This window comes from Myxine glutinosa, chromosome 5 (genome assembly GCF_964187855.1).
Source record: "Myxine glutinosa chromosome 5, kmMyxGlut1.1, whole genome shotgun sequence".
Classification (NCBI taxonomy): domain Eukaryota; kingdom Metazoa; phylum Chordata; class Myxini; order Myxiniformes; family Myxinidae; genus Myxine; species Myxine glutinosa.
In genome coordinates, this window is record NC_136265.1 from 98502120 (window position 1) to 98790477 (window position 288358).

The 288358-nt window shown below is 44.6% G+C and overlaps 4 protein-coding genes across 4 annotated transcripts in view; 2 read left to right on the forward strand and 2 right to left on the reverse strand.

The window, feature by feature from the left end:
- Positions 1 to 309: 309 nt before the first annotated feature.
- LOC137427320 (uncharacterized) lies at positions 310 to 37480 on the forward strand. Its single transcript, XM_068116735.2, has 5 exons — positions 310 to 393; positions 4187 to 4381; positions 21743 to 21853; positions 23138 to 23311; positions 35219 to 37480. The coding sequence occupies exons 2-5, from the start codon at positions 4198 to 4200 to the stop codon at positions 36154 to 36156; spliced, it is 1407 nt and encodes a 468-aa protein (XP_067972836.2). The 5' UTR covers positions 310 to 393; positions 4187 to 4197; the 3' UTR covers positions 36157 to 37480.
- Positions 37481 to 59863: 22383 nt separating this feature from the next.
- LOC137428442 (uncharacterized) lies at positions 59864 to 195695 on the reverse strand. Its single transcript, XM_078778394.1, has 3 exons — positions 189867 to 195695; positions 164638 to 164832; positions 59864 to 59896 (listed from the first exon to the last, which is right to left on the reverse strand). The coding sequence occupies exon 1, from the start codon at positions 195631 to 195633 to the stop codon at positions 193678 to 193680; it is 1956 nt and encodes a 651-aa protein (XP_078634520.1). The 5' UTR covers positions 195634 to 195695; the 3' UTR covers positions 59864 to 59896; positions 164638 to 164832; positions 189867 to 193677.
- Positions 131848 to 206247, reverse strand: LOC144892344 (uncharacterized). Its single transcript, XM_078778396.1, has 4 exons — positions 204540 to 206247; positions 197565 to 197675; positions 195702 to 195875; positions 131848 to 132860 (listed from the first exon to the last, which is right to left on the reverse strand). Exons 1-4 carry the CDS (start codon positions 204757 to 204759, stop codon positions 132007 to 132009), a joined length of 1359 nt encoding a protein of 452 aa, XP_078634522.1. The 5' UTR covers positions 204760 to 206247; the 3' UTR covers positions 131848 to 132006.
- Positions 206248 to 285141: 78894 nt separating this feature from the next.
- The window catches only part of LOC137427317 (uncharacterized), an 8771-nt gene continuing 5554 nt past the window's right edge, over positions 285142 to 288358 (forward strand). Inside the window, exon 1 of the mRNA XM_078778398.1 lies at positions 285142 to 285541. Within this exon, the coding sequence (XP_078634524.1) occupies positions 285536 to 285541 (6 nt within the window). The 5' untranslated portion in view covers positions 285142 to 285535. The remainder of the gene's footprint in view (positions 285542 to 288358) is intronic.

Genomic DNA, 288358 nt, shown 5'->3' on the forward strand with positions numbered 1-288358 from the left:
ATTTTCAATCAGTCACATGAGGAATTAATAAATTAGATGAAGTAAAAAAGGACAAAACACAGAGAAAGGCGTCTTGTCGTATGCTAACCGTGCACACAAAATATAATTAATCATCAACAACCTTTCGATGGCGTTTGGCAATGAAAACGTCAACGGGGGTGTATATACTAGCTTGGTTTGTCGAATCTTCTTTTTCCTCGGTTTTTTCAGCGATGGAAATTTTTCTATCTAACTTTTTAAAACCTGGAAACAATGTTCTGGTAATCGTCGCTCGTGGAGGTGAGATAACGTTCGAGAGAAAGTGTCAATAGTTTAGAGAAGAAGAAGAGCAATTCGTGGTTCCGGTTCGCGGGACAGAAACAACGAAAGACGTTTTACAAAGGGAGTTGTGAGGTAAGAGTTGTGGAGAGTTCGGGTTTCGGGACATATTCCTGAGAATAACTTAAAGCTCCTGGTACAGATGATGATATGTGTGTTTAAATATATTTACATTCTCCACTCTAACGAAGGTGCATTGTTTGAGAAATGGGAAACGCTGTTACGTGATGACGTCACTGAGGAACGAAGGTTCATAGTTTTAGAAATGGGAGACGCTGAATGACGCTGTTACGTGATGACGTCATCAATGAAATCCTTTAACCCTTTTCATCCGATTGACTTGAAAATTGAACAGCATTTGTGCATTGCCTCACTGAATTGGGAAACCACCTACTTATGAGGTCAAAAGGTCAAAGGTCAACTCAAGGTCAAACTTCTAAAATCATATAATGGGTCTAAACGTCTAGGGGTCTAAGCAGTCTGAAGGATGTAAATGTCTTCAGGAGTCGAAGGGGTCTAAAGGGTCTTAAAATTCTGAAACCCTTTGCGTACGGGATTTTTTTTAAATAAAAATACCCCCGGCACGGCATTAATTTGGCATTTTGGTACGGGGATGCAACCACGTACTGACGATCTATTTATAGGTATAGTCGATGATGTGTAGTGACGTCATCCGTACACAAAACTTTTTCGCGGGTTGCGGCACTGGACGTCATCCGTACTCAAAGGGTTAATGTAGAATCTGATTTTTGATCTTTAGAAGGGGAGTAAATGTAAAACGGGTAATCTGAGGTAAACCAAGGGAGATGAGATGAGGTAAAGATGTGTGGAACATGTAAACTGAAAAAAAACCAGAACAAAATGGACTGATATCACAGAATGGGGAAACAATAGTGATAAATATTAAAGTGATTGCTCATGCCTTGGTCACATATGATGCTGCCGCCGCACGGTTCTGCGGTCTGCGGTTTGTAGATGGGATTTTTACAAATCGTACGGCTTTGCGGGCTGCTGCAGCAGTGTTCACAAATGTTACGGGGTCCTCACGGCAATCGTAAAAGTCATGAAATCAAAATGCGTGAGGAGACCGCAAGGCGAACCGCGAGGCGCTCTCACGGTTGTTGCGGTTGTCACGGTTGCCGTTAGGCCATCGTACGGCAGCACTAAAGTCACTGCATGGCCGCCGTACGATATTTAGAACATCGTACGGCCATCTCACGGAGGCCGCAAGACCTTGCGATACTACATGCGGTGGGGTTGCGGCCTACGGCCTAGCGATTTCCGAAAAAAAGTTTAATGTCAAATTAAAAAAATCGTAAGCCCCTGCGACGAGCAAAAAACCTTGAGATCGCCTCACGGCTACCGTATCTACCGTGCGGCCACCGCACAGTTATGGCAATTTTGGGGACTTACGGCCGCCACCAACACGCCGCAGACCATTTGTGACTGAGGCATTAGTCTGTGAGAGGTTTTCAACAACTGGTAAATGTGCTGTCAGTGTTAATTCATTCCCCACCCAACAACCCCCTTCACCACCTTCACCCTCACCCCTACCCCCCCACCCCCCAATTGATTAAAATGAAAAGCATGTTCTGTATATATATATATATATATATATATATATATATATATATATATATATATATATATATATACATACATACATACATACATACATACATACATACATACATACATACATACATACATACATACATACATACATACATACATACATACATACATACATACATACATCTACTATATAAGAGAGATGTCTGTCTGTCTCTGTGTCGCCATTTTTCTCAGAGATGGCTGAACGGATCTTCGTCAAACTTTCATAGGTTCATCAGTGAATGACTGGGAGTGTTTTAGGCAAAAAAAAAATTATATATGAAAAAAAAAAAGATTGTTTTTTTTGGAGTTTAAAAAATAATAATCACTCGACAGTGCCTAAGCTTTTTGAAATTAATGACAGTTATATGCAAGTACACATTCACATAAATAAATACAAAGCAATCACCAGACATTTGAATACAAATAAATCAAACAATTCAGGAAGTGTACGAAGTTGGTAGTACGGCTTCTTCTTCCTCTTCTTCTTCCTGATCGGCATCACTGGTAACGCAGGAACGGGATGAACGCCACATTCCCCAGCATATATTTAACGAAAAGGTGCTGAACCCCCTTCCTCCCCCTTCCTCTCCTGCCAATCCCCCCTGCCAATTGGGTCTTTTTGATATTTTGGGCCTACAGGGTGTTTTTGGTCTTTGAGGGTCTTCAGGGCATTTTGTATCTTTGGGGTCTTCTGGGTCTTTGAGGGTCTTTAGCATGTTTGGGTCTTCGGGATCTCCCCAGTGTTTTGGGTGTTTTGGATCTTCATGGTTTTTTTTCAGTATTTTGGGTCTTCGTGGTCTTTTGGGCCTTTTACGTCTTCGTGGCATTTAAGGGTCTTCAGGGTCTTTTAGGTATTTTGGGTCTTCTGGGTCTTTTGGGACTTTAAACATTGCACCCGGGGAGTGATGATGCAGTTTCGTACCGATGGTAGTGTCTTTAATTTGCAGCGTCTGAAGGCCAAGTCCAGAATACGGAAATGTTGCCCCGTGATCTACTTTTGCCGATGACTGAGCACTCTTCAGACATAATCTCAAAGATATGCAATTTATTGTCAACTGCTTTGCGCAATCTGCTCGTCACTATGGCTTACGATTAACCTCAAGAAGACCGAGGCTATGCTTCAGCCGAGACCAGAAGGTGCTTATACCGTCCCATCCATTACCATCGATGACACGCCACTCAAAGAATTGTCAAAACATAGGTTATGCTACTTTGGAGGTGTCCTTTCTCAAAATGCAGTGATTGACGACGCAGTAACATCAAGACTCGCTAAAGCACGTGTGCCCTTTGGAAGATTGATGCATCACCTCTGGCATGAACGTGGCATACGCCTGGAAGCAAAGATCATTGTCTGTCGTGCCATTGTTTTATCGACATTCCTGTATGGATGCGAATCTTGGACACCCTATCATTGCCATATAAAACTCCTCGATCAATGCCACATGTGATGCCTTCATAAGATTATTGGCATCACCTGGCAGGGCAGAATACCTAACCCCTCAATCCTAAACTGCTGCGACATCCAAGGAATTGAGTATTTCCTGATGCAAACCCAGCTTCGCTGCTCAGGTCACTTCACACACATGGAAGACCACAGCATCCAAAGAGCGCTTTTCTATGGTCAACTTCAACTTGGTAAACGTCATGTGGTGGACAAAGGAAACACTATTTAGGATGCCCTTAAGTTTACACTCAAGCCTTGTGCCATTCCAGTCGTCACCTGGGAACATCAGGCCACAAAGAGGTCAGCTTGACGCAACATTTGCCGCAAAGGCCTGGACCACTTTGAATGAATGACTTGCTCTCGAGAGACAGTGGAGGAAAGAAAGGAAAACCTGCCAATGACAATCTCCGCAAGGACCTGTCTATACCTGTGATGTTTGTGGTTGATGCTGTGGGTCCCACATTGGCTTATACAGCCATCGCACAATGCTTATTGAGCACGCCAACATAGGGGGGAGATTCATAGAAAGAGACGACTCACACCATCATTGTCACGTATTTATAAATATTTCCTTTTTCACACCAGCTTCCTTGGAAAAAAAAATGGGTTTGGGGGGTTAGGGTGTCAAAATGTGTGCAGATATGTGTGGTGGCATTTAAAGTACTGTTATTGAATTAGACAGAGGATAAAGCCTCAAGTACAAGGTAGTTCACATGTAGTTACTGTGCAGGATCAAGGTATTCAGAGTGCAGGAAACATCAGGAAGAGTGGTATGTTTACTGCCTATTGTTTCCTTCGTCTTTAAAGGATCACCTACCATGTACGCTCAAGTTGGCTGTTGGAAGGATTCCTGTGGTGTGCAGCCGGAATCGGAACAGCCGACTGTGCTCGAGTGTGGAATAAAGGTTGAGGAGCTGGAAGAATCTTCTGAGATTCTGCAGATAAAAATAGAGGATGTGAACTCCTTTGGTCTGGAAGAGGAGCAAAGCGACCAGCTGAATGGTGAGTTGTGTGATCTACGTCACTTCTGATGGGATCTGTGTTTGTTTATTACCGAGTTATTCCAATTTGTTACTGAAGTATACAGTGTTATTAAGTGAAGTAAGATGACAGGCAGACGTTTGGCACATCATGATGATGACATGTACAAAAAGATGATGACAGGCTGACTTTAGCATGTAGTCATACTAATGTGATCAGAAGACTAACCAGACAAATAAAATCCTTCCTCTTCTTCGGATTTAAAAATCCTTCCTCTTCTCCAATGGCTTGATCTCTGATCATCAATTTAGTTTCAGACCAGATCACTCTACTCTGGACATGCTGCTTCTGCTTTCTCAACAATGGATGGAGGTCCTCAATGCCAAACAGGAAATTAGAGCTGTCTCCCTTGACATATCATGTGCCTTCGATACGGTCTGGCACCCCGCTCTGCTCACCAAACTCACCTCTTATAGTATCCATGTAAATCTCCATGCATGGCTTGTGGACTTCCTCTGGTCGTAGTCATTGTGTGGCCCTGAATGGATTTCTCTCTCCCCTTCTGGATCTCCCCTTCCTGTTCAGGCTGAAGTTCCCCAAGGCAGTGTTCTGAATCACAGACTGGTCAAACAAGTGGAACATGTCTTTCAATCCTGACAAATCTGAAACTCTCACTATGTCTCTTCGAAAAGACCGTCTGGACAACCCTCCCATCTACTTTCTCAACAATCCTCTCCAAGAAGTTCTGTCACTCAATCTCTTGGGTCTCACAATCTGCCATGATCTTTCTTGGGAAGAACCCATTTCCAAGCCGGCCTCCAAAGCCAGTCGCCGACTAGGCATTCTCCGTCGTGTCAAAGTCCTTCCTTGACACACCTGAGCTCCTCACCACATACAAGGCTTTCATCCGCAGCTCCATGGAATACTGTTCTCCCCTCTGGGCTGGTGCTACTGCCTCACACCTAGCTCGGCTTCACGCTGTTGAAACCAAAGCTTTCAGAATCATTGGAATCTCCCGCGATGAAGCTAACTCCAAGGGCCTTTCACTCACTCACCGCAGGCAGGTTGGTGGGCTTTCTGTCTTCTACCGACTCCTCTCCGGCCTAGCCCCCTCAGCCCTGTCTGTGCTCTGTCCCCCAAATATTCCTACAGGTCGCACAAGATCTGCCTGCAACCATCTTCTGGTGAAACTGCCAAAATCAAGACTCTCTGCTCACCTTCACTCTTTCATTCCGCTTTTCTCCCGCCTCTGGAACAAACTCCCCCACTCTCTTCAATCCCACTCATCTCTCCAGGTCTTTAAAACAGCTGTTCACCACCATCTCTTATCTATCCCCATCCAAAACCTTGATGTTTTATACTCCTGTTAATTCACCCCAGATCCACTTTTCTGAAATACCGACTTCTTTTCTGGAGGTGGAGGTCCTAGCTGTGTCCGTGTTTTTTTACGTCTCCCACCCCCACCTCCCCCCCCCCCCCCCCCGCGCCCCTTACCACACCTCCTCCCCCCAACCCCTCTCGCTCCCACAAATCTCCCGATGTCCCTGCTCTCAAATGTTGTACTTGTGTGCTTCCCCCTCTCTCCCCATCTTGTCTCCCGCTACCTTTATTTCGTCTTATGTGTCCGTTTCTTTTTTAGTCATTAATGTTCGCTCTTACACGAGCCTCGATCTTGTATACAAAAAAAAAAAAAAATTTTTTAGTATACCAAATGCTGGTTGTGTTCCTCATGACGGGATTGACATTTATAGTTCTTGTGCCCATGGTAAAAAGAGATTTGATTCCGACCACCGTTATGCTTCTAATCTGTTTACAGCCGTCAAATTTGCGGGTCTCAAAGTGTGTGGTGTGGCTTGTAAAGCTAAGCGTGGCATCTTTGATTTTTATAAAAAGGATTTTGATTTTGTTTGTTTGTCTGAAACCAAAACTGACTCATTTGAAGAGGATTGTTTCCAACCTTCCGCCTCGTGTTTACGGAGTAGAAGTCTCCTTCTCATAAGTTTGACAGCGTGCAGGTCTTTGTGTACCGGTAAAAACTATTCACTTTCACCATATTTCATTAATTCCGGACACCTGCTCAGAAAACGTCTTATGGTTGAAGGTCAACAAGCCGAATTTTGACCTCAAATAAATTATTGGTGCTGTATATATTCCGCATGAGGTTTCTATGTCCCACAACAACCTTCTTTTTGGTCTTATTGCAGAAGACATTATAAACTTCAGTGGTAATTCTGAAATATCCTTAATATTAATTGGTGACTTCACTTCAAGAACTGGTCTTTTAAAATGAATTTATAGACATTGAAGAGTTTTTTGCTCTTTTTGATGGCATTGACGATGTTGATAATGACCTATTCAATCGTAAACAAAATATTGAACTGCTTGGGATCCAGAATGACAGATTTATTGTTGATACTGTGATCAACAATAATGGTGATGAAATGATTGAACTATGTAAGGGTCTTGATTTGAAGATTGTTATTGGTAGGATCGGTGCCGACTTTGGTCACGGAATTCCTCCTGTAATGAACCTAATGGTGAATGTACGGTTGATGACGTCTTGGTGTCACCATTTAGTTTGTCCAGAATTGTAGATTTTCCAGGTGGTTGTCATGACCCATGTTTGATATTCATAGCCCTGTAGAAGTAACTATCAAAAAATGTACCGGAAGTTCTATTTGTCATTTGTCTCATCAGGCTAATGCTGTCGATCTGAATGATGAATTGTGTCATGTTAGTCATTTTAATAGGTAAGGGAAAAATGGCTGCCTGAACTTGCTGAGGAGTACATATGCATCATCCTTCTTTTAATGCCAAAAATATTGCATACTTATCAGAGAAGCTTGATAATATACAGTATGATTCACTGGATCACAGTACGCTTGATGAACTCAAATCACTTGTGTGATATTTATCTGAATCCTGCAAAGCTGCTGAGTTTGATTAAGGATAAATCTACTACAAATACACAATCTTGTAAGCCGTACAAGCCTCGTAGGACTGGAAATATTGGTGGTAACAAACCATGGTTTGACCAAGATTGTCATGCAACTAGAACAATGCGACTGTCGCCAATATGCCTACGCATAGTCCCACAATGGGTAGATGCCATCACTCTGCATATGTATGGGTAGCGGATCATGTTTGTAAAGTTTTGTGTTGATCGGACAAGATTCGTTTTTCTATCCAAGATGGCTGCCAAACCACGTGACTTATGACATCATTTTCAAACGATATGCAACAGTGCTGTTAGATGATATTTGTAAAATTTTGCATCGACATAGTGAGCAGTTTCACAGATATAATCATATAATAGTTTCCTTCAATCCAATATGGCTGCCAAACCATGACCTATGATGTCATAAATTTAATGTTTCAATAAAAATGGGTCATAGATCATGTGCATGCAATTTCAGATTTTTAGGATAAGGAATTCAATTAAAACATTTTTGGCTGGTATACCACTTCACCTATGATGTCATCATTATCATGCTTTTGTTCCCCATTGGGAGTACTTGACAATGTGCGAAGTTTCAAATGTTTCCATTCAGTCGTTTCCGAGAAATAATTTTTTAATTATTTGCTTTTAATCCAAGATGGCTGCCATACCACGTGACCTATGATGTCACAATTATCATAAAAACATTCTGCATGGGTGTAACTCCTACCCTGAAAGTTTTGTCTCAATCAGACATATGGTTGCTGAAAAAAAACTAGGTTTAGCACGGACGGACTTGCGGACAGAAGGACGGACAGACAACCCAAAAACATTATGCCTCCGACGGGCCACTTTTGGGGACGGAAGCATAATAAAGTCAAAAAAGGGAAAACGTTCACAGCTAGGTCTGAAATTGAAAACTATGCGAGACGCTACAAATAATTTCTTTATTTATATTTGCTAAATATAAGATGTTTTACAAAGACCTCAATAAAAAATTTGAGAGGGATGAAGCAAAGGTGATGAGCAGGCTGGGTTTTTGAGAAGGGTTTAGTACCCTAGACTAGGGATTCTTAACCGCCGGTCTGCAGACTGCTACCTGTCCACGGAAGGAGAGCTGCCGGTCCGGTCCGTGGAGTAATGGCAGCAAAAAAAAAATATATATATATAATTATATATATATAAATATTCTTCTTTTTTTTCTGCTTTTTTTTACTGCAACTCACTCGCTAGTGACACCTGGGCAAGTGTATTTATGTATCATCTTCTCCAGGGATGGATCCAGGAGTTTTTGAAAGGTCAATAAAACTCAATAAAGAAATGAAAACGTCGATATTTTTATTTTTTATTTTTTTTTGTTTGCTATTGGTCTTTATCAGGTACCCGTTATCTATTATTAGGACTTACATGAAGATATTATCACATTTTAGATTAAACCTATGCAGAAATGCAGAAAAAGTTTCAGGATTCACAAACTTTTCCTCACCACTATATACTGTATATACAAATAGATACAGTATCTACATATGATATATATATATATATATATATATATATATATATATATACACAAAGAATTAAGTTAAGCACCCCTACACAAAGAATTAAGTTAAGCACCCCCTAATCCTGTCCTGAACCTGAACCCCCTCGAGCACGTTTGGGACATGTTGGGACGACAAATTGCGAAGATGGTCCCTCCAATAGCCAATCTGGATGAATTGGAACGTGCATTACATCGGGAATGGAACAACCTGCCACAGCAACGCATACGACGGCTTACAGGGTCTATGAGAGGTAGGGTTGAGTCAGTGATCCGATCACGTGGGTCCTACACACGTTATTGACGCAAAGATCGCTAGAGGTCTTCTCAGAACAATGACTGTACGTTAGAAAACATAAACGTCATCCACACTGTCCGTGATGGACCTATAGCTCCATACTTAAATTGAGGTGAAAATATGCCTAAAATTCCCAAAAAATTTCACCTTAAATTATTCAGAATAAAATATTGAAAACGGCATGATTGTTATGTTTTTATGTGGACCATAATATCACTTCTCCAGAAAATATAGCAATATCATGGGTATATTACACTGTTTTGACGACAACAAACTTGTAATGTGCGAGGTTGTAAAAAAACGGGGGGGGGTGCTTAACTTAATTCTTTGTGTATATATATATATATATATATATATATATATATATATATATATATATATATATATATATATATATATATATATATATATATTGTTACTGATCGCGGTTTAGATGGTATGATGGGCCGAGCGGATGGTCCAACCGCGACCGAACAGTTACTCCCCGATTAGAACCCGATCCCGCCCAAACGTTGGCCGGATCGCACCGCAGCTGCTCAATGAGGGAAAAGACTAAAACGACGAATGCAAAGAGGAAAAGGAATAAAACGAGAAGACGTACAGACGAGTAATGGGATTTATTATTTACACAAGCAAAAAGGAGCAATCAAGGTTTATTTACAACACATAAGACGCAGGTGACACAGTGCAAATACTAGCTTATCCAGACTTAACTTATTCCCAGGACAGAACAAACAAAGACACTGACTCACGCGGGGAATGGCAGAGTGGATTGCTGGAAGGAGGTGTGTGGCTGGAGGGGGGGGGGGGGGGGGGACGGCACGGAGCTGGCTGGAGCTTGATCCCGCACGGGACGTCGGGCTGGACCTCGACGGCCGCTGATGCCACCGGGCCTGTCGTGTGCGCGGGATCACGGGTCGGAGCTGCTTGGTGGAGCCGATGCGCTGGTGGGGGGGTCTGGCGTGACGGGTTCTCTCCTCCTTACGCGCTCTTGCTCTGATGACCCAGCTCTTTTTCGTCCCTCCTTGTCTCAACTCAAAGTGCATCTCCTCTGGGAACACCCCGCCGTGGGTTATATAGGCCCCGCCCCTCAACCTTTTCGAACCTCCCCCAAACGTTCTCTCCCCGCCCTCCAAGCCAAACCCCTTGTTCATGGTTGGTCGAGTGGGGCTGGCTCACTCCTCCCCTCTCTGACGAGGTGGGGACCCGCCTTTCTTCCCCAACCCTGCCTCGTGGTCAATGGCGGATGAAGGGAAAACCGCCCAACATGCAGTTGGCAATGCGAATTGCAATTGACGAAAAGGGGGGAATGGAAGTGTTGGGAGTGGGAATGAAGGGAATCTATCTCTTTCACTGGTGCAATGGAGTATTTCAATTAATGGGAGACACAGCCTTACTCTAAAAACACATAATAAGAGATAACTATCAAACAGGGGTCTTCTATTATTTGGCTGATGTGTATGCTTGTGGACTAATTATGGGATGCCCTTTCACCTTTACACAGCTCCGGAGGTAGGGGGGCGCAGAATAAACAATAATAATAATAATACAGCACACAATCAAAAAAATACAGTCCTCATCTCCGCAACACTGCACCCTCCTCCTCTTAAGCACGTCCCGGGCCTACAACTTTTATTTAGTGTGACACATAGGTGTAGTTCCCTCTACTTTTAACCTGACCCTGAGTGCGACAGTTTAAAAACATAAATAAATGTGTCCCGCTGCTCCATTGCACCCTGCCTAACAGACTTACGCCCACAGTTAACCGAATTGCGGAATGGTCTTCAAACTATACACTGACGGTGGGAAGCATTATTTACAATGACGCTATTTTTATTTACAAAACTAACCCAGGACCTGTGATTGTTCTTTCTGGGGGGGAGACAGTCTGCTCTGCATCAATGCACCATGAACGCACCCAAAAACGCACCAATACAAGCACCCAAGCACCAATCGGTGCAGTCACCATTGTTCAAGAGTGTTCAACAAAAATAAATTCAACAACCCCTAACCCTGCAGGTGATCTCTTGCTCTTCGGCTCCCTCTGCTGGTTATTATTATTTTCCTGGTGTTGTCATCTTCCCTTGCTGGCGGCCTATTTGCAATAAAAGAATGCACCTAACGTGTCCGTTTTTATTTTATTTATGGCCCACAGGGGCCGACTACGTGTGGTTCACCTGTGGGGCATCGGTGCCCTGTGGCCAAGGTCCGCCAGCAAGATTTCGGGCCCTCATGGCCGGTTCCAGCAGAGGGGCCATGCCCCAACCCATGGGGTCCATAGGTGGTGCTCGGCCACAGACATGTGGTCCATAATGTGGTGCATCGATGCAGACAGCTGGTTCTGGGAATTTCGGGCGCACAATGGCCGACCCACGCACGCTCCCCTCGGCGCCCAATGGCGCACAGGTCATGTGGGAGACAAAAGGGGAAAGACAAATGAGCGAGGGGTAAGGTCACAAGGGTACACATCAATAAGGCAATGCAAGGCGAAATGCGTACGGAGGGCGAAGTGAGAAAGCTCGTCCCTACCGTACGTCACCCCCCTGTCACCTACACTACCCTTGCCCTTACCCCATATGTACAAAATCTACACATTACCAATTCGTCACTACTGTCACGTCTTCCCCTTATTTCCCCTATACCAAATTCGTCTCCACAATCCCTCTACTTCAAAATTTGCCATCACCAAATTCATCATCAATCCTCATAAGGAGGAAGAGATGGAACATCAAGCACAATGTCACACCCACGTCATGATGCGTCTCACATTCCAAAACATTTGCATCAAAAATAATTAAACATGGCATGGTGCGGAGTACCTGTCACCTCAGGTGAGTGGATGCAGATGGTGCGAGGAGATCCTTCATCCTATCTATTCTCTAAATGACTTTAATACACTTTACACTACTCGGGGTCTTTCCCTGCCAATCCATTGGCCAACTTACACTATGGGTTCTAAAAACCAATTCCCATTGACCAAACTGTGGTGCTTCTCAATTTGGGGTCTCACTCCCCCGATTCATCTCCCGGTGCCCTCACACAATTTCTGGGCTGCGACGTGTAGCTCTCCCAGCAGGTCTACCCACCTGCACACCTCCACCACTGCAGTTGCCACCCGAGCTTACCTAGCTCCTCACCCTAACCTAACTAACTGGGGAAGGCCCTCTCCTGGCTCTGTCACCCCTTGGTGCCCTCTGGCACTGGGCTACCCGGGTCCGTCCTCCGGATCCTCGGGCCCCATCCACAACTACCGGCTCCCAGAGCCCACCTGCGGCCTCACCTGGCCGACATCCTCACAGTGGTGGAGTGCCCAAACCAACTACACACACTAACAGGCTACACGCCCAGCCATTTCCACAACACTAATGCACCCATCCAAAGACCATTCTTTCACCCGCACCACAGATGCCAATATCCAACCACAATTTACCTGTACCCTCTACCTAACACTTACACTACCCGCCCCGGGTATCCGTGATGGGGGTCCACTCTTCCCCCATTCACACCTTCGCACCATCCACTCCACTCCACAATTTCCACCATACTCACTCCACGACCATCCATTCCAATACTCCATACCATTTATTCCATACAACCATTTATTTCACACAACCATTCTCCATTCACCTGTTGTTGCACACCTGTGCAATCACACCTGGTGCCACCTGCACCCTCCTTTCTTCCTGGACCATTTGGTCAACACAACACGCAATCACCACTACTCCCTCATACACTGCTCCACACACCTGTTCAGTTGCACACCTGTGCAATCACACCTGTTCAATTCTCAACCACACGGCATCATCTCAGCTAACTACTCCCCTCTGAAACTTGCGCTTCCCAGTCGTCCCTTTAAACTATTGCGCTCCCTCGTCATTATCATCCACGCTAATCTACCTGCGTCCCCTCTACAGGTATCAGTCACTAACTAAACCTTAACGTTACCTAATGTCATCTTCGCTAGATCCCTACACACGATATATCCTAACCCACCCGGGCTAGTTTTCACTGCCATCAACCCCATAAGCTATAGCGCATTTGCCCCACCTGTGAGGGATGGTGGATTTGCCATCCCACCACATCGGGGAGGTCCTACTATCAATTTCGCTCGTCCAAATTCCAACCAATTCAAAAATTTGCCATTTACTGCCAATTCTACCCACTATTATAAATTTCGTATCAAATCACTATCACTATCACTATCATCATCATCACAGTCCACTATATCCTAGCCTCGGTGCGTCGTGACATCATTAAACTCGGTTCGTAAAGCCGAGCAATGAATTTGGGTGGTTTGGTCGCCTGCAGGTTGAATCTGTCCGGCTTTCGGTTCAAGGGAGGTGGTTTGGTTGGACCGAGGCTCCACGCACCATCTCGGCGCGGCACCTTGCGGTCCCGGGCCCGATGGCTCAATCTCCCCCGGTCGGAACCCCGTCCCCACGAGGGGGCACCGTACCGCTTCCTCCCCCTCGCCCTTGAACCGGACCGGTCGCCTCGCCCGCCAAGGCCCGGACTCGACCGTGCGGGGCGGGGCCAAGCCCGAATCGGCAACGACGCTTCGAAGAGAAGCGACGCAGCATCGACCCGCGCCGGGCCTCGCACCCAACAAAGCACCCCGCGCCCCGAGTGCTCGCATCGGCTATCCGTCGCCCTAACCGCTAACCCGGTTACCGTCGATGCTTTACTTGCATGCTCCCACGCATACGCTACCCCTTTCACCCTCACAAAACCTGGCGTTCCAACGCCGTCCGTACATTCCACCAACGCTCTCCCTGTTACACACCCCGTACACACCGACGTGCATTCTCGCTCGCACTCGGTATCACACTCGCGCTTCGTAACACGCTCACCCCTTGACGCACACTTTTTTTTCACACGCGTGCCATTTCCACTCACATGGGACCCTTCACCAACGCCCGGATGCTTCCTCGATCCCAAGCGCGCGACAATTCTTTTGTCGCTAAACATCCTCCTGCAAAATCTACCCGCACAATACACCGCACGTCTCACCTTCGGGGTTCTTCTTCCTCCCTGCACCAAAACCTGCAAATCTTTATACGGATTAGCAAGTACGGCATCAGGATGTGCATTTAGACTTTGAGCAATTTCCATTCCTTCCTCCGATTGTTGCTCTTTTAACTTTAAGTCCCCGGTCTCTCCAATTTCAACGACACCCATAATTTCTTTGTTCACCTCGACGACCGTTGGCTTTAATAAAATTCCCTCTACCTCATCGGTCGCCGGCTTTTCCAAACCCCGTGTCGCGATTTCTACCCCCGTCATTGTACCCGCGCTTTCCTCCACTTCGCTCAACCAGCGCTTCTCGACCCGCGTTACCTCGTCGTGCACCCGTGGGACCCTTTCGCCCACCATGCGATCCATGGTCTCCCCACATTTTTGCATGCGGTCACCCATTCTGTCCCCAATCTTGTCGATTCGCTCCATATCGGCCCTCATTCCGTTCGTTTGTGCTTCAATTTGGTTTCCCCATTGTTCCATTTTATTACTCCATTTCTTCCCGTTTATTCTCAGCATCTCGGCGAATTGCGCCATGAAGGCTTGCATTTGGACCACCATTGGTAGTACAAAGGGTGCGGCCGCAGCTGCCCCCTCAACCACGTGCGCGAGGCCGCCATTTTGTGCACCTGATACACCCTCAACCACACCTTCTTTACTCTCCTCCACCATTTTCCCCACTTCTTCCCTGGGGTCCTGGGTCGATTCTACCCCGTCTATCTCTCCCACCGGCATCCCGTCGCCTTGACCAGCCATGGCGCGATTTCAAAATTCGGGTTTTGTAAAACAAAACAAATTTCGGCCGCTCCAAATTTTGACCAATTTTTTTTTTTTAATGTTTTAAAAATTTGGTTCGGGCCCCGAATCTCACTCCCAGACACCAATTGTTACTGATCGCGGTTTAGATGGTATGATGGGCCGAGCGGATGGTCCAACCGCGACCGAACAGTTACTCCCCGATTAGAACCCGATCCCGCCCAAACGTTGGCCGGATCGCACCGCAGCTGCTCAATGAGGGAAAAGACTAAAAAGAGGAAAAGGAATAAAACGAGAAGACGTACAGACGAGTAATGGGATTTATTATTTACACAAGCAAAAAGGAGCAATCAAGGTTTATTTACAACACATAAGACGCAGGTGACACAGTGCAAATACTAGCTTATCCAGACTTAACTTATTCCCAGGACAGAACAAACAAAGACACTGACTCACGCGGGGAATTGCAGAGTGGATTGCTGGAAGGAGGTGTGTGGCTGGAGGGGGGGGACGGCACGGAGCTGGCTGGAGCTTGATCCCGCACGGGACGTCGGGCTGGACCTCGACGGCCGCTGATGCCACCGGGCCTGTTGTGTGCGCGGGATCACGGGTTGGAGCTGCTTGGTGGAGCCGATGCACTGGTGGGGGGGTCTGGCGTGACGGGTTCTCTCCTCCTTACGCGCTCTTGCTCTGATGACCCAGCTCTTTTTCGTCCCTCCTTGTCTCAACTCAAAGTGCATCTCCTCTGGGAACACCCCGCCATGGGTTATATAGGCCCCGCCCCTCAACCTTTTCGAACCTCCCCCAAACGTTCTCTCCCCGCCCTCCAAGCCAAACCCCTTGTTCATGGTTGGTCGAGTGGGGCTGGCTCACTCCTCCCCTCTCTGACGAGGTGGGGACCCGCCTTTCTTCCCCAACCCTGCCTCGTGGTCAATGGCGGATGAAGGGAAAACCGCCCAACATGCAGTTGGCAATGCGAATTGCAATTGACGAAAAGGGGGGAATGGAAGTGTTGGGAGTGGGAATGAAGGGAATCTATCTCTTTCACTGGTGCAATGGAGTATTTCAATTAATGGGAGACACAGCCTTACTCTAAAAACACATAATAAGAGATAACTATCAAACAGGGGTCTTCTATTATTTGGCTGATGTGTATGCTTGTGGACTAATTATGGGATGCCCTTTCACCTTTACACAGCTCCGGAGGTAGGGGGGCGCAGAATAAACAATAATAATAATAATAATACAGCACACAATCAAAAAAATACAGTCCTCATCTCCGCAACAATATATATATATATATATATATATATATACATATATGTATGTATGTATGTATGTATGTGTATATATATTATATATATGTATGTATGTATGTATGTATGTATGTGTATATATATATGTATGTATGCGTGTATATATATATATATATATATATATATATATATATGTATATATATATATATATATATATATATACATACATACATACATACATACATACATACATATATATATATATATATATATATATATATATATATATATATATATATATATATATATATATATATATATATATATATATATATATATATATATATCAACCCTGGTGTTGGGCTAGTGGCTAGGGTGCCGGCTTAGGATCCTGGGTTCGAATCCTGGTCGATCGCTGAATTAACGCCAGGGGGGTTGACTCAGCCTGTCATCCTTCCGAGGTCGGCAAATTGAGTACTAGTTCACTGGTAATTCCCTGTTTGTCGTAAAAAGGTTACAAAAAGGGTTGGCGGCAGGAAGGGCATCCGGCCGTAAAACATTGCTTCAAAAAGGGGACCAAAAAAACAACAACAACCACGGTCCCCGAAAAAGGCCAACCCATGCTTGCGGGGGAAAATGGCCTCTAAAGGTGGGTTTTTTATTTTAATCTATATATATAAAACACAGTTTGTGTGTGTGTGTGTGTGTGTGTGTAATGTTACCGAGAGGCTCACGTGCTTGATATTTGGCATAGACATGGCCATTGAGCCTGGGAAGAACATGGCCGACCTAAAAAAAAATTATTTCATAATATTTTTTTACCATATTTTTACCTCAGCGAGGAATATTATGCACGGAATCTCAGGCGGTGGCAGAGCAGCGCGCTGATTCGCTCAGAGCGATCACGTGATGTTCCTTGCCGCCATAAACTCACAGTTACGCGTTCGCACGTAATTCAGAGCAAAAAGCGATTGCGTTTTTTCACATTTCAGCGGGGAACATTGCCATTCACACCACATAGGTTTTGTTTTCTTTCATCTTTAGATCCATATTTTTTTTACACGGAATCTGAGCTGGTGGCAGAGCAGCGCGCTGATTCGCTCAGAGTGATCACGTGATGTTCCTTGCCGCCATAAACTCACAGCAAGTAGCATAGATTTTAGCATGATTAGCATTTAGCATGATTTAGCATGATTTAGCATAGATAGTAGCATGTTTCACATAGATTTTTTTTCAGCGAGGAATATTATACATGGAATCTGAGGCGGTGGCAGAGCAGCGCGCTGATTCGCTCAGAGCGATCACATGATGTTCCTTGCCGCCATAAACTCACAGCAAGTAGCATAGATTTTAGCATGATTAGCATTTAGCATGATTTAGCATGATTTAGCATAGATAGTAGCATGTTTCACATCGATTTTTTTTCAGCGCGGGATATTATACACGGAATCTGAGCCGGTGGCAGAGCAGCACGCTGATTCGCTCAGAGCGATCACGTGATGTTCCATCCCCGCCGCCAGACCATTGAATATAAAACACAGTTTGTGTGTGTGTAATGTAATGTTTTTTTTTTGGTTTTTTGGGGGTTTTTTTGTATACAAGATCGAGGCTCGTGAAAGAGCTAACATTAATCACACAAAAACACAAACCGACACACAAAAAACAAGGGGAGCGGCAGACAAGATGGGGAGAGAGGGGGAAGGACACAAACACAACATTTGAGAGCAGGGACATCGGGAGGACTTGGGGGGAGGTGGGAGAGGAATAAAAGTCAGCCTTCTTTCACCTGAAAAACATTGCCCGTCTCCGCTCATCCCTCTCCTCCACGGCTGCAGAAACCCTCATCCACGCCTTCATCACCTCCCGTCTGGACTACTGCAATAGCCTCCTCTATGGTTCACCCTCAAAAATCACCAATAAACTCCAATACATTCAGAACTCCGCTGCCCGTCTACTCACTCATTCCCGGACCCGTGACCACATCACCCCCGTCCTTTACAAGCTTCACTGGCTCCCCATCCCCCAGAGAATCCAGTACAAAATCCTCCTCTTGACATACAAAGCCCTCCATAACCTGGCCCCATCCTACCTGGCTGACCTCCTCTCCAGACACACTCCCACCCGCAACCTCCGCTCTGCTGGTACCAACCTCCTGACCCCCTCCATCCGGACCAAATTCAGATCCTGGGGGGACAGGGCCTTCTCCATCGCTGCTCCCACCCTCTGGAACTCACTACCTCACACCATCAGAGACTCCTCCTCACTCACCACATTCAAAACATCACTAAAGACCCACCTGTTCAACGCTGCATTCAACATTCAACCCACAGCATTTAACCCCTGACTATCTCTTCTCCTTCTCCCTCCTTTTGCTTTAAATATTTCCCTATTGATTCTTGTCTTGTCTTTTTGATTCTTGTCTTATATATATGCCGTATATCGCTGCTGTTTGTTTTCTTGATTCTTATCTTTTTGCAATTGTTGTTTTCATGTATTGTTATGCATTATGTTTTCCACTCTGTCAAAGCGCCTTTGGGCTTCTGGAAAAGCGCTATACAAAATAAATGAATTATTATTATTATTATTATTATTAAAACATATGAACACTGCAAGGACTCTGGGGTGAATTACCGGGGGTAGAAAAGATCAAGGTTTTCGATGGGGGAAGATAAGAGATGGTGGTGAACAGCTGTTTTAAAGACCTGGAGGGAGGAGTGGGATTGAAGGGAGTGGGGGAGTTTGTTCCAGAGGCGGGAGAAAAGGGGAATGAAAGAGTGAAGGTGAGCAGAGAGCCTAGACTTTGGCAGTTTAACCATAAGAGGGTTGCAGGCAGATCTTGTGCGACCTGAAGGAATATTGGGGGGACAGAGCACAGAGAGAGCTGGGGGAGCAAGGCCGGAGAGGAGTCGGTAGAAGACAGAAAGACCACCAACCTGCCTGCGGTGAGTGAGTGAAAGGCCCTCGGAGTTGACTACATCGCAGGAGATTCCAATGATTCTGAAAGCTTTGCCCTCAACAGCGTGAAGCCGAGCAAGGTGTGAGGCAGGAACACCAGTCCAGAGGGGGGAACAGTATTCCATTGAGCTGCGGATGAAAGCCTTGTATGTGGTGAGGAGCTCAGGTGTGCCAAGGAAGGACTTCGCACGACGGAGGATGCCCAGTCGGCGACTGGCTTTGGAGGCCAGCTTGCAAATGTGGTTTTCCAAGAAAGATCATGGCAGATAGTGAGACCCAAAAGCTTGAGCGACAGAACTTCTTGGAGAGGATTGTTGAGAAAGTAGATGGGAGGGTTGTCCCAGTCGGTCCTTTCGGAGAGACATTGTCAGTGGTGTGAGATTTGTCAGGATTGAAAGACATGTTCCACTTGTTTGACCAGTCTGTGATTTTGTCCAGGTCTGCAGAGAGTGAGGAGGCTGCAGACTGCCGATCTGAGGGATGAGGAATGGAGCGGCAGATAGTGGAGTCATCAGCAAAGAGATAGAGAGGATTTTCCAGAGAGTCGGAGAGGTCATTGATGAAGACCAGAAATAGCACAGGGCCCAGAACACTACCTTGGGGAACTCCAGCCAGAACAGGAAGGGAAGATGAGAGAAATCCATTCAGGGCCACACGTTGCCAATGACCAGAGAGGAAATCCGCAAGCCATGAGTGGAGATTACCCTGAATACCATAGGAGGTGAGTTTGGTGAGCAGAGCTGGGTGCCAGACCGTATCGAAGGCACGTGATATGTCAAGTGAGACAGCTCTGATTTCCTGTTTGGCATTGAGGACCTCCATCCATTGTTGAGACAGCAGAAGCAACATGTCCAGAGTAGGACATGAGTTACCTCCCCTCCCCCCTCCGTCCTCCCCTCCCCCCTCTGTCCTCCCCTCCCCCCTCCATCCTCCCCTTCCCCCCCCCCTTCCCCTCCCCCCTCTTCCTTCCCCCTCCATCCTCCCCTTCCCCCCCTTCCCCTTCCCCCTCCCTTCCCCCACTACCCTACCTCCTCCCTTCCCCCTCCACCCTACCCCCTCCCTTCCCCCTCCACCCTACCTCCTCCCCTTTCCCCCTCCCCTTCCCCCCCCTCCCCTCCCCTCCCCCCCTCCCCTCCCCTCCCCTCCCCCCTCCCCTCCCCTCCCCCCTCCCCTCCCCCCTCTTCTCCCCTCCCCCCTCTTCTCCCCTCCCCCCTCTCCTCCCCTCCCCCCCGTTCCCCTCCCCTCCCCTTCCCCCTTCCCCCTTCCCCTCCCCTTCCCCCTCCCCCTCCCCTCCCCCGCCCAGCAATGCCGGGTACTTCTGCTTGTATATATATATATATATTTAATAAACAGGAATTAAATTTCTGCGTGGGGCTAGTGTGAAAAATTCTGACTCAACCCAGGACTCAAACCAAGGACCTCCATCACTTTCGCGGTGACAGCCGACCGACTGCGCCATTGAGTCTCCGGAATCTCCTCAGAAATTTTCCACACTTAACACTGCGAGCATTATAATGGCCGATGTCTTGCGTGTCTGCCAGGCAGACCCCGGATGTGAGCTTATGCGTATGTACGTGTATGCAAGTATATGTAGAAGTGCATTGGAGATCAACTCATCTACAATTTTTAATAAACAGGAATTAAATATACTTAAATTAAATATAATTAAACTAAATAATTAAATATAATTATATAAATATAATTAAATATACAATTCCGTCTTTCACTAGTAATTGGAGGGAAACACCAATCCACTCTCACCTACTTAATTATCCCCAATTGCGGCTAGGATATTATTAATAATCTCCCTGCTCTTCCAGCCAAAAAAAGCTGCATAAAGCAACCAATTATAGCTGCATATAAAGTAAGGTCTTGTTTCAACCCCACCCTGGTTCCTCCACAGCTGCAGATATTCACAAGTAGCACTTGCATGATAATCCCAATGCTATACACCCCATTCAAAAAAAAACAAAGATAACAGCATATAGCTGGGTGAAGATTCAAACCCAAGCTGGATAGCTGAGAAACGTGTGCACATACCACTACACTATTTTGCCAGCCCAGTCCTTTAATATTGCCAATTTCTCATCGACACATTATTTTTCTGTAACCACTCCCGAGCTTTCCTCCACTGTCACATGTCTTGAGCTTTCGCCCACCCATTCCCCTCTCCTTTGAGTGAATATTTTAACCAGCCTTGCTCTGTGATTTATTTTTCCCCGAGGGTTGACTTTCGTAGAAGAAAACTACTAGTCGCTTTGGCGGTAGGAATTGTATACAAGTTGACAATCCATGTCGGTCTTTCCTCCTCTGTCTTATTGCCTGTGATTTTGGGTGGACTTGTACCATTCTACATCTGAAATAGAGGAATTGCCATTGAAGTTGTGGTCCGACTGAATCATCCCGTAACATATAGGCATCTTGTACAGAACGTGATGTCTCAATATCATAATTTTTTGACACGACGTTATTGCCGTGGGGAAAAGTTTTATTTTCTCTCTTCAAAGAAGACCTCAAAACTACAATTTTAATGTAAGATTTATTTATTTATTTTTAGAGTGTATAACCAGCTGTGCATTTGACACAAGACTATCTGCATTTAATAAAAGTTACTTTTTCCAGATTTATTTGTGAAAGTGGAAGTGAAAACTGAGCATGAGATCGATGTCCACATGGATCAACCCGAACCAAATGACGCTGAAGCTTCTTTCTTCGAGAGACATCCCCATGAAGGTTTCTGACAATGCCGATACATTTTGATTTGGAATGTTTGAAGATTACTTCGGTATTAAGAAAACCCAAACTTTTATTTCATTCCTTACAAATTAACCACCGCAGCAGATCAGTTTCTCAAACATCCATTGTCCTCTTCATCATTCAGAAACATATTTTAACCAACAATAACATTCCTCGTTGTATCTTGTTACCCTCCATTTGTACTATTGCCAATTTTTTGTTCTGCTTTAGCTGCACACTTTTTTATTGATTTATTTTTCATGTATATACAAGATCTTGGTTCATGGAAGTATCATGAAATATTCTCAGGTGGCATAAAAATGTGAAACTTTTGGTGGAGGGGTGGGGGGGGGGGCGAGTTGGGGGGGGCGGCGAGTTGGGGGGGGGGGGCTATTCCATATACAGGGGGCTGCAAAAGTAGGTATACAGTAATGAAAAACAAAACGTGCGCACAAAACGTATTTTATTGATTATACAAGCATATCAATAATACCATATCAATAATAAACATATCAATAATAAACATATTAATCCCTCAAATGTTCAAACTGTTTGCCCCCGGCATTCACACACTCCACTAGTCGAGTGTGGACACCCATGCACACTCTGGCACAAAGGTCTTTATCAGCATCAATTTCCTGGCAAGCCTCCCGTATGAACTGACTGGTGCATCAAACGACCCAACGATCTGCGTTCAATACCCAATTCAGATGACGCCCTGTTTTTCGATTTCTGAGGGCTCTGGGTAAATGCCAGGGCGACTTGCATTGCATTCTCTGGCGTTGTCACGGTGACTGGTCGACCACTCTTCGGCGAGTTGTGGATAGACCCCGTCCTCTCAAATTTGTCACGTATCCGCTAAATCGTGAGCCTCGTTGGTGGAGGCGATGCAAATGTTTCTCGCCACTGCTCTCGCACACGTTCACTATTCTCTGTCTTCCAGTACTGTTTCAAAATCCATTTGCACTCCTCGTCCATTGAATTACCAGCCATCGTTAAATTTCCACTTCACCTGCAGATAATAGATGTATTATAGAAAAAATTACGAAAATAAAAATATTAAAAATGGTAATAATGATTTTAATGAATTAAATGAATTCTAGTATTAAATGAATCCGAGCACCACTATTATAATACTGGTAATACTGGTATAATCCTTACTGTATACCTACTTTTGCAGCCCCCTGTATACATGGTGATTGCTTTGGATATGTTTGTTAGAATGACCTTTAGAGTCTTGAAAAGACTTTTTTTTCAGGTGATGTGATGTTGTATTGACAGGTGACTGCACCGAATCTAAAAAGAAGACTACGCGTGCGTTAATGAACTCTACAGACACCAGCCAACAGGAATCACCAACTGAAACAAGCAAGAGGACTCTATGCAAACACAACAAACCACATAATGAAATGTTTCCACAGAAGAATTTTCATAGTACTCACAAAGGAGAGAAAGGTGAACGTCCGCACAAATGCACAAGTTGTGGAAAATGTTTTAATCAGTCATCCAACCTTAAAATGCACATGAGAATTCATAATGGGGAACGCCCATATAAATGCACAAATTGTGGAAAATCTTTTATTCAGGCAGCTCACGTAAAATCACATATGTTAATACATAATGGAGAACGCCCATACAAATGCACAAGTTGTGGAAAATGTTTTAATCAGTCATCCAACCTTAAAATGCACATGAGAATTCATAATGGGGAACGCCCATATAAATGCACAAATTGTGGAAAATCTTTCACTCAGTCATCTAACCTAAAATTCCACATGAGAATACACAATGGTGAATGCCCATACAAATGCACTATTTGCATAAAACGTTTTAATCACGCATGCAACCTTAAAACACACATGAGAACCCATAATGGAGAACGCCCATACAAATGCACAATTTGCATAAAATATTTCATTCAGTCAAGCCATCTTAGGACGCACATGAGAACCCACACTGGCTTTTGAACCCTTTGAGCATTTACCTTGTTTGCTCAACTCCACTGAGTTCAATCATTGACCCCCTATCAAGCAGCCAGTATTCTGTTGGGAATGCAACGTGGATGGCTACAAACAAAGATCTCACAATAATTGTGAACCCTATTTAATGGAGGGCACGCTTTTTAACTCAAATTTAGGAAAAATTGAGGAAGGGACCAACTCTTCGAAGTATGACAGCAAAGTCTGTACCACAACACTGAGCAGCCTGTTCCCAAAATAATATAAGGACTGTCTTTTATCTATAATAATAAAAGGCAGTGTCCGTCCGTCCATCTGTCCGTCTGTCTTCTCCATAACTCCAAAACCATGAAACCTAGCGGCCCCAAACTTTGCATGCATACGCCTGGACCTCCAACAGATTGCAAACTGGGTGTTTGGGTGTGCTATAACACCCTTTTTGAATATGATTAACCACTTGGTGATTACGATTCAGGCTGCTTTTGCAAGCCATGGCGTTACAGTAGACAGAGCTTCCTTTTTGTTTTTACGTACCCATTTTTTTATTGACTAACATTTTTGTGCGATATACTTTCATTGTATTAATAGATAGTTATATTAATATACTTACAAAAATGTACTTATTAAATTTAAAAAAAAAAAGAAATCAAACGTCCGCCATGTCGAACTGTTTCATTACAAATGTAAAGTTGACATTTTGTCTGCTTTCAGTGGTTTCCACATTTCACTGATTTGCTGCTTGATTTTCACTTTTATAGAAGACAATTCAAAGGTAACTCTATGTGGTTGTCGTTTTTGTGTTTGGTGTACTTCATCTGTGCTGTCCACCCGGAGACGTCAGTAGACACCCAGAGAACAAATTAACGCTTTTTTGCAGTCAGAACTGCTGCTACGCTCAATTCCACAGCTTAAATTTTTTAATCTGGCTCAGGTTAAGAGTCTCTAGCCATCATAATTTTTTGTTTTCTTTTTTTATCTCTTGAGTTTCAGGAAATGGGGACCGTATTCAGTCAAGCCTCCATCCAATGAAGCTCTCTGTAATGAAAAACTCCCCTCTATCGAAGGGTTATGCTGTTTCCAATAAGATTTAATAAATTTGTCTAGGCTTTCCACCTCTGGATAACAAAGTTTATTTTGTAATGAAAATCCTGTCGATCAAATGCCGACAATGCCTCAGCCACTATAATTAGCCCCTTTATTAAGAGTAACAAGCATTACGCCTAGTTCCCCCGTCGTTGAAGTGATGCGAGTTGACAAAGTGGAAGACGCAAGGTGCCATCTTGGATTTTGACGTGGCGACCCAATTTTCAATAGCGTTCTTCCTTATGCCTAGATACACCCACACACCAGATTAAAAGTTGGTACTTCGCTTATTTTTCAAGATATTCCGCTCACAAGGTTCAGACATACATGGCGGTGGCCATCTTGGATTTTGACGTGGTGACCCAATTTTCAATAGCGTTCTTCCTTATGCTTAGATACACCCACACACCAGATTAGAAGTTAGTAGTTCATTTATTTTTCAAGATGTTTCGCTCACAAGGTTCAGACATACATGGCGGTGGCCATCTTGGATTTTGACGTGGCGACCCAATTTTCAATAGCGTTCTTCCTTATGCCTAGATACACCCACACACCAGATTAGAAGTTGGTACTTCGCTTATTTTTCCAGATATTCCGCTCACAAGGTTCAGACATACATGGCGGTGGCCAACTTGGATTTTGACGTGGGTTGCACCCACACACCAAATTAGAATTCGGTCCTTCGCTTACGAACGCCCGCACGCACGGACGGACGCACGCATGTACGGATGGGCAGACGCACGGACGGACGCACACACGGACGGAGGGGAAAACCATAGTCCCCCTTTCGCTCCGCGGTGCGACGGGGGACAATAAACGAACTACCAACTTCTAATCTGGTGTGTGGGTGTATCTATGCATAAGAATGAATGAATGAATGAATGATCGTTTTAAGGCCATTTCTTCCCCGCAAGAGCAGGGGCTGGCCTTGCGGGCCCCATGACAATCATGGTTCCCTGTTTGAGGCAATGCTTTATGGCCGGATGCCCTTCCTGACGCCAACCCTTGGTCGCCTCTTACGATGCGCAGGGATACGGTGTACCTATTCTAAGCCGGGGTACACACCGGGATCATTCATCCCAGCAAGCCGGTACTCAATTTGCCGACCTCGGAAGGATGACAGGCTGAGTCAACCCCCCTGGTGTTAATTCAGCGATCGACCGGGATTCGAACCCAGGATCCTTGGATCCCAAGCCGGCACCCTAACCGCTAAGCCAACACCAACACTACGCATAAGGAAGAACACTATTGAAAACTGGGTCGCCACGTCAAAATCCAAGATGGCCGCCTTGCGTCTTCCACTTTGTCAACTCACATCACTTCACCGACGGGGGACCGAGGCGTAACGCTTGTTTCAATGGAAAAAGGGGGGATTGGTTTCCGAGTCGCGAAAATCCGCGAATTGAGAGGAACAAACTGTGAATGGGAGGCAAAATCCGCAAATGGTGAGGCAAATCCCGAGAATGTTGACAATAGTTCGCGAAGGTTGATGAAAGTCCCGGAAATTGCGAGACAAAACCCGCAAATGTCGGCAATAATCCCACAAATGGCGAGGCAAATCCCTCGAATGTCGACGATAATCCACGGTCAATGCAAACGCAAAGTACACAGCAGCAAATGTAGAGGCAGGTCATTCTCACGGCTCGTAGAAGATGTATTTTGCGTATATACAGCTGCTTTGTGCACGGCTCGTGAAAAATGAGTTTTATAAATGTGTCAAGCTCGTGGCTCGTGAATTTGTTTTTTTGCACCCCCGAAAAACCGCGAATTCGCAGGACACGGCCATGAATCGAAAAAAAAAAACGCGAATTCGCAGGACACTTTTCTGCGAATAGAGAAACAGGTCGCATTTTATCAACCGTGAATATGCAGAACCCGCGAACAGCGGTGTCAGACTGTATTATAATGCACTCGGATCAGTTGACTGTAGATGTCAAATTACATTAACACAGCAGAGTCCAGTTCCACGTTTATTGTGCAACTAATAAACTAAAATAACTGCTGATGTTACAATGAATGGTAAACATCACATACATTTTTCCACATTTTCAAACAATTTGAGTCAAATATAAAGGAAGGTAAAATATTTGAAAATGTAGGATGCAAACAAATAGCACACAAATCAAGGTACATTTGTTCCACATTCATTCTTTTGTTCCACATGTTCCAGTTCCACACAAATCAAGGCACAGTGCATTCAGAAAGTATTCAGACCCCTTCCATTTTTTCACATTTTGTTATGTTGCAGCCTTATGCTGAAATCAGCCTGGTGTTGGCTAAGCGGTTAGGTTGCCGGCTTGGGATCCTAGGATCCTGGGTTCGAATCCCGGTCGATCGCTGAATTAACGCCAGGGGGGTTGACTCAGCCTGTCATCCTTCCGAGGTCGGCAAATTGAGTACCAGCTTGCTGGGATGAATGATCACGGTGTGTACCCCGATTTAGAATAGGTACACCGTATCCCTGCGCATCGTAAGAGCGCGACCAAGGGTTGGCGTCAGGAAGGGCATCCGGCCATAAAAACATTGCCTCAAACAGAGAACCATGATTGTCATGGGGCCCGCAAGGCTAACCCCCGCTCTAGCGGGTAAAATGGCCTTAAAAAAAAACACAAAAAAACGATCATTCATTCTTATGCTGAAATCGTTTAAATTCATTTTTTCCCTCATCAATCTACACTCAATACCTCATAATGACAAAGAGAAAACAGGATTTTAGAAAGTTTTGCAAATTTATTTTAAAAAACAAACTGAAATATCACATTTACATAAGTATTCAGACCCTTTGCTATGACACCCGAAATTTAGCTCAGGTGCCTCCCATTTCTCTTGATCATCTTTGAGATGTTTCTACACCTTGATTGGAGTCCACCTGTGGTAAATTCAATTGATTGGACATGATTTGGAAAGGCACACACCTGTCTGTATAAGGTCTCACAGCTGACAATGCATATCAGAGCAAAAACCAAGCCATGAGGTCGAAGGAACTGCCTGCAGAGCTCAGAGACAGGATTGTGTCGAGGCACAGATCCCGGGAAGCCGACAAAAACATTTCTGCTGCATTGAAGGTTCCCAAGAGCACAGTGACCTCCATAATTCTTAAATGGAAGAAGTTTGGAACAACCAGGACTCTTCCTCGAGCTGGCCGCCTGGCCAAACTGAGCAATCGGGGGAGAAGGGCCTTGGTAAGAGAGGTGACCAAGAATCCGATGGTCACTCTGGCTGAGCTCCAGAGATCCTGTGTGGTGATGGGAGAAACTTCCGGACAACCATCACTGCAACACTCCACCGATCTGGGCTTTATGGCAGAGTGGCCAGATGGAAGCCTCTCCTCAGTGAATGACACATGAAAGCCCGCTTGGAGTTTGCAAAAAAGCACCTAAAGGACTCTCAGACTGTGAGAAACAAGATTCTGTGGGCTTTCATGTGTCTTTCATGTATTTAATATATGATCTATGAGTGTTGCCGATTGCTCAGTGGGCCTTGTTTGTCTTCCTATAACTATAACATGTATAAATGAAGTCGAAAGTAAACAGTCCAAGTAATCCTGGGAAAAAGAGTTTTTATTTATATTCAGGAGATCTTAGTTGAAGTCACCAATTTAAAATAAATAAATAAATACAATTGCTGGAAAAAATACGATTTGCTGGATAAGAGTTTGAAATTTGCGCTGGAAATCATTGTTGAGGGGGCCTGGTGGTCTGCAGAGAACACCAATTAGAATTGCGTTTTTACCACGATGTATGACTCAATAAAAAAGATATTTCGTTTAAATATGTTTCTTTTTTGCAATTGTCATATTTGTTGTTCCGGTTTCCTGTGTGACATCTTCCATTTATTTGCACCTGTCTTTGGAAATTTTTTGCAAGGTGGGTTAGAGATGCCTTCTCTGGTTTGTTGTCTTCGTGTTTGCTTGCAAATTGGATTCGGTGGTCTGTTGAACTTTTTACGTACTCAGCCAATCCTACAGTTGCCATTATGTGCAGTTAGTTGAGCTCTATCAGGACGCTACCTCCTTCTCGTCTCTGCAGATGCAATCTCGGGATGCGTCAAATTTTGTGAAACATTTTGTGGATGGTGAGGAGTTTCTTTGTTTTGATATCTAGTTTATTGATTTCTGAATGTGGCCAGTTTATTATTCTGCAGCTTTACTGGAATACTGATATTGCGAGTTGGTTTATGGCTTTGATTTTTTTTCCTTGAAGAAAGGTGTGTTTTCAAGATCAGCCTTGGTCTACACAGGTATTCTTTGGTGATTGTTTTGCGCATTTGTTTGTGATATATTTGGTATCCCTCTTCCACTTCAAGGTATTTGTATGATGCTTCATTGTTTAACTCCTGTATTGTTGTATTTGTTTCAATTTTTATATTGTCCGTTTTTGTTGGTCTACCTTGTGTGAATGTGCACTTGGCACACTTATCCAGGCCAAATCCATTTGAATATCATCGGAGTACAGTTTCACTAATTTCAGTTTATCTGCCATTTTTTCGTCGTTTGGTGCAAAAAAGAGTTTTAAATAATCCATGTAAAGTGGATGTGGCACCTTTTTGTCTCTTTGGATGTATACATTTCAGGGGGTATACATGTCCTTGAAAATTAATGAGGTTACTCAGTGGGTCCAGGGAGAAGCAAAACAAGAGTGGTGAAAGGCTATCACACTGGAAGATCCCTGAACATATCCTAACTCTTGGTATTTCGATCTTTCTTTCCAAATGCTGTAATATCAATATGGTATTCCAAAGCTCCATTACATTATTTATCAGTTTGATTATTTGGGGGTTGATCTTGCACAATTGCATGCATTTTATCATCCATGAATGTGGGACACTATCAAAAGCTTTTTTGAAGTCTATCCATGCTGTGGGTAATTTGATTATTCTTGCATTGCAATGTTCGAATGTGGCTTTGTTTAGTAGGAGGTGGTTTATTGTTCCGTAACGTCCACTTTTGCATCCCGTTCTGCCTTTCGGCCTCTGTCTTGTGTTCGGTGATGGTATATCATTTCTATGATGATTCTGCCAGAAGTTTGTATGTTGTTGGCAGACAGGCAGGTTATTCATTGGTCTATACTTGTGAAGTAATTAAGTCTCTTCAGATTTTGGGAGGACGAAGGTGTTCCTTCCTGTGAACCACTCATCCAAGGTCTCCTCCCCTTGGTAAGTTTGTTGAATGCTCAAGCGTACTGATTGTGTAGCGCATCCAGTTACTTTAACCAGAAGTTTGCAATTCCATCTGGGCCTGGACTCTTAAAGTTTGGCATATTTTCTGGTTGTCTTTTTCTTTTTTCTTTTTTTCTTCGTAAAATATCACTGGAGGCATTCCTTTATATATTGTTACGTATGTTGAGGGTAGGTAAGAGGATACTGTAGGAAAGGTAGCACTGTATAATTAATAGCATGGACTGCCTGAAGCGTCGGAGAAATCTCGATGTACAGTAAGTAGTAAATTGTAGCTCAAGGTTGTTTAATTGTTCTTCACACGGAGGGTGAAGCAGTGCTAATTTGTGTATGGATTAAGGTTAGTTTTCCCCATTGCGTGCTTACCCTCTGGAATTTTCCCTTTACATTTTGCTGCCACGGCAGCCATGGAAGCCACCGTTAAATTACAATTCTAATGCCGGCAGAAGGTCAAGCAGCAGCCAGTCGGACATAGCCCCGCCCCCATGGACCTAAGAAAAAAAATGCCTCCTCACGGGAGGTGGAGAATCGGAGGTGGGGGTGGAGAAAGAGCCGTCACGCCACGCCCCGAGGTACGTGATTGGACCGTGGACGTAGGCAGAGCATGAGGCGATTTTGAAGGAGCTTCACGATTGGTTCTCAGGAGTGAAGAAGGAGAGTGTGCTCAGTGCCCGAGTTTGGACAAGAAGGTCTGCGCCATCTTTTTGCATGTTGGTGTACTGGAGTTTTGGTGCGTGCATTTTGAAGAGCGAGGAGCTCTTGGCTGCATGGGCAACATTGTGAGGGAGGTTTTGGCTGTGGTGCGCTTCAGAGGCGGAGGAGGCCTCGAGCAAGGCGAAGGAGGTTGTCTTCACCACTTGCCTTCGACGAGCGGGCTTTTCATCGGCGGTTGCCATATTGTGCGCTACGGTGCGGGAGATCCTGGGTTTCGTCATCACCACCACTCTCTTCCTCAGAAAAACATTTGGATCACAGATCGGTGTTTCCACAACAGGGGAGATTTTTCTTTTTATTTGCCTTACCCTACATGTGTGTTTGTGACTGAGTTGAGATGTCTCAAAATTAGAGGAATGAAAGGGTGAAGGTGAGCAGACAGTCTTGATTTTGGCAGTTTCACCAGACCAGGGTTTCTGACCGATCTTGTGTGTCCTGAAGGAATATTTGGGGGACAGAGCAGGGGGTGCAAGGCCGGAGAGGTGTCAGTAGAAGACAGAAACACCACCAACCTGCCTGCGGTGAGAGAGTGAAAGGTCCTCAGAGTCAGCTTCATCACGGGAGCTGCCAATGATTCTAAAAGCCTTGGTTTCTACAGCGTGAAGGTGAGGCAGGAGCACCAGCCCAGAGGGGAGAGCAGTATTCCATTGAGCTGCGGATGAAAGCCTTGCATGTGGTGAGGAGCTCAGGTGTGCCAAGGAAGGACTTCGCACGACGGAGGATGCCCAGTCGGCGATGTTACGGATTCGTCACTTCCGTTGTGGTGGTTTGCATCCACTGTAGATATTTCTGATTCCATGTACTATTATTGTGTTCAAAAGGTTTATTGTTCATGAACTGTTTTCAAAAGGTAAAAAGTTAATGTTAAAAGAAACAGGAAACCGGATTGGGAACCGGACGACGAAGAGGAAGAGGAGAAAGAAAAAGGGCGGAGCGAGTGAGTCGGACAAGAAAGCCGAGTTGCTCAGAGTTCGGAATCGAACGTTGGCGAACGGGAGTCGCTAGCGAACTTTCGGGATTCCCGGGAAAGGGATTCCTGCGACAGAGTTGTCATCGCTGTGACCGATCAACCTGCGTGTCAGGATTTTGGCGTTGGATTCCGAGGAGAATTATCCCCGGGCCGTTACGTCTCTAGAACGGGTCGTCGGCCATTTTGACTCGCGCGCTTCGCGCGTTGAGCAAGTTTTCTTTGCTTCGTCAGCCGTTTTCACCGCTTTCAGACGTATCTGGTGTGTGTGTGTGTGCACCGTGGCTTTTGAAGATTACTTTGCGGTTCGCCGACTGTGAGCCGTGAAAGTCCATACCCGAGGGTGTGATTTCCCAGTCGCCTAGAGGGCGCCTTTGTGCAGCTTTTGGCGGTGTGACTGTACTTGCCATCCGCATGGGATTCTGGTCTCGATTGCACATCGTTCTGGCGATCGCTGGAGCAAATCTACTTTGGGCTTGAAGCCGGGAATAAGAGACATTGGGGATGTTCTGGTTTTACTCACTTGGAGCACAGTGAGTTATATATTACAAAACTGATGGTACCATCATAGGACATATTGATTGTACTTTTGATTACTATTATTGTTGTACTGTTATCTTGTGTGATCTTAATACAATATTTGTTTGTGAGTAATAATTGGGGTGGCTTCTCCATTGAACTTTGACTTTGACGAACTTTTTTTCTGCCGTGACTCCTCTCGGGGCTCAGAGGTACACCGTGACCGGGGGGTCGGGGAGGAGCACGTAACAGGGAGAGCAGAATTCCATTGAGCTGCGGATGAAAGCCTTGTATGTGGTGAGGAGCTCAGGTGTGCCAAGGAAGGACTTCGCACGACGGAGGATGCCCAGTCGGCGACTGGCTTTAGAGGCCAGCTTGGAAATGTGGTTTTCCCAGGAATGATCGTGGCAGATCGTGAGACCCAAAAGCTTGAGTGGCAACACTTCTTTGAGAGGATTGTTGAGAAAGTAGATGGAATGGTTTTCCAGACGGTCTTTTCGGAGAGACATTGTGAGTGTTTCATTTGTCAGGATTGAAAGATATGTTCCATGTGTTGACCGGTTTGTGATTTTATCCAGGTCTGCAGAGAGTGAACAGTCTGCTGCCTGTCGATCTGAGGGAAGAGGTATGGAGCGGCAGAGAGTGGAGTCATCAGCAAGATGATCGTGAGGATTTTACAGAGAGTCAAAGAGGTCATTGATGAAGACCAGAAAAAACACAGGACTCAGACCACTGCCTTGAGAACTCCAGTCTGGAAAGGAAGAGGAGATGAGAGAATTCCATTTAGAGCCATATGTTAACTACGACAGGAGAGGTAGTCCAGCCATGCGTGGAGATTTCCATGGATACCATAAGAGGAGAGTTTGGTGAGAAAGGTGGTGTGCCAAACCATAACTAAGGCACGAGATTTGTCAAGGGAGACGGCTCTGATTTGCTATTTGGCATTGAGGACCTCTATCCATTGTTGATACAGCTTAAGCAGCATGTCCAGAGTCGAGTGACCTGGTCTGAATCAAAATTGATGATCTGAGATCAAGCCATTGGAGAAGAGGAAGGATTTAATATCAGAAGTGATGATAGATTTAATGGCCTTGCTGATAATTGGCAGCAGGCTGATTGGTCTGTAGTTGCAAGGATCTGTTTTTGCACCTTTTTGTGTAGAGTGGAAATGTTGGCTGATTTCCAAGCAGATGGCAGATGAGCTTGAGCAAAAGAGAGGGTGAGATAGAGCAGCAGAGCGGGATTCTTGGACCCGTGGGCTGATGCTGTCTGGTCCATTTGCAGAATCAGAGTCGAGGTTTGACAGAAACTTCTCCACCTTGTCAGGAGAGAAGGACACAGAGTCCAGGAGCTTGGTTATGACTGGGTAAGGTGGGTACAGAGAGCGATGGGTTTGGGGCACAAGATTTTGAGGCAAACACAGAGTTGAGGCATTCAGCTTTTTCACGTGCGGTGTCAGGTGTGTAGCCGTTTGAGGTAAGGGAGGGGATGGAGGGGGAACAAACACCAGAAACAGATTTGACCAGACACCACCAGGATTTGGAGTAGGGAGTCCGTTTTGAGAATTCAGGCTTGGGAGTAGAGATATATTGTTTCCTGCCTCTCCTGAGTGGAAACACACTCTTGTTCGTAGCACAGTGGAAGGAACTGAGATTGCCTGCAGTTGGATGTGCCTTCATTGAGGCGAAAGTAAGCAAACTGTATCAGTGCCACTGCCTCACCACAACATTCAGTGTACCATGGACGGGCGGAAGGTTACGACAACTGAAGAAGAGATGGGATAAATCTGTGCATGCGAGAGATGTTGACTGAGATCCAAGTTGGGAAATTGACAGATTGTGTCAGTCCCAATGAGTCGTGGCAGTCCTTGGTTGAAGTGCCATGGCAGGTGTGAGAGGTGTCCACCCATTGCCAGCTGGCATAATGACCATCACCACATATGAGGAAGAGAGAGTTGGGATGAGTGGATAGAAGTTGGTCCATGTTGTCGGACAGCAAGATGTAAATGGAGTCATCCAGAGGAATGAAACTGTTTGGTGGACAGTACAACACACATATAAACAAAAGGTAGAAGCGGAGGGTAAGCCATAGCCAAAAGTTATACTGGAGTTTGGGAGGTGTAAGAGCAGTACACAGAGAGTGGGAAATAGTGTTTTTCTGGACAGTGTAACTCCGCCACCCAGACGAGGCTCAGGTCTATCATACAGAAGGAGGGAGTAACCAGGGAGAGATACAAAGGAGTCAGGGACGTCTTGAAGGAGGAAAGTTTCTGTTCAAGTAAGCAGATAAAGTCTGATTTGTCAGAAGCAACCTGGATGGACATATCAACTAGGTTTGAGTGAAGGCCCCAGATGTTTGAGATCTATACTGTAAAGGAAGAAGGAGGTGGAGCATTAGGTACAAGAGAGGGGAGAAGTGGGGGAGAGTAAGATGAGGGAGGAGAGAAGGAGGTGGGGAGAGCATTTGACATTGTGTCAGCGATTGCAGAAGAGCAAGGAGTGAGGGCAGGATGAGGAGAAGGAGGACAAAAGGCTAGGTGGTGATGGGATGAGGTACAGTGAGGAGTGATATGAGGGAGGGGGGTCAGAGGGAAGTAGAAGATTGGAGGAGGTGGAGGAATGAGTTGGAAGAGAGGGGAAGCGGGGAGGCAGCAGCTTTGTGGGTGAGTTGAGAGGCAACATTGAGGAGGAGGGGTGAGAGGGGAAATTTGAAAGGGAGGGTGAAGGAGGAGTTTTGAAGGGGAATTTGATGACTACATATTAATTTTGATTTGAAAGCATCATGAAGTATGCTCAGGTGGCATCAAAATGTGAAAGCTTTTCAGTTGGGTGAATACATTTCGATACACATGTGGTGGTGATTGCTTTTGATTTGTTTGTCAGAATGTTGTTTGGAGTATTGAAAAGTCTGATTTTTTTTTCAGCTCATGTGTTCCTGTATTTACAGGGGACTGCACTGAATCTAAAAGGAAGACTACGTGCACATTAATGAACTGCACAGACACAGGCCAACAGGAATCACCAACTGAAACAAACAAGAGGACTTTTTCCAAACACAACAAACCAAATAATAAAATGTTTGCTCAGAAGAATTTTCATCGTACTCACAAAAGAGAGAAAGGTGAACGTCCACGCAAAGGCACAAATTGTGGCAAATCTTTCAAACAGTCATCTTACCTAAAATCACACATGAGAACACACAATGGTGAATGTCAATACGAATGCACAATTTGTGTAAATTATTTTAACCAGTCATCCACCCTTAAAATGCACATGAGAATACACAATGGTGACCGCCCATACAAATGCACAACTTGTGGAAAATCTTTCGATCATTCATCTCACCTAAAATCACATATGAGAATTCACAATGGTGAACGCCCGTACAAATGCACAAATTGTGGAAAATCTTTCGATCATTCATCTCACCTAAAATCACATATGAGAATTCACAATGGTGAACGCCCATACAAATGCACAACTTGTGGAAAATCTTTCGATCATTCATCTCACCTAAAATCACATATGAGAATTCACAATGGTGAACGCCCATACAAATGCACAAATTGTGGAAAATCCTTTAATCGCCAATTCAGCCTTAAAATGCACATGAGAATTCATAATGGAGAACGCCCATACAAATGCACAAATTGTGGAAAAGCTTTCAATCAGTCATCTCACCTAAAATCACACATGAGAATACACAATGGTGACCGCCCATTCAAATGCACAATTTGCATAAAATGTTTCAGTCAGTCAAGCCATCTTAGAACGCACATGAGAATTCATAATGGAGAACGCCCATACAAATGCACAATTTGCGTAAAATGTTTCAGTCAGTCAAGCCATCTTAGAACGCACATGAGAATTCATACTGGATTTTGAGCTCTCTGGGCACAAGGCCAATAAAGATGTATGTGGCCCTTTGGGTATTCACCTTGTTGGCTCAGCTCCACTGAGTTCAATCAGTGTGCCCTATCAAGCAGCCAGCATTCTGTGGGGAAAGCCACGTGGACCAAAGATCTCCCAATAATGGTAAATCCTATTTAATGGAGGGCACGCTTTTGAACTCAAACATATGAAGAATTGAAAAAGGGACAATCTCTTCCAAGTCTTGTGCATCTCCGTTTCCTGCATCTGTTTTCCTGCATCGGACCTGCATCTCCGTTTCCGGTCTTGCTGGTGAGGGTTCGTTTTTTCGCAGCTCCACACGCTCTCCATCGAAATCGAAGTTAAGTAATTGTTCCCATTTGTATTTTCGTTATAACTGGATTTATTTTATGGTGTATGTACGTATATTGTCCCGACAAAGATTTTCGGTGCAAATCTTTCATACCTGTATTGAAAATCGTGTTAATTCGTGTCGTCTTGAGGCCTTGTACAGTGTACACTGTACAACCTTGAGGCTTTGTTTTTCTCTCAGCGCCTGTCGTTTGTGATCCAATAACTTTCGTTCTCTGTTTTCGCAGTCTTTCCACCCCAAAGCCTACTTCCTTATGTAAATCTCAACTCAAAAAAACAAAAAAAAAAGACATTACCTTCTCTGTGCTCATTCGTTTATTCATTCTTATTCGTTCGTTCGTTCTTCGACCACGTGTTTCTCCCCCATTTCCCCAGATAGATTGTCAAATTTCAACTCGTTATTTTATCGTCCATGCGATATTGTTTGATTATAGTTAGTTTTGGTTTGAATTTCCTGTAACTCGTAATTAATTAATCGTGTTCTGCTCCTCGTGTGTGGCCTTGTAGTTGTACCCCCGTCGGTGTTTTGTTAACTTAAGCGTGTTTTGCTTGGCTCTTGGTTTTTTCCCTTCTACCCCGAACATAATACTGTCTAACGTTCTAAATCCCCACCCCACCCCCCCCCCCCCAAAAAAAACAAAAAAAACAAAAACATTTATTTTATTTTCTCCACGTGTACTGTTGTCTCATCCTGTATTTTCTGTCCAGGTGTGCTGTTCGCCCCACCCCCATTATCTCCTTGCCATCCACCGTTTGCCCTGTTCACGTGACTCGTGGTGGTCCCTCTCGGCTCTCCCCCCGTTGGTATTTTTGTGCATATAAGATTGTTCATAGTTCTGTTTAAATATTATTTAAATATGTTTAACCTTTCCCCTTCTGTGTTTTATTCAGTGGTATATTACAACACGCTGTTTTTCTTCCTATTTAAAAGGTTTTTCTCAATTTCCTCTCCAACTCATTCCACTTCAAAAAAAAGAAATTCAATATCTTATACGTCTCCCTCACTACATGGTCTAAATTCACATTCATTCCATCCCTCCTCCATCGTTCTGAATCGGATTGCTAACTTGAAAATCACAACAAACCCAATTTGTTATCAATGTTCGTCTTTCATTAATCATCCACTTTCTAAACTCCCCTCTTGCCCCTCCCATCCAAATCCCCCCCCTTGCACCTACACTCCGAAACTTCCCCCTTGCCCCTCCACTCTTAAACTCCCCCCTTGCCCCTCCACTCCTGAACTCCCCCCTTGCCCTTCCCCTCCTAAACTCCCCCTTTGCCCCTCCCCTCCTAATCCCCCCCCCTTGCCCCTCCACTCCTGATCTCCCCCCTTGCCCCTTCCCTCCAAAACTCCCCCCTTGCCCCTCCCCTCCTAAACTCCCCCCTCACTCCTCCCCTTCAAAACTCCCCCCCAATCCCTCCCATTCAATTCTCCCCCCATACCATTCCTCTCCAATTCTCTCTCCTCCCCCCTCCTCCTCCAAGCTGCCTCCTCCCCACTTCGTCTCCCTTCTATCTCATACCTCCACCCCCCCAAACCTTCTACTTTCCTCTGCCCCCCCTCAAACAACCCCTCACTGTGCCGCATCCCTTCACCATCAAACCTTTCATCCTCCTCATCCTTCCCTTTCTTGGAACTCTTCTGCAAAATCTGAAACACTATCAACTGCTCTCCCTACCTCCCCCTCTCATCCTTCATCTTACCCTACTCCTCCCCTCCCCTGTCCTGTACCCGATGCTCCCCCTCTCTCTTCATTAACGGTATGGACCTCAAACATCCGGGGTCTTCGCTCAAACCTGACTGATCTCTCCATACAGGTTGCTTCTGACAATCCAGACTTGATCTGCTTAACAGAGACTTTCCTCCTTCAAGATGTCTCTGATTCCTTAATATCTCTTCCTGGTTACTCCCTCCTCCGGTATGATAGACCTGAGCCTCGGCCTGGTGGTGGGGTGGCTATCTTTGTCAAAAACTCTCTTCCTCACTCTCCTTGCACTGCTCTCTTTCCTCCTCACCCGCAGGAGTACCTCTGGTTACGGCTTCCTCTCCGCTCCCACCTTTTGTTCATATGTGTTCTGTACCGTCCCCCAAACAGTGATGACTCCATCTACATTTCAATGTCTGACAACATGGACCAACTTCTATCCACTCATCCCAACTCTCTCTTCCTCATATGTGGTGACTTCAACTGTCATCATGCCACCTGGTTGGGTGTGGGTTCCTCCCTCACCAGTCATGGCACCTCAGCAAAGGACTTCTGTGACTCACTGGGATTGACACAATCTGTCAATTTCCCGACCCGGATCTCAGCCAATGGAGTATCTTCTCTTCTAGATTTGGTTATGACAAACTTCCCTGCTAATGTCTGCTGCTCTTCTTCTGCTCCAATCGGTTCTTCTGATCATGTGCTTGTCAAAGTGGACATCTCTCTGGCCATTCTCAGAGAGCCTCCTCAGCGTCGACGAGTCTGGCATTTCACTCAGGCCGACTGGGACGGTCTTCAAGCAGCCATCAATCGTCTGGATTGGTCTCCCATCTCCACTGCCTCTGACATCAATTCTTCCTGGGAATTCTTCCAAAGCAAACTGATCTCTCTCATGCACAGATTTATCCCATCTCGCCTTCAATTGTCTTACCCTTCCTCCCGTCCATGGTACACTGAATCTTGTGGTGAGGCAGTTGCCCTGAAACAACTTGCCTTTGCCTCTTGGAAGGCTAATCCAACTGAAGGAAATCTTAGTTCCTTCCACCAAGCTCGGAACAAGTGTGTGTCTACCCTCAGGAGTGCCAGGAAGCACTATCTCTCCTCACTCAAGAATGAACTCTCAAACCTGTCTCCTTCCTCCAAATCCTGGTGGCGTCTGGTCAAATCCGTTTCTGGTGTTTGTTCCCCCTCCATCCCCTCCCTTACCTCAAATGGCCACACAGTTGACATCGCACGTGACAAAGCCGAATGCCTCAACTCTGTGTTCGCCTCGAAATCCTTAGTCCCAAACCCATCTCTCTCTGTTCCCACCTTTCCCAGTCGAACCCAACTGCTCCTGGACTCTGTGTCCTTCTCTCCTGACAAGGTGGAGGAGTTTTTGTCAAACCTCGACTCTGATTCTGCAACTGGACCAGACGGCATCAGCCCACGGGTCCTAAAATCCTGCTCTGCCGCTCTATCTCACCCTCTCTCTGTTCTTTTCACCCTATCTTTTGCTCAAGGTCATCTGCCAGCATCCTGGAAATCAGCTAACATTACCGCTTTACACAAAAAAGGTGCAAAAACAGATCCTTGCAACTACAGACCAATCAGCCTGCTCCCAATTATCAGCAAAGTCATGGAATCCATCATTGCTTCGGATATGAAATCTTTCCTCTTCTCCAATGGCTTGATCTCTGATCATCAATTTGGTTTCAGACCAGGTCACTCTACTCTGGACATGCTGCTTCTGCTGTCTCAACAATGGATGGAGGTCCTCAATGCCAAACAGGAAATCAGAGCTGTCTCCCTTGACATATCAAGGGCCTTTGATACGGTCTGGCACCCAGCTCTGCTCACCAAACTCTCCTCCTATGGTATCCATGGAAATCTCCATGCATGGCTTGCGGACTTCCTCTCTGGTCGTAGTCAACGTGTGGCCCTGAATGGATTTCTCTCATCTCCCCTTCCTGTTCAGGCTGGAGTTCCCCAAGGAAGTGTGCTGGGCCCTGTGCTTTTTCTGGTCTTTATCAATGATCTCTCTGACTCTCTGGAAAATCCTCTCTATCTCTTTGCTGATGACTCCACTCTCTGCCGCTCCATTCCTCTTCCCTCAGATCGGCAGTCTGCAGCCTCCTCACTCTCTGAAGACCTGGACAAAATCACAGACTGGTCAAACAAGTGGAACATGTCTTTCAATCCTGACAAATCTCACTCTCTTACTATGTCTCTCCGAAAAGATCGACTGGACAACCCTCCCATCTACTTTCTCAACAATCCTCTCCAAGAAGTTCTGTCACTCAAGCTTTTGGGTCTCACTATCTGCCATGATCTTTCTTGGGAAAACCACATTTCCAAGCTGGCCTCCAAAGCCAGTCGCTGACTGGGCATCCTCCGTCGTGCGAAGTCCTTCCTCGGCACACCTGAGCTCCTCACCACATACAAGGCTTTCATCCACAGCTCAATGGAATACTGTTCTCCCCTATGGGCTGGTGCTCCTGCCCCACACCTGGCTCGGCTTCACGCTGTTGAATCCAAAGCTTTCAAAATCATTGGAATCTCCCGCGATGAAGCTATCTCTGAGGGCCTTTCACTCACTCACCGCAGGCAGGTAGGTGGCCTTTCTGTCTTCTACCGACTCCTCTCCGGCCTTGCTCCCCCAGCTCTCTCTGTGCTCCGTCCCCCAAATATTCCTACAGGTCGCACAAGATCTGCCAGCAACCCTCTGATGGTTAAACTGCCGAAATCTCGGCTCTCTGCTCACCTTCACTCTTTCATTCCTCTTTTCTCCCGCCTGTGGAACAAACTCCCACACTCCCTTCAATCCCTCTCCTCCCTCCAGGTCTTTAAAACAGCTGTTCACCACCATCTCTTATCTTCCCCCATCCATAACCTTGATCTTTTCTACCCCCACTAATTCACCCCAGATCCACCTTGTTTGAAATTCCAACTTCTTTCCTGGAAATCCTGGCAGTGTCCATATGTTTATACCTCTCCCACCCCCCCCCCCCCCTTCACATGCCTCCCCCCCTTCACATGCCTCCCCCCCCAAAGCCCTCTCCCTCCCACAGATCTCTCGATGTCTCCATGTCTCTCGGTCCCTGCTCTCAAATGTTGTGTTTGTGTCCTTCCCCCTCTCTCCCCATCTTGTCTACCGCTCCCGATGTTATTTGTTTTATGTGTCTGTTTGTCTTTCTGTGTGATTAATGTTCGCTCTTTCACGAGCCTCGATCTTGTATACAAAAAAAAAAAAAAAAAAAAAAAAAAAAATCTGAAAGTAAAGTCTGTGCCATAGCAATGAGCAGCCTGAATGTGTGGCCAAAATAATATGACTGTCTTTTATACTGTACAATTTTTGAAGAACCTCTTCAGAAATAATTCCCATTAAATAACAAAAAAAAATTAGTATTATTTGGTCTCTTGCTGATGATTGTAATATTACCTTATTTTAAGCTGTGCTTGTAGAGTACAGACCCCCATATACGACATGTAAAATGACAAAACTGGCAAAATGACAAAAATGAAGGATATAAATACGGTGAAAAAAATATATGGAGAAAGAAAGCGAGAATGATACAGAAAAAGAGAAAAAGGGGAATGGATGGAAGGATATAACGAGAAAGAAGAGGGACGGGATTGATCAAGTTACATCAATTTATTACATTAAAGGCATTTACTTTTGTATACCAGATGGTATTTATCGAATACTTACCTTGTGCAGTCTTGAGAAGGACTTGTTGCGGCCAACTCTTCTGTTTTTTGTTGTTGTTGTTTTTTGTTTTTTTTGGCGTTATTCTTTCCTTAATTCACCATGTTAATTTTTAGGGGGCGGGCGTCATCCAAGTAATATGCGCCAAATCAAATGGTCATGGAGCATGTGGCAACTGTTCAATTTCCTCCGCTGAATGGTTTTTGATGTACACTAATTCCATGACATAATAATTTATGTGAAATAATTTCATGATCTGTTGTATCTTGCCTTGGAAAAGCCCAGCAAAATGCCGATTGTCGATGGCATTTGCCACCTTTTCAATAAATGTTAACAAAGCATGAGTCGTGTTATGTTTCTCACGGAAACCAAATTTCATTTCACATAAAATGTAGAATTCATCTTGAAATTTAACTAATGTTGTGTAAATGATTTTTTTTTTCAAGTATCTTAGAAAGTTGAAAAACTTCTTAAAAGAGAATAACCTTTTACGTGCAAATACCACTTTCCAGAAGAGACCAGGACAGCTATGGACACATTCAGCACCAAATGGAACAAAAGCACAACTTGACTTCATTATTGTTAATCGGAAATGGAAAAACAGTGTCAGAAATTGCAGAGCATTCAACTCTTTTATAAGCGTAGGATCAGACCATCGCATTGTATCTGCAAGGATCCGCTTGAGCCTTCGAGCAAATAAAATGAAATCAAAAAGGAATCCACTTTATGACTGGTCTTGTCTCAAAAAGAACACACAGATTAGTGTCGCCTTTTCACTTTGTTTGAAAAATAGATTTGCTGCTCTTGAAGAACAAAATACAACAAACTCGCCGAATAAAACATTTGCCAATTTTGAGACGGCCTGCAGAGAGTCTGCTTCTGGTACCATTCCTTTGAAACCAAAGAGGAAAAGTCGGATCCCATGGGAAACAGAGGAAATATGCCAGAAACGCAAAGAGCTACACAAAATGGCAGAAATTAAAACCTCTGCACCTTCAATGGAAAACATCAGGAATTACAACGAAGCACGAACTGCACTTACCGATTCTTATGAGAGAGAACAGATTGACTATCTCCAGAGAAAAATTGATATGATAAATAATGCTACGAGTAACAAGCAATCTGCTGTGGCCTGGAAAACTGTAAACGAGATAAGTGGACGGAAATGCGTAAACAAATCCAAACTAAAAGCATCCAGCCAAGAAGAACGATTGAAACTCTGGCAAGAGCATTTCCAAAGCTTATTAGGGAAGCCACCTACAATCAAGGATGAAGTAATAACTCCTGTGATTTCAGATGAACTCGACATCAAAAAAGGTCCCTTCACCATAGATGAACTCCATAAAGCTCTTAAAAACATTCAAAACGGGAAAGACTGTGGTCTAGATGACATTCCAGCCGAGATTTGGAAACTAGGTGAATTCGATTAGATTTTACTGAATTTGTGTAATGCTGTATACCATCAAAATCCAATAGATAGATGGACAGAAGGATGTATATTGCCTTTCCAGAAAAAAGGCGACCTAGGGCTTACAAAAAACTATCGAGGAATCACTCTAACATCAATAGCGGCCAAAATATACAACCTGATGTTATTAAACAGAATCAGACTGCATATAGAACCAGTTCTGCGAAAAATCAAAATGGCTTTCGTACTAGTAGATCGACCTCCGGGCAAATCCTTACTATTAGACGTCTTCTTGAAGGCGTTGAAGCTAAAAATCTTCCTGCTGTTTTCCTATTTATTGATTTCTCGAAAGCTTTCGACTCCATCCATCGAGGTAAGATGAAGGAGATACTGATAGCATTCGGGATACCTCAGGAGACAGTTAATGCCATCATGATGCTGTATAAGAACTCGCATGCAATAGTCCGATCACCTGACGGCGATACAGACTGTTTTGACATCATGGCAGGGGTTTTACAGGGTGAGACCCTCGCTCGCAACTTAATTCATAATATGTCTCGATTATGTGCTACGCAAAGCAATAGACACCAACAATGAACTTGGATTTACCCTAAGTAAATGGAAAAGTCGGTGATACCCATCCAATAAGATTACAGATGCAGATTATGCAGATGATCTTGCGGTTCTAGCAGACTATAACTAGGATACAGCTACACTACTACACAAGATTGAAGAAGTAGCCAGCCAAATTGGTCTCTACATAAATGCCTCGATGACGGAGTACATCAGTCTTAATCAAGATCAAGTTGTAGACATAAAATCACTCAATGGTGAAAACATGAAAAAGGTTGACGAATTCACATACCTGGGAAGCAACATCGCCTCCACAAAAAGAGATGTCGACATCAGATTTGGAAAGGCTTGGGGAGCTTTAAACAGTCTAGGCAAGATTTGGAAATCTGCGCTTCCAATAGAGCTGAAACGAAACTTCTTTAGAGCAGCTGTTGAATCAGTTCTTGTATATGGGGCAATTACATGGACCTTGACATCGTCACTAGAAAAGGCCCTGGATGGTGCATACACTCGCATGCTCAGAGCAGCCCTTAACATCTCATGGAAAGAGCACCCCACAAAATATGAATTGTATGCAAAAATCCCACCAATCAGTGTAACCATACGTCAACGCAGATTAAGATTCGCTGGGCACTGCTGGAGAAACAAAGATGAGCTCGCAAGCGATATTTTACTTTGGTTACCAACTCATGGCAAACAGGCACCAGGGAGACCTGCGAAAACATATATAGATCAGCTTACAAATGATACTGGGTGTCTGGTTAACGAACTACCTAATGCCATGAGTGACAGAGTTGAATGGAAGAAACGTGTCATGGAATGCCGAGCTAGCTCCACGCAGTAAGTAAGTAAGTAATCTTAGAAAGTGTGCTCAGAAAGGATATTGGGCAATAATTACAAAGCCCATAATGGTCGCCCTTTTTAAAATAGTGACGACTTTAGCAATTTTCCTCTTATCTGATACGACTCCGCAAAAAATGGTAGAATCAAGATGTGTATTGGTGGAACATATATCGGGGAGAATACTTTCAATAATGAACTTGTTAACGCCATCATAACCTGCAGTTTTGTAATTTTTGAAGTCTTATACAATGAAAAAATTTCAGTTGGATGAGCAGGAAATATAAATACGTATTGAATTCGGATTTTGACAATCCATGTTGTCAAAAAATTCTTCATTCCAGTGGGAATATCTATGGCTTGGTCACCACATGTAGTTCCAACGTCGTCATTGAAGTTTTCTGCGATAACATTATTAGCGTCAATTAGAAGAGCACCCATCTTAATGAGTTACCTCGTTATTCTACAGAAAATTATTTACGCCACTTTTTTTGATAACTTTACAGGTACAGGTGCCGTTTATATCTTTTTTATGTTCGTCACCAGAGGCATTATGTTTTCAGGTTGTCCGTCCTTCCGTCCGTCCGGGATAGCTTTTCGTTACCGCGATAACTTGAGAACGGCTAAAGGGATCTCAGTCAAACTTGGCACAGGTATGTATAATGAGTTAAAGATGAACTGATTCGATTTTGAGGTCAAAGGTCAGAGGTCATTTTGCGTAAAACTACTGTTACCGCGATAACTTGTGAACCAGTGATGGGATTCTGACCAAATTTGGTACACTTATGTAGAATGATGCAAAGATGAACTGATTATTTTGGGTTCAATAGGTCAAAGGTCAAAGTCTGTAATAGGTCTATGACTTGAGAATGGCTGAAGTGATCCAATTCAAACTTGGTGCAGGTATGTATAATATTGTAAACAACACAAAAACATGCATTTTAAGGCCATTTTCCCTGCTGGAGGGTGGGTTTCCCTTGCGGTCCCCATGACAATCTTCTCCATTTTGCCCTATTTTCTGCATCTCCCCATGTTTAACTCCCTTGTCTGCATTTCTTCTTCCACCATCTTCAGCCAAGTCTTTCTCGGTCTTCCCCGTCGTCTACTTCCTTCTACATTCATTTCCATCACTCTTCTCAACCAGTCACTTTCATCCTTCCTCAACACATGACCAAACCATCTCAACCTGTTTCTCTTCACAGCATCAATCACAGGCTCTATTCCCATAATCTTTCGCAATTCATCATTTGTCTTCCTCTCTCTCAACGATACTCCACACATCCACCGAACCATTCACATTTCCACCCTTTCCAGCCTTCGTTGCTGCTCTACGTTCATTACCCATGTCTCGCTCCCATAAATCATAACACTTCTCACACATGCAGCATACACCTCTCCCTTCAGCTTCAACGACACTCCCCTTCTCATCAGCACGCCACTTAGTTCCCGAAACTTCTTCCATGCACATCTCACTCGAGCAACCGTTGCCGAGTCTGATCCATCTTCTCCATTCACCACGTCTCCGAGGTAGCAAAATGTTTTCACACCTTCCAGCTTCACGCCGTCTCCAAGATCCAACTCAACATTTCCTCCATCTGCAGCTCCCTCTGTGCACACCTTACATTTGAATGTTGCTGCCACACTGGTATCATTTGTATCATTTGTCTTCCTCTCTCTCAACGATACTCCACACATCCACCGAACCATTCACATTTCCACCCTTTCCAGCCTTCGTTGCTGCTCTACGTTCATTACCCATGTCTCGCTCCCATTTGTATCATTTACTGTGTGATACTGTGATACTGGTGTGTGTGATACTGGTGTGATACTATGTGATACTGTGTGATATCATGGTGTGATACTGTGATGACCCTCTCAGACCACTACATTTTTGATGAACTACATTTTGAATTTGATGATGATTTTGATTTTTGTGTTGGGGTGGCTATCTTTATCAAAAACTCTCTTCCTCACTCTCCTTGCACTGCCTTCTCTCCACCCCAACCCCAGAGTACCTCTGGCTACGGCTTCCTCTCCGCTCCCACCTTTTGTTCATATGTGTTCTGTACCGTCCTCCAAACAGTGATGACTCAATTTACATTTCGCTGTCGGACAACATGGACCAACTTCTAGCAACTCATCCAAACTCTCTCTTCCTCATATGTGGCGACTTCAACTGTCATCATGCCAGCTGGCTGGGTGTGGGTTCATCTCTCACCAGCCATGGCACCTCAGCAAAGGACTTCTGCGACTCATTGGGACTGACACAATCTGTCAATTTCCCGACCCGAATCTCAGTCAATGGAGTATCTTCTCTTTTGGACTTGGTTATGACTAACTTCCCTGCAAATGTCTGCTGCTCTTCTTCTGCTCCAATCGGTTCTTCTGATCATGTGCTTGTTAAAGTGGACATCTCTCTGGCCATTCTCAGAGAGCCTCATCAGCGCCGACGAGTCTGGAATTTCACTCAGGCTGACTGGCACGGTCTGCAAGCAGCCATCAATCATCTGGACTGGTCTCCCATCTCTACTGCCTCTGACATCAATTCTTCCTGGGAATTCTTCCAAAGCAAACTGCTCTCTCTCATGCACAGATTTATCCCATCTCGTCTTCAGTTGTCTTACCCTTCCTCCCATGCATGGTACACTGAATCTTGTGGTGAGGCAGTTGCCCCGAAACAACTTGCCTTTGCCTCTTGGATGGCAAATCCAACTGAAGGCAATCTCAGTTCCTTCCACCAAGCTCGGAACAAGTGTGTGTCTACCGTCAGGAGTGCGAGGAAGCACTATCTCTCCACACTCAAGATTGAACTCTCAAACCTGTCTCCTTCCTCCAAATCCTGGTGGCATCTGGTCAAATCTGTTTCTGGTGTTTGTTCCCCCTCCATCCCCTCCCTTACCTCAAATGGCTAGACAGTTGACACCGCACGTGACAAAGCCGAATGCTTCAACTCTGTGTTTGCCTCAAAATGTTGTGTCCCAAACCCATCTCTGTCTGTTCCCACCTTTCCCAGTCGAAGCCAACTGCTCCTGGACACTGTGTCCTTCTCTCCTGACAAGGTGGAGAAGTTTTTGTCAAACCTCGACTCTGATTCTGCAACTGGACCAGACGGCATCAGCCCACGGGTCCTAAAATCCTGCTCTGCCGCTCTATCTCACCCTCTCTCTGTTCTTTTCACCCTCTCTTTTGCTCAAGGTCATCTGCCAGAATCTTGGAAATCATCAAACATTACCGCTTTGCACACAAAAGGTGCAAAAACAGCTCCTTGCAACTACAGACCAATCAGCCTGCTTCCAATTATCAGCAACGTCATGGAATCCATCATTGCTTCGGATATCAAATCCTTCCTCTTCTCCAATGGCTTGATCTCTGATCATCAATTTGGATTCAGACCAGGTCATTCTACTCTGGACATGGTGCTTCTGCTGTCTCAACAATGGATGGAGGTCCTCAATGCCAAACAGGAAATCAGAGCTGTCTCACTTGACATATCACGTGCCTTCGATACGGTCTGGCACCCAGCTCTGCTCACCAAACTCTCCTCCTATGGTACCCATGAAAATCTCCACTCATGGCTTGTGGACTTCCTCTCTGGTCGTAGGCAATGTGTGGCCCTGAATGGATTTCTCTCATCTCCCCTCCCTGTTCTGGCTGGAGATCCCCAAGGTAGTGTTCTGGGCCCTGTGCTATTTCTGGTCTTCATCAATGATCTCTCCGACTCTCTGGAAAATCCTCTCTATCTCTTTGCTGATGACTCCAATATCTGCCGCTCCATTCCTCATCCCTCAGATCGGCAGTCTGCAGCCTCACTCTCTGCAGACCTGGACAAAATCACAGACTGGTCAAACAAGTGGAACATGTCTTTCAATCCTGACAAATCTCACACTCTTACAATGTCACTCCGAAAGAACCGACTGGAAAACCCTCCCATCTACTTTCTCAACAATCCTCTCCAAGAAGTTCTGTCGCTCAAGCTTTTGGGTCTCGCTATCTGCCATGATCTTTGTTGGGAAAACCACATTTCCAAGCTGGCCTCCAAAGCCAGTCGCCGACTGGGCATCCTCCGTCGTGCGAAGTCCTTCCTTGGCACACCTGAGCTCCTCACCACATACAAGGCTTTCATCCGCAGCTCAATGGAATACTGTTCCCCCCTCTGGGCTGGTGCTCCTGCCTCACACCTAGCTCGGCTTCACGCTGTTGAAACCAAAGCTTTCAGAATCATTGGAATCTCCTGCGATGAAGTTAGCTACGAGGGCTTTTCACTCACTCACCGCAGGCAGGTTGATGGTCTTTCTGTCTTCTACCGACTCCTCTCCGGCCTTGCTCCCCCAGCTCTCTCTGTGCTCTGTCCCCCCCAATATTCCTTCATGTCGCACAAGATCTGCCTGCAACCCTCTTATGGATAAACTGCCAAAATCTAGGCTCTCTGCTCACCTTCACTTTCATTCCCCTTTTCTCCCGCCTCTGGAACAAACTCCCCCACTCCCTTCAATCCCACACCTCCCACCAGGTCTTTAAAACAGCTGTTCACCACCATCTCTTATCTTCCCCCATCCAAAACCTTGATCTTTTCTGCCCCCGCGAATTCACCCCACATAATTTTTTTTTATTTTTTATTTTATTCCAACTTCTTTCCTCGAAGTCCTTGCTGTGATCATATGTTTTATACCTCCCCCACCTCCCCCCAAGCCCTCCCCCTAAAACATTTCTCCTGATGTCCCTGCTCTCAAATGTGTTTGTGTCCTTCCCCCTCTCTCCCCATCTTGTCTACCGCGCCTCTTATTTTTTGTGTTTTATGTGTCGGTTTGACTTTTTGTGTGATTAATGTTAGCTCTTTCACGAGCCTCGACCTTGTTTCCACAAAAAAAATAAAAATGAAACCCACTCAGCGCACATTGTACATTGAATGGAATTCACTCCGACACCCTTCCTGCACACAGCACACGGCCACTTGCCAGTTCTTTCCAACTCACCATATGCTTTACCACTTGCCATCACCTTCGTCTTTCCGATATTCACCTTCAGACCTTTTGTCTCCATACATTCCTTCCACTTGTTCATCTTTTCCTTCAGTCCACCCATACTTTCCGCAATCAACACCAGATCATCTGCATTCAACAACTCCCACGGTAAACCCTCCTTTACATTCTGAGCCAGCACCTCCATCACAGCTACAAATAGTAGTGGACTTCGTACCGACCCCTGATGCACTCCCACCTTCACCTCAAACTCACCACTGTTCCCGTCCTTCGTCCTTACAGCTGTGCACGCTCTTTTGTACATTGCCATCACTACTCTGATCAACCATTCCTCCACTCCTAACTTCCTCAATGCTCATGTCACTACTTCGCATGGAACCCTATCGAATGCTTTCTCCAGATCAACAAACCCAAGAAACAACTTCTTCCTCTGCTCCATGTACTTCTCCTGCAACTGTCTCACAATAAAAAGCGCATCTGTCGTTCCTCGTCCTGGCATAAATCCAAACTGCATTTCGTCGATCTTCACCTTCTTCCTTATCCTCCTCTCCAACACCCTTTCCAATACCTTCATTCCATGCTCCAATAACTATCGGTCGATACGAGCCACACTCCAGAGGGTCACCTTTCCCCTTGTATAGAGGGACGAGGGTACTCAGTTCCCAAACCACTGGAATGCGGCCTTCTTTCACCACCAGATTACAGATCTCTGTCATTCTCTTCACACCCCAACTTCCTGCTGCCTTCAACATATCTCCCACAACTCCCGTCGGCCCTCCCGCTTTTCTACTCTTCATTGCTTTTATCGCTTCCTCAGTAGACCGGGAGCCCAGGGGGGTCAGCCTAGCTGGAAAGTTAACCAATTTTCATGTATGTAGCAATGGTCCATGTGCATGTCCATGTAAGGAAATGGACGTCTGCCGGGCACATTCTGGTGGGTGTCGTCAGAAGGGCCATCAGAAAGGGACCCCAAAATTGAGCTAGATCAGCTCTGTGAGTTAACCTGATGAAACCGACTGGAAAATGTTCCGCATAGTCCCAGATATCATGAATGACCACTCCCAGACATTTTCAGTGGTGGGGTGTGCCTGCCAGACACCCCTGAATGCCCCACCTCGCCCCCCCCCCCCCCCCTCCATTGAGCTGGAAGGAATTCTGAGAAAAAGCCCAATTAATCTCTTGATTCTGTGGCTTTGTAATGTACTCACAATTATCAATATCCGCATGTATTTGACCAAGGTTGAACCTGGACAACAAGGTGTCAGGCATGTTACTTTAGATGTATTACTTTTTGTGACACTTTTACCTGTATATGTGTGGGAAATAAAGTCCGTTTTAATATAGCAACCAAGTAGTCAAGTTCTCTTTTCAATGCAACCCAACTTATTTAATTAATGATCAGAATCATCAACACATCCAAGAAGATATTAGAAGCAGTACGAGAGGTAAGTTTTTGTTACTTAAATTGCTCCCCATAGATATCATGGTGCCACCTATTATCTCATTAATTGAGCTTTAAAACGTTAAAGATTTAAGAGAAGTCTCTCCTTTGTAACTACACTCAAAATCAGTGTGTTTATGATGATGCAAAGCGGTACATGTCCATCTACATCCCTTCGACATCATGTCGTTGTTCTATACATCAATCATCTACATCTACATCGACTGTGACCTGCTGCCACCTTCTCGTCGGACCCTTGACATGAAGATTCGACGAACGCAGTATGTAACAGCATTGTGGACACATGCCGTGACGGCATCTCCTGGGGACGGTTTGTCACCAACCGACTGTGGATCGTCTGTGAATGACAACATCCTGAAGCCAACCTGGTTTGAGGGACCAGCCATACCAGGCAGTTTGTTTGCGAATGGCAGAAACAACGCAGAGGACATGGAGGTCGTAGGTGACAGCGAGTCAGAGTTGGAAGTAGAAAGTATTGATGGATTATTGAGAGATTCAGATGACGAAGCATGGAGTGAAGACTGAGAATCAGAGAAGGAAGACGCGGGTTACTGATAGGAGACCACTCCAGAGAATTTGAAATTTGTTTGAATGAATGGCGGACATCTGCTTGTTGTGGGCTATACAATTCATGTGGGCCATACAGTACCGTGTTATGCTGAACATTTTTCAGTCACTTTCATCAGGATTGGTAACTCATGAGCTCAGATCTAGTTCTGTATTTTGGAGTTGGGGAGGGGGGTTCTGGGTGTCTGGTGGGCTACTTCAACACAGAAAATGTCCAGTGGCCATTCATGATTTTTTTTTTTTGCCTCATTCGAGGGACTTCATTGTTTTATCATATGATAATCACATTACAAAACATAAATGTACAGACAAATGAAATCGAACTCTGTACCGCAGCATGTCAAACAATCTTTCTACCTGGCTTCTGTCATTTCTTTCGTTTGGTTTACTGTTCAAATATAATATCAGTTCACATTTCAACTCGTGCAAAAGAGCTCTGGCCTGCGTTTTAGTACCAAAGCTCATCGTTGCGTTTTAGTACCAAAGCTCATCGTTGCGTTTTAGTACCAAAGCTCATCGTTGTGTTTTAGTACCAAAGCTCATCGTTGCGTTTTAGTACCAAAGCTCATCGTTGCGTTTTAGTACCAAAGTTCATCGTTGTGTTTTAGTACCAAAGCTCATCGTTGTGTTTTAGTACTGTAATGAAATTGTATCTAAGTTGAACCCAGGTGTTATGCTCTCTCCAACCACTGAGAGGCGTCTATAAGAACTCGGACGGCCATCGCTCCAGATCATTCCTGTGACATTTAACCTGTGACACGTAGACCTGAATGGTTCGTATATGCAGATGATCCAGGCTTGCTTGCACTGATTGATAATTGCTGAACTTCTCCTTGATTATATTGTTACAGACGTGGCTTAGATGTTAGTTTACCGAGCGGTTTTGGTATGACCACGTCTGCACAAGTTACCGATTATACTCGACGTTGACGAAGCCGCGCCACGCTGGCTCAATAAGAAAAAGAAGACACCCGGCTGGATTACAATAACACAATACGACACCAATGTTTCGATTCTCAAGTATATTCGTACGGAAAAGGTTAGATTACAGGGGCTAGAGGTATATTACAGGAAGACAGGCACTTAGACACACTCTTATATTAACCCCGGACAGACGACAGACACACGGGACAACGGCTGACTCACACGGGGGTTTGATGGCTAGGAAAGGCAGGATCGATGGCTCCAGGTCCTCCTGGGCTCGGGGCAGGGTACAGTACGGTCCGGTCCGGTCCAAAGATGCGGAAGGTTGCACAGCGCTCGAGGTGGTAACGTTCTTTCACAGGCGGGTTCTCTTCCTCTCAGCGGTCGTAGGCAACGTTCTTTCTCCAGCTAGGGGCGCATCTGACTCAGCGCTCGCAGGTGGCTTTCCTTCTCCAAGCTGGGTGCGCATCTCACGTCACATCCGGCGCGTGGCCGCGTATATCCGGCGGGGAGTGACACGCCCTCGGCTCGTTAGCTCCGCCTCGTGGAATCGGCACGTTGCTTCTCATTGGGTGCGTGCGGGGGGTTTACCAGGCTCCGCCCTTGACGAGGAGCTGACAAGGAGCCCCTTCGTGGTAACCCCGTGGAGCGCATGGTCTATGGCGCTAATCGAGCCGGTGTGAGGACGCATCCTCCCCCGCTCCGCCGCCATCTCCTCTGTTGTTGTTGTAATTGTTGGGGAAGAAGATGGAAGGAGGTATGGGAAAGGTCCTAAACTCACTACTGATGCCATATAATCACATTCTGGTGCAACGAAGAGTCATAATTAATGGAGACGAGGCCTTAACTGACATAGAATAAGAATAACTAGGAAGATGTCCGAAAGTTGTCTACGTGTGGTGCGGTGGACCTGGGCACGACATTTAATGGGGGAATAAGGGGAAGGTCGGCTCTACTGATTGTTGTTTACATGCAATGGGACTAGGGAATGGGGGATTGGGGAAAGTTGGGGAGTATTGGAGAAAATAGGGGAATATTTACAAGCGGATATGGAGGCCAAATTCCATATTCGCAACATTGCACCCTTCTCTACCCTCGGGGCGTCCCGACCCGATAAATTTTTACCTACTTTAGTGTGGCACGCAATGTAGTTCCCTCTACTATTAACTCTACCCTGAGTGCGACAGTTTTACAGATATTCACAAATGAGTAAATATGTCCCCCTGCGACGTTGCACCCTTCTCCTCACAGAAACACACCCACAGGATAACCGAATCCGGAAAGAATTCTCAAACTAAACATACAGCCGGTAGGGAGCATTATTTACAAGATTACACTGATATCTACACTACGATCCAGGACCTGTTTTTGGAGGAACACATGCAGATGTTATGCATAGAGAGAGCGCGCTTGCCAACATCGATACACCAACCCACGAGTGCTCTGTGGCCGACGGCCTTTAATAACGTGCAGAGCACCCTTCCCGAGCATCAACAGCACCACCCCACCACCAATCGGTGCAGTCACCATTGTTCATTGGAATAAAAATAAATTCGACAACCCCTAACCCTGCAGGTGTCTCTTGCTCTTCTTGTGGTGCACTTGGTGGTGTTAACTATTAGTGGTTCACCTGTATGGCATAGGTGCCACGTTGATCCATAGGTCCATCCCCGGGTGGTGCTTGGCCGCAAACGAACTGCGGTCCATTGTGGGTGGCCACAAACATTGCGGTCCATATGGTGTATCGATCCCGGCAGCAAACAGCGAAAGTGCAGGCCCACAACTGCGCAGCCAGCACCTCTCTCTCCTCTCTCTCTACCCCAAAGCCAGATCCTCGGAGGTGGGAGACAAAAGAAGAAACAAGCGAGTAAGGTGGTAAGGGCGCAAAAGTGCACGCAATGTAAGGTGATGCACACTGGGGGCACATGGGAACCAGGTGAGACAGGTACGTTCCTATCGTACGCCCCCCCCCCCACCAGGTAACCTACATGGCCCCTCCCTTACCCCTTACTGTATCCACAAAACACAACACTACCCATAAACATCTACTTTACAAATCAACAAACATCCCTACTGTCTTCCCCATTCCTCCCATATACCAAATTCGTCTTCTCTCCCTCCTAACCAATCAAATTTGCCATTTTCAACTCTCATCAAAATTTGCCATCTCCAACTCAACATCATAATTTGCCATCTCCAACTCATCATCAGTCCCTCCTAAGGAGGGAGAGATGGAATCACCCCAATGTCTCATCCACGTCGTGATGCGTCTCACCAACCCACACAGCAATTCATCTCCTGCAACAAACAAAGAAAACACAGGTGTGGAGTCATCATCATCACCACAGGTAAGTGGCTGCGTATGGTGCGACAGGTTCATCAATCCTAACTATTTCCTAAATGACTTTAACAACTTTACACTACCCGGGGTCTTTCTCCGGCCAAACCATTGGCCCTCTTACACTATGGGTTCTAAAAAACCAATTCCCATTGGCCAAACTGTGGTGCTTTTCAATTTGGGGTCTCACTCCCCCGATTCATCTCCCGGTGCCCTCGTACAATTTCTGGGCTGCGACGTGTACCTCTCCCAGTGGGTCTACCCACCTGCACACCTCCACCACTGTAGTTGCCTCCGAGCTTACCTGCTCCTTACCCTAACCTATCTACCTGGGGAAGGCCCTCTGGCGCTCTCCCCACTCCGTGCCCTCTCTGGCACTGGGCTACCCGGGTCCATCCTCCGGATCCTCGGGCCCCATCCACAACTCTACCGGCTCCCAGAGCCCACCTGCGGCCTCACCTGGCCGACATCCTCACAGTGGTGGAGTGCCCAACCAACTACACACACTAACAGGCTACACGCCCCGCCATTTCCACAACACTAATGCACCCATTCACAACACCATTCTGCAACCGCACCACAGATGCCAATATCCAACCACAATTTACCTGTACCCTCTACCTAACACTTACACTACCCGCCCCGGGTATCCGTGATGGGGGTCCACTCTTCCCCCATTCACACCTTCGCACCATGCACACCACTCCGTACCACTTACTCCAACTCTCTCCACACACCTGTACTTGCACACCTGTGCTCTCACACCTGGTGCCACCTGCACCCTTCTCTCCCCAAGCGCATTCGCGCTGATCCACACACTCACTACTCATACACTGCTCCACACACCTGTCCAGTTGCACACCTGTGCAATCACACCTGTTCAATTCTCACACACACGGCATCATCTCAGCTAACTACTCCCTTCTGAAACTTGCGCTTCCCAGTCGTCCCTTTAAACTATTGCGCTCCCTCGTCATTATAATCCACACTAATCTACCTGCGTCCCCACTACAGGTATCAGTCACTAACTAAACTTAACGTCACCTAATGTCAATCTCTTCTAGATCCCTACAATATAACCTAACCCACCCGGGCTAGTTTTCACTGCCATACACCCCATAATCTATTGCGCATTTGCCCCCCCCATGGGAAGGGTGGTGGGTTTGCCATCCCACCACATCGGGGGTCTCTCACTACCAATTTTGCACATCAAATTTCAACAAATTAAAAATTTGCCAATCACTGCCCATCATCTGCCAATCACTGTACCATTACCAATCATCACTCTGCCAATCCTTTGCCAATCATTAAATTTTGCTTTTCTCTAATTTTGGGTCCAAAACACTAACCTCATCACCCAGTCGACTCACTAATACCTCTCGGTGCGCCAATTCCTGTCCAAAGCCCGGCTTCGTAAAGCCAAGCAATGGATGCTGGTTGTTTTGTGCCGGCGGCTGGATGCGTCCGGCACTCGGGGCAGGGACGGAGGCTTACCCGTGCCGAGATCCCACGCATCACCTCGGCGTGGAGCCATCCAATGTCCCGATCTCGACCTGCCGGCACGTCTCACCAAAAAGTGGTCGCCATGACGACCCTTTCTATCGGGCTGCCAGCTCCGCCTAGTGGAGCACGGATGCGGCCGTTCAAAGCGAGGCCCAGCACGCACCGAGGGCCCGATTCGGCTATAAGTCGTTCTAAACTCTATCCCGTGTAACGTCGATGCTTCACCTGCATGCTTACACCCCGCAGCCCGTTCCTTGCTCACACATCCAGCCGTGCCCATGCTCCTCGTACCTTTCCTTACACACCCAGGTACACCCATTCCACTCACAGCCTTGGTCACACACCTGACCACCGAACACCTTGGCACACATTCGTTGCTCGCACACCTCACCAAAACACCTCTTCGCGCCCCCTCCTCAGTCACCTCCTCTGTGACAATCACAGGTGTGCTCTCATTCGCACACCCAACCACGTGCCTCACCACCAACTCCAGCGTGCATTCCCACTCACGCTCTACCATTCCAGGTGTGCATCCTTCCATCCCAGGTGTACATCCTCGCTCACCTGTCACAACTAACTCACGCTCCATGTCACTCTCACTACTTTCACCTCCATTCCTGACAGCGCACTCACCCTTACTCTTGACAGCGCACTCTTTCCCCATGCACCTGTCCGTCACACACCTTCCTCGCGCACACTCTCCCGTCACACCCTCTGTAACACTCACCACAGGTGTGCATTCTTCCTTGCCTTTGACAGCGCACTCTTTCCTCATGCACCCGTCCGTTACACACCTCTCTCGCGCACACTCTCCCGTCACACCCTCTGCAACACTCACCACACCGCGCTTCCATGTGCCCCCTCGCACACGCGCTACGACCGACTCATTCTCGCCAGCACCCTCACTACTCCTTGGCACGCACTTTTTCCTCACACACCCCAGAGTCGGACTTTCTTGCACACCTCCTTTTTCGCACACCAGACCTGTCGCACACTTCACCCACGGCCTCTCACGAGCACCCGGGTCCATCTCGACCCCCAAGCTTATTAAATCCCCTGGCGCATCATACGCACGACCATATTGGTCACCACTTACACCGGGTCCTCTTCCTCTTCGCTTCTCCTCCATCACCTGCGAATCCCTCATCCGGTTAATGAGCACATCATCACGATCCAAACACAGACTTTGGACCAATTCTTTTATCTCCTCTTTTATCTCTTTCTTATCCCCTCTCCGTCGCTTCTTAATTTCACTCATCCCTTCTTCCACTTCTTCTAATTTGTGCTTCACCTCTTTTATTCCCCGGTACGTCTCCTCAAGCTCGTCCTCCAAGGCTACCTTGACCGTTTCCAGGTGCGTCCTCACCTGCCGGTCCTTCGTCTCCATTACCTCTATCACCTCGTCCAACCTCGTTGTCAGTCCCTCACGTACCATCTGACATTCCCTCTTCGTCGCTATCAAGTCGTTTTTTATGTCGTTTTGTGTCGCTTTTAAACCTCCTAATACCGCAGTGTTCCTCTTTACCTGGTCCGTTAGTTCTTTTTGTCCCTCTGTTAGCTGCTCCACCTCCTGCGTCAGGACCTCTATGCCCCCCTGTAACTTTACAGTCCCCTTTCTCACCTCCTTCTCCATGTGCTCCTTACAGTGCCTCACCTCCTCGCGCACTCCTCCGACCTCCTCACTCACTCCTCTTCTGATCTCCTCTCCCATCACTTGCATCTCCTGCCCAGATGCCACCCTCATCTGCTCCATTTCCTCCCTGTGAGCATCCAGTTTGGTTTCTACCCCCATTCTGACCCCCTCTATCTGCTGCTCCATTTGTTTAACTTCCCTTTCCGCTTGGTCCCTCATGTCCCTCAATTTGCCTTCCATACTGTTTTCTAACCCCTCTAACCCATTTTTCACTCCCTCTATCTGATTCTCCTGGGCAGCCATTCTATTTTCTACCCCCATTAACCCATTTTTCACTTCTTTTATCCCGTTGTCTAACCCCTCAAAATTATTGTCTAACTTCCCAAATTTCTTGTCTAACTCCTCAAAATTATTGTCTAACCCCTCACTGGTACCCCTCGCTTCGTCCCTCATTACCCCCATTTGCTCACTCTGAGCATCCATCCGGTTCCCCAACCGCTCACCCAATCGCTCAATTTGGCTCCCCATACTCATCTGTACAGCTGCCTGTAGCTGCGCAATGAGGGCCTGTATGTCGATCGGCTGCATGTTAAAGCCCGTTGATACAGCGGGCTCGGCTACCGCGCGCTCTTGCGAGGCGCCATTTTGCGTGCCTGCTACCCTCGCTGTTTCGCTCTCCTCATGTCCCTCATGTCCCTCAATTTGGTCCTGGACCGACCCTGCTTCACTCTCCCCTACCGGACCCCAGCCGTCTTGATCCGCCATGGCGCGACTTTCAAAATTCGAGTTTCGTAACACAAATTCGAAATTTCGCCGTTATAATTTCGTCGAGCGCAGTAACCGCGGGACCGCGCTCCGGATCGATTTGGTCGAGCGCCGTACGCGCTCCGGCTCGATTTTCCCTCCCAAAATTTGGGCCTAACTAATTTAGTCCCGGGTCCGAATCTCACTCCTCGACACCAATTGTTACAGACGTGGCTTAGATGTTAGTTTACCGAGCGGTTTTGGTATGACCACGTCTGCACAAGTTACCGATTATACTCGACGTTGACGAAGCCGCGCCACGCTGGCTCAATAAGAAAAAGAAGACACCCGGCTGGATTACAATAACACAATACGACACCAATGTTTCGATTCTCAAGTATATTCGTACGGAAAAGGTTAGATTACAGGGGCTAGAGGTATATTACAGGAAGACAGGCACTTAGACACACTCTTATATTAACCCCGGACAGACGACAGACACACGGGACAACGGCTGACTCACACGGGGGTTTGATGGCTAGGAAAGGCAGGATCGATGGCTCCAGGTCCTCCTGGGCTCGGGGCAGGGTACAGTACGGTCCGGTCCGGTCCAAAGATGCGGAAGGTTGCACAGCGCTCGAGGTGGTAACGTTCTTTCACAGGCGGGTTCTCTTCCTCTCAGCGGTCGTAGGCAACGTTCTTTCTCCAGCTAGGGGCGCATCTGACTCAGCGCTCGCAGGTGGCTTTCCTTCTCCAAGCTGGGTGCGCATCTCACGTCACATCCGGCGCGTGGCCGCGTATATCCGGCGGGGAGTGACACGCCCTCGGCACGTTAGCTCCGCCTCGTGGAATCGGCACGTTGCTTCTCATTGGGTGCGTGCGGGGGGTTTACCAGGCTCCGCCCTTGACGAGGAGCTGACAAGGAGCCCCTTCGTGGTAACCCCGTGGAGCGCATGGTCTATGGCGCTAATCGAGCCGGTGTGAGGACGCATCCTCCCCCGCTCCGCCGCCATCTCCTCTGTTGTTGTTGTAATTGTTGGGGAAGAAGATGGAAGGAGGTATGGGAAAGATCCTAAACTCACTACTGATGCCATATAATCACATTCTGGTGCAACGAAGAGTCATAATTAATGGAGACGAGGCCTTAACTGACATAGAATAAGAATAACTAGGAAGATGTCCGAAAGTTGTCTACGTGTGGTGCGGTGGACCTGGGCACGACATTTAATGGGGGAATAAGGGGAAGGTCGGCTCTACTGATTGTTGTTTACATGCAATGGGACTAGGGAATGGGGGATTGGGGAAAGTTGGGGAGTATTGGAGAAAATAGGGGAATATTTACAAGCGGATATGGAGGCCAAATTCCATATTCGCAACAATATTATCCTGATATATTGCATGATCGTATTTTTACAGGATGTTGCCAGAGATCGAATTGTCATTAAACCTACTATTGGGACAATGTTGTGGATTTGACTTTCATAACAATTAACGACAATTCGTCTCTTCGTCTTGAACGTGACACGAACGAGAGCGACATGACGAGTCACAAAATGATCCAAGTGCCGATCTTCGGAGCAGACCCTCAAGCGGCAGACACGGCTGCTGAATTGACACATTGGCTGAAAATCTTGGATAACCAATTCAAGGCTCAGGAAGCCGTCACCGATGAAACGAAACTAGAAGTACTGCAATCAAAGGTACACCATAATGTGCACAGGGCAATTGAACAATGTGAAACATTCGATGCAGCCGTGGCTGAGCTGAAGTGTATTTACATAAAAAAACGAAGCGCGGTCTATTCCCGTCATTTGCTCGCAATACGACGACAACAGCCCACGGAGACTTTAGATCACTTTGCTCAAGACCTCCGATGTCTACTGAACGAGAGTGCCCCGGAGGTACGTACTCATGAAGTCTGTGATGACCTTGTTCGCGATTCTTTCGTCACTGGACTTAGGTCCCCAGTCGTCAGACAGAGACTTCTTGAAGAAGCCGATTTGACACTCGCCGAAGCACTCCGGCTATCTCATGTGTATACCCAAGCACGGGAACAATCCGACGCGTATGAACATCCATACATCACTGCGGGGACATCTCGCCAATTTGACCGGAGAGAGCTACCGCCGAGGTCGTGGATGCAGCCTCAGCACCTCCGCCGGAATTGGAGACCCCAGCCACTCCCGAGGATCCCGATCCGGGCTTGACGGCAGCCACTGCAGCTGGACCCAAACCCGGAAGTAACGCTACGTGCAATTTCTGTGGGAATCGGAATCATCTCAGGTCTGTTTACCCAGCTAAAAATGTGACATGTCATTTGTGCTCAAAGCCGGGTCATTTTGCAAAAGTTTGCCGATCGTCGCGGGGCAAACGAGCCCGCTCGACGATGAATGTGCTTATCGCCGAGCCAGCGGACCGAGCGGTGCGCGGCGCGCCTCGCCCGACTTTGATGGGGATCACCCCTTCCCGTGGGCCCCAAGCTGAGAGCTCGACCTTGGTGAGACTCGCCGCGCCGACTAAACAAGTGGCGCAAACACGACAGTACGTGGTGCGACCATCCTTGGCCGGCATTCTTCCGACACCCTGCCAACTTCCTGGATCGGCCACCCGAACGGCCAATGTTGGCTTTGAAACTCCGCGCGTGGCACGAGCGCCCTCCGGAGGCTGCACGTATGATCTACAAGCTACTGTATCGGCACGAAAGCTGGGAACTTCACGCGTGGCACGTGCGCCCTCTGGAGGCGGCACGACTGGCCTACAAACGACTTCAATGGCACGAAAGTCTTTAGCTGGCGTTGGATCCACTCGCGAGGCACGCGCGTCTCGCTTAGACGACTCGATAACTACAGGTCCACCTGGCGTGGCTCGTGCTATCATCCCACTCATGATCGAAGGAATTTTTGCTAATGCTTTGATCGACACAGGTTCCACGGATAGTTATGTGGATTTTCGACTTGTGCAAAAACATGGATGGCCGATTCTTGGGACAAGACGCCGAATCTTTATGGCCTCTCAGGGGCTATGGCTCAGCACAAAAGGGGAATGTCGACTGAAGCTTGTGATTAAGGGACGAATGTTTCCGGATGTGCATGTAATGGTCTTACCCGCATTATGTGCAGAAGTTTTGCTAGGACATGATTTTCTCAAGTGACATGGACGTTTGGAAATGGAATTTGGTGGCACTGATACGCTTGCTGTGTGTGCTCCTGCAGGGTTGGAAATTGAGCCACTGTCGCTGTTCCCCAATATGACCACGGACTGTACACCTGCCGCGGTTAAATCGCGACGCTACTCACGAGCTGACGCGCAATTCATTGCGGAAGAAACGGCCCAGCTATTAAAGGAAGGTATCATAGAACCTAGTCGGTCGCCATGGCAGGCCCATGTTCTGGTGGTACGAAGCGAAGCGCATCGCAAACGCATGGTAATCGACTATTCGCAGACGATTAATCGGTTAACACAGCTGGATGCCTACCCCCTTCCGGGAATGGACTCCCTGGTTCGGCACATGGCACAGTATTCAGTCTTTAGCACTCTCGATCTGTGTAGTGCGTATCATCAAATCCCCATCTCCGAGGCCGATCGCATCTATACAGCGTTTGAATCGGGTCAAAGGTTATACCAGTTCACCCGGCTACCTTTTGGGGTCACGAACGGGGTCACTTGTTTTCAGAGGGCTATGGACGACCTCATCGCTAAGGAGAACTTGACTGATGTCTTTGTATATCTGGACAATCTCACGGTTTGTGGGTATGACCAGGAACATCATGATGCTAATCTGAAGCGCATCCTCGAGGTCGCGCAGAGGTATCGCTTAACTATGAATGAGGCTAAATGTCGTTACTCTGCTCGCACGATAGATCTTCTGGGGTTCACCGTGACCCACGGCTCTGTTGCTCCGGATAAGGAGCGTCTGCGACCCTTGCTCGACATGGCCCCGCCCTGCGATCGTGCTTCGTTGAAGCGTGCTCTCGGGCTGTTCACTCATTATTCTAAGTGGGTTCAAAATTTCTCTGTGAAGCTCCGCCCACTTGTGGACTGTGAAGCCTTGCCGCCAAGGCCGCTTTCCATAGCCTTAAGTCCGACATCGCTGGCGCCGCTGTGGCGACAATTGACGAAAATAAATCTTTTGTTTTGGAAAGTGATGCATCGGATCATGCGATAGCTGCAACTCTCTCCCAAGGGGGGGGGGGGGGGCGCCCTGTGGCCTTCTTTTTGCGAACTCTCTCCTCCGCTGAGTGGAGACATTCGTCTGTCGAAAAGGAGGCGTATGCCATCGTCGAGTCGATTCAGCGTTGGCGTCCCTACTTGCTCGGACGATGCTTCCAAATTATCACGGACCAACAGAGCGTTGCGTTTATGTACGACACCCGGCATGCTCAACGCATTAAGAATGAGAAAATCACTCGCTGGCAGATTGAACTCGCCGATTTCTGCTGCACAATAAAATATCGCCCTGGGAGGGATAAGCTGGATGCCGACGCCTTATCGCGGTCGGCGACATGTGCGGGCCTCATATCTTTGGAGGGTCTGCGCACTTTGCACGACACTTTGTGCCATCCCGGGGTGACGCGTTTCGCTCATTTTGTGCGTAGTCGTAATTTGCCCTACTCGGTTGAAGACATTCGCCAGATCTGTCGCAATTGTTCTGTATGTGCTGAACTCAAACCGCGTTTTTACAACCCTCCTATGGGAACACTGGTCCAAGCAACGAGGCTGTGGGAGAGATTGGCGATGGACTTGAAAGGGCCACTGCCGGCGTCACCGGCATCGAGTAACTCTCGTTACCTGCTCACTATCATTGATGAGTTCTCGAGATTCCCTTTCGCTTTCACGTGCATAGATATGACAGCTGCCACGGTTATCCGGTGCCTGCAGAACTTGTTTTCTATGTTTGGGAATCCGGCCTACGTGCAAACTGATCGAGGTGCGGTGTTCCTGTCCCAGGAGGTGAGGAACTTCTTACTCCAGCATAATGTCGCTTCTAGCTATACCACTCCGTATAGACCGCAGGCGAATGGACAGGTCGAATGCTTCAATGGGATTATATGGAGAGCCGTCACACTAAGCCTCAAGTCCCTCGGCTGAGGCCTAGATAAATGGGCTTGGTCGTTACCTGTGGCACTGAACTCGATTAGGACTTTACTGTGTACGGCAACCAACCAAACTCCCCACGAACAGATGTTTCATCACCCGAGGAGTTCGGGTAGTATCCGATCTTTACCTAGTTGGCTTGCAGAGCTGGGACCGGCTTACCTCAAACGTGCGGGTCGCATGAGTAAGTATGATCCACTAGTGGATAAGGTGCAAGTACTCCATGCTAATACCGAGCATGCTCGTGTGTTGATGGCTGATGGACGCGAGTCAACTGTCTCCGTACGCCACCTGGCCCCTTGCGGGGAAATCGACGAACCAATTTACGAGTCCATGGACTCTCCCGTTGCTCCACCTATGGAGCATCTGCCGGCCAAATCGCCGCCAAATACACCCCAACCTGTAGGCTCTGTGGTGCCACCTTCGTCACCTGACTTAGGTGGCTACTCCGACGCAGGGGACTCCGGACTTGGGGATGTAGTACGCGGTAGTTTCCGGACCCGTGCTGGAAGGGAAATTCATTGCCCCGATCGCTACGGATGGACTGACTGACATGGACGGACAATCGCTGCCCTGCTATTGCTGCTGCGTGCTTGATTCCTGCCTTAGCGGAGGTGTAGTTTTAATGGTGGGGAGAATGTAATGAAATTGTATCTAAGTTTAACCCAGGTGTTATGCTTTCTCCAACCACTGAGAGGCGTCTATAAGAACTCGGACGGCCATCGCTCCGGATCATTCCTGTGACATTTAACACGTAGACTCGAATGGTGCGTATATGTAGATGATCTAGGCTTGCTTGCACTGACTGATAATTGCTGAACTTCTCCTTGATTATATTATCCTGATATATTGCATGATCGTATTTTTACAGGATGTTGCCAGAGATCGAATTGTCATTAAACAGACTATTGGGACAATGTTGTGGATTTGACTTTCATAACAAGTACCAAAGCTCATCGTTGTGTTTTAGTACCAAGGCTCATCGTTATGTTTTAGAACCAAAGCTCATCGTTGCGTTTTAGTACCAAAGCTCATCGTTGTGTTTTAGTACCAAAGCTCATCGTTGTGTTTTAGTACCAAAGCTCATCGTTGGGTTTTCGTACCAAAGCTCATCGTTGTGTTTTAGTACCAAAGATCATCGTTGTGTTTTAGTACCAAAGCTCATCGTTGTGTTTTAGTACCAAAGATCATCGTTGTGTTTTAGTACCAAAGATCATCGTTGTGTTTTAGTACCAAAGCTCATCGTTGTGTTTTAGTACCAAAGCTCATTGTTGTGTTTTAGTACCAAAGCTCATCGTTGTGTTTTAGTACCAAAGCTCATCGTTGTGTTTTAGTACCAAAGCTCATCGTTGTGTTTTAGTACCAAAGCTCATCGATGTGTTTTCGTACCAAAGCTCATCGTTGTGTTTTAGTACCAAAGCTCATCGTTGTGTTTTCGTACCGTTACGGATTCGTCACTTCCGTTGTTGTGGTTTTCATCCACTGTAAACATTTTTGATTCCATGTACTATTATTGTTGTCGTTTGAGGGAAATAGAGTTTACTATTTTAAAAAGGTAAAAAAGTTAATGTTTTAAATGAAACCGGTACCGGACGACAACGAAGAGGAAGAGGAGGAAAGAAGGCGGAGCGAGTGAGTCGGACAAGAAGCCAAGCTGCTTCGAGGTCTGGAGCGAACGATTGGCGAACGAGAGTCACGAGTGAACTTTGGGTTTCCAGGGGCAAGAGATTCCTGCGACAGAGTTGTTATCGCTGTGACAGATCAACCTGCTGGTCAGGTTTTGCAGTTGATTCCGAGGAGAATCATCGTAGCCTCCAGAACGGGCCGTCGGCCATTTTGACTCGCGCACTTTGCGCATCGCTCAAGGTTTTTTCATTTCGCTTCAACCATTCTCACCGCATCCAGACGTTAATTTCGTGTGTGTGTGGAACGTGGCTTTTGAGTGGAAATCTGCGGTTCGCCGATTGAGAGCCGTCAACGTCCATACCTGAAGGTGTGATTTCCCCGTCGCTTCTCGAGGACACCTTCGCCCATCTTTAGCAGGGTAACTGCCAACCCAACGGGATTCTGGTCTCGATACGACATCGTACGGACGATCACTGGAGTGGATCGACTTTGGCTTGAAGCCGGAAGCAACTTTGGCTTGAAGCCGGGAAAGAGACATTGGGGATGTTCTTTTCGCTCACTGGGAGCACAGTGAGTTATATATTACGAAACTGATGGTACCATCATAGGAAATATTGGTTGTACAATTGATTACTATTGTTGTTGTACTGTTATTCTTGTGTGATCTTAATACAATACTTGTTTGTTGGTAACAATTGGTGTGGCTTCACCATTGATCTAAGACATACAGAATAACGCATCTTTCTGCCGTGACTCCTCTCGGGGCTCGGAGGTACACCATGACCGGGGTTTGGGGAGGAGCACGTAACAGAAATTGGGGGCTCGTCTTTGCTGACAAAATCCCCAAATCTCATCCGGGATAGAATTCCCTAACACTCGTCCAGGATCGAATTCCCAAACATTCCCCAAATTCCCAAATTTGGAATTTTTCTAACATTCCCAAAACTTTCCCCCCAAAAAAAAAAATTAAAATTTTTGGTGTGAAGGTTAACAGGGGTTAACTGATAGTCACCATGGTGTTTGATGCAGAAAGGTTTGCGGCGTCCCCTAATGAGGCACAGTTCCGAGCGTTAAAAAGATCGGAACTCTTGATATTGGCCAAATATTTTAACTTGGAGGTCCGAGTTAATATGAAGAAAGCAGAGATGCAGATATTGGTGGTAGAATCTCTGGTGGGACAAGGAACATGGAAAGAGGTAGCCTTGGATTGGTTACCCGAGGAAAAAGAAAATGTGGAGCTCCGGAAAATGGAGATGCAACTGCAGAGCCAGGAAAGGTTAAAAACAGAGGAAAGAGAGCTGAATAAGAACTCCAGGAGAGAAGAGCAGAGTAAAGGAGAGCTGAAAAGGAACTCGAGGAAAGAAGAGCAAAACAGGAACGATAACTCGAGGAAAGAAGAGCAGAGGAAAGGAGAGCCGAAAGGAAGTTAAAGGAACGTGACATGGAGTATCAGAAGCAACTTAAACTCAAGGAGCTGGAATTACTGGGAGAACGGAGAGAAGTAGTATCCATGCCGGCTAGTTCGACAACTAGTCAGAACACTTGGGATGTTGGTAGGCATGTGAGGCTGGTTCCACCCTTCAATGAAAAGGAGGTAGCCAAGTTTTTTTTACACTTTGAGAAAGTGGCTCAAATGCTAAAATGGCCTGTGGGGTCCTGGACTATGTTTGTGCAAAGCGTTCTGATGGGTAAAGCTCAAGATATCTATTCGGCTTTACCGATTGACCAATGTGCAGATTATGAGATAGTGAAGAAAACCATTCTCAAAGCCTATGAATTGGTCCCTGAAGCTTACCGGCAAAAATTCAGGAAAGACAGGAAGAGGGAGAGTGAGACCCATGTGGAGTTTGCCAGAATGAAGGAAACCATGTTTGATCGGTGGTGTGACTCGAAGGGGATTGGGAAGGACTTCAACCTGTTACGACAATTGATCTTGGTCAAGGAATTCAAACAGTGTGTCCACGCGGACATTAAAGTACATCTGGATGAAAAGAAAGTACCAGAGTTGCATGAGGCAGCAACCGTGGCAGATGACTATGCCTTGACACACAGGATGGGGTTCCACAAACCTAACTTCCCGCCTAGAGTTAGCCAGGGGAGTTACGGAAAATCGGGTTCGGAGAACAGATATTCATGGAGGCGGCCAAGAGATGACTATGGGGACAAATCTGATACCGCGACTTTTCGGGATCAGAAGACTACAGTTCCAAGACTGACTTATCTTCCGGGGGGCCCGAGGCAGACCACGAGTTTTTCCTCCGGGCCTACTTGCGCTTTTTGCAAGAAACCTGGGCATTTGATGTCCCAATGTTATGCCCTGAAAAGGAAAAATCAGGAGCGGAGTCAGACTAGTACAACTCTGAATGCATTGGCAAATGCGAGAAATTGTCCTTGGAGGACAGTGCCTTGTGAAGGTTCCCATGCCAAAGTTACGGCATCACAGAACGACCTTGTTCAAGAGGGTTACAAACCTTTTATTTCAGAGGGGTTTGTGTCACTGGATGGGGACTTGACTAACCAGAGACCTGTTCGGGTATTGAGAGACACAGGCGCAAATCAATCTTTGATGCTTGAGGGCATTTTGCCATTGTCAGAGAAGACGGCAACTGGTGTTAGTGTTATTTTACAGGGGGTCGGTGGCTATGTTAAAGCTCCACTTCATGTCATCCATTTGAAGTCTGATTTGGTATCAGGACCGGTCACCGTAGGTTTACAAGCCACTCTTCCTTTAAAGGGAATCTCTTTTGTTATCGGGAATGATTTGGCCGAGTGTCTGGTAATCCGATGTTTGTTGAAAAACCTAGTATGGAAAATAACACCGCACAGTTAGAGCAGGAGATTCCGGGTATCTTTCCATCCTGTGCCGCGACTCATGCTATGGGTAGGAAGCGCTCTGAAGAGAAGGAGAAGGTGCTGAAGTCACGCTTTGCACAGGCACTTCATGTCGAGTACCCTGAAACTTAGTGTCAGCACACACAAGTCATGAATGGAGGCAATGTTGGCAAGCTCTTTGTAGGTGGACTGAACTTTGACACAAGTGAAGATGTTCTGGACTCTATCTTTGGCAAATATGGACCACTCTTGGAAGTGCTGCTGATAAAAGGCAGGGAGACGCAAAAGTCGAGTGGGTTTGGCTTTGTCACGTTTGAAAACACAAAGGACGCCAAAGATGCAGAAAAGGATTTGCATGGCAAGGATTCGGATGGTCGGACCATAACCGTAGAGAAGGCAGGCCATGGGCGTCGAGGGGGCTACAGAGGAGGAAAACGTGGAGGTAGTTTCAGGGGTGGCTATGGCTCCCGGGGTCGGAGTAGTCGTTTTTTGGTGGCAGCCGCAGTCGTGATTACTACGGAGGCTCCCAGCAGCAGCAGCACAGTTTTGGCAACTCTCGACGGGATGACTATTACGGTGGTAGCCGAGATGGGGACCGCTACTCAAGTGACTACAGCACCCGACTCTACAACCGTGATTACGATTTTTATGATCAAGAGAAGAGTTGGAAGCACTGAGTGCTCAGGAGCAGCCGAGCCAAGATTCCTACACGGATTAACCCGTGAACTCCACGTTCCTAAATGCGTTCATACAGTGAATACTTCCAGGCCTCACCACCCAACCACCATGAAACCTGGCTCTCAGCTCGGCCTCCTTCAAAAAGTGCGATAGATTTGCTTTGCTTTGGATTACTGATCACAACCCCTTAACCTTCATTCAAAAAATGAAAAAATAAAAATCAGAGGTTGATGAGATGGAGTTTGGCTTTGCAGGAGTTCAACTTGGAAATTGAGCATGAAAAGGGCAGGGACAATGTCGTTGCTGATGCTTTGTCCAGAGTGAACTAACTTTGGAAATTCCTGTAGATGGTTTGGAAGTTTTGTTGCTTTATTTTGGGGAATATTAATTATTGTTACTCATGGGAATTGATCATTTGGGTGTGAGTTTTACTTTTGTTGGTTAAAAGAGTTTTTGCCTGCAAAGAAAGTTTTCACGATGTTCAAACTTTTCTTTCTTGAGGGGGCGAAGTGTTACAGATTCGGCACTTCCGTTGTTGTGGTTTTCATCCACTGTAAACATTTTTGATTGCATGTACTATTATTGTTGTCGTTTGAGGGAAATAGAGATTACTATTTTAAAAAGGTAAAAAAGTTAATGTTTTAAATGAAACCGGAACCGGACGACGACAAAGAGGAAGAGGAGGAAAGAAGGCGGAGCGAGTGAGTCGGACAAGAAGCCGAGCTGCTTCGAGGTCTGGAGCGAACGATTGGCGAACGAGGGTCACGAGTGAACTTTGGGTTTCCCGGGAAAGGGATTCCTGCAACAGAGTTGTTACCGCTGTGACAGATCAACCTGCGTGTCAGGTTTTGCGGTTGATTCCGAGGAGAATCATCGTAGTGCCGTTACGCCTCGAGAACGGGCCGTCGGCTATTTTGACTCACGCGCTTTTTTCATTTCGCTTCAACCATTCTCACCGCATCCAGATGTTAATTTGGTGTGTGTGTGGAACATGGCTTTTGAGTGGAAATCTGCGGTGCGCCGATTGAGAGCCGTCAAACGTCCATACCTGAAGGTGTGATTTCCCCATCGCTTCTCGAGGATACCTTCGCCCATCTTTGGCAGGGTAACTGCCAACCCAACAGGATTCTGGTCTTGATACGACATCGTACAGACGATCACTGGAGTGCATCGACTTCGGCTTGAAGCCGGAATCAACTTTGGCTTGAAGCCGGGAAAGAGACATTGGGGATGTTCTTTTCGCTCACTGGGAGCACAGTGAGTTATAAATTACGAAACTGATGGTACCATCATCGGAAATATTGGTTGTACAATTGATTACTATTATTGTTGTACTGTTATTCTTGTGTGATCTTAATGCAATACTTGTTTGTTGGTAACAATTGGTGTGGCTTCACCATTGATCTAAGACATACAAAATAACACATCTTTCTGCCGTGACTCCTCTCGGGGCTCGGAGCTACACCGTGACCGGGGATTGGGGAGGAGCACGTAACAGTACCAAAGCTCATCGTTGTGTTTTAGTACCAAAGCTCATCGTTGTGTTTTCGTACCAAAGCTCATCGTTGTGTTTTAGTACCAAAGCTCATCGTTGCGTTTTAGTACCAAAGCTCATCGTTGCGTTTTAGTACCAAAGCTCATCGTTGGGTTTTCGTACCAAAGCTCATCGTTGTGTTTTAGTACCAAAGATCATCGTTGTGTTTTAGTACCAAAGATCATCGTTGTGTTGTAGTACCAAAGCTCATCGTTGTGTTTTAGTACCAAAGCTCATCGTTGTGTTTTCGTACCAAAGCTCATCGTTGTGTTTTAGTACCAAACCTCATCGTTGTGTTTTAGTACCAAACCTCATCGTTGTGTTTTCGTACCAAAGCTCATCGTTGGGTTTTCGTACCAAACCTCATCGTTGTGTTTTACTACCAAAGATCATCGTTGTGTTTTAGTACCAAAGTTCATCGTTGTGTTTTAGTACCAAAGCTCATCGTTGCGTTTTAGTACCAAAGCTCATCGTTGTGTTTTAGTACCAAAGATCATCGTTGTGTTTTAGTACCAAAGATCATCGTTGTGTTTTAGTACCAAAGTTCATCGTTGTGTTTTCGTACCAAAGCTCATCGTTGTGTTTTAGTACCAAAGCTCATCGTTGGGTTTTCGTACCAAAGCTCATCGTTGTGTTTTAGTACCAAAGCTCATCGTTGTGTTTTAGTACCAAAGTTCATCGTTGTGTTTTAGTACCAAAGCTCATCGTTGTGTTTTAGTACCAAAGCTCATCGTTGTGTTTTAGTACCAAAGCTCATCGTTGTGTTTTAGTACCAAAGCTCATCGTTGTGTTTTAGTACCAAAGGTCATCGTTGTGTTTTAGTACCAAAGCTCATCGTTGTGTTTTAGTACCAAAGTTCATCGTTGTGTTTTAGTACCAAAGCTCATCGTTGTGTTTTAGTACCAAAGCTCATCGTTGTGTTTTAGTACCAAAGCTCATCGTTGTGTTTTAGTACCAAAGCTCATCGTTGCGTTTTAGTACCAAAGCTCATCGTTGGGTTTTCGTACCAAAGCTCATCGTTGTGTTTTAGTACCAAAGCTCATCGTTGTGTTTTAGTACCAAAGCTCATTGTTGTGTTTTCGTACCAAAGCTCATCGTTGTGTTTTAGTACCAAAGCTCATCGTTGTGTTTTAGTACCAAAGCTCATCGTTGTGTTTTCGTACCAAAGCTCATCGTTGTGTTTTAGTACCAAAGTTCATCGTTGTGTTTTAGTACCAAAGCTCATCGTTGTGTTTTAGTACCAAAGCTCATCGTTGTGTTTTCGTACCAAAGCTCATCGTTGTGTTTTAGTACCAAACCTCATCGTTGTGTTTTAGTACCAAACCTCATCGTTGTGTTTTCGTACCAAAGTTCATCGTTGTGTTTTCGTACCAAAGCTCATCGTTGGGTTTTCGTACCAAACCTCATCGTTGTGTTTTAGTACCAAAGTTCATCGTTGTGTTTTAGTACCAAAGCTCATCGTTGCGTTTTAGTACCAAAGCTCATCGTTGTGTTTTAGTACCAAAGATCATCGTTGTGTTTTAGTACCAAAGTTCATCGTTGTGTTTTCGTACCAAAGCTCATCGTTGTGTTTTAGTACCAAAGCTCATCGTTGTGTTTTAGTACCAAAGCTCATCGTTGGGTTTTCGTACCAAAGCTCATCGTTGTGTTTTAGTACCAAAGCTCATCGTTGTGTTTTAGTACCAAAGCTCATCGTTGTGTTTTAGTACCAAAGGTCATCGTTGTGTTTTAGTACCAAAGCTCATCGTTGTGTTTTAGTACCAAAGTTCATCGTTGTGTTTTAGTACCAAAGCTCATCGTTGTGTTTTAGTACCAAAGCTCATCGTTGTGTTTTAGTACCAAAGCTCATCGTTGTGTTTTAGTACCAAAGCTCATCGTTGCGTTTTAGTACCAAAGCTCATCGTTGCGTTTTCGTACCAAAGCTCATCGTTGTGTTTTAGTACCAAAGCTCATCGTTGTGTTTTAGTACCAAAGCTCATCGTTGTGTTTTCGTACCAAAGCTCATTGTTGTGTTTTCGTACCAAAGCTCATCGTTGTGTTTTAGTACCAAAGCTCATCGTTGTGTTTTAGTACCAAAGCTCATCGTTGTGTTTTCGTACCAAAGCTCATCGTTGTGTTTTAGTACCAAAGTTCATCGTTGTGTTTTAGTACCAAAGCTCATCGTTGTGTTTTAGTACCAAAGCTCATCGTTGTGTTTTCGTACCAAAGCTCATCGTTGTGTTTTAGTACCAAAGTTCATCGTTGTGTTTTAGTACCAAAGCTCATCGTTGTGTTTTAGTACCAAAGCTCATCGTTGCGTTTTAGTACCAAAGCTCATCGTTGGGTTTTCGTACCAAAGCTCATCGTTGTGTTTTAGTACCAAAGCTCATTGTTGTGTTTTCGTACCAAAGCTCATCGTTGTGTTTTCGTACCAAAGCTCATCGTTGTGTTTTCGTACCAAAGCTCATCGTTGTGTTTTCGTACCAAAGCTCATCGTTGTGTTTTCGTACCAAAGCTCATCGTTGTGTTTTAGTACCAAAGCTCATCGTTGTGTTTTAGTACCAAAGCTCATCGTTGTGTTTTAGTACCAAAGCTCATCGTTGTGTTTTAGTACCAAAGTTCATCGTTGTGTTTTAGTACCAAAGCTCATCGTTGTGTTTTAGTACCAAAGCTCATCGTTGTGTTTTCGTACCAAAGCTCATCGTTGTGTTTTAGTACCAAAGCTCATCGTTGTGTTTTAGTACCAAAGCTCATCGTTGTGTTTTAGTACCAAAGCTCATCGTTGCGTTTTAGTACCAAAGCTCATCGTTGGGTTTTCGTACCAAAGCTCATTGTTGTGTTTTAGTACCAAAGCTCATTGTTGTGTTTTCGTACCAAAGCTCATCGTTGTGTTTTAGTACCAAAGCTCATCGTTGTGTTTTAGTACCAAAGCTCATCGTTGTGTTTTAGTACCAAAGCTCATCGTTGTGTTTTCGTACCAAAGCTCATCGTTGTGTTTTAGTACCAAAGTTCATCGTTGTGTTTTAGTACCAAAGCTCATCGTTGTGTTTTAGTACCAAAGCTCATCGTTGTGTTTTAGTACCAAAGCTCATCGTTGTGTTTTAGTACCAAAGCTCATCGTTGCGTTTTAGTACCAAAGCTCATCGTTGTGTTTTAGTACCAAAGCTCATCGTTGCGTTTTAGTACCAAAGCTCATCGTTGTGTTTTAGCCCCAAAGCTCATCGTTGTTGCCAAAGATTAAATACATCAGGTTCTATATTTTTTGTTGTTTTTTCTCTACAATCAATGAGTAGATGTGTTTTCTATTCATGTTTAAAACATTGATAGCATCTCCAGTTGACATTTCTATAAACTGTTCCCCTGATTAATCCATACCTGTTTCAGCAGTACGCAATTTATCCAACGATAATATCGGAAACGCTTTCTTTCATTTTACGAACTTAGAGGGAAATAATAGTTTTGGCAACTATTACATTTAACAGATGACGTCAGCGTCTTTACAATACCCACGACAAATGACGTGTTATACCTTACGAATCCCTGCTTTTCCCATGACTTGAAATAAAATATCTGATTTTCAAAAGTTATGTTGCTCTTATTCCATAGTATTTTATTCTCAATTTTATTCTCATCAGGTTTAGTCCGGCAGATATGTGAAGAATTGTGGTAGAATTGTGCCTTTGATGATACAAGCATGAAACTTGGCACACAGTTAGGGTATACCCTTACAGTGAAATTTGGATGTAGGGGCATTCCAGATTTCTCCTTGGCCCAAAATGGCGGCTAAGAAGGACATATTTACCTATTATTTCAGACTTGTCATTTGTGCTGCTATTGAAACACAATGTAATGAGCATATTATAAATTGTCATGTACATGCTATGCAATACCTTCATACTGGGTTCAAAAATGGAATCTACGGTGGCCTATAAGGGGCAGAACAAATGGTTTACCATTGCAATAGACAGGACTGGTCTAGCGGTTTAATTATTTAACTTTGCATGACTATCTGATTTCTCCTGGGTGTAATTTTGGTTCAATACCTTTATATGAACAACTTTGATGTAGCTTTATGAACTTTCCTATCATAGACTAGGTGACTATAAGGAACAATGCAAGGCTAGTGAAAAGTTACGAAAGCGAATTACTATATTTATGATAATAATGTATGTATTTCTTTTTCAGATGATAACTCGACTGCACTGCACCTTCGCTCATTGACTGTAGTAGCTACCTAGATTTGGTTCCCAATTTGTATATTGATTGGATGGTGGTGGTGGATAATGCTTAATTGACGATGGCCAACAAAAATTTCAAGCTATTAGACCCCCAAAGCCCTAGTACATCTGGAACAAACATGCCTTATCTGACAGATTGGGAGAAGTGTGTGTTATGTCAGGAGGTCACCGATGAGGCCCTTGCCTGTCCAGCTGATTCCAAGCGAACCACAGGGTCCGGATACCAAACTCTTGCAGATTATCTCCTCACCTTCAGCCAGATGGGCTGCCTGCCAAAATCTCTAGAACTGTCCCGCCTGGACGATGGTGAAGGTATCCAGTCAACCTTCCAGAGCCACAAGGCTAAGTGGCATGATTCATGCAGACTGAAATACAACAAAACTGAACTGCATCGGGCACAAAAAAGAGAAACGTCTAGTGAAGAAACCGCAAGTGTCTCAAGAAAGTACACCCGTCACAGAGTACATGTAGACCACACACAGCCACAGCCTGAAAAGTGTTTCTTTTGTGACAAACCAGCGGGTACTAATTCTCTGCGAAAAGCTTCCACCTTCGACCTCGATAAACATGTCAGGACAGCTGCCCTGAAACTAGGAGATCAGGCACTTCTTGCTAAACTGAGTGCAGGTGACCTTATAGCACAAGATGCACAGTACCACGTGAAGTGTCTGGTGTCACTTTATAACAAAGCAAGGGCCACAAGCACAACACTGAATGAACAAGATGATATCAATCACGGTATAGCACTTGGAGAGCTAGTGTCCTACATCGATGATGCCCGCACAGATGCTCTTGTGACACCAGTGTTCAAGCTGGTAGACCTAGCAAGACTATACACCACCAGGCTGGAACAGCTTGGAACAGTCTTGACCAGGCGTGTCCACTCCACCAAACTCAAAGATCGAATCATGACATATTTTCCAGACCTAGAGGAGCACATGTCCGGTCGAGATATTCTGCTTGCTTTCAACCAGGATGTTGGCTCAGCCCTTCAGAAGGCATGTGATCACGACACTGACAGTGATGGAGTTTGTCTTGCTAGAGCCGCAAATATAGTTCGTAGAGACATGTTGAAAATGAACTCAACATTTAGTGGTTCATTTGAAGCCCACTGCCAAGAACATTCGGTACCTAATTCGCTTGTATCACTAGTTTCTATGATCTTGAATGGTCCTAACATCCAAGAGCAGTCAAGCCACTCGTCGGTATCAACACCTACTCTCACAATCTCACAACTCCTTATGTTCAACAGTTACTCACGCCGCAGAGAGAGTAGCAGTACTACCACGTCCACGAGGCACAGTCACAATCGGGAGACTCCCCTGCCTGTGTACCTGGGCACCCTTATCCACACAAAGACTCGAAAAAGAGACCTGGTTGATACTATGTTCAACCTGGGTCTCTCGATCTCCTATGACAGGGTGATTAGCATCTCCACGGACTTGGGGAACAGAATCTGCCGTTTCTTCCAAAATGAGGGTACAGTTTGCCCCCCTGAGCTAAAAAGTGACCTCTTCACAACTGGGGCAGTGGATAACATTGATCATAACCCCAGTTCAACAAGTGCCCACGACTCCTTCCATGGCACTGGCATTTCACTTTTCCAGCACCCAAATAGCGATAGCCGTGGAGTTCAACGGGTAAACCCAGATGACACATCAACAACAGATGCACACCTGCCACAGTCATACACCATCGTACCTCCTGTTGTTCTGGGTAAATGTGACCCACCTGTACCCAAGCTAGCGGGTCCCAACAAAAGCAACTGCCAACTCATCCCTGAAGCAATGCAGATTGAGTACAGGTAACTGATTATTGTGTTTGAACTGTGGACAGTTATATGTGTACCTAAATAACCAAGACTTGTTAACTTGTGTGGACTTGTTTGTTCTTAATTGTGTTCATTATCTTGCATTTTGACAGGTGGCTGGAGCAGATGGAGAAGACAGTGCTATCTGACACACCACTTAAGGGAGACGAGACAGTATCATGGGCTGGATACCATGCCAGCAAGCAGTCTATTCCAGAAGAACCAGAGTGTAGTGTGGCCTTAACTTCATTGCTGCCTCTCTTCTATGACCAGGCAAAATCTGTGGCAATGATTCGTCACTCCATGGATGTCATCAAGAAAGCAATCGATATTCTGAATCCAGGTCAGATCCCTGTAATCACACTTGATCAGCCACTGTACACACTTGCCAAACAGATCCAATGGAGATGGCCAGAAACACACGGAGAAGATCACTTCGTCATGGTCTTTGGTGGACTCCATATTGAGATGGCAGCATGGAAAACCCTCGGTGACCTTCTGGATAGCAGTGGGTGGACAGGCGTTCTGATGCTTGCAGGGGTTGCTACAAGTGGTACTGCTGATTCCTTCCAGAAAGTGACCCATGTGACACGCACACGACGAGCACACCAAGTCACAGCCAGTACTCTCTATCTTCTCCTGAAGGAAGCCTACAGCCAGTACACCAGTGGACTAGATGAGGGACAGGATACGATACCACTAGATGACTGGTGCGGTGAACAAGCCAATGCAAGTCCACAGTTTCAGTTCTGGTTCCTAATTATGCAGCTAGAACTGGCAGTCCTGATCTATGTGAGATCCGTCCGTGAAGGAAACTTCCAACTGTACACTGATGCTCTGACCAAGCTTGTACCATGGTTCTTCGACTTGGGACATACAAACTATGCCAGGTGGATCCCAGTTCACTTGCGCGACATGGTGACACTTGCAACAAAGCATCCAACTGTATACGCACAGTTTCTGGCAGGAAACTTCACCATGAAGAAGACTACACGTGCATTCTCTGCCATAGCCTTAGACCAGGCACACGAGCAAAATAATGCATTGGTGAAAGGTGATGGAGGGGCTGTAGGTCTTACGGAGAATGCTGCAGCTTTGCGCCGATGGATGGTGTCTGGTCCAGAGATGGCCAAACTGATCTATAAGTTCGAGGCCACAACAGAAAAAAGAATTAGGAAAACTGAACTAAAACACCATGAACAGACAAAGCACACGCAGGTAGCCTTTGCTCGAGATGTGAGAGCACTCACCCGTGTCATAGGAGAGATGGGGAACCCATTCTGTGATGACAGCAAAGATCTCTTGGTGCTAGACAGCAGAGACCTGGCAGACCCAGCAGTCATCAACACCCTTTACCAGATCGAGAAGCTGGGAAAAGAACAGTATGACACATATGTGAACGAGAGGCTTGTACATCAGACAAAGCCTATCACTGACCCAATAAAAAGAAACAATCTCCCTCTCTTCAGCCGACCCCCAGTCAGAGAGAAGTCAAGAACAGAGTTGAAGGTGGTATCTCTGAAGAATGACTGCGTTCTGTTCTCCAGGCTGTTTATTGCATCCCAGACACGGAATGGAGATCTTGATGAATTCTTTGCACATGAAAACCAAGCTTGTCCCCCTGCATTGTCACAAATGGGCAAAATCCGGCTTGGAACCAAGTCTGATCTGGTTGGGTGCTTAGAAGATCTGATCACCTCACGGGAAAATGATGATGTAAGCCCCCCTGTTGAAGTCATGATCCTGGATGGAGCAGCCATCGTGAACATGCTGGCACCTCGTAATGCGAAGACCTTCTCTGAGTATGCATCACTAGTATTCTTGCCATACATCACATCTCAGATACAAAATAAGAGCAGGGTTGATATTATCTGGGATGAATATTTCCCAGACAGTTTGAAAGCCGACACCAGGAAGACGAGGGGTAAAGGCACCAGGAGACGAGTTGAGCCATCTAGTTCCATCCCTCGAAACTGGCAGGCCTTCCTTCGCATAGACGAGAACAAGGTGGAGTTGTTTGACTTTCTAGCAACGAGGATAGCAAACATTGAGACTGACAAGCAAATCGTCACCACAAACCACAAAGAAGTTTTTTGTACACAGCCACGAGATGTTACTGGTCTTTCCCCGTGTAGTCACGAGGAAGCAGATACAAGGATACTACTCCATGTCCAAGATGCAGTCAGACAGGGCTATACCAAGGTGTCAATCCGCACAGTGGACACAGATGTTTTGATCCTTGCAGTGGCAGCAACTGGATATCTTGACATCGATGAACTCTGGGTTGCTTTTGGCACAGGGAAGAATTTCAGGCACTTGGCAGCTCACGAGATGGCTGTGGCACTGGGACCAAACAAGTGCCGAGGGTTGCCATTCTTCCACGCCTTCACTGGGTGTGACACCGTGTCCTGCTTCGGCGGAAGGGGGAAGAAAACAGCATGGGAAACATGGAAAGCCTATGATGAGGTCACCTCAGCTTTCTGCGCACTGGCTGCCACACCAACCATTTCAACTGCAAATGACAACATGGATCCACTGGAGCGTTTTGTTGTTCTGCTCTATGATCGAACAAGCAGCCAGGAACATGTTAACGATGCCCGCAAGCATCTCTTCACCCAGACTGGTAGATCAATAGAGGCTATCCCACCAACGCAAGAAGCCCTCAGACAACACATCAAGAGAGCTGCCTACCAAGCCGGCTTTTGTTGGGGCCAGATGATGATTTGCGCACCTGAGCTCCCATCGCCAAGTGAATGGGGTTGGAAACAGAGTAATAACGGCTGGGGGATATATTGGACAACCCTCACAGAGGCAACTGAGGCATGCCGACAATTGATTAGATGTGGATGCAAGAAGGGTTGCAGGAAACAGTGCAAGTGTGTTAAGGCCGCACTCCAGTGCTCAGCTCTGTGTCACTGTGCAGGGGAGTGCACACGATAGTATACAGGAGGAATAACACACCTGTTACATATACACAAACATGTGGAAGACTGTTTTGTAGACTGTTTTATAGTGAAAGTCACTTCCACAGCGTTAATGTGGCATTTTCACTTCATTTCCATTGTGTTTCTGGAGTTTGCTCAAAATAGCTCAAAAAGTAATTATTTTTGTAAAGAATAAGGACCAAATAAATGTTATGTGAGTTTGTTGACATTTAATTATGATCTTACAACCTGTTTACGTGAAAAAAACATCATAGGTGTGCTTGAGCAATAAGTAAATCTAGTTTTATAGACATCGGTACTGTGTATCTTATTATCCGTAAACGGCCATTTTTAAAATGGCCGCCATTTTGTCCCTAGGAAAAGATTTGAATGCCCCTATATCCAAAAATCTTCCTAGTAGTATGCTCTATCAGTGTTCAAAATTTCATGCTTGTATCACCAAAAGCACAATTTTTTCACATATCTGCTGGGCTAGTTAACTCACAGAGCTGATCTTGCTCAATTTTGGGGTCCTTTTCTAATGGCCCTTCTGACGACACCCACCAGAATGTGCCCGGCAGACGTCCATTTCCTTACATGGACTTGCACATGGACCATTGCTATATACATGAAAATTGGTTAACTTTCCAGCTAGGCTGACCCCCCTGGGCTCCCGGTCTACAACTTCCTTCTCAGTTATCTTCTCTGCCGGTCCTAAAACTGGGTTACTCTCCATGTTGCCATCTCATTCATTCTCTGCATTCAACAGCATTTCCATATATCTTTTCCATCTTCCTTTAATTCCATCTGGGTCCACAACGATTTGTCGCACTTCATCCTTTAAGCAACTCACCCCCATCACATCACACCTCTCTTTCGCTATCTGCTTTGCAATTCTGAATACCGCTCTCTGACCCTCTTCCGAATCCAAGCATTCTCCGAACATTTTCCTACATGCCTCCTGCGCCTTTGCTACCTCTTTCTTTGCAACCTTCTTGGCTGCCTTATAACTTTCATGCTCTGCTGTTTCTGCTCCCGTACCCTTCGCCTTCTGCCACTCCTTGAACTTCTTCCTCTTCTCATCAATCCTCTTTCCAACTTCATCATCCCACCACCATGTTTCCGAGTGCCTCGGTGGTCATTTTGTCCATCCACATACCTCACCAACGGCTCCCAGCAGACTAGCTTTCATTGACATCCATCCACTTTCAAGCTCAACCACATCATCCTCTGCCCTTCTCAGCCTCTCTTTTGATGCCTCCCTTACTGTCACCTCTTTCAACCTCCACACCTTCATTCTCGGTTGGTACTTCACCCGCCGAGCTCTCCTCGCACCTTTCACCCTTACGTCGCAGACAACCAAGTGGTGCTGTGAAACAGCCTCCTCCCCCGGGATCACCTTTTTGTCCCAGAGGTGCCCCCTATCTCGCCTACGCACCATCAGGTAGACAACGGTTGTCGTCGACCCACCTGACGTGTATGTAACAAGCTTATTATCCCCTTTCTGGAACTGAGTATTACAAATGAACAAACCAGCTCCATCAGCAAACTCCAAAATCCTTTCACCTTCTCCATTTCTCACACCATATCCGTAACCCCCATGAACTCCCTCAAAACCATCCATACTCCTTCCCCCATGTCCATTTAGGTCTCCTCCTACCACAACAACTTCCTCATCTTTCACGTTTTCCATCAGCTTCTCTATCGCACACCAGAACTTGTCCTTCTCTTCATCGCTCCGACCAACCTGCGGAGCATATCCCGAGATGACGTTCACCAAGAGCTTTCCAATCATCATTTTCACCATCATCAACCTTTCACTCACTCTCATCACACTCACCACACTGTCTACAAACTCCTCAGAAAACAGGACACCAACACCATTCATGCCCTCCAGGCACCCTTGCCACACAAAGTTGTATTTCTGTCCCTGCCTACCCTTCACCATTCTCACACCACTTCCCTTCCATCTCGTCTCCTGCACACAACATATGTCCACTCTTCTTCTGACCAATACTTCCACCACTTCTCCTGATCTACCTGTCATTGTCCCTACATCCCATGTCCCAAACCTCAGAAACCGATCTCCACGTCGGGCATCAGACGTTTCGTCGTCATAAATGGAGTGATTTCCACCCTTGCTTCGATCGGGTTCCCCACCTTGAGTTTTGACGAGAGGGAGTGGGGTCCCCCACGGGGTACTTCGGGCCGTACCCTGCCCATATCTAGTTGTAATTGTCATGGTTCTCTTTTTGAGGCAATGTTTTTCTGGCCGGATGCCCTTCCTGACGCCAACCCTCTTAGTTGCCTCTTACGACACGCAGGGATACGGTGTACCTATTCTAAACCGGGGTACACACCGGAAATATTATGTTGTAAAGATTAACTTATTGATTTTGGGGTCGAAGGTCAAATCTATAATGGGTCTAAAACTTGACGACGGCTGAAGTGATCTAATTCAAACTTGGTACAGGTATGTATAAAATTGTAAAGATTAAGTGATTCGATTTTGGGGTCAAGAGGTTAAAGGTCAAAGTCTGTAATAGGTCTATAACTTGAGAATGGCTGAAGTGATCTTATATTAACTTGTAATAGATCTATAACTTTAGAACGGCTGAAGTGATCTAATTCAAACTTGGCACAGGTGTGTATAATATTGTAACGATTAAGTGATTCGGTTTTGGAGTCAAAGGTCAAATCTGTAATGGGTCTTTAACTTGAGAATGGCTGAAGTGATCTAATTCAGTGATCTGAAGAATAATTTCCCTGAATAAAATAAAAAAATAAAAAAACATTTAGAGGCCATTTTTCCCCACAAAGCGGGGGTTGGCCTTTTTCTGGCACCGTGGTTGTTGTTTCTTTGGTCCCCTTTTGAATATGGGACAATAAAGATTTATTATTATTATTATACAAATTTGGTTAGGGTATGTATAATGATATAAAGATTAAATGATTAGAATTTGAGGTCAAAGGTCAAAGTTTATTGTAGGTCTATAAATCGGAATGGCTGAAGGGATCTAATTCAAACTTGGTACAGGTATGTATAATGATGTAAAGATTAACTGATTATATTTTGGGTTCAAGAGGTCAAAGGTTAAGGGTCAAAGTCTATAATAGGTCTATAACTTGAGAATGGCTAAAGGGATCTAATTTAAACTTGGTGCAGACATGTATAATGATGTAAGGATTAACAGATTAGATTTTGGGCGTCCCAAGGTCAAAGGCGAAAGGTCAGAGGTCATGTCAGGTAAAAATGTGAGAACTTGTGAACAGCTGAAGGGATTTAAATTAAAACTTGGTACAGGTATGTACAATGATGTAAACATGAACTGATTACATTTTGGGGTCAATAGGTCAAAGGTCAGAGGTCAGGTCAGGTAAAAATGTGAGAACTTGTGAACAGATGAAGGGATTTAAATTAAAACTTGGTACAGGTATGTAAAATGATGTAAACATGAACTGATTACATTTTGGGGTCAATAGGTCAGAGGTCATGTCAGGTAAAAATGTGCTCAATTCGGCTCAGCTTAATGGATTTAAATCAAACTTGATACAAGTATTATAATGATGTAATAATGTGGGCGGAGGCATATCAGTCGACGTCGTGACGTCGAAGAATGCCGTTCTTGTTATTATCATTAATTTCTTTCGCAAAATTATCTTTCTTTGCGTTTCTCAAAAGTTTAGTTGGTGTGTTTTCATATGTTGTGTATCTTAACCGAGTATTAGGGCATGGATTATTTTTTATATCTGTTATACAAATTTTTTCCTGTTTATGGATCGCAGTAATTATTATTTTTATTTTTATTTATACAACATTATAATGATCGTGTGAGCTCGTGTGAGAGTTCGTGTAAGTCCCCTTTCCCACTTTCACGAATTCGCGCCGATGTAACATTGTGGCAAGTCGTAGGGAAGACGTGGGAGTGTCGTAGGTGTAGTCGGGGGAAGTCTTTAGCAGTCTTCCCCCGACTTTAGCAGGATCAAAATGAGCCGGTAGCGCAACGTCCTGTTTATTCTGCTGTGCAGTGCAGGTTGCAATGTCATACTGGTATCGTCGCAGTTCTGCATAGCTCAGTGCAAGCCCTTGGCGATTCAAGAAAACTAGCCGAAACCCGTGGAACATCCACGGAAGGGAGGATGTGGTGTATGGATAGAGTGTACCATTATGGATGGCATCGGGGATTTGCTTGTCCGAGTAAGAGTTAGGAAGAAAGATGAGAATGAAGAGTGCGTATATGAACAACGTATTTATTGCAATCTACTTAAATGACAACGCTACGATATACTTTTGTTAAATGAATGGATTCGTAATAGGAATCGGCATAGCACCACTCTGGTCGCACTGGCGCATTGGTAAGCGTCAATGTCAAGGCAGAGCAGTAGGAATATAATACAATGAACGCAGTATCAGAGGTTGAAATTATTTTAAAACTTCTGGATAAACAATGTTTGGGGTAATAGTCAAGCCTCTGACGACTCCTTGCATACTCGTATTATCAACCTTGATATACACATCTTTGAACGACCGTGCTCTTGAACATGCCACATATAACTGGCCGTGGGAGAAGACAGGAACAGGCAAATAGATACCCCGTTTACGGAATGTTTGGCCCTTGGCTTTATTTATGGTCATTGAATATGCCAGGCGAACAGGAAACTGAGTTCGCTGTAGAACGAAGCATAAACTGGCATCAGATGGGGCGAGTCTGATACGGGGTATAAGAGCTCGTTGTCCCTGGTGGGCACCTGTTAGTATTTCTGCATCAAGTACGTGAGAATGAAGGTGGTGAAGGCGAAGTCTAGTGCCATGGCAAAGACCTTGACGAATATCGAGATTCCTGAGAAGCATTATAATAGTCCCTGGTTTGAGGCTTAGATGGTGGGGCGGCATCCCCGAAGGTGTTATGCTGTTGAGAAACTCAATTGGATAGCTCTGAGCCTCTTCATTGTCATCAGAAATGGCACAATCAGTGCTGTAGTAGACTGTCTTTGGACCAGGAATTCTGTCCAAGACCTCATCATTTAGCTTCAGAGTATGTTCGTTGGTGGGGCTCAGAATAACCGTTTGAGCAAGATTTGCTTCTGACACATCATCGGAAACATAGTCAATTATTTTTCCCTTTACAATGTTAAATTGGGAGGGAAGTGCGATACATTCCGGGTGAGTGTCCGGGAAAGGCTTGTGAAGTTGACCATTGCCAAGTTCAATCAGCCACTTAGCGAAATCTTGTTGGTCCTCGTTGGCTCGCATGTTTTTCCACAGTTTTACAACAGTACAATGGTGCCAAAGATGAGAGCGTTTCAGACAGTTTTCGACAATGACTGCACGTGGCTTCCCCAGGACAACTGGAAGTACCTGTCTGAAGTCACCACCAAGAAGAATTTTTTTTCCACCGAAGGGAACGTCTGTAGCAGTTATATCTCTCAGTGCTATCTCGATGGCATTGAGAGCATGTAAAGGGACCATTGATGTTTCATCAACAATAAACATGGTGACTGATCGAAGCAATTCAGCATGGGCAGAGTTTGGTGCTATATTGCAGGTAAACGTGTCAATGATAGGGACTGGAAGCTTGAACAGATTGTGAACAGTCCGACCACCGTTGAGCAGTGTGGCGGCAATGCCTGTCCATGCACTTGAAGCAACTCTGAGATTCTGACCATGGAGAAATGAAATCAACGTATTGTAAAGCATAGTTTTGCCACTACTGCCAGGACCATCGAGAAATATCGGCAGTTAATCGGATGCTTTTGGGCCCCAAAGTCGACTAATTCAGATTTTTCGAGTATGGCTGTACGTGATACACAAAGAGCGCGGTTGGAAGAAATTATGGTAAAGCCACCTGATGAGGTTAGTGTACACCGCGATCGACGACACCGGCACAAATGCATGCTCAGGATTGTCCACTCTGTGGACGGCTTGCTGTCGCATTCGACTGTCCAATCAGTGGACGGCTTGCTTCACCTTCACCCAGCAGACGCCAATAAGATGGCGTCGTATCGGCAGTTAATCGGATGCTTTTTGGCCCCAACGTCGGCTAATTCAGATTTTTCGAGTATGGCTGTACGTGATAAACAAAGAGCGCGGTTCGTGTATCGTAAATCCATTAGTGCCGTGGGCATCGGGTCACTGGGTGCGGCATAAAAGGGATAACAAAGTCGAGTCCTTACGCTATTATTATATAGATGGTGAGGATTTTCCCTCCACGCCCAAGACTGCGAGCTGATTCAGCATTCATTATATGCATTGGCGTTCTCCTTCTGCCACAATGATGTACATCGTACATAGTCTGAAACAGAGCTTGGATCTTCCTGCAGCGTTGAGCAGAGAGGCAACCATCAGCAGTCTGTTCACAATCACTGTTATTCCAACCCTCACAATTCTTTGTTTCATCTGCATCATCTAACTCATCATCTACATCTCCTGCTGTGGGATCTGTCTCCGTCATTACAGTTTCAGCTGCCTTGGGGTATGTCCCTGGATTAAAATTGTATAAATATCCTAAAAACCTAAGTATCGGTTCTGGTATTCTCATACTGGAGCATGCTTGTTTGAGATCTTGAGCATCACCGAATCTATCATCTAAGTCAAAATCATGACTATCTGGAGTTTGCCTCAGCACACTGGCACATACCTGTATCGGATCAATGGAGCGAATACACTCTGCTAAAACATCTGCTGTATTACATGGCACACTATAAACCATCAAAGACTGGCGCACCTCATCAGGATATGTGAAATCAATGCTACTACCAAAGTGTCTCAAAAAAATATCTTCACGTCTCTATTTCGAAATTGATGCTCGTCATCAACAAGTCTATTCAATCGGTCTCTGACTGCACTGAGTTCATAACCACTGCCACTTTTCAGTCGCTCTTCTAACTCAGACACGATATCAACCCATGCACGCTGCTTAGAGTTCAGCTCCGGTGGTTCAGTTGAACGTGAAGGATGCTCAAACTTTTGGAGGTATAATGTCATGCAAGGTTTGTGATAAATACAAGTCAGCTCCAAAAATTGCATGCTCATCGTAGAGGTCACAAATTAGACTGAAAATGTCATCCTGGAAGAAGTTTGCTGCTTCTAAAAGTGAAGTAGTGTAGGAGTTGTGGATAGCGCGAGGGCGAGACACTTTGTGGCTTGATCAAAGCTCCTTTATTCCAACAGAACTAAACTCATACCGGAACTCACGCATCTTTTACAACACAAAATCACTCGTCAGGGGGCGTGGCTCCAACAGCCGAGCGCACGCCACACCCATACCATCAATAGCCCCACTGGTCCCGTGCCGGTGGATTACGTCTCCATGGGGTAACCCCCACATGCGCCCCCCCAGAATTCACTTGCACGGGCAATGTCAATCGGTGACCGTATTATCCTTCCCAGCAACATGTTGGATGTCCGTCGTGAACTCGGAAACGAAGGAGAGCCGGCGTTGTTGATGGGCAGACCACGGCTACGAGACCTTGGCCATGGAAAAAACCAGGGGCTTGTGGTCCACAAACGCCGTGAACGGGCGGGCTTCCAACAGGTAACGGAAGTGTCGGACAGCTAGGTATAGGCCTGGGAGCTCACGATCGAAGGTACTGTACTCTAGTTCGTTAGGGCGGAGCTGCCGGCTAAAAAAAAGCAAGCGGCTGCCAGGCCCCGTTGACTCACTGCTCGTGCATGGCGCCAACTGCGTAGTCTGAAGCGTCCGTGGTGAGAGCAATCGGTGCGTCGAGCGACGGATACGCCAGCTTGGTTGCGCTGGTGAGGGCCCATTTAGCATCAGTGAAAGCCTTGGCCATCTCCTCGGTCCAGTCAATGGCGCATTTGGTAGGCTTGCCCTTGAGGGCCTCATAAAGGGGCCGCATCAGCTGGGCCGCATGGGGCACGAAACGATGGTAAAAGTTCACCATGCCCAAAAACTCCTTTAGGGCCTTGACGGTGAGGGGGCGCGGAAAACCCTTCACAGCCTCCACTTTAGCCGGCAGTGAGACGGCCCCCTCCCTCGTGATGCGGTGGCTGATAAAGTCAATTGAGGCCACCCCGAACAAGCACTTGGCCGGGTTAATGATCAGGCCGTGCTGACTGAGGTGTTCAAAGAGCGCTCGCTCGGAGGTGAAGCATGTGCTCCGTCCTGGAAGCGCTGGCGATGAGGATATCATCCAGGTAGACGAACAGAAACGGCAAATCCCACAACACGCTGTCCATCAGGCGCTGGAAAGCCTGGGCTGCGTTCTTGAGCCCAAAAGGCATACGGAGTAATTCAAATAGCCCGAACGGTGTAATCACCGCGGTCTTAGGAACGTCCTGCGGCCGGACGGGGACCTGGTGGTAACCACGAACGAGGTCCACCTTAGAAAAAAAAAACTTTACCGGCCAAGCGGGCAGAAAAATCCTGGATGTGCGGGATTGGGTAGTGGTCAGGGGCAGTGGCATCGTTAAGGCGGTGATAATCCCCGCACAGGCGCCAACCACCACCCGGCTTCAGCACAATGTGGAGAGGCAAGGCCCACGGGCTGTCGGACCGTCACACGATGCCAAGACACTCCAACATGTCGAACTCCGCCTTTGCGATAGCGAGTTTCGCCGGATAGAGGCGTCGAGCCCGGGCGTAGACAGGCGGGCCGGTGGTCGGAATGTGATGCTCCACCCCGTGCTTGATGGCAGCGGCCGAAAAGGTGGGCCGTGTAAGGGCCGGGAACTCGGTGAGGAGGCGGGCAAACTCATCGGAGGTCGAGAGCGTGCACACAAGCCTCGTCAAGGCGGACACGCTCAGCGAGTATGGAAGAGAACTGAATGTCTCCGCATTAATGAGCCGCCGATTTTTAACATCCACCAATAGGCGGTTGGTGCAAAGGAAATCAGCGCCCAGCAAGGGGGTGGACACCCTCGCCATAACAAAATCCCATGTGGACTGCTGCCAGCCAAAGCACAGTGCCACGGTCCGTTTGCCAAAAGTCTGAATAGCACTGCCGTTGGCGGCTTCCAGGGCGGGGCCGTGACTCCCGGCCTCCCGGTCCGATGCCGACGCAGGTAGAACGCTCACCTAGGCCCCTGTGTCGCAGAGGAAACGACGTCCGGAGTCGGTGTCCGAAATGAACAACAAACTGCCCGAATGGCCAACGCTCATGGCAGTTAACGAGCGCCGGCCATCCCGTTTCCCGTCTGTGGGGTTGGGTTTTTTTCGGGTGACACCGTCACAATTTCGGTCTTCGAGGCCGGCCGATAGGCACAGTGTGACCGGAAGGGACGAGGTTCTCCTGACCACGTGGCCCTTGACTTGGTTTGTCCGCACAATGTGGGCGCTTTCAGGATGAACTTTAGCCGGGGAGCGTTTGGGCGCCCCGGTGTGATACTGCCGCCCACGCGCATAACAACTTGTGAGTGCACGTGGGTCCCGGCGGTCCCACTGGCCTAGCACTACCATGTTTAGACAGCGAACTCCGTCCCCGGGCACCGGCACCTACTCCCGGAAGTTTGAGAGATCAGCAGTGCCAGACACGGTAGGACACCCGCGGAGCCCCGGCGGACCGGAGATGCGCGAGCCTACGCGTTAGCGTGCTACGGCGGAATCAACGGCTTCGGCCACGGCCGGGCCGATACTCGGCCCGGTCGCCCGGAAATGAACTGGTTCGACGCCCGCGCTAGAGAGGTCGCGGGCGACTGAGATGTATTAACAAATAATTAATTAATTTGAGACGTCCGATTTCTAGTGTTTGGAAATTTGGAAGAGCTTGACCCTAGCCTTTCCCTTGCGAGGGCAAGGAGGAACTTAACACTTGACACTTAAGCTTAGTTTGAAGTACACCCTGCCAGCGCTCCCGGTGGGACGGCAGGGCAACCAGAAGGGACGAGGTTCTCCTGACCACGTGGCCCTCGATTTGGGAAGCGAGAGGCGTTCCATTAGTGGACTCGCCCCTCACGCCCGACTTTGGGGCGGCCCCGGCAGGCCGTTTGTTTTGACGTTCCGTGACAGGCCCCGCACCCCCACCTCCGGGCCGACCGGAATGAATCCCGGTGTCCCGATCCGAACCTTCAGAGCGGGCCGGCTGGGGAGTGCCAAGCACCCCGTACCTGCACTTTCCGTCCCTGCGGTCCCAAATACCGGAACCACCCGAATACCACTTTATTTGACAAAATGAGGTGCGGCCTACAGCCTTAGAAAACCAACCCTAAATAAGTCAATACCTCCAACGAGAGGGTGGTGGGAGGGTGATGGCAGGGTGATGGGAGGGTGATGGCAGGGTGATGGGGGAGAGTGATGGGTCAGGGTGATGGGGCAGGGTGACGAGAGGGTGATGGGAGGGTGATGGGAGGGTGATGGGGGAGGGTGATGGGAGGGTGATGGGAGGGTGCAATAATCCGGTGCAATAATCGAAAACCGATTCAAAATGGCCCCTCGCTACGATTTTCCACGATCACATTTTATTTTCACCACTTCAAATCGACCGAATTTCACCAAATAAGATACCACATTCGATGCACTGATGTCATTTTTACAGCAAAAGTGAAAACAGATTTTAATTTGGAAATAAAACGAAAGCGTGCACAATGGACCCATTCGTGCCGCGTGACGTGGTGACGTCATCGCGCTTTCATCTTAAAAGACATTTGATATAAGTTAATATTTTGATATAAGCCTTAGAAAACCAACCCTATATAAGTCAATCCCGATCCGAACCTTTTTCGGGTGACACCGTCACAATTTCGGTCTTCGAGGCCGGCCGATAGGCACAGTGTGACCGGAAGGGACGAGGTTCTCCTGACCATGTGGCCCTTGACTTGGTTTGTCCGCACAATGTGGGCGCTTTCAGGATGAACTTTAGCCGGGGAGCATTTGGGCGCCCCGGTGTGATACTGCCGCCCACGCGCATAACAACTTGTGAGTGCACGTGGGTCCCGGCGGTCCCACTGGCCTAGCGCTACCATGTTTAGACAGCGAACTCCGTCCCCGGGCACCGGCACCTACTCCCGGAAGTTTGAGAGATCAGCAGTGCCGGGCACGGTAGGACACCCGCGGAGCCCCGGCGGACCGGGGACGCGCGAGCCTACGCGTTAGCGTGCTACGGCGGAATCAACGGCTTCGGCCACGGCCGGGCCGATATTCGGCCCGGTCGCCCGGAAATGAACTGGTTCGACGGCCGCGTTAGAGAGGTCGCGGGCGACTGAGATGTATTAACAAATTAGTTAATTAATTTGAGACGTCCGATTTCTAGTGTTTGGAAATTTGGAAGAGCTTGACCCTAGCCTTTCCCTTGCGAGGGCAAGGAGGAACTTAACACTTGAGCTTAGTTTGAAGTACACCCTGCCAGCGCTCCCGGTGGGACGGCAGGGCAACCAGAAGGGATGAGGTTCTCCTGACCACGTGGCTCTCGATCTGGGAAGCGAGAGGCGTTCCATTAGTGGACGCGCCCCTCACGCCCGACTTTTGGGCGGCCCCGGCAGGCCGTTTGTTTTGACGTTCCGTGACAGGCCCCGCACCCCCACCTCCGGGCCGACCGGGCGACCGGAATGAATCCCGGTGTCCCGATCCGAACCTTCAGAGCGGGCCGGCTGGGGAGTGCCAAGCACCCCGTACCTGCACTTTCCGTCCCTGCGGTCCCAAATATCGGAACCACCCGAATACCACTTTATTCGACAAAATGAGGTGCGGCCTACAGCCTTAGAAAACCAACCCTAAATAAGTCAATACCTCCAACGAGAGGGTGGTGGGAGGGTGATGGCAGGGTGATGGGAGGGTGATGGCAGGGTGATGGGGGAGGGTGATGGGGCAGGGTGATGAGAGGGTGATGGGAGGGTGATGGGAGGGTGATGGGAGGGTGCAATAATCCGGTGCAATAATCGAAAACCGATTCAAAATGGCCCCTCGCTACGATTTTCCACGATCACATTTTATTTTCACCACTTCAAATCGACCGAATTTCACCAAATAAGATACCACATTCGATGCACTGATGTCATTTTTACGGCAAAAGTGAAAACAGATTTTAATTTGGAAATAAAACGAAAGCGTGCACAATGGACCCATTCGTGCCGCGTGACGTCATCGCGCTTTCATCTTAAAAGACATTTGATATAAGTTAATATTTTGATATAAGCCTTAGAAAACCAACCCTATAAAAACCAACCCAGCGGCGCAGGCTCAACGGGGCCGGGGTTCCATGCAGCCGCACTACACTGGCCAGGGCGCGGAAATCCTTAACAGACGAGTTGGCCAGGGCTGTCCGTACCTGACCTGGCAGCTGTTGCAGGAACAGTTCTTTGAAGAGGAAACATGGCCGGTGGCTGCCCAGGAGAGACCATGTGGTCTGTCGTGGAAGTGGTTTGGGACTCAAGACCAATGACCGGGAAACAGGTTTACAAAAGATCCAGACTTTATTAACTAGTTGTTCACTTCATTCAAATACTAATAACTACCGTTAACTCAATGGACCAGATAGCTCTATCCGCATAGTCCCTCTTTCTCAGCCGATGTTTCTCCGTAGCGCCGTACTCGTTGGTATTCGTTCGTTCGTCAGGCAGGGCTTCTGTGGACGAGTGCTCCTGAATCAAAGTCTGTTCTGGTTTATATCGGCACGCTTGAGTTAATCTCTTCTCCGCTGAAAGGTTGCTCCGTCATCCCGCTCGCCTTACTGGCACCAACTCGCTCCCCTCCTGCTGCGAGTTATATTTGCCTTACAATAGGAGAGTGCTCTAGCCTGGGGCTGTGACCAGGTGAACAAGTCATTACTACTTTCGTGCACATTCCTGACATTCATTTCAAGTCGTTGGTTCTTCCTCGTTACCAGTTCCAATCAATGAGTTACCAGTTCTCATCAATGAGTTACATTTCCACAATTCCCTCATCTTTTTGTTTTTGTTTATATTAACCATTAATCTAAACATCAATATAAGTAAACAATCAATCGCTACAAGTAAACATCAATACAAGTATAAGTAAACAATCAATCACTACAAGTAAACATCAATACAAGTATTCAAACCATAACTTTGGTAATCCAATTTCCTTAGGCATACACCGTCATCCTGCAAGAATCACAAAACATTTCGTTGGTCATTGACTAATTCCATATTGTTAATTCAATCTATTTCACTTGCATCACAAATATCTTTGCAAAACAACACTTCACCATCACCAAGACACAACAATTTCACTTCATTTTCAAGTTTTGTAAAGCATCTGCAACATCTGGCAAAAACGTTTGCCTCTACCCAAATGTTGACTCTTTGTTTGAAAGGAAGGGCTGATCACTTGTGTTTGAATCCAGGTATGAAACATTTTCTCCTAATGTCTTCATAGCACCTGCACTACTTCGTGTAGGGTCTTGCTGTTGTAATAACTGCATGGAGTCATAGACTGACCCTGCTCTCCATGTAGCATTCTCGCCACTCTTGCTGTAGCATAGTAATTCATGAACAAGGCCTTCGCCCAGTTGTAGTCGACTTGCCTCCTCCCTCCTTGTGAGTGGGCAGCAAGTATTGGTGTGACGTTGATTGGCCAGCAAGATGTGGAACAGGGATGCCGGATGCATCCACAATGATGTTGGGACCATGGTGTTCAGGTCATTCATGGTCCATACCAGGAGCAACCAGCAGAATCGCGCACAGCTGTTGTGACAAGGGCACAGCCGTTTGTTTGCAGCTCCATGCTGGTTCCCCGGAAGTTGGTGAAGTAATAACATATGTCCCCGCATTTCACAGAGGTTGCAGGTAAAATGTCGTTGTCCTGCAACTTCTGATGTGATGAATGTTCGAAGCCTTCAAACAAGAGTAAGTGATCGCCTTCCTTTCATATGTTGCAGTGTGATCCAGGCAAATGGTCACATAAATTTCCTTGGTGAAGGTAAGCATCCATCTCCAAGTTACACGGGAGAATGTCTTCATCATTCTTTGAGAAAGAGGGTGTATGCCGCGATTAACTTCATTTTAGCCACAAATTTTCTTTCTCGAACTTCTTCCCACTTCCGTTAGCACTCCCTTCAAAATGTGATCTCGTCTTATCCTTATGCTCAGTCACATCTGAATCTGCTTTCCACACACACTGAATCAGATAGGGTACATCTTACCATGAAATCAGCATAATCATGTATGTCTTCCGACAGTTTCACATTCAACAATTTGTTGTTTTTCCTTAAAACATTTAAAAGTTATATTCATTTATATGCGTCACACAAATAATATTCAATCAGGTATGTATTTCTCTACTAAACTAAGAATAGCATCCACAAATGCTTTCAGGTTAATATAGTTCAAAAATTAACTCATGCAGGTATTTTAGCACTACTCTAAGAAAATAAATTGTATATGATTACAATCACAAATGGGAATATCTAATTCCCAACAACAATTTTCCCAAATTTCCCAACAATTCCACTCAACTCAAACATCACCTCTCTGCCAATAACCTGTATGAAACATTCCAATCCGGATTCCGCTCCAACCACAGTACTGAAACTGCTCTCCTCAAAATCACCAACGACCTTCTCCTCTCCTCTGACGCTGGCAACCTCAACATTCTCATCCTCCTCGACCTCAGCGCCGCCTCTGACACCATCGATCACACCATCCTCCTCACCCGACTTGAAACCACCTTTAACATTACCGGCACTGCCCTCTCTTGGATTAAATCATACCTCTCTGACAGACGTCAGTTCATCTCCATCAATAACTGCAAATCCCCTACTGCTCCCCTCCCCCAAGGTGTCCCCCAAGGTTCAGTTCTTGGCCCCCTCCTCTTCATCCTTTACCTGTCCCCCCTCGGTCACTTAATCCGCCGTCATGGTCTCCAATTCCACTGCTTCGCCGATGACATCCAGCTTTTCATCTCCACCAAGTCCATCTCCACCGCCACCCACTCTATCCTGACAAACTGCATCACTGAAATAAAATCCTGGCTTCAAATCAACTTCCTCAAACTTAACTGTGATAAATCTGAAATAATCATCATTGGCCCAAAAACGCTCACCAAGTCCACCCATAACTTTGCCCTCAACATCGACGGTTTCCCAGTATCCACCTCCCCTCACATCCGGAATCCTGGCATCATCTTTGACCAAACCCTCTCCTTCGACAAATACACTAAACAGATCACAAAGACAGCCTTCTTTCACCTGAAAAACATCGCCCGTCTCCGTCCATCCCTCTCCTCCGTGGCTGCAGAAACCCTCATCCACGCCTTCATCACTTCCCGTCTGGACTACTGCAATAGCCTCCTTTATGGTTCACCCTCAACAATCACCAATAAACTCCAATACATTCAGAACTCCGCTGCCCGTCTACTCACCCATTCCCGGACCCGTGACCACATCACCCCCGTCCTTTACAAGCTTTACTGGCTCCCCATCTCCCAGAGAATCCAGTACAAAATCCTCCTCTTGACCTACAAAGCCCTCCATAACCTGGCCCCATCCTACCTGGCTGACCTCCTCTCCAGACACACTCCCACCCGCAACCTCCGCTCTGCTGGTACCAACCTCCTGACCCCCCCCCCCCCCCATCCGGACCAAATTTAGATCCTGGGGGGACAGGGCCTTCTCCATCGCTGCTCCCACCCTTTGGAACTCGCTACCTCACACCATCAGAGACTCCTCCTCACTCACCACATTCAAAACATCACTCAAGACCCACCTGTTCAACACTGCATTCAACATTTAACCCACAGCATCTAACCCCTGACTATCTCCTCTCCTTCTCCCTCCTTTGTGCTTTGAATATTTCCCTATTGATTCTTCTTTTTTTGCAATTGTTTTTATGTTTTGCTATGCATTATGTTTTGCACTCTGTCAAAGCGTCTTTGGGCTTCCTGAAAAGCGCTATATAAAATAAATGCATTATTATTATTATTATAATTCCAAACAACAACAATTATCTAATTTTTTTTTTTTTTTTTTTCTAACAGTGTGTCAGTCGTGGTGATATGAGTTCACTGATCTTGTAATTGACACAACTCATAACATTGTCGTTATGCCATTATCTTAATTCTACTGTATTCATTTGCAACATCACTTGATTTAATCTTTTAATCTCAGTATTTATGTCGCCATAAAACTCTTCCTCTTCTGGTTCCACATTTCTTTCCTCATTTGTCACTTCATGCGTTATCATCGTGTTGTTGGTTACCTTATTCAAACACACCGTCACTAAGGCTTTCAAGCAAGCCACCACTAAAACAATTGCCAATATAACTACTAAACCCACAAACAAATATTGGAGTATCTTAGCTACCACCCCTCCAAATGTGTTTCCCAACCATGCAAAGGCACCCCCTTTTATATTGTTGCGGATATGGGATTTGACCTCCATCCATATCCGCTTGTAAATATTCCCCTATTTCCCCAATACTTCCCAACTATCCCCAATCCCCCATTCCCTAGTCCCATTTTCTGTAAACAACACTCTGTAGCCCCGATCTTCCCCTATTTCCCCCATTAAATGTCGCACCCAGGTTCACCGCATCTCACGTAGACAACTATAGGACATCTTGCTAGTTATTCTTAGTCTATGTCAGTTAAGGACTCGTTTCCATTAATTCTGACTCTTCGTTGCACCAGAATGTGATTGTATGGCACCGTTAGAAAGTTTAGGACCTCCCAATACCTCCCCGCAGCTCTTCCTCATGGAACTACAACCACAACAACAACTACAACAACAGCGGCGGCGGCGCGGGGAGTGTGCGTCCTCACTCCGGCTTGGTTAGCCGCCATTGAACATGTGCTCCGACGGGGTTACCACGCAGGGGCTCACTGTCAGCTCCTCGTCAAGGGCGGAGCCCGGTAACCCCCCGCACCCAATAAGAAGTGGCGGACCGATTCCATCTGGGGCGGAGCTAACGAGCCGAGGGCGTGTCACTCCCCGCTGGACATGCGCAGGAAGAGGGAGGTGACGTCAGATGCGCCTCAGCTTGGAGAGAAAAGGACGCCACCTCCAGCGCGACGATACCTCCCCGCATCTCTGGACCGGACCGGGTCGATTCTGCCCCTGAGCCAAGGTGCACCTTGAGCTATCGACTGCCTGCCCTTCCTTGCCATCAATCCCTGTGTAAGTCAGTCTTGTCCCGTTTGTCTGTGGTCTGTCGGGAATAAGATGAGACTGTGTCTAAGTGCCCATCTTTCTGTGCTTTACCTCTTACCGTGTAATCTACCCGTTTCTGCATCACCAATTATAGCCTCCTCCGGAGGTCTTGAGAACTGTACCCCTTGTGTCGGTGCATTAATCCCAGCCGTTGTGTCCTTTCCTTCATTGATTTAGCGTAGCGCGATTCGGCCAACGTTCGAGTGGAATCGGGCGGGATAGGGTTCTAATCGGGGAGTAACTGTGCGGACGCGGTAATACCAAACCGCTCGGTAAACTAACATCTAACACCGCGTCAGTAACAATTGGTTGTCAGGAGTTGGATTCGGACCTGGGACTAAATTTGTTAGGCCCAAATTTTGGGACACCAATTGTACTATTAGAGTAACAATTGGTGTCGAGGAGTGAGATCGGACCCGAAGCGCGCTTAAAGCGCTCAAAATTACAAGTGACCGAAATTTAATTGTGTTTTACAAAAATAAAAACCCGAATTTTGAAAGTCGCGCTATGGCAGATCAAGATGGCTGGGTTCCGGTAGAGGAGAGTGAGGCAGGGTCGATCCAGGACCAAAATGAGGGACATGAGGAGAGCGAAGCAGTGAGGGTGGCAGGTTCGCAAAATAGCGTCGTCGCGCACGAGGTTACGGGCGCGCAAAATGGTGCCTCGCACATGGCCACAGCGACCGCGCCCGCGACCGTAGTAGCGCCACCGGTGGATTTGAACCTTTTTTTAATGCAAATGAAGGCCCTTATGGACAAGAATAGCGAAGAAATGGAAAGCAGAATGATGGGGGTAATGGGGAACCGGATGGATGCTCAGAGTGAGCAAATGAGGGCTGATAGTGAGCGATTGGGGGGCAGAATGGGGGGCAAAATGGGAGAAATGGGGGAACGGTTAGAACAAAGGATGGGGTCCAATAGCGAGAAATTGAGGGAGGACATGGGGGCCCAGATCGGAGGGTTAGGGAGTAGAATAGAGGGATTAGACAATAGATTAGGGGAAATACAGGAGGGGTTAATGGGGGTAGAAAACAGAATGGCCGTTCAGGAGAATCAAATGGAAGGGATGAAAAAGGGGTTAGAGGGGTTAGAAAACAGTATGGAAGGCAAATTGAGGGACATGAGGGACCAAGCGGAAAGGGAAGTTAAACAAATGGGGCAGCAGATAGAGGGGGTCAGAATGGGGGTAGAAACTAAACTGGATGCTCACAGGGAGGAAATGGAGCAGATGAGGGTGGCATCTGGGCAGGAGATGCAAGTGATGGGAGAAGAGATCAGAAGAGGTGTGAGTGAGGAGGTCGGAGGAGTGCGCGAGGAGGTGAGGCACTGTAAGGAGCACATGGAGAAGGAGGTGAGAAAGGGGACTGTAAAGTTACAAGGGGGCATAGAGGACCTGACGCAGGAGGTGGAACAGCTGACGGAGGGACAAAAAGAAGTAACGGAGCAGGTTCAAAGGAACACTGCGGTACTAGGAGGGTTAAAAGCGACACAGAAAGAACTAAAAGACGACTTGATAGCGACGAAGAGGGAATGTCAGATGGTACGTGAGGGACTGACAACGTGGTTGGACGAGGTGATAGAGGTAATGGAGACGAAGGACCGGCAGGTGAGGACGCACATGGAAACGGTCAAGGTAGCCTTAGAGGACGAACTTGAGGAGACGTACCGGGAAATAAAAGAGGTAAAGCAGAAATTAGAAGAAGTGGAAGAAGGGGTGAGCGAAATTAAGAAGCGACGGAGAGGGGATAAGAAAGAGATAAAAGAGGAGGTAAAAGAATTGGTCCAAAGTCTGTGTTTGGATCGTGATGATGTGCTCATTAACCGGATGAGGGATTCGCAGGTGATGGAGGAGAAGCGAAGAGGAAGAGGACCCGGTGTAAGTGGTGACCAATATGGTCGTGCGTATGATGCGCCAGGTGATTTAAGAAGCTTGGGGGTCGAGATGGACCCGAGTGTTCGTGAGAGGCCGTTGGTGAAGTGTGCGACAGGTCTGGTGTGCGAAAAAAGAGGTGTGCGAGAAAGTCCGACTCTGGGGTGTGTGAGGAAAAAGTGCGTGCCAAGGAGTGAGGATGCTGTCGAGAGTGAGTCGGTCGTAGCGCGTGTGCGAGGGAGCACATGGAAGCGCGTAGTGAGGAGTGTTACGGAGGGTGTAAAGGGAGAATGCATGCCTGTGGTGAGTGTTACAGAGGATGTAACGGGAGAGGGTGTGCGAGAAAGGTGTGTGACGGACAGGTGCATGGGGAAAGAGTGCGCTGTCAAAAGTAAGGAAGAATGCACGCCTGTGGTGAGTGTTACAGAGGATGTAACGGGAGAGTGTGCGCGAGAAAGGTGTGTAACGGACAGGTGCATGGGGAAAGAGTGTGCTGTCAAGAGTGAAGGAGAATGCACGCCTGTGGTGAGTGTTACAGAGGGTGTAACGGGAGAGTGTGCGCAAGAGTGTGCGCGAGAAAGGTGTGTAACGGACAGGTGCATGAGGAAAGAGTGCGCTGTCGGGAGTAAGGGTGAGTGCGTTGTCAAGAGTGGTGGTGAGAAGAGTGAGAGTGACAAGGAGCGTGAGTTGGTTGTGACAGGTGAGCGAGGATGTACACCTGGAATGGAAGGATGCACACCTGGAATGGTAGAGCGTGAGTGGGAATGCACGCTGGAATTGGTAGTGAGGCACGTGGTTGGGTGTGCGAGTGAGGGCACACCTGTGATTGTCACAGAGGAGGTGACCGAGGAAGGGGCGCGAAGAGGTGTGTTGGTGAGGTGTGCGACCGACGAATGTGTGCCAAAGTGTTCGGTGGTCAGGTGTGTGACCAAGTCGGTAAGCGGCATGAGTGTACCGAGGTGTGTAAGAAAAGGTACGACGAGGAGCATGGAAACGGCTGCATGTATGAGCAAGAAAGGGGTAGCATATGCGTATAAGCATGCAGGGGAGGCATCGACGTTAAACGGAGCAGCGGTTAGGTCGACTTTTAGCCGAAGCGGGCCCTCGGTGCGTGCCGGGCTTCGCGTGCCGCGAGAACCAGCGGGGATCCGAGCCACGGCGGTTTCGAAAGAACTGCCGTACGCGATCCACGCTGTGCCTCGCTTGGAACGGCCGCGTCCGGGCTCCACTAGGCGGAGCGGGCAGCCCGATAGGAAGGGTCGTCATGGCGACCACTTTCTATTGAGACGTGCCGGCAGGTCGAGATCGGGCAATTGGATGGCTCCGCGCCGAGGTGGTGCGTGGGATCTCGGCCCGGGTAAACCTCCTTCCCTGCACCGAATGCGGGACGTATCCAGCCGCTGGCACCAAACAACCCGCATTCATGGCTTGGCTGTACGAAGCCGGGCTTTGGACAGGAATTGGCGCACCGAGAGGCATTAGTGAGTAGACGGGTGATGAGGATAGTGTTTTGGCCCCGAAATTAGAAAAAAACAAAATTTGATGATTGGCAAAGGATTGGCAGTAATGATTGGCAGATGATGAGTAGTGATTGGCAAATTTTTGATTTGTTGAAATTTGATGTGCAAAATTGGTAGTGGGAGATGCCCGATGTGGTGGGATGGCAACTCTGTCATCCCTCACAAGAGTGGGGCAAATGCGCTATAGTTTATGGGGTTGATGGCAGTGAAAACTAGCCCGGGTGGGTTAGGATATATTGTGTGTAGGGATCTAGCAAAGATGACATTAGGTAACGTTAAGGTTCAGATAGTGACTGATACCTGTAGTGGGGACGCAGGTAGTTTAGTGTGGATGATAATGACGAGGGAGCGCAATAGTTTAAAGGGGCGACTGGGAAGCGCAAGTTTCAGAGGGGAGTAGTTAGATGAGATGATGCTGTGTGAGGATGGAACAGGTGTGATTGCACAGGTGTGCAACTGAACAGGTGTATGGAGCAGTGTATGAGTAGTAAGTGTGTGGATCAGCGCGAATGCGCTTGGGGAGAGAAGGGTGCAGGTGGCACCAGGTGTGAGAGCACAGGTGTGCAAGTAAAGGTGGTGTGGAGAGAGTTGGAGTAAGTGGTACGGAGTGGTGTGCATGGTGCGAAGGTGTGGATGGGGGAAGAGTGGACCCCTTTCACGGATACCCGGGGCGGGTAGTGTAAGTGTTAGGTAGAGGGTATAGGTAAATTGTGGTTGGATATTGGCATTTGTGGTGCGGTTGAAGAATGGTCTGTGGATGGGTGCATTAGTGTTGTGGAAATGGCTGGGCGTGTAGCCTGTTAGTGTGTGTAGTTGGTTTGGGCACTCCACCACTGTGAGGATGTCGGCCAGGTGAGGCCGCAGGTCGGCTCTGGGAGCCGGTAGTTGTGGATGGGGCCCGAGGATCCGGAGGACGGACCCGGGTAGCCCAGTGCCAGAGGGCACCAGGGGGTGACAGAGCCAGGAGAGGGCCTTCCCCAGTTAGTTAGGTTAGGGTGAGGAGCTAGGTAAGCTCGGGTGGCAACTGCAGTGGTGGAGGTGTGCAGGTGGGTAGACCTGCTGGGAGAGCTACACGTCACAGCCTAGAAATTGTGCGAGGGCACCGGGAGATGAATCGGGGGAGTGAGACCCCAAATTGAAAAGCACCACAGTTTGGTCAATGGGAATTGGTTTTTAGAACCCATAGTGTAAGAGGGCCAATGGTTTGGCAGGGAAAGACCCCGGGTAATGTAAAGTTGTTAAAGTCATTTAGGAAATAGTTAGGATTGATGAACCTGTCGCACCATACGCAGCCACTTACCTGAGGTGATGATGATGACTCCACACCTGTGTTTTCTTTGTTCTGTGTGCAGGAAATGAGAATTGCTGTGTGGATTTGTGAGACGCATCACGACGTGGATGAGACATTGGGGTGATTCCATCTCTCCCTCCTTAGGAGGGACTGATGATGAATTGGTGATGGCAAATTTTGATGTTGAGTTGGAGATGGCAAATTTTGATGAGAGTTGGAAATGGCAAATTTGATTGGTTAGGAGGGAGAGAAGACGAATTTGGTTTATGGGAGGAACGGGGAAGACAGTAGGGACGTTTGTTGATGTGTAAGGTAGATGTTTATGGGTAGTGTTGTGTTTTGTGGATACAGTAAGGGGTAAGGGAGGGGCAATGTAGGTTACCTGGTGGGGGGGGGGGGGGGCGTACGGTAGGAACGTACCTGTCTCACCTGGTTCCCATGTGCCCCCAGTGTGCATCACCTTGTATTGCGTGCACTTTTGCGCCCTTACCACCTTACTCACTTGTCTTCTTTTTGTCTCCCGCCTCCGAGGATCTGGCTTTGGGGCAGAGAGAGAGGAGAGAGAGGTGCTGGCTCCGCAGTTGTGGGCCTGTACTTTCGCTGCTTGCTGCCTGGATCGATACACCATATGGACCGCAATTTTTGTGGCCGCCCACCATGGACCGCAGTTCTTTTGCGGCCAAGCACCACCCGTGGATGGACCTCTGGGTCAACGTGGCACCTATGCCATAGAGGTGAACCACTATAGTTGGCCCCCCTGATGGCCAAAATTTAGAAATGGACGCGGTTGGCGCCTTTCTTTATTTTTGAAGGAGGCCAGAACACCAAGTGGGCTCCAAGGCAAGACCAGCGGCAGAACATCGGCCGGCTGCGACACCACCGGTGATTATTGAACACTTTATTGGTGCACCGGATGGTGCTGACTGTACATGATGGGGTGGTGCTTTTGGTGCTTGGATGGGGTGCTCTGCACATTATTAAAGGCCGTAGGGCCACAGAGCACTCGTGGGTTGGTGTATCGATGCTGGCATGCGTGCTCTCTCTATGCATAACATCTGCATGTGTTCCTCAAAGAACAGGTCCTGGATCGTAGTGTAAATATCAGTGTAGTCTTGTGTAAATAATGCTCCCTACCGGCTGTATGTTTAGTTTGAGGATTCTTTCCGCGATTCGGTTATCCTGTGGGTGTGTTTCTGTGAGGAGAAGGGTGCAACGTCGCAGGGGGACATATTTACTCATTTGTGAACATCTGTAAAACTGTCGCACTCAGGGTTGAGTTAATAGTAGAGGGAACTACATCTGAGTGCCACACTAAAGCAAGTAAAAAGTTATCGGGTCGGGACGCCCCGAGGTAGAGAAGGGTGCAATGTTGCAGATATGGGATTTGACCTCCATCCATATCCGCTTGTAAATATTCCCCTATTTCCCCAATACTTCCCAACTATCCCCAATCCCCCATTCCCTAGTCCCATTTTCTGTAAACAACACTCTGTAGCCCCGATCTTCCCCTATTTCCCCCATTAAATGTCGCACCCAGGTTCACCGCATCTCACGTGGACAACTATAGGACATCTTGCTAGTTATTTTTAGTCTATGTCAGTTAAGGACTCGTTTCCATTAATTCTGACTCTTCGTTGCACCAGAATGTGATTGTATGGCACCGTTAGAAAGTTTAGGACCTCCCAATACCTCCCCGCAGCTCTTCCTCATGGAACTACAACCACAACAACAACTACAACAACAGCGGCGGCGGCGCGGTGAGTGTGCGTCCTCACTCCGGCTTGGTTAGCCGCCATTGAACATGTGCTCCGACGGGGTTACCACGCAGGGGCTCACTGTCAGCTCCTCGTCAAGGGCGGAGCCCGGTAACCCCCCGCACCCAATAAGAAGTGGCGGACCGATTCCATCTGGGGCGGAGCTAACGTGCCGAGGGCGTGTCACTCCCCGCTGGACATGCGCAGGAAGAGGGAGGTGACGTCAGATGCGCCTCAGCTTGGAGAGAAAAGGACGCCACCTCCAGCGCGACGATACCTCCCCGCATCTCTGGACCGGACCGGGTCGATTCTGCCCCTGAGCCAAGGTGCACCTTGAGCTATCGACTGCCTGCCCTTCCTTGCCATCAATCCCTGTGTAAGTCAGTCTTGTCCCGTTTGTCTGTGGTCTGTCGGGAATAAGATAAGACTGTGTCTAAGTGCCCATCTTTCTGTGCTTTACCTCTTACCGTGTAATCTACCCGTTTCTGCATCACCAATTATAGCCTCCTCCGGAGGTCTTGAGAACTGTACCCCTTGTGTCGTTGCATTAATCCCAGCCGTTGTGTCCTTTCCTTCATTGATTTAGCGTAGCGCGATTCGGCCAACGTTCGAGTGGAATCGGGCGGGATAGGGTTCTAATCGGGGAGTAACTGTGCAGACGCGGTAATACCAAACCGCTCGGTAAACTAACATCTAACACCGCGTCAGTAACAATATAATCGTGGTATCTTGCTCCCTCTTGTCTGATTGTATCGGCTATGTTATAAATTTCTTCTGAATCATCAGGTATGTACGTACAACAATCTGTACCAATGACTGCACATGTACCTCCTTTTTCTGCTAACAGCATATCTAACGCCATACGATTTTGTAATGCCATCGTTCTTGTTGCTGCCAGTTCTCTCGTAAGTTTTTCCAATCCACTAGCTGTTTTATTTTCCAACTTCTCCATAGCCAATGCCATGTGCCTAAGTTCTCGCCCTGCCTTCCAGGTTCCATAAAATGGAAATATTACCATTCCAACCCATTCCCCCATGCTAATAGTTCTTTTCTGCCTAGAGTGCAGGATATGCGTTGGTGACTTTGTTAACAAGCGCATGTCTGGAAGCACAAACCCAAGAAAACATGATCCTGACCATGTCAGTGGGAGATACGCATACGCCTTGTGTCCACATATAAAATATGTATTATTATAGGTCCATGTCGTATCTGACATCCAAGTTCCTTCCCAATACAAAGATATCATCTTTAAGCTAGTGTCCTTTACTGGGACAAGCAATCTCATATAGCCCAACTCGTAACTATAATGGTGGCAGGTGGAGTTTCCCATCAACTTATTATTGTGGTTCTGTGGTTCGATGTCGGATGAAACATAGGAGCCCTTTTATTTGTTGTTGAATAGTTACGTAAGGGGGCATAACTTCATTGTCATATTTAGGCCTATAACTGTCTTCAAATTCCTCACATTGATATCCCCCTTTTTCCCAACTAGCATCCCCTAGCATTATCGACATTGGTAAATCAGGTCGTATTGTTGCTACCAACCTCTGTGGGAAGCGACTACATAATTCATCCCAACCAAAAGGAACTGCCTCCAATGGTACTCCGTTCTCACTAGAATGCGGCATTTGTGTGCATATCCAACAATTACTTTCATTTGCTATATCAGCCCTTGTGTGGGCTAAATGTAAAAAAGTATTAATCCCGTGTAATCCATCGGGTTCTAAAGGTGTGTCCCTTTCTTCCATTAAACTTCTTTTTTGCTTATGTCGTCCCTCATAATCATATATCTGTATGTCAGCCACCAATGTTGCGTTTTGTTCTCTTATTACCCCGAAACATTGCATGCAACACAGAGTCCCCACTACTAGAGAACTCATTCCTAGGATGAATATCACCATTTTCAAGGAGTATCCGAAGTAGAAGTCTCTGTTTTCCCCTGATTTGTCGGCTTGTCTTGATAAGGTCTTTCCCTTTGTCCCACCTGTAGCCATCTGTAAAACATGTGAGCTACCCCTTGTATATGTTCATACCTATAACATAATTATATGTCCATGACATTCAACATTATATACCAAACTTCCTAACCTTTGTAAGCTTCCTAACAGGTAAATAAAGAAAAATCCCTTAATATGTAACATAAATCAGATTATTTGTCTTACCCTGATCCCCCTATCTCCCGGGGTCGAACTAAATCCCCTGATCATGAGTGTAGTTGTGATACATTATCACTCATGCTGTATTAATATCAGTAGGTAATTGTATGTCATGTAGGCAAATAAATGTCACTATCCAAAGTAGGAATATCACATGTTGAAAATGTAATGTTTATCAATGCAAGGGGTCTTAAAATGTAATTCAAATGAATGTAAATCATGACTATCATTTATCCGCCACTGAATGTTCTGCTGGGCTGCTAGGTGCAGCCTCATTTTCTGTGGGATCGTCCACCTTAGCCCCATGTGCTTGCTTGCAATGAGAGGCATGAATCCAACTTTCTATTTTGGGTCCATATTTGTTTCTATTCTTATCAATCTCCTATGGTTTATCAATTCGTTCCAAGATACCGCAACCAAAGGTTTTAACCAAAGCTCTACCAAACTATTTCCAATGTGAACAAAAATGCCAGTGAAACAATGATTCGAAGAATTAACTTCAAGGGGTCAATAAATTTATTCTATAACCAGATCTAATTTTCCCATCCAATAGTTTGCCTTGCCACATGTCATATTATAACACTTTAATAAACCTTCGAAAAATGTTTCCCATCTCAACAAATTTCCTTTTTACAAATAGCCATGTGTAACTTACGTATTTAACTACAATTTCCTCTCAATTTGTTTTGCCTAACTGGCCGCAAAAGTGGCTGCCAGCATGCAGTACCGTTTTTTATCTACCAAGGAAGTGCTCGTCCACACAAGACCTCTACCAAAATGTTGTTTGTAAAAACAAATCTGGGATTTCCGATTACATGGATGCACTCTCAGGACATTTTCAGGCTGCTGTTAACAATCCACTATGATAAATTAATTCCTTTACCCACAATCAAATAATTAGTACAAATTGAGGATATTATCCCTCTGACATTCATTTATAGATTCATTATGTTGGATCTAATTTTTTCCAATAATTTCGCACTGCTGTAAGGAAGCTCTCATAAGTCTTGGTAATATCGTACTTAATTTACCCAGCATCGAAGAATTTATTTACTATCCATTTTCATCTGTTAACCAGTGACTTTGTTTGAACTCCAGAACTCAAAACTCACAATAGTTCAAACCAGCAAAATTTCCTTTACTATTTTCCCATATCATCTATGCCTTATACACATCCATACATACAGCACAATTTATATGCTGATAAAATTCAAGTTTATATATATAAAATCCGTGAGCAGAGTACTCTGGGAAGACAGTGTAAGACCTCTCCCAAATTTGGTTAATTTTGTACTCCCACATTTTTTATGAAGCTCATATCCATAAATAGCTTTGATTCTCATATAAATTCTATCAAAATGGAATCTCAAGATTACTCCCAATTTTTACTATCAATGAATTTACTATCAACTAGGGCATGCCCGTACTCTATATATATCTAAAATTATATCCCCCCCCCTCTATTTACATGAAATGGTTTGGTCCATTCGCAAAGCCAAAGCGAACGGCTTGCGAGTACGGTGACAATCCCCCCCCTCTATTTACATGAAATGGTTTGGTCCAAAGCGAACGGCTTGCGAGTACGGTGACAATCCCCCCCCTCTATTTACATGAAATGGTTTGGTCCAAAGCGAACGGCTTGCAGAGTTTGGTAAAGAAATCGCCATAGCTCGGTAACTACTTCTCCGATTAATATGAAACCTTGAAAAGGCACATCCTCAGGTCCCCAGCAATATACCTGGCAAGGTTCAAGTATATCGGACCCGTGGTTGTCGAGAAACAGCGGTCACAGACACACAGACATACACACACACATACACACACACAGAGATTACTGGAATTATAGATAGATGAATGGCTGCTCATAACTCAGCAAATCAAATTTTTTTTATATTCCATCTCCCTTGACAAAAATGATAATGTTCATAATCAAATTATATTTCTATTTTATTTTACGAATTCTCTCGATATGTGATCCCATCCACATGGAACTATCTATTTTCAGACAAGGCACACTGTCGGTGTCAACAATCTTGTAAGATTGATACACAAAAACACACACACACATGCATTATGCATATTTGTTTGCGTTGGAACCATTATTTACAGATCAAGATGGGTGTCAATTTTATTTCAATTTCATAAAATTTGTCCATCAAATTTAAAATGCTAATACACAAATAGACTAAAAGTCTATTCTTAGAAAACCCCTATGATGTCACATTCAAATTACCCTTTCAGTTTCCACAATAATTTATCCAAATTTGACTACCCACCCATTTGTATGTCAGTCGACCACTGACCTATCAATCGTGCGGAACAATAGTCCGAAATTCCCACCTGATCATCATGTGACTCTTGTCACTTGGTTTGCCCAAAAAAATTGCAAAGCAATTGTTCCAAACTTTGTAAATTTAAAATTTTGTGCCCAACATAAAAGATCCAATTTCGGCATTTGATCAATTAATTATCAATTTGCTTACAAGCAAAAGAAAAATGAATAATTCTTGCTCCGAAAACTTTTCAGACACAAGAATCATCGACAGTTATTCATGTTTGTCCAGTAATCTAATTTGTTGAGGCCAATCGTCATTTGGGATTTGTCGCAATGAAGGCCTAATCGTTGTCTGAGGTATCGGTCAGCACTGGTACCCTTGATCTTGGTTTACCCTATGAACTTGTCTTCCTTTTGGTATACGGACATCCTCTTTTCCAATGTCCCATCCGTCCACACTTGAAACACCGGTTTCTGTCGTTGCCTGGTCTGTGCACCTGTGCAGTTGTATTGCTGGGCTGCATCTCTACATCCCTGAGTTGCCACTGCAATCTCTCGTTATCTCCTGATATACGAAAAAATTCTCTGTATCGTCCTTTTTGGGGAGACAACTGGAAATCAGATGGGACAACTGTCACTTTCATTCCTAATTTCGAGGGCAGTTGTGCATTTGTCTCCTCCACTGTATCCTGTATCCTTTTTATTTTAAGTTCTAGATCCGTTATCCGTTCTTGCTGTTCCCGTTGTCTGGATTCACCATCCCAAAGATGGAATGCAAGCCAGTCTTCCGTTAGATTCTGTCTCTTCCTGGCTTTCAATCTTTGTTCCAATCTTTCCAATCGACTTCGCTCAAATGTACCATCTCTTGGAAACTCCTCATCATGTCCCATTGTCCACAAATACCAATTTTCGACCTGCCTTATAGCTTCGGTACCATAACGGTCATACATATGATGTGTACAAGTACCTTTTTGTGGAATCTCTGGTTGTCCTTGTGTATTCTTGCAGGCTCCATTTCCCATTCTGCCTTTTATCAAAGTAGCGTTGGATGTGTTGTAGCTTGTTCCTCTAAAGCTTCACTCGTACCTCCAGGAAGGATCTCTCCACCTGTTCAAACGGTGATTTCCAGAGAATCTCTCTCACCTGTGGCTTTTGCACAATCCAATCTCACAGATCAGTATTTGCAGATGAGCCAAAGGGTCAGTATGAAATGGGTGAATCCTCAGGTGTCCGCTCTGTTGAAGGGGAAATCACACAATGGTAACCGCACATATATATCTATATATATACTCACCACCTTGCTCAATTTTCCAAGGTTGTCTTCACATTGATAATATCTCACAAAGATATCAAAGCTTCTTTCTTGAGACCGCATTTTCATCAATCAAACAATCAATATATTCAATTCAATTTATTCAATTCAATTTATTCAGTCAAATTTATTCAATTAAATTTATTCAGTTCAATTCAATTATTCAATTTCAATTAATTTATCAATATTCATCAATAAATCAAATTAATCATTTTGGATGACTCCTTGCATAAGCCCTTTCCCCAATGATGTCAGGACAGGTCCATCTATTGACTGAGATTGAAGATCATCGGTCGTCACCTCTGGTTCATACCTCATGTCAATTGATGAATCACTGTTCTGTCCTAGGGTCATATCTGACATATTTTCCCATTTTGCCTGGTCTCCACAAATTTTCTTTGCAACCACTAAAGGCAACTCATTCTTCATTCGTGAGACAGCCAAAATGGATGGCAGATATTAAAGTTCTTTGGGAAAAATATCTCATCATTTTTCTTTTAATAGTACCCAAAATCTCTTGGCAATATAAATTTCGTAAAACTCCTGAAATGGGACTGTCAAATTCCTTCAATCATGCTAAATTTTGAAACTCCATCACTTGTAATACCCAATTTATCCCATAGGGCTTGAAAGTTCTTTTCCAAGTTCGTGCAATCATTCTGCATTGGAACCCTATGATATCATTCATAATAATCATCATGATTTTATAATCATGGTCATATCATAATCATCTATTTGAAAAACAAACATTTCCTTTATCACCACAGCTATGTGGTATAATCAACAATAAAATAAACTGTACATAGCAAAAGGCTACCTCCTGACCACTTAGTATACCTATTGACAATAAGTCATAACAATATCGAATAATCATTAAACAATTAAAAGAAAAAATCGCTTCTACTGCTCCAGCCACAGCATTCGTCATTTTGTCTGCTCATTCGCGTGACCAAAACGAAATAAAGGGAGCTCAACCATTACACGGCGCTTTTAATGGCGCATGCCATAGGAACTCAACGCAATTTCGACTCGGCCAGAAAAACGAGCAAATTTTGCAGGGTGTTAACTGGAATTAGTCGTGAAAATATATGCAAAATACACAAAAATATACATCCACAAAAATAAACAACAAACCCAAACAAACCCAAGGTCGACCATATTACATAATATTACACCATTTCAGGTGACATGAGAAAATCGTCATGATTGCTGAAATGTTCCGGGGTTTATACACACCTTAAAGAGGTATGCTTTGTGGTGTTGCCCTCTCCCACGTTTAATTAAATTAACCATAAACATTTCTTCCGTTCAACAGAACAAACATTTCCTATATCATGACATGCATGTCTTCAAAAAATACCATTTCAGCATCGTATTGATTGCTGAAATGTTCCAGGGTTTATACACACCTTAAAGAGGTATGCTTTGTGGTGTTGCCCTCTCCCACATTGAATTTATTAACCATAAACATTTCTTCCGTTCAACAGAACAAACATTTCCTATATCATGACATGCATGTCTTCAAAAATACCATTTCAGCATCGTATTGATTGCTGAAATGTTCCAGGGTTTATACACACCTTAAAGAGGTATGCTTTGTGGTGTTGCCCTCTCCCACATTGAATTTATTAACCATAAACATTTCTTCCGTTCAACAGAACAAACATTTCCTATATCATGACATGTGCATGTCTTCAAAAAATTGTATGACCACGAGAACAATGAACAGAAAGAGTGAAAGGTAAAAGTAAAACTAATTAAAACTGCGGGCAGTGATGATCCGGGGACCATACCGCTCCATCCTGATGGGACGGGTGCGTGCCAGAGTCGTTAACAAAGACAGCCCAGATCCGATTGTTCAAAATTTCAACTCAATCGATCGAAAAATGAACGCAGGGATGCATTTTAAAGGTTTTCAAGAAATCCACCATGGCCGCCATGTCACGTGACTTATGATGTCATAATTAATATGTGCATCCAATCAAGTGACTTACGATGATTGGTCAAGGTATCGAGCTCATCTGACCAACGGTTTGGCCTGCAGGTCGACACCAAGTTCATGGTCAGAAGAGAAAGAAATGTAATTAATTAAATAAGTACTTCATTAATTTCTAATAATTAAATAACTCGTGAATTCTCATCCGATTCACTTAACATTTGAGTGTTCCCAAAACGTTGAAGCAAAATGTCGCAACAACGAAAGTGAAACGTTGTAGCGACGTTGTGGAAACGTTAGCAAAACCCAACATTTGAATGTTCCCAAAACGTTGGAGCAAAACATTGCAACAACGAAAGTGAAACGTTGTAGCGACGTTGTGGAAACGTAAGCAAAACCCAACATTTGAACCCCGGCGCCCGATGCACCCGGCGCCCGATGCACCGATCGCCCTCACCACCGATGCCTTGGACTACGCGGTGGGCGCGGTGCACGAGCAATGGGTGTGTGGAGCTTGGCAACCGCTGGCGTTCTTTAGCCGGCAGCTTCGCCCGCCCGAACGCCGTTACAGTACCTTCGACCGCGAGTTGCTCGGGCTTCACTTGGCGGTCAGGCACTTCCGCCATCTGCTCGAGGGCCGTGCGTTCACGGCCTTCGTCGACCACAAGCCGCTGATCTTCGCGATGGGCAAGGTCACCGAGCCGTGGTCGGCCCGGCAGCAGCGTCACCTCTCGGCCGTGTCCGAGTACATGACGGACATCCGGCACGTCGCGGGGAAGGACAACCCGGTGGCGGATTGCCTTTCCCGGGCCGTCGCCCACGCAGTCCACCTCGGCATCGACTATGCCCGGATGGCAGCGGACCAGGCCGCTGACCCCGACGTCCAGGCCTTGCGGACCGCCGTCACGGACCTCCGCGTCACCGAGGTGCCGTTCGACGGCGCGGGCGCGGCCCTCTTGTGCGACGTCTCCCTCGGGCGACCTTGCCCCATCGTGCCCGCGGGCTGGCAGCGCCAGGTGTTTGACGCCATCCACGGCCTGTCCCACCCGGGCGCGAGGGCCTCCCAAAGGTTGATCGCCGACAAGTTCGTCTGGCATGGCCTCCGGAAGGCCGTCCGCGGCTGGGCCAGGACGTGCCTCGCGTGCCAGCGCGCCAAGGTGCACCGGCACACCCAGGCCCCGTTGGCCCCGTTCACGGTGCCGGAACGCCGGTTTGACCACGTCCACGTGGACCTGGTGGGACCTCTGCCCCCCTCGCGGGGTTTCACCCACGTCCTCACCATGGTGGACCGCACCACCCGGTGGCCGGAGGCCGTGCCCTTGGCGTCGACGACGGCGGCAGACGTCGCGCAGGCTTTCATCGCCACCTAGGTCGCCCGGTTCGGCGCCCCCTCAGACATCTCGTCCGACCGCGGCCCCCAGTTCACCTCGGAGCTCTGGGGGGCGGTCGCGCAGGGGCTCGGGGTCCGGCTGCACCGAACCACGGCCTACCACCCCCAGGCTAACGGCCTGTGTGAGCGATTTCACCGCTCATTGAAGGCCGCGCTCCGGGCCACCCTCCGCGACGGCGGCTGGGTCGACAGGCTCCCCTGGGTCCTGCTGGGCCTCCGGACGGCGCCCAAGGAGGACCTGCGTGCATCCGCGGCGGAGTTGGTCTTCGGGTAACAGCTGCGGGTGCCGGGCGAGTTCCTCCCCGACTCCATGGCACAGCAGCGCTCCGCTCTGCAAGAGACCGCCCAGAGGTTCGCCCCGGTGCCAACGGCATGCCACGGGCACCCACCGACGCACGTCGCCCCGGAGCTTCGCACGGCGGAGTACGTCTTCGTCCGCCACGATGCCCACCGGACACCACTGCGGCCCCCGTACGACGGGCCTTTCCGCGTGCTGGAGACCGGGGCGAAGCACTTCACCCTGGACATCGGCGGTACTCCTGACCGCGTTTCTGTAGACCGCCTCACGCCGGCCCACCTCGACGTGGACCATCCACCGCCAGTGGCCCGACCCCCGCGTCGGGGCCGCCCCCCTGCGGGCGGACCCCTGGCACCTTCCAGCCCCGCCGCCACGCCGCCCCCCGGTCCTGCACCCATCCCAGGGGCAGCCAGGGGCATCCCACCTGGCATCCCTGCACCCCGGACGCCGCCGATCGCCAGGGGGCGCTTCGGCCGGGTCATCCGTCTGCCCCGCAAACTGGCCCTCCAGGTGCACGGGAATTCTGGGGGGGCGCGTGTGGCGGACACGAAAGCCCACTGGTGTGGTGACATCATTCCGCGCACCAAGTGGGCGAGGGCCACGCCCGAGAGGTAGGCGTGGCCTGAGGATATACACGGGGCGCACAGCCCAGAGCACGCTAGTGTTACAGTGAGCTCCTGAAATAAAGACGCTTATAAGTTACCGCTTGTCCGCTTCCTCCTTGCTCGCAAGCAGCGCGCGTAACGCCGCGCTTTAATATACTTTTTCATTATTTTACCATTTAACTTGTTCAAAGAACGTTCATTTCGCAAAATCGAACCAACCACAACCTTCGCCATTAATATCTATTGTAAGCGTGCCGAATCAATAAGTATCACTTTTCCTATGAGCCTCGACCAGAGGGTGGTTGTTACTCACAAACACTCGTCGCTAGCTGTTCCATTGTCTGTTGATTTTCATTCTGCTGCCGATTTCCATTGAGCCATCAGAGTGGAATTTGGAATTTTTATTTCTCTGAGCTCATGAAAGTGGTGACATTGGGTGGTTTGCCATTGCTTTTCCACAAAAGCACTTAATTATTGTCTTTCATTCAACCGTGAAGCATGTCTCAAAGGCTTAGTGATGGACCTGGACAAAATTTGATGCAATTTTCATCCAATCGCCATCTTTCATAATAATTCTGGACCGGTATGAGATGGGGTTGTCTGTCATGAATTTATTTGTTGATCGAACGAGTTTTAGGTGTTTTAGAAAATGGCGGGAAACCTTGTACCCACGGCTTTGGTCCTACACAATTTCGTTTAATTTATCTAAATCCCACTAGCCTTACCACAGATATGAGCACATTGGAATAGGGGAAAATATAAAATGCGATTTTCATCCAATTTGAATGAGAGAGAAAAAATATCTGTATTCCAAGTGCTAAACAAATGTACCGGCCTTACAAGACTTGGGAGCAAACGGCCGCATGGTGCACTCATGCCCCGTTTGCTCCCAGTAAGGCCCTTAATGACCAGCGTCGACCTGGCGCATTTTATTTAGACATCGCAAAAAATACGTATTTACAGAAATCATTTAGAAAAACACGAATAATAGCTACAATCGTTTGTCGATGTTCCATCCGTGACTTCGTTACGCCACCTATCATCGGTGCGCAAGGAAGCCCCACACCACGTCCTCCACCATGTATGTACAAAAACTATTCCCAGGTTCGGAAATCATACTGGACAAAAACAAGACACCCTTACCTTTTAAAGATCCTGTTTGTGTCCAATTGATGCCAGCGGTGCCTCCATATTGTCGCGGAAGTGGTTTGGGACTCAAGACCAATGACCGGGAAACAGGTTTACAAAAGATCCAGACTTTATTAACTAGTTGTTCACTTCATTCAAATACTAATAACTACCGTTAACTCAATGGACCAGATAGCTCTATCCGCATAGTCCCTCTTTCTCAGCCGATGTTTCTCCGTAGCGCCGTACTCGTTGGTATTCGTTCGTTCGTCGGGCAGGGCTTCTGTGGACGAGTGCTCCTGAATCAAAGTCTGTTCTGGTTTATATCGGCACGCTTGAGTTAATCCCTTCTCCGCTGAAAGGTTGCTCTGTCATCCCGCTCGCCTTACTGGCACCAACTCGCTCCCCTCCTGCTGTGAGTTCTATTTGCCTTACAATAGGAGAGTGCTCTAGCCTGGGGCTGTGACCAGGTGAACAAGTCATTACTACTTTCGTGCACATTCCTGACATTCATTTCAAGTCGTTGGTTCTTCCTCGTTACCAGTTCCAATGAATGAGTTACCAGTTCTCATCAATGAGTTACATTTCCACAGGTCCATAAGCTCCGACGGCTTGGAGTCGTCCAGCCCAAGTAGAGAAAGTAGCTGGCAGGCGCGCTCGGCCTCAGTGAGCTCAAAGGTTACGAGCAGCAGCGCCTTTAGCGTCTCGTACTTGCGGCCCTTCGGAGGATCCTGGAGAAGGCTCACCACTCTGGTCGCAGTGGAGCCGCTGAGCGCAGACACGACATAATAATACTTCGTGTCGTCCGCAGAAATGCTTCGAATGGCGAATTGGGCCTCAGCTTGTGCGAACCAAACGGCAGCTTGTCGTTCCCAAAACTCCGGCAGTTTAATCGAAACTGAGCTTGTTGCCATGTTCGTTTGAAGTTCCGAAAACGTTCGAGAGAAAGACGGGGTCACCAATGTAGGAGTTGCGGATAGCGAGAGGGCGAGACACTTTGTGGCTTAATCAAAGCTCCTTTTTTCCAACAGAACTAAACTCATACCGGAACTCACGCATCTATATATATAAAGCAGTAAAGTATGTTTGTTTGTTTGTTTGTTCTCTTATAACTCGAGAACTACTCATCGCAGAGCAAAACCAAACGCATATTCGGAATCAGTACGTCTCAGAGCAACTACAGCACACCTTAAAATTTAAAAAAATTCGGGTTTTAAAATTAGCGTATTACGCATAATTAGCGCTAGCAGAAGAGAGAGGGATTCGAAGGGAGGGAGCACAGCACTCCTAGCGCTTCTGACTACAGCACACCTTAAAATTTAAAAAACTTCGGGTTTTAAAATTAGCGTGTTACGCGTAATTAGCGCTAGCAGAAGAGGGAGGGAATCTAAGGGAGGGAGCGCAGCGCTCCCTCTAGCGCTTCGCAGCGCCAGCGCTTCTGTTGGCGTAATTAGCGTATTTCGGAACGTTAATTTTTCAACTTCATTATTCGGAATCAGTACGTCCCAGAGAACCTTCGTAACGTTAATTTTTCAACTTCATTATTCGGAATCAGTACGTCCCAGAGAACCTTCGTAACGTTAATTTTTCAACTTCATCCGATTGACATGGGACCAACGGCATGTGACAAAGAGTGAAACATACAGGCTACATTTATTTGACGACAATGAGTTCCGACTTCCGGGTTCATGCCGCCAACCCTGTTAGGCGCCTCTTGCGGCACACAGGGAATTACCAGTGAACTGGTACTCAATTTGCCGACCTCGGTGGGATGACAGGCTGAGTCAACCCCCCTGGTGTTAAGGGGGAGGAGGAGGGGAGGGGGATAAGAAGGGGAGGGGAACGAGGGGGAGGGGGACGAGGGGGAGGGGGAAGGGGAGGGGAACGAGGGGGAGGGGAACAAGGGGAGGGGGAGGGGGAGGGGAGGGGAACGGGGGGGGAGGGGGAGGGGAGGGGCCCTTCTTCCCCTGGGCACCCCCGCACCCTTCCCCCCCCCGTTCCCCTCCCCTCCTCCTCCCCCCCCTTCCCCCTCCCCCCCCCTCCCCCTCCCCCCCCGTTCCCCTCCCCCCCATTCACCTCCCCTCCTCTTCCCCCTCCCCTCCTCCTCCCCCGCCCGGCAATGCCGGGTACTTCTGCTAGTCTTTTATAACACAAAATCACTCGTCAGGGGGCGTGGCTCCAACAACCGAGCGCACACCACGCCCATACCGTCAATAGCCCCACTGGTCCCATGCCGGTGGATTATGTCTCAATGGGGTAACCCCCACAGTAGCACGATTCGACTCGGATATACGATATTTTGTGAAGTCCCGTTTATATGACTTCTTATCACAAATGATGCAGTTCATCAAGTAGTTAACACTTCGCGCATCTGCAGGATTTGGAGGTGAACGTACAGCACAGAGAGAACGAGTCGCAACCCCATGTGGACTGCCAGTTTCTTCTGAGTATAGCGGTATTTTCTGCGATTTCCCTCCTTTCTGGATGCGTCTGAGCAGATTTACATTGGTGTACTTCTTGTAGCACTCGTTTGAAACATGATAGAAGAAGTCACTCTCGGCTGGCATCAGTTTTATGCGTTTTGTTACAGAGTCATTTCGTGTGTCACGAGCTTCCCGTATTCGTTTACACCCATTGGGTGTGATGATCAGTTCTTCCTGCGTTGGCTGTTGACAAATCACACACGTTGTCTGGTCAAAATCACCAGCTCCAGACCCTGAAAGCCGGACAGATTCCATTGCTGATTGTTGATTCGGACTCGTCTTCAGAATTTATCTGAAAAGATAAGAAAAAAAGCGGAGTACAACGGGTTGATTCGCCAAAGGAAGTTCTGTAAATGTACCAATTACAAAAACAAACAAACACCAATTTCGTGATGGACACCCTAACTAATAACTGACATAGTTTCTTCCCCAATCAAAATTAAAATAGACTAATAATGATCCTTGTCCATGAAAACATAGGTGTGGATTCATTGTACATTGAGCTGTGGTGCAAGTGGATCGAGTCATGAGGGAAAACAAGATTTTTCAGTTTTGTTTTCAATTAATTTGAATATCAAAAGATGGTATGCACACTCATTCATAACCCAAATTATGATGCTAGCAGTCACCCTAGATAAGGTTCAAACATTCCAATCAATGTATGCATGTTCAATGAGTACTTTTATGAGGCTATGTCAATCATATATTTATTCTTCGAGTAAATGACCCATTTTGAGGCCGATTTTGGATCTAATTTGCATATTTATGACATCATAACGACTCCAATCATAACAAAACCAACCTTATCATAAATCATTGACCCTGAAAACATGGGTATAGACACCTTGTTTGTTAAGTTTGGATGGGTATTGGCCGAGTTATTGAGAAAATAAGATTTTCTCATGGATACTTTGTGGGGGGTAAGCGAAAATCTTCGTGGGGGGTCTGTAGCAAAACGTATACAGATTTGGGCCTGTCACCCAAACTTTTTTGAAAGGCCTTGATATGTACAACAATAAAATCATGGGTAACTTCGTACATTTGCAATGGACACGAGCCCCCCCCCCCCCCCCCGAGAGCCAGTAGTAACACAAAAGTTCAAGTTTTTTTGCTTGCAAGTCGCTGTTCTCATGCAGAAACGTGTGTGTTTCATCAAATAGTGTGTAATATGCTTGAAAACTGCAAAATAACACATATTTGACGAAGAAACCTTTTTAGTGCCAAACCAACCAACACATGCGCCAAACCAACACATGCGCCAAACCAACACATCCGCCAAACCAACACATGCGCCAAACCAACACATGCGCCAAACCAACACATGCGCCAAACCAACACATGCGCCAAACCAACACATGCGCCAAACCAACACATCCGCCAAACCAACACATCCGCCAAAACAACACATCCGCCAAACCAACACATCTGCCAACATATGCGGCAAACAAACACATCCGCCAAACCAACACATCCGCCAAACCAACACATGTGCCAAAGCAATACATCCGCCAAACCAACACATCCGCCAAACCACCACATCCGCCAAACCAATACATCCGCCAAACTAACACATCCACCAAACCAACACATCCGCCAAACAGCACATCCGCCAAACCAAGACATCCGCCAAACCAACACATCCGCCAAACGAATATATCCGCCAAACCAACACATCCGCCAAACAGCGCATCCGCCAAACAGCACATCCGCCAAACCAAGAGATCCGCCAAACCAACACATCCGCCAAACGAATACATCCGCAAACCAACATATCCTCCAACCCAGCACATCCGCCAAACCAACACATCCACCAAACTAGCACATCCACCAAACTAACACATCCGCCAAACGAACACATCCGCGAAACTAACACATCTGCCAAACTAACACATCCACCAAACCAACACATCCGCTAAACCAACACATCCGCCAAACCAACACATCCGCCAAACTAACACATCCGCCAAACCAACACATCCACCAAACTAACACATCAGCCAAACCAACACATCAGGAAAACCAACACATCCGTCAAACCAACACATCCGCCAAACCAACACATCCGCCAAACCAAGACATCCGCCAAACCAACACATCCGCCAAACGAATACATCCGCCAAACCAACACATCCGCCAAAATACCACATCCGCCAAACCAACACATCCACCAACCTAACACATCCACCAAACCAACACATCCGCCAAACCAACACATCCGCCAAAGCAACACATCCGCCAAACTAACACACCCGCCAAACTAACACATCCGCCAAACAAACACATCAACCAAACCAGCACCTGCGCCAAACCAACACATGCGCCAAACGCCAAACCAACACATGCGCCAAACCAACACATGCGCCAAACGCCAAACCAACACATGCACCAAACCAACACATCCGCCAAACCAACACATCTGCCAAACAGCACATCTGCCAAACAGCACATCCGCCAAACCAACACATCCGCCAAACCAACACATGCGCCAAACGCCAAAAAACACACGCGCCAAACCAACACATGCGCCAAACCAAAACATGGGCCAAACACCAAACCAACACATGCGCCAAACCAACATATGCGGCAAACCAACACATGCGCCTAACCAATACATGTGCCAAAGCAATACATCCGCCAAACCAACACATCCGCCAAACCAACACATCCGCCAAACCAACACATCCGCCAAACCAACACATCCGCCAAACCAACACATCCGCCAAACCAACACATGTGCCAAAGCAATACATCCGCCAAAGCAATACATCCGCCAAACCAACACATCCACCACACCAACACATCTGCCTAACCAACACATCCATCAAACCAACACATCCGCCAAACTAACACATCCGCCAAAAAAACACATCCACCAAACCAGCACATGCGCCAAACCAACACATGCGCCAAACCAACACATGCGCCAAACGCCAAAAAACACATGCGCCAAACCAACACGTGAGCCAAACCAACACATGGCCCAAACACGAAACCAACATATGCGCCAAACCAACATATGCGGCAAACCAACACATGCGCCTAACCAACACATGTGCCAAAGCAATACATCCGCCAAACCAACACATCCGCCAAACCAACACATCCGCCAAACCAACACATCCGCCAAACCAACACATCCGCCAAACCAACACATCTGCCAACATATGCGGCAAACCAACACATCCGCCAAACCAACACATCCGCCAAACCACCACATCCGCCAAACCAATACATCCGCCAAACTAACACATCCACCAATCCAACACATCCGCCAAACAGCACATCCGCCAAACCAAGACATCCGCCAAACCAACACATCCGCCAAACGAATATATCCGCCAAACCAACACATCCGCCAAACCAACACATCCGCCAAACAGCACATCCGCCAAACAGCACATCCGCCAAACCAAGAGATCCGCCAAACCAACACATCCGCCAAACGAATACATCCGCAAACCAACACATCCTCCAACCCAGCACATCCGCCAAACCAACACATCCACCAAACTAACACATCCACCAAACCAACACATCTGCCAAACTAACACATCTGCCAAACAAACACATCCACCAAACTAACACATCCGCGAAACCAACACATGCGCCAAACCAACACATGCGCCAAACCAACACATGCGCCAAACCAACACATGCGCCAAACTAACACATCTGCCAAACGAACACATCTGCGAAACCAACACATCTGCCAAACCAACACATCCGCCAAACCAACACATCCGCCAAACCAACACACCCGCCAAACTAACACATCCGCCAAACTAATACAACCGCCAAACCAACACATCCGCCAAACTAACACACATCCGCCAAACCATCACATCCGCCAAACCAACACATCCGCCAAGCCAACACATCCGCCAAACCAACACATCTGCGAAACTAACACATCCACCAAACCAACACATCCGCCAAACAAACACATCCGCGAAACTAACACATCCGCCAAACTAACACATCTGCCAAACTAACACATCTACCAATCCAACACATCCCCCAAACCAACACATCCGCCAAACCAACACATCCGCCAAACCAACACATCCGCCAAACCAAGACATCCGCCAAACCAACACATCCGCCAAACGAATACATCTGCCAAACCAACACATCCGCCAAACTACCACATCCGCCAAACCAACACATCCACCAAACTAACACATCCACCAAACCAACACATCCGCCAAACCAACACATCCGCCAAAGCAACACATCCGCCAAACGAACACACCCGCCAAACCAACACATCCCCCAAACCAACACATCCGACAAACCAATACATCCGCCAAATCAACACTTCGGCCAAACAGCACATCGGCCAAACAGCACATCCGCCAAACCAAGACATTTCCCAAACCAACACATCCGCCAAACGAATACATCCGCCGAACCAACACATCTGCCAAACTACCACATCCGCCAAACCAACACATCCACCAACTCTAACACATCCGCCCACCAACACATCCGCCAAAGCAACACATCCGCCAAACCAACACATCCGCCAAACTAACACACCCGCCAAACTAACACATCCCCCAAACAAACACATCCACCAAACCAGCACGTGCGCCAAACCAACACATGCGCCAAACCAACACTTGCACCAAACGCCAAAAAACACATGCGCCAAACCAACACATGCGCCAAACCAACACATGGGCCAAACACCAAACCAACACTCGTCTTTACCTCGGGGTCCCCCTGTGCTGTCTTTCCCTCATGGTCCCCCTGTACTGTCTTTCCCTCGTGGTCCCCCTGTACTGTCTTTCCCTCGCGGTCCCCCTGTGCTGTCTTTCCCTCGCGGTCCCCCTGTGCTGTCTTTCCCTCGCGGTCCCCCTGTGCTGTCTTTCCCTCGCGGTCCCCCTGTGCTGTCTTTCCCTCGCGGTCCCCCTGTGCTGTCTTTCCCTCGCGATCCCCCTGTGCTATCTTTCCCTCGTGGTCCCCCTGTACTGTCTTTCCCTCGCGGTCCCCCTGTACTGTCTTTCCCTCGTGGTCCCCCTGTGCTGTCTTTCCCTCGTGGTCCCCCTGTACTGTCTTTCCCTCGCGGTCCCCCTGTGCTGTCTTTCCCTCGTGGTTGTCAGCTCTTTCACGAGCCTCGATTCAGTATACAAAAAAAAAAAAACAAAAAAAAAAACATACGCCAAACCAACATATGCGGCAAACCAACACATGCACCTAACCAACACATGCGTCAAAGCAATACATCCGCCAAAGCAATACATCCGCAAAACCAACACATGCGCCAAACGCCAAATCAACACATGCGCCAAACCAACGCGTGTGCCAAACCAACACATGCGCCAAACCAACACATGGGCCAAACCAACACATGGACCAAACCAACACATGCGCAAATCAACACATCAGCCAAACCAACACATCCGCCAAACCAACACATCCGCCAAACTAACACATCCGCCAAACCAACACATCCGCCAAACCAACACATCCTTCAAACCAACACAACCGCCAAACCAACACATCCACCAAACTAGCACATCCACCAAACTAACACATCCGCCAAACGAACACATCCGCGAAACTAACACATCTGCCAAACTAACACATCCACCAAACCAACACATCCGCTAAACCAACACATCCGCCAAACCAACACATCCGCCAAACTAACACATCCGCCAAACCAACACATCCACCAAACTAACACATCAGCCAAACCAACACATCAGGAAAACCAACACATCCGTCAAACCAACACATCCGCCAAACCAACACATCCGCCAAACCAAGACATCCGCCAAACCAACACATCCGCCAAACGAATACATCCGCCAAACCAACACATCCGCCAAAATACCACATCCGCCAAACCAACACATCCACCAACCTAACACATCCACCAAACCAACACATCCGCCAAACCAACACATCCGCCAAAGCAACACATCCGCCAAACTAACACATCCGCCAAACGAACACATCCGCCAAACAAACACATCCACCAAACCAGCACGTGCGCCAAACCAACACATGCGCCAAACCAACACATGCGCCAAACCAACACATGCGCCAAACGCCAAACCAACACATGCACCAAACCAACACTTCCGCCAAACCAACACATCCGCCAAACCAACACATCTGCCAAACAGCACATCTGCCAAACAGCACATCCGCCAAACCAACACATCCGCCAAACCAACACATGCGCCAAACGCCAAAAAACACATGCGCCAAACCAAAACAAGGGCCAAACACCAAACCAACACATGCGCCAAACCAACATATGCGGCAAACCAACACATGCGCCTAACCAATACATGTGCCAAAGCAATACATCCGCCAAACCAACACATCCGCCAAACCAACACATCCGCCAAACCAACACATCCGCCAAACCAACACATCCGCCAAACCAACACATCTGCCAACATATGCGGCAAACCAACACATCCGGCAAACCAACACATCCGCCAAACCAACACATCCGCCAAACCAACACATGTGCCAAAGCAATACATCCGCCAAAGCAATACATCCGCCAAACCAACACATCCACCACACCAACACATCTGCCTAACCAACACATCCATCAAACGAACACATCCACCAAACCAACAAATCCGCCAAACTAACACATCCGCCAAACAAACACATCCACCAAACCAGCACATGCGCCAAACCAACACATGCGCCAAACCAACACATGCGCCAAACGCCAAAAAACACATGCGCCAAACCAACACGTGAGCCAAACCAACACATGGCCCAAACACGAAACCAACATATGCGCCAAACCAACATATGCGGCAAACCAACACATGCGCCTAACCAACACATGTGCCAAAGCAATACATCCGCCAAACCAACACATCCGCCAAACCAACACATCCGCCAAACCAACACATCCGCCAAACCAACACATCCGCCAAACCAACACATCTGCCAACATATGCGGCAAACCAACACATCCGCCAAACCAACACATCCGCCAAACCAACACATGTGCCAAAGCAATACATCCGCCAAACCAACACATCCGCCAAACCAACACATCTGCCAAACCAACACATCCGCCAAACTAACACATCCGCCAAACGAATACATCCGCCAAACCAACACATCCGCCAAACAGCACATCCGCCAAACAGCACATCCGCCAAACGAATACATCCGCAAAACCAACACATCCGCCAAACAGCACATCCGCCAAACAGCACATCCGCCAAACCAAGAGATCCGCCAAACCAACACGTCCGCCAAACGAATACATCCGCAAACCAACACATCCGACAAACCAGCACATCCGCCAAACCAACACATCCACCAAGCTAACACATCCACCAAACCAACACATCTGCCAAACTAACACATCTGCCAAACAAACACATCCACCAAACTAACACATCCGCGAAACCAACACATGCGCCAAACCAACACATGCACCAAACCAACAAATGCGCCAAACTAACACATCCGCCAAACTAACACAGCCGCCAAACTAACACATCCGCGAAACCAACACATCTGCCAAACCAACACATCCGCCAAACCAACACATCCGCCAAACTAACACACCCGCCAAACTAACACACCCGCCAAACTAACACACCCGCCAAACTAACACATCCGCCAAACTAACACATCCACCAAACCAGCACGTGCGCCAAACCAACACATGCGCCAAACCAACACATGCGCCAAACGCCAAAAAACACATGCGCCAAACCAACACATGTGCCAAACCAACACATGGGCCAAACACAAAACCAACACTCGTCTTTCCCTTGCGGTCCCCCTGTGCTGTCTTTCCCTCGTGGTCCCCCTGTACTGTCTTTCCCTCGTGGTCCCCCTGTACTGTCTTTCCCTCACGGTCCCCCTGTGCTGTCTTTCCCTCGCGGTCCCCCTGTGCTGTCTTTCCCTCGCGGTCCCCCTGTGCTGTCTTTCCCTCGCGGTCCCCCTGTGCTGTCTTTCCCTCGCGGTCCCCTGTGCTGTCTTTCCCTCTCGGTCCCCCTGTACTGTCTTTCCCTCGCGGTCCCCCTGTGCTGTCTTTCCCTCGTGGTCCCCCTGTGCTGTCTTTCCCTCGCGGTCCCCCTGTGCTGTCTTTCCCTCACGGTCCCCCTGTACTGTCTTTCCCTCGTGGTCCCCCTGTACTGTCTTTCCCTCGCGGTCCCCCTGTACTGTCTTTCCCTCATGGTCCCCCTGTACTGTCTTTCCCTCGCGGTCCCCCTGTGCTGTCTTTCCCTCGTGGTTGTCAGCTCTTTCACGAGCCTCGATTCAGTATACAAAAAAAAAAAAAAAAAAAAAAAAAAAAAACCTACGCCAAACCAACATATGCGGCAAACCAACACATGCGCCTAACCAACACATGCGCCAAAGCAATACATCCGCCAAAGCAATACATCCGCAAAACCAACACATGCACCAAACGCCAAATCAACACATGCGCCAAACCAACACATGGGCCAAACCAACACATGGACCAAACCAACACATGCGCCAAACCAACACATCCGCCAAACTAACACATCCGCCAAACCAACACATCCGCCAAACCAACACAACCGCCAAACCAACACATCCACCAAACTAGCACATCCACCAAACTAACATATCAGCCAAACCAACACATCCGCCAAACCAACACATCTGCCAAACCAACACATCCGCCAAACCAACACATCCGCCAAACCAACACATCCTTCAAACCAACACAACTGCCAAACCAACACAGCCACCAAACTAGCACATCCACCAAACTAACACATCCGCCAAACGAAGACATCCGCGAAACTAACACATCTGCCAAACTAACACATCCACCAAACCAACACATCCGCTAAACCAACACATCCGCCAAACCAACACATCCGCCAAACTAACACATCCGCCAAACCAACACATCCTCTAAACTAACACATCAGCCAAACCAACACATCAGGAAAACCAACACATCCGCCAAACTAACACATCCACCAAACCAACACATCCGCCAAACCAACATATCCGCCAAACGAACACATCCGCCAAACGAACCCATTCACCAAACGAACACAACCGCAAAACTAACACATCCGTCAAACAACACATCCGCGAAACTAACACATCCGTCAAACCAACACATCCGTCAAACTAACACATCCACCAAAGCAACACATCCGCCAAACTAACACATCCGCCAAACCAACACATCCGCCAAACTAACACATCCGCCAAACTAACACCTCTGCCAAACTAACACATCCACCAAACCAACACATCCCCCAAACCAACACATCCGCCAAACCAACACATCGGCCAAACAGCACATCCGCCAAACAGCACATCCGCCAAACCAACACATCCCCCAAACCAACACAACCCAGACAAGGGCCTTCAGACTCGTTCGGGGAAGGGGAGGAAGAGGGGAATGCGCCCAAAGCGAGGCCGCTCGTGCAGTTTGCCCGGACGGGCTCGTTTGGCAGATACCCCCAAGGATGTTCGCGGCAGGGGCGTTGATCACAGTCATGCAGGTAACAGGCATCCGAGGAGCGTATCTCAAGGTCAGCGAGGCAGAGCGCACGTGCAGGGAGTCCAGGCAGAGAGCGCGTCGCGGCAGAGAGAGCGTTCAGAGTCCCGGGCCAGAGAGAGAGAACGGGGGTCCGGGCCGGGTTTTATAGCCCCCCCCCCCCCCAGATCCCCACTCGAATGTTCCACAGGCCTCAACTGGCCGCCGGGGGTCACGTGTCTTGACAGCTCCTTATTGGTCGCTCTCGGCCACTCCCTTCAGCCTCCATTGACTGTAACTTGCTGGCCACTCCCTATAGCTCTCATTGGCTGTAACTTACTGGCCACGCCCTTTAGCCTCCATTGGCTGTTCGCTGCTTACCGGCCATGCCCTCCAGCTCCTCCCTCGGGCCTGCTAGACTTGTCCTAGGCCCATGACACGGCACTTCAGGCTGCAATGAGGCCTGCCATTACTCTACCTGCCTCAACGCATACTAACACTGGGAAGGAGACTATACTTCACATTTAATAAGAAATAACTAACTAAGCGAGGCTACATGTTGTGGTGTAACTAACTATAGGGGGGTTGACTTTATTTACAAAACCGCAACAATATATTAGAGCCGTGGTTCTTAACCTGGGTTCGACCGAACCCCAGGGGTTCAGTGAGCCAGTCTCAGGGGTTCGACGGAGGTCCTCCGAAACGCATTGCAATTTTTATTTTTAAAAAAGTTTTGTATCAATTTTGAATCTGTGTGTAATTGCGCTTATTATTAATATTATTACTCCCGCCAGGGAGTAATGCATTCGATCGTGTCCGTGTGTGTGTGTGTGTGTGTGTTCGTGAACAATATATCTGGAAAAGTTCTGAACGAATTTGGATGAAAGTTGGTGGGATGACTGCCCTTGGGATGAGGAAGAATTGTTTAGTTTTTGGTGAAGCTCAGGATATTATTCAGGATCCAAGAATTTTTTGAAGGATTTTTTTACCATTGGAAGATGGGGCTCATTTTTTTAAACATTATCTTCTATATTTAACATTGTGACATGAAAATAGTTTTCATATTTGTTGTAAATGTAGTTTAAACTCGTGGTTATGCATTAGAGCGGTGTATTTTGTTAGCAGCGTCGTCTTCAAGGTTCTTTTTTCTTCTTCTAATAGACATATTCTGTCATTTTAAAACCAGCAAAGTGTGTATTAGGTTTCCCCGTTTCATAAAATGTATCGTTTGATACGTATAATGCTTTAAAACGTAAAAAAAAAAAATTAAACCTCAGAAGAGATATCAACATTTACCTCAGCGAATGTCAATCGCAGTGTCAGTATTTGATGAACTTATAAAGACTTAGGTGACTTATACGTGTGACCAGCATGTGCACGGGATTCTTCCCAGAAGAATGAGTGGTCGCATTAGCTTGTGCGACTTAAAATGAGGGAGTTTTGTTTTCACGTTTGGGCCAGTTTTACATGTTGTATCCACAAGGAATGAAACGAACGTTTTTTCTGGATTAAAATTTTATTTGAAGTCACACATGCCTCAAAATACACTCACCTATATGGAATTGAACGCTGAATCCGAAAATGTAAGTGAAATTGCCTTGTTTTTTAAAATAACATTATCTTCTATATATTCTAAATATATATATATCTGTGCAGTGTCTGTCTTGTGTTGTGTTGTCACTGAACTACTCCAACTTGACCCACGGCGGGAGTATGCGGTCTACTGAGTGGCGTTCTAGTTATTATTTTGCTGTGCATGTTATGAACGAAGGGAAATGTTATTTGTAATTGTATTCCCATCCCATTCATGGTTTCTCTGGTCTGTGTTTAAGATAAGTTGTTTCACACTGACTGTAGTAAGTTGAATCAATGAGCAACTTGCTAATTATTCTGTTGATGGTGCTTACTTACTGGATTTTGGACTTTGCAGGTGTTCGGAAATTCCAGTGAATAGCCTCGATTAGCTTGCCGTGTGCCGTACGTCATTGGTCGCGCCTTACTTTGGAGTTACTGATTAATTTAAAAGTAAGTTGGAAATGTTTGCGGATATGCAGGGCGGGTTCAGAGTTATATTAAAGTCAAAAGTGGATGGTGATTATAAAATATGATTGAATTACTCAGAAAATTAGGTGGAGGTGATATAACTCCTTTGGTCGCAATTCAAAACTAACAATTTGCAGTTTTCTATGTGATATTATAATGGGATTTGAGGTGGCATAGAGTTGAGTAGATAATAAATCCCGTCATCGTAACTTTAAGTTTTGTTTTCTTCGTTAAAATTTCTCAGTTTTCAGAGGGGTACTGATTATATTTAAGCATGTTCCTTTTTTAAATTTTTGTCATATAGTTATTTGCCCGAACTCAATTAAGATCAGTTTGTTACTTTTTTTTCTTTTTTTTTTGCAGTATGTCGAGCAAAAAAAGGAAGTGGTTGGAGGATTATGTGCGGTACGGGTTCACGTGTTTGATGGAACGGGATGGAAGTCAGCGTCCTCAATGCATGCTTTGCAATGTCAAGTTGAGCAACTCCAGCCGAGCACCAGCAAAACTACGGGAACACTTCAAAAAACTGCACGACGAGGGGCAGTACAAAGACAACACTGAAAAAAAATGATTGAATGATCGTTTTAAGGCCATTTTCCCCGCTAGAGCGGGGGTTAGCCTTGCGGGCTCCATGACAATCATGGTTCCCTGTTTGAGGCAATGTTTTTTTTTAGTTTTTTTTTTAGACGCAACGCTGGATGAATTCAAATTGAAGAGAGTCCGATTCGACGCAAGTGCTACCTTGCCCACTCTCGGCTTCGTTCCAATTGACAAACCGATCCTCACCGCATCGTATGAAGTTGCGTACCTCATCGCAAAGCAGGGCAAACCGCACACCTTTGGCGAGACACTCATCAAACCGGCCACGTTGAAGATGGCCAACATCATGCTGGGAAAAGCTGCTGAAAACAAGTTGTCTCTCGTTCCACTCTCAAATGACACCATCAGATGCAGAATAGACGACATGAGTGACGACATCCTCGCCCAGGTAGTTGCAGATTTAGTCGTCAGCCCGACGAAATTCAGCCTTCAACTCGACGAGACCACCGACGTTTCGAAATTGAGCCAGCTTATCTTATTTGTGCGTTATGTCAAAGGAGACGAGATCAAGGAAGACTTTCTGTTCTGCAAGCCTCTCACAACAACGACGAAGGCAGCTGACGTGAAGAAGCTTGTGGACGACTTCTTCAGAAGCAACGGCCTCTCGTGGAACATGGTGTCTGCAGTTTGCTCGGACGGAGCTCCAGCCATGCTGGGATGCAACTCCGGTTTTGGAGCACTGGTGAAGGCCGATGCAGCACACATCATCGTCACACACAGCGTCCTGCACAGACACGCGCTGGCATCAAAAACGCTGCCTCCAAAACTGGCCAATGTTCTGAAAATCGTCGTTGAACCTGTGAATTACGTGCGAAGCCGTGCTCTGAATCATCGCATCTTCAAAGAGCTGTGCAATGAAATCGGCTCTGAATTCGAAGTCCTTCTCGACCACTCTATTGTTCAATGGTTATCACGAGGGAAGGTCGTGAGCCGTGTTTTTGCCTTGCGTGTAGAATTAGCCCTGTTTTTGCGAGAACACCAGCATTGCCATGCAACGCACTTCCAAGAGTCAGAGGTCATCCTCACCTTGGCGTACTTGGATGACATCTTCGACGCACTCAATCATCTCAATTGCCAGATGCAGGGCGGTGTAGTGAATGTTATCGAATCTGAAGAAAAGCTGAGTGCTTTCCGAAAGAAGTTACCGTTGTGGAGGCGGCGAACAGAGAACGACAACTTCGCAAACTTTTCGCTACTGGACGAGTGCATGAGCGGGATCGAAGATGAGTCTGAAGTCGAAGGCACTGCTGTACCGGGGGAGCTGAAGCAAGCGATTGCCACGCACTTGGATGAGCTGGGAAAGTCATTCGACGGCTACTTCCCCGACCAAGAGCAATACCCAGCATGGGTGTGGCAGCCGTTTACTTTCGACGTTGCAACGGCAGATATCAACGACCAATACCTCGACAACCTCATCGAACTTCAGCAGAGCCAGACTCAACAACAACTCTTCGGCACAACAACGCTCTCAACGTTTTGGTGCCGCCAAATGGAAGGGTATCCTCACATCACTAAAATTGCCCTTGAGATCCTCACGCTGTTCGTTACAACGTATCTCTGCGAGCATGCGTTTTCGAAACTGGTGCACATTAAAAGAAAGAAAAGGAGCAGGCTTGCATGCGAAAATGATTTGAGGGTGGCCCTTGCCAAAACAAAACCATGCATTTCCCAGATCGCCTCCTGAAAAGAAGAACAGAAAACGCATTAAGATGCAATTCTTCTTAATTTTTGTCAAATTCGAGGGGTTCCGCGAGTGTTCGGTGGGTTTCGTTAGGGTTTGGCGCCTTTAAAAAGGTTAAGAACCACTGTATTAGTGGTACATTTATTAATAAAATATCTTGTAAGGCACAACCTGGGGTTTTGGGCAAAACACATTCCTTTGAGTAATCAGCCTTGGGAAAGCCTTTTGATCTGACACCTGCAAGGGGATAACGATGTATGCCTACTCCACTCCCCAGTCATAAAACCTGTTCACCAACCACTCTTATTGGATGAATTGCAAGAACTTTTTACTCCATTTATTTCCCAAGCTCTCTGGATAACTATTCGAAGACTTATTATATGCTTATCTTTTTAATTTCCTGGATGTCCTCAGCAGTGTATGCCTGTCAAACATAAGCCTTTGAGCTTAGCCAGGCACTGCCTGTTCCTTTGCTCTCTTCTTTAATATAAAAACCATGTTATTTTGCCAAACCTCAGAGAAGTGAACAGGGGTTTTGGGTTGATTGGTACTCTGTGTATTGTGATTTATGATCTACTTCTCTCCGTGCACATATCAATAAGTTGTGCACGTATCAATAAATATTTCAAATTCACTACGTGAGGAAAATAAATTATTCTTCTTCAGTCGGCAGAAGACACAATCATCCTCCAGATAATGTGCTCATGTGTTTTAAGGCAGGATGATTGAGACTTTTTGGAAATTGGGCATCAGTGTGGACATTGTATAGTGTAACTACTCAGGTAAATTTTCACCTGCTTTTTCAGGTGGAGTTTTTCAAACGATGAAAAAAAATTCTCCAAATTCTGTTCTGGGCCCAGTCCTATTAAAAAAAAAAACCACCTTTAGAGGCCATTTTTCCCCGCAAGTGGGGGTTGGCCTTTTTCGGGGACCGTGGTTGTTGTTGTTTTTCGGTCCCCTTTTTTGAAGCAATGTTTTACGGCCGTAAAGGTCGTTTTACGACTTTTACGGCCTGCCGCCAACCCTTTTTGTCGCCTTTTTTACGACAAGCAGGGAATTACCAGTGAACTGGTACTCAATTAGCCGACCTCGGAAGGATGACAGGCTGAGTCAACCCCCCTGGCGTTAATTCAGCGATCGACCGGGATTCGAACACAGGATCCTAGGATCCTAAGCTGGCACCCTAGCCGCTAGCCCAACACCAGGGCCCAACACCAGTCCTATTCCCGATTAAAAAATTGTCTCCCTTGTGCATCCACCTTGTCCACCCCACGGATGCTCTGTGACTCTCATTCCTCCCCACATCCATTGTTTGTCCTTGTCTGCGTCCATCTCTTCCTCAAGCCTCGGCTACATATACAAAGGTAAAATAAAAAGTGTTTCTTGAGCTCACATGGTTTAATGGAGGATTTTACACAAATTTCGCATGGACATTCTCTTTGTTGTTAATCTCCTTGTTCTCCATTGTGAATTTCCACATGTTTTTCAGGTGGCTTGACCGAATGAAAAGATTCTCTTCAAACTGAGCATTTGTACAGTCATTCTCTGTTGTGAATTATCATGTGTGTTTTAAGGTTGCCTGACCGATTAAAACATTTTCCACAACTTATGCATTTGTATGGGTGTTCATCATTGTGAATCATCATGTGCTTTTTAAGGTTGCCTGACAGATTAAAAGATTTTCCACAACTTATGCATTTGTATGGGTGTTCATCATTGTGAATTATCATGTGTGTTTTAAGGTTGCCTGACCGATTAAAACATTTTCCACAACTTATGCATTTGTGTGGACGTTCACCATTGTGAATTGTCATGTGTGATTTAAGGGTGGATGACCGATTAAAACATTTTCCACAACTTATGCATTTGTATGGGCGTTCACCATTGTGAATTGTCATGTGTGTTTTAAGGGTGGATGACAGATTAAAAGATTTTCCACAACTTATGCATTTGTATGGGCATTCACCATTGTGAATTGTCATGTGTGATTTAAGGGTGGATGATCGATTAAAAGATTTTCCACAACTTATGCATTTGTGTGAGCGTTCACCATTGTGAATTGTCATGTGTGATTTTAGGTGGGATGAGTGACGAAAAGCTTTTCCACAGCTTGTGCATTTGTGTGAGCGTGCACCATTATGAATTCTGATGTGTGATTTAAGGTTGGATGAATGATTAAAAGCTTTTCCACAACTTATGCATTTGTGTGGGAGTTCATCTTTCTCTCCTTTGTGAGCCTGGTGAAAATTATTACGTGCAAACAATTCATTATTCCTTTTGTTGTGTTTGTAAAAAGTCCTCTTGTTTGTTTCAGTTGGCGGGTCCTGCAGTCCTGTGTCTACGCTGTTCATAAAAGTAGGTGCAGTCTCCCTTGTAGATTCAATGGATGCACCTGTAAATACAACATCACATGACCTGTAAAAAATCTGATTTTGTTCAATACTCGCAATATAATTCTGACAAACGTACGCAAACATGTACATTTGTATTTGTTCCACTGGAAAAACGAAAATTTTTTTGTTGATGTAAATATACAGTGCTGTGCAAAAGTTTGGGTTTGTCCCAAGATATTCATACTGTTACAGTTTTAGTAAACCGCTGAGGCAATGGCAACCACCATACACTTCCACTCGTGTGATTATTTCCATGGTATAGAATAGCTCCTTCCCCTTTGTAGTGGGTTTGAGTGTCATAAAATGCGTTGGTGAAGGTTTAGAGAGGCTTTTTTACTCGTTTTTCCTTGGGGGTAATTGTTTCATGTGCGCCTCGTCCCATATGTGTGATCCACGTTTTAATCTGGGAAGATTGTTTCATGCACGTGAGCAGCGAGTGTATCCCTCATTTGGCCAAAACTCATTTGAAATGAGAAGCTAAATAAAACCAAACCGTCACCTCCTCAATTTCCCCCACATCTTTCCTTTATACCCGACACGGAAGTACATCCCAATGACAGTTATTAGTACAATTTTTTTTCGATGCACTTTCTTTTCCAACACACACATTAAAAGCCATTGCAAAAGTCATTATACACACGGCAGAGAGACTATCATTCCTCGACTAACTGGCTGCATCAAGCGGTAAATCTCGGCCGCCCTCATTAAATATCGAATTAAGATAAGATTGGTGCATATCCGGGGATCCGGGGGTGCGTGCACCGGCCAGAAGATCATGTGGCATTCAGTTGAACGGTATTACACCATAGACATTGAAGCAAGTGGTTAACTGATTGGCACTCGCGGTTGATTTATCAACCTGCTATGGCACAAAGTTATTCATGTGCGGTAACCTCAGGCCCTGAAAGTTTGAGGGGAACCGAGGCTACCCCCCTTTTAGTGGACCCGAAACCCACGGCCGCAACAATACTTTAGGGTAAATTCATCCAATTATCAGTGATAAGTCATTTGTGTCAATAACTCTAAAATGATTGCTTTTATAAATGCACATGTTCAACGATACACTTCATTTTCATAAAATAATGATTTCAAAAATCGTCAAAGGAAAAATTCCCAAAGTTTTGCGCGATTGAAGCAGTCGTGTGCACCACCCTTATACATTAACCTATTTAACATGTCCAAGTACTCCAAAACTGGATGTTCTTGGAAGTATTAAGAAGGCAATCTGTGTTCCACATTGTTCAAGTATATAATTCAATTTACATAAAATAAAGATTGTAAAAGACGAATAAATGAATTAATTCCGGGTTTTTCCACCGTTTTAACCAGTGCATCACCATATCTTACACATTACATGAGTTAATCATGCCTGTTGTTTGTATCCTTCATAAGGTCCTTCAAAACAGTAAGCTTCCTGTTCAAAGTGATTTTAAGTTTTGTTTGATTGCCAGACAGGCCGAGTAAAAATATTACTCAACTCCTCTCTGGACATTGCACATGCACAATCGGATGATTTCAAAGCCGGAGTACGTTAAAACGAAAGACTTGTCTTCCTGTTCATGTTCAAAATATAACATTAGATTTAAATAAGTTGTTCCTCGATCATAATCTGCATAAACAGTCAAGATGACACAAACCAATTGCTTAATCTCGTTTTTGGCTTCACGTGTGCGGGGTAATAAATTGAAAGAGCAATCACTCTGCAGACCCTTGCGGATTTGAATTTGAATTCGGTTTTCAGATTTGGTAGTGGCTTGGGGGTGTTTCCACCTGACCACCACAAATCCAGTCCAAATCGGATAAATTTTGACCGAGTTACCTCAGGTGGCAAATGTGTCTTTGTTTTAATTTTCATTTGGCGCGATTCGTGCAGACTGACCGTACAGGCTTGTTATCATTATAATTACCATTAATAGCATTATCATATTATGTACAATCATCATTGTAATTAATGGTCATGATCATCATCATCATCATCATCAATATTAGCATTATCATTGTTATTGTCATTATCATTATGTGCCATTATCATGATACTTATCATTCAGGACAATTGTCATTTTCATGATGACTATGACTGTGTATCATTATTTTTATCTTTATCATTAGGTACCATCATCATCATGCACTATTATCATTATCATTATCATCATAATCATGATGTGTGTTACGTTTGTGGGGGTAGACATGGAATACCTCAGGAAAGTTCAGAATGTGTAGGTTTTAGTATGGACTGTGTGACGTGAAAAAGGAGCCACCAACTTGATGTACATAAGCAGGGTAAATGTTCAGGTTAAGAATGTTTGCATGTCGCCATAAGGGGCGTGGCTTTGTGTTAACTCGTTCTCGGGTGTAAAATTAATAAACCCCAGTGTGTAATTGCCTCTGTGATTTTTCCGCTTAGTTTCTATTCCATAAAAAAGGGCCGCCATTACAACAGCCATAAAAGCCCGACAGAAACACAACACATTTGCCAATTCGCAAATAAACCCCGACGTCATCTGAACATTCTGGAACAGAATCCCCCCCCCCCCCCCCCATCAACTCATGACCTTCGTCATTGGGCATGAAGCAAGGCCATGAGGCCCCGCCCCGAAGACAATGATTGGTCGTGGCCATGGACTGATGTAATGGGACGTTGGTGATTGGACAGAGTGTGACGTCAGTGGTGGAACATTCGAGAGCTAGGGGAGCAAAAAAAAGCCGTCTCGCCATCTTGCTCTCTTCTGGTGCTGGCATGAGTCGAAGGCGGTCGCATTCTCTTTGTGCTGGCGTTCGTTGGAAGAGGTCGCATTTTCTCTCATTCTTGCTGTCGGCTCAAGTGGGCGCTGTTGTCTCGGGTGCGCTGGTGAGGAGACGTGTCGGAGCTTTGGAAGTTTTGCAACGTCTGAGGAGGGGGTGTTATTGACTGTGGTGCTTTTTGGAGGAGGGGAGAGCTGTGTCTCGCTTGGCGGTGGAAGCGAGGAAGGGCCGGTTGGCTGCTTGCTCACGCCTGGGCGTTTTCGGCGTCATTCGTTGGTGCGCTAGTTGCGCGGTGGTTTTGAGGCGACAAATGCCAACCCCTCCCGCCCCCCTCATTGAGACCAGCGTAAAGTGCCGGCTGGCAAGAACATCATTTATTTTTATTTAATCTTTCCCCTTGTTTGTATACGAGTCCGAGTGGAGACGCCTCAATTGGGAATTATAGTTTTTACCTCGCCTTTCATTTTTGTTTCTTGCATTTATTTTCATTAAATCCTTTATTTTTGCATTTCATTCTTGTATTGTGGATTTTGCTTGTCCTGCATTTGTGTTTGTGGGTTCGGATTAACCCAGTGTCGGCCGTCCGATCATATATGGCTTCCGGCCTTTCTCGTGCCCGTCAAAGACAATCCCGCCAAGGTTCGATGTATGCCTCAGAGTTGAAGCTCGTTTCGGTCATCCATCACCCAGGGGTCTTCACCCCGGGGACGCGCCATGTGCTATTATCATTAGCATTATGTACCATTACCATTGTCATTATGATTATCATCATCATCATCATCGTTATTATGTACAATTATCATTATTATGATGCGTCATTGTCATTATGTGCCATTATCATTGTCATTATGTACACTACCGGTCAAAAGTTTTGGAACACCTCAATTTTTCCAGTTTTTATTGAAATTTACGCAGTTTAATGTCCAGTGAATAACCTGAAATGGCACAAAGGTAAGCAGCAAACTGCTCGAGGTTAAAAAAAAGGTGAGGTTAGCAAAAACTGGAAAATAATGTAAATTGCAGTTATATTCTAAAAAAAAAAAAGCCTTCTTCAGGTAACAAGTAATGGGTTAACAACTTACAGCTGTTCTGCAGCAATGTAAGTAAATTCAGCCTTGAATGTTGATGCAAACAATTCTTACAGGTGTCCCAACCTCTGCTGATTATTTGATTACAAACCCCCTGTCTGTATAAAAGCAGTATTGGAACAGACTGTTATTACACCCTCTGAAGCATTATGAGAACAATATTGCACTGCAGGAAGTAGTATATTGGAAACTGGAGGAAACTCTGACAGGAAGAGGTATGGCAGACCCAAAGCCAGAACAGAATCAGAAGACAAGTTTCTGAGAGTCAACAGCTTGCGTGATAGGCGGCTCACAGGACAACAGCTTCAAACACAGCTTAAAACTGGTCGACGTAAGCAAGTCTAAGTTTCAACTGTGAAGAGAAGACTTCGAGCTGCAGGCTTGACAGGTCAAGTGGCAGTAAGAAAGCCATTGCTAAGATGGCAAAATAAGAAAAAGAGGCTTGCCTGGGCCATGAAGCACAGCCAGTGGCCTACTGAAGACTGGAAGAAGGTCTTGTGGACCGATGAATCAAAATTTGAAATCTTTGATTCATTATGCAGGATTTTTGTACGCCGTCGAGTAGGCGAAAGGATGGTTCCTCAGTGTGTGACACCAACTGTCAAACATGGAGGAGGAAGCGTGATGGTCTGGGGCTCTTTTGCTGGATCCAGAGTCAGCGACTGACACAGAGTGACTGGCACCCTGAACCAAAAGGGCGACTACAGCATTTTGCAGCGCCATGCAATACCCTCTTGTATACGCCTAGTTGGTCAGGGGTTCATCCTACAGCAAGATAATGACACTAAACACACCTCCAGGCTATGTGAAAACTACCTCAGAGGAAAAGAACAAGACGGAAGACTTCAAATCATGGAATGGCCACCAGCACAGTCTCCAGACTTAAACCCCAGAGCTAGTTTGGGATGAACTGTACAGAAGGGTGAAAGCAAAGCAACCGACAAGTGCAACACATTTTTTGGGAACTTCTGCAACAGTGTTGGGAAGAACTTCCCGAACAATATTTGATTTCCATTGTAGAAAGAATGCCACGAGTGTGTTTGGCGGTTTTATCTGCAAAAGGTGGCAACTTTGCTGAGTCAAAAATTTAAATTAAATTTTGTTAAACAAAATGATTCTGTGATTTCTTTTTTTGTCTCCAATTGTTTATTTGTTCTATGCTTAATTACAGAGAACATTGAGACATTAAACTGTGTAAATTTCAATAAAAACTGGAAAAATTGAGGTGTTCTAAAACTTTTGACCAGTAGTGTACTTTTGTAATTATCATTGACATCATTTTGTACCATTATCTTATGCACCATTATAATTATCATTATGTACCATTAATCATTATAAACCTCGTGTTGGTTTAATGGTTAAGGCGGCTGGTTTAAGATCTTAGGGTCTGGAGTTGAGCTCCTGTCGTGCTATTAAATAACACCAGGTGGGTTCGCTCACTGCCAAAGAATACCAGTTTGGCAAACTTAATAACAAACGCCATGTCGTACCCAACATTTCACACGAGTGTTCTGTTAATTACGTACTCTTGTCTATTGTAACATACCGATGAGACCTTTCAGATCCCTTAGCCATTTACAGACCTCTTACTTTAGCCCCTTAAAACTCTCAGAACCCTCAGACACTTTAGACTTTCACAAGCCTTTGATTTTAGACCATTCAGACATTCAAACCCTTCAGACCTTTGACTTGACCTGAAGACTAAAGACATTTTTGACACTTTCTGAGATAGTTGACATTTCTGAGATTTCTGAGTTTGACACTTTCTGAGATCTAAGATAGTTGACCTCAAAAATACTTGGTGGTTGAATTCAGTGACCAGATATGCAAGTCCTCTTCAAATTTCAAGTCAATTGGATGAAAATTAAGGATTTTATAAATTTGGCCTATGTTGACCTTTTGGCCTATGTTGACCTCAAAAATACTTGGTGGTTGAATTCAGTGACCAGATGTCCAAGTCCTCTACAAATTGCTAGTCAATTGGATGAAAATTGAGGATTTTAGAAATTTGGCCTATGTTGACCTTTTGGTCCATGTTGACCTCAATGATACTTGGTGGCTATATTCAGTGACCAGATATGCAAGTCCTCTTCAAATTTCAGGTCAATCAGATGAAAATTGAGAATTTTAGAAATTTAGCAAAGTTGGTGACCGTTGGCCTATGTTGACCTTTTGACCTTTTGACCCCAAAACAATAGACTTCTTGATTTTGACCAACTCTACCATTTCGTTAAGTTTTGTGAATATCGGTTGAAAATTGTGACCTGTCGGCCGGTGACAAACAAACAAACAAACAGACAGAGACAGACAGAACCACAAACGCAACCGACCAATATACTTGAAAAATCTTCGATTTTGCAAGTAAAAATAGCCTTTGCAGCCAAATCACTTGGTCATTGGCATGTCCAAATATAAGCTTCCTCACTCAAAAGGCGCCTGAGATAATGGCCAGAAGAGAAAGAAAATGTATAAGTACTTAATTAATCGCTAATAATTAAACAAGACGACGTCATGCGGAGCACGATACTTGCAAAATCCACCCCCCCCCCCCCCCCAAAAAAAGTTTTCCAATGATACAGCAAATTGTCCATTTCATGAAAATTAAAATTGACAATCTTGATCAAAGCTCGGGTCAACAGGATGAAAAGTGACGATTTTTCAGATGAAAAATGATGATTTTGGAAGGTTGACCTTGAGTTGACCTTTGACCTTTTGACCTCAAAAATAGTTAGTTTCCCTATTTAATGACAATGTGCAAATGCTGTTCAATTTTCAAGTCAATCGGATGAAAATTGAGGATATTAAAAATTTGGCCTATGTTGACCTTTTGGCCTATGTTGACCTCAAAAATAGATGGTGGTTGAATTCAGTGACCATATATATAAATCCTCTTCGAAGTTCAAGTCAATCACATGAAAATTGGTGATTTTAGAAATTTGGCCTATGTTGACCTTTTGGCCTGTGTTTACCTAAAATATAATACGTGGTTGAACTCAGTGACCAGATATGCAAGTCCTCTTCAAATTTCAAGTCAATCGGATGAAAATTGAGGAATATGAATGAATGATCGTTTTTAAGGCCATTTTCCCTGCTAGAGCGGGGGTTGGACTTGCGGGCCCCATGACAATCATGGTTCCCTGTTTTGAGGCAATATTTTTATGGCCAGATGCCCTTCCCGACGCCAACCCTTGGTCGCCTCTTACGATGCGCAGGGATACGGTGTGCCTATTCTAAACCGGGGTACACACCGTGATCATTCATCCCAGCAAGCTGGTACTCAATTTGCCGACCTCGGAAGGATGACAGGCTGAGTCAACCCCCCATGCGTTAATTCAGCGATCGACCGGGATTCGAACCCAGGATCCTAGGATCCCAAGCCGGCACACTAACCGCTAAGCCAACACCAGGCTCGGATGAAAATTGAGGATTTTAGAATTTAGCAAAGTTGGTGACCTTTGGCTTATGTTGACCTTTTGACCTATTGCCCCCAAAACAATAGGCTTCTTGCTTTTGACCAACTCTACCATTTGGTGAAGTTTTGTGAAGATCGATTGAAAATTGTGACCTGTAGGCCAGTGACAAACAGACAAACAGACAGACAGAACCACAAACACAACCGACCAATATACAGTGGAACCTTGACTTACGAGTTTAATTCGTTCTGTGACCGAGCTCGTAACTCAAATTGCTCGTATCTCAAATCAAATTTCCCCATTGAAATGCATTGAAATGCTATTAATCCGTTCCAGCCCGCCAAAAACCACACCAATTTTTTTTTAAATATACAGTATATATAAAAATATCTCGCGCTTTATATTTCACCTGTATGCAGCATACAAGTTGGCAGGATGGCCTGGACTGGAGGTACGCACACTTGACTCTAAAGTCTAAACTGTCCAGCCTGGGTTTGAATCCCGACCCAGCTATAACCTGTCATGGGTGAATCACAGGCAGGGTGATTCATCAATGTGTGTACCGCTAAACTGGGCGCCCCGTTTGCGTCCCATTAGTTGTTGGATGTTAAGGATCTCACCGTGTTTTCCACAAAGAGAAGGCGAGCTATCGCCGGCACTCTGAACAAGTTGTGGCCTGGCATGGCATGAACATGAAAACATGAACATGAACATGAAATGTTCGACATGAACATGAAATTTTCCAAAATAACCAAAATGCGAAAACAAAAATGCAGCGCTATACGACAGAGATACTGTACGTGCACGGCAAGATAACCACGTGACCGGAACCCACCTGGCGGCGTAAACTCAAAATAACCGAAATGCGAAAACGAAAATGCAGCGCTATACGACAGAGATACTGTACGTGCACGGCAAGATAACCACGTGACCGGAACCCACCTGGCGGCGTAAACTCAAAATAACCGAAATGCGAAAACTAAAATGCAGCGCTATACGACAGAGATACTGTACGTGCACGGCAAGATAACCACGTGACCGGGTGGCGAAAGCTCGTAACTCGGATCTCGGCTCGCATCTCAAAGCAATAAACCGCCCGAGCGACGGCTCGTATCTCGAAAAACTCGTAAGTTGGGGCACTCGTAAGTCAAGGTTCCACTGTACTTGAAAAATCTTCGATTTTGCAAGTAATAAGCAGCCGTGAGGAGAGGCAGCCGTGAGGAGAATGGCGCGCTGCGTGAAGACTGCAGTACCTCAGAGATCGTGTTGAGGCGATTTTCCCGCCCGTCTCGATCACCCGCTATTTCACATCGGCTCAGGACTCTGCGCTTAGGCTACTCAATCCATCCGAAGCGCAGCTTAACTCAGCTGTGAGACGAGGTAGCCGTGAGGATAAGCATCCGTGAGGAGAAGCAGCCGTGAGGATAGGCAGCCGCGAGGACAGGCAGCCATGAGGAGAAGCAGCCGTGAGGATAGGCAGCCGTGAGGTTATGCAACTGTGAGGAGAGGCAGCCGTGAGGAGAATGGCGCGCTGCGTGAAGACTGCAGTACCTCAGAGATCGTGTTGAGGAGATTTTCCCGCCCGTCTCGATCATCCGCTATTTCACATCGCCTCAGGACTCTGCGCTTAGGCTACTCAATCCATCCGAAGTGCAGCTTAACTCAGCTGTGAGACGAGGTAGCCGTGAGGATAAGCAGCCGTGAGGACAGGCAGCCATGAGAAGCAGCCGTGAGGATAGGCAGCCGTGAGGTTATGCAGCCGTGAGGAGAGGCAGCCGTGAGGACAGGCAGCCATGAGGAGAAGCAGCCGTGAGGATAGGCAGCCGTGAGGTTATGCAGCCGTGAGGGGAGGCAGCCGTGAGGAGAATGGCGCGCTGCGTGAAGACTGCAGTACCTCAGAGATCGTGTTGAGGAGATTTTCCCGCCCGTCTCGATCACCCGATATTTCACATCTCCTCAGGACTCTGCACTTCGGCTCCTTGATCCATCTGAAGCGCAGATTCACTCGTTAACAGTTAAAAATAAAACTCCCACGTTCACGTTCGGTTGACTTATTGTGCTTTCAATCGTTTCATGGCCAAATAATTGAGGTAATGAAGCTTGTCCCTAAACCTCGATATGTCAATACGTTGGACATTTTGTCTCGGGAATGATATTTTAACAATACAGGTGATGGACATGACACAAAGTCCCGTATGGAATGCCGAATACAACAAGGTCCAGAAGCGAGACGGACTTTGAACCATTTAATATCCAGATTTAGTGAATTATCTCATGTTTACAAAAAGTATTCACATACTGGAAGACGTGAAGGTATGAAAAATTCTGGATGCTTCCAACCAGGTGAAGTCCGATTGGGTGGATCAGTGACGTGGCTGCTGTTGCTCTGAACAATCTAAATGGCGATCATCACGTGGTACGAGCAAAGGTAGCTCGATAATACATTAATGACACGTGCTCATGTTAGCAGCACAGACAGGCATGACGTCATTATATATGTTAACATAATCGTTACCTGCCCTGCCATCTCCTTCAACACTCCCGGATGTTTATCCGGCCCCAAAGCTTTATCTTCTTTCGTCAACTCCAGGAAAGACACCAGGTAATGTGAAAAAACAACGGAATAACTCGTACGGGTCGACAGGATGTCCAGTTTAACGTCCATCCGAGGGACGGTGCGCACACACTGATGAATCTCCCTACCTGGGAAATACCGGGATGACAGTCCATAGCTGTGTCGGGATTCTAACCCAGGATTGACAGGTTTGAGGTGCGTGTGCACATCTCTAGGCCATCCTATCAGCCCTTACCTGAGGTACTAAATAAAAAAACCTCTTTATTTAAATATACTAGGGGGCCCGTTGGTCCGTTGTACCAAATTTTCATTGGTCTTCACGGCCTTGTAGCATACCTGCCTTCCGAACTCGTGGAGCTCTTTTGTTTGAATTTGCTTTAATACCCTTCTGTTTTGTCCCCTTGACCCCTCTTCCCTCTTACAGATGGACGAAACGACCGATAACGTATACACCTCGTGGCGGTTTTAAACATCCACGTGGTTTAAAACAACATCCATGCGAACATCCATGTGGTTTAATCACCGACCTGTATGCAAATTACAAATAGACGTGGAGACTGTGGAATAATATATATATTCATATATATATTAGTATATGTTAATATTGCTAAAAACAGTTAAATTGCATCTCAATGTGATCTTGTGTAAAATGGAATGTGTTTTACTGTGCAGTTTGGCAAAGTCTTAGAACCGAACTGATGAGGCAACATCTGCAAATAGTTTCCTGGACCCAAAAATGGAGAACATTTTTGTTATCCAATGAGTGTTTACTTAAGCAAAAAGGAGAACAAAAAAGTGTTTACTTAAGCCAAAAGAGAGTGTAATCGTGTAGGACAGAGAAGGTTGACATAAGCAGAGATAAGTGACCTATAGTATGCCTTGAGTGACCGACAACGAAGAGCAGATGGGTCTTGGCGCCAGGAAGACGGGCTGCTGAGTTCTGTGTTGATCTCTGAATTCTAATCTCACTACATCAAAGGATCGAGGGTCTACTTAAGCACCAATGCTCCGAGAGAAGAAACGAATTCATCTGAAGACGCAGGTCGCAGGACGAGAAGGGAGAAGAGTTCAAGCAACGTGTTATATCTTAGTTCGATTTTGTGTAACAAGTTTCCCTCCTAATTCGGAATAAACCTTGGCTCGAAGAGACGTACCAAGTTCTTTTGTATCTGAGTTTCGTCTCAAATTATTGTTATCTTCAGGGTTCAGTAAAAAGTTCCCTGACAGTTTTGGTGGCCCTACGGCGATATCAACTGTGACGTTCCACGAGGAGACCATTCCAGGTCCAAGGTGAGCCTTTACAGAACGATATAAAAAGACCTGCTCAAATATTGTTAAATATTTATTAGCTCGATTAAGTGTGGTCGGTGGGCAAAATCCACAAAGCATGTATAGATGCACAAAGCCCTGTATTAGTGTACTACAGATGTATACACATTTCAGTAATGGTGCCATGAATTTTTTTGTGTTTTTTTCGTTGTTTTTTTTTAGTCCAAAGATCCACTAATGAGACCTTTTGTCTTTAGTACAGGTGCTGTGCTCTTGTCTTTTTCATGTAGATCAGGGGCGGGCAACCTTTTCAGAGTGAGGGCCAGATGAGACTTTTGGAAGGAGATCGCGGGCCGGAGTGAAAAACGAAATCTCAGAATTACTATATTTTGTTTACATGAATAGATTGTACAAAAATTGCATTGAACACTCTACAAATCAATGAGACTGCTGGTGCTGTTTGCCATGAAGAAGTATTTCCATGTCTGGCTCGATGGTTGAGGTAGACAACAGAAGAATGTCATTGAGGTGGCGGTCCGAGAGTTGGGAGCGAAGGTGAGACTTCGTGTTCTTCATTTTCGAGAAGAGCTGTTCACAGCAGTAGGTGCTGCCGAACATGGCCACAATGCGTTGGACATGGGCAATGTATTTTTGAAAATTGTTAGAAGGGAGAACGGTGTCGCGGAAGAAGGACAATGGAGAAGAGGTGCGGAACTTCGCCTTCATTTCATCGTTGCACTGCAGCTCCACCAACTCCATCTGTAAGGAGGCAGGGGCGTCTTCCACGGGGAAGTCAAAGGGAGCAGTGAAAAGCTTGAAGTCCGCAGCCAGCACCCTGACTCCTGCAAAACGGGAAGCAAATTCCTCACGTAGAGAGTTGACGACACTAACGCAAGTGCCCAGGTCCACATCGTCAGGGGCACATGCAGCAAGGCGAGGAAAATGCACAAACTGACCAGAAGCCAATTGAGCCTCCCACAAGCGCAGTTTAACCTCGAAGGCAGTGATGTGCGCGTACATGTCTGTCACGAGAATGTCTTTGCCTTGCAGCTTTATGTTGAGGGTGTTCAGGTGCGCCGTGATGTCCGTGAGCAGGGCCAGGCGAGCTAGCCACTTGAAATAGGTTTAGAGAACTCTGCGTCGCTTACCTCTTTGTTGCAAGTTATTTGTCCCAGACACCAACGTTTGTCGCAAGCTGACTGAATCGGAAGGACGTCCGTATCACATGCCGGCTGATTTGAAAAGACCGCCTATCAGCAAGCAGGCGGTGTCTAGGCAAGACAGTTCCCCGTGCGCATGTCTTCCGGAAGAGGACGGTGCTGAAGACAAAATGTCCCTTTCTTGAATTCAGACCGGCTAAATATAAACTCTTACATTTACAAATGATATGAGTTTTACTGGGAGGTCCGCGGGCCGGATTGCAATAATAAAGCCTAGCAGGGTGGCGGGCCGGACGCTAAGCCTTCGCGGGCCGGATGTGGCCCGCGGGCCGGGGGTTGCCCGCCCCTGATGTAGATCCACTGAGGTGTATACTGTATAATTATGTAAATAGAGGATCTAAGGTGTACATACATTTTATACAAACAAACTGCGATTTTCTGTTACGATAAACGTTGCTGACGTCCTGCGAAATTTGCTCGTTTTTCTGGCCGAGTCGTAATTGCGTTGAGTTCCTATTGCATGTGCCATTAAATGCGCTGTGTTATGGTTGAGCTCCCTTTATTTCCATTTGGTCATGGCGGAAGAGCAGACGGAATGACGAATGCTGCGGCACCAGTAATAGAAGCGATTTTTTCTCTTTTTAAAATTTTTTTTTTAACGACTATTCCATATTTTAACGACTTTTTGTAAATATGTATACTAATTGGTCAGGAAGTGCGTGGCTTGATAGCCCCGCGGGCGGTTTTGATGCGTGTCTATATTTTACACACGTTCACGTTTGTGATTGCAATTTGAGTGTGCCAATTCGAGTGTCGATGATCCGACAGAGAATGAGTGATGAAGTGCACCGTCGACTCATTTTCTGGACAGTCACGTGAGACTCGCACCCCCCCTGCACCCCCGCTCGGGGACTGGGGTGAAGATCATTCGATAGACAAGGTTCTGCTCGCATGGGACTGAGGTCAGAGTTAATTTACTCACTTTGAAAGGATGACAGGCTGAGTCAACCCATTGGGTGTTAATTCAACGGCATGACAGGGAAATGCGTGCAGACGTGCATACGGGCGGGCCAAACACGCGTGAATTTGCGCTCCACGGTTCGTTGGGCGCTCGCCTGTTTGTTTAGCGAGTGAGCGAGCAGACGTTAACCAATTTGTGTGGCTTTGTAAAAACAACTTGATCGGTCACGTGACTTGGTACGTGGGTGCAATGCGCACAGACAAAACCGTGTCTACACAGCGCGACATGAAATGTACACTTCATGCACGCACTCAATGTATACGTACCTTACTGGTACACAGCACGCACGGCAAGGCGTAACATGTTCTGCCGCTTCGCTGGTCGAGGCGTGCGCGAGCACTGTGTATTTTAATTCACAATTAATGGCAAATGATTTCATTTTTTTCCTGTCGACAAATTACGAACGGGATCGGAAATGTTTTTTTTCTTTTCTCAAATGTACACTGTCTTTTTTGTCCCTCTCTCACTCCTCCCCCCCCCCCGACCCCCTTCCTCCCCCATCACCGCGTCTCTACCCTCACCACATCCTGATCACCGCGCACCCCCACCCTAACCTTAACTTACCTTACCCTTCTCACACCTCCTCCTCATCCCTCATCATATCGAGTGATGGGTGATAGTGATTGAGAGGAGTGGTATGACCATGCATTGTGCCTCTTTGGGATCAGGATGCATGTGTTTTGAGAGGTTCCAGGTAGCAATTGCTTTCATCTTTTTCTCTTCTTCTTCTTCTCCCAATCTACCTGTATTCCTGTATTCCTGGCTCCCCGCCCCCCTTCCCCCCCACCCCCTCCCGCTCTTTCTGTAATATGACATTTTGACCTGTAATCATTCCTATATCTGAATCCCGATTAGGAAAATATACATTTTTTTTTGAGGGTTTTATTCCAGTGGCCATGTTGGATGACATTTAAATTTTACCTGAATGGTATAAAAATTGATAACAGGGAATCCCATTTTACGTGTATATAGAATTTCTATAAGGCAGGGCCATTGAATGAAAATTCCATAATTTTTTTCTCCCTTCTTCGTCAACAAGTCTCTCTGTCTATCTCCGCTCATTGCTACATTAATTCATTTTAATTCAAGGTGATGTTTATGATATCATTAAGTTATCCTCACCTGTCAGACAGGTGTTATCACACTTGTCATTTGTCATCAGTATTATTAGAGATCATCTCTCCTGTTTTTTTGTTTTTTTCCTCTCCTTTGTTTGCCCCCTCTTTCCCTCTCAATCTTTCTGTCTCCCTTTCTCTCTCTTCATTTCTCACTTGATCTCACTTGGGTTGAGGCTCATACAAGAGCTAATGAAATTAAGTGTTGACCCAATAATGTTTGGTATAATGTTTTCAATCCATGCTGTGAAAATTTATTTTGGATTCTGAATGCTTCGTTTGTTCCAATGAGTTTAAATAATATGTTGATCTATGAATCTCCTCCGCCCCCATCCCATCCTCCCCCCAGCCTCACTCCTCCCTTGCCCTACCTCTCCTCCTCCATTGTCCTATCCTCTTCCCCCCTAGCTTTTTCCTCCCTCGTTTCATCCTACCCCTCCTCCTATCCCTCCTCCTACTCCCTCGCCCCACCCTTTTTCCTCCCCTCTTCCCTCCTCTTTCCCTCGCCCTTCCTTCCTACCTTCTTACCTCTCTTACCTGTTTTCTACCTGTCCCCCCCCCCCCTTCTTCCTTCCCTCCCTCCTCTTACACCCTTATTGTAGCTTCTTACTATGTCCAGTTCTCGTTTTTTTCTTTTCATTTTTCTTCTTTATTTTCATCCTTTCCTTTTCAGTCTCATTTTCAGTCTTTCTCTCCTTTTTTTTCTATCCATTTTTTCTCTTTCTTTGTTTGATTGTTTGATTGATCTTGATTGTTGTTGTTTATACAATTGTTGAATATACCACATGGATGTGATGACAAAGTATAATGATGATACAGGAAATGTTTGTCTTTTCAAATGGATGAATATTGTATGACTATGATTATGATAATAATGATAATCGTTATGATAATGATTTTTAAAAATCATGACTGTTATGATTGACAGGAATGAGATCATGAAGTTTTCGGTGTAAAATGATTGCATGACAACTTTTGTCATGCAATCATTTTTTGATCCCTGTACTTTTGGCTTTTGAGCCCTGTACGATTAGGGTTAAATTATATTAGGTTAAATTAGGTTAAAGGTTAAATTATTATTTATTATTAGGTTAAATTAGGTTAAGGTTAATTATTATTAATTAATTAAGGTTAAGGTTAAGGTTAATTATGTTAATTATTATTAGGTTATTAGGTTAAATTAGGTTAAGTAATAGAGTTAAATAAAGTGTCAAAATTTGAGCATGATTGGATTTGATTGGATTAAATGACTATGATTGGATTAAAATTGGCAAATATTATGAATGAATTGTCATTCGTTGGTAGAACATTTCAGGAGTTTCACAAAATTGTAATTGTCAAGAGGTTTAGGTACCATTCAAATTGAGACATTTTTTCCCAATGAACTGTTCCATATCTGTCTGATCAATTTTGGCTGATTGTCTCACGAATGAAGGATGAGTTGCCTTTAGTGGTTGCAAAAGTCAAATTTTGTGGTGACCAGGCAAAATTGAAAAATATGTCAGATATGACCCTAGGACAGAACAGTGATTCGTCAATTGACATGGGGTATGGGTCAGAGGTGACGACCAATGATCATAGATCTCAGTCAACAGATAAAGCTATTCTGACAGAATGTGGAAAGGGCTTATGCATGGAGTCATCTAAATGATTAATTTGATTTATTGATGAATATTGATAAATTGATTGATTGATGAAAGTGGGGTCTCAAGAAAGAAGCTTGATATATTTGTGAGATATTATCAATGTGAAGAAAACCTTGGAAATTGAGCAAGGTGGTGAGTCTATATATAGATATATATATATGTGGTTACCATTGTGTGATTCCCCCTTCAACAGAACGTGATATCTGCTGATTCACCTATTTTGATACTGATCCATTTGGCTCATCTGCAATACCGATCTGTGAGATTGGGTTGTGGAAAAGCCACAGGTGAGAGAGACTCTCTGGAAATCATCGTTTGAACAGATGGAGAGATCCTTCCTGGAAGTACAAGTGGCGCTTATAGGAACAAGCTAGGCAACAACGCATCCAACGCTACTTTGATAAAAGGTGGAACAAACCCCAGTAGATTTTATTTACAGTACACATAGTGCAGGTGTATACAAGTGTATTCCAAAGTGCAGATCCTAGTAGTTTACTTGGTACATTGAGTGAATCCTGAGTGTTATTCACATACAGGCAGAATGGGGAATGGAGCCTGTAAGAATACACAAGGACAACCAGATATTCCACAAAAAGGTACTTGTACATATTATATGTACGACCATTATGGTGTAGAGGCTATTAGGGAGGTTGAGAATTGGTATTTGTGGACAAAGGGACATGCTAAGGAGTTTCCAAGAGATGGTACATTTGAGCGAAGTCGATTGGAGAGATTAGGACAAGAATTGAAAGCCAGGAGGCGACAGAATCTAATGGTAGACTGGCTTGCATTCCATCATTGGGATGTAGAATCCAGGAAATGGGAACAGCAAGAACGGATAACGGACCTAGAACTTAAAATAAAAAGGATACAGGATACATTGGAGGAGATAAATGCACGACTGCCCTCGAATGTAGGAATAAAAGTGACAGTTGTCCCATCTGATTCCCATTTGTCTCCCCAAAAAGAACAGTACAGAGAATTTTTTTATGTTTCAGGAGATAACCAGAGATCGCAGTGGCAACCCAGGGATCCAGAGATGCAGCCCAGCAATACAGGTGAACAGGTGAACAGACCAGGCAATGACAGAAACCGGTGTTTCAATTGTGGAGAAATGGGACATTGGAAAAGAAGATGTCCGTATGTCAACAAAAGACAATTTCGCAAGGGCAAACCAAGATCAAGGGTACCAGTGCTTACCGGTACCTCAGATAACGATTAGGCCTTCATTGCTACAGATCCCAAATGACGACTGGCCTCAACAGATTAAATCACTAGACCAACATGAATAACTGTCGATGCTTCTTGTGTCTGAAAAGTTTTCGGAGCAAGAATGATTCATTTTTTCTTTTTTTGCTTGTTAGCAAATTAATAATTAATTGATCAAATGCCGAAATTGGATTTTTTTTTGGAACATAGAATTAAAAGATCCAGGATTAGAGTTAATTCTGGAAGGCTCATATTTGCCAAATATAAATGTGGGTTTAGGGAGCATTTTGGGCAAAACTATTTTTGAATTTACAAAGTTTGGAACGATTGCTTTGCAAATTTTTTTTTTGGGAAACCAAGTGACAAGAGTCACATGATCATCAGGTGGGAATTTTGGACTATTGTTTCGCATGATTGATAGGTCAGTGGTCGACTGATATGTAAATGGGTGTGTTGTCAAATTTTGGATAAATTATTGTGGGAGCCGAAAGGGTAATTTCACTCTGGACATTATAGGGGTTTTCTAAGAATAAAGTTTTTGTCTATTTGTGTATTAGCATTTCTAAAATTAAAGGACAAATTTTATGAAATTGAAATAAAATTGACACCCATCTTGGTCTGCAAATAATGGTTCCAACGCAAACAAATATACATAATAAATGGGTGTGTGTATTTTTTTTTGTGTGTCAATCTTACAAGATTGTTGAAACCGACAATGTGCTTGTCTGGAAAGAGATAGTTTCATGTGGATGGGATCGAATATCCAGAGAATCCATAAAAATAAAATAGAAATATAATTTGATTATGAAAATTATCTCTTTTGTCAAGGGAGATGGAATATAAAGATTTGATGTGCTGAGTTATGAGCAGCCATTCATTAATAGTAAAGAATAACTGTGAGTAATTTTGGGATTCCATTTTCGATAGAATTTATATGAGAATAAAAGCTATTTATGGATATGAGCTTAATAAAAAAATGTGGGAGTACAAACTTAGCCAAATTTGGAAGAGGTCTTACACTGATTTACCAGAGTACTCTGCTCACCGATTTTTGATATATATATATAAACTTGAATTTTACCAGCATATCAATTGGGCTGTATGTATGGATGTGTTGGCATAGATTAGGATTAGGGAATTAGATGAAGATTAGATGAAGGCTTCATCAAAATCTTCATCTAAATGAAGAAATCTTCATCTATCATCATCTTCATCAAATCTTCATCTATCATAAATCATCTAAAAAAATCTTCATCTTCATCTAAATCTTCATTAGATGAAGATTAGGCATAGATGATATGGGAAAATAGTAAAGAAAATCTTGCTGAATTGAACTATTGTGAGTTTTAAAATGAAATGCATTGTGAATCTTCAACCAAGGGGCAGACATGAACGCGCTGTTACGTTATTTAACCTCAGAACGCGATGCTACGTGTACCTGCAACATATTTGTTAATCTGGCACACCTATATTGGCATACTGGTGTCAGTCGTACTCACTAGTTGCATAGAAATGGATGAGAAATAGTTAAGGGGGCGTAAAAACACTTACTTGGATATTTTCTACAAAAGTAGGGGTTTCAATGAGTGGTAGCTGTACACATGGGATTCATCAAATTAAGTTTTGGAGTTTAAACAAAGTCACTGGTTAACAGATGGGAATGGAGAGTAAACAATTCTTAGATGTTGGGTAAATCAAGTACGATATTACTGTAGCGGCTAATGCTGGGTATACACAATCGCCTTGCACCTACCGAGGACGCGGAGTGATCACCATGCCGGGCTCGCCCAGGACACCCGGGCATGCCCGCGCTCGACTTGCCAGGCCTCGTCCGGGACGCCCGGGCATGCCCGCTCTCGACTTGCCAGGCCTCGTCCAGGACGCCCGGGCACGCCCCCTCTCGCCTTTCCCGGGCAAACGCTCCGGGATAATGTGTATATATATTGCTGCCCGATAAACGGGCTTTTCAGAGTACCCGAGTTGATTTGACACAATAAAGAAACTCGGACGAATTCCAGCTTTTTGTCGCGTCCATTCTTTCGATTTACGTTGGAGCATAGCTCCTACATTGGTGACCCGACATGGACACGGCAGTTGCCCTCAAACTGCCTACCTTCTGGGAGGCTCACGCGGCGGTTTGGTTCGCCCAGGCGGACTCCCTGTTCGCCCTGCGAGGCATCACGGCCGACGACACCCGCTTCCACCATGTGGTAGCAGCACTCGGCTCAGCCACTGCGGCACGCGCCCTGAGCCTCCTCGAGTGCCCGCCAGCCGCTGACAAATACGACGCGATTAAAAAGCTCCTCCTCGACGCTTTCGCCCTCTCATCAGCGGAACGCGCACGGCGCCTGCTCGACCTGCCCGAGCTCGGCGACACGCGCCCGTCCGAGCGAATGGACTACATGCTTTCGCTGCTCGGCGAGCACTCTCCGGCATTCCTGTTCCGGGAGCTGTTCCTCCGTCAGCTGCCTAGCCCGGTACGCCTCGCCCTGGCAAGCACGACGATCACGGATCCCCGCACCCTTGCCAGGGAAGCCGACAAGATCTCCGCAGCAGGCCAAAGCATTGGAGCAGCGACCTGGAGCCCACCGCCGTCCGAAGCAACGCCCATGGCGCCCGAGCACCCGGCACGGTCGACGACCGAACTGCCGACGCAATTGGCGGCCGCTACGCTGGGCCGACCACCTCCAGCACGACGACCGGAGCCTCCACCTGACCAGGCGTGGTGTTATTATCATGCCAGGTTCGGACAGAAGGCCCGGACATGCCGACCCCCGGGCACCTTCGGCAAGCCGGGAAACGGCCGGGCCGGCGTTCATTACCAGCCATGAGCGCCGGCCACACGGGCAACTTACTTTTCATCACGGACAAAGCATCCGGACGGCGCTTCCTGTGTGACAACGGCACCCAACTGAGCGTCATACCCGCCTCCGATCAGGACAGGCAGTCCGCGGTTTGCGGCCCCTCCTTGGTTGCGGCCAACGGATCGGCCATCCGCACCTTCGGCCCGCGCAACGTCACCCTCTGCTTCGGCGGCCAACGCTTTAATTGGAGATTTTGTAACCGCAAGTGTGCCCATGGCTCTGCTAGGAGGCCGACTTCCTCTGCGCACACGGACTGCTGGTGGACGTCCAACGGCGTTGCCTCATCAACGCCGAGACCTTCAGCTCCCTGGCATGCACATTGAGCAGCTCCGCTCCGACCGAGCTGGCATGCGCCCTCCCGGCGGCGAACGAGTTTGCTCGCCTGCTCACGGAGTTCCCGGCCCTCACACGGCCGACGTTTTCGGCCGTCGCAGTACGACATGGGATCGAGCACCACATACCAACCACGGGCCCGCGGGTCTACGCCAGAGCCCGCCGCCTCGACCCAGCCAAGCTCGCCGTGGCCAAAGCCGAGCTCGACGCTTTGGAACACCTCGGCATCGTGCGGCACTCCGATAGCGCGTGGGCTTCGCCATTACACATTGTCCCAAAACCAGGGGGCGCCTGGCGCCCATGTGGCGACTACCGCCGCCTTAACGACGCTACCACCCCTGACAGGTATCCGACCCCGCACATCCAAGACTTCTCCGCCCGTTTGGCAGGACGGGTCATTTTTTCAAAGATCGATTTAATACGGGGATATCACCAGGTACCTGTCAGGGCGGCCGACGTCCCAAAAACGGCCGTCATCACGCCGTTCGGCTTATTCGAATTCCTGCGAATGCCGTTTGGCCTCAAGAACGCGGCTCAGGCGTTCCAGCGCTTGATGGACGGCATGCTGCGCGACCTGCCGTTCCTCTTCGTTTACCTGGACGACATCCTCGTCGCCAGCACGTCCCGGGCCGAGCACCTCCTCCACCTCCGAACACTGTTCGGGCGCCTCAGCGAGCACGGCCTCATCGTCAACCCGGCGAAATGCCACTTCGGCACGACGGCCGTTGATTTTTTGGGCCACCACATCACCAAGAACGGGGCCGTGCCGCTGCCAACCAAGGTCGAGGCCATCACCACGTTTCCGCGTCCCCGCTCCATAAAGGCCCTGCAGGAATTCCTGGGAATGGTGAATTTCTATCACCGCTTCGTGCCCGGCGCTGCTCAACTCATGCGGCCCCTCTACGAAGCCCTCCGGGGCAAGCCGGCCAAGCACGACGTCGTCTGGTCCGCAGCAATGGACGCGGCCTTTAAAAGCTCAAAGCGGGCCCTCGCCGACGCAACACTGCTCGCTCACCCTGTGCTCAACGCTCCCATCGCCCTCACCACGGATGCCTCCGACTACGCGGTGGGTGCCGTACAAGAGCAATGGGTGAACGGGGTTTGGCAGCCACTCGCTTTTTTCAGCCGGCAACTCCGGCCGAACGAGCTCAAATATAGCACGTTTGACCGTGAGCTCCTCGGTCTACACCTGGCCGTTCGCCATTTCCGCCACCTCCTGGAGGGCCGACCCTTCACGGCGTTCGTCGACCACAAGCCGGTGGTTTACGCAATGGCCAAGGTCACAGAGCCGTGGTCGGCCCGCCAACAGCGCCACCTCTCCGCTGTGTCGGAGTTTACCACGGACATCTGGCACGTCGCCGGCAAAGACAAAGGCCGTGGCCGACTGTCTTTCTCGGGCCAGCGCGAACGCGGTCCACCTCGGCGTGGACTTCGCGCTTATGGCGGCGGACCAAACCACCGACACCACGGTGCAAGCCCTCCGGGCGGCGGACACGGGCCTCCGCCTGGCCGACATCCCCTTCGCGGACACTGTCCTGCTCTGCGACGTCTCCCAAGGCCAGCCTCGCCCCATCGTGCCCGTTACCTGGCAACGCCGCATCTTCGCCTCCCTCCACGGCCTTTCCCACCCGGGCCGGAAAGCTTCCCAGAAGCTGGTGTCGGCGCGATTCGTCTGGCACGGCCTTTGACGGGACGTCCGCGATTGGACCAGCACCTGCACAGCCTGCCAACAGGCCAAGGTCCACCGACACACCCAGGCCCCGCTGGCACCTTTCACCGTGCCCGAACGACGTTTCGACCACGCCAACGTGGACCTGGTGGGCCCCTCCCCCCATCACGGGGTTTCACACACCTGCTCACCATGGTGGACAGGACCACCAGGTGGCTGGAGGCCGTTCCCCTCGTCTCCACCACCACCGCCGACGTGGCGCAGGCTTTCATCGCCACCTGGGTCGCCCGCTTCGGTGCACCGGCGGACATCTCGTCAGACCGCGGACCGCAGTTCACCTCCGAGCTGTGGGGCGCGGTCGCCCGCAACCTGGGGGTCAAGCTCCACAGTACTACGGCCTACCACCCCCAAGCCAACGGGTTGTGCGAGCGATTCCACCGCTCCATGAAGGCCGCGCTCATGGCCGGCCTTCAGGACGGCGGTTGGGCTGACCGGCTGCCGTGGGTCCTTTTGGGCCTCCGCACGGCCCCCAAGGAGGACCTCCGGGCGTCCACCGCCGAGCTTGTCTACGGCCAGGCGCTACGCGTCCCGGGCGAATTCGTGCCCGACGCTACCAGTCCCTGGTCCGCAGCTCACCAGCACTCGGACCTCCAGGAGACCGCCCAACGGTTTGCCCCCATGCCAACGTCCGACCACGGTGACCCCCAGTCCTACGTCCCCCCAGCGCTTCGCACAGCGGAGTACGTTTTTGTGCGTCATGACGCACATCGGGGGCCACTCCGGCCGCCGTACGACGGGCCCTTCCGGGTCCTGCGACGGGACGACAAGTCGTTCGTCATCGACATCGGCGGCAGGTCGGACCGGATTGCGGTGGACCGCCTCAAGCCGGCGCACGTGGACATCGACCAACCGCCACGGTTGGCCCTTCTGCCACGGCGGGGCCGCCTCCCATCCACGGTGCCCCCCACTCGACCGCCCACCACCACACCGGACCCCCCCCACGACCCGCCAGGGGTTGCTTCGGCCGGGTCATCAGGACCCCCCTTAAATTGACCCTGCCGGTGCAAGTCAATTCTGGGGGGACGTGTGTAGCGGCTACCGCTGGGTATACACAATCGCCTTGCACCTACCGAGGACGCGGAGCGATCACCATGCCGGGCTCGCCCAGGACGCCCAGGCATGCCCGCTCTCGACTTGCCAGGCCTCATCCGGGACGCCCGGGCATGCCTGCGCTCGACTTGCCAGGCCTTGTCCGGGACGCCCGGGCACACCCCCTCTCGCCTTTCCCGGGCAAACGCTCCGGGATAATGTGTATATATATTGCTGCCCGATAAATGGGCTTTTCAGAGTACCCGAGTTGATTTGACACAATAAAGAAACTCGGACGAATTCCAGCTTTTTGTCGCGTCCATTCTTTCGATTTACGTTGGAGCATAGCTCCTACATTACAAAGACTTATAAGAGCTATTGTTCTTCCTTACAGCAGTTGGGAAAAATTAGATCCAACATAATGAATCTATAAATGAATGTGATAGGGATAATATCCTCAATTTGTATTAATTATTTGATTGTGGGTAAAGGAATTAATTTATCGTAGTGGATTGTTAACAGCAGCCTGAAATATCCTGAGAGTGTGCATCCATATAATTAGAAATCCCAAATTTGTTTTAAAACAAAATTTTGGTAGAGGTCTTATGTGGACGAATACTTGCTTGGTAGATAAAAAACGGTACTGCATGTTGGCATCCACTTCTGTGGACCTTTAGGCCAAACAAATTGGGAGAAAATTGTAATTCAATATATAATTTACAGATGAGTATTTGGGAAGTAAAAGGGAATTTATTGAGATGGGAAACATTTTTCGAAGGTTTATTAAAGTGTTGCAATATGACAGTTGGTAAGGAAAATTATTGGATGAAAATTAGATCTGTTTATAAAATGAATTTGTTGACCCCTTGAAGTTAATTCTTCCAATTGTTGTTTCACTAGTATTTTGAGTTCAAATTGGGAATAGTTTGGTAGAGCTTTGGTTAAAACCTTTGGTTGCGGCATTTTGGAACAAATTGATAAACCATAGGAAGTTTGATAAGAATAGAAACAAATATGGACTCAAAATAGAAAGATTTTTATGATGATATGAATACCGAGATTAAAAGATTGAATCAAGTAATGTTGTAAATGAGTACAGTAGAGTTAAGATAATGGCATAATGAAAATGTTGTGCATTGTGTCAGTTTTACAAGATCAGTGAACTCATATCACCACAAGTTACACTGTTAAATGGGGGGAAAAAAAAGAAAAAGAAGTAGGGAGGACGATGATAATGATACATTATGCATAGTTTGTTTGTTAAGCATAATTTGTTGGGAATTAGACATTCCTGTTTGTGATTTTAATCATATACACTCATTATAATGCATTTATTTTCTTTGAGTAGTGTTAAAATAACTGCATGAGTTTAATTTTCAAACTATACTGATTTGAAAGCAATTTTAAATGCTATTCTTAGTTTAGTAGTGAAATATATACCTGATTTGAATATTATTTGTGTGACACATATAAATGAATATAACTTTTTTGAATGTTTTAAGGAAAACAACAAATTGTTGAATGTGAAACTGTTATAAGAAATATATGATTAATTAAAATATGGTGATTTTATGATAAGATGTACCCTATCTGATTCAGTGTGTGTGGAAAGCAGATTCAGATATGGCTGAGTAAAAGGATAAGACCAGATCACATCTCAAAGGGAGTGCTAACGGAATTGGGAAGAAGTTCGAGAAAGAAAATTTGTGGCTAAAAATGAAGTTAATCTTGGCATACACCCTCCTTCTCAAAGAATGATGAAGATATTCTCCTTTGTAAAATTGGAGACGGATGCTTACCTTCACCAAAGAAAACTTATGTGACCATTTGCCTGGATCACACTGCAACATATGGAAGAAAGGCGATCACTTATTTTTGTTCAAAGGCCTCAAACATTCATCAAGTCAGCAATTGCGGGACGGCGACATCTTGCCTGCGATTTCTACTGGATGCAGCGACATGTGTCATTACTCCACCAACATCTGGAGAGCCAGCGTGGAGCTGTAAGTGGAGGTCTGTGCTTTTCTTTCACAACAGCTGTGCACGATTCTGCTGGAGGCTCCTGGTATGAACCATGGTCCTAACATCGTTGTGGATGCATCTGGCATCTCTGTTCCACATCTTGCTGGTCAACCAACATCACATCAACACTTGCTCCATGCTCATGATGAGTGAGGAGGCAAGTCGACTACAACTGGACAAAGGCCTTGTTCAAATCTACTATGGCTCACAGCAAGAGTGGCAAGGATGCTACATGCAGAGCAGGGTCAGTTTATGACTCCGCCCAGCTATCACAACAGCGGAAAATCCTACGCGAAATAGTGTAGGTGCTATGAAGACACCAGAAGAAAATGTTTCATACTTGAATGTCAAACAAGTGATCGGCCTCTTCTCTTCTTTTCAAACACAAAGCCAATATTTGTTTGAAGCCAAATGTATGGCCAAATGTTGCAGATGCTTTATTATTTTAAATGGTGAATTGAAATTATTGTGTTTTGGTAAAGGTGAAGTGTTGTATGCTTTATGCAAATTAAATGAATTGCATTATCAATATGGAAAGAGTCAATGAACAAATAAATGTTTTGTGATCAGATTCTTTCAGGATGACGGTGTATGCCTTATGTATGCCTTATGCCGTATGCCGTATGCCTTATGCCTTATGCCTTATGCCTTATCTCTTATGCCTTATGTATGAAAAAATTGGATTACCAAATTTGTGGTTTGAATATTTAATAGGTTGATGTTTAGATTAATGGTTAATATAAACAAAAAAAATAAAAATCAGGGATTGTGGAATAATATATCTATTCATATATTCATATATATATTAGTATATGTTAATATTGCTAAAAACAGTTAAATTGCATCTCAATGTGATCTTGTGTAAAATGGAATGTGTTTTACTGTGCAGTTTGGCAAAATCTTAGAACCGAACTGATGAGGCAACATCTGCAAATAGTTTCCTGGACCCAAAAATGGAGAACACCATGCTCGAGTGTTTACTTAAGCCAAAAGGTGGAGGCATTAGTCAGAGAGTGTAATTGTGTAGGACAGAGAAGGTTGACATAAGCGGAGATAAGTGACCTATAGTATGCCTTGAGTGACCGATAACGAAGAGCAGATGGGTCTTGGCGCCAGGAAGACGGGCTACTAAGTTCTGTGTTGATCTCTGAATTTCAATCTCCTACATCAAAGGATCGAGGGTCTACTTAAGCACCAATGCTCCGAGAGAAGAAACGAATTCATCTGAAGACGCAGGACGAGAAGGGAGAAGAGTTCAAGCAACGTGTTATATCTTAGTTCGATTTTGTGTAACAAGTTCCTTAAGACCACCAAGAGCCAAAAGACCATGAAGACCCTGAAGACCCAAAATACCCTGAAGACCCAAAAGACCCTGAAGACCCAAAAGACCCAAAAGACCCTCAAGACCCAAAAGACCCTCAAGACCCAAAAGACCCTCAAGACCCAAAAGACCCTCAAGACCCTCAAGACCCAAAAGACCCTCAAGACCCAAAAGACCCTCAAGACACAAAAGACCTTCAAGACCAAAAAATCCCAAAGACCCAAAAGACCACAAAGACCCCAAAGACCCAAAACACCCCCCAAATACCCAAAACACCCCCAAAGACCCAAAACACCCCAAAGACCCAAAACACCCCAAAGACCCAAAACATCCCCAAAGACCCAAAACACCCCCAAAGACCCAAAACACCCCCAAAGACCCAAAACACCCCCAAAGACCCAAAACACCCCAAAGACCCAAAACACCCCAAAGACTGAAAACACCCCAAAGACCGAAAACACCCCAAAGACCGAAAACACCCCAAAGACCCAAAACACCCCAAAGACCCAAAACACCCCAAAGACCCAAAACACCCCCAAAGACCCAAAACACCCCCAAAGACCCAAAACACCCCAAAGACCCAAAACACCCCAAAGACCCAAAACACCCCAAAGACCCAAAACACCCCAAAGACCCAAAACACCCCCAAAGACCCAAAACACCCCCAAAGACCCAAAACACCCCCAAAGACCCAAAACACCCCCAAAGACCCAAAACACCCCAAAGACCCAAAACACCCCCAAAGACCCAAAACACCCCCAAAGACCCAAAACACCCCCAAAGACCCAAAACACCCCCAAAGACCCAAAACACCCCAAAGACCAAAAACACCCAAAACACCCCAAAGACCCAAAACACCCCAAAGACCCAAAACACCCCAAAGACCCAAAACACCCCAAAGACCCAAAACACCCCAAAGACCCAAAACACCCCAAAGACCCAAAAGACCCAAAACACCCCAAAGACCCAAAACACCCCAAAGACCCAAAACACCCCAAAGACCCAAAACACCCCAAAGACCCAAAACACCCCAAAGACCCAAAACACCCCAAAGACCCAAAACACCCCAAAGACCCAAAACACCCCAAAGACCCAAAACACCCCCAAAGACCCAAAACACCCCCAAAGACCCAAAACACCCCCAAAGACCCAAAACACCCCCAAAGACCCAAAACACCCCCAAAGACCCAAAACACCCCAAAGACCAAAAACACCCAAAACACCACAAAGACCCAAAACACCCTGAAGACCCAAAACACCCCGAAGACCGAAAACACCCCAAAGACCGAAAACACCCCAAAGACCGAAAACACCACAAAGACCCAAAACACCCCAAAGACCCAAAACACCCCAAAGACCCAAAACACCCCAAAGACCCAAAACACCCCAAAGACCCAAAACACCCCAAAGACCCAAAACACCCCAAAGACCCAAAACACCCCAAAGACCCAAAACACCCCAAAGACCCAAAACACCCCAAAGACCCAAAACACCCCAAAGACCCAAAACACCCCAAAGACCCAAAACACCCCAAAGACCCAAAACACCCCAAAGACCCAAAACACCCCAAAGACCCAAAACACCCCAAAGACCCAAAACACCCAAAACACCACAAAGACCCAAAACACCCTGAAGACCCAAAACACCCCGAAGACCGAAAACACCCCAAAGACCGAAAACACCCCAAAGACCGAAAACACCACAAAGACCCAAAACACCCCAAAGACCCAAAACACCCCAAAGACCCAAAACACCCCAAAGACCCAAAACACCCCAAAGACCCAAAACACCCCAAAGACCCAAAACACCCCAAAGACCCAAAACACCCCAAAGACCCAAAACACCCCAAAGACCCAAAACACCCCAAAGACCCAAAACACCCCAAAGACCCAAAACACCCCAAAGACCCAAAACACCCCAAAGACCCAAAACACCCCAAAGACCCAAAACACCCCAAAGACCCAAAACACCCCAAAGACCCAAAACACCCCAAAGACCCAAAACACCCCAAAGACTCAAAACACCCAAAACACCCAAAACACCCCAAAGACCCAAAACACCCCAAAGACCCAAAACACCCCAAAGCCCCCTAAAGACCCAGAAGACCCTTAAAGACCCAGAAGACCCATGTAGTCATGTTTCAACAGCATGTAATTAATGGACGTACTGTACTCATATTCCAATAGTATGTATTTAATAGACGTACTCAGTCAGGTTTTAATGGTATGTAATTAATAGATGTACTCTGGTTTTAAATGGACGTAATTAATCAAAGTAGTCAGGTTTCAATAGTATGAGATTAAAAGACGTACTCATATTTCAATAGCATGTAATTAATAGACGTAGTCAGGTTTGAATGGGATGTAATTAATAGACGTATTCATTGTGGTTTCAATGATGTGTAATTACTAATTAATCAACGTAGTCAGGTTTCAATAGTATGTAATTGATAGACATATTCAAGTTTCAATGATATATTTTTGTCCCCCGTCACACCGCGGAGCGAAAGGGGGACTATGGTTTTCCCCTCCGTCCGTGTGTCTGTCCGTCCATGTGTGCGTGCGTGCGTACATGCATGCGTGCGTGCGTACGTGCATGCGTAAGCGAAGGAACGCATTCAAATTTGGTGTGTGGGTGCAACCCACGTCAAAATCCAAGATGGCCGCCACCATGTATGTCTGACGCCATGTATGTCTGAACCATGTGAGTGGAATATCTTGAAAAACAAAGCATTCTGAGTATTGCGCTGCAATACATGTCCCCTACCAAAGTTCAAAGTGCCATAACTTTATCAAAAATGATCGAATATGCAAATTTATGCACGGTTGATGCTGGTTTTCAAACTTGATCTGAGGTATGCTGAGACACGTGTCACGCCTCGCCTCGTTGATAAGCCCGCAACGTCGCTCCGTGGATCGGCCTGCACATATTGCACTGTGTGAATTATATAAATTATTACCAATTCATGGTCTGAGGTACTAGCGATTCAAGAGATATCCATTTTTAAAATATTTTCGTTTAATTAACGATATCTGCCAAACCACGTGCCCTATCGCAAATTCCAAAAGGACATTTTAGTGCTGAACAGATCTGTGAAGTTTCCCTTCGATTGGATCAAAAATGAGGGAGGAGCTCGGTTTTAAAGGTTTATGCTTAAAAACGTCATAACTCTGAAACCATGTGACACATGACGTCATGCTCGTTGACCTTTTTGTTCGTCATGGGTATGCGATTCTGCCTGCAAAGTTTGGCCTCGATCCGTTCAGCCGTTGCAGAGAAAAAGGGGTTTTCGTGTTTTCACGAAAAACAATATGGCGACCGAACCACGTTACCTGTGACGTCATAATTACCATTAAAATATTCTACAGACCGAGTCCATCATATGGTGAATTTTTTTATCTCAATCGGTCCTATTATTGCTGAGAAATTGGTTTTTAAAGGAAATTAAAACTTAAAATGGCACTGAGTTAAGGATCATCAGAATTACCAAAGTTCAAAGTGCCATAACTTTGTTAAAAATGATCGAAACGTCGTGAAGTTCGAACTTGACCTGTAACTTATCATTAGGAAACCATGTGCCAAGTTTGAAATCATTAGAATTAAGCGTTTAGAAAAAAACAGTCTGGAAAACTGTTCTTTGCGTGACGGACTGACGGACTGACGGATGGAGGGACGGCGTGCAAACCTATAGGCCCCACCGATGTACACCGGTAGGGGACTAATAAGCGAAGTACCAACTTCTAATCTGGTGTGTGGGTGTATCTAGGCATAAGGAAGAACGCTATTGAAAATGGGGTTGCCACGTCAAAATCCAAGATGGCCACCGCCATATATGTCTGAACCTTGTGAGCAGAATATCTTCAAAAATAAGCGAAGTACCAACTTATAATCTGGTGTGTGGGAGTATCTAGGCATAAGGAAGAACGTTATTGAAAATTGGGCCGCCACGTCAAAATACAAGATGGTCGCCACCATATATATATGTCTGAACCTTGTGAGCAAAATATCCTGAAAAATAAACGAACTACTAACATCTGATTTGGTGTGTGGGTGTATCTACGCATAAGGAAGAACGCTATTGAAAATTGGGTCGCCACGTCAAAATCCAAGATGGCCGCCACCATATATATGTCTGAACCTTGTGAGCGAAATATCTTGAAAAATAAACGAACTACTAACTTCTAATCTGGTGTGTGGGTGTATCGACGCATAAGGGAGAATGCTATTGAAAATTGGGTCGCCACGTCAAAATCCAAGATGGCCGCCTTGCGTCCTCCACTTTGTCAACTCGCATCACTTCACCAACAGGGGACCTACGCGTAACGCTCGTTTTATTTAATGGAGCAAACGTATGTGGTTATGTATGTATATTTGTGACCAACATGTGAATTGTAATGGACTCAGACTCCCAAACGGGCGACACAAGATTGTTTGAGAATAACTATCTCCAATAATTGTATACCACACAAGCATCGAGCGGAGACGAATGCAAATAATGCGTGAATAATGCACCGCAAGGGTTAGTGTCTCTTTCTTATCCTGTCTCATTTCTGGTCTCGTCTTTCCATGCATTGCGCGCCTTCCCCAGGTTTCTGCAGTTCTGCAGGGAACACGTCCACCAGCAACCCCCTTCTGGTGAAACTCCCAAAATACAGGAAAACTGTTCACCTTCACTCTTTCATTCCCATTTTTTAACCACCTGTGGAAACAACTTCCACATTCTCTTCAATTTCATTCTTCCCTCCAAGTCTTCAAAACAGCTGTTCATCAGAATCTCAGATCATCCTCCATCCAACCATGATCTTTTCCACCCAAACTGATCCCATTCCAAAGCATTCCCTTTTTCCAAGTCATTGTGATTTTTCACCCCTCTCACCTCACCTCTTTTCACCTCTTCCTCTTTCACATGTCTTCTCTTCCTCTTTCACCTCTTATCACCTCACTCTCCATCTCACCTCACCTCTTTTCGTTTGTTCGTTGATTCGTTTCATTATCCACACTTTCCCCTTCCTCTTCCTCCGGTGTTTCCTTCAACTTCAGTGCAGCTTGTTCACCCCCATGTGTCCTTGTCCACTCCCCTTCATCTCACTCTCACGTATACTCTGCTGTTGTTTCCTCTTTCCATTTTATTCCCTTCCATTCTGCTCTAGATCTTTCAGGAGCCTCTATCAAGTATACAAAAAAAAGCGTATGAAACAAACACAGATGTCATCAGAAGTGATGTCAATCACAAAACTCACCATTCGGCTGGTCACTTTGCTCCTCCTCCAGACCAAAGGAATTCACATCCTCTATTTTTATCTGCAGAATCTCGGGAAATCCCTCCGTCTCCTCAACCTTCATTCCACACACGAGCACAGTCTGCTGTTCCGATCCCGGCTGCACATGACAGGAATCCTTCTCACAGCCAACTTGAGCGTACATGGTGGGTGAACCTTCAGAGAGGAGGGAAACGTACCACTCTTCCTGATGTTTAATCCTCTCCGACTACTTTGATCCCACACAGTTCCGACATGTGAAGTTACTCTGTACTTGAGGCCTTATATTCTGCTTAAATCAGTTGCAGTACTTTACACTTTCACCACACTAACACGCACCCTGTGACCCCCCAAAAAACAAAATTGCATGTCTTCAGGCAATACTGTAATTGTATTATATGTTGATGTGAATGTTGATTTTGCCACGTATAAAACATTCAAAAGTTTAGGTATTTATGTAAAATCTGGGCGTGTTCTGCAATTTTAGAATGAAGACATTCAATGGTGAGAAGGCCTTACACACAAACGCAGGGGATGTGTATGAAAGAGTATTTGTGCTCAGATGTCATCCATGTCACAGGTATGCTGATATGCAGACAGTTTCCCCACATCAATAACTTTCAGGTAATAAATAAGAAAGCACTTTTAAGAAAATCGGATGGAACATCATTCCTCTGGAACATGTCCGTGGGAATTCAGTTCGTTACACTGGCAAGTGATACTGAATCACCTGTATTAGTGATTCAAAGGAACACCATTTGTATCATTAGATAGTTTGAACACTGCAGGAAAGTGAAGTTTCTTTGGAAATTCAATGAGCGTATTTGCACAGGAAAGAGGAAGAAGAATCGCCAAATCCCAAAATTCAAAACGTTCAGCAACAGATAAATGGGCAGAATTGTGGGATTTTAATATTTGCCTGCATACCCAAATACCACTCAAACCCCAAAACCTCCTTCATACATCTGTATAACCAAGGTTTTGTTGTAGGACAAGTTGCCCGACAACAGGAGAACATACATTCGGAAGGTGACGATGTCACAAAAGTGCAGCTTGAAGGCGGCTCGATAGAAATAGTTGAGGCTTTCACATACGTTGGAAGCAACATCACAAATGGCGGTACGCTAAGAAAGTAAGTGTTGCACAGCATTGCTAAAATTGCAAGAGCCTTTGGAGCTTGAAAAAGTCCATTTTTCAGAAGAGCAATCTGTCCGCAGCAACCAATCAAGCTGTGTCATGATGTGGTCTAAATAGTTCTGGTTTATGGTTACAAGGCATGGACCATCAAAGCAGAACATGTGAGGCACCTGAAACCTTCCATTAATCGTTGTGTTCGGACCATCCACGGAGTGATCAAGTATCACCAGTTGAAGAAACACATCCACGTTGGCCTTGTCATTTTGGCCACATGGGTTTCAGCGGATGCCAAAACAGGTGTTTGGAGAACTCGAGAAGAGGCTTAGCTATGGCACAAAGAGGAGATGGCGAGATGGCATTGCATCTGATTTTCAGGTCATTGGGACCAAAGGTAGATTCAGTTACCTTTCACAAGAATGTGATGTGGTTCCAGTCACGAACTGATGGAATTAGAACTGTGTAACAGCATCATCGCAAAAATGAGTGCATAGCAAACCAAGCAGCTGGAAACGTTAACTATCCCCAATCCTGTGGCATGTCTTTTCTCTGCAAAGGAGACCTCTCAAGGCAAAGCTGAGTGCCCAGTTGACCGTTGGCTTTGGAGGCCCACTTAGAAGTGTCATTTGCCCAAGCATCCTTTTGCGCATGCGCAAGATTGGAGGTCACGTCTTTTCGAAGCTGTCCATGCACTCACGCTTTCGAAATTAAGTAATTTTTCACAATTGTGTTTTTGTTGAAACTGTATCTATCTCTCGGTGTTTGTACCGATGGTGTGTCTTTAGTAAGATTCTCGGTGTAAATTTTTCATACCTGTATACAAAATCGTCGGTTAATTCGTATCGCGTATTCTGAGGCCTAGTACTAGTAGGCTACCGTGTCCGACCTTGAAGCTTTGTTTTTCTCTCAGGGGTCCGTCGATTGCGCTGCAATTACTTTCGTTCTCCATTTTTGTCCCAGTCTTCCACCCCATATTTCCTTGTTTAAAATCTCAACTCAAAATAAAAAATAAAAAAAATTCCTTCTCTGTTCTTATTCGTTTATTCATTGTTCTTATTTGTTCGTTCGTTCTTCGATCACGTTGTTCGTGATCACGTGATCACGTTGTTAAAAATGTTTAAACTTTCCCCTGAAGAACTGTATTCTGTCGTATATTATAACACCTTTTTCTTTTTCTTCTATAAAAGGATGCTTTCGACTTGCTCACTAAATCTATTCATTCCAAAAAAAAATTCCATCTCTTACAGTTCCTTTTTTCTCCATTCCCGAAACTCTCCTGCACTCCACCCCTCCTTCATCGTCCTCAAATGTATTTTTGACTCGAAGGTCTGAAGAAACTCATTTTGCAATAAATGTTCGTTTCCCATTAATCATACACTTTTCAAAATCCAATCTCACCCCTCCCCTCCAAATCTTCCCCATCACCCCTTCCCTCCAAAACTTCCCCATCACCCCTCCCCTCCAAAACTTCCCCATCACCCCTCCCCTCCAAAACTTCCCCATCACCCCTCCCCTCCAAATCTTCCCCATCACCCATCTCTTTCAAACATTCCCCCTTGCCCGTCCCCTCCAAATCTTCCCCATCACCCATCCCTTTCAAATCTTCACCCTTGCCCCTCCCCTCCAAATCTTCCCCATCACCACTTCCCTCCAAAACTTCCCCATCAACCCTCCCCTCCAAAACTTCCCCACCACCCCTCCCCTCCAAAACTTCCCCCTTGCCCCTCCCCTCCAAATCTTCCCCATCACCCATCTCTTTGAAATCTTCCCCCTTGCCCCTCCCCTCCAAATCTTCCCCATCACCCATCCCTTTCAAATCTCCCCCCTTGCCCCTTCCCTCCTGAACTCCCCCCACACCCCTCCCCCTCAGAGACTCTCCTTCGCTCCTCCCCTCCGAGACTCCCCTCTCACCCCTCCTCCTCAAAGCGTCCTCCCCGCTTCTTCCCCCTTCCAACTTTCACCTTCACCTCCCCCAACCTTCTGCCTCGCTCTTCCCCCTCCTCAAATAACACCTCACTGTGCCTCACCCAATCACCATCAAATCTTTTGTCCGCCCCATTCTTCCCTTTCTCCAAGCTATTCTGAAATCTCTGACACACCTACAACAGCTCTCCCTACCTCTTCAACATGCTACCCTACCCCTTCCCTCCCCCCCCCCCCCTGTTCTGTATCCGATGCTCCCCCTTCCTCTTCATTAACGGTATGGACCTCAAACATCCGGGGCCTTCGCTCAAACTTGACTGATCTGTCCATACAGGTTGCTTCTGACAAACCAGACATGATCTGCTTAACAGAAACTTTCCTCCTGTCCTGTTATTACTGTCCTTAACGCAACGTTATGATTGATAGGGTATTGGCGCCGAAGAGTCTCGACCAAACACATTCTTCTCATTAAAGAATTTGAAAATGCAGATCTGCTCTCAGCGGGGAGCACTCTCATCTCAATATTTCACTCGACCAATCACATTGTATCCCCCAATCCTTGCTCCCTCCCACCCAAACTTTGCCCAACCAATCCTGCTGCTCTCCTCCCTTCTCTTCGCTACTCCCCCCTCCACTTGCTCCTCCCACTTGAAATTGTATAAGAATCAGAACGGATGTCCAGTTAGCAGGATTAGCACTGGAATTGTATGATGTTGGTGTGTTGTACTTTAGGATTTTCACTAGGTTTGTAATGCTGTACTTAGGATGTTTACTTGCCTGGTCGATTCTGTATGTTTACACTGTATGTTAACTGTATTCTATGCATGCAGGTGTTTGGTATGACATTCCTTTGTGCATCTCTACTGTACCAGGATTTCACTTGGGACCTTCTGTGAATCTTGCAATGTAATTTGTGAATTGTGATATGGTATGATAAAGGTTATTGTTTCTTGCTGTGTATTTCCTTGTAGACAGAAAGTGTTGTCCTCCTCGGGAATTAAAATTTGTGACTCTCTTCTGACATTGAATTTTTGGTTCATCTATTACATACTACTGATATAGGAAAATATCCCTGACAGCGCCTTCCACCAACGTCCTTCTGCCCGAATGCCAAGGCTTGGCTCCCCTCACAAGGCCTTCACAGCGCTGCAGTCCTTCGCCAGCCCTTTGTAAAGCGCAATCAATCCTTTCCAAATGATTGCCACAGCACGTCTCTCCTCAAACTCATTCAGCAGAGGACCCCGGCTCATAACTCAACAAGCGAACTCACGTCTTATAACTCGAGCTCTCTCCTCATAACTCGGTCAAGACTCGCAACTGTTCAAGCGTCTCTCCCTCTCGTAACTCGTTCAAGACTCGTAACTCTGCAAGCGTCTCTCCCTCTTCATAACTGAGGTGGGGGCCTCGCGCGAAGGGTTTTATTGCCACGCCCAGTGAACCCTCTGGAATGTCCAGCCACACCCTGTCAGGTGATGTCGCCTCAGCCCTGATTGGCTGTCGAGGTCTTACCGGCTCCGCCCTCGACGGCTGCTTGACGTGGCCACACCCCCACCCTTGCGCTCCGCCCCCTTTTCGGGCCTTAACTCGTGGCCTTTGGGCTGGTTTGAGCGAGCAAGAGCAGCAAACGCTGCTGGCAGCCAAAGCGTAACAAACTGCGAGGGGCAATTGGGTGCAGACAGGATAGGCGCAATGGAGTCGGTTGGAGGGAGGCTGCAAAATGGACGGGGCCTACTCTTATTTGTTTTACACAACGCAGATGCAACTATTGGAAATGGCCTTATCCTAAACACATACTATGAAATAACTAATGTTCTAAGGTGACCTACGTGTTGCATGTGGCCTAGCTATGGGGTGCAACCTTTAACCTTTAATGATGTTACCTGTGTGGGGTCTCAAAACCGCAACAATATATTAAATACATACTATGTTGACCTCAAAAATAGTTGGTGGTTGAATTCAGTAAGCTGATAAGAAAATCCTATTCAAATTTCAAGTCAATCGGATGAAAATTGAGGATTTTAGATATTTGAAAAACGTGGTTGACCTTTGGCCTATTTTGACCTAAAAAATAAATAGGATCTGTCTGACTACCAACTCTACCATTTGATGAAGTTTTGTGAAGACCAGTTTAAATGATCATGGAAGACATGGAAGACAGGTAATTCAAGAAAAGTAAAGGAAGATGAGATGGAGTGAAGGAAGTGAAGAAGATGTGGAGTCAAAGAAACAAAACAAATGTCTGAAGAAAGAGTCAGAAGCACCTTCATGGACCTCGATGACGATATGTTCGTCGGACTCCATAAAGCCTTTGTACGACCTTGTTTGGAATATGCTCGCTCTGTGGAGTCTGGAGAAGTTAAAATATATTGCTTCCTTCGGAAATATACAAAGGATAACAACAAGATTTTTTTCCACATCCCTGAAAAGCCTCATTTATGATGAGACTTCGGAAAACTGAATCTTTCAACTCTAGTCTATCGAGGTGCACCTGAGTGCATCGACATGGAGACCTTTAAGATGCTCAATAAACGTGACAACGTGAAGATTATCTGCAGCCTGATGCTCTCTTAAACAGCGGACACTCAAGCAAACTGCCAAGTGTGTCAGTTTCTTGTTTAACTTCAGCCATGATTTTTTTTTTTTTTTTTTTTTGGATACTGAATCGAGGCTCGTGAAAGAACTAACATTTATTTCACAAACAAATCAACCAAACAAACAAAATATATAAAAAGAGGGAGCGGAAGACAAGATGGGGAGAGAAGGGGAAGCACACAAACACAACATTTGAGAGCAGGGAGATGTGTGGGAGAGAGAGGGCTTGGGGGGAGGAGGTGTGGGAAGGGGGGGGGGGGGGGAGTGTGGGAGAAGTATAAAACAGAAAGGACACCAAGGACTTCCAGGACAGAAGTTGGTATTTCAAAAAAGTGGATTTGGGGTGAAATTAGCGGGGGTAGAAAAGTTCAAGGTTTGGATGGGGGAAGATAAGAGATGGTGGTGAACAGCTGTTTTAAAGACCTGGAGGGTGGAGTGGGATTGAAGAGAGTGAGGGAGTTTGTTCCAGTGGCGGGAGAAATGAAGGATTGAAAGAGTGAAGGTGAGCAGAGAGTCTTGATTTTGGCAGTTTAACCATAAGAGGGTTGCAGGCAGATCTTGTGCGACATGTAGGAATATTTGGGGGACAGAGCCCAGAGAGAGCTGGGGGGGGCAAGGCCAGAGAGGAGTCGGTAGAAGACGGAAAGACCACCAACCTGCCTGCGGTGAGTGAGTGAAAGGCCCTTGGAGTTAGCTTCATCGTGGGAGATTCCAATGATTCTGAACGCTTTGGTTTCAACAGCGTGAAGACGAGCTAGGTGTGAGGCAGGAGCACCAGCCCAGAGGGGAGAGCAGTATTCCATTGAGCTGCGGACGAAAGCCTTGTATGTGGTGAGGAGCTCAGGTGTGCCAAGGAAGGACTTCGCACGATGGAGGATGCCCAGTCGGCGACTGGCTTTGCAGGCCAGATTTGAAATGTGGTTTTCCCAGGAAAGATCATGGCAGATAGTGAGACCCAAAAGCTTGAGTGACAGAACTTCTTGGAGAGGATTATTCAGAAAGTGGATGGGGGGGTTGTCCAGTCGGTCTTTTCGGAGAGACATCGTAAGAGTGTGAGATTTGTCAGGATTGAAAGACATGTTCCACTTGTTTGCCCAGTCTGTGATTTTGTCCAGGTCTGCAGAGAGCGAGGACGCTGCAGACTGCCAATCTGAGAGATGAGGAATGGAGCGACAGAGAGTAGAGTCATCAGCAAAGAGATAGAGAGGATTTTCAAGAGAGTCAGAGAGATCTTTGATGAAGACCAGAAAAAGCACAGGGCCCAGAACACTGCCTTGGGGAACTCCAACCTGAACAGGAAGAGGAGATGAGAGAAACCCATTCAGGGCCACACGTTGACTACGACTAGAGAGGAAGTCCGCCAGCCATGCGTGGAGATTTCCATGGATACTAAAGGAGGAGAGTTTGGTGAGCAGAGCGGGGTGCCAGGCCGTATCGAAGGCACGTGATATGTCAAGGGAGACAGCTCTAATTTCCTGTTTGTCATTGAGGACCTCCATCCATTGTTGAGAAAGCAGAAGCAGCATGTCCAGAGTAGAGTGACCAGGTCTGAAACCAAATTGATGATCAGAGATCAAGCCATTGGAGAAGAGGAAAGATTTCATATCTGAAGCAATGATGGGTTCCATGACTTTGCTGATAATTGGGAGAAGGCTGATTGGTCTGTAGTTGCTAGGATCTGTTTTTGCACCTTTTTTGTGCAAAGCGGTGATGTTGGCTGATTTCCAAGCAGATGGTAGATGACCTTGAGCAAAAGAGAGGGTGAAGAGAACAGAGAGAGGGAGTGAAAGAGTGGAAGAACAGGATTTTAGGACCCGTGGGCTGATGCCGTCAGGTCCAGTTGCAGAATCAGAGTCGAGGGTTTATAGAAACTTTTCCACCTTGTCAGGAGGAAAGGACACAGAGTCCAGGAGCAGCTGGGTACGACGGGTACAGAGGGGGATGGGTTTGGGACACAAGATTTTGAGACAAACACAGAGGTGAGGCATTCAGCTTTTTCACATGCGGAGTCAGCCGTGTAGCCGTTTGAGGTGAGGGAGGGGATGGAGGGGGAACAAACATCAGAAACAGATTTGACCAGAGTTGCCGTTAGGAAAACCCCGCAAGCGTCGAGGAAAACCCCGCAAGCGTCGAGGGAAACCCCGCAAGCGTCGAGGGAAACCCCGCAAGCGTCGAGGGAAACCCCGCAAGCGTCGAGGGAAACGCCGCAAGCGTCGAGGGAAACCCCGCAAGCGTCGAGGGAAACCCCGCAAGCGTCGAGGGAAACCCCGCAAGCGTCGAGGGAAACCCCGCAAGCGTCGAGGGAAACCCCGCAAGCGTCGAGGGAAACCCCGCAAGCGCCGAGGGAAACCCCGCAAGCGTCGAGGGAAACCCCGCAAGCGTCGAGGGAAACCCCGCAAACGTCGAGGGAAACCCAGCAAACGTCGAGGGAAACCCCGCAAACGTCGAGGGAAACCCCGCAAACGTCGAGGGAAACCCCGCAAACGTCGAGGGAAACCCCGCAAACGTCGAGGGAAACCCCGCAAACGTCGAGGGAAACCCCGCAAACGTCGAGGGAAACCCCGCAAACGTCGAGGGAAACCCCGCAAACGTCGAGGGAAACCCCACAAACGTCGAGGGAAACCCCGCAAACGTCGAGGGAAACCCCCGCAAACGTCGAGGGAAACCCCCGCAAACGTCGAGGGAAACCCCCGCAAACGTCGAAGGAAACCCCCGCAAACGTCGAGGGAAACCCCCGCAAACGTCGAGGGAAACCCCCGCAAACGTCGAGGGAAACCCCCGCAAACGTCGAGGGAAACCCCCGCAAACGTCGAGGGAAACCCCACAAACGTCGAGGGAAACCCCACAAACGTCGAGGGAAACCCCACAAACGTCGAGGGAACCCCCACAAACGTCGAGGGAAACCCCACAAACGTCGAGGAAAACCCCACAAACGTCGAGGAAAACCCCACAAACGTCGAGGAAAACCCCACAAACGTCGAGGAAAACCCCACAAACGTCGAGGAAAACCCCACAAACGTCGAGGAAAACCCCACAAACGTCGAGGAAAACCCCACAAACGTCGAGGAAAACCCCACAAACGTCGAGGAAAACCCCACAAACGTCGAGGAAAATCCCACAAACGTCGATGAAAATCCCACAAACGTCGAGGAAAATCCCACAAACGTCGAGGAAAATCCCACAAACGTCGAGGAAAATCCCACAAACGTCGAGGAAAATCCCACAAACGTCGAGGAAAATCCCACAAACGTCGAGGAAAATCCCACAAACGTCGAGGAAAATCCCACAAACGTCGAGGGGAAATCCCACAAACGTCAATGAAAATCCCACAAACGTCAATGAAAATCCCACAAACGTCGAGGAAAATCCGCACTACACCCCCCCATCTCCCCATGGGTGATAAATGGAACAGTGTGGTCAAGTTTCACCAGAACTGCATGCGGTTTCTAAGAAAAAAAGCAAATACCTATTTTGGGGTGCAACTCCCCCGCTCCCCCCCCCCCCCCCCCCCGTAGACCTACTCACGGCCCGATTATTTTTTTTATGCCATGAACAAACTTTGGTACATCACGGGCGGTGAAGGTCGTGGTTAAATTTCATTGGAATTGTGTGTGTTTCAGAGAAGAAAGCAAATACCTATTTTGGGGAGTGAAACCTGGAGTCTCCGAATGACTAAGGCCCCCACTGGGTCACGAGTTTGTGTATATGAGTACATGTATATGAGGTCTCCAAATGACTAAGGCCACCACTGGGCCACGAGTTTGTTATATGAGGTCTCCAAATGACTAAGGCCACCACTGGGTCACGAGTTTGTGTATATGAGTGCATGTATATGAGGTCTCCGAATGACTAAGGCCACCACTGGGCCACGAGTTTGTTATATGAGGTCTCCAAATGACTAAGGCCCCCACTGGGTCACTCGTGTTTTATACGGTCTCCGAATGACTAAGGCTACCACTGGTCATGTCGTGGTCCGAAACATGGACATCGCGGGTGATCGCGAATGGTAACTCTCCTCCATCGGGAGCCTTGCCATTCGCCATCGCTGATATCGAGTGAGAAACGTGTTATAATCTCTAACTACCTTTATTTCCCCTCACGAAGATGTTTAAACCCCGAAATCTCCACAACATTACCTCTACTCACAACTCGCTTTGTATAAAATGTTTCTTCCGCTGTCCGGAGCCGGATCCCTGCACGACTCTTCTTCTTCTATTTATATTTTATGTTACTTCTCTCGAATCCCGCTCGATCGTTATCTCACCCCCACCAGCGTGTATTACCAGAGCGTTGCTTCCAGATTATAATCTTGTTAAAATGTATTACACACAAATAAATCCATCGCTGAAAAAAAAAGGAGGAAAATTGGAAAAATATGGTTCGCCAAGCCAAGCTAGAAGATACACCCCCGTTGGTATTTTCAGAGTTCAACATCACTGAAGGTTGTTGTTATTTATTGGTTATTTTACTCGATTGTTAGATGAACAGATACCTTTCTCTCGGCTACTATCCCTCATTCCAGAGTTGTATGTTCAGTGACCAAACAGGTAGTTTCGTTATTTAATAATTTATTTAAGCTATTTAATTTCTAGTTATCAACGGTTTCGAATGGAGTGCTTAAGCTACTTGGCGAGCGTTGTACAATAAACTTTATAATTGAACACCGTTCATGGAGCGGGTTAAAATCCCACAAAACAAGCCAGAAATGTGGGGAGAGGAAGAGTTTCGCAGAAATCAATTTTAATTGGGTGGTGAAGAAGAGGTAGCAAGGAAGAGTGTGAGGGAAAAAGAGCGGGAAAGAAGGGAACGAGATAAGGATTGGCAGAGTGAGAGATAGAGTGGGAGAGTCGTGGAGTCCTACAAACACGTGACCAGACAATAGGGACACAGACATGAAATAAATAAATAAATAATGTAAACACAAGAAAAAGCAATCAGAGATTGCAGACCCTCAAGAGGACTTGTTTGTGTGGTGCATTGACAACGAAGATTTATGTTCATAGAGCAAACAAACAGACCTTTTCGGTTTTATTGGATCGATTCACATTATTGTATCAACATTATTTTATTGCATCAACTGATTCTGCAACTGGACAAGACGGCATCAGCCCACAGGTCCTAAAATCCTGCTCTGCCGCTCTATCTCACCATCTCTCTGTTCTTTTCACCCTCTCTTTTGCTCAAGGTCATCTGCCAGCATCTTGGAAATCAGCAAAAATACCGCTTTACACAAAAAGGTGCAAAAACAGATCCTTGCAACTACAGACCAATCAGCCTGCTCCAAATTATCAGCAAAGTCATGGAATCCATCATTGTTTCAGACAACAAATCCTTCCTCTTCTCCAATGGCTTGATCTCTGTTCATCAATTTGGATTCAGACCAGGTCATTCTACTCTGGACATGCTGCTTCTGCGGTCTCAACAATGGATGGAGGTCCTCGATGCCAACCAGGAAATCAGAGCTGTCTCCCTTGACATATCACGTGCCTTCGATAAGGTCTGGCACCCAGCTCTGCTCACCAAACTCTCCTCCTATGGTGTCCATGGAAATCTCCACGCATGGCTTGCAGACTTCCTCTCTGGTCTTAGTCAACGTGTGGCCCTGAATAGCTTTCTCTCATCTCCCCTTCCTGTTCAGGCTGGAGTTCCCCAAGGTAGTGTTCTGGGCCCTGTGCTTTTTCTGGTCTTCATCAATGATCTCTCCGACTCTCTGGAAAATCCTCTCCATCTCTTTGCTGATGACTCCACTCTCTGCCGCTCCATACCTCATCCCTCAGTCTTTCAATCCTGACAAATGTCACACTCTCACTATGTCTCTCTGAAAAGTCCGACTGGACAACCCCCCCATCGACTTTCTCAACAATCCTCTCCAAGAAGTTCTGTCACTCAAGCTTTTGGGTCTCACTGTCTGCCATGATCTTTCCTGGGAAAACCACATTTCCAAGCTGGCCTCCAAAGACAGGCGCTGACTGGGCATCCTCCGTCGTGCGAAGTCCTTCGTTGAAACACCTGAGCTCCTCACCACTTACAAGGCTTTCATCTGCAGCTCAATGGATTACTGCTCTTCCCTCTGGGCTGGTGCTCCTGTCTCACACCTCGCTCGGCTTCACACTGTTGAAACCAAAGCTTTCAGGATCATTGGAATCTCCCGCGATGGAGCTAACTCCGAGGGCCTTTCACTCAGTAACCGCAAGCAGGTTGGTGGTTTTTCTGTCTTCTACCGACTCCTCTCCGGCCTAGCTCCCTCAGCTCTGTCTCCCAAATATTCTTACAGGTCGCACAAGATCTGCCAGAAACCCTCTTATGGTGAAACTGCCAAAATCAAGACTCTCTGCTCACCTTCACTCTTTCATTCCTCTTTTCTCCCGCCTCTGGAACAAACTCCCTCACTCTCTTCAATCCCACTCCACCCTCCAGGTCTTTAAAACAGCTGTTCACCACCATCTCTTATCTTCCCCCATCCAAAACCTTGATCTTTTCTACCCCCGATAATTCACCCCAGATCCACTTTTGTTGAATTCCGACTTGTCCTGGAAGTCCTAGCAATGTCAATGTGTTTTATACCTCTCCCACACCCCCGAACCCCCATTCCCATGCCTCCTCCCCCCAAGCCCTCTCCTCCCACAGATCTCCCGATGTCCTTGCTCTAAAATGTTGTCCTTGTGCAATTCCCTCTCTCCCCATATTGTCTCCCGCTCCCTTTTTTGTATGTTTTGTGTGTCAGTTTGTCTTTTTGTGATCAGTGTTAGCTCTTACACGAGCCTCGATTCTGTGTACAAAAAATATATATATATATTGTTGCGGTTTTGAGATTGTACATATGACATCATTAAAGGTTAAAGGTTTGCCCCCCATAGTTAGTCCACAAGTAACACGTAGGCCCACTTAGAATTAGTTATGTCATAGTATGTGTAAGAGTAGGCCATTCCCCTAGTAACATCTGCGTTGTGTAAAGAAATGAACTTAGGTCCTTTTCATTTTGCAGCCACCCTCCAATTCCATCATGGGCATAATCGATCCCGCGCCCCATTTGGCATCCCTCAAGTTTGTTACGCTTTGGCTGCCAGCAGCGTTCGCTGCCCTTTAGTACAGCGGATAAGCTCTCATATTTTAACAAATTGTGCATTTTTTGAGAAAAGCATGAAATTTCTAGCATAGTTAGTATATACCATAAGGTTTATTTTCAGATGTGGAGGGAAGTCAGATTTGACCTCTGAGGACCGTGAGAGGTCAAATCCAAAATGGCTACCAGTCCACTGGGTCTAATGTTCAAACGTGCTTATAGGTGTCATTTCCAACTAAATTGGGGATGCCCATTCATTTGGTGATACTTTTGAGATCGCCAGAACTCAAGGACATGCAGTTAGGTCACGGTCAAGGTAAAATTACGTTAAATATCTATTTTTATGATACTGCAGTTGGAACTGCTATTGGAAAAAGTTCATTTGAACTTTTAAAACTTTATTTTTTCAGGTACAGGGATAGGTACAGAACACCCAAAGACCAGAAATGATGAAAAAAAGTGTTTACACTGCAAGGAATGATGCAATAACCTCTGAAAAAATAACTGTAGTTAACCAAGTATGTCCACCAAAGCTTACATTAAATCAAGTGCAATGATGAAAATTGGTAATGATCTAAATCTAACAGTCTCCAGAACAGAAGCACAGTGCAGTGCACTTGAATGCAGCTTTGGCACACTTGCAGCATCCAGTGCACCCTTTCCTGCAGCCACAGTCGATCAATTCATGGCACGATTTTGATGCTTCAGGAAGAGTGGTCCAAAGAGGCTGCCACCCAGTTGTCTCCTTTGTCCAGCCCCAGGCAGGTGGGTCTGGCATCTCTGGATCCATGACCAATGTCTGGTTACAACAGTTGGCCTGGTAGCAAGTGCGCTTGATGTGCTGTTTGAGTGTTGCCTGGGTTGGAGGAATGTTCTCTAGAGTTCTACACTTCTGTGTGAAGAGCTGTTTCCTGGCATCATTCACTTCCGTGCTCTCACTGGTTCTATCGTACATCAGCACCACAAATCGCTCTAGCAGTAACATTGAGCCTTCACTGACCTCACTTGGCATGCCTAGGAGTTCATTGAAAGCATCATTCACCTCTGGGCATCCCCAATTTAGTTGGAAATGACACCTATAATGTTTTTCTACACTATTTGGTTCCAAAATTAAGCGCGTTTGAACATTAGACTCGGTGGACTGGTAGCCATTTTGGATTTGACCTCATGGTTCTCAGAGGTCAAATCTGACTTCCCTCCACATCTGAAAATAAACCTTATGGTATGCACTAACTGTTTAAAATTTCATGCTTTTCTCATAAAATGCACAATTTTTGTGTTATCTGCTGCACTACTTGGTTTTGCTTGAAACTAGTCGGGTACCACGAGGTAGGCCTAAGAAGAGGGAGGAGCGCGAGGGTCGAGGTGTGGCCGCGTCAAGCAGCGCGTCAGAAGGCGATGACGGTAAGGAGCAACAGCCAACCAGGGCTAGGAAGGCATGGCATGATAGGGCGTGGCACGACGCGTCTAGTAAGTTCCAGAGGGTTCGCTGGGCAAGGCTATATAAGCCAGCGCACAAAGCCCTTACGAAGGACTGACTCAGATGAGAAGGGATGCGCGGTGTTGAACCTCAGTTGAGAAGGGAGAGGCGCTTGTGAAAACTGTATTGAGAGGACCGGCGTGCACACGACAGTTTCTGGGAATTGAAGAGCGCATTGTGAGCGCATATTGAACTGTTCGCTTATTACGTACGTGGCCGCACCTGCAAGTGTAACCGCCAAAGCCAGCCCTACCGTTCGCCCTGTAATAGTGTAATAATCCCGTGCGCGCCAACGACACGTGGAGAGCTCCTGCCATCTTTATTAATCTTCTACGCGGTGCGAGTTGGGGACCGGAGGAAGAGCTGCCCGGATGCCATTCCTGGACGTGCTGACCTGTGTTACGGATTCGTCACTTCCGGTGTTGTGGTTTTCATCCACTTGAAACATTTCTGGTTCTATGTATTATTATTATTATTGTTTGAGGGAAATAGCCATTATTATTGTCAAAAGGTAAAAAGGTCAATGTTAAATGGAACAGGAAACCGGAAGACGAAGAAGAAGAGGAGGTGAGAGAAAAAGAAAGGAGCGAAAAGTCGGACAAGAAGCTGGTTGCTTTGCGTTCTGGATCGAACGTTGTCGAGCAAGTCACGAGTTAACTTTGAATTTCCTGCGATAGGGGATATCGCTGTGACTGATCAACCTGGGTGTCAGGTTTGGCGTTGGGATTCTGAAGAATCATCGCCGGGTCGTCGTGACTCGAGAACGAGCCGTCGGCCATTTTGATTCGTGCGCTTCGCGCGTCAAGCAAGGTATTTGCTTCGCCAGCCATTTCCACCGCTTTCAGACGTATCTGATGTGTGTGTGTGTGCACCGTGGCTTTTGGAGGATTAATTTGCGGTTCGCCGACTGAGCCGTGAAAGTTCAGACCTGGAGGGCCTTTGGATTTCCCATTCGCCTTGAGTTTGCCTTATGAAGTGGCGCCTTTGGATTTCCCATTCGCCTTGAGTTTGCTTTACGCAGTTTTGGACCACGTGACTCTTTGCGCCGCTTCAGCCGCATACGCCTTTCTGTTGTTTTGGCGGTGTGACCGGGCCCGTCATCTGAACGGGGTTCGGGTTTCGATTCGACATCGCTCTAATGATCACTGGAGGGGATCAACTTTGAGCTATAGAGACATTGGGGAATGTTCTTTTTTTTCACTCACTTGGAGCACAGTGAGTTATCCCATACTAGCTGATGGTACCATCATAAGATGTGTTGATTGTACTTTTGATTGCTATTATTGTTGTATCGTTATTCTTGTGTGATTTTTAATACAATATTTGTTTGTTGATAACCATTGGTGTGGTTTCCCTATTGATTTTTGACACAGAATAACATATTTTTCTGCCGTGGCTCCTCTCGGGACTCGGAGGTACACCGTGACCAGGGGGTCGGGGAGGAGCACGTAACACCTGTTCATCTGCAATCCCCGTGTGAGTGTGTGTGTGTGTGTGTGTGAACGGGCCCGTTTGTCCAGGGAATAAGATAAGACTGTTTAAGGACTGCACTGTGTTTTCTTCTTCTGATTATTGTACAAAGTGTAACTAAACCTTGTTATTCCTTTTCTTCCAAATTCGACCGTTTCCGTGATTTCCTCCATTGGGTAAACGTGGCACGATGAAGAACCGCTCGGATCGGGATCTAGTCCTTGATAACGGCTCGAGTCACGGTTTCACTACCGCTCGGCGTATCCACCAACACCCGTGATTCGGGCGAGGCTTGTGTCCTCGTTTCAGGGTAGCGTTAGTACTTAGGTAATAGCGAATCTGGTCCTACAACCCTATTTAACGCTGCCCGGGAAGGACGTCATAGGCCTCGGGTCCCGTCGGCTTGTCGAAGACAAGGGGACTAATCCCCACTTGGTAAGGGGAAAAGGCCGGCGCAGAGATCCGCAACAATATATATGAAAGGGGTAATGGGTATACAAGGGTATGTTACCCATTGGGCATATCTAGTATGTGCAATCTCTCTCTCTGAAAGGGCACCTTGATGCCCAAACCGAATGCCCAAACGAATGTCACGGATGTCACGGATGCCCAAACCGTGACAAAGCCGAATGCCTCAACTCTGTGTTTGCCTCAAAATCTTTAGTCCCAAACCCATCTCTCTCTGTTCCCACCTTTCCCAGTCGAACCCAACTGCTCCTGGACTCTGTGTCCTTCTCTCCTGACAAGGTGGAGGAGTTTTTGTCTAACCTCGACTCTGATTCTGCAACTGGACCAGACGGCATCAGCCCACGGGTCCTAAAATCCTGCTCTGCCGCTCTATCTCACCCTCTCTCTGTTCTTTTCACCCTATCTTTTGCTCAAGGTCATCTGCCAGCATCCTGGAAATCAGCAAACATTACCGCTTTACACAAAAAAGGTGCAAAAACAGATCCTTTTAACTACAGACCAATCAGCCTGCTCCCAATTATCAGCAAAGTCATGGAATCCATCATTGCTTCGGATATGAAATCTTTCCTCTTCTCCAATGGCTTGATCTCTGATCATCAATTTGGATTCAGACCAGGTCACTCTACTCTGGACATGCTGCTTCTCCTGTCTCAACAATGGATGGAGGTCCTCAATGCCAAACAGGAAATCAGAGCTGTCTCCCTCGACATATCACGTGCCTTCGATACGGTCTGGCACCCAGCTCTGCTCACCAAACTCTACTCCTATGGTATCCATGGAAATCTCCATGCATGGCTTGCGGACTTCCTCTCTGGTCGTAGTCAACGTGTGGCCCTGAATGGATTTCTCTCATCTCCCCTTCCTGTTCAGGCTGGAGTTCCCCAAGGCAGTGTGCTGGGCCCTGTGCTTTTTCTGGTCTTTATCAATGATCTCTCCGACTCTCTGGAAAATCCTCTCTATCTCTTTGCTGATGACTCCACTCTCTGCCACTCCATTCCTCTTCCCTCAGATCGGCAGTCTGCAGCCTCCTCACTCTCTGAAGACCTGGACAAAATCACAGACTGGTCAAACAAGTGGAACATGTCTTTCAATCCTGACAAATCTCACACTCTTACTATGTCTCTCCGAAAAGATCGACTGGACAACCCTCCCATCTACTTTCTCAACAATCCTCTCCAAGAAGTTCTGTCGCTGAAGCTTTTGGGTCTCACTATCTGCCATGATCTTTCTTGGGAAAACCACATTTCCAAGCTGGCCTGCAAAGCCAGTCGCCGACTGGGCATCCTCCGTCGTGCGAAGTCCTTCCTTGGCACACCTGAGCTCCTCACCACGTACAAGGCTTTCATCCGCAGCTCAATGGAATACTGCTCTCCCCTCTGGGCTGGTGCTCCTGCCTCACACCTAGCTCGTCTTCACGCTGTTGAAAGCAAAGCATTCAGAATCATTGGAATCTCCCGTGATGAAGCTAACTCCAAGGGCCTCTCACTCACTCACCGCAGGCAGGTTGGTGGTCTTTCCGTCTTCTACCGACTCCTCTCCGGCCTTGCTCCCCCAGCTCTCTCTGTGCTCTGTCCCCCAAATATTCCTACAGGTCGCACAAGATCTGCCAGCAAGCCTCTGATGGTTAAACTGCCGAAATCTCGGCTCTCTGCTCACCTTCACTCCTTCATTCCTCTTTTCTCCCGCCTCTGGAACAAACTCCCACACTCCCTTCAATCCCACTCCTCCCTCCAGGTCTTTAAAACAGCTGTTCACCACCATCTCTTATCTTCCCCCATCCAAAACCTTGATCTTTTCTACCCCCACTAATTCACCCCAGATCCACCTTGTTTGTAATTCCAACTTCTTTCCTGGTAGTCCTGGCAGTGTCCATATGTTTTATGCCTCTCCCACCCCCTTTCCCATGCCTCCCCCCCAAAGCCCTCTCCCTCCCACAGATCTCTCGATGTCTCTCGGTTCCTGCTCTAAAATGTTGTGTTTGTGTCCTTCCCCCTCTCTCCCCATCTTGTCTACCGCTCCCGATGTTATTTGTTCTATGTGTCGGTTTGTCGGTTATGTGTCGGTTTGTCGGTTTGTCTTTCTGTGTGATAAATGTTCGCTCTTTCACGAGCCTCGATCTTGTATACAAAAAAAACAAAAAAAAACTCCATGAAATGTAGGGGAGGTGATGGCACCCCAGCAAGTTTGAGGCTGCATTCACTTGCCAAAATGACAGCCTCCCATGGAGTGAAAGTAGGGGAGGCCCCAAAGGGGGTGAGCTTTGCACTACGAGACAAATTTAACTACTGGAAGTTGTTCGTACAGAACAATGCGAGAGCCAGGTGCCTTGTTCTGTATGAACAAAACTGGATAATTGTGGGTAAAAGGTGAAAAAAAAAAATACTCATGGAGAAAATGCCAGTGTGGCAGGGCGTTTCAGAAACCTTAATGAGTGGGATTTAGAACTGGAGATTTTAAATAAATATGTTTACTTAAAAGAGTGAAAACCAAATAACCTTTGTTCTAGCTGTCGGCAGCAGTTCGTGCTTGGTGCAACGTGGATAAATGTGCCCATGAAAGTCATTGGGGGTCCCACTTTTGGCATCATTGCACAGCATCTGCAGGCCACTGTGTCCACTTTGGACATCAAGGGCAGCAGTCATCATACCGATGACCTGGCCAGTCCGCTACTCCTATGTGCCTCAGACTTCATGTTGTATTTACTGAACCTGCTGCCAACGATGCTCATTAGAAAAGAGACAGGGAGAGGGATAGCACACACCTCTATCGCTTTAATCGCTTCTTGGTGTAGGTTTTTCTCTTCATTGGCACCAGCTCACCACTCATTTTTACCGATATTGCCATCACACAATGCACAATGATTAGGAAACGCGCCAACGAAGGGAATATATTCGTCTAAAGCGACAACTCACACCATCATGTATATATGTATGTATTTTTGTGTATGTTATGAGTATACATCGGATTTTTATGTGAAAAAATAAAAAATATTTTTTCACATAAAACGGCTTTTTTTGCGCGCAAAAAAATTTCTTTTGCTATTTTCGGGGGAAATAAATATTTCGCCCTTTTTCGGGAAAAATAAAATAAAATGCCCTTTTTGGTCGAAAATGTCTTGCAACGCTAAAACAAATTAGGGAATTTTTCGAAATTTTTAACTGCGATCGAAATTTTTAACTGCGATCGATCTCAAAAACAAAACGTTGCGTCCACTTGCGTGCGTTGCGTCCCCAGCGTGTACAGCAGTGAGGCGGTGTACTACAGTGAGAGAGTGTACACAAAGTGTGAACAAGTCTCCTATCAAGATGAGTGCTGCTCTTCGTGACAAGTGGCTGAAGGAATTCAACGCTGGCGGCGATGGGGCCACCTTCAAGTACGTGTCGAGTGACACGGCTTTCTGTCGAGCTTGTGAAAAGACTTTCCGGGCGAAGCAGAAGTCTGAGCTGGCCCAACATGTCCGAGGAGACCGCCACAAGAGGAATACTGTTCTTCCACAAGAATTCCACAAGAGGAATTCCTCAATGGAATACTGTTCTCCCCTATGGGCCGGTGCTCCTGCCTCACACCTAGCTCGGCTTCACGCTGTTGAAACCAAAGCTTTCAGAATTATTGGAATCTCCCGCGATGAAGCTATCTCTGAGGGCCTTTCACTCACTCACCGCAGGCAGGTAGGTGGTCTTTCTGTCTTCTACCGACTCTTCTCCGGCCTTGCACCCCCAGCTCTCTCTGTGCTCTGTCCCCCAAATATTCCTACAGGTCGCACAAGATCTGCCAGCAACCCTCTGATGGTTAAACTGCCGAAATCTCGGCTCTCTGCTCACCTTCACTCTTTCATTCCTCTTTTTCTCCCGCCTCTGGAACAAACTCCCTCACTCCCTTCAATCCCACTCCTCCCTCCAGGTCTTTAAAACAGCTGTTCACCACCATCTCTTATCTTCCCCCATCCAAAACCTTGATCTTTTCTACCCCCGCTAATTCACCCCAGATCCACCTTGTTTGAAATTCCAACTTCTTTCCTGGAAGTCCTGGCAGTGTCCATATGTTTTATACCTCTCCCACCGCCCCCTTCCCATGCCCCCCCCCCCCCAAAGCCCTCGCCCTCTCTCAGATCTCTCGATGTCTCCATGTCTCTCGGTCCCTGCTCTCAAATGTTGTGTTTGTGTCCTTCCCCCTCTCTCCCCATCTTGTCTACCGCTCCCGATGTTATATGTTTTATGTGTCGGTTTGTCTTTCTGTGTGATTAATGTTCGCTCTTTCACGAGCCTCGATCTTGTATACAAAAAAAAAAGAAAAAAAAAGAAAAAAAAAAGAGCAACTTGGCCTTGAAGAAGAAGAGGACGGTCACGCAAGCCACCATGGAGGACTTTGGTGGCGGAAAGAGGCACAAGTGCGACGTCGTGGCTCAGGAGCTGTGCCAGGCCATGCTGGCCGCTGGCATCCCATGGTCGAAATTGGAAAACCCTGCCCTCCGGTCGTTCCTGGAGAAGCACATCACTCTCCAGATCCCCGATGAAAGCTGGATTCGAAAGCACTACCTCGACAAGTGCTACGACGAGGCCTTGGCGGGGATCCGTGCCGACCTCGGACAGCAGCCCATCTGGCTGTCCGTCGACGAGACGACCGATTCGGCAGGTCGATATGTGGCCAACATCATCGCGGGACGCTTGTCCAAGGAGGGGTACTTTCGTCCCCACCTCGTCCAGTGCATGTTTCTGGAGAAGACCAACTCCGGGGAGATCGTGCGTGCAGTCAATGACACGCTGCGCTATCTTTGGCCTGATTTCAAGCCGGAGTGCCTCAAGGTCCTCGTCAGCGACGCCGCGGCCTATATGATCAAGGCCGGCCATGCCCTGAAGGAACTCTTCCCGGACTTGCTGCATGCGACTTGCGTTGCCCACGCGCTCCACCGTGTCTGCGAGACAGTCCGAGAAATGTTCAAGGACGTCAACGACCTGATTGCCACGACGAAGGTGTTCGTCAAAGCCCCGTCGCATGTTGTCTTTTGGAAGGAGCAGCAGCCCAATCTTTCTCTCCCCCCGGAGCCCATTCTGACTCGGTGGGGGACGTGGATCGACGCCGCGGTGTTTTACGCCGAGCACTTCGAGGCCGTCAAGGACATTGTGGACCAGCTGAACGATGACGACGCGATGGCAATCCGGAGTGCCAAGGACCTGTTCGGAAAGGCGGACATCAAGCTCAGTTTGGTCTTCTTAAATGCCCACGTGTCGTTCATCCCGAAGATCCTTAAGCAGCTGGAGGAGGCCGGCATGGAGCTGGCCAAGGCCTTCCAGCTCCTTGATCAGGCCAAGGAGGAGCTCGAAAAGATCCGAGGCTGCCGTAAGGAGATCCTGCTCACCAAGTTCAAGGCGGTGCTGCAGCGCAATCCCGACATTGGTGTGCTGAGGACAGTGGCTTTGATCCTGGATGGAGATCAGCACGGATCTGAGGTTGGTGTGCCGGCTGGAATCAAGCTTGCCGACATCCCCCTCTTGAGGTACTGCCCCATCGTCAGCGTCGACGTGGAAAGGTCTTTCTCCGTCTACAGAAACGTCCTCACCGACCGCCGACACCGCCTCACCAAGGAGAACATTACCAAGATCATGATTTCAAACACCTACTTTAACCGTTCCTAAAAGGGTCTTGTCAATTTCTTCTAGTCCTCTACTTATCAAACAATGCGGTTGCAATAAAGGTACCTGAACGTCATTTTTTGCCTGTTTACTAGCCCAGAGTGCTTAATGTTGTGCAGGAAAAAGCTTACCATTTTTTGTTCTTTTTTTGACTGATTTCTGAAAAACTTGGTAATAATAAAAAATGAATAAAACGGGGGAAAAAAATATTTCGGGATTTTTTCACATTAAAAAAAAAAAATTCCGCTTTTCAAAACATAAAAGGCCTATTTTCTTAACATAAAAATCCGTAGTCTACTTATGACGTGTCCACCTCCAGGCACCGGCACGATTGAACCAGTTAAGCCACGGTCCCATAGCGCCTGCGTTGGTACACGATGGGCTACGATCACTCTGAACAAGTCGGCATGAACTGATGGTTGATGGCTGGGGTTTATATACCCCCAAAGTAGCTACGAGGATGCACGAGGACGCAGGATGATCCTGAGTCCTCGCAGGATTGTCGTATGATGTCGTATGACGGTCTACGATTGTAGGATCGTGGTCCATCGTAGACAATCTTTTGAACATTTCAAAAGATGATTTTCCAACCTACGATGGCCACAAAATCATACGTCGACGCAGGATGGGCTCCACGATGCTCCACGATCCTACCATAGTAGACCATCATATACCACACACAGACTCTATGGGACCATGGCTTTACCCGGTATTCAGGGTAACTGGTTCAATCGGTCGGACTTCAGGGTAGAAAATATTTATGGACAATAACATGTCCTGTCTATTGTTTTACAGGTTAAACCAATGTAGGACAGAAGGCAGACGGATACTTAATAAGTAATATTTATTAATCCCTACAGTATACCTTTAAAACACAAAATGAATAAATTAAACTAAGTATTTTCCTAAAAATCCCCAAATAAAAATATATCAATGTCACAAATATCAATGCAGCAAATAATTCACTCACGACGATGGAGGTTGTATCTTATCTCATGTAACCAGTTCGTAAAAGAAACTTCAGCAGGTTACAAATGGGTGAAGGGGGTCGGCTGTGAACATGTTCAAAACAGTTTTGTCCAATGGGTGTGCACAGGTTGGTATCCGACCAGCTTGGTATCACCGAACAATGCAGATGAATCCGTGTCCACAGATCAAGATGATCGATGTTAAATTATTTCACTACATGCTGTTAAGGACCACGTGTGCTTGGCCACAGGGTGAGGAGAGACAGTGAAGGAATGGACATGTTACTGTCTCGATGAAGCTAGCAAGGAGATGCCTGCTTGGAAGTCGTCTCCGAGGCAAGGCAATAGATTCATTGAGTACCGGCCAGTAGATAAGAGTGAACCGCTTTGGGTGAATCTGGTTCTTTAGTCGGGGCTTTGGAGTTGCGGAACCAGTCCCGATTCACATGCAGCACTCCCAATTCCCTCTTTGCTGAATGAGCTGGATTTTAAGATGCATTCTGCCACAGGACATGCAAGATACACCCTTTGCTGCTCTCAGTTCACATCTCCCTCCTGCGACACACTCCATTGCTAATGTATGACTCGTACAAAGTCTTGTGTCCCAAACCCATCCCTCTCTGTACCCACCGTACCCAGTCGTACCCCACTGCTCCTGGACTCTGTGTCCTTTCCTCCTGACAAGGTGGAAAAGTTTGTCAACCCTCGACTCCGATTCTGCAACTGGACCTGACGGCATCAGCCCACGGATCCTAAAATCCTGTTTTTCCGCTCTTTCACTCCCTCTCTCTGTTCTCTTCACCCTCTCTTTTGCTCAAGGTCATCTTCCATCTGCTTGGAAATCAGCCAACATCACCACTTTGCACAAAAAAGGTGCAAAAACAGATCCCAGCAACTACAGACCAATCAGCCTTCTCCCAATTATCAGCAAAGTCATGGAATCCATCATTGCTTCGGATATGAAATCTTTCCTCTTCTCCAATGGCTTGATCTCTGATCATCAATTTGGTTTCAGACCTGGTCACTCTACTCTGGACATGCTGCTTCTGCTTTCTCAACAATGGATGGAGGTCCTCAATACCAAACAGGAAATTAGAGCTGTCTCCCTTGACATATCACATGCCTTCGATACGGTCTGGCACCCCGCACTGCTCACCAAACTCTCCTCCTTTGGTATCCAGGGAAATCTCCACGCATGGCTGGCGGACTTCCTCTCTAGTCGTAGTCAACGTGTGGCCCTGAATGGGTTTCTCTCATCTCCTCTTCCTGTTCAGGCTGGAGTTCCCCAAGGCAGTGTTCTGGGCCCTGTGCTTTTTCTGGTCTTCATCAATGATCTCTCTGACTCTCTTGAAAATCCTATCTCTTTTCTGATGACTCTACTCTCTGCCGCTCCATACCTTATCCCTCAGATCGGCAGTCTGCAGCCTCCTCACTCTCTGCAGACGTGGACAAAATCACAGACTGGGCAAACAAATGGAACATGTCTTTCAATCCTGACAAATCTCACACTCTGACGATGTCTCTCCGAAAAGACCGACTGGACAACCCTCCCATCCACTTTCTGAATAATCCTCTCCAAGAAGTTCTGTCACTCAAGCTTTTGGGTCTCACTATCTGCCATGATCTTTCCTGGGAAAACCACGTTTCAAATCTGGCCTCCAAAGCCAGTCGCCGACTGGGCATCCTCCGTCGTGCGAAGTCCTTCCTTGGCACACCTGAGCTCCTCACCACATACAAGTATTTATCCACAGCTCAATGGAATACTGCTCTCCCCTCTGGGCTGGTGCTCCTGCCTCACACCTAGCTCGTCTTCAAGCTGTTCGAAACCAAAGTGCTCAGAATCATTGGAATCTCCCGCGATGAAGCTAACTCCAAGGGCCTTTCACTCACTCACCGCAGGCAGGTTGGTGGTCTTTTCGTCTTCTACAGACTCCTCTCTGGCCTTGCCCCCCCCCCCCCAGCTCTCTCTGGGCTCTGTCCTCCAAATATTCCTACAGGTCGCACAAGATCTGCCTGCAACCCTCTTATGGTTAAACTGCCAAAATCAAGACTCTCTGCTCACCTTCACTCTTTCATTCCTCTTTTCTCCCGCCTCTGGAACAAACTCCCACACTCCCTTCAATCCCACTCCTCCCTCCAGGTCTTTAAAACAGCTGTTCACCACCATCTCTTATCTTCCCCCATCCAAAACCTTGATCTTTTCTACCCCCACTAATTTCACCCCAAATCCACTTTTTTGAAATACCAACTTCTGTCCTGGAAGTCCTTGGTGTCCTTGTGTTTTATACTTCTCCCCCCCCCCCCCCCCCCCTTCCCACGCCTCTTCTGTTATGTTTGTGTGCTTCCCCTTCTCTCCCCATCTTGTCTTCCGCTCCCTCTTTTTATATATCTTGTTTGTCTGGTTGATTTGTTTGTGAAATAAATGTTAGCTCTTTCACGAGCCTCGATTCAGTATACAAAAAAGAAAAAAAAAAGCCACTCACGGGTGGTGTGGCCAACATGGTACCGATGGGTCAAAGATGTTTTTCATTCCACAGTCCACGCCTGTCTTCGCTGCAGTTATTTTTTTTAGTTTTGCTGTGGATTCCCAAGGGCTCTGGTCAAAGCCTTCTCACATGGTGTTGATCTTGTCGAGGCAAATTCAACCTCAGCTGGTTCGGTGCGACCTGACCACACCAAATTCCTTTAAATGAAAACATTTATTTTACTCAGTACAAAAACCTTTCCCCCACATTACAAGTTATCGGGTCGAAGAATGCCTGAATATTATATGTTTCACTGCTTTATAATTATTCTGATTAAATAATGCAATTAACTTTCATCTGCAATTATATTTTATACTATTCTGCAGCAATTGATGTTGACAAAACTCCAGAATTGCATATTTCATAAATTAAAATGAGTACATGACTTTTTGGGGGAAACTGAAATGAGAATTCAATTGTAAAGATATATCGGCACACAAAATCCTTAAATTTGAAACGAATTAAATAATGCAACTATCACAAACATTGTCATATGACCTGATTCAGATGAACAGAACTTAAGTGTCTTTACTGCCCGTAGAGAGGCTCTTCTGCTGGTAAAGTAAGTACTTCCAGGTCTGCAGATCCTGAAGGCTCTCGGCTCGGTGTACACATATTGGTTCACAAGTTATCAAACAGAGTGACCACTATATTCGTCATGGGTGTGTCTGTCTGTCTGTCTGCAGCATAACAACCCAATGATATCATCCGATCTTGATGAAACTTGAGTGGGAGGTTGATATCATGATCTAGTTGTGTCCTGCCTAGAGTGGGTGTATTGTGCCCATTGTGGGCGGAGCCACGCCCAAAAAAGATGTCTTTTTAGGGGGTAATCGAGTTCAAGCTACATCTTCTCTGAGGGAGTTGGTGGAATCTGACAGGGTTTCGGTATTTGGTTAGGCCAATGTCACGTGTCTAGCCCCATGGAGCTAGATTTTTCATTTTCGCCCCAAGGTCAAGGTCACAAAATTTAGAAAAGTCGATTTTGGATGGTTTTATTACATTGTTCGCTTCCTGATAGGGTGAAATGTCGTACATGATCTTATATTATCACATACATCATGAAATACAAGTTTTCCAACAAATTTCAGAATCTTCGACCTTTGAAGGTCACAAAAGTCAAATTTTCAAAGTTGTCGGAATCGAACAGAATTTTCGGTATTGTGTAGCTAACTAACCTCATAACAGATAATACATTCCTATTTATATATTTTCAATGTCATGTCGGGGGCCGACACCTGTCACGTGGGCACCCGACCCCCCCAGTCCGGGCCTGTTTCGGTTATCGTCCGTCCTTCGTCATTGAATACCGCTCGCTCGTGAACCATCGTCGTCTCCTGATTTGTGCATTTTAAGATTGCCTGAACGACCAAAATATTTTCGCAAACTGTACATTTGTATAGGCATTCTCCATTGTTTGGGGTGATTGCGTGAAGAATTTTCCACAAAATTGTGTAATTGTATGAGCTCTCACCATTATTACCTCACATTATTTTATGAAGGATTTTACACAAATTGCACAAGTGTATGGTCGTACTCTATTGTGAATTATTGTGTGCATTTTAAGGCGAGATGATTGAGGGAAAGATTTGCTGCAGCTTGTACATCCGTATGAACATTCTCTCGTGTGATTTATCTGGAAGAGCTAGTCAGGCTCGTGGAAGAGCTTAGTCAGGACACTGAACGGACCAGGACTCAACGGGACAAACGTAAAAGCAAAGAGAGAGAGAGGGGAAACACCAACACCAGAGCCGAAGGCCAGAGGGAGGCAAACGAGCAATGGGTGTGGGGAGGAATTGGGGAAGGAGGGGAGGGGGTGGGGAGGGAGAGGATGCATGAAGTAGATAAGGTGGATACAGAATGGAAATCTCAGGAGGGGAAAATGGCAATTGGACGGAGGGGTGATTGGGGGTGGGAGGAGGGTTAACAAGGGGAGAAAAGATAATGCATGGTTTTGGATTTGGGATTATCTGAGATGGTGGTGAACAGCTGCGTTGAAGTTCTGGAGGGAAGAATCAGATTGGAGATTATTTTGGACGTTGGTTCCACAAGAGGGAGAAAATAGGAATGAATGAGTGGACGTGAGCAGTTATCCTTTATTTAGGTAGTTTCACCTGAAGGAGGTTGATGGTGGATCGTGTGAGCCCTGCAGAAACCTGGGTGTTTGGAGGGGAGGGGGGTGGGGGGGAAATGGGAAGTGGACAAAGCACGGATAGAGCAGAGGGTGCAATACCAGAAAGGGGGAGGGGTAGAAGACAGAGACCACTACGTGGTCTGCAATGGCGAAGTGATAGGCGATTTGCAATGGCGATTTCACTCATTGCAAAGATTACAATAATCTTTAAGGCCTTGGTTTCCACATCATCAAGCTCAATAAGATGTGAGGCATGGGGAGCCAGCCCAAAGAGGAGAGCAGCACTCCATCAAGATTCATATGAATTACCTTGCAGGTGGATAAGAGTTCAGGTGTGTCAAAGAAGGACTTTGTATGACGGAGGATGCCCAGTCGGCCGCAGGCTTTCGAGGCCAACTTAGAAATGTGGCTTGCCCAAGAAAAAACATGGCTTGTGAGACCCAGGAGTTTGAATGACTGAACCTCCTCAAGGGGATTGGAAAGAAAGTATACAGGAAGGTTTGCCAGATTGTCCTTTTGCTGAGAGATTGTGAGTGCGTGATTTGTCAGGATTGAAAGTGTTTTTTGACCAGCTTGTGATTTTTTTTTGTTTAAAGAAAAAAGAGAAGGAAGAGGCTGCAGCCAACCTGTCTGAAAGGATGAGGGATGTCATGGCAGAAGGTGGAGTCATCAGCAAACAAATGAAGAGGATTTTCCAGAGACTCAGCGAGATAATTTGTGAAGGTCAGGAATAGCACTGGTCCCATAACAGTGCCTTGGGGGACTCCAGCATTGATTGGGAGAGATGAAAAAATTCCATTGAGTGCCACACGTTGGCTATAACAATAGAGGAAGTCAGTGAGCCATATGTAGAGTTGAACTTGTCTGCCATAGGCAGAAAGTTTGGAGAATAACAAAGGATGCCAAACTATCAAAAGCATAAGTTATGTCCAGAGAGACAGCCCTAATCTCATGTCTGAGATGCACCATCAAGGTTTGGAGGAGACAAATTTGAAAGTTCATTATTGAGGTTGGACATTTTCTGTCTCTCCGAAGAGTGGAACCGAATAAAAACCTTTTCACACAATGTACACTTCTGTTGTGAATGTTCTCCAATGTTTATTCATTTGTATGGCTGTTCACCCATGGATATTTTAAGGGTGGAAGGATGAATGAAAGACTTTCCACAAATTGTGAATTTCTGCAGGCGCTCTCTTGTTGGTTGTTATCGCCATATGCGGGTTTTAGGAGGTGGGAGGAAGTTCTCCCGGAACACAAAATCTCCACCTCCTTTTTCAGTAAAGGATCATGAACCAGATTGGGAAACTTCCTTCCCACAGCTTCATTTCAAGAGCTCTATTTTGAATCCCCAATGAACCTTTGACAGCCGCCACTTGCAGCTCGTGTGTAGTTATTTTCCCCAGAATGCTTTTTGAGTGATCAGTAAGGGTTTTCTTGATCATCCCTGTTGCTCCGACTATCAACGGCACAATTTAATCTTTCTTAAATGTCCAAGTTACCTTGACCTCATTTTTCAGAGCCTGCTATTTGACAATTTTTCTGGTTTCTGCAGCATTTAGTCCAAAGCCATTGGGAACTGAAAGCTCAATCAACAAAACTGACTTGTCCTTTTTGTGTTTGAGCACTATGTCCGGATCATTCTCCATTGTGAATAGTCATGTGCCTTTTAAGGGAGGATGAATAATAAAAAGATTTTCCACAAGTTATACATGCATATGTGCATTGTCTGTTGTGAATTGTTATGTGTGTTTCAAGGTGGGATGACCGATTAAAAGACTTTCCACAACTTGTGCATTCGTAAGGGCGTTCTCCATTATGAATCATCATGTGCCTTTTAAGGATGAATGACCGATTGAAAGATTTTCCACAACTTGTGCATTTGTATGGGCGTTCTCCATTGTGAATTCTCAAATGTGATTTTAGGTTAGATGGCCGATTATAAGTTTTTCCACAACTTGTGCATTTGTATGGGCGTTCACCACTGTGAATTGTCATGTGCATTTTCAAGCTGGATGAAAGCTTGAAGGATTTCCCACAATTTGTACATTTGTATGGGTGTTGTCCATTGTGAATTATGAAGTGTGATTGTAGGTGAGATGGCCGATTGAAAGATTTTCCACAATTTGTGCATGTGAATGGGCGTTCTCCATTGTGAATTATCATATGCGTCTTCAAGGTCGATGAGTGATTAAAAGATTTTCCACAACTTGTGCATTTGTATGGGCGTTCACCATTGTGAATTTTCATGTGCCTTTTAAGGAAGGATGGCTGATTGAAAGATTTTCCACAACTTGTGCATTTGTATGGGCGTTCATCATTGTGAATCGTCATGTGTGTTTTAAGGGTGGATGACCGATTAAAAGATTTTCCACAACTTGTGCATTTGTATGGGCGTTCACCATTGTGTATTCTCATGTGCGTTTTAAGGGTGGATGAATATTTATAAGATTTTCCACAATTTGTGCATTCGTAGGCACGTTCTCCATTGTGAATAGTCATGTGCCTTTTAAGGTGGGGTGACAGCTTAAAGGAATTTCCACAAATTGAGCATCTGTATGGGCGTTCTCCATTGTGAATTGCCATGTGAGATTTAAGGGTGGATGACCGATTAAATGATTTTTCACAACTTGTGCATTTGTGCGGGCGTTCTCCATTGTGAATAGTCATGTGTATTTTCAAGCTGTATGACCGATTAAAAGATTTACCACAAATTGAGCATCTGTATGGGCGTTGTCCATTGTGAATTGCCATGTGAGATTTAAGGGTGGATGACCGATTAAATGATTTTCCACAACTTGTGCATTTGTACTGGCGTTCACCATTGTGAATTGTCATGTGCCTTTTAAGGTTGGTGGAATGATTAAAAGATTTTCCACAAATTGTGCATCTGTATGGGCGTTCACCATTGTGAATTGTCATGTGTATTTTCAAACTAGATGACCGATTAAAAGATTTTCCACAACTTGTGCATTTGTACGGGCGTTCACCACTGTGAATTGTCATATGTATTTTCAAGCTGGATGGCCAATTAAAAGATTTTCCACAATTTGTGCATTTGTGTGAGCGTTCACCATTGTGAATTGTCATATGTATTTTCAAGCTGGATGACCGATTAAAAGTTTTTCCACAATTTGTGCATTTGTACTGGCGTTCACCATTGTGAATTCTCATGTGCCTTTTAAGGTTGGTGGAATGATTAAAAGATTTTCCACAAATTGTGCATCTGTATGGGCGTTCACCATTGTGAATTGTCATATGTATTTTCAAGCTGGATGGCCAATTAAAAGATTTTCCACAATTTGTGCATTTGTACGGGCGTTCACCATTGTGAATTGTCATGTGTAATTTAAGGAGGGATGAATGACTGAAGGATTTTCCACAATTTGTGCATTTGTGTGGGCGTTCACCATTGTGTGTTCTTGTGTGTGATTTTGGGTTAGATGACTGACTGAAAGACTTTCCACAACTTGAGGATTTTAAAGGGCACTCTCCACTGTGAATCTTCAGGTGTTGTCGAAGGCTCGACCACCTTGTGAAAGATTTCCCACAAACTGTGCAATTGTATGGGCATTCTTCAATGTGAACTCTCATGTGTATTTTAAGGCTGTCTGAGCAACTGAAAGATTTTTCACAACTTGTGCATTTGTATTGATGTTCACCTTTCTTTCCTTTGCGAGTCTTGTGAAAATTATTCTGGGCAAACATTTCTTCATTTGGTTTCTCTTGTTTGTAAAAAGTCTTATGGTTGGTTTCATTTGGCGAGTCCTGCGGGCATGTGTCTATGCAGTTCATAAACGTAGGTGCAGTCTCCCTTGTAGATCCCGTAGAGTCAACTGCAAATACAACATCACATGACCTGTAAAAATAAATCATATTCATATGACCTGACAGACGTACCCAAACATGTACATATGTATATGTTCCACTACAAAAAAAAAAAATTGTTGATGTACACGGCCTGTGCAAAAGTTTGGGTTTTTCCCATGATATTCATACTTTTGCGTAAATTCATGCAATTTATCTAATATATAAAAGGAGCTTGATCGCTGTGTGCCTGCGTCCATGTGTGCACCCGGCGGTCAACAATTGTCTTAATCAGGCAATAACAGTGCCCCGTACACAATTGGGAGCGTTATTGATCAGATGCTAGGCGATATTGGAAGAACCACCTTTAGAGGCCATTTTTTCCCCCCGCAGAGCAGGGGTTGGCCTTTTTCGGAGACCGTGGTCCCCGTTTTGAAGCAATGTTTTATGGCCGGATGCCCTTCCTGCCGCCAACCCTGTTAGTTGCCTCTTGCAACACAGAGAATTACCAGCGAACTGGTACTCAATTTGCCGACCTCGGAAGGATGACAGGTTGAGTCAGCCCCCCTGGCATTAATTCAGCGATCGACCGGGATTCAAACCCAGGATCCTAGGATCCCAAGCCGGCACCCTAAACGCTAAGCCAACACCAGGCTCGTGCAATATTGGAAGAATGATAAATTATCATTTTAAAATAATTAATATACCGTCAGACCCCGCTATTCACGGTTGATAAAATGCGATGTTTCTCTATTCGCGGAAAAGTGTCCTGCGAATTTGTGGGATTTTTTTTGTATTCGCGTCCGTGTCTCACAAATTCGCAGTTTTTTGGGAGCGCAAAAAAAAAAGTTATTCGAGCCGCGAGCTTGAGTGGCTCCTGCGTTTGCTGCCCGGTTGTTTCGCCTTTTCATGGCTTTTGCGGGATATCCCATGATTCACACTGTAAATAGCTTCACATGATATTCCGCCGTTCACAGGTAAACAATGTTTTGTGGGATATCCCGTCAATCACACTGAATAGCTTCATGTGATATTCCGCCGTTCACAGGTAAACAATGTTTCGCGGGGATATCCCACCAGCTGCATAACACGTCATCCCCAGAGTTATTGCACACAATGAAAACACTCCACAGTATCTATTAGTGCAATTAGCTGTCTCCCTTTTCCCCATTGAAACAATGGCATGGCATGCATTCGTGGATTTTCATCGATATTCGTGGATTATTGCCGACATTCGCGGGTTTCGTCTTGCCATTTCCAGGACTTTCATCAACCTTCGCGGATTATCGGCGACATTCTCAGGATTTGCCTCGCCATTCGTGGATTTTCATGCTTTCACGAACCCCCCCCCCTCCCCTTTTTCAATTGCAAGCTTTGCCCCCCCCCCCCCCCCATTTGCGGTTTCGCTATTCGCGGCATTTCCCAGGAACGTAACCACCGCGAATAGCGGGGTCCGACTGTACTTTAATTATCTTTCATTATTTAATTTAATCTTAATATTTTAATTTAATTTGTTTTTGTTTTATTATAAATAAATAAAAATCATTAAAATATATATTGTAAAGGTAAAGAAAAGGGGATAATGAATGTTTGAGAAATGGACGCACCATTGTGCTTATTTCTTTAAGCAATTAAATCATAATGTAATATTTTCTTTCTTCACACCAGAATTCATCATCAAACTGTCCAAATCAAAATGTATAGATATTGACAGAAACCTTTATGGGGATGGTTCTTCAAGAAAGAAGCATCAGCATCATTTGGTTCTGGTCGATCCAGGTGAACATCAATGTCGTGCTCAGTTTTCACTTCCACTTTCACAAATAAATCTGGAAAAAGGAACTTTTATTAAATGCAGAAATCTTGTGTCACATGCTGAGCTGGTTCCACATTCTTAAAATAAAAAAATTAATATTGCATTAAATCCATTGATTGGAGGTCTTCCTTGGAGAGAGAAAATAAAACATTTCCCTGTCAGAATTTTGTTGCGTCAAATCATTACTATATCAAAGCATTATGTTCTGGACAAACTGCCTCAATGTGACGAGAAGCTTCCTACCCGACCACAACTTCATTGGGAATTTCACGACCACCCAAAATCACAACCAACAAAAGAGATAAGAAAAATGTTGGGAAGGCCAGGAAATCAAAACAGTGGTTTTCCACCCAACTGCAATAATTGGCAAATCACATACAATTGCGATCCAACATGTGACTAGTTGATTTTTTTTCTCAAATATCAACCCTCATGGAAAACGAATGAAAGGAGAGAGAGAGAGAGAGAGAGAGAGAGAGAGAGAGAGAGAGAGAGAGAGAGAGAGAGAGAGAGAGAGAGAGACAGAGTGGTAGGTTAACAGATTGACAAATGCAGAGATTGGAATGAATAGGCTAAAGCTAAGACAGTATGATCAGCCAAAATTCCATCAGGGGAGTGGAAAGGAGCAAAAGAGTCAGTAAGTTGGTCAAGTATTTCGCGCCACGCGGCCTAGTTGTTGAAGCTTCCGACCTTGAGGCCTGGTTCTCTCCGGGCATCCAAAGCGGTTATTTTTTCATTCGTGTGTTTGTCAAATTTCAACTCGTTATTTTATCGTCCATGCGTTATTGTTTGTTTATAGTTAGTTTTGGTTTGAATTTCCTGTAACTCGTAATTAATTAATCGTGTTCTGCTCCGCGTGTGCGGCCTTGTACCCCCATCGGTGTTTGTTTACTTAAGTCCCCTACATCGTGTTTTGCTTGGCTCTTAGTTTTTTCCCTTCTACCCCGAACATAATACTCTTTGTCTAACGTTTTAAATACGTTTATTTAAAATACCCCCACCCCCCCCCCCCCCCACCCAAAAATAAACAAAAAAACATTTATTTTCCTTTCTCCACGTGTGCTTTGTCTCATCCTGTACTTTCTGTCCAGGTGTGCTGTTCGCCCCACCCCCATTATCTCCTTGCCATCCACCTTTTGCCCTGTCCACGTGACTCGTGGTGGTCCCTCTCGGCTCTCCCCCCCCCCCCCCCCCCCGTTGGTACTTTGTGCATATAAGATTGTCTACGGTTCTGTTTTAATATTATTTAAATATGTATAAACTTTCCCCTTCAGTGTTTTATTCAGTGGTATATTACAACACGCTGTTTTTCTTCCTATTTAAAAGGCTTTTCTCAATTTCCTCTCCAAATCATTCCACGTCAAAAAAAAGAAATTCAATCTCTTATACGTCTCCCTCACTGCATGGTCTAAATTCACATTCATTCCACCCCTCCTCCATCGTTCTGAATCGGATTGCTAACTTGAAAATCACAACAAACCCAATTTGTTATCAATGTTCGTCTTTCATTAATAATCCACTTTTGAAACTCCCCTCTTGCCCCTCCCCTCCAAATCCCCCTCCTTGCACCGACACTCCTAAACTCCCCCCTTGCCCCTCCACTCCTAGACTCCCCCGTTGCCCCTCCACTCCTGAACTCCCTCCTTGCCCTTCCCCTCCTAAACTCCCCCCTTGCCCCTCCCCTCCAAATCCCCCCCTTGCCCCTACACTCCAAATCCCCCCTTGCCCCTAAACTCGTAAACTCCCCCCTTGCCCCTACACTCGTAAACTCCCCCCTTGCCCCTCCACTCCTAAACTCCCCCCTTGCCCCTCCCCTCCTAAACTCCCCCCTTGCCCCTCCCCTCCTAAACTCCCCCCTCACTCCTCCCCGTCAAAACTCCCCCCCAACCCCTCCCATTCAAATCTCCCCCCATACCATTCCTCTCCAATTCTCCCTCCTCCCCCCTCCTCCTCAAAGCTGCCTCCTCCCCACTTCGTCTCCCTTCTATCTCATACCTCCACCCCCCCCCCACCCAACCTTCTACTTTCCTCTGCCCCCCCCCCCCTCAAACAACCCCTCACTGTGCCTCATCCCTTCACCATCAAACCTTTCATCCTCCTCATCCTTCCCTTTCTTGGAACTCTTCTGTAATCTCTGACACACTATCAACTGCTCTTCCTACCTCCCCCTCTCATCCTTCATCTTACCCTACTCCTCCCCTCCCCTGTCCTGTCCTGTCCTGTACCCGATGCTCCCCCTCTCTCTTCATTAACGGTATGGACCTCAAACATCCGGGACCTTCGCTCAAACCTGACTGATCTCTCCATACAGGTTGCTTCTGACAATCCAGACTTGATCTGCTTAACAGAGACTTTCCTCCTTCAAGATGTCTCTGATTCCTTAATATCTCTTCCTGGTTACTCCCTCCTCCGGTATGATAGACCTGAGCCTCGTCCTGGTGGTGGGGTAGCTATCTTTTTCAAAAATTCTCTTCCTCACTCTCCTTGCACTGCCCTCTCTCCTCCTCACCCCCAGGAGTACCTCTGGCTATGGCTTCCTCTCCGCTCCCACCTTTTGTTCATATGTGTTCTGTACCGTCCTCCAAACAGTGATGACTCCATTTACATTTCACTGTCTGACAACATGGACCAACTTCTATCCACTCATCCCAACTCTCTCTTCCTCATATGTGGTGACTTCAACTGTCACCATGCCAGCTGGTTGGGTGTGGGTTCCTCTCTCACCAGTCATGGCACCTCAGCAAAGGACTTCTGTGACTCACTGGGATTGACACAATCTGTCAATTTCCCGACCCGGATCTCAGCCAATGGAGTATCTTCTCTTCTAGACTTGGTTATGACACACTTCCCTGCTAATGTCTGCTGCTCTTCTTCTGCTCCAATCGGTTCTTCTGATCATGTGCTTGTTAAAGTGGACATTTCTCTGGCCATTCTCAGAGAGCCTCATCAGCATCGACGAGTCTGGCATTTCACTCAGGCCGACTGGGACGGTCTTCAAGCAGCCATCAATCGTCTGGATTGGTCTCCCATCTCCACTGCCTCTGACATAAATTCTTCCTGGGAATTCTTCCAAAGCAAAATGCTCTCTCTCATGCACAGATTTATCCCATCTCGTCTTCAGTTGTCTTACCCTTCCTCCCGTCCATGGTACACTGAATCTTGTGGTGAGGCAGTTGCCCTGAAACAACTTGCCTTTGCCTCTTGGAAGGCCAATCCAACTGAAGGCAATCTCAGTTCCTTCCACCAAGCTCGGAACAAGTGTGTGTCTACCCTCAGGAGTGCCAGGAAGCACTATCTCTCCACACTCAAGAATGAACTCTCAAACCTGTCTCCTTCCTCCAAATCCTGGTGGCGTCTGGCCAAATCCGTTTCTGGTGTTTGTTCCCCCTCCATCCCCTCCCTTACCTCAAATGGCCACACAGTTGACATCGCACGTGACAAAGCTGAATGCCTCAACTCTGTGTTCGGCTCAAAATCTTAAGTCCCAAACCCATCTATCTCTGTTCCCACCTTTCCCAGTCGAACCCAACTGCTCCTGGACTCTGTGTCCTTCTCTCCTGACAAGGTGGAGGAGTTTTTGTCGAACCTCGACTCTGATTCTGCAACTGGACCAGACGGCATCAGCCCACGGGTCCTAAAACCCTGCTCTGCCGCTCTATCTCACCCTCTCTCTGTTCTTTTCACCCTCTCTTTTGCTCAAGGTCATCTGCCAGCATCCTGGAAATCAGCAAACATTACCGCTTTACACAAAAAAGGTGCAAAAACAGATCCTTGCAACTACAGACCAATCAGCCTGCACCCAATTATCAGCAAAGTCATGGAATCCATCATTGCTTCGGATATGAAATCTTTCCTCTTCTCCAATGGCTTGATCTCTGATCATCAATTTGGTTTCAGACCAGGTCACTCTACTCTGGACATGCTGCTTCTGCTTGCTCAACAATGGATGGAGGTCCTCAATGCCAAACAGGAAATCAGAGCTTTCTCCCTTGACATATCACGTGCCTTCGATACGGTCTGGCACCCAGCTCTGCTCACCAAACTCTCCTCCTATGGTATCCATGGAAATCTCCATGCATGGCTTGCGGACTTCCTCTCTGGTCGTAGTCAACGTGTGGCCCTGAATGGATTTCTCTCATCTCCCCTTCCTGTTCAGGCTGGAGTTCCCCAAGGCAGTGTTCTGGGCCATGTGCTTTTTCTGGTCTTTATCAATGATCTCTCCGACTCTCTGGAAAATCCTCTCTATCTCTTTGCTGATGACTCCACTCTCTGCCGCTCCATTCCTCTTCCCTCAGATCGGCAGTCTGCAGCCTCCTCACTCTCTTAAGACTTGGACAAAATCACAGACTGGTCAAACAAGTGGAACATGTCTTTCAATCCTGACAAATCTCACACTCTTACTATGTCTCTCCGAAAAGATCGACTGGACAACCCTCCCATCTACTTTCTCAACAATCCTCTCCAAGAAGTTCTGTCGCTCAAGCTTTTGGGTCTCACTATCTGCCATGATCTTTCTTGGGAAAACCACATTTCCAAGCTGGCCTCCAAAGCCAGTCGCCGACTGGGCATCCTCCGTCGTGCGAAGTCCTTCCTCGGCACACCTGACCTCCTCACCACATACAAGGCTTTCATCCGCAGCTCAATGGAATACTGTTCTCCCCTATGGGCCGGTGCTCCTGCCTCACACCAAGCTCGGCTTCACGCTGTTGAAACCAAAGCTTTCAGAATTATTGGAATCTCCCGCGATGAAGCTATCTCTGAGGGCCTTTCACTCACTCACCACAGGCAGGTAGGTGGTCTTTCTGTCTTCTACTGACTCCTCTCCGGCCTTGCTCCCCCAGCTCTCTCTGTGCTCTGTCCCCCAAATATTCCGACAGGTCGCACAAGATCTGCCAGCAACCCTCTGATGGTTAAACTGCCGAAATCTCAGCTCTCTGCTCACCTTCACTCTTTCATTCCTCTTTTCTCCCGCCTCTGGAACAAACTCCCACACTCCCTTCATTCCCACTCCTCCCTCCAGGTCTTTAAAACAGCTGTTCACCACCATCTCTTATCTTCCCCCATCCAAAACCTTGATCTTTTCTACCCCCGCTAATTCACCCCAGATCCACCTTGTTTGAAATTCCAACTTCTTTCCTGGAAGTCCTGGCAGTGTCCATATGTTTTATACCTCTCCCACCCCCACCCCCTTCCCATGCCCCCCCCCCCCCAAAGCAGTGTCTATATTATAGTATAAACCAATATTTTTACAATACGTATTGTTATTCTGCTCATTTTGACACCAAAAATAAGTTTGTAACTGAATTATTGGTCATTTTATTGACATTTTTGTATTTTCGAGAAAATCTGATATTTCGCGATTGACCTTTTTCACAAAATAACCCACTGTGAGGTCCCAAATCAAAATATCAAGTGTCATCCAGGCTAATATTGCTCAGGAGGTGTCATGGTTCAATCCTTGCATGGGTGCCAGCTTGTAACAAAGTTACCCCTCATGTGATTTCTGGGCCCCTTTTCAGATAATATTCCTAGTCTAATAAGGGTGAAGGTATGTTTCTTGGTAGAGGATACTATAAACCAAAGAGACAACGTGGTGTGTGACATCAATTTAGAAATAAAGGAGATGGGATAATTGAGACCAGCCCAGAGGGGAGAGCAGTATTCCATTGAGCTGTGGATGAAAGCCTTGTATGTGGTGAGGAGCTCAGGTGTGCCAAGGAAGGCCTTCACACGACGGAGGATGCCTAGTCGGCGACTGGCTTTGGAGGCCAGATTTGAAATGTGGTTTTCCCAGGAAAGATCATGGCAGATAGTGAGACCCAAAAGCTTGAGTGCCAGAACTTCTTGGAGAGGATTATTCAGAAAGTGGATGGGAGGGTTGTCCAGTCGGTCTTTTCGGAGAGACATCGTCAGAGTGTGAGATTTGTCAGGATTGAAAGACATGTTCCACTTGTTTGCCCAGTCTGTGATTTTGTCCAGGTCTGCAAAGAGTGAAGCGGCTGCTGCCTGCCGATCTGAGGTTTGAGAAATAGAGTGGCAGAGAGTAGAGTCATCAGTTAAGAGATAGAGATGATTTTCCAGAGAGCCAGAGAGATCATTGATGAAGACCAGAAAAAGCACAGGGCCCAGAACACTGCCTCGAGAAACTCCAGCCTGAACAGGAAGGGGAGATGAGAGCATTAAATGGAACTTTCGATGAAGATGTGTTTGCTTAGGGTTTGTATAAAATGCTTAGAAAGTGCATTGATATTGTGTTTGCATTTTTTAAATTATTTTTATTATTTACATTATATCATTATTGTAAATGCTGAAATAGAGATGAAAGTGTATATATGCGTGTGTATATATGCGTGTGTATATATGCGTGTGTGCATCTGCATATCTTCTCCACAACCCCAAAACCATGAAACCTGGTGGCTCCAAACTTTGCATGCATACTTCTCGATCTCCAAGGAGGTGCTTGAATGAAAACTGGGTGTTTGTCATAGCTAGTTTGTTTTCAGGTGAGCTAGCAAAATAAAGTTATATAGTCATTCATAACACATCCCCTCCCCCTTCCCCACCCTGTCCCTCACCTATTTACGTTTGTTCATTGGTTTCTTAATTGTGCTTCATCACCACTTTCCCCTTCCTCTTCTTCCCATGTGTCATTTAACTTATGTGCAGTTTTTGTTCACTCCAATGTGCCCTTCTCCCCTTTCCCCAGCATTTCACCCTCATATCAACTCTGTTGTTGTTTCCTGCTTTCAATGTTATTATCTTCAGCTCCACTCTTGGTCTTCCACGAGCCTCCATCATACCAAGAAAGAAAATACAAAAACTCGGCACTAACACAAACACATATCCCATCAGAAGTGATGAAGATCACACAACTCACCACTCAGCTGGTCGCTTTGCTCCTCTTCCAGACCAAAGGAGTTCATATCCTCTATTTTTATCTGCAAAATCTCAGAAGATCCTTCCAGCTCCTCCACCTTCATTTTACACTCGAGCACAGGCGGCTGTTCCGATTCTGGCAGCACATGACAGGAATCCTTCGCACAGCCAACTTGAGCGTGCATGGTGGGTGAACCTTCAGAGGGGCAAGAAAAAAACATACCACTCTTACTCTTCCTGACCTTTGCTTCACCCTGTGTACCTTGATCCCACACAGTAACAACATGTGAAATACCTCTGTATTTGAGACCTTATCCTCTGATTATATCAGTTAGAGAAACGTAAACGTTCATCGCACACATACGGTGCATCCTGGGACATCCACAAAAATACATTGTACATGTTTCAGGCTTTTTGACAAAACTGTTAATTGTATTATATATTGATGTAAATTTTGAAACATACAAATGTTTACTTATTAATAGAAAATCTGAGCCTATTCAGCAAATTTATTCAATGGTGAGAAGGCCTCACACACAGGGGATGTGTATGAAGGAAGGAGTATTTGTGCTCAGATGTAATCCATGCCGCAGATATGCTGATATGTACACAGTTTCCCTTCATCACTAACTTTCAGGTAATAAATCAGGAACCCACTTTAAAGAAAATCAGATGGCAGTACAACATTCCTCTGCAACACGTCCATGGCAATTCAGATTGAGTTAATCACACTGGCAGGTAGTACTGGGTCACCTGTGTTAAAGATCTAAAGGAAGACCATTTGTATCATTAAATAGTTTGAACGCTGGTGGAAGGTTAGGTAAGTTTCTTTGGAAATGCAATGAGTATCTTTTCACAGGAAAGAGCAACAAGAATCACCAAATCCCAAAACCCCAAATGTTCAGCAACACACAAATGGGCAGGAGTGTGGGGTTTTAATATTTGCCTGCATACCCAAATACCCCTCAGACCCTAAACCCAACATGATATACCTGTATACTCAGAAACCTTTGTCTCTCTTCTCGAAACAAACCAAAACAACCCTCAGACACCTGCAGATCATGGCTTATTGTGCGTCCAAGCACCTTTTAAATTCGTGTGCATCACTGTGTTAAATTGCAAACAACAATGGTCCTTGTGATCTGTGACTTATAACTTCCCAATCTGACATCCTCTCCACCCATCACCCTTTCTTTCCTTTCCCCAAGCCAGTTCTTCCTCCATTTAGCCTCTGTACTGAACACTGCCAAATCCAAGCCCTACAAACAGCCTCTTCATTAGCAATTTACGAAATGTGTTCTGGAAGTCTAGGTGTGCTAAACCCACTGATCTTGCTTCACCTACCCAATCAGCAATTGCCTCAAAGAATTCCAACAATTTTCTACATGATTTTCCATTTGCAAATTCACACAGGCTGTCCTAAATTAATTTACAAAATGGTTCCTAATCTGCTCCAATACCTTCCGCATGGTGCGGAAAAGTCAATAGCTCTCCAAAGTTTCCTTTGAGCCCCTATAAGTTATTAGATATAATTTTAGTTATTAGTTTGAGCCCCTATAAGGTATAGGATAAGTTATTCAAGAAACTTTTACACAGGAAACAACTTAACCCATCATACTCCTGCTATATCAACCCACATTAATTCAATCTGCTGACATCATTTCACCAAGAGGAACGGGAAGAGGAACAGCACAGAGACATGAGCAGGGTTTACAATGTATTTTATATTTCCTACATTGTGATTATGGGCTGGCAGGGTTGCCTAGAGTCAGAGGCCTAATCCATGGCTCATGGGCAACATGTTGCTGTCAGATTCTGAGATGCTTCCCAGGACCGCTCTTGAAAACACAGTTATGTGTGCCGAACACAGTACCTCACCAAAAGTACACATTGTACTGTATATTTTATTCTCATCTGAAAAAAAACTGATCAGGGCATAAACAACAATAAACTAGAATGACATGTTCTTCCGCCAAGATGAACAGTTTACGTTTTGTATACCACCGATAGGTCTGATCTGAATCCGGACCTTCACCAAAATCTAATCGGGTGTTCTTGTTGCCAAACCAATTCTTTCACCTCGTTTTGTTATAATCCAACCACACCGTTTTGCAATATCATGCTGCATATATATTTTTGACCCCATCGCTCAATGATGAAGAATTACTTGAAAATTCTCAGATCCGGATTCAGATCTTCATCTACAGACAAACAAATAAACAGACAAGCCGAGGACCGCTCTTGAAATTGAACGGCTCATTTGGAACCGGAAGTACGCAATCTCCTGTATATTTCATTATGATCTCACAAACATCTGATCACAGCAAAAACTAGATGGTATTCATAGAATACTTACCCTGCGCAGTCAACTTGTTGCGAGCCAACTCTTCTGTTTTTGAACATTGTTTTTCTTTGATCCAATATGGCTGCCAGACCACGTGAGCGATGACATCATATATTTATATTCTCTAATATAATTGATGCATAGATCACGCTCAATACATTTCAAACTAATCAGACAAAGCGTTGTCCCTGTCGAATTATGACGTCATAATTATGGCACAAATGACGTCATCGTTAACAACACCTATTCCCCATATAGAGTTCTTTACAATGAGCCATGTTTCCATTTTTTTCCAAGCAGCAGTTTTGGAGATATAGAGGTGCAAGACTTTTCGGTTTTTCCAAGATAGCGCCTGCACAACATGACCTATGACGTCATGATTATCATTAAAATATTCTAAAGGAGGAGGCGCTCCCATGGTGAAAATTTCGTGTCCATCAGACCAACAGTTACTGGGAAAAAAAAATCATAATGATCGGATGGATAAGTTGTATTTGTCGAATTATGATGTCATAACGAAGGCACCGATGACATCATCATTAACATATCTTCAACTCTGCAACTCTGCAATATAATTCAACTCTGCAATACTACAAACCTAATGGAAGATCGAGGTAAATTCTTCCACACCAGCAACCATGGTTTATTTTATTTTAGTGATCAACCAACTACCAACTCCTCTCCAGCCTAGCTACCCCAGCTCTGTCCCCCAAATATTCCTTCAGGACACACAAGATCTGCCAGCAACCCTCTTCTGGTGAAACTGCCAAAATCAAGACTCTCTGCTCACCTTCAGTCTTTCTTTCCTCTTTTCTCCCGCCTCTGGAACAAACTCCCTCACCCTCTTCAATCCCTCTCCTCCCTCCAGATCTTTAAAACAGCTGTTCACCACCATCTCTTATCTTCCCCCATCCAAAACCTTGATCTTTTCTACCCCTGTTAAAACGCCCCAAATCCACCTCTTTCAATCCCCAACGTCTTTCCTGAAATTACTAGTAGTGTTCATTTGCTTTATTCCGTGTACCCCTCTCCCCCTTCCGGCCCTCTCCCCCTTCCGGCCCTCTCCCCCTTCCGGCCCTCTCCCCCTTCCGGCCCTCTCCCCCTTCCGGACCTCTCCCACACTTCCGGCCCTACCCACACTTCCGGCCCTACCCACACTTCCGGCCCTACCCACACTTCCGGCCCTACCCACACTTCCGGCCCTACCCACACTTCCGGCCCTACCCACCAGCCCTCTCCCTTCCACAGATTTACCGACGTCCGTTCTCTTGTGTAAATGACATGCAACTTGAGATAGTATCTTCGCTTTGTCTCCTTGAAGTTACTCTTTAATCGAACCTAAAATGGGACTTGCAAGTTCAAAAAATGATATCGCGATCCTCGCGTCGTCTCTACATCCTTTGCTTGCTGAAGAGAAATGGTGTTCCCATCGTAGACCTGATTATGATATACATCATGTACATTCGACTTTTGTTGGAGTTCGCCGCTCCTGTCTGGAGCTCTAGCCTGACCGTGAAGCGGTCACAAAGCATTGAGCTTGTACAGCGAAGAGCCCTCCGCTTTATAACATTTCCTGCGACATCCCATTATGCTGATCTCCTCTGTGCCTATAACCTCCCCTCGCTAGCGGAAATGAGAATTACAAGTACAGATGCATTCAAAGTACACCACCTCCATGCCAAATAAATAAATAAAATCCTCAAGCGTGGCATTATACGTCAAGACAGTACCAACTATTAGAGACGGTATTGGGAGAGAGAGGCGTACAATAAAATTGATGAATTGTGAAATTAAAATAAACATATAAAAACGTAAAATAATTTATTACTGAATCAATTGGGTAATAGCATACCTAAACCACCATTGTTTCATCCCAATCTGTAACTTTTTGAACACTAATTAAATAATTAATCAAAAATTAAGTAATTAATCGATTAATTGATGAATCAACCAATGATCAATTGATGAATCAATAAATCCAAAATATACTTTAGCCACATCACTTGTTCACTATTGTGTCCAAATAGTAGCTTCCTAGCTCAAAAGGTGCCTGAGATGGAAAAGAAATGTGATTAATAATGAAAATAAAGAAATAATAATAATCGTAAAAAAATTAAATTATGAATCAATTGGCTAATAGAATACCTAAACCACCACCGCTTCATCCCAATCTGTAACATTTAAAAAGAGAATTAATTAAGTCATCAATCGAATAATGAAACAATTAATCGATTATTTGATTAATCAATAAATCAAAAATACCCTTGACAACCAAATCACTTGGTCATTGTCATCTCCAAATATCAGTTTCCGAGCTGAAAAGGTGCCCGAGATAATGCCCATATGAGAAAGGAAATAAATAAGTACTGAATGAATGAATGAATGATCGTTTTAAGGCCATTTTCCCCGCTAGAGTGGGGGTTGGCCTTGCGGGCCCCATGACAATCATGGTTCCCTGTTTGAGGCAATGTTTTTATGGTCGGATGCCCTTCCTGCCGCCAACACTTAGTCGCCTCTTACGATGCGCAGGGATACAGTGTACCTATTCTAAGCCGGGGTACACACCAGGATCATTCATCCCAGCAAGCTGGTACTCAATTTGCCGACCTCGGAAGGATGACAGGCTGAGTCAACCCCCCTGGTGTTAATTCAGCGATCGACCGGGATTCAAACCCAGGATCCCAGGATCCAAAGCCTGCACCCTAACCGCTAAGCCAACACCAGGCTTGAACTGAATTAATACTGAATTAACTGAATTGTAATGAATTAACTGAATTAATATTACTGAATAATAAGTATTGAATTAATCGATAATAATAAAGTAATTAATCAATTAATTGATTCAGCAAAAAACAAAAAAGACCATTTTTGCCAAAGTGCTTGCTCATGATTGTGCTAAAATTTCAGCTTCCTAGCTCAAAGGAAGGCCGAGATATTGCCCGTGACAAACGAGAAAGAAAAGAAGCAAACAAACAACCAGAGTGAAAACTGAGTACTGTTACGTGCTCCTCCCCAAACCCCAGTCACGGTGTACCTCCGAGTCCCGAGAGGAGTCACGGCAGAAAGATGTGTTATTCTGTGTGTCAAAGATCAATGGTGAAACCACACCAATTGTTACCAACAAACAAGTATTGTATAAAGGTCCACAAGAATAACAGCACAAAAACAATATTAATCAATTGTACAACAAATATATCATTCCTAAGATGGTACCATCAGTTTCGTACAATATAACTCACTGTGTGTGCTCCAAGTGAGCAAAAATAACATTCCCAATGTCTCTGTCCCGGCTTCAAGCCAAAGTCGATCCACGCTCCAGTGATCGTCAGAACGATGTTGTATCGAGAGCAGAATCCCGTTTGGTTGACAGTCACACTGCCAAAGATGGGCAAAGGTACCCTCCGGAGGCGACTGGGAAAACATACCTTCGGGTATGGACGTTCAATGGCTCCCCTTACGGCGAACCGCAAATTCCCACTCAAAATCCACGTTACACACACACACCAGGTTAACGTCTGGATGCGGTGAAATGGTTGAAGCAAGGTGAAGAGCCCAGAGCGATGCGAAATCGGGCGCGAGGCAAAATGGCCAACCAGCCCGTACTCGAGGCGTAACTGCACTCCAACGATTCTCTTCGGAATCAACCGCAAAACCTGTCATGCAGGTTTATCTGTCACAGCGATAACAACTCTGTTGCAGGAATCCCTTTCCCAGGAAACCCAAAGTTCACTCGTGACCCCCATTCGCCAGCGTTTGCTCAAGACCTCAAAGCAGCTCGGCTCCTTGTCCACCTCACTTGCTCCCCCTCCTTTTCCTCTTCTTCTTCCTCTTCTTCTTCTTCGTCCGGTTCCCGATCCGGTTTCCGGTTTCTTTTTAAAACGTTAATTTTTTTAACCTTTTGACAACAGTTATCTCCAATTCACTTAAACGATAACAATAATAATACATGCAACCAAAAATGTTTACAGTGGATGAGAACCACAACAACGGAAGTGACGAATCCGTAACAGTACTCCCTTTCAGCACACGTCATCGCCGGGCCCCCTTGGTGCCCGGCGACAACGTCATGCAGCGCCTAGAGATGTAATATAAAAGCAGCGGTTTACAACAATTCTAACTCGCTTGGGAAAGTCCCTTATTATGTCTAGTAGTCATCTAAAAACCTACTCACACAGACAGAATCACAAACACTGAGTTGAACATGGTACAATAAATGTGTCTCCAGCACCCGGACACTTACTCACATTCGTGTTATGTTTAAAATGCCTAAAACGAGTCTGACCTTTCACTTGGTAAATTAAACTCGTTTTTATTTCTGCGATTTTTCATTTTAATGTTGAACTGAAACATGATTTATCCAAGTCGTTCATTATTTGGATTAAACAATGTTGATGTCAGTCAGTCGACGACTTCGGTTAACTTGACCGTGGTTATGGCCTAGTATTTAGTAATGAAGTACAACGAACTCTTTGTTGTCGCTTGACGTTCTGTGCTCTACTAATACGACACCACTCACTGATGAGGAAATTCCACCGGAACGATTATGGTGGCCGACCTTTCTAATTTAGCCATTATTTAATTTTACTACGCACTCCAGTGGATGAAATGTAACTCTGTGGTTGAAATGTCCAATGGGGCCTCGAAGTCTAAATGACCAAAGCCGCCACTGGTCACATGGCGGTCCGAAAACATGGACATCACGGACCAACCATTGTCGATCGCTGATGTGTAGTTAAGAAACGTGTTATAATCAAACACTAGGTTTGGTGTTACTCATGAAGATGTTTAAAACCTGAAATCTCGACAATACTTCCCATCCTCACGAAGCTGTTTAAAACCTGAAATCTCCACAACTCTTCCTCCACTCACAAAGATGTTTAAAACCTGAAATCTCCACAACTCTTCCCCTCCTCACAAAGATGTTTAAAACCCGAAATCTCCACAACTCTTCCTCCACTCAGGAAGATGTTTAAAACCCCAAATCTCCACAACTCTTCCCCTCCTCACAAAGATGTTTAAAACCTGAAATCTCCACAACAATTCCTCTACTCACCAAGATGTTTAAAACCCAAAATCTCCACAACTCTTCCTCTACTCACCAAGATGTTGAAAACCCCAAATCTCCACAACTCTTCCTCTACTCACCAAGATGTTTAAAACACCAAATCTCCACAACTCTTCCTCTACTCACGAAGATTTTTAAAACCAGAAATCTCCACAACTCTTCCTCCACTCACCAAGATGTTTAAAAGCAGAAATCTCCACAACTCTTCCTCTACTCACCAAGATGTTTAAAAGCAGAAATCTCCACAACTCTTCCTCTACTCACGAAGATGTTTAAAAGCAGAAATCTCCACAACTCTTCCTCTATTCACGAAGATGTTTAAAAGCAGAAATCTCCACAACTCTTCCTCTACTCACCAAGATATTTAAAACCCCAAATCTCCACAACTCTTCCTCTACTCACAAAGATATTTAAAAGCAGAAATCTCCACAACTCTTGCTCGACTCACCAAGACGTTTAAAAGCAGAAATCTCCACAACTCTTCCTCTACCCACGGAGATGTTTAAAAGCAGAAATCTCCACAACTCTTCCTCTACTCACCAAGATATTTAAAACCCCAAATCTCCACAACTCTTCCTCTACTCACAAAGATGTTTAAAAGCAGAAATCTCCACAACTCTTCCTCCACTCACCAAGATGTTTAAAAGCAGAAATCTCCACAACTCTTCCTCTACTCACCAAGATGTTTAAAAGCAGAAATCTCCACAACTCTTCCTCCACTCACCAAGATGTTTAAAAGCAGAAATCTCCACAACTCTTCCTCTACCCACGAAGATGTTTAAAAGCAGAAATCTCCACAACTCTTCCTCTACTCACAAAGATGTTTAAAAGCAGAAATCTCCACAACACTTCCTCTACCCCAGAAGATGTTTAAAAGCAGAAATCTCCACAACTCTTCCTCTACTCACCAAGATATTTAAAACCCCAAATCTCCACAACTCTTCCTCTACTCACCAAGATATTTAAAACCCCAAATCTCCACAACTCTTCCTCTACTCACAAAGATGTTAAAAAGCAGAAATCTCCACAACTCTTCCTCTACTCACGAAGATTTTTAAAGCCAGAAATCTCCACAACTCTTCCTCGACTCACCAAGATGTTTAAAACCCCAAATCTCCACAACTCTTCCTCTACTCACCAAGATGTTAAAAACCCCAAATCTCCACAACTCTTCCTCTACTCACCAAGATGTTTAAAACCCCAAATCTTCCTCTACTCACCAAGATGTTTAAAACCCCAAATCTCCACAACTCTTCATCCACTCACGAAGATTTTTAAAATCCGAAATCTCCATAACTCTTCCTCCACTCACAAAGCTGTTGAAAACCCAAAATCTCCACAACTCTTCCTCGACTCACAAAGATGTTTAAAACCCGAAATCTCCACAACTCTTCCTCCACTCAGGAAGATGATGAAAAGCCCAAATCTCCACAACTCTTCCTCCACTCACAAAGATGTTTAAAACCTGAAATCGCCACAACAATTCCTCGACTCACAAAGATGTTTAAAACCCCAAATCTCCACAACTCTTCCTCTTCTACTCATGGAGATTTTTAAAACCAGAAATCTCCACAACTCTTCCTCTACTCACCAAGATGTTTAAAACCCCAAATCTCCACAACTCTTCCTCTACTCACCAAGATGTTTAAAACCCCAAATCTCCACAACTCTTCCTCTACTCACCAAGATGTTTAAAACCCCAAATCTCCACAACTCTTCCTCTACTCAGCAAGATGTTTAAAACCCCAAATCTCCACAACTCCACCTCTACTCACCAAGATATTTAAAACCACAAATCTCCACAACTCTTCCTCTACTCACAAAGATGTTTAAAAGCAGAAATCTCCACAACTCTTCCTCTACCCACGAAGATGTTTAAAAGCAGAAATCTCCACAACTCTTCCTCTACTCACCAAGATATTTAAAACTCCAAATCTCCACAACTCTTCCTCTACTCACAAAGATGTTTAAAAGCAGAAATCTCCACAACTCTTCCTCTACCCACGAAGATTTTTAAAACCAGAAATCTCCACAACTCTTCCTCTACTCACAAAGATGTTTAAAAGCAGAAATCTCCAGAACTCTTCCTCCACTCACGAAGATGTTTAAAAGCAGAAATCTCCACAACTCTTCCTCTACTCACAAAGATGTTTAAAAGCAGAAATCTCCACAACTCTTCCTCTACTCACCAAGATATTTAAAACCCCAAATCTCCACAACTCTTCCTCTACTCACAAAGATGTTAAAAAGCAGAAATCTCCACAACTCTTCCTCTACTCACCAAGATGTTAAAAAACCCAAATCTCGACAACTCTTCCTCGACTCACCAAGATGTTTAAAACCCCAAATCTTCACAAATCTTCCTCTACTCACCAAGATGTTTAAAACCCCAAATCTCCACAACTCTTCCTCTACTCACGAAGATTTTTTAAACCCGAAATCTCCATAACTCTTCCTCCACTCATAAAGATGTTTAAAACCCAAAATCTCCACAACTCTTCCTCGACTCAGGAAGATGTTTAAAACCCCAAATCTCCATAACTCTTCCTCCACTCACAAAGATGTTTAAAACCCAAAATCTCCATAACTCTTCCTCCACTCACAAAGATGTTTAAAACCCCAAATCTCCATAACTCTTCCTCCACTCACAAAGATGTTTAAAACCCGAAATCTCCACAACTCTTCCTCCACTCAGGAAGATTATGAAAAGCCCAAATCTCCACAACTCTTCCTCTTCTAACCAAGATATTTAAAACCCCAAATCTCCACAACTGTTCCTCGACTCACCAAGATGTTTAAAACCCAAAATCTCCACAACTCTTCCTCCACTCAGGAAGATGTTTAAAACCTGAAATCCCCACAACAATTCCTCGACTCACAAAGATGTTTAAAACCCCAAATCTCCACAACTCTTCCTCTTCTACTCATGAAGATTTTTAAAACCAGAAATCTCCACAACTCTTCCTCTACTCACCAAGATGTTTAAAACCCCAAATCTCCACAACTCTTCCTCTACTCACAAAGATGTTTAAAACCCCAAATCTCCACAACTCTTCCACTACTCACCAAGATGTTTAAAACCCCAAATCTCCACAACTCTTCCTCTTCTAACCAAGATATTTAAAACCCCAAATCTCCACAACTGTTCCTCGACTCACCAAGATGTTTAAAACCCAAAATCTCCACAACTCTTCCTCCACTCAGGAAGATGTTGAAAACCCCAAATCTCCACAACTCTTCCTCCACTCACTAAGATGTTTAAAACCCCAAATCTCCACAAATCTTCCCCTCCTCACAAAGATGTTTAAAACCCAAAATCTCCACAACTCTTCCCCTCCTCACAAAGATGTTTAAAACCCCAAATCTCCACAACTCTTTCCCTCCTCACAAAGATGTTTAAAACCCCAAATCTCCACAACTCTTCCTCGACTCACGAAGATTTTTAAAACCAGAAATCTCCACAACTCTTCCTCTACTCACCAAGATGTTTAAAACCAGAAATCTCCACAACTCTTCCTCTCCTCATGAAGATGTTTAAAACCCCCAATCTCCACAACACTTCCTCTACTCACGAAGATGTTTAAAACCCCAAATCTCCACAACTCTTCCTCTACTCACCAGGATGTTTAACACCCCAAATCTCCGCAACTCTTCCTCCACTCAGGCAGATGTTGAAAAGCAGAAATCTCCACAACTCTTCCCCTCCTCACAAAGATGTTTAAAAGCAGAAATCTCCACAACTCTTCCCCTCCTCACAAAGATGTTTAAAACCCCAAATCTCCACAACTCTTCCTCTACTCACAAAGATTTTTAAAACCAGAAATCTCCACAACTCTTCCCCTACTCACAAAGATTTTTAAAACCAGAAATCTCCACAACTCTTCCTCTACTCACGAAGATGTTTAAAACCAGAAATCTCCACAACTCTTCCTCTACTCACGAAGATTTTTAAAACCAGAAATCTCCACAACTCTTCCTCTACTCACCAAGATGTTTAAAATCCCAAATCTCCACAACTCTTCCTCTACTCACCAAGATGTTTAAAAGCAGATATCTCCACAAGTCTTCCCCTACTCACCAAGATGTTTAAAACCCCAAATCTCCACAACTCTTCCTCTACTCACCAAGATGTTTAAAAGCAGATATCTCCACAACTCTTCCTCTACTCACCAAGATGTTTAAAAGCAGATATCTCCACAACTCTTCCTCTACTCACCAAGATATTTAAAACCCAAAATCTCCACAACTCTTCCTCTACTCACAAAGATGTTTAAAAGCAGAAATCTCCACAACTCTTCCTCTACCCACGAAGATGTTTAAAAGCAGAAATCTCCACAACTCTTCCTCTACTCACCAAGATATTTAAAACCCCAAATCTCCACAACTCTTCCTCTACTCACAAAGATGTTTAAAAGCAGAAATCTCCACAACTCTTCCTCCACTCACCAAGATGTTTAAAAGCAGAAATCTCCACAACTCTTCCTCTACTCACCAAGATGTTTAAAAGCAGAAATCTCCACAACTCTTCCTCCACTCACCAAGATGTTTAAAAGCAGAAATCTCCACAACTCTTCCTCTACCCACGAAGATGTTTAAAAGCAGAAATCTCCACAACTCTTCCTCTACTCACAAAGATGTTTAAAAGCAGAAATCTCCACAACACTTCCTCTACCCCAGAAGATGTTTAAAAGCAGAAATCTCCACAACTCTTCCTCTACTCACCAAGATATTTAAAACCCCAAATCTCCACAACTCTTCCTCTACTCACCAAGATATTTAAAACCCCAAATCTCCACAACTCTTCCTCTACTCACAAAGATGTTAAAAAGCAGAAATCTCCACAACTCTTCCTCTACTCACGAAGATTTTTAAAGCCAGAAATCTCCACAACTCTTCCTCGACTCACCAAGATGTTTAAAACCCCAAATCTCCACAACTCTTCCTCTACTCACCAAGATGTTAAAAACCCCAAATCTCCACAACTCTTCCTCTACTCACCAAGATGTTTAAAACCCCAAATCTTCCTCTACTCACCAAGATGTTTAAAACCCCAAATCTCCACAACTCTTCATCCACTCACGAAGATTTTTAAAATCCGAAATCTCCATAACTCTTCCTCCACTCACAAAGCTGTTGAAAACCCAAAATCTCCACAACTCTTCCTCGACTCACAAAGATGTTTAAAACCCGAAATCTCCACAACTCTTCCTCCACTCAGGAAGATGATGAAAAGCCCAAATCTCCACAACTCTTCCTCCACTCACAAAGATGTTTAAAACCTGAAATCGCCACAACAATTCCTCGACTCACAAAGATGTTTAAAACCCCAAATCTCCACAACTCTTCCTCTTCTACTCATGGAGATTTTTAAAACCAGAAATCTCCACAACTCTTCCTCTACTCACCAAGATGTTTAAAACCCCAAATCTCCACAACTCTTCCTCTACTCACCAAGATGTTTAAAACCCCAAATCTCCACAACTCTTCCTCTACTCACCAAGATGTTTAAAACCCCAAATCTCCACAACTCTTCCTCTACTCAGCAAGATGTTTAAAACCCCAAATCTCCACAACTCCACCTCTACTCACCAAGATATTTAAAACCACAAATCTCCACAACTCTTCCTCTACTCACAAAGATGTTTAAAAGCAGAAATCTCCACAACTCTTCCTCTACCCACGAAGATGTTTAAAAGCAGAAATCTCCACAACTCTTCCTCTACTCACAAAGATGTTTAAAAGCAGAAATCTCCACAACTCTTCCTCTACTCACCAAGATATTTAAAACCCCAAATCTCCACAACTCTTCCTCTACTCACAAAGATGATAAAAAGCAGAAATCTCCACAACTCTTCCTCTACTCACCAAGATGTTAAAAAACCCAAATCTCGACAACTCTTCCTCGACTCACCAAGATGTTTAAAACCCCAAATCTTCACAAATCTTCCTCTACTCACCAAGATGTTTAAAACCCCAAATCTCCACAACTCTTCCTCTACTCACGAAGATTTTTTAAACCCGAAATCTCCATAACTCTTCCTCCACTCATAAAGATGTTTAAAACCCAAAATCTCCACAACTCTTCCTCGACTCAGGAAGATGTTTAAAACCCCAAATCTCCATAACTCTTCCTCCACTCACAAAGATGTTTAAAACCCAAAATCTCCATAACTCTTCCTCCACTCACAAAGATGTTTAAAACCCCAAATCTCCATAACTCTTCCTCCACTCACAAAGATGTTTAAAACCCGAAATCTCCACAACTCTTCCTCCACTCAGGAAGATTATGAAAAGCCCAAATCTCCACAACTCTTCCTCTTCTAACCAAGATATTTAAAACCCCAAATCTCCACAACTGTTCCTCGACTCACCAAGATGTTTAAAACCCAAAATCTCCACAACTCTTCCTCCACTCAGGAAGATGTTTAAAACCTGAAATCCCCACAACAATTCCTCGACTCACAAAGATGTTTAAAACCCCAAATCTCCACAACTCTTCCTCTTCTACTCATGAAGATTTTTAAAACCAGAAATCTCCACAACTCTTCCTCTACTCACCAAGATGTTTAAAACCCCAAATCTCCACAACTCTTCCTCTACTCACAAAGATGTTTAAAACCCCAAATCTCCACAACTCTTCCACTACTCACCAAGATGTTTAAAACCCCAAATCTCCACAACTCTTCCTCTTCTAACCAAGATATTTAAAACCCCAAATCTCCACAACTGTTCCTCGACTCACCAAGATGTTTAAAACCCAAAATCTCCACAACTCTTCCTCCACTCAGGAAGATGTTGAAAACCCCAAATCTCCACAACTCTTCCTCCACTCACTAAGATGTTTAAAACCCCAAATCTCCACAAATCTTCCCCTCCTCACAAAGATGTTTAAAACCCAAAATCTCCACAACTCTTCCCCTCCTCACAAAGATGTTTAAAACCCCAAATCTCCACAACTCTTCCCCTCCTCACAAAGATGTTTAAAACCCCAAATCTCCACAACTCTTCCTCGACTCACGAAGATTTTTAAAACCAGAAATCTCCACAACTCTTCCTCTACTCACCAAGATGTTTAAAACCAGAAATCTCCACAACTCTTCCTCTCCTCATGAAGATGTTTAAAACCCCCAATCTCCACAACACTTCCTCTACTCACGAAGATGTTTAAAACCCCAAATCTCCACAACTCTTCCTCTACTCACCAGGATGTTTAACACCCCAAATCTCCGCAACTCTTCCTCCACTCAGGCAGATGTTGAAAAGCAGAAATCTCCACAACTCTTCCCCTCCTCACAAAGATGTTTAAAAGCAGAAATCTCCACAACTCTTCCCCTCCTCACAAAGATGTTTAAAACCCCAAATCTCCACAACTCTTCCTCTACTCACAAAGATTTTTAAAACCAGAAATCTCCACAACTCTTCCCCTACTCACAAAGATTTTTAAAACCAGAAATCTCCACAACTCTTCCTCTACTCACGAAGATGTTTAAAACCAGAAATCTCCACAACTCTTCCTCTACTCACGAAGATTTTTAAAACCAGAAATCTCCACAACTCTTCCTCTACTCACCAAGATGTTTAAAATCCCAAATCTCCACAACTCTTCCTCTACTCACCAAGATGTTTAAAAGCAGATATCTCCACAAGTCTTCCCCTACTCACCAAGATGTTTAAAACCCCAAATCTCCACAACTCTTCCTCTACTCACCAAGATGTTTAAAAGCAGATATCTCCACAACTCTTCCTCTACTCACCAAGATGTTTAAAAGCAGATATCTCCACAACTCTTCCTCTACTCACCAAGATATTTAAAACCCAAAATCTCCACAACTCTTCCTCTACTCACCAAGATGTTTAAAACCAGAAATCTCCACAACTCTTCCTCGACTCACGAAGATGTTGAAAACCCCAAATCTCCACAACTCTTCCTCCACTCACAAAGATGTTTAAAACCTGAAATCGCCACAACAATTCCTCGACTCACAAAGATGTTTAAAACCCCAAATCTCCACAACTCTTCCTCTTCTACTCATGGAGATTTTTAAAACCAGAAATCTCCACAACTCTTCCTCTACTCACCAAGATGTTTAAAACCCCAAATCTCCACAACTCTTCCTCTACTCACCAAGATGTTTAAAACCCCAAATCTCCACAACTCTTCCTCTACTCACCAAGATGTTTAAAACCCCAAATCTCCACAACTCTTCCTCTACTCACCAAGATGTTTAAAACCCCAAATCTCCACAACTCCACCTCTACTCACCAAGATATTTAAAACCACAAATCTCCACAACTCTTCCTCTACTCACAAAGATGTTTAAAAGCAGAAATCTCCACAACTCTTCCTCTACCCACGAAGATGTTTAAAAGCAGAAATCTCCACAACTCTTCCTCGACTCACCAAGATATTTAAAACTCCAAATCTCCACAACTCTTCCTCTACTCACAAAGATGTTTAAAAGCAGAAATCTCCACAACTCTTCCTCTACTCACGAAGATTTTTAAAACCAGAAATCTCCACAACTCTTCCTCTACTCACAAAGATGTTTAAAAGCAGAAATCTCCAGAACTCTTCCTCCATTCACAAAGATGTTTAAAAGCAGAAATCTCCACAACTCTTCCTCTACTCACAAAGATGTTTAAAAGCAGAAATCTCCACAACTCTTCCTCTACTCACCAAGATATTTAAAACCCCAAATCTCCACAACTCTTCATCTACTCACAAAGATGTTAAAAAGCAGAAATCTCCACAACTCTTCCTCTACTCACCAAGATGTTAAAAAACCCAAATCTCGACAACTCTTCCTCGACTCACCAAGATGTTTAAAACCCCAAATCTCCACAACTCTTCCTCTACTCACCAAGATGTTTAAAACCCCAAATCTCCACAACTCTTCCTCTACTCACCAAGATGTTTAAAACCCCAAATCTCCACAAATCTTCCTCTACTCACCAAGATGTTTAAAACCCCAAATATCCACAACTCTTCCTCTACTCACGAAGATTTTTAAACCCGAAATCTCCATAACTCTTCCTCCACTCATAAAGATGTTTAAAACCCAAAATCTCCACAACTCTTCCTCGACTCAGGAAGATGTTTAAAACCCCAAATCTCCATAACTCTTCCTCCACTCACAAAGATGTTTAAAACCCAAAATCTCCATAACTCTTCCTCCACTCATAAAGATGTTAAAAACCCCAAATCTCCACAACTCTTCCTCTACTCACCAAGATGTTTAAAACCCCAAATCTTCCTCTACTCACCAAGATGTTTAAAACCCCAAATCTCCACAACTCTTCATCCACTCACGAAGATTTTTAAAATCCGAAATCTCCATAACTCTTCCTCCACTCACAAAGCTGTTGAAAACCCAAAATCTCCACAACTCTTCCTCGACTCACAAAGATGTTTAAAACCCGAAATCTCCACAACTCTTCCTCCACTCAGGAAGATGATGAAAAGCCCAAATCTCCACAACTCTTCCTCCACTCACAAAGATGTTTAAAACCTGAAATCGCCACAACAATTCCTCGACTCACAAAGATGTTTAAAACCCCAAATCTCCACAACTCTTCCTCTTCTACTCATGGAGATTTTTAAAACCAGAAATCTCCACAACTCTTCCTCTACTCACCAAGATGTTTAAAACCCCAAATCTCCACAACTCTTCCTCTACTCACCAAGATGTTTAAAACCCCAAATCTCCACAACTCTTCCTCTACTCACCAAGATGTTTAAAACCCCAAATCTCCACAACTCTTCCTCTACTCAGCAAGATGTTTAAAACCCCAAATCTCCACAACTCCACCTCTACTCACCAAGATATTTAAAACCACAAATCTCCACAACTCTTCCTCTACTCACAAAGATGTTTAAAAGCAGAAATCTCCACAACTCTTCCTCTACCCACGAAGATGTTTAAAAGCAGAAATCTCCACAACTCTTCCTCTACTCACCAAGATATTTAAAACTCCAAATCTCCACAACTCTTCCTCTACTCACAAAGATGTTTAAAAGCAGAAATCTCCACAACTCTTCCTCTACCCACGAAGATTTTTAAAACCAGAAATCTCCACAACTCTTCCTCTACTCACAAAGATGTTTAAAAGCAGAAATCTCCAGAACTCTTCCTCCACTCACGAAGATGTTTAAAAGCAGAAATCTCCACAACTCTTCCTCTACTCACAAAGATGTTTAAAAGCAGAAATCTCCACAACTCTTCCTCTACTCACCAAGATATTTAAAACCCCAAATCTCCACAACTCTTCCTCTACTCACAAAGATGTTAAAAAGCAGAAATCTCCACAACTCTTCCTCTACTCACCAAGATGTTAAAAAACCCAAATCTCGACAACTCTTCCTCGACTCACCAAGATGTTTAAAACCCCAAATCTCCACAAATCTTCCTCTACACACCAAGATGTTTAAAACCCCAAATCTCCACAACTCTTCCTCTACTCACGAAGATTTTTTAAACCCGAAATCTCCATAACTCTTCCTCCACTCATAAAGATGTTTAAAACCCAAAATCTCCACAACTCTTCCTCGACTCAGGAAGATGTTTAAAACCCCAAATCTCCATAACTCTTCCTCCACTCACAAAGATGTTTAAAACCCAAAATCTCCATAACTCTTCCTCCACTCACAAAGATGTTTAAAACCCCAAATCTCCATAACTCTTCCTCCACTCACAAAGATGTTTAAAACCCGAAATCTCCACAACTCTTCCTCCACTCAGGAAGATTATGAAAAGCCCAAATCTCCACAACTCTTCCTCTTCTAACCAAGATATTTAAAACCCCAAATCTCCACAACTGTTCCTCGACTCACCAAGATGTTTAAAACCCAAAATCTCCACAACTCTTCCTCCACTCAGGAAGATGTTTAAAACCTGAAATCCCCACAACAATTCCTCGACTCACAAAGATGTTTAAAACCCCAAATCTCCACAACTCTTCCTCTTCTACTCATGAAGATTTTTAAAACCAGAAATCTCCACAACTCTTCCTCTACTCACCAAGATGTTTAAAACCCCAAATCTCCACAACTCTTCCTCTACTCACCAAGATGTTTAAAAGCAGATATCTCCACAACTCTTCCTCTACTCACCAAGATGTTTAAAAGCAGATATCTCCACAACTCTTCCTCTACTCACCAAGATATTTAAAACCCAAAATCTCCACAACTCTTCCTCTACTCACCAAGATGTTTAAAACCAGAAATCTCCACAACTCTTCCTCGACTCACGAAGATGTTGAAAACCCCAAATCTCCACAACTCTTCCTCCACTCACAAAGATGTTTAAAACCTGAAATCGCCACAACAATTCCTCGACTCACAAAGATGTTTAAAACCCCAAATCTCCACAACTCTTCCTCTTCTACTCATGGAGATTTTTAAAACCAGAAATCTCCACAACTCTTCCTCTACTCACCAAGATGTTTAAAACCCCAAATCTCCACAACTCTTCCTCTACTCACCAAGATGTTTAAAACCCCAAATCTCCACAACTCTTCCTCTACTCACCAAGATGTTTAAAACCCCAAATCTCCACAACTCTTCCTCTACTCAGCAAGATGTTTAAAACCCCAAATCTCCACAACTCCACCTCTACTCACCAAGATATTTAAAACCACAAATCTCCACAACTCTTCCTCTACTCACAAAGATGTTTAAAAGCAGAAATCTCCACAACTCTTCCTCTACCCACGAAGATGTTTAAAAGCAGAAATCTCCACAACTCTTCCTCGACTCACCAAGATATTTAAAACTCCAAATCTCCACAACTCTTCCTCTACTCACAAAGATGTTTAAAAGCAGAAATCTCCACAACTCTTCCTCTACTCACGAAGATTTTTAAAACCAGAAATCTCCACAACTCTTCCTCTACTCACAAAGATGTTTAAAAGCAGAAATCTCCAGAACTCTTCCTCCATTCACAAAGATGTTTAAAAGCAGAAATCTCCACAACTCTTCCTCTACTCACAAAGATGTTTAAAAGCAGAAATCTCCACAACTCTTCCTCTACTCACCAAGATATTTAAAACCCCAAATCTCCACAACTCTTCCTCTACTCACAAAGATGTTAAAAAGCAGAAATCTCCACAACTCTTCCTCTACTCACCAAGATGTTAAAAAACCCAAATCTCGACAACTCTTCCTCGACTCACCAAGATGTTTAAAACCCCAAATCTCCACAACTCTTCCTCTACTCACCAAGATGTTTAAAACCCCAAATCTCCACAACTCTTCCTCTACTCACCAAGATGTTTAAAACCCCAAATCTCCACAAATCTTCCTCTACTCACCAAGATGTTTAAAACCCCAAATATCCACAACTCTTCCTCTACTCACGAAGATTTTTTAAACCCGAAATCTCCATAACTCTTCCTCCACTCATAAAGATGTTTAAAACCCAAAATCTCCACAACTCTTCCTCGACTCAGGAAGATGTTTAAAACCCCAAATCTCCATAACTCTTCCTCCACTCACAAAGATGTTTAAAACCCAAAATCTCCATAACTCTTCCTCCACTCACAAAGATGTTTAAAACCCCAAATCTCCATAACTCTTCCTCCACTCACAAAGATGTTTAAAACCCGAAATCTCCACAACTCTTCCTCCACTCAGGAAGATTATGAAAAGCCCAAATCTCCACAACTCTTCCTCTTCTAACCAAGATATTTAAAACCCCAAATCTCCACAACTGTTCCTCGACTCACCAAGATGTTTAAAACCCAAAATCTCCACAACTCTTCCTCCACTCAGGAAGATGTTTAAAACCTGAAATCCCCACAACAATTCCTCGACTCACAAAGATGTTTAAAACCCCAAATCTCCACAACTCTTCCTCTTCTACTCATGAAGATTTTTAAAACCAGAAATCTCCACAACTCTTCCTCTACTCACCAAGATGTTTAAAACCCCAAATCTCCACAACTCTTCCTCGACTCACCAAGATGTTTAAAACCCCAAATCTCCACAACTCTTCCTCTACTCACCAAGATGTTTAAAAGCAGATATCTCCACAACTCTTCCTCTACTCACCAAGATATTTAAAACCCAAAATCTCCACAACTCTTCCTCTACTCACCAAGATGTTTAAAACCAGAAATCTCCACAACTCTTCCTCGACTCACGAAGATGTTGAAAACCCCAAATCTCCACAACTCTTCCTCCACTCACAAAGATGTTTAAAACCTGAAATCGCCACAACAATTCCTCGACTCACAAAGATGTTTAAAACCCCAAATCTCCACAACTCTTCCTCTTCTACTCATGGAGATTTTTAAAACCAGAAATCTCCACAACTCTTCCTCTACTCACCAAGATGTTTAAAACCCCAAATCTCCACAACTCTTCCTCTACTCACCAAGATGTTTAAAACCCCAAATCTCCACAACTCTTCCTCTACTCACCAAGATGTTTAAAACCCCAAATCTCCACAACTCTTCCTCTACTCAGCAAGATGTTTAAAACCCCAAATCTCCACAACTCCACCTCTACTCACCAAGATATTTAAAACCACAAATCTCCACAACTCTTCCTCTACTCACAAAGATGTTTAAAAGCAGAAATCTCCACAACTCTTCCTCTACCCACGAAGATGTTTAAAAGCAGAAATCTCCACAACTCTTCCTCGACTCACCAAGATATTTAAAACTCCAAATCTCCACAACTCTTCCTCTACTCACAAAGATGTTTAAAAGCAGAAATCTCCACAACTCTTCCTCTACTCACGAAGATTTTTAAAACCAGAAATCTCCACAACTCTTCCTCTACTCACAAAGATGTTTAAAAGCAGAAATCTCCAGAACTCTTCCTCCATTCACAAAGATGTTTAAAAGCAGAAATCTCCACAACTCTTCCTCTACTCACAAAGATGTTTAAAAGCAGAAATCTCCACAACTCTTCCTCTACTCACCAAGATATTTAAAACCCCAAATCTCCACAACTCTTCCTCTACTCACAAAGATGTTAAAAAGCAGAAATCTCCACAACTCTTCCTCTACTCACCAAGATGTTAAAAAACCCAAATCTCGACAACTCTTCCTCGACTCACCAAGATGTTTAAAACCCCAAATCTCCACAACTCTTCCTCTACTCACCAAGATGTTTAAAACCCCAAATCTCCACAACTCTTCCTCTACTCACCAAGATGTTTAAAACCCCAAATCTCCACAAATCTTCCTCTACTCACCAAGATGTTTAAAACCCCAAATATCCACAACTCTTCCTCTACTCACGAAGATTTTTTAAACCCGAAATCTCCATAACTCTTCCTCCACTCATAAAGATGTTTAAAACCCAAAATCTCCACAACTCTTCCTCGACTCAGGAAGATGTTTAAAACCCCAAATCTCCATAACTCTTCCTCCACTCACAAAGATGTTTAAAACCCAAAATCTCCATAACTCTTCCTCCACTCATAAAGATGTTAAAAACCCCAAATCTCCACAACTCTTCCTCTACTCACCAAGATGTTTAAAACCCCAAATCTTCCTCTACTCACCAAGATGTTTAAAACCCCAAATCTCCACAACTCTTCATCCACTCACGAAGATTTTTAAAATCCGAAATCTCCATAACTCTTCCTCCACTCACAAAGCTGTTGAAAACCCAAAATCTCCACAACTCTTCCTCGACTCACAAAGATGTTTAAAACCCGAAATCTCCACAACTCTTCCTCCACTCAGGAAGATGATGAAAAGCCCAAATCTCCACAACTCTTCCTCCACTCACAAAGATGTTTAAAACCTGAAATCGCCACAACAATTCCTCGACTCACAAAGATGTTTAAAACCCCAAATCTCCACAACTCTTCCTCTTCTACTCATGGAGATTTTTAAAACCAGAAATCTCCACAACTCTTCCTCTACTCACCAAGATGTTTAAAACCCCAAATCTCCACAACTCTTCCTCTACTCACCAAGATGTTTAAAACCCCAAATCTCCACAACTCTTCCTCTACTCACCAAGATGTTTAAAACCCCAAATCTCCACAACTCTTCCTCTACTCAGCAAGATGTTTAAAACCCCAAATCTCCACAACTCCACCTCTACTCACCAAGATATTTAAAACCACAAATCTCCACAACTCTTCCTCTACTCACAAAGATGTTTAAAAGCAGAAATCTCCACAACTCTTCCTCTACCCACGAAGATGTTTAAAAGCAGAAATCTCCACAACTCTTCCTCTACTCACCAAGATATTTAAAACTCCAAATCTCCACAACTCTTCCTCTACTCACAAAGATGTTTAAAAGCAGAAATCTCCACAACTCTTCCTCTACCCACGAAGATTTTTAAAACCAGAAATCTCCACAACTCTTCCTCTACTCACAAAGATGTTTAAAAGCAGAAATCTCCAGAACTCTTCCTCCACTCACGAAGATGTTTAAAAGCAGAAATCTCCACAACTCTTCCTCTACTCACAAAGATGTTTAAAAGCAGAAATCTCCACAACTCTTCCTCTACTCACCAAGATATTTAAAACCCCAAATCTCCACAACTCTTCCTCTACTCACAAAGATGTTAAAAAGCAGAAATCTCCACAACTCTTCCTCTACTCACCAAGATGTTAAAAAACCCAAATCTCGACAACTCTTCCTCGACTCACCAAGATGTTTAAAACCCCAAATCTCCACAAATCTTCCTCTACTCACCAAGATGTTTAAAACCCCAAATCTCCACAACTCTTCCTCTACTCACGAAGATTTTTTAAACCCGAAATCTCCATAACTCTTCCTCCACTCATAAAGATGTTTAAAACCCAAAATCTCCACAACTCTTCCTCGACTCAGGAAGATGTTTAAAACCCCAAATCTCCATAACTCTTCCTCCACTCACAAAGATGTTTAAAACCCAAAATCTCCATAACTCTTCCTCCACTCACAAAGATGTTTAAAACCCCAAATCTCCATAACTCTTCCTCCACTCACAAAGATGTTTAAAACCCGAAATCTCCACAACTCTTCCTCCACTCAGGAAGATTATGAAAAGCCCAAATCTCCACAACTCTTCCTCTTCTAACCAAGATATTTAAAACCCCAAATCTCCACAACTGTTCCTCGACTCACCAAGATGTTTAAAAGCAGAAATCTCCACAACTCTTCCTCTACTCACAAAGATGTTTAAAAGCAGAAATCTCCAGAACTCTTCCTCCACTCACGAAGATGTTTAAAAGCAGAAATCTCCACAACTCTTCCTCTACTCACAAAGATGTTTAAAAGCAGAAATCTCCACAACTCTTCCTCTACTCACCAAGATATTTAAAACCCCAAATCTCCACAACTCTTCCTCTACTCACAAAGATGATAAAAAGCAGAAATCTCCACAACTCTTCCTCTACTCACCAAGATGTTAAAAAACCCAAATCTCGACAACTCTTCCTCGACTCACCAAGATGTTTAAAACCCCAAATCTTCACAAATCTTCCTCTACTCACCAAGATGTTTAAAACCCCAAATCTCCACAACTCTTCCTCTACTCACGAAGATTTTTTAAACCCGAAATCTCCATAACTCTTCCTCCACTCATAAAGATGTTTAAAACCCAAAATCTCCACAACTCTTCCTCGACTCAGGAAGATGTTTAAAACCCCAAATCTCCATAACTCTTCCTCCACTCACAAAGATGTTTAAAACCCCAAATCTCCATAACTCTTCCTCCACTCACAAAGATGTTTAAAACCCCAAATCTCCATAACTCTTCCTCCACTCACAAAGATGTTTAAAACCCGAAATCTCCACAACTCTTCCTCCACTCAGGAAGATTATGAAAAGCCCAAATCTCCACAACTCTTCCTCTTCTAACCAAGATATTTAAAACCCCAAATCTCCACAACTGTTCCTCGACTCACCAAGATGTTTAAAACCCAAAATCTCCACAACTCTTCCTCCACTCAGGAAGATGTTTAAAACCTGAAATCCCCACAACAATTCCTCGACTCACAAAGATGTTTAAAACCCCAAATCTCCACAACTCTTCCTCTTCTACTCATGAAGATTTTTAAAACCAGAAATCTCCACAACTCTTCCTCTACTCACCAAGATGTTTAAAACCCCAAATCTCCACAACTCTTCCTCTACTCACAAAGATGTTTAAAACCCCAAATCTCCACAACTCTTCCACTACTCACCAAGATGTTTAAAACCCCAAATCTCCACAACTCTTCCTCTTCTAACCAAGATATTTAAAACCCCAAATCTCCACAACTGTTCCTCGACTCACCAAGATGTTTAAAACCCAAAATCTCCACAACTCTTCCTCCACTCAGGAAGATGTTGAAAACCCCAAATCTCCACAACTCTTCCTCCACTCACTAAGATGTTTAAAACCCCAAATCTCCACAAATCTTCCCCTCCTCACAAAGATGTTTAAAACCCAAAATCTCCACAACTCTTCCCCTCCTCACAAAGATGTTTAAAACCCCAAATCTCCACAACTCTTCCCCTCCTCACAAAGATGTTTAAAACCCCAAATCTCCACAACTCTTCCTCGACTCACGAAGATTTTTAAAACCAGAAATCTCCACAACTCTTCCTCTACTCACCAAGATGTTTAAAACCAGAAATCTCCACAACTCTTCCTCTCCTCATGAAGATGTTTAAAACCCCCAATCTCCACAACACTTCCTCTACTCACGAAGATGTTTAAAACCCCAAATCTCCACAACTCTTCCTCTACTCACCAGGATGTTTAACACCCCAAATCTCCGCAACTCTTCCTCCACTCAGGCAGATGTTGAAAAGCAGAAATCTCCACAACTCTTCCCCTCCTCACAAAGATGTTTAAAAGCAGAAATCTCCACAACTCTTCCCCTCCTCACAAAGATGTTTAAAACCCCAAATCTCCACAACTCTTCCTCTACTCACAAAGATTTTTAAAACCAGAAATCTCCACAACTCTTCCCCTACTCACAAAGATTTTTAAAACCAGAAATCTCCACAACTCTTCCTCTACTCACGAAGATGTTTAAAACCAGAAATCTCCACAACTCTTCCTCTACTCACGAAGATTTTTAAAACCGAGAAATCTCCACAACTCTTCCTCTACTCACCAAGATGTTTAAAATCCCAAATCTCCACAACTCTTCCTCTACTCACCAAGATGTTTAAAAGCAGATATCTCCACAAGTCTTCCCCTACTCACCAAGATGTTTAAAACCCCAAATCTCCACAACTCTTCCTCTACTCACCAAGATGTTTAAAAGCAGATATCTCCACAACTCTTCCTCTACTCACCAAGATGTTTAAAAGCAGATATCTCCACAACTCTTCCTCTACTCACCAAGATATTTAAAACCCAAAATCTCCACAACTCTTCCTCTACTCACCAAGATGTTTAAAACCAGAAATCTCCACAACTCTTCCTCGACTCACGAAGATGTTGAAAACCCCAAATCTCCACAACTCTTCCTCCACTCACAAAGATGTTTAAAACCTGAAATCGCCACAACAATTCCTCGACTCACAAAGATGTTTAAAACCCCAAATCTCCACAACTCTTCCTCTTCTACTCATGGAGATTTTTAAAACCAGAAATCTCCACAACTCTTCCTCTACTCACCAAGATGTTTAAAACCCCAAATCTCCACAACTCTTCCTCTACTCACCAAGATGTTTAAAACCCCAAATCTCCACAACTCTTCCTCTACTCACCAAGATGTTTAAAACCCCAAATCTCCACAACTCTTCCTCTACTCAGCAAGATGTTTAAAACCCCAAATCTCCACAACTCCACCTCTACTCACCAAGATATTTAAAACCACAAATCTCCACAACTCTTCCTCTACTCACAAAGATGTTTAAAAGCAGAAATCTCCACAACTCTTCCTCTACCCACGAAGATGTTTAAAAGCAGAAATCTCCACAACTCTTCCTCGACTCACCAAGATATTTAAAACTCCAAATCTCCACAACTCTTCCTCTACTCACAAAGATGTTTAAAAGCAGAAATCTCCACAACTCTTCCTCTACTCACGAAGATTTTTAAAACCAGAAATCTCCACAACTCTTCCTCTACTCACAAAGATGTTTAAAAGCAGAAATCTCCAGAACTCTTCCTCCATTCACAAAGATGTTTAAAAGCAGAAATCTCCACAACTCTTCCTCTACTCACAAAGATGTTTAAAAGCAGAAATCTCCACAACTCTTCCTCTACTCACCAAGATATTTAAAACCCCAAATCTCCACAACTCTTCCTCTACTCACAAAGATGTTAAAAAGCAGAAATCTCCACAACTCTTCCTCTACTCACCAAGATGTTAAAAAACCCAAATCTCGACAACTCTTCCTCGACTCACCAAGATGTTTAAAACCCCAAATCTCCACAACTCTTCCTCTACTCACCAAGATGTTTAAAACCCCAAATCTCCACAACTCTTCCTCTACTCACCAAGATGTTTAAAACCCCAAATCTCCACAAATCTTCCTCTACTCACCAAGATGTTTAAAACCCCAAATATCCACAACTCTTCCTCTACTCACGAAGATTTTTAAACCCGAAATCTCCATAACTCTTCCTCCACTCATAAAGATGTTTAAAACCCAAAATCTCCACAACTCTTCCTCGACTCAGGAAGATGTTTAAAACCCCAAATCTCCATAACTCTTCCTCCACTCACAAAGATGTTTAAAACCCAAAATCTCCATAACTCTTCCTCCACTCATAAAGATGTTAAAAACCCCAAATCTCCACAACTCTTCCTCTACTCACCAAGATGTTTAAAACCCCAAATCTTCCTCTACTCACCAAGATGTTTAAAACCCCAAATCTCCACAACTCTTCATCCACTCACGAAGATTTTTAAAATCCGAAATCTCCATAACTCTTCCTCCACTCACAAAGCTGTTGAAAACCCAAAATCTCCACAACTCTTCCTCGACTCACAAAGATGTTTAAAACCCGAAATCTCCACAACTCTTCCTCCACTCAGGAAGATGATGAAAAGCCCAAATCTCCACAACTCTTCCTCCACTCACAAAGATGTTTAAAACCTGAAATCGCCACAACAATTCCTCGACTCACAAAGATGTTTAAAACCCCAAATCTCCACAACTCTTCCTCTTCTACTCATGGAGATTTTTAAAACCAGAAATCTCCACAACTCTTCCTCTACTCACCAAGATGTTTAAAACCCCAAATCTCCACAACTCTTCCTCTACTCACCAAGATGTTTAAAACCCCAAATCTCCACAACTCTTCCTCTACTCACCAAGATGTTTAAAACCCCAAATCTCCACAACTCTTCCTCTACTCAGCAAGATGTTTAAAACCCCAAATCTCCACAACTCCACCTCTACTCACCAAGATATTTAAAACCACAAATCTCCACAACTCTTCCTCTACTCACAAAGATGTTTAAAAGCAGAAATCTCCACAACTCTTCCTCTACCCACGAAGATGTTTAAAAGCAGAAATCTCCACAACTCTTCCTCTACTCACCAAGATATTTAAAACTCCAAATCTCCACAACTCTTCCTCTACTCACAAAGATGTTTAAAAGCAGAAATCTCCACAACTCTTCCTCTACCCACGAAGATTTTTAAAACCAGAAATCTCCACAACTCTTCCTCTACTCACAAAGATGTTTAAAAGCAGAAATCTCCAGAACTCTTCCTCCACTCACGAAGATGTTTAAAAGCAGAAATCTCCACAACTCTTCCTCTACTCACAAAGATGTTTAAAAGCAGAAATCTCCACAACTCTTCCTCTACTCACCAAGATATTTAAAACCCCAAATCTCCACAACTCTTCCTCTACTCACAAAGATGTTAAAAAGCAGAAATCTCCACAACTCTTCCTCTACTCACCAAGATGTTAAAAAACCCAAATCTCGACAACTCTTCCTCGACTCACCAAGATGTTTAAAACCCCAAATCTCCACAAATCTTCCTCTACTCACCAAGATGTTTAAAACCCCAAATCTCCACAACTCTTCCTCTACTCACGAAGATTTTTTTAAACCCGAAATCTCCATAACTCTTCCTCCACTCATAAAGATGTTTAAAACCCAAAATCTCCACAACTCTTCCTCGACTCAGGAAGATGTTTAAAACCCCAAATCTCCATAACTCTTCCTCCACTCACAAAGATGTTTAAAACCCAAAATCTCCATAACTCTTCCTCCACTCACAAAGATGTTTAAAACCCCAAATCTCCATAACTCTTCCTCCACTCACAAAGATGTTTAAAACCCGAAATCTCCACAACTCTTCCTCCACTCAGGAAGATTATGAAAAGCCCAAATCTCCACAACTCTTCCTCTTCTAACCAAGATATTTAAAACCCCAAATCTCCACAACTGTTCCTCGACTCACCAAGATGTTTAAAACCCAAAATCTCCACAACTCTTCCTCCACTCAGGAAGATGTTTAAAACCTGAAATCCCCACAACAATTCCTCGACTCACAAAGATGTTTAAAACCCCAAATCTCCACAACTCTTCCTCTTCTACTCATGAAGATTTTTAAAACCAGAAATCTCCACAACTCTTCCTCTACTCACCAAGATGTTTAAAACCCCAAATCTCCACAACTCTTCCTCTACTCACCAAGATGTTTAAAAGCAGATATCTCCACAACTCTTCCTCTACTCACCAAGATGTTTAAAAGCAGATATCTCCACAACTCTTCCTCTACTCACCAAGATATTTAAAACCCAAAATCTCCACAACTCTTCCTCTACTCACCAAGATGTTTAAAACCAGAAATCTCCACAACTCTTCCTCGACTCACGAAGATGTTGAAAACCCCAAATCTCCACAACTCTTCCTCCACTCACAAAGATGTTTAAAACCTGAAATCGCCACAACAATTCCTCGACTCACAAAGATGTTTAAAACCCCAAATCTCCACAACTCTTCCTCTTCTACTCATGGAGATTTTTAAAACCAGAAATCTCCACAACTCTTCCTCTACTCACCAAGATGTTTAAAACCCCAAATCTCCACAACTCTTCCTCTACTCACCAAGATGTTTAAAACCCCAAATCTCCACAACTCTTCCTCTACTCACCAAGATGTTTAAAACCCCAAATCTCCACAACTCTTCCTCTACTCAGCAAGATGTTTAAAACCCCAAATCTCCACAACTCCACCTCTACTCACCAAGATATTTAAAACCACAAATCTCCACAACTCTTAAACATCTTTGTGAGTAGAGGAAGAGTTGTGGAGATTTCTGGTTTTAAACATCTTTGTGAGTAGAGGAAAAGCAGAAATCTCCACAACTCTTCCTCTACCCACGAAGATGTTTAAAAGCAGAAATCTCCACAACTCTTCCTCTACTCAGCAAGATGTTTAAAACCCCAAATCTCCACAACTCCACCTCTACTCACCAAGATATTTAAAACCACAAATCTCCACAACTCTTAAACATCTTTGTGAGTAGAGGAAGAGTTGTGGAGATTTCTGCTTTTAAACATCTTTGTGAGTAGAGGAAAAGCAGAAATCTCCACAACTCTTCCTCTACCCACGAAGATGTTTAAAAGCAGAAATCTCCACAACTCTTCCTCGACTCACCAAGATATTTAAAACTCCAAATCTCCACAACTCTTCCTCTACTCACGAAGATTTTTAAAACCAGAAATCTCCACAACTCTTCCTCTACTCACAAAGATGTTTAAAAGCAGAAATCTCCAGAACTCTTCCTCCATTCACAAAGATGTTTAAAAGCAGAAATCTCCACAACTCTTCCTCTACTCACAAAGATGTTAAAAAGCAGAAATCTCCACAACTCTTCCTCTACTCACCAAGATGTTAAAAAACCCAAATCTCGACAACTCTTCCTCGACTCACCAAGATGTTTAAAACCCCAAATCTCCACAACTCTTCCTCTACTCACCAAGATGTTTAAAACCCCAAATCTCCACAACTCTTCCTCTACTCACCAAGATGTTTAAAACCCCAAATCTCCACAAATCTTCCTCTACTCACCAAGATGTTTAAAACCCCAAATATCCACAACTCTTCCTCTACTCACAAAGATGTTTAAAACCCAAAATCTCCATAACTCTTCCTCCACTCACAAAGATGTTTAAAACCCAAAATCTCCATAACTCTTCCTCCACTCACAAAGATGTTTAAAACCCCAAATCTCCATAACTCTTCCTCCACTCACAAAGATGTTTAAAACCCGAAATCTCCACAACTCTTCCTCCACTCAGGAAGATTATGAAAAGCCCAAATCTCCACAACTCTTCCTCTTCTAACCAAGATATTTAAAACCCCAAATCTCCACAACTGTTCCTCGACTCACCAAGATGTTTAAAAGCAGAAATCTCCACAACTCTTCCTCTACTCACAAAGATGTTTAAAAGCAGAAATCTCCAGAACTCTTCCTCCACTCACGAAGATGTTTAAAAGCAGAAATCTCCACAACTCTTCCTCTACTCACAAAGATGTTTAAAAGCAGAAATCTCCACAACTCTTCCTCTACTCACCAAGATATTTAAAACCCCAAATCTCCACAACTCTTCCTCTACTCACAAAGATGATAAAAAGCAGAAATCTCCACAACTCTTCCTCTACTCACCAAGATGTTAAAAAACCCAAATCTCGACAACTCTTCCTCGACTCACCAAGATGTTTAAAACCCCAAATCTTCACAAATCTTCCTCTACTCACCAAGATGTTTAAAACCCCAAATCTCCACAACTCTTCCTCTACTCACGAAGATTTTTTAAACCCGAAATCTCCATAACTCTTCCTCCACTCATAAAGATGTTTAAAACCCAAAATCTCCACAACTCTTCCTCGACTCAGGAAGATGTTTAAAACCCCAAATCTCCATAACTCTTCCTCCACTCACAAAGATGTTTAAAACCCAAAATCTCCATAACTCTTCCTCCACTCACAAAGATGTTTAAAACCCCAAATCTCCATAACTCTTCCTCCACTCACAAAGATGTTTAAAACCCGAAATCTCCACAACTCTTCCTCCACTCAGGAAGATTATGAAAAGCCCAAATCTCCACAACTCTTCCTCTTCTAACCAAGATATTTAAAACCCCAAATCTCCACAACTGTTCCTCGACTCACCAAGATGTTTAAAACCCAAAATCTCCACAACTCTTCCTCCACTCAGGAAGATGTTTAAAACCTGAAATCCCCACAACAATTCCTCGACTCACAAAGATGTTTAAAACCCCAAATCTCCACAACTCTTCCTCTTCTACTCATGAAGATTTTTAAAACCAGAAATCTCCACAACTCTTCCTCTACTCACCAAGATGTTTAAAACCCCAAATCTCCACAACTCTTCCTCTACTCACAAAGATGTTTAAAACCCCAAATCTCCACAACTCTTCCACTACTCACCAAGATGTTTAAAACCCCAAATCTCCACAACTCTTCCTCTTCTAACCAAGATATTTAAAACCCCAAATCTCCACAACTGTTCCTCGACTCACCAAGATGTTTAAAACCCAAAATCTCCACAACTCTTCCTCCACTCAGGAAGATGTTGAAAACCCCAAATCTCCACAACTCTTCCTCCACTCACTAAGATGTTTAAAACCCCAAATCTCCACAAATCTTCCCCTCCTCACAAAGATGTTTAAAACCCAAAATCTCCACAACTCTTCCCCTCCTCACAAAGATGTTTAAAACCCCAAATCTCCACAACTCTTCCCCTCCTCACAAAGATGTTTAAAACCCCAAATCTCCACAACTCTTCCTCGACTCACGAAGATTTTTAAAACCAGAAATCTCCACAACTCTTCCTCTACTCACCAAGATGTTTAAAACCAGAAATCTCCACAACTCTTCCTCTCCTCATGAAGATGTTTAAAACCCCCAATCTCCACAACACTTCCTCTACTCACGAAGATGTTTAAAACCCCAAATCTCCACAACTCTTCCTCTACTCACCAGGATGTTTAACACCCCAAATCTCCGCAACTCTTCCTCCACTCAGGCAGATGTTGAAAAGCAGAAATCTCCACAACTCTTCCCCTCCTCACAAAGATGTTTAAAAGCAGAAATCTCCACAACTCTTCCCCTCCTCACAAAGATGTTTAAAACCCCAAATCTCCACAACTCTTCCTCTACTCACAAAGATTTTTAAAACCAGAAATCTCCACAACTCTTCCCCTACTCACAAAGATTTTTAAAACCAGAAATCTCCACAACTCTTCCTCTACTCACGAAGATGTTTAAAACCAGAAATCTCCACAACTCTTCCTCTACTCACGAAGATTTTTAAAACCAGAAATCTCCACAACTCTTCCTCTACTCACCAAGATGTTTAAAATCCCAAATCTCCACAACTCTTCCTCTACTCACCAAGATGTTTAAAAGCAGATATCTCCACAAGTCTTCCCCTACTCACCAAGATGTTTAAAACCCCAAATCTCCACAACTCTTCCTCTACTCACCAAGATGTTTAAAAGCAGATATCTCCACAACTCTTCCTCTACTCACCAAGATGTTTAAAAGCAGATATCTCCACAACTCTTCCTCTACTCACCAAGATATTTAAAACCCAAAATCTCCACAACTCTTCCTCTACTCACCAAGATGTTTAAAACCAGAAATCTCCACAACTCTTCCTCGACTCACGAAGATGTTGAAAACCCCAAATCTCCACAACTCTTCCTCCACTCACAAAGATGTTTAAAACCTGAAATCGCCACAACAATTCCTCGACTCACAAAGATGTTTAAAACCCCAAATCTCCACAACTCTTCCTCTTCTACTCATGGAGATTTTTAAAACCAGAAATCTCCACAACTCTTCCTCTACTCACCAAGATGTTTAAAACCCCAAATCTCCACAACTCTTCCTCTACTCACCAAGATGTTTAAAACCCCAAATCTCCACAACTCTTCCTCTACTCACCAAGATGTTTAAAACCCCAAATCTCCACAACTCTTCCTCTACTCAGCAAGATGTTTAAAACCCCAAATCTCCACAACTCCACCTCTACTCACCAAGATATTTAAAACCACAAATCTCCACAACTCTTCCTCTACTCACAAAGATGTTTAAAAGCAGAAATCTCCACAACTCTTCCTCTACCCACGAAGATGTTTAAAAGCAGAAATCTCCACAACTCTTCCTCGACTCACCAAGATATTTAAAACTCCAAATCTCCACAACTCTTCCTCTACTCACAAAGATGTTTAAAAGCAGAAATCTCCACAACTCTTCCTCTACTCACGAAGATTTTTAAAACCAGAAATCTCCACAACTCTTCCTCTACTCACAAAGATGTTTAAAAGCAGAAATCTCCAGAACTCTTCCTCCATTCACAAAGATGTTTAAAAGCAGAAATCTCCACAACTCTTCCTCTACTCACAAAGATGTTTAAAAGCAGAAATCTCCACAACTCTTCCTCTACTCACCAAGATATTTAAAACCCCAAATCTCCACAACTCTTCCTCTACTCACAAAGATGTTAAAAAGCAGAAATCTCCACAACTCTTCCTCTACTCACCAAGATGTTAAAAAACCCAAATCTCGACAACTCTTCCTCGACTCACCAAGATGTTTAAAACCCCAAATCTCCACAACTCTTCCTCTACTCACCAAGATGTTTAAAACCCCAAATCTCCACAACTCTTCCTCTACTCACCAAGATGTTTAAAACCCCAAATCTCCACAAATCTTCCTCTACTCACCAAGATGTTTAAAACCCCAAATATCCACAACTCTTCCTCTACTCACGAAGATTTTTTAAACCCGAAATCTCCATAACTCTTCCTCCACTCATAAAGATGTTTAAAACCCAAAATCTCCACAACTCTTCCTCGACTCAGGAAGATGTTTAAAACCCCAAATCTCCATAACTCTTCCTCCACTCACAAAGATGTTTAAAACCCAAAATCTCCATAACTCTTCCTCCACTCATAAAGATGTTAAAAACCCCAAATCTCCACAACTCTTCCTCTACTCACCAAGATGTTTAAAACCCCAAATCTTCCTCTACTCACCAAGATGTTTAAAACCCCAAATCTCCACAACTCTTCATCCACTCACGAAGATTTTTAAAATCCGAAATCTCCATAACTCTTCCTCCACTCACAAAGCTGTTGAAAACCCAAAATCTCCACAACTCTTCCTCGACTCACAAAGATGTTTAAAACCCGAAATCTCCACAACTCTTCCTCCACTCAGGAAGATGATGAAAAGCCCAAATCTCCACAACTCTTCCTCCACTCACAAAGATGTTTAAAACCTGAAATCGCCACAACAATTCCTCGACTCACAAAGATGTTTAAAACCCCAAATCTCCACAACTCTTCCTCTTCTACTCATGGAGATTTTTAAAACCAGAAATCTCCACAACTCTTCCTCTACTCACCAAGATGTTTAAAACCCCAAATCTCCACAACTCTTCCTCTACTCACCAAGATGTTTAAAACCCCAAATCTCCACAACTCTTCCTCTACTCACCAAGATGTTTAAAACCCCAAATCTCCACAACTCTTCCTCTACTCAGCAAGATGTTTAAAACCCCAAATCTCCACAACTCCACCTCTACTCACCAAGATATTTAAAACCACAAATCTCCACAACTCTTCCTCTACTCACAAAGATGTTTAAAAGCAGAAATCTCCACAACTCTTCCTCTACCCACGAAGATGTTTAAAAGCAGAAATCTCCACAACTCTTCCTCTACTCACCAAGATATTTAAAACTCCAAATCTCCACAACTCTTCCTCTACTCACAAAGATGTTTAAAAGCAGAAATCTCCACAACTCTTCCTCTACCCACGAAGATTTTTAAAACCAGAAATCTCCACAACTCTTCCTCTACTCACAAAGATGTTTAAAAGCAGAAATCTCCAGAACTCTTCCTCCACTCACGAAGATGTTTAAAAGCAGAAATCTCCACAACTCTTCCTCTACTCACAAAGATGTTTAAAAGCAGAAATCTCCACAACTCTTCCTCTACTCACCAAGATATTTAAAACCCCAAATCTCCACAACTCTTCCTCTACTCACAAAGATGTTAAAAAGCAGAAATCTCCACAACTCTTCCTCTACTCACCAAGATGTTAAAAAACCCAAATCTCGACAACTCTTCCTCGACTCACCAAGATGTTTAAAACCCCAAATCTCCACAAATCTTCCTCTACTCACCAAGATGTTTAAAACCCCAAATCTCCACAACTCTTCCTCTACTCACGAAGATTTTTTAAACCCGAAATCTCCATAACTCTTCCTCCACTCATAAAGATGTTTAAAACCCAAAATCTCCACAACTCTTCCTCGACTCAGGAAGATGTTTAAAACCCCAAATCTCCATAACTCTTCCTCCACTCACAAAGATGTTTAAAACCCAAAATCTCCATAACTCTTCCTCCACTCACAAAGATGTTTAAAACCCCAAATCTCCATAACTCTTCCTCCACTCACAAAGATGTTTAAAACCCGAAATCTCCACAACTCTTCCTCCACTCAGGAAGATTATGAAAAGCCCAAATCTCCACAACTCTTCCTCTTCTAACCAAGATATTTAAAACCCCAAATCTCCACAACTGTTCCTCGACTCACCAAGATGTTTAAAACCCAAAATCTCCACAACTCTTCCTCCACTCAGGAAGATGTTTAAAACCTGAAATCCCCACAACAATTCCTCGACTCACAAAGATGTTTAAAACCCCAAATCTCCACAACTCTTCCTCTTCTACTCATGAAGATTTTTAAAACCAGAAATCTCCACAACTCTTCCTCCACTCAGGAAGATTATGAAAAGCCCAAATCTCCACAACTCTTCCTCTTCTAACCAAGATATTTAAAACCCCAAATCTCCACAACTGTTCCTCGACTCACCAAGATGTTTAAAACCCCAAATCTCCACAACTCTTCCTCTACTCACAAAGATGTTTAAAACCCCAAATCTCCACAACTCTTCCACTACTCACCAAGATGTTTAAAACCCCAAATCTCCACAACTCTTCCTCTTCTAACCAAGATATTTAAAACCCCAAATCTCCACAACTCTTCCTCTACTCACCAAGATGTTTAAAACCCCAAATCTCCACAACTCTTCCTCTACTCACAAAGATGTTTAAAAGCAGAAATCTCCAGAACTCTTCCTCCATTCACGAAGATGTTTAAAAGCAGAAATCTCCACAACTCTTCCTCTACTCACCAAGATATTTAAAACCCCAAATCTCCACAACTCTTCCTCTACTCACAAAGATGTTTAAAACCCCAAATCTCCACAACTCTTCCTCTACTCACCAAGATGTTTAAAACCCCAAATCTCCACAACTCTTCCTCTACTCACCAAGATGTTTAAAACCCCAAATCTCCACAACTCTTCCTCTACTCACCAAGATGTTTAAAACCCCAAATCTCCACAAATCTTCCTCTACTCACCAAGATGTTTAAAACCCCAAATCTCCACAACTCTTCCTCTACTCACGAAGATTTTTTAAACCCGAAATCTCCATAACTCTTCCTCCACTCATAAAGATGTTTAAAACCCAAAATCTCCACAACTCTTCCTCGACTCAGGAAGATGTTTAAAACCCCAAATCTCCATAACTCTTCCTCCACTCACAAAGATGTTTAAAACCCAAAATCTCCATAACTCTTCCTCCACTCACAAAGATGTTTAAAACCCCAAATCTCCATAACTCTTCCTCCACTCACAAAGATGTTTAAAAGCCGAAATCTCCACAACTCTTCCTCCACTCAGGAAGATGATGAAAAGCCCAAATCTCCACAACTCTTCCCCTCCTCACAAAGATGTTTAAAACCTGAAATCCCCACAACAATTCCTCGACTCACAAAGATGTTTAAAACCCCAAATCTCCACAACTCTTCCTCTTCTACTCATGAAGATTTTTAAAACCAGAAATCTCCACAACTCTTCCTCTACTCACCAAGATGTTTAAAACCCCAAATCTCCACAACTCTTCCTCTACTCACAAAGATGTTTAAAACCCCAAATCTCCACAACTCTTCCACTACTCACCAAGATGTTTAAAACCCCAAATCTCCACAACTCTTCCTCTTCTAACCAAGATATTTAAAACCCCAAATCTCCACAACTGTTCCTCGACTCACCAAGATGTTTAAAACCCAAAATCTCCACAACTCTTCCTCCACTCAGGAAGATGTTGAAAACCCCAAATCTCCACAACTCTTCCTCCACTCACGAAGATGTTTAAAACCCCAAATCTCCACAAATCTTCCCCTCCTCACAAAGATGTTTTAAACCCAAAATCTCCACAACTCTTCCCCTCCTCACAAAGATGTTTAAAACCCCAAATCTCCACAACTCTTCCCCTCCTCACAAAGATGTTTAAAACCCCAAATCTCCACAACTCTTCCTCGACTCACGAAGATTTTTAAAACCAGAAATCTCCACAACTCTTCCTCTACTCACCAAGATGTTTAAAACCAGAAATCTCCACAACTCTTCCTCTCCTCATGAAGATGTTTAAAACCCCCAATCTCCACAACACTTCCTCTACTCACAAAGATGTTTAAAACCCCAAATCTCCACAACTCTTCCTCTACTCACCAGGATGTTTAACACCCCAAATCTCCGCAACTCTTCCTCCACTCAGGCAGATGTTGAAAAGCAGAAATCTCCACAACTCTTCCCCTCCTCACAAAGATGTTTAAAAGCAGAAATCTCCACAACTCTTCCCCTCCTCACAAAGATGTTTAAAACCCCAAATCTCCACAACTCTTCCTCTACTCACAAAGATTATTAAAACCAGAAATCTCCACAACTCTTCCTCTACTCACGAAGATGTTTAAAACCAGAAATCTCCACAACTCTTCCTCTACTCACGAAGATTTTTAAAACCAGAAATCTCCACAACTCTTCCTCTACTCACGAATATGTTTAAAACCCCAAATCTCCACAACACTTCCTCTACTCACGAAGATGTTTAAAACCCCAAATCTCCACAACTCTTCCTCTACTCACCAAGATGTTTAAAATCCCAAATCTCCACAACTCTTCCTCTACTCACCAAGATGTTTAAAAGCAGATATCTCCACAACTCTTCCCCTACTCACCAAGATGTTTAAAACCCCAAATCTCCACAACTCTTCCTCTACTCACCAAGATGTTTAAAAGCAGATATCTCCACAACTCTTCCTCTACTCACCAAGATGTTTAAAAGCAGATATCTCCACAACTCTTCCTCTACTCACCAAGATATTTAAAACCCAAAATCTCCACAACTCTTCCTCTACTCACCAAGATGTTTAAAACCAGAAATCTCCACAACTCTTCCTCGACTCACGAAGATGTTTAAAACCCCCAATCTCCACAACTCTTCCTCTACTCACAAAGATGTTTAAAAGCAGAAATCTCCACAACTCTTCCTCTACTCACCAAGATATTTAAAACCCCAAATCTCCACAACTCTTCCTCTACTCACAAAGATGTATAAAAGCAGAAATCTCCACAACTCTTCCTCTACTCACGAAGATTTTTAAAACCAGAAATCTCCACAACTCTTCCTCTACTCACAAAGATGTTTAAAAGCAGAAATCTCCAGAACTCTTCCTCCACTCACGAAGATGTTTAAAACCAGAAATCTCCACAACTCTTCCTCTACTCACGAAGATGTTTAAAAGCAGAAATCTCCACATCTCTTCCTCTACTCACCAAGATATTTAAAACCCCAAATCTCCAAAACTCTTCCCTCTACTCACAAAGATTTTTAAAACCCGAAATCTCCATAACTCTTCCTCCACTCACAAAGATGTTTAAAAGCAGATATCTCCACAACTCTTCCTCTACTCACCAAGATGTTTAAAAGCAGATATCCCCACAACTCTTCCCCTACTCACCAAGATGTTTAAAACCCCAAATCTCCACAACTCTTCCTCTACTCACCAAGATGTTTAAAAGCAGATATCTCCACAACTCTTCCTCTACTCACCGAGATGTTTAAAAGCAGATATCTCCACAACTCTTCCTCTACTCACCAAGATATTTAAAACCCCAAATCTCCACAACTCTTCCTCTACTCACGAAGATGTTTAAAACCCCAAATCTCCACAACTCTTCCTCTACTCACGAAGATTTTTAAAACCCGAAATCTCCATAACTCTTCCTCCACTCACAAAGATGTTTAAAAGCAGATATCTCCACAACTCTTCCTCTACTCACCAAGATGTTTAAAAGCAGATATCTCCACAACTCTTCCCCTACTCACCAAGATGTTTAAAACCCCAAATCTCCACAACTCTTCCTCTACTCACCAAGATGTTTAAAAGCAGATATCTCCACAACTCTTCCTTTACTCACAAAGATATTTAAAAGCAGAAATCTCCACAACTCTTCCTCTACCCACAAAGATGTTTAAAAGCAGAAATCTCCACAACTCTTCCTCTACTTTTAAAACTCCAAATCTCCACAACTCTTCCTCTACTCACAAAGATGTTTAAAAGCAGAAATCTCCACAACTCTTCCTCTACTCACGAAGATTTTTAAAACCAGAAATCTCCACAACTCTTCCTCTACTCACAAAGATGTTTAAAAGCAGAAATCTCCAGAACTCTTCCTCCACTCACGAAGATGTTTAAAAGCAGAAATCTCCACAACTCTTCCTCTACTCACGAAGATGTTTAAAAGCAGAAACCTCCACAACTCTTCCTCTACTCACCAAGATATTTAAAACCCCAAATCTCCACAACTCTTCCTCTACTCACAAAGATGTTTAAAAGCAGAAATCTCCAGAACTCTTCCTCCACTCACGAAGATGTTTAAAACCAGAAATCTCCACAACTCTTCCTCTACTCACGAAGATGTTTAAAAGCAGAAATCTCCACATCTCTTCCTCTACTCACCAAGATATTTAAAACCCCAAATCTCCAAAACTCTTCCCTCTACTCACGAAGATTTTTAAAACCCGAAATCTCCATAACTCTTCCTCCACTCACAAAGATGTTTAAAAGCAGATATCTCCACAACTCTTCCTCTACTCACCAAGATGTTTAAAAGCAGATATCTCCACAACTCTTCCCCTACTCACCAAGATGTTTAAAACCCCAAATCTCCACAACTCTTCCTCTACTCACCAAGATGTTTAAAAGCAGATATCTCCACAACTCTTCCTCTACTCACCGAGATGTTTAAAAGCAGATATCTCCACAACTCTTCCTCTACTCACCAAGATATTTAAAACCCAAAATCTCCACAACTCTTCCTCTACTCACGAAGATGTTTAAAACCCCAAATCTCCACAACTCTTCCTCTACTCACGAAGATTTTTAAAACCCGAAATCTCCATAACTCTTCCTCCACTCACAAAGATGTTTAAAAGCAGATATCTCCACAACTCTTCCTCTACTCACCAAGATGTTTAAAAGCAGATATCCCCACAACTCTTCCCCTACTCACCAAGATGTTTAAAACCCCAAATCTCCACAACTCTTCCTCTACTCACCAAGATGTTTAAAAGCAGATATCTCCACAACTCTTCCTCTACTCACCGAGATGTTTAAAAGCAGATATCTCCACAACTCTTCCTCTACTCACCAAGATATTTAAAACCCCAAATCTCCACAACTCTTCCTCTACTCACGAAGATGTTTAAAACCCCAAATCTCCACAACTCTTCCTCTACTCACGAAGATTTTTAAAACCCGAAATCTCCATAACTCTTCCTCCACTCACAAAGATGTTTAAAAGCAGATATCTCCACAACTCTTCCTCTACTCACCAAGATGTTTAAAAGCAGATATCTCCACAACTCTTCCCCTACTCACCAAGATGTTTAAAACCCCAAATCTCCACAACTCTTCCTCTACTCACCAAGATGTTTAAAAGCAGATATCTCCACAACTCTTCCTCTACTCACAAAGATATTTAAAAGCAGAAATCTCCACAACTCTTCCTCTACCCACAAAGATGTTTAAAAGCAGAAATCTCCACAACTCTTCCTCTACTTTTAAAACTCCAAATCTCCACAACTCTTCCTCTACTCACAAAGATGTTTAAAAGCAGAAATCTCCACAACTCTTCCTCTACTCACGAAGATTTTTAAAACCAGAAATCTCCACAACTCTTCCTCTACTCACAAAGATGTTTAAAAGCAGAAATCTCCAGAACTCTTCCTCCACTCACGAAGATGTTTAAAAGCAGAAATCTCCACAACTCTTCCTCTACTCACGAAGATGTTTAAAAGCAGAAACCTCCACAACTCTTCCTCTACTCACCAAGATATTTAAAACCCCAAATCTCCACAACTCTTCCTCTACTCACAAAGATGTTTAAAAGCAGAAATCTCCAGAACTCTTCCTCCACTCACGAAGATGTTTAAAACCAGAAATCTCCACAACTCTTCCTCTACTCACGAAGATGTTTAAAAGCAGAAATCTCCACATCTCTTCCTCTACTCACCAAGATATTTAAAACCCCAAATCTCCAAAACTCTTCCCTCTACTCACGAAGATTTTTAAAACCCGAAATCTCCATAACTCTTCCTCCACTCACAAAGATGTTTAAAAGCAGATATCTCCACAACTCTTCCTCTACTCACCAAGATGTTTAAAAGCAGATATCTCCACAACTCTTCCCCTACTCACCAAGATGTTTAAAACCCCAAATCTCCACAACTCTTCCTCTACTCACCAAGATGTTTAAAAGCAGATATCTCCACAACTCTTCCTCTACTCACCGAGATGTTTAAAAGCAGATATCTCCACAACTCTTCCTCTACTCACCAAGATATTTAAAACCCAAAATCTCCACAACTCTTCCTCTACTCACGAAGATGTTTAAAACCCCAAATCTCCACAACTCTTCCTCTACTCACCAAGATGTTTAAAACCCCAAATCTCCACAACTCTTCCTCTACTCACCAAGATGTTTAAAACCCCAAATCTCCACAAATCTTCCTCTACTCACCAAGATGTTTAAAACCCCAAATCTCCACAACTCTTCCTCCACTCATAAAGATGTTTAAAACGCAAAATCTCCACTCAACTCTTCCTCGACTCAGGAAGATGTTTAAAACCCCAAATCTCCATAACTCTTCCTCCACTCACAAAGATGTTTAAAACCCAAAATCTCCATAACTCTTCCTCCACTCAGGAAGATGATGAAAAGCCCAAATCTCCACAACTCTTCCCCTCCTCACAAAGATGTTTAAAACCTGAAATCCCCACAACAATTCCTCGACTCACAAAGATGTTTAAAACCCCAAATCTCCACAACTCTTCCTCTTCTACTCATGAAGATTTTTAAAACCAGAAATCTCCACAACTCTTCCTCTACTCACCAAGATGTTTAAAACCCCAAATCTCCACAACTCTTCCTCTACTCACAAAGATGTTTAAAACCCCAAATCTCCACAACTCTTCCACTACTCACCAAGATGTTTAAAACCCCAAATCTCCACAACTCTTCCTCTTCTAACCAAGATATTTAAAACCCCAAATCTCCACAACTGTTCCTCGACTCACCAAGATGTTTAAAACCCAAAATCTCCACAACTCTTCCTCCACTCAGGAAGATGTTGAAAACCCCAAATCTCCACAACTCTTCCTCCACTCACGAAGATGTTTAAAACCCCAAATCTCCACAAATCTTCCCCTCCTCACAAAGATGTTTAAAACCCAAAATCTCCACAACTCTTCCCCTCCTCACAAAGCTGTTTAAAACCCCAAATCTCCAGAACTCTTCCTCGACTCACGAAGATGTTTAAAACCCCAAATCTCCACAACTCTTCCTCTCCTCACGAAGATGTTTAAAACCCCCAATCTCCACAACACTTCCTCTACTCACGAAGATGTTTAAAACCCCAAATCTCCACAACTCTTCCTCTACTCACCAGGATGTTTGACACCGCAAATCTCCACAACTCTTCCTCCACTCAGGCAGATGTTGAAAAGCAGAAATCTCCACAACTCTTCCCCTCCTCACAAAGATGTTGAAAAGCAGAAATCTCCACAACTCTTCCCCTCCTCACAAAGATGTTTAAAACCCCAAATCTCCACAACTCTTCCTCTACTCACCAAGATATTTAAAACCCAAAATCTCCACAACTCTTCCTCTACTCACGAAGATGTTTAAAACCCCAAATCTCCACAACTCTTCCTCTACTCACGAAGATTTTTAAAACCCGAAATCTCCATAACTCTTCCTCCACTCACAAAGATGTTTAAAAGCAGATATCTCCACAACACTTCCTCTACTCACCAAGATGTTTAAAAGCAGATATCTCCACAACGCTTCCCCTACTCACCAAGATGTTTAAAACCCCAAATCTCCACAACTCTTCCTCTACTCACCAAGATGTTTAAAAGCAGATATCTCCACAACTCTTCCTCTACTCACAAAGATATTTAAAAGCAGAAATCTCCACAACTCTTCCTCTACCCACAAAGATGTTTAAAAGCAGAAATCTCCACAACTCTTCCTCTACTCACCAAGATATTTAAAACTCCAAATCTCCACAACTCTTCCTCTACTCACAAAGATGTTTAAAAGCAGAAATCTCCACAACTCTTCCTCTACTCACAAAGATTTTTAAAACCAGAAATCTCCACAACTCTTCCTCTACTCACAAAGATGTTTAAAAGCAGAAATCTCCAGAACTCTTCCTCCACTCACGAAGATGTTTAAAAGCAGAAATCTCCACAACTCTTCCTCTACTCACGAAGATGTTTAAAAGCAGAAACCTCCACAACTCTTCCTCTACTCACCAAGATATTTAAAACCCCAAATCTCCACAACTCTTCCTCGACTCACAAAGATGTTAAAAAGCAGAAATCTCCACAACTCTTCCTCTACTCACCAAGATATTTAAAACTCCAAATCTCCACAACTCTTCCTCTACTCACAAAGATGTTTAAAAGCAGAAATCTCCACAACTCTTCCTCTACCCACGAAGATTTTTAAAACCAGAAATCTCCACAACTCTTCCTCTACTCACAAAGATGTTTAAAAGCAGAAATCTCCAGAACTCTTCCTCCACTCACGAAGATGTTTAAAAGCAGAAATCTCCACAACTCTTCCTCTACTCACAAAGATGTTTAAAAGCAGAAATCTCCACAACTCTTCCTCTACTCACCAAGATATTTAAAACCCCAAATCTCCACAACTCTTCCTCTACTCACAAAGATGTTAAAAAGCAGAAATCTCCACAACTCTTCCTCTACTCACCAAGATGTTAAAAAACCCAAATCTCGACAACTCTTCCTCGACTCACCAAGATGTTTAAAACCCCAAATCTCCACAAATCTTCCTCTACTCACCAAGATGTTTAAAACCCCAAATCTCAACAACTCTTCCTCTACTCACGAAGATTTTTTAAACCCGAAATCTCCATAACTCTTCCTCCACTCATAAAGATGTTTAAAACCCAAAATCTCCACAACTCTTCCTCGACTCAGGAAGATGTTTAAAACCCCAAATCTCCATAACTCTTCCTCCACTCACAAAGATGTTTAAAACCCAAAATCTCCATAACTCTTCCTCCACTCACAAAGATGTTTAAAACCCCAAATCTCCATAACTCTTCCTCCACTCACAAAGATGTTTAAAACCCGAAATCTCCACAACTCTTCCTCCACTCAGGAAGATTATGAAAAGCCCAAATCTCCACAACTCTTCCTCTTCTAACCAAGATATTTAAAACCCCAAATCTCCACAACTGTTCCTCGACTCACCAAGATGTTTAAAACCCAAAATCTCCACAACTCTTCCTCCACTCAGGAAGATGTTTAAAACCTGAAATCCCCACAACAATTCCTCGACTCACAAAGATGTTTAAAACCCCAAATCTCCACAACTCTTCCTCTTCTACTCATGAAGATTTTTAAAACCAGAAATCTCCACAACTCTTCCTCTACTCACCAAGATGTTTAAAACCCCAAATCTCCACAACTCTTCCTCTACTCACCAAGATGTTTAAAAGCAGATATCTCCACAACTCTTCCTCTACTCACCAAGATGTTTAAAAGCAGATATCTCCACAACTCTTCCTCTACTCACCAAGATATTTAAAACCCAAAATCTCCACAACTCTTCCTCTACTCACCAAGATGTTTAAAACCAGAAATCTCCACAACTCTTCCTCGACTCACGAAGATGTTGAAAACCCCAAATCTCCACAACTCTTCCTCCACTCACAAAGATGTTTAAAACCTGAAATCGCCACAACAATTCCTCGACTCACAAAGATGTTTAAAACCCCAAATCTCCACAACTCTTCCTCTTCTACTCATGGAGATTTTTAAAACCAGAAATCTCCACAACTCTTCCTCTACTCACCAAGATGTTTAAAACCCCAAATCTCCACAACTCTTCCTCTACTCACCAAGATGTTTAAAACCCCAAATCTCCACAACTCTTCCTCTACTCACCAAGATGTTTAAAACCCCAAATCTCCACAACTCTTCCTCTACTCAGCAAGATGTTTAAAACCCCAAATCTCCACAACTCCACCTCTACTCACCAAGATATTTAAAACCACAAATCTCCACAACTCTTCCTCTACTCACAAAGATGTTTAAAAGCAGAAATCTCCACAACTCTTCCTCTACCCACGAAGATGTTTAAAAGCAGAAATCTCCACAACTCTTCCTCGACTCACCAAGATATTTAAAACTCCAAATCTCCACAACTCTTCCTCTACTCACAAAGATGTTTAAAAGCAGAAATCTCCACAACTCTTCCTCTACTCACGAAGATTTTTAAAACCAGAAATCTCCACAACTCTTCCTCTACTCACAAAGATGTTTAAAAGCAGAAATCTCCAGAACTCTTCCTCCATTCACAAAGATGTTTAAAAGCAGAAATCTCCACAACTCTTCCTCTACTCACAAAGATGTTTAAAAGCAGAAATCTCCACAACTCTTCCTCTACTCACCAAGATATTTAAAACCCCAAATCTCCACAACTCTTCCTCTACTCACAAAGATGTTAAAAAGCAGAAATCTCCACAACTCTTCCTCTACTCACCAAGATGTTAAAAAACCCAAATCTCGACAACTCTTCCTCGACTCACCAAGATGTTTAAAACCCCAAATCTCCACAACTCTTCCTCTACTCACCAAGATGTTTAAAACCCCAAATCTCCACAACTCTTCCTCTACTCACCAAGATGTTTAAAACCCCAAATCTCCACAAATCTTCCTCTACTCACCAAGATGTTTAAAACCCCAAATATCCACAACTCTTCCTCTACTCACGAAGATTTTTTAAACCCGAAATCTCCATAACTCTTCCTCCACTCATAAAGATGTTTAAAACCCAAAATCTCCACAACTCTTCCTCGACTCAGGAAGATGTTTAAAACCCCAAATCTCCATAACTCTTCCTCCACTCACAAAGATGTTTAAAACCCAAAATCTCCATAACTCTTCCTCCACTCATAAAGATGTTAAAAACCCCAAATCTCCACAACTCTTCCTCTACTCACCAAGATGTTTAAAACCCCAAATCTTCCTCTACTCACCAAGATGTTTAAAACCCCAAATCTCCACAACTCTTCATCCACTCACGAAGATTTTTAAAATCCGAAATCTCCATAACTCTTCCTCCACTCACAAAGCTGTTGAAAACCCAAAATCTCCACAACTCTTCCTCGACTCACAAAGATGTTTAAAACCCGAAATCTCCACAACTCTTCCTCCACTCAGGAAGATGATGAAAAGCCCAAATCTCCACAACTCTTCCTCCACTCACAAAGATGTTTAAAACCTGAAATCGCCACAACAATTCCTCGACTCACAAAGATGTTTAAAACCCCAAATCTCCACAACTCTTCCTCTTCTACTCATGGAGATTTTTAAAACCAGAAATCTCCACAACTCTTCCTCTACTCACCAAGATGTTTAAAACCCCAAATCTCCACAACTCTTCCTCTACTCACCAAGATGTTTAAAACCCCAAATCTCCACAACTCTTCCTCTACTCACCAAGATGTTTAAAACCCCAAATCTCCACAACTCTTCCTCTACTCAGCAAGATGTTTAAAACCCCAAATCTCCACAACTCCACCTCTACTCACCAAGATATTTAAAACCACAAATCTCCACAACTCTTCCTCTACTCACAAAGATGTTTAAAAGCAGAAATCTCCACAACTCTTCCTCTACCCACGAAGATGTTTAAAAGCAGAAATCTCCACAACTCTTCCTCTACTCACCAAGATATTTAAAACTCCAAATCTCCACAACTCTTCCTCTACTCACAAAGATGTTTAAAAGCAGAAATCTCCACAACTCTTCCTCTACCCACGAAGATTTTTAAAACCAGAAATCTCCACAACTCTTCCTCTACTCACAAAGATGTTTAAAAGCAGAAATCTCCAGAACTCTTCCTCCACTCACGAAGATGTTTAAAAGCAGAAATCTCCACAACTCTTCCTCTACTCACAAAGATGTTTAAAAGCAGAAATCTCCACAACTCTTCCTCTACTCACCAAGATATTTAAAACCCCAAATCTCCACAACTCTTCCTCTACTCACAAAGATGTTAAAAAGCAGAAATCTCCACAACTCTTCCTCTACTCACCAAGATGTTAAAAAACCCAAATCTCGACAACTCTTCCTCGACTCACCAAGATGTTTAAAACCCCAAATCTCCACAAATCTTCCTCTACTCACCAAGATGTTTAAAACCCCAAATCTCCACAACTCTTCCTCTACTCACGAAGATTTTTTAAACCCGAAATCTCCATAACTCTTCCTCCACTCATAAAGATGTTTAAAACCCAAAATCTCCACAACTCTTCCTCGACTCAGGAAGATGTTTAAAACCCCAAATCTCCATAACTCTTCCTCCACTCACAAAGATGTTTAAAACCCAAAATCTCCATAACTCTTCCTCCACTCACAAAGATGTTTAAAACCCCAAATCTCCATAACTCTTCCTCCACTCACAAAGATGTTTAAAACCCGAAATCTCCACAACTCTTCCTCCACTCAGGAAGATTATGAAAAGCCCAAATCTCCACAACTCTTCCTCTTCTAACCAAGATATTTAAAACCCCAAATCTCCACAACTGTTCCTCGACTCACCAAGATGTTTAAAACCCAAAATCTCCACAACTCTTCCTCCACTCAGGAAGATGTTTAAAACCTGAAATCCCCACAACAATTCCTCGACTCACAAAGATGTTTAAAACCCCAAATCTCCACAACTCTTCCTCTTCTACTCATGAAGATTTTTAAAACCAGAAATCTCCACAACTCTTCCTCCACTCAGGAAGATTATGAAAAGCCCAAATCTCCACAACTCTTCCTCTTCTAACCAAGATATTTAAAACCCCAAATCTCCACAACTGTTCCTCGACTCACCAAGATGTTTAAAACCCCAAATCTCCACAACTCTTCCTCTACTCACAAAGATGTTTAAAACCCCAAATCTCCACAACTCTTCCACTACTCACCAAGATGTTTAAAACCCCAAATCTCCACAACTCTTCCTCTTCTAACCAAGATATTTAAAACCCCAAATCTCCACAACTCTTCCTCTACTCACCAAGATGTTTAAAACCCCAAATCTCCACAACTCTTCCTCTACTCACAAAGATGTTTAAAAGCAGAAATCTCCAGAACTCTTCCTCCATTCACGAAGATGTTTAAAAGCAGAAATCTCCACAACTCTTCCTCTACTCACCAAGATATTTAAAACCCCAAATCTCCACAACTCTTCCTCTACTCACAAAGATGTTTAAAACCCCAAATCTCCACAACTCTTCCTCTACTCACCAAGATGTTTAAAACCCCAAATCTCCACAACTCTTCCTCTACTCACCAAGATGTTTAAAACCCCAAATCTCCACAACTCTTCCTCTACTCACCAAGATGTTTAAAACCCCAAATCTCCACAAATCTTCCTCTACTCACCAAGATGTTTAAAACCCCAAATCTCCACAACTCTTCCTCTACTCACGAAGATTTTTTAAACCCGAAATCTCCATAACTCTTCCTCCACTCATAAAGATGTTTAAAACCCAAAATCTCCACAACTCTTCCTCGACTCAGGAAGATGTTTAAAACCCCAAATCTCCATAACTCTTCCTCCACTCACAAAGATGTTTAAAACCCAAAATCTCCATAACTCTTCCTCCACTCACAAAGATGTTTAAAACCCCAAATCTCCATAACTCTTCCTCCACTCACAAAGATGTTTAAAAGCCGAAATCTCCACAACTCTTCCTCCACTCAGGAAGATGATGAAAAGCCCAAATCTCCACAACTCTTCCCCTCCTCACAAAGATGTTTAAAACCTGAAATCCCCACAACAATTCCTCGACTCACAAAGATGTTTAAAACCCCAAATCTCCACAACTCTTCCTCTTCTACTCATGAAGATTTTTAAAACCAGAAATCTCCACAACTCTTCCTCTACTCACCAAGATGTTTAAAACCCCAAATCTCCACAACTCTTCCTCTACTCACAAAGATGTTTAAAACCCCAAATCTCCACAACTCTTCCACTACTCACCAAGATGTTTAAAACCCCAAATCTCCACAACTCTTCCTCTTCTAACCAAGATATTTAAAACCCCAAATCTCCACAACTGTTCCTCGACTCACCAAGATGTTTAAAACCCAAAATCTCCACAACTCTTCCTCCACTCAGGAAGATGTTGAAAACCCCAAATCTCCACAACTCTTCCTCCACTCACGAAGATGTTTAAAACCCCAAATCTCCACAAATCTTCCCCTCCTCACAAAGATGTTTAAAACCCAAAATCTCCACAACTCTTCCCCTCCTCACAAAGATGTTTAAAACCCCAAATCTCCACAACTCTTCCCCTCCTCACAAAGATGTTTAAAACCCCAAATCTCCACAACTCTTCCTCGACTCACGAAGATTTTTAAAACCAGAAATCTCCACAACTCTTCCTCTACTCACCAAGATGTTTAAAACCAGAAATCTCCACAACTCTTCCTCTCCTCATGAAGATGTTTAAAACCCCCAATCTCCACAACACTTCCTCTACTCACAAAGATGTTTAAAACCCCAAATCTCCACAACTCTTCCTCTACTCACCAGGATGTTTAACACCCCAAATCTCCGCAACTCTTCCTCCACTCAGGCAGATGTTGAAAAGCAGAAATCTCCACAACTCTTCCCCTCCTCACAAAGATGTTTAAAAGCAGAAATCTCCACAACTCTTCCCCTCCTCACAAAGATGTTTAAAACCCCAAATCTCCACAACTCTTCCTCTACTCACAAAGATTATTAAAACCAGAAATCTCCACAACTCTTCCTCTACTCACGAAGATGTTTAAAACCAGAAATCTCCACAACTCTTCCTCTACTCACGAAGATTTTTAAAACCAGAAATCTCCACAACTCTTCCTCTACTCACGAATATGTTTAAAACCCCAAATCTCCACAACACTTCCTCTACTCACGAAGATGTTTAAAACCCCAAATCTCCACAACTCTTCCTCTACTCACCAAGATGTTTAAAATCCCAAATCTCCACAACTCTTCCTCTACTCACCAAGATGTTTAAAAGCAGATATCTCCACAACTCTTCCCCTACTCACCAAGATGTTTAAAACCCCAAATCTCCACAACTCTTCCTCTACTCACCAAGATGTTTAAAAGCAGATATCTCCACAACTCTTCCTCTACTCACCAAGATGTTTAAAAGCAGATATCTCCACAACTCTTCCTCTACTCACCAAGATATTTAAAACCCAAAATCTCCACAACTCTTCCTCTACTCACCAAGATGTTTAAAACCAGAAATCTCCACAACTCTTCCTCGACTCACGAAGATGTTTAAAACCCCCAATCTCCACAACTCTTCCTCTACTCACAAAGATGTTTAAAAGCAGAAATCTCCACAACTCTTCCTCTACTCACCAAGATATTTAAAACCCCAAATCTCCACAACTCTTCCTCTACTCACAAAGATGTATAAAAGCAGAAATCTCCACAACTCTTCCTCTACTCACGAAGATTTTTAAAACCAGAAATCTCCACAACTCTTCCTCTACTCACAAAGATGTTTAAAAGCAGAAATCTCCAGAACTCTTCCTCCACTCACGAAGATGTTTAAAACCAGAAATCTCCACAACTCTTCCTCTACTCACGAAGATGTTTAAAAGCAGAAATCTCCACATCTCTTCCTCTACTCACCAAGATATTTAAAACCCCAAATCTCCAAAACTCTTCCCTCTACTCACAAAGATTTTTAAAACCCGAAATCTCCATAACTCTTCCTCCACTCACAAAGATGTTTAAAAGCAGATATCTCCACAACTCTTCCTCTACTCACCAAGATGTTTAAAAGCAGATATCCCCACAACTCTTCCCCTACTCACCAAGATGTTTAAAACCCCAAATCTCCACAACTCTTCCTCTACTCACCAAGATGTTTAAAAGCAGATATCTCCACAACTCTTCCTCTACTCACCGAGATGTTTAAAAGCAGATATCTCCACAACTCTTCCTCTACTCACCAAGATATTTAAAACCCCAAATCTCCACAACTCTTCCTCTACTCACGAAGATGTTTAAAACCCCAAATCTCCACAACTCTTCCTCTACTCACGAAGATTTTTAAAACCCGAAATCTCCATAACTCTTCCTCCACTCACAAAGATGTTTAAAAGCAGATATCTCCACAACTCTTCCTCTACTCACCAAGATGTTTAAAAGCAGATATCTCCACAACTCTTCCCCTACTCACCAAGATGTTTAAAACCCCAAATCTCCACAACTCTTCCTCTACTCACCAAGATGTTTAAAAGCAGATATCTCCACAACTCTTCCTTTACTCACAAAGATATTTAAAAGCAGAAATCTCCACAACTCTTCCTCTACCCACAAAGATGTTTAAAAGCAGAAATCTCCACAACTCTTCCTCTACTTTTAAAACTCCAAATCTCCACAACTCTTCCTCTACTCACAAAGATGTTTAAAAGCAGAAATCTCCACAACTCTTCCTCTACTCACGAAGATTTTTAAAACCAGAAATCTCCACAACTCTTCCTCTACTCACAAAGATGTTTAAAAGCAGAAATCTCCAGAACTCTTCCTCCACTCACGAAGATGTTTAAAAGCAGAAATCTCCACAACTCTTCCTCTACTCACGAAGATGTTTAAAAGCAGAAACCTCCACAACTCTTCCTCTACTCACCAAGATATTTAAAACCCCAAATCTCCACAACTCTTCCTCTACTCACAAAGATGTTTAAAAGCAGAAATCTCCAGAACTCTTCCTCCACTCACGAAGATGTTTAAAACCAGAAATCTCCACAACTCTTCCTCTACTCACGAAGATGTTTAAAAGCAGAAATCTCCACATCTCTTCCTCTACTCACCAAGATATTTAAAACCCCAAATCTCCAAAACTCTTCCCTCTACTCACGAAGATTTTTAAAACCCGAAATCTCCATAACTCTTCCTCCACTCACAAAGATGTTTAAAAGCAGATATCTCCACAACTCTTCCTCTACTCACCAAGATGTTTAAAAGCAGATATCTCCACAACTCTTCCCCTACTCACCAAGATGTTTAAAACCCCAAATCTCCACAACTCTTCCTCTACTCACCAAGATGTTTAAAAGCAGATATCTCCACAACTCTTCCTCTACTCACCGAGATGTTTAAAAGCAGATATCTCCACAACTCTTCCTCTACTCACCAAGATATTTAAAACCCAAAATCTCCACAACTCTTCCTCTACTCACGAAGATGTTTAAAACCCCAAATCTCCACAACTCTTCCTCTACTCACGAAGATTTTTAAAACCCGAAATCTCCATAACTCTTCCTCCACTCACAAAGATGTTTAAAAGCAGATATCTCCACAACTCTTCCTCTACTCACCAAGATGTTTAAAAGCAGATATCCCCACAACTCTTCCCCTACTCACCAAGATGTTTAAAACCCCAAATCTCCACAACTCTTCCTCTACTCACCAAGATGTTTAAAAGCAGATATCTCCACAACTCTTCCTCTACTCACCGAGATGTTTAAAAGCAGATATCTCCACAACTCTTCCTCTACTCACCAAGATATTTAAAACCCCAAATCTCCACAACTCTTCCTCTACTCACGAAGATGTTTAAAACCCCAAATCTCCACAACTCTTCCTCTACTCACGAAGATTTTTAAAACCCGAAATCTCCATAACTCTTCCTCCACTCACAAAGATGTTTAAAAGCAGATATCTCCACAACTCTTCCTCTACTCACCAAGATGTTTAAAAGCAGATATCTCCACAACTCTTCCCCTACTCACCAAGATGTTTAAAACCCCAAATCTCCACAACTCTTCCTCTACTCACCAAGATGTTTAAAAGCAGATATCTCCACAACTCTTCCTCTACTCACCGAGATGTTTAAAAGCAGATATCTCCACAACTCTTCCTCTACTCACCAAGATATTTAAAACCCAAAATCTCCACAACTCTTCCTCTACTCACGAAGATGTTTAAAACCCCAAATCTCCACAACTCTTCCTCTACTCACGAAGATTTTTAAAACCCGAAATCTCCATAACTCTTCCTCCACTCACAAAGATGTTTAAAAGCAGATATCTCCACAACTCTTCCTCTACTCACCAAGATGTTTAAAAGCAGATATCCCCACAACTCTTCCCCTACTCACCAAGATGTTTAAAACCCCAAATCTCCACAACTCTTCCTCTACTCACCAAGATGTTTAAAAGCAGATATCTCCACAACTCTTCCTCTACTCACCGAGATGTTTAAAAGCAGATATCTCCACAACTCTTCCTCTACTCACCAAGATATTTAAAACCCCAAATCTCCACAACTCTTCCTCTACTCACGAAGATGTTTAAAACCCCAAATCTCCACAACTCTTCCTCTACTCACGAAGATTTTTAAAACCCGAAATCTCCATAACTCTTCCTCCACTCACAAAGATGTTTAAAAGCAGATATCTCCACAACTCTTCCTCTACTCACCAAGATGTTTAAAAGCAGATATCTCCACAACTCTTCCCCTACTCACCAAGATGTTTAAAACCCCAAATCTCCACAACTCTTCCTCTACTCACCAAGATGTTTAAAAGCAGATATCTCCACAACTCTTCCTCTACTCACAAAGATATTTAAAAGCAGAAATCTCCACAACTCTTCCTCTACCCACAAAGATGTTTAAAAGCAGAAATCTCCACAACTCTTCCTCTACTTTTAAAACTCCAAATCTCCACAACTCTTCCTCTACTCACAAAGATGTTTAAAAGCAGAAATCTCCACAACTCTTCCTCTACTCACGAAGATTTTTAAAACCAGAAATCTCCACAACTCTTCCTCTACTCACAAAGATGTTTAAAAGCAGAAATCTCCAGAACTCTTCCTCCACTCACGAAGATGTTTAAAAGCAGAAATCTCCACAACTCTTCCTCTACTCACGAAGATGTTTAAAAGCAGAAACCTCCACAACTCTTCCTCTACTCACCAAGATATTTAAAACCCCAAATCTCCACAACTCTTCCTCTACTCACAAAGATGTTTAAAAGCAGAAATCTCCAGAACTCTTCCTCCACTCACGAAGATGTTTAAAACCAGAAATCTCCACAACTCTTCCTCTACTCACGAAGATGTTTAAAAGCAGAAATCTCCACATCTCTTCCTCTACTCACCAAGATATTTAAAACCCCAAATCTCCAAAACTCTTCCCTCTACTCACGAAGATTTTTAAAACCCGAAATCTCCATAACTCTTCCTCCACTCACAAAGATGTTTAAAAGCAGATATCTCCACAACTCTTCCTCTACTCACCAAGATGTTTAAAAGCAGATATCTCCACAACTCTTCCCCTACTCACCAAGATGTTTAAAACCCCAAATCTCCACAACTCTTCCTCTACTCACCAAGATGTTTAAAAGCAGATATCTCCACAACTCTTCCTCTACTCACCGAGATGTTTAAAAGCAGATATCTCCACAACTCTTCCTCTACTCACCAAGATATTTAAAACCCAAAATCTCCACAACTCTTCCTCTACTCACGAAGATGTTTAAAACCCCAAATCTCCACAACTCTTCCTCTACTCACGAAGATTTTTAAAACCCGAAATCTCCATAACTCTTCCTCCACTCACAAAGATGTTTAAAAGCAGATATCTCCACAACACTTCCTCTACTCACCAAGATGTTTAAAAGCAGATATCTCCACAACGCTTCCCCTACTCACCAAGATGTTTAAAACCCCAAATCTCCACAACTCTTCCTCTACTCACCAAGATGTTTAAAAGCAGATATCTCCACAACTCTTCCTCTACTCACAAAGATATTTAAAAGCAGAAATCTCCACAACTCTTCCTCTACCCACAAAGATGTTTAAAAGCAGAAATCTCCACAACTCTTCCTCTACTCACCAAGATATTTAAAACTCCAAATCTCCACAACTCTTCCTCTACTCACAAAGATGTTTAAAAGCAGAAATCTCCACAACTCTTCCTCTACTCACAAAGATTTTTAAAACCAGAAATCTCCACAACTCTTCCTCTACTCACAAAGATGTTTAAAAGCAGAAATCTCCAGAACTCTTCCTCCACTCACGAAGATGTTTAAAAGCAGAAATCTCCACAACTCTTCCTCTACTCACGAAGATGTTTAAAAGCAGAAACCTCCACAACTCTTCCTCTACTCACCAAGATATTTAAAACCCCAAATCTCCACAACTCTTCCTCGACTCACAAAGATGTTAAAAAGCAGAAATCTCCACAACTCTTCCTCTACTCACGAAGATTTTTAAAGCCAGAAATCTCCACAACTCTTCCTCTACTCACCAAGATGTTAAAAAACCCAAATCTCAACAACTCTTCCTCTACTCACCAAGATGTTTAAAACCCCAAATCTCCACAACTCTTCCTCTACTCACCAAGATGTTTAAAACCCCAAATCTCCACAACTCTTCCTCTACTCACCAAGATGTTTAAAACCCCAAATCTCCACAAATCTTCCTCTACTCACCAAGATGTTTAAAACCCCAAATCTCCACAACTCTTCCTCCACTCATAAAGATGTTTAAAACGCAAAATCTCCACTCAACTCTTCCTCGACTCAGGAAGATGTTTAAAACCCCAAATCTCCATAACTCTTCCTCCACTCACAAAGATGTTTAAAACCCAAAATCTCCATAACTCTTCCTCCACTCAGGAAGATGATGAAAAGCCCAAATCTCCACAACTCTTCCCCTCCTCACAAAGATGTTTAAAACCTGAAATCCCCACAACAATTCCTCGACTCACAAAGATGTTTAAAACCCCAAATCTCCACAACTCTTCCTCTTCTACTCATGAAGATTTTTAAAACCAGAAATCTCCACAACTCTTCCTCTACTCACCAAGATGTTTAAAACCCCAAATCTCCACAACTCTTCCTCTACTCACAAAGATGTTTAAAACCCCAAATCTCCACAACTCTTCCACTACTCACCAAGATGTTTAAAACCCCAAATCTCCACAACTCTTCCTCTTCTAACCAAGATATTTAAAACCCCAAATCTCCACAACTGTTCCTCGACTCACCAAGATGTTTAAAACCCAAAATCTCCACAACTCTTCCTCCACTCAGGAAGATGTTGAAAACCCCAAATCTCCACAACTCTTCCTCCACTCACGAAGATGTTTAAAACCCCAAATCTCCACAAATCTTCCCCTCCTCACAAAGATGTTTAAAACCCAAAATCTCCACAACTCTTCCCCTCCTCACAAAGCTGTTTAAAACCCCAAATCTCCACAACTCTTCCTCGACTCACGAAGATGTTTAAAACCCCAAATCTCCACAACTCTTCCTCTCCTCACGAAGATGTTTAAAACCCCCAATCTCCACAACACTTCCTCTACTCACGAAGATGTTTAAAACCCCAAATCTCCACAACTCTTCCTCTACTCACCAGGATGTTTGACACCGCAAATCTCCACAACTCTTCCTCCACTCAGGCAGATGTTGAAAAGCAGAAATCTCCACAACTCTTCCCCTCCTCACAAAGATGTTGAAAAGCAGAAATCTCCACAACTCTTCCCCTCCTCACAAAGATGTTTAAAACCCCAAATCTCCACAACTCTTCCTCTACTCACCAAGATATTTAAAACCCAAAATCTCCACAACTCTTCCTCTACTCACGAAGATGTTTAAAACCCCAAATCTCCACAACTCTTCCTCTACTCACGAAGATTTTTAAAACCCGAAATCTCCATAACTCTTCCTCCACTCACAAAGATGTTTAAAAGCAGATATCTCCACAACACTTCCTCTACTCACCAAGATGTTTAAAAGCAGATATCTCCACAACGCTTCCCCTACTCACCAAGATGTTTAAAACCCCAAATCTCCACAACTCTTCCTCTACTCACCAAGATGTTTAAAAGCAGATATCTCCACAACTCTTCCTCTACTCACAAAGATATTTAAAAGCAGAAATCTCCACAACTCTTCCTCTACCCACAAAGATGTTTAAAAGCAGAAATCTCCACAACTCTTCCTCTACTCACCAAGATATTTAAAACTCCAAATCTCCACAACTCTTCCTCTACTCACAAAGATGTTTAAAAGCAGAAATCTCCACAACTCTTCCTCTACTCACAAAGATTTTTAAAACCAGAAATCTCCACAACTCTTCCTCTACTCACAAAGATGTTTAAAAGCAGAAATCTCCAGAACTCTTCCTCCACTCACGAAGATGTTTAAAAGCAGAAATCTCCACAACTCTTCCTCTACTCACGAAGATGTTTAAAAGCAGAAACCTCCACAACTCTTCCTCTACTCACCAAGATATTTAAAACCCCAAATCTCCACAACTCTTCCTCGACTCACAAAGATGTTAAAAAGCAGAAATCTCCACAACTCTTCCTCTACTCACCAAGATATTTAAAACTCCAAATCTCCACAACTCTTCCTCTACTCACAAAGATGTTTAAAAGCAGAAATCTCCACAACTCTTCCTCTACCCACGAAGATTTTTAAAACCAGAAATCTCCACAACTCTTCCTCTACTCACAAAGATGTTTAAAAGCAGAAATCTCCAGAACTCTTCCTCCACTCACGAAGATGTTTAAAAGCAGAAATCTCCACAACTCTTCCTCTACTCACAAAGATGTTTAAAAGCAGAAATCTCCACAACTCTTCCTCTACTCACCAAGATATTTAAAACCCCAAATCTCCACAACTCTTCCTCTACTCACAAAGATGTTAAAAAGCAGAAATCTCCACAACTCTTCCTCTACTCACCAAGATGTTAAAAAACCCAAATCTCGACAACTCTTCCTCGACTCACCAAGATGTTTAAAACCCCAAATCTCCACAAATCTTCCTCTACTCACCAAGATGTTTAAAACCCCAAATCTCCACAACTCTTCCTCTACTCACGAAGATTTTTTAAACCCGAAATCTCCATAACTCTTCCTCCACTCATAAAGATGTTTAAAACCCAAAATCTCCACAACTCTTCCTCGACTCAGGAAGATGTTTAAAACCCCAAATCTCCATAACTCTTCCTCCACTCACAAAGATGTTTAAAACCCAAAATCTCCATAACTCTTCCTCCACTCACAAAGATGTTTAAAACCCCAAATCTCCATAACTCTTCCTCCACTCACAAAGATGTTTAAAACCCGAAATCTCCACAACTCTTCCTCCACTCAGGAAGATTATGAAAAGCCCAAATCTCCACAACTCTTCCTCTTCTAACCAAGATATTTAAAACCCCAAATCTCCACAACTGTTCCTCGACTCACCAAGATTTTTAAAACCCGAAATCTCCATAACTCTTCCTCCACTCACAAAGATGTTTAAAAGCAGATATCTCCACAACACTTCCTCTACTCACCAAGATGTTTAAAAGCAGATATCTCCACAACGCTTCCCCTACTCACCAAGATGTTTAAAACCCCAAATCTCCACAACTCTTCCTCTACTCACCAAGATGTTTAAAAGCAGATATCTCCACAACTCTTCCTCTACTCACAAAGATATTTAAAAGCAGAAATCTCCACAACTCTTCCTCTACCCACAAAGATGTTTAAAAGCAGAAATCTCCACAACTCTTCCTCTACTCACCAAGATATTTAAAACTCCAAATCTCCACAACTCTTCCTCTACTCACAAAGATGTTTAAAAGCAGAAATCTCCACAACTCTTCCTCTACTCACAAAGATTTTTAAAACCAGAAATCTCCACAACTCTTCCTCTACTCACAAAGATGTTTAAAAGCAGAAATCTCCAGAACTCTTCCTCCACTCACGAAGATGTTTAAAAGCAGAAATCTCCACAACTCTTCCTCTACTCACGAAGATGTTTAAAAGCAGAAACCTCCACAACTCTTCCTCTACTCACCAAGATATTTAAAACCCCAAATCTCCACAACTCTTCCTCGACTCACAAAGATGTTAAAAAGCAGAAATCTCCACAACTCTTCCTCTACTCACGAAGATTTTTAAAGCCAGAAATCTCCACAACTCTTCCTCTACTCACCAAGATGTTAAAAAACCCAAATCTCAACAACTCTTCCTCTACTCACCAAGATGTTTAAAACCCCAAATCTCCACAACTCTTCCTCTACTCACCAAGATGTTTAAAACCCCAAATCTCCACAACTCTTCCTCTACTCACCAAGATGTTTAAAACCCCAAATCTCCACAAATCTTCCTCTACTCACCAAGATGTTTAAAACCCCAAATCTCCACAACTCTTCCTCCACTCATAAAGATGTTTAAAACGCAAAATCTCCACTCAACTCTTCCTCGACTCAGGAAGATGTTTAAAACCCCAAATCTCCATAACTCTTCCTCCACTCACAAAGATGTTTAAAACCCAAAATCTCCATAACTCTTCCTCCACTCAGGAAGATGATGAAAAGCCCAAATCTCCACAACTCTTCCCCTCCTCACAAAGATGTTTAAAACCTGAAATCCCCACAACAATTCCTCGACTCACAAAGATGTTTAAAACCCCAAATCTCCACAACTCTTCCTCTTCTACTCATGAAGATTTTTAAAACCAGAAATCTCCACAACTCTTCCTCTACTCACCAAGATGTTTAAAACCCCAAATCTCCACAACTCTTCCTCTACTCACAAAGATGTTTAAAACCCCAAATCTCCACAACTCTTCCACTACTCACCAAGATGTTTAAAACCCCAAATCTCCACAACTCTTCCTCTTCTAACCAAGATATTTAAAACCCCAAATCTCCACAACTGTTCCTCGACTCACCAAGATGTTTAAAACCCAAAATCTCCACAACTCTTCCTCCACTCAGAAAGATGTTGAAAACCCCAAATCTCCACAACTCTTCCTCCACTCACGAAGATGTTTAAAACCCCAAATCTCCACAAATCTTCCCCTCCTCACAAAGATGTTTAAAACCCAAAATCTCCACAACTCTTCCCCTCCTCACAAAGCTGTTTAAAACCCCAAATCTCCACAACTCTTCCTCGACTCACGAAGATTTTTAAAACCAGAAATCTCCACAACTCTTCCTCGACTCACCAAGATGTTTAAAACCAAAAATCTCCACAACTCTTCCTCTCCTCACGAAGATGTTTAAAACCCCCAATCTCCACAACACTTCCTCTACTCACGAAGATGTTTAAAACCCCAAATCTCCACAACTCTTCCTCTACTCACCAGGATGTTTGACACCGCAAATCTCCACAACTCTTCCTCCACTCAGGCAGATGTTGAAAAGCAGAAATCTCCACAACTCTTCCCCTCCTCACAAAGATGTTGAAAAGCAGAAATCTCCACAACTCTTCCCCTCCTCACAAAGATGTTTAAAACCCCAAATCTCCACAACTCTTCCTCGACTCATGAAGATTTTTAAAACCAGAAATCTCCACAACTCTTCCTCTACTCACAAAGATGTTTAAAAGCAGAAATCTCCAGAACTCTTCCTCCATTCACAAAGATGTTTAAAAGCAGAAATCTCCACAACTCTTCCTCTACTCACGAAGATTTTTAAAACCAGAAATCTACACAACTCTTCCTCTACTCACGAAGATGTTTAAAACCCCAAATCTCCACAACACTTCCTCTACTCACGAAGATGTTTAAAACCCCAAATCTCCACAACTCTTCCTCTACTCACCAAGATGTTTAAAATCCCAAATCTCCACAACTCTTCCTCCACTCAGGAAGATGTTGAAAAGCAGAAATCTCCACAACTCTTCCCCTCCTCACAAACATGTTTAAAAGCAGAAATCTCCACAACTCTTCCCCTCCTCACAAAGATGTTTAAAAGCAGAAATCTCCACAACTCTTTCTCTACTCACCAAGATTTTTAAAACCAGAAATCTCCACAACTCTTCCTCTACTCACGAAGATGTTTAAAACCCCCAATCTCCACAACATTTCCTCTACTCACGAAGATGTTTAAAACCCCAAATCTCCACAACTCTTCCTCGACTCACCAAGATGTTTAAAACCCCAAATCTTCACAACTCTTCCTCCACTCACCAAGATGTTTAAAAGCAGAAATCTCCACAACTCTTCCTCTACTCACCAAGATGTTTAAAACCCGAAATCTCCATAACTCTTCCTCCACTCACAAAGATGTTTAAAAGCAGATATCTCCACAACTCTTCCTCTACTCATCAAGATGTTTAAAACCCCAAATCTCCACAACTCTTCCTCTACTCACAAAGATGTTTAAAAGCAGAAATCTCCACAACTCTTCCTCCACTCACCAAGATATTTAAAACCCCAAATCTCCACAACTCTTCCTCTACTCACAAAGATGTATAAAAGCAGAAATCTCCACAACTCTTCCTCTACTCACGAAGATTTTTAAAACCAGAAATCTCCACAACTCTTCCTCTACTCACAAAGATGTTTAAAAGCAGAAATCTCCAGAACTCTTCCTCCACTCACGAAGATGTTTAAAACCAGAAATCTCCACAACTCTTCCTCTACTCACGAAGATGTTTAAAAGCAGAAATCTCCACATCTCTTCCTCTACTCACCAAGATATTTAAAACCCCAAATCTCCAAAACACTTCCTCTACTCACGAAGATTTTAAAAACCCGAAATCTCCATAACTCTTCCTCCACTCACAAAGATGTTTAAAAGCAGATATCTCCACAACTCTTCCTCTACTCACCAAGATGTTTAAAAGCAGATATCTCCACAACTCTTCCCCTACTCACCAAGATGTTTAAAACCCCAAATCTCCACAACTCTTCCTCAACTCACCAAGATGTTTAAAAGCAGATATCTCCACAATTCTTCCTCTATTCACCAAGATGTTTAAAAGCAGATATCTCCACAACTCTTCCTCTACTCACCAAGATATTTAAAACCCAAAATCTCCACAACTCTTCCTCTACTCACCAAGATGTTTAAAACCAGAAATCTCCACAACTCTTCCTCGACTCACGAATATGTTTAAAACCCCCAATCTCCACAACACTTCCTCAACTCACGAAGATGTTTAAAACCCCAAATCTCCACAACTCTTCCTCTACTCACCAAGATGTTTAAAACCCCAAATCTCCACAACTCTTCCTCAACTCAGGAAGATGTTGAAAAGCAGAAATCTCCACAACTCTTCCCCTCCTCACAAAGATGTTTAAAAGCAGAAATCTCCACAACTCTTTCTCTACTCACCAAGATTTTTAAAACCAGAAATCTCCACAACTCTTCCTCTACTCACGAAGATGTTTAAAACCCCCAATCTCCACAACATTTCCTCTACTCACGAAGATGTTTAAAACCCCAAATCTCCACAACTCTTCCTCGACTCACCAAGATGTTTAAAAGCAGAAATCTCCACAACTCTTCCTCTACTCACCAAGATGTTTAAAACCCCAAATCTCCACAACTCTTCCTCTACTCACGAAGATTTTTAAAACCCGAAATCTCCATAACTCTTCCTCCACTCACAAAGATGTTTAAAAGCAGATATCTCCACAACTCTTCCTCTACTCATCAAGATGTTTAAAACCCCAAATCTCCACAACTCTTCCTCTACTCACAAAGATGTTTAAAAGCAGAAATCTCCACAACTCTTCCTCTACTCACCAAGATATTTAAAACCCCAAATCTCCACAACTCTTCCTCTACTCACAAAGATGTATAAAAGCAGAAATCTCCACAACTCTTCCTCTACTCACGAAGATTTTTAAAACCAGAAATCTCCACAACTCTTCCTCTACTCACAAAGATGTTTAAAAGCAGAAATCTCCAGAACTCTTCCTCCACTCACGAAGATGTTTAAAACCAGAAATCTCCACAACTCTTCCTCTACTCACGAAGATTTTTAAAAGCAGAAATCTCCACATCTCTTCCTCTACTCACCAAGATATTTAAAACTCCAAATCTCCACAACTCTTCCTCTACTCACAAAGATGTTTAAAAGCAGAAATCTCCACAACTCTTCCTCTACTCACAAAGATTTTTAAAACCAGAAATCTCCACAACTCTTCCTCTACTCACAAAGATGTTTAAAAGCAGAAATCTCCACAACTCTTCCTCCACTCACGAAGATGTTTAAAAGCAGAAATCTCCACAACTCTTCCTCTACTCACGAAGATGTTTAAAAGCAGAAACCTCCACAACTCTTCCTCTACTCACCAAGATATTTAAAACCCCAAATCTCCACAACTCTTCCTCGACTCACAAAGATGTTAAAAAGCAGAAATCTCCACAACTCTTCCTCTACTCACGAAGATTTTTAAAGCCAGAAATCTCCACAACTCTTCCTCTACTCACCAAGATGTTAAAAAACCCAAATCTCAACAACTCTTCCTCTACTCACCAAGATGTTTAAAACCCCAAATCTCCACAACTCTTCCTCTACTCACCAAGATGTTTAAAACCCCAAATCTCCACAACTCTTCCTCTACTCACCAAGATGTTTAAAACCCCAAATCTCCACAAATCTTCCTCTACTCACCAAGATGTTTAAAACCCCAAATCTCCACAACTCTTCCTCCACTCATAAAGATGTTTAAAACGCAAAATCTCCACTCAACTCTTCCTCGACTCAGGAAGATGTTTAAAACCCCAAATCTCCATAACTCTTCCTCGACTCAGGAAGATGTTTAAAACGCCAAATCTCCATAACTCTTCCTCCACTCACAAAGATGTTTAAAACCCAAAATCTCCATAACTCTTCCTCCACTCAGGAAGATGATGAAAAGCCCAAATCTCCACAACTCTTCCCCTCCTCACAAAGATGTTTAAAACCTGAAATCCCCACAACAATTCCTCGACTCACAAAGATGTTTAAAACCCCAAATCTCCACAACTCTTCCTCTTCTACTCATGAAGATTTTTAAAACCAGAAATCTCCACAACTCTTCCTCTACTCACCAAGATGTTTAAAACCCCAAATCTCCACAACTCTTCCTCTACTCACAAAGATGTTTAAAACCCCAAATCTCCACAACTCTTCCACTACTCACCAAGATGTTTAAAACCCCAAATCTCCACAACTCTTCCTCTTCTAACCAAGATATTTAAAACCCCAAATCTCCACAACTGTTCCTCGACTCACCAAGATGTTTAAAACCCAAAATCTCCACAACTCTTCCTCCACTCAGGAAGATGTTGAAAACCCCAAATCTCCACAACTCTTCCTCCACTCACGAAGATGTTTAAAACCCCAAATCTCCACAAATCTTCCCCTCCTCACAAAGATGTTTAAAACCCAAAATCTCCACAACTCTTCCCCTCCTCACAAAGCTGTTTAAAACCCCAAATCTCCACAACTCTTCCTCGACTCACGAAGATGTTTAAAACCCCAAATCTCCACAACTCTTCCTCTCCTCACGAAGATGTTTAAAACCCCCAATCTCCACAACACTTCCTCTACTCACGAAGATGTTTAAAACCCCAAATCTCCACAACTCTTCCTCTACTCACCAGGATGTTTGACACCGCAAATCTCCACAACTCTTCCTCCACTCAGGCAGATGTTGAAAAGCAGAAATCTCCACAACTCTTCCCCTCCTCACAAAGATGTTTAAAACCCCAAATCTCCACAACTCTTCCTCTACTCACCAAGATATTTAAAACCCAAAATCTCCACAACTCTTCCTCTACTCACGAAGATGTTTAAAACCCCAAATCTCCACAACTCTTCCTCTACTCACGAAGATTTTTAAAACCCGAAATCTCCATAACTCTTCCTCCACTCACAAAGATGTTTAAAAGCAGATATCTCCACAACACTTCCTCTACTCACCAAGATGTTTAAAAGCAGATATCTCCACAACGCTTCCCCTACTCACCAAGATGTTTAAAACCCCAAATCTCCACAACTCTTCCTCTACTCACCAAGATGTTTAAAAGCAGATATCTCCACAACTCTTCCTCTACTCACAAAGATATTTAAAAGCAGAAATCTCCACAACTCTTCCTCTACCCACAAAGATGTTTAAAAGCAGAAATCTCCACAACTCTTCCTCTACTCACCAAGATATTTAAAACTCCAAATCTCCACAACTCTTCCTCTACTCACAAAGATGTTTAAAAGCAGAAATCTCCACAACTCTTCCTCTACTCACAAAGATTTTTAAAACCAGAAATCTCCACAACTCTTCCTCTACTCACAAAGATGTTTAAAAGCAGAAATCTCCAGAACTCTTCCTCCACTCACGAAGATGTTTAAAAGCAGAAATCTCCACAACTCTTCCTCTACTCACGAAGATGTTTAAAAGCAGAAACCTCCACAACTCTTCCTCTACTCACCAAGATATTTAAAACCCCAAATCTCCACAACTCTTCCTCGACTCACAAAGATGTTAAAAAGCAGAAATCTCCACAACTCTTCCTCTACTCACGAAGATTTTTAAAGCCAGAAATCTCCACAACTCTTCCTCTACTCACCAAGATGTTAAAAAACCCAAATCTCAACAACTCTTCCTCTACTCACCAAGATGTTTAAAACCCCAAATCTCCACAACTCTTCCTCTACTCACCAAGATGTTTAAAACCCCAAATCTCCACAACTCTTCCTCTACTCACCAAGATGTTTAAAACCCCAAATCTCCACAAATCTTCCTCTACTCACCAAGATGTTTAAAACCCCAAATCTCCACAACTCTTCCTCCACTCATAAAGATGTTTAAAACGCAAAATCTCCACTCAACTCTTCCTCGACTCAGGAAGATGTTTAAAACCCCAAATCTCCATAACTCTTCCTCCACTCACAAAGATGTTTAAAACCCAAAATCTCCATAACTCTTCCTCCACTCAGGAAGATGATGAAAAGCCCAAATCTCCACAACTTTTCCCCTCCTCACAAAGATGTTTAAAACCTGAAATCCCCACAACAATTCCTCGACTCACAAAGATGTTTAAAACCCCAAATCTCCACAACTCTTCCTCTTCTACTCATGAAGATTTTTAAAACCAGAAATCTCCACAACTCTTCCTCTACTCACCAAGATGTTTAAAACCCCAAATCTCCACAACTCTTCCTCTACTCACAAAGATGTTTAAAACCCCAAATCTCCACAACTCTTCCACTACTCACCAAGATGTTTAAAACCCCAAATCTCCACAACTCTTCCTCTTCTAACCAAGATATTTAAAACCCCAAATCTCCACAACTGTTCCTCGACTCACCAAGATGTTTAAAACCCAAAATCTCCACAACTCTTCCTCCACTCAGGAAGATGTTGAAAACCCCAAATCTCCACAACTCTTCCTCCACTCACGAAGATGTTTAAAACCCCAAATCTCCACAAATCTTCCCCTCCTCACAAAGATGTTTAAAACCCAAAATCTCCACAACTCTTCCCCTCCTCACAAAGCTGTTTAAAACCCCAAATCTCCACAACTCTTCCTCGACTCACGAAGATTTTTAAAACCAGAAATCTCCACAACTCTTCCTCGACTCACCAAGATGTTTAAAACCAAAAATCTCCACAACTCTTCCTCTCCTCACGAAGATGTTTAAAACCCCCAATCTCCACAACACTTCCTCTACTCACGAAGATGTTTAAAACCCCAAATCTCCACAACTCTTCCTCTACTCACCAGGATGTTTGACACCGCAAATCTCCACAACTCTTCCTCCACTCAGGCAGATGTTGAAAAGCAGAAATCTCCACAACTCTTCCCCTCCTCACAAAGATGTTGAAAAGCAGAAATCTCCACAACTCTTCCCCTCCTCACAAAGATGTTTAAAACCCCAAATCTCCACAACTCTTCCTCGACTCACGAAGATTTTTAAAACCAGAAATCTCCACAACTCTTCCCCTACTCACAAAGATTTTTAAAACCAGAAATCTCCACAACTCTTCCTCTACTCACGAAGATGTTTAAAACCAGAAATCTCCACAACTCTTCCTCTACTCACGAAGATTTTTAAAACCAGAAATCTACACAACTCTTCCTCTACTCACGAAGATGTTTAAAACCCCAAATCTCCACAACACTTCCTCTACTCACGAAGATGTTTAAAACCCCAAATCTCCACAACTCTTCCTCTACTCACCAAGATGTTTAAAATCCCAAATCTCCACAACTCTTCCTCCACTCAGGAAGATGTTGAAAAGCAGAAATCTCCACAACTCTTCCCCTCCTCACAAACATGTTTAAAAGCAGAAATCTCCACAACTCTTCCCCTCCTCACAAAGATGTTTAAAAGCAGAAATCTCCACAACTCTTTCTCTACTCACCAAGATTTTTAAAACCAGAAATCTCCACAACTCTTCCTCTACTCACGAAGATGTTTAAAACCCCCAATCTCCACAACATTTCCTCTACTCACGAAGATGTTTAAAACCCCAAATCTCCACAACTCTTCCTCGACTCACCAAGATGTTTAAAACCCCAAATCTTCACAACTCTTCCTCCACTCACCAAGATGTTTAAAAGCAGAAATCTCCACAACTCTTCCTCTACTCACCAAGATGTTTAAAACCCGAAATCTCCATAACTCTTCCTCCACTCACAAAGATGTTTAAAAGCAGATATCTCCACAACTCTTCCTCTACTCATCAAGATGTTTAAAACCCCAAATCTCCACAACTCTTCCTCTACTCACAAAGATGTTTAAAAGCAGAAATCTCCACAACTCTTCCTCCACTCACCAAGATATTTAAAACCCCAAATCTCCACAACTCTTCCTCTACTCACAAAGATGTATAAAAGCAGAAATCTCCACAACTCTTCCTCTACTCACGAAGATTTTTAAAACCAGAAATCTCCACAACTCTTCCTCTACTCACAAAGATGTTTAAAAGCAGAAATCTCCAGAACTCTTCCTCCACTCACGAAGATGTTTAAAACCAGAAATCTCCACAACTCTTCCTCTACTCACGAAGATGTTTAAAAGCAGAAATCTCCACATCTCTTCCTCTACTCACCAAGATATTTAAAACCCCAAATCTCCAAAACACTTCCTCTACTCACGAAGATTTTAAAAACCCGAAATCTCCATAACTCTTCCTCCACTCACAAAGATGTTTAAAAGCAGATATCTCCACAACTCTTCCTCTACTCACCAAGATGTTTAAAAGCAGATATCTCCACAACTCTTCCCCTACTCACCAAGATGTTTAAAACCCCAAATCTCCACAACTCTTCCTCAACTCACCAAGATGTTTAAAAGCAGATATCTCCACAATTCTTCCTCTATTCACCAAGATGTTTAAAAGCAGATATCTCCACAACTCTTCCTCTACTCACCAAGATATTTAAAACCCAAAATCTCCACAACTCTTCCTCTACTCACCAAGATGTTTAAAACCAGAAATCTCCACAACTCTTCCTCGACTCACGAAGATGTTTAAAACCCCCAATCTCCACAACACTTCCTCAACTCACGAAGATGTTTAAAACCCCAAATCTCCACAACTCTTCCTCTACTCACCAAGATGTTTAAAACCCCAAATCTCCACAACTCTTCCTCAACTCAGGAAGATGTTGAAAAGCAGAAATCTCCACAACTCTTCCCCTCCTCACAAAGATGTTTAAAAGCAGAAATCTCCACAACTCTTTCTCTACTCACCAAGATTTTTAAAACCAGAAATCTCCACAACTCTTCCTCTACTCACGAAGATGTTTAAAACCCCCAATCTCCACAACATTTCCTCTACTCACGAAGATGTTTAAAACCCCAAATCTCCACAACTCTTCCTCGACTCACCAAGATGTTTAAAACCCCAAATCTTCACAACTCTTCCTCCACTCACCAAGATGTTTAAAAGCAGAAATCTCCACAACTCTTCCTCTACTCACCAAGATGTTTAAAACCCCAAATCTCCACAACTCTTCCTCTACTCACGAAGATTTTTAAAACCCGAAATCTCCATAACTCTTCCTCCACTCACAAAGATGTTTAAAAGCAGATATCTCCACAACTCTTCCTCTACTCATCAAGATGTTTAAAACCCCAAATCTCCACAACTCTTCCTCTACTCACAAAGATGTATAAAAGCAGAAATCTCCACAACTCTTCCTCTACTCACGAAGATTTTTAAAACCAGAAATCTCCACAACTCTTCCTCTACTCACAAAGATGTTTAAAAGCAGAAATCTCCAGAACTCTTCCTCCACTCACGAAGATGTTTAAAACCAGAAATCTCCACAACTCTTCCTCTACTCACGAAGATGTTTAAAAGCAGAAATCTCCACATCTCTTCCTCTACTCACCAAGATATTTAAAACCCCAAATCTCCAAAACACTTCCTCTACTCACGAAGATTTTAAAAACCCGAAATCTCCATAACTCTTCCTCCACTCACAAAGATGTTTAAAAGCAGATATCTCCACAACTCTTCCTCTACTCACCAAGATGTTTAAAAGCAGATATCTCCACAACTCTTCCCCTACTCACCAAGATGTTTAAAACCCCAAATCTCCACAACTCTTCCTCTACTCACCAAGATGTTTAAAAGCAGATATCTCCACAATTCTTCCTCTATTCACCAAGATGTTTAAAAGCAGATATCTCCACAATTCTTCCTCTACTCACCAAGATGTTTAAAACCAGAAATCTCCACAACTCTTCCTCGACTCACGGAGATGTTTAAAACCCCCAATCTCCACAACACTTCCTCAACTCACCAAGATGTTTAAAACCCCAAATCTCCACAACTCTTCCTCAACTCAGGAAGATGTTGAAAAGCAGAAATCTCCACAACTCTTCCCCTCCTCACAAAGATGTTTAAAAGCAGAAATCACAACTCTTTCTCTACTCACCAAGATTTTTAAAACCAGAAATCTCCACAACTCTTCCTCTACTCACGAAGATGTTTAAAACCCCCAATCTCCACAACACTTCCTCTACTCACGAAGATGTTTAAAACCCCAAATCTCCACAACTCTTCCTCTACTCACCAAGATGTTTAAAACCCCAAATCTTCACAACTCTTCCTCCACTCACCAAGATGTTTAAAAGCAGAAATCTCCACAACTCTTCCTCCACTCACCAAGATATTTAAAACCCCAAATCTCCACAACTCTTCCTCTACTCACAAAGAGGTTTAAAAGCAGAAATCTCCACAACTCTTCCTCTACTCACGAAGATGTTTAAAAGCAGAAATCTCCACAACTCTTCCTCGAGTCACCAAGATATTTAAAACCACAAATCTCCACAACTCTTCCTCTACTCACGAAGATTTTTAAAACCAGAAATCTCCACAACTCTTCCTCTACTCACCATGATGTTTAAAACCCCAAATCTCCACAACTCTTCCTCTACTCACGAAGATTTTTAAAACCAGAAATCTCAACAACTCTTCCTCTACTCACAAAGATGTTTAAAAGCAGAAATCTCCACAACTCTTCCTCTACTCACAAAGATGTTTAAAAGCAGAAATCTCCACAACTCTTCCTCTACTCACCAAGATATTTAAAACCTGAAATCTCCACAACTCTTCCTCTACTCACCAAGATGTTTAAAACCCCAAATCTCCACAACTTTTCCTCTACTCACAAAGATGTTTAAAAGCAAAAATCTCCACAACTCTTCCTCTACTCACCAATATGTTTAAAAGCAGAAATCTCCACAATTCTTCCTCTTCTCACCAAGATGTTTAAAACCCCAAATCTCCATAACTCTTCCTCTACTCACAAAGATGTTTAAAACCCCAAATCTCCACAACTCTTCCTCTACTCACCAAGATGTTTAAAACCCCAAATCTCCACAACTCTTCCTCTACTCACCAAGATATTTAAAACCCCAAATCTCCACAACTTTTCCTCTACTCACAAAGATGTTTGAAAGCAAAAATCTCCACAACTCTTCCTCTACTCACCAAGATATTTAAAACCAGAAATCTCCACAACTCTTCCTCTACTCACCAAGATGTTTAAAACCCCAAATCTCCACAACTCTTCCCCTCCTCACAAAGCTGTTTAAAACCCCAAATCTCCACAACTCTGCCTCTACTCACCAATATGTTTAAAAGCAGAAATCTCCACAATTCTTCCTCTTCTCACCAAGATGTTTAAAACCAGAAATCTCCACAACTCTTCCTCTACTCACCAAGATGTTTAAAACCCCAAATCTCCACAACTCTTCCTCTACTCACCAAGATGTTTAAAACCCCAAATCTCCACAACTCTTCCTCTACTCACCAAGATATTTAAAACCCCAAATCTCCACAACTTTTCCTCTACTCACAAAGATGTTTAAAAGCAAAAATCTCCACAACTCTTCCTCTACTCACCAATATGTTTAAAAGCAGAAATCTCCACAATTCTTCCTCTTCGCACCAAGATGTTTAAAACCCAAAATCTCCATAACTCTTCCTCTACTCACAAAGATGTTTAAAACCCAAAATCTCCACAACTCTTCCTCTACTCACAAAGATGTTTAAAACCCCAAATCTCCACAACTCTTCCTCTACTCACCAAGATATTTAAAACTCCAAATCTCCACAACTCTTCCTCGACTCAACAAGATGTTTAAAACCCGAAATCTCCACAACTCTTCCCCTCCTCACAAAGATGTTTAAAACCCCAAATCTCCACAACTCTTCCTCTACTCACAAAGATGTTTAAAACCCCAAATCTCCACAACTCTTCCTCTACTCATGAAGATTTTTAAAACCAGAAATCTCAACAACTCTTCCTCTACTCACCAAGATGTTTAAAACCAGAAATCTCCACAACTCTTCCTCTACTCACGGAGATGTTTAAAACCCCCAATCTCCACAACACTTCCTCTACTCACGAATATGTTTAAAACCCCAAATCTCCACAACTCTTCCTCTACTCACCAAGATGCTTAAAACCCCAAATCTCCACAACTCTTCCTCCACTCAGGAAGATGTTGAAAAGCAGAAATCTCCACAACTCTTCCCCTCCTCACCAAGATGTTTAAAACCCCAAATCTCCACAACTCTTCCTCTACTCACGAAGATTTTTAAAACCCGAAATCTCCATAACTCTTCCTCCACTCACAAAGATGTTTAAAAGCAGATATCTCCACAACTCTTCCTCCACTCAGGAAGATTATGAAAAGCCCAAATCTCCACAACTCTTCCTCGACTCACGAAGATTTTTAAAACCAGAAATCTCCACAACTCTTCCCCTACTCACAAAGATTTTTAAAACCAGAAATCTCCACAACTCTTCCTCTACTCACGAAGATGTTTAAAACCAGAAATCTCCACAACTCTTCCTCTACTCACGAAGATTTTTAAAACCAGAAATCTACACAACTCTTCCTCTACTCACGAAGATGTTTAAAACCCCAAATCTCCACAACACTTCCTCTACTCACGAAGATGTTTAAAACCCCAAATCTCCACAACTCTTCCTCTACTCACCAAGATGTTTAAAATCCCAAATCTCCACAACTCTTCCTCCACTCAGGAAGATGTTGAAAAGCAGAAATCTCCACAACTCTTCCCCTCCTCACAAACATGTTTAAAAGCAGAAATCTCCACAACTCTTCCCCTCCTCACAAAGATGTTTAAAAGCAGAAATCTCCACAACTCTTTCTCTACTCACCAAGATTTTTAAAACCAGAAATCTCCACAACTCTTCCTCTACTCACGAAGATGTTTAAAACCCCCAATCTCCACAACATTTCCTCTACTCACGAAGATGTTTAAAACCCCAAATCTCCACAACTCTTCCTCGACTCACCAAGATGTTTAAAACCCCAAATCTTCACAACTCTTCCTCCACTCACCAAGATGTTTAAAAGCAGAAATCTCCACAACTCTTCCTCTACTCACCAAGATGTTTAAAACCCGAAATCTCCATAACTCTTCCTCCACTCACAAAGATGTTTAAAAGCAGATATCTCCACAACTCTTCCTCTACTCATCAAGATGTTTAAAACCCCAAATCTCCACAACTCTTCCTCTACTCACAAAGATGTTTAAAAGCAGAAATCTCCACAACTCTTCCTCCACTCACCAAGATATTTAAAACCCCAAATCTCCACAACTCTTCCTCTACTCACAAAGATGTATAAAAGCAGAAATCTCCACAACTCTTCCTCTACTCACGAAGATTTTTAAAACCAGAAATCTCCACAACTCTTCCTCTACTCACAAAGATGTTTAAAAGCAGAAATCTCCAGAACTCTTCCTCCACTCACGAAGATGTTTAAAACCAGAAATCTCCACAACTCTTCCTCTACTCACGAAGATGTTTAAAAGCAGAAATCTCCACATCTCTTCCTCTACTCACCAAGATATTTAAAACCCCAAATCTCCAAAACACTTCCTCTACTCACGAAGATTTTAAAAACCCGAAATCTCCATAACTCTTCCTCCACTCACAAAGATGTTTAAAAGCAGATATCTCCACAACTCTTCCTCTACTCACCAAGATGTTTAAAAGCAGATATCTCCACAACTCTTCCCCTACTCACCAAGATGTTTAAAACCCCAAATCTCCACAACTCTTCCTCAACTCACCAAGATGTTTAAAAGCAGATATCTCCACAATTCTTCCTCTATTCACCAAGATGTTTAAAAGCAGATATCTCCACAACTCTTCCTCTACTCACCAAGATATTTAAAACCCAAAATCTCCACAACTCTTCCTCTACTCACCAAGATGTTTAAAACCAGAAATCTCCACAACTCTTCCTCGACTCACGAAGATGTTTAAAACCCCCAATCTCCACAACACTTCCTCAACTCACGAAGATGTTTAAAACCCCAAATCTCCACAACTCTTCCTCTACTCACCAAGATGTTTAAAACCCCAAATCTCCACAACTCTTCCTCAACTCAGGAAGATGTTGAAAAGCAGAAATCTCCACAACTCTTCCCCTCCTCACAAAGATGTTTAAAAGCAGAAATCTCCACAACTCTTTCTCTACTCACCAAGATTTTTAAAACCAGAAATCTCCACAACTCTTCCTCTACTCACGAAGATGTTTAAAACCCCCAATCTCCACAACATTTCCTCTACTCACGAAGATGTTTAAAACCCCAAATCTCCACAACTCTTCCTCGACTCACCAAGATGTTTAAAACCCCAAATCTTCACAACTCTTCCTCCACTCACCAAGATGTTTAAAAGCAGAAATCTCCACAACTCTTCCTCTACTCACCAAGATGTTTAAAACCCCAAATCTCCACAACTCTTCCTCTACTCACGAAGATTTTTAAAACCCGAAATCTCCATAACTCTTCCTCCACTCACAAAGATGTTTAAAAGCAGATATCTCCACAACTCTTCCTCTACTCATCAAGATGTTTAAAACCCCAAATCTCCACAACTCTTCCTCTACTCACAAAGATGTTTAAAAGCAGAAATCTCCACAACTCTTCCTCTACTCACCAAGATATTTAAAACCCCAAATCTCCACAACTCTTCCTCTACTCACAAAGATGTATAAAAGCAGAAATCTCCACAACTCTTCCTCTACTCACGAAGATTTTTAAAACCAGAAATCTCCACAACTCTTCCTCTACTCACAAAGATGTTTAAAAGCAGAAATCTCCAGAACTCTTCCTCCACTCACGAAGATGTTTAAAACCAGAAATCTCCACAACTCTTCCTCTACTCACGAAGATGTTTAAAAGCAGAAATCTCCACATCTCTTCCTCTACTCACCAAGATATTTAAAACCCCAAATCTCCAAAACACTTCCTCTACTCACGAAGATTTTAAAAACCCGAAATCTCCATAACTCTTCCTCCACTCACAAAGATGTTTAAAAGCAGATATCTCCACAACTCTTCCTCTACTCACCAAGATGTTTAAAAGCAGATATCTCCACAACTCTTCCCCTACTCACCAAGATGTTTAAAACCCCAAATCTCCACAACTCTTCCTCTACTCACCAAGATGTTTAAAAGCAGATATCTCCACAATTCTTCCTCTATTCACCAAGATGTTTAAAAGCAGATATCTCCACAATTCTTCCTCTACTCACCAAGATGTTTAAAACCAGAAATCTCCACAACTCTTCCTCGACTCACGGAGATGTTTAAAACCCCCAATCTCCACAACACTTCCTCAACTCACCAAGATGTTTAAAACCCCAAATCTCCACAACTCTTCCTCAACTCAGGAAGATGTTGAAAAGCAGAAATCTCCACAACTCTTCCCCTCCTCACAAAGATGTTTAAAAGCAGAAATCACAACTCTTTCTCTACTCACCAAGATTTTTAAAACCAGAAATCTCCACAACTCTTCCTCTACTCACGAAGATGTTTAAAACCCCCAATCTCCACAACACTTCCTCTACTCACGAAGATGTTTAAAACCCCAAATCTCCACAACTCTTCCTCTACTCACCAAGATGTTTAAAACCCCAAATCTTCACAACTCTTCCTCCACTCACCAAGATGTTTAAAAGCAGAAATCTCCACAACTCTTCCTCCACTCACCAAGATATTTAAAACCCCAAATCTCCACAACTCTTCCTCTACTCACAAAGAGGTTTAAAAGCAGAAATCTCCACAACTCTTCCTCTACTCACGAAGATGTTTAAAAGCAGAAATCTCCACAACTCTTCCTCGAGTCACCAAGATATTTAAAACCACAAATCTCCACAACTCTTCCTCTACTCACGAAGATTTTTAAAACCAGAAATCTCCACAACTCTTCCTCTACTCACCATGATGTTTAAAACCCCAAATCTCCACAACTCTTCCTCTACTCACGAAGATTTTTAAAACCAGAAATCTCAACAACTCTTCCTCTACTCACAAAGATGTTTAAAAGCAGAAATCTCCACAACTCTTCCTCTACTCACAAAGATGTTTAAAAGCAGAAATCTCCACAACTCTTCCTCTACTCACCAAGATATTTAAAACCTGAAATCTCCACAACTCTTCCTCTACTCACCAAGATGTTTAAAACCCCAAATCTCCACAACTTTTCCTCTACTCACAAAGATGTTTAAAAGCAAAAATCTCCACAACTCTTCCTCTACTCACCAATATGTTTAAAAGCAGAAATCTCCACAATTCTTCCTCTTCTCACCAAGATGTTTAAAACCCCAAATCTCCATAACTCTTCCTCTACTCACAAAGATGTTTAAAACCCCAAATCTCCACAACTCTTCCTCTACTCACCAAGATGTTTAAAACCCCAAATCTCCACAACTCTTCCTCTACTCACCAAGATATTTAAAACCCCAAATCTCCACAACTTTTCCTCTACTCACAAAGATGTTTGAAAGCAAAAATCTCCACAACTCTTCCTCTACTCACCAAGATATTTAAAACCAGAAATCTCCACAACTCTTCCTCTACTCACCAAGATGTTTAAAACCCCAAATCTCCACAACTCTTCCCCTCCTCACAAAGCTGTTTAAAACCCCAAATCTCCACAACTCTGCCTCTACTCACCAATATGTTTAAAAGCAGAAATCTCCACAATTCTTCCTCTTCTCACCAAGATGTTTAAAACCAGAAATCTCCACAACTCTTCCTCTACTCACCAAGATGTTTAAAACCCCAAATCTCCACAACTCTTCCTCTACTCACCAAGATGTTTAAAACCCCAAATCTCCACAACTCTTCCTCTACTCACCAAGATATTTAAAACCCCAAATCTCCACAACTTTTCCTCTACTCACAAAGATGTTTAAAAGCAAAAATCTCCACAACTCTTCCTCTACTCACCAATATGTTTAAAAGCAGAAATCTCCACAATTCTTCCTCTTCGCACCAAGATGTTTAAAACCCAAAATCTCCATAACTCTTCCTCTACTCACAAAGATGTTTAAAACCCAAAATCTCCACAACTCTTCCTCTACTCACAAAGATGTTTAAAACCCCAAATCTCCACAACTCTTCCTCTACTCACCAAGATATTTAAAACTCCAAATCTCCACAACTCTTCCTCGACTCAACAAGATGTTTAAAACCCGAAATCTCCACAACTCTTCCCCTCCTCACAAAGATGTTTAAAACCCCAAATCTCCACAACTCTTCCTCTACTCACAAAGATGTTTAAAACCCCAAATCTCCACAACTCTTCCTCTACTCATGAAGATTTTTAAAACCAGAAATCTCAACAACTCTTCCTCTACTCACCAAGATGTTTAAAACCAGAAATCTCCACAACTCTTCCTCTACTCACGGAGATGTTTAAAACCCCCAATCTCCACAACACTTCCTCTACTCACGAATATGTTTAAAACCCCAAATCTCCACAACTCTTCCTCTACTCACCAAGATGCTTAAAACCCCAAATCTCCACAACTCTTCCTCCACTCAGGAAGATGTTGAAAAGCAGAAATCTCCACAACTCTTCCCCTCCTCACCAAGATGTTTAAAACCCCAAATCTCCACAACTCTTCCTCTACTCACGAAGATTTTTAAAACCCGAAATCTCCATAACTCTTCCTCCACTCACAAAGATGTTTAAAAGCAGATATCTCCACAACTCTTCCTCTACTCACCAAGATGTTTAAAACCCCAAATCTCCACAACTCTTCCTCTACTCACCAAGATGTTTAAAAGCAGATATCTCCACAACTCTTCCTCTACTCGCCAAGATATTTAAAACCCAAAATCTCCACAACTCTTCCTCTACTCACCAAGACGTTTAAAGCCAGAAATCTCCAAAACTCTTCCTCGACTCACGAAGATGTTTAAAACCCCCAATCTCCACAACACTTCCTCTACTCACGAAGATGTTTAAAACCCCAAATCTCCACAACTCTTCCTCTACTCACCAAGATGTTTAAAACCCCAAATCTCCACAACTCTTCCTCAACTCAGGAAGATGTTGAAAAGCAGAAATCTCCACAACTCTTCCCCTCCTCACAAAGATGTTTAAAACCCCAAATCTCCACAACTCTTCTTCTACTCACAAAGATGATTAAAACCAGAAATCTCCACAACTCTTCCTCAACTCATCAAGATGTTTAAAACCCCAAATCTCCACAACTCTTCCTCTACTCACGAAGATGTTTAAAACCCCAAATCTCCACAACTCTTCCTCTACTCACGAAGATTTTTAAAACCAGAAATCTCCACAACTCTTCCTCTACTCACAAATATGTTTAAAAGCAAAAATCTCCACAACTCTTCCTCTACTCACCAAGATGTTTAAAAGCAGAAATCTCCACAATTCTTCCTCTTCTCACCAATATGTTTAAAACACCAAATCTCCACAACTCTTCCTCTACTCACAAAGATGTTTAAAACCCCAAATCTCCACAACTCTTCCTCTACTCACCAAGATGTTTAAAACCCCAAATCTCCACAACTCTTCCTCTACTCACCAAGATATTTAAAACCCCAAATCTCCACAACTCTTCCTCGACTCACCAAGATGTTTAAAACCCGAAATCTCCACAACTCTTCCTCCACTCAGGAAGATGTTGAAAACCCCAAATCTCCACAACTCTTCCTCCACTCACGAAGATGTTTAAAACCCCAAATCTCCACAACTCTTCCCCTCCTCACAAAGATGTTTAAAACCCCAAATCTCTACAACTCTTCTTCTACTCACGAAGATGTTTAAAACCAGAAATCTCCACAACTCTTCCTCTACTCACCAAGATGTTTAAAACCCCAAATCTCCACAACTCTTCCTCTACTCACGAAGATTTTTAAAACCAGAAATCTCCACAACTCTTCCTCTACTCACCAAGATGTTTAAAACCCCAAATCTCCACAACTCTTCCTCTACTCACGAAGATTTTTAAAACCAGAAATCTCCACAACTCTTCCTCTACTCACAAAGATGTTTAAAAGCAAAAATCTCCACAACTCTTCCTCTACTCACCAAGATATTTAAAAGCAGAAATCTCCACAACTCTTCCTCTACTCACCAAGATATTTAAAACCCCAAATCTCCACAACTCTTCCTCTACTCACAAAGAGGTTTAAAAGCAGAAATCTCCACAACTCTTCCTCCACTCAGGAAGATGTTGAAAACCCCAAATCTCCACAACTCTTCCTCTACTCACAAAGAGGTTTAAAAGCAGAAATCTCCACAACTCTTCATCTACTCACGAAGATGTTTAAAAGCAGAAATCTCCACAACTCTTCCTCTACACACCAAGATGTTTAAAACCCCAAATCTCCACAACTCTTCCTCTACTCACGAAGATGTTTAAAAGCAGAAATCTCCACAACTCTTCCTCTACACACCAAGATGTTTAAAACCCCAAATCTCCACAACTCTTCCTCTAGTCACCAAGATGTTTAAAACCCCAAATCTCCACAACTCTTCCTCTACTCACAAAGAGGTTTAAAAGCTGAAATCTCCACAACTCTTCCTCTACTCACGAAGATGTTTAAAAGCAGAAATCTCCACAACTCTTCCTCTACACACCAAGATGTTTAAAACCCCAAATCTCCACAACTCTTCCTCTACTCACAAAGAGGTTTAAAACCAGAAATCTCCACAACTCTTCCTCTACTCATAAAGATGTTTAAAAGAAGAAATCTCCACAACTCTTCCTCTACTCACGACTCTGTATATTTTTTTTCACTCGCTGCGCGGGAACCTGAACCCGGATCTGCGCTTGGCGCTTGATCAACGCACGACTCTTCTTCCTCTTCATACCAAGACTCTCTACTTTTGTCAGCTATTACGTTGCTTCTATCGATCATTATCTCACCCCCACCAACGTGTATTACTACAGCATTCCGTCCACACTATCATTTTGCTAAAATGTATTCCACACAAAAAATATCCAACGCTGAAAAAACCCAGGAATAAGAAGGTTCGACAAGCCAAGCTCGAAGATACATCCCCCGTTGGTATTTTCAGAGTTCAACATCACTGAAGGGTTGTTGTTGTTTATTGGTATATGCCTGTGTGTTATGGTGCTTTTCCATGGCACAGTACGGTACGGTACGGCACAGTAATCCCTGTGTCGTTTTCCATCGCACAACAGAACCGTGTAAATAGGCGGAGTTGTCTGAAGTGACGGAAAAAGCGCGACCGCTGTGGTGCCGTCATAACGTCATTTCACATGCGACACGAAACTGTTAACGGCTCCAAATTATGGAGGGAACTTGAAGCTGTCGTTTTCCCTTCTCGGGCGGGTTTTGGTTTTATCTGAACATGAGGTTTTTAGCGAAATGCAAAAAGAGAGAGAGAGAGGACGTGTTTGAGAAGAAGCTGAAAGACGCCAGAAAGACAGACGACAGAAGATCGCAATGTTACAACCCACGAGATCCGCGATCGTCATTTTCTCCAACCCGACTTGTTTGCCGGATTACGTATGCTCGGGGGGGTTCCCCAAAAAAGCACGTTTCTCATTGACTAATGAAGGGGGACAATTATGAAGACCGACAACAACGAAGATTCGACAACAACGCCTTGTTCGTCTGCGCAAACAAAGAATGCAGGTACAGTATGTTACGTTAGCCTTCATATATAGCTCGTAACATTACGACTACCTTTCACTTTCTTCCTGAATTTACCTCAGACTTTGACAACTTTGAGGTTGTGGGTCCATTAATGTTGAGTAATCTACTGATGTGGACCTGCAGTCAGGGTTGTGGACCCGCCGTTTGGAGGTTCTGGGCTGAAACGAACGAAACCTCAATGAAAATCGGTGCCCAGCTGATGATCCGTGCAGTTGGAAAACCAGTCAATTGCTTATAGGTTGAGGTAATTGTAAGGTATCTCGACAAACTACGATCAATTGTCGTACACGTTTATTCACTCTGCCGATACAGGCCCGATTCACCTCAGCGCCATCCGAGCTGGGCGTAGGGATACAATGCGGTCACGGTGTAGGGATACAACGGTGAATATTTGCACTTCATACATGACATCCTCCCCTTTAAGTCCAAAATTACCAAGAGCAATATGTGCTAGATTTCAAGAATTGACATTTCAAAAGCAACATTTCCAAAACATGTGAAAATATGTGTGCAAACGATTATGAGAATAATGAAAATACGTGAAAATAGAACATGTGTCACCGTGAAAATAGAACATGTGTCACCGTGAAAAAAAACATCTTCAAAGATTCAACCGGTCGGGTGCTTTTCTCTCACGCATTGAGCGTCGCGGTGTACCAGTGGATACAGAGTCCGAGGTGATCCCTTTGGGTCGCGGTGTACCAGTGGATACAGAGTCCGAGGTGATTCCTTTGGGTCGCGGTGTACCAGTGGATACAGAGTCCGAGGTGATTCCTTTGGTCTCCACGAAGGGTGTAGCGTTCGCAGAGGTTTTCGGCGCATCCGAGCCGGCTGGAGCGGCCCCGACGATCTGCGGCAGTGGCGGGTCGAACTGTTGTTCTGACTGACAATGCTGCAGGCTCTATCGACTCACAGTGACGGTAGGTTATGTGGTCCTGATGTCGACGAATTTCGCGGCCGTCCTGCAGGCGAATCACGCAGGACAGTGGACCTGGCTTCTCGATGATGTCCCCCGGTAGCCAGGTTGCACCTGCACCAAAATTTCGGGCAAACACTGGATCTCCAATGTTGATACATCGACTGTTGGACGTCTTATCGTGCACCAACTTTTGATTAAGCTGGCTCTGATAAACGTTTGATGATATGTCTGGTTTGAGATTGTCAAGTGTCGATCTCAGGTTTCGTTTCATCAATAACTCAGACGGAGCTGCACCGGTTGTTGATTGTGGCGTGATGCGGTATTTGAACAGGAGACGAGAAAGCTTTGTTTCCAGGGTTCCCTCCTGAAGTTTCCGCAATCCGGATTTAATGATTCCCACGGATCGTTCGGCCAAGCCATTTGAAGCCTGGTGATGTGGGCTGACAAACTTATGTTTGATGCCGTTCCGACGTGTGAACTCGGCAAACTCGGTACTGGATAAACACGAACCGTTATCACTCACGATCATCCTGGGCAGACCATGAGTGGCGAAACAGCGTCTGAGTCTTTCGATGACAATGGCTGACGTAGTACCACGCGTCACATAGGCATCAATCCATTTTGTGTGCGCGTCCGTAATTATTAGAATCATGCTGCCGTTAATAGGCCCGGCATAATCGAGATGTAGGCGATGCCTCGGTTCGCTGGGCCATTCCCAGGGATGCAGTGGCGCTTTCGCAGGTGTAATCCGGGTGCTCTGGCAGGGGTAACAATGTCGAACATGATGTTCGATATCAGCATCAAGATTCGGCCACCACACATAGTTTCTAGCGAGTGACTTCATCTTCACAATCCCGGGGTGACAGTCATGGATTTCATCCATGACCCTGGAACGCAGATTTTTTGGGATCACGACACGACATCCCCAGAGTACGCAACCATTTTCCACGCTGAGTTCGTTTTTACGTGCTTTAAAAGCCGCAAAATCTGGGTCACCCTCAGGTAGCAATTGCCATCCAAGCTGTACAGCCTGGACAGTTCTGGACAGAACGGGGTCTCGTCGAGTATGAGTGCGGATCTGGCCGGAATCGACAGCACAATCTTCCAGATCCATCAGTGCGATAATGGATCCTGGTGTAGGCGAATCATCAACGGATTCTGGAAGGGGTAACCGACTCATGGCATCTGCATTTGTGAAAGACGAACCGGGCTTATAACATATGGTGTAGTCATAAGCAGCGAGAAACAGGGACCAGCGGATGATTCTGGGCGGTAGTGTGTCAGATGTCGCCTTAGTTGGACCAAACAGACTGATCAGCGGCTTGTGATCAGTGCGAATCGTGAAATGATGTCCAAGAAGGTACTGGCGAAATTTGCTGACGCCGAAAACGATTCCCAATCCTTCCTTGTCAAGTTGGGAATAGTTCTTCTCTGCCGGGGACAACGTTCTGCATGCAAATGCAACCGGTCTTTCCGTACCATCAGGCATCATGTGTGATAATACACTCCCCACTCCATACCGACAGGCATCGCATGTCAGCACAAGATCCTTCTCTGGATCAAAATGAACGAGAACATTGGACGATTTGAGCAGATCCTTAGAGGTCTGGAATGCTGATTGTTCAGTAGACCCCCAGCTCCAGGAGACTCTTTTCCTCAAAAGCCGATAAAGGGGGCCCAAAACATCGGTCACATTCGGAATGTAACGACCATAGAACTGAAGCAAACCGAGGTATGACTTCAATTCGGTCACGTCTCGTGGAGCAGGAGCATCCTTGATAGCTCGGACTTTCTCATCTGTCGGGTGTAGACCCTCGGCATCAATCGTATGACCCAGGTACGTGACGGATGGCACCATAAACTTGCACTTGTCTCGA

What these genes read in the sequence shown, in the direction of transcription:
- LOC137427320 (XM_068116735.2), top strand. Translation starts at nt 4,198, where the DNA reads ATGTACGCTCAAGTTGGCTGTTGGAAGGATTCCTGTGGTGTGCAGCCG. An exon ending in GCAAAGCGACCAGCTGAATG is followed by an intron (nt 4,382 to 21,742) that starts GTGAGTTGTGTG and finishes TACTTTTTCCAG; the next exon opens with ATTTATTTGTGAAAGTGGAA. An exon ending in TACTCACAAAGGAGAGAAAG is followed by an intron (nt 23,312 to 35,218) that starts GTGAACGTCCGC and finishes CTGTATTTACAG; the next exon opens with GGGACTGCACTGAATCTAAA.
- LOC137428442 (XM_078778394.1), bottom strand. Translation starts at nt 195,633, where the DNA reads ATGAGAGTTCACATTGAAGAATGCCCATACAATTGCACAGTTTGTGGG.
- LOC144892344 (XM_078778396.1), bottom strand. Translation starts at nt 204,759, where the DNA reads ATGTTTTTTTCTTGCCCCTCTGAAGGTTCACCCACCATGCACGCTCAA. An exon ending in GAAGAACCATCCCCATAAAG is followed by an intron (nt 195,876 to 197,564) that starts GTTTCTGTCAAT and finishes TTGTATTTGCAG; the next exon opens with TTGACTCTACGGGATCTACA. An exon ending in GACTCGCAAAGGAAAGAAAG is followed by an intron (nt 132,861 to 195,701) that starts GTGAACATCAAT and finishes TTGTATTTACAG; the next exon opens with GTGCATCCATTGAATCTACA.